Source organism: Cuculus canorus, chromosome 9 (assembly GCF_017976375.1).
Source record: "Cuculus canorus isolate bCucCan1 chromosome 9, bCucCan1.pri, whole genome shotgun sequence".
In the NCBI taxonomy this organism is placed as follows: Eukaryota; Metazoa; Chordata; class Aves; order Cuculiformes; family Cuculidae; genus Cuculus; species Cuculus canorus.
In genome coordinates this window covers 11685255-11918254 of record NC_071409.1, presented here as the reverse complement: position 1 = coordinate 11918254, position 233000 = coordinate 11685255, and the positions used below count along the sequence as shown (strand labels likewise).

The window sequence follows — 233000 nt, the reverse complement described above, 5'->3', positions numbered from 1 at the left end:
ATTGCCCCCTACAACCCCTGCTTACCCCTCTCTCCCGTGGGCAGAGCCCATGATCCTGCTCAGGGCAAGAGCAGCCCTCTGGGGCAGATCTGCTGTGATGGGGATGCTCTGAGCAGTCCTGACACTGCTCTTGCTGAACCTGCTGCGCTTGGGAATGGTCACAGTGGCACTAGGGACCCTCCTTGTCCTGGCTCTGCTTCTTGAACCTGCTGGTGCTTCTCACTGCTGAGCGGTCCCCGGCAGCTGGTCGCTGTGCCTCTGGCTGGGTGCTGGCATGCAGCAGAGGGTGCTGGATCGGCAGGAACAGAGGGAGCTGCTTTCCTCTGGCTCACCAGTGCTTTCCCTGAGCTCCTCTGGGTGCCACTCTGCTCCCTGCCTCTCCGAGCCTGCTCTGCTCTGCGTGGATTAGCCATGCTTGGCAGAGACCTTTGCAGATGAGGGACTTGCCCATCACGCCATGGAGACAGGGATTTGCATTCCCTTTGCTAAAGCTGTGGGCCAACTCTGCCTCTCTGTGTCACATGAGTTTTCTGTAGCACAGAATCCTTCAGCAAGGAGCAACATGCTGTTCTTCCAGCTCACCTGCTGAGGAGCAGCACTTCTTGGAAAAAACTCTGCTGACACACCTGGAAAGCTGGACTCTGCACCAGAGAGAGGAGCCCAACCCCCCAGCCCAGCCCAGCCCTGCACATACTGCTGCTGCCCACAGAGGTGAGTGGACATCCCCAGGCCTGGACAAGATCCCTTTCAGCCCCAGAAAAGGGAGAACAATGGGTGACACATCCACCAGAGACGATTCAGCTGCTGGCACAAAGCACAGACAGAGCCGAATCACACGCTGGTGCTGCCAGCCACGCACGGACTGGTACCACACCACTGGGCCGAGCTCCAGCCACTGCTGCCTGCCACCTGAAAGGCTCTTTGTGGCCTTGGATGTGGCAGTCAGACCTTGTGCCATCCATCTCTGCTCCCAGTCCCCTGCTTACAGCAGGATCCTGTGCACGGGTTCTTTTGTGACTTTCTCAGCCACTGCAGTTGCGCTCTGGCTTGCACCATAGCTGAAACCCATGCCAGAACCCTTCAGAAATGCCTCAGAGTGAAGAGTGGAGCATCAGCACCATGCATTTTGCGGGGTTTGTGTGCCTGGTATATGCAGGGGATTGCACCAGAGAGGCAGAAATGGGGGAGATGTATTGGAGAATAACACTCAGCATTTTTCTTTCCCACCTCCTGACAAGTGTTTCCTGTCTTCTATAATTCTTTAGAAAAAAAATCCAGGCATGCTAACCCCACCCCAGAGATGGAAGAAATATGCTTGGATTCCCAGCCCAGCTGATAGCTAGGTCTCCGAGGAGGCAGGATGCACAGTACAGTCCTTGCGCTTGGCATCTCCTGGGGATGCCTGCCAGGCGGAGCTCCTGCTTATGGAAAGCATCACTCCAGCGCTGCCTCCTTCCAGCCACCCAGCTCTCAGCCAATGGAGACAGGACTGCCAAGATCACCGAAACATTTGAAATGTGCTTTTCGACAGGATTCATCGCAGTTTGATATAGCAGAGAGAAAAGGAATCTGCAAGGAATTACCCAGGGGCCTGTAGATGTCTGTTAGACCACAGTGAGGATGAAAGCAGATGAGCTTTTTATAGGACTCGGCTGAAACACTCTTTAAGATCCACTCTCAGCAGTGCTTCAGGCTGAGCTGACGGCTTTGATCCTGCATGCGGTGGGAGAGCTCACAGGAGCTCTTGTAGAGCTGCAGTGGTGAGCAGCGGGCAGACAGCAGATTTTGAGCTAATAACAATCCCACAGCAACCAGACCACTGGTTAGGAGGATTTCAGTAAGCAAAGGCAGCAAACGCGCGGGGCTGGGGTTTTAGCCAGCTGGAAAACAGGTGATGGATGTGTCTTAAGCTGTAACTGCATGAGTGTGCATTGCACCCTTGCCACAGAATTTTTAAAACATCACATTCCTTAAAAGACCTGATTTTGGAGGTGTTATCAGTGCTGCCAGTGGCAAAATCTCCTGAAGCTTCTGCAGAAGCAGCCCCCAGGCAGCACGGGGAGATGCAGACATGGCCAGTTGGAGATGCTCCTCCCAGCCCGGAGGTCTGTGCCCTTGGGGATGAGTTGTGGGTCATCCAGCTCAGGCTGTGACCCCTTTGACAGCCAGATCCTTGCCACCCTCCCCCTCTTAAGGATCAGCTGTTTCACAGCCTGATTACAGGCCTGGCTGGAAATGCAGACAACTCATGGTTGCGATGTGAGTCACAGAAGGTTTGGTGGCTTTTTCTCTCCTTACAGCCCCAGGCTCCAGGCTGAAGCTGTTAGCTGGCAGTGTCAGCCTCCTTGCCCTGAGGAAGCAGATCTACAGCCCTTGTACTCATGGAGAGAAGGTTGGATGCATCCTGAGCAGGATCAGGGGGAGCAACTAAGAGTCCAAAGCATTATTTTGAAGACCTTTCCCCTTTGAGGAGGAAAAGAAAGACCCTGAGCTGGGTGGTAGGAAGGCTGGACTTCCCAGGTGCACCGTGTATGCGGGAAACTGCTCCAGGGAGCCTGGGCTTGGTGCCCGCCTGTGTTTCCTCTCCCAACCCTGAGGCACGCAGAGCCACTTGCCTCTCCCGGGGACAGAGACATGACAAACTTGCTCCTCTCCATGGCAGGAGTTCCTGCTGTACCCAGTTTGCAGGGAGAGGTGGGTTTTTAATTAAGCAGACTGTTACAGCTTGGGGACACAGTCAAGTGCTCTAGTAGTGAATCCTTCCTTGTGTGCCAGTGCAGGACCTTGGCTCTCCCTGTAAGCATTGTCTTACGCTGTTGGGGACAGAAGGAGCAGCTCTGGTATGCAGAGGGTTGCCCTGGAGGTCACATCACATCTGGGAGGTAAGTGGAAGCCTGACTGGGCTACAGTTGTAAAGCACTTCAGAGAGGAAGTATTTAATCTGTGTGATACATGCCACCGCATGTTACTTGGTGCCTTGTATTTGGGGAGAGGACAGTGCTGTGCCAAGGCTGTGCAGCTTGGCTCCCCTGTCTCTCCAGGCACAGCCATCAGGCGTGTTCTTCACTCCCCAGCTTTCTAAACCAAGGGTCCTGCCAGCCACGTGTTTGAGCAGCCACAGGGCTGGGCTGGGTCCTGGTGCTCCCACTGAGCAGTTGCGCTGGCTGGGCTCTCCTACACGGTTTACTCAGGTACCGCTGTGTCTGTACTTCACAGTGTTTACAGAATCTTCCAGCTCTGCAGCAGGTGATGTCTGTGCAGGACTCCACGTATCACCCATCCTCTCCTTTGTAACCTTCCCTGTCTTTCCTCTGCCCATCACCCTGCTGTGAGCCTCCTCCCCAGGCCAGAGCCCAGCAGGGGTGAGTGCTCCAGGCTCAACTGGCTTTCCCAAGCTCCTTCAAAACCTCACGCCACCTTCACCAAGGCCTCTACATCCTCCAAGACTGTTCCCAGCTTTCACAAATGCTGTTAATACCTCTTAGTACTCAAAGAGTGTTGCAGCAGTTGTCAGCTGTGAGATCTGTCTTTTATGTAAAGCACTATTGTTTTATTTTGTTTTTACTGAAAATAGCCTGGAAACACTGCCAGTGAATAACTATGGAAACACATCCCAAAGCAATATGAAATATTTCAGGGTGAACCTTTACAAGGGACACCACCAACATCCTGCCTGGAAGCCCTAGCACCGCTTCTCCAGCTTCAGCATCAGTTTGTAATGTCAATATAACCCTTTGGTTTAATAGCAGCCCTCTCATTTATGCTTACTTATCAGTCTATTTATAATATCTCTAAGCAAGCCCATTATTTATTGGGATAAAATTGGAGAGGTTGAAGTCTGTACAAGGTCAGGAGGAACACAAATACCCATTTTCTAATTCTGACGTTATAAGCCTCCTAAAGGCAAAGGCTGTCAGTACTATTAGCAGACATTACTGCACAAAGGGAAGACAATTACTCTAGGAGAACCATTTCTCCTGGCTTAATGATTCACCAACACATGTAAGTGCCATTAATCCCCAAGGGAGTAGGGGCAGGTGGCCTCATGAACGCGCTATTCCCTGCTCAAGTGTTGCTGTGATGCTGGTGATCCCTTAGAGAGGTTCTCTCCTTCTCTGGATATCTCAGAAAATACTCTGAGCAGGCGAGGGGCTGGCACCAGAGCTGGACCACGCTTTGGGTTTTTCCAGTGAAACCTGCTACCCCGCAATGGGAATCCTCGCTTATGCATCAGGGTCTTTGCTGTGAAGCCTTTCCTTGCAGTAACAACCATGCCATGCAGAGTTAGGAGGGAAGCTCAGCACATTCACTTACCTTTTAGGTTTTCAGAAAGCTCCTAGACCCTCTGTGGTTTCCCACCGGAGGGATCACAGCTGTCCTTTATCACCAAAGCATCGTGAGCCCTCCCCTAATGGCAGCAGTGGTTGCGTTGCAGCCCCTCCGCTGAAGCTGGCATGGGCTGTGGGGAAATTGGTTTGTAAAGGAAATGTTGCCTGCAGAGCTCCCTCTGCTCCCCAGCAATACTCTAAAACTCCTGTACCTCATATTATATGGTTTGTATGAAATCACAGACAAATTCTGAGCAAAAGTGGCCCAATTAGAGGTATAACGATACACAGAGGACCTTACACTGGGGCTGTAAACTGAAGAGATTCTCCTTCCAAGGTAAGGCTTGTGCATTGTATTTACCGACTGCCTTTGTGGAGGGCAGGTTTGTAAGAAAAAAAAAATAAATAAAAGACCACCTTTTACCCCAAGCTTGAAAAGCCTTGGAAAAAAACGGTGTTCATTTGTTATTTACTGCCACAATATATTTGTCTGACCGTTGTAATCACTGCTAGACTGTCCAATCACTCCAATCTGTCTAAAACCTTAATTGTCTGAACTTTTCTGTTAGCAATAAGATAATGCAGTGACCTTCTTCTTGCATCAACGAATAATTTATCCCACAGCAGCTTGTGGTGCCTGCTGCCCCCTCCTTCAGCCCCACAGGCTCAGGAAAGGCCATTTGCCAGCTGTGCCACACTCCAGCGAGGCACAAAACGTACAGTGGAGCTGCGGTGTGAGTGGTGATGGAGGTGGGGAAACCCAGGGGAGAAGTGGCTGAGAGGCCCAGGAAGGCAAGTGGTAACACAGGAGAGACGTAGATATGACGAGTTAAGCCAGCATGAGTCCTTCTGCCAGAGTGATCTGCACAGCCAGCAGACAAGTGCCCATGGGCTGTTTTTTAGGGTTTCCCTGGCTGAGTGCCATTGCAGTAGGTAAGGAGTGGAAGTGCCACTGCCCCCCAACATGGGTCAGCTGAGGGCTGTGTGTGCACCCTCTTCCCTGTGTGCTGTTGTGAGAGATGCTCTTGCTCACCCAAACTCCCACAGTGACCCGGTAGTCACACAGCCCCTGAGCAACCCCCTCTCAGGGCTCCTTTGTAACACCAAAGCCACGGGAGGGAGGAATTGCCCTCTGGCATGCTCTAAAAGGCAGCATGCTGTAAAATTCATTACTCTCAGACTAGTTTTATCTCTTCTGTAAAATACATTTTGTGTTTAATCTTGGTAATGCAGTGTCTCTTTGACATGAGCCTGGCAGTGCGTTTCACTAAAAAGAGAAGCCTCGCTGTGGTGATGAGAGCAGCCCTCCTTGGCTGTTTTGAGCTTCCTTTACCTGAAATCACCAGCATTTGTCTTACAACACATGGTGCACCAGGTGACATGTCATCTCTCTGAATCTATAGCCTGGTGGATGTGCCCCAGGGTTGATAAGTGAGGCTGAGGGTCAATCCCTGCTGCCCACAGCCCAGGGGTATGCACGGTGACCACCACGACCTCACCCCTTCAGAAAAGCTTTCAGCCCACAGTCAGAGACTCACTGGCAAGTCTGCCCTCCAGAACGAGCTGCAAGAGCTGTGTTTGGCAAGAACAGGGTTCATTTCTCCTCTTGGGCACTTACAGCCCATTTTAAATCTGTTTAAACCGGTGCGCAGAGAGAAGCATCTCTCCATGCTACCCACCAAGCAGCCAGTGCTCTCCTGGCCCTGTGTACAGAAAACTAAATGGTCTTCAGACCTTCGTCAAAGAGAGGTAGAAGAAACACTATTACTCATGGGGAACCTTTGCTGAGTAAGGAAAGACAAGATTTTACTCATTGTATCAGACTGGTGGTGTTAGCTAACAAGAAAGCCAATCCCCGAGACAGGTTGCAGAACCAGCAAAACCGCTACGTGCCCAGAGCTGCCGGGCACAGGCTGCACCCCATGAGTTGCACCAGCTCTGCTTCCAGCTGTGCTTCATCCCCAGTCTCTGAGCCCCACAAGTGCCTCCCAGGCGCTCCTCACCAGCTTTGCTGGCTGACCCGTGCCTTGAGACCATCCCTGTCACAGATTACTGTTTGGTTCGTGTTTCAGTACAGGGGAAGGTTGTAGCACCTGCCTTTCACTCCCAGCCTTGTTCCAGAATGAGTCACCAGGATGAAGGAGCTGAGCAACAGGCAAGAGGATAATTTGCCTTGTGATGGTGATTCAGCCTCTGCGCGGTGGTGACAGAGCTATTGTTTCTCCCCATCAGCTGATGACAAAAGCGTTCTTGCCCCTCTTCTGACATTTCATTGTAAAAGAAGAAATATGAACAAAGTGATGTGTAAAATAATGATGACTGATGTCCCTGCTTCACGGAACACCCTCTGGCTCTCTTGGTCTACCCTGAAAGCAGGGCAGAATGCTGTACAAACATCCTTCTTGGCCACGGATGCTGTTATTGCACTGCCAGTCCCAGGAGTAGCTCAGTGCACATGAGGGATGGCAGGTAGCTCAGCGCAGGCAGATGAAGGAGCAGGCAGATGGAGGAACGCTCAGCTGTGGCAGCCTGGGAGTGCCCCACCAGCTGCTGGTGTAGACCGCAGCAGCTGATTCCTGCATCTGTACGTCACCCAGCACTTCCTCAACCAAGTGGTTTATTAGGGGCACGGCACAGTCCTGCACGGTGAAGATGATGTGAGGTTTGAACGGCTTCCACGGGACAGATGGTTCAGTAAATTAGGACGGTTCAACAGACAGCAAAAATGCATGACCCAGGGAGAATATTATAGAAGTCTACTAAATACTGAGCACTGTGACAAATAGGGAGTAGCTATCCTCTGGCTCCTTTCCTACGAGCTTTGGGGGCATCAGGTGAAACAAGCAGAAGCCTGTTCGCAACAACAAATGAGGAGATACTAATTAACACAATTTGTAGCTAAGCTGTGAAACTCTTTGCTAGATGTCATAGAGGCTACTAAAATTTTATAAAGATTCAAAAAATGTTTCATTGGATTCATGGAAGAAAATACCTGGTGGTCACTAATTCAAATCCCACTATCAAATGCCTGAATCAAGCGCCCACAGATGTGGGGAGAACATTCAGGAATCATTTTCGCAAGCTTCCCTGGACATTTACTTTTCCCTTGGTGTGCACAGGGGTGAAGCACCCCTGGTCTGACTCGCTATGACTGTTTCCATGTCCCTTTGTTCGAGGTACATGTGAAGTTGATGGGTTTCTGCATGAGTAATATGTGAACGTCCAATAAATGCTGCCTGATCGCTTACTGATTCAAAATCCAAAGCGGCAAAATTTATACTGAGCTGAACTGGGAAAGCCTAAATCAGCATTTACTCACTTTAGCACTTTTTTCGCCTGCTTCTTTACATTTTACATATTTTGCATTTGCATTTTAGATTAAGTCCTAGGAGTTGCGTGTAAGATTAATGCATGATTGATAGCAGCTTCAGGACATTTAGGCTGCAGTAATAAGTGTGTTATTGACAGTGAATATTCATAGGGATAGATCAAATTGGAGGATTAAAAGACACATCCTAGAGGGGTGGATATAATGAAAACAGGGGCAACCAAGTAAATGAAGCAGAAAAGGTGTAGCTTTATTTGCCCTTTAGAGTCGCGGTCTCTGAGTCTCCTTCAGTTCATAATTACTGTTGCCAAAAGATAACAGCTATTAGCGGTGCCTACAGACCCCTGCGTTCTTTGAAGTCCTGAACAACAGACCACAAGAGGTGCTATGGGACCTTCTTCATCTTCTCCCTGGTCTACACCTTCCCTGGGCCACGCAAACCGCTGACGGCTGTTTCCACCAGCAACTTTCCCAGTTGCCTTTGATCGTAGCTTTGAGGAATAGGCTTAATTTTTATAGAATAAAAGTAATCTGTTGCCTGATCGTTTCAAAACAACTGCAAGGAAGGCAGCCTCTCTATCTGTCTGCATAGAGGGGAGAGGTGAGCTGGCTTGGGCAGTGCTGATATCCCACGAGGGACCTTTCTCCCCTCCCAACTGTCTGGTTCAGCCCAGTGACAGCAACACCCATAGGCCAACTTGGCCGTGGCTTTACATAAGCATGAAGTAAAGCATCGGGCTCATCCTCAGGTCCAGCAGGTATGGCGAAATGCGGAGGGCACAGAAGGCCAGCACTTGTCTCTCAATTCAACCTGCGATCTAATAATAATATCTCAAAATTAAAAGCAACATGGCTTTTTAATTCAAATGTGTTTTCCTTAATTGCTAGTGTCTTACAAAGGCATTAATCCTGTACACAACAAGAGCCATAGACACAGTTTAATTTCTCCGCGAGATATAAACACTGTTTAACTGCTCACCATGTGGTTTTGCTTTAATTTCACACCATTAAGATTTTAGATCACGGCAGCCCCATTTTTGCACGCTGCATGGGTTCAAGCAGATGTTTTGTTGGCCTGCCCACTACCACCTGATTTCATCTGTTTTGTCTGGGGCTTTGTAGCACCAGCAATAAATGACTCATGCTGACCATGGGGGGGTTGTGCTTTCCATGTGCAGAAACCATAGGAAGGACAGAGCTCTCCCTTGACACCTGCCAGGTGCTGCTTAGGACTTTCTGCACCATTTTTGCACAACAGGCTTGTTACGGACTAGGAGCCTGCATGAGTGCCTTTGTGATGGCGAGGTTGGTCTCTTCACAGATGTTCTCCAAATTAGCCAGCTCTGAACCCAAAGGCAAAAACACTCGCTCCTTGGATCACAGAAAATAGGTCAGCAAGAAATTCATGGATCCTTAAATCTGATTGCTTATTATCTTAAGCAACCAGATGATGTAATACCTTTCATAAACAGCAGGGCTGGTCTGCACTATTCCTATATGGAAGCTGCTGCAGACACACACCGTTCTGATGGATAGAAACTGCTTTTTAGAAAAAAAAGAGTATCACAGCCCAAGTTTCAGTTGTGGCCAGGTGATGTCAATCTGTTTCTGTGGCAACACCAGCCTTGATATATCTTCTCACTCCCACCTGCCCTCTTTCTTACAGAGGAAGAGTGAGGCTGGTGGGGGCAAGAAGTGGTCACATGTTTGCCGTCCGAGTGAGTATGTGATAGCAGCATTGTGTGGTGCTGTAAGTATCACGGAAGGTGGGAGAGGGCTCTGCAAGAGCTGGAGGTGGAAATGCCTCATCTTTGTGTAAGTCAGAGACAGCAAAAGTTTTCTGACTCCTAAAGTGGTGCTTTGCTCTAACCAAAGCAATGTTGCTCTTTGAAGAGTCCGAACACAGATGTCCTTTGTGAGTGAATTGGGTTTAGACCTTGTTATCTGCTTTGTCTTGAGAGCTGATGGGAGGCACTTAACTCCAGTCTTGCTTTATACTTTGGCTGATTCCAGTGTCTCTGAAGACAGTGCAAGAAACTCTGAAACAAGCTCTTTGGGTCTCTAGGAAGGCTCTTCTCTCCATCATGTCCAGGGCTGACTTTGGGTCTGTTTTGTGTTGTGAGTAGTGCCTGTTTCATCGGGGTCTCCAAGCTGGAGATGTTTGGTACATCTCTGACTCTCTGCCTGCCCCACGATGCACCCCAAGAACTTTCTGAGCCTGATGAGTTGAGGGGTTGCTCCTCTCTGGCAAGGATTGCGGGGAGCAGGAGAATGGCGGTGCTGGCAAAGCCCCTCTGGATCCAAGAGGGGGAAGCCTGGGGTGTGCAGCTCCTCTACAGGCAGAAGGCAGCACCCACACTGCATATGCATCTCTGCAGTGTACAGGCTGGAGATTGTGGGCAGAGATGCACTGCAGTGCCAGGGATACCCCCTCCCCTTGCCTAAATCTCCTCTGCACTTCTCTGGGCCAGCCAGGCCCCATCCTGCCCTGCTCAGGCCTGCTGTGCCCTGTGCCTCCCCTGGTCCTCTCCCAGGCGCAATACTGGGGACCAGAGGAGTTAAGGGGGTAGAAAGCAAGACCTTTATCCCCAGCTATTTAGCCCCAAACCTTGAAAGCTTCAGGATAATGCAAACCTGTTGTGGGAAGAGACTTATCCACCATAGCCTGCACTTTCATAGTATCATAGTATGCTAAGGGTTGGAAGGGACCTTAAAGATTATCCAGTTCCACCCCCCTGCCATGGGCAGGGACATCCCAGTAAATCAGGCTGCCCAAGGCCCCATCCAGCCTGGCCTTGAACACCTTCAGGGACGGGGCAGCAACAACCTCCCTGGGCAACCTGTGCCAGTGTCTCACCGCTCTCATAGTGAAGAAATTCTTCCTAATGTCCAGTCTAAATCTGCCCCTCTCCAGTTCATGCCTGTTCCCCTGGTCCTATCCCCACAAGCCTTTACGAATAGCCCCTCTCCAGCTTTCCTGTAGGCAAATCAAGGTGGATCTGCCTGCATCTTGCCTGGATAAACATTCTCCTAGCCATCTGATGTGATGTGAGTTCATGGCTGTGCTGGAAATCCTTGCTGTCAGAGATGCAATGCAATATGCTCACTTCTAGCTCTCCAGGATGGTCGTTCATTGGCCTCCTGTCAGGCATGCTGAACTTCAGAATTTTCTTTCTGCTTCCACTCTGGTTATTTTCTTGCTTAGCTGCTCATTCCCAGTAGCTGTGCCTTTTCCCACACCCACCACTGTTGCTCTACAGAAAAGTAATTAAACTGCTTCCTTCTTACAGACCTGGAAGACCTACTTCTGCCTCAGCATCTATGTGCCACAGCCTCGCTTCTTTCCTTGCTCTTATTTGTTTGCATAGCCAAAAATCCTGGTGCTATGGACTGAGTAACTCTTTCCACAAGCTCGGCTATGGCTGTGGCTCCTCCTTGCCATCCAACCCTGGGCTGTGCAACTTCTCAGGGCTCCCTTCCCCACGAGCTGGAAGAGGCTGTGTGGATTTTTCTTGTGCTACCAGTGATTCTGTTTTCCTCTTTAGTTTGGGTTCAGTTTTCCCTGGCCTGTGTGGCAGGGAGAGCTTCTTGGCTCAGTCCGTGCTGCAAACCAGCCCTGTGGTCTGGAGCTGCCTGTGATTCTGCTGTGTAAGAGGTTTCCTTGCATCTGTGTTGCTCTGACTTTTGCAAAGCAACAGGAGCAAGGCAAAGCCTGCCTCACCTAAGGAAGGGAGAGATTCCCTTTCTGTCCTGGAAAGTAGGACGTGGCAGGACTTGAGTGACCCTGTTCTGTGCTGGAACTGGCTTGGGGGAATGGCTGTCGGTGACCTGCGAACCAGCTGAGTGTGGGCAGGTCTGTGGGTGGCTGTTTGGTAGAAGGAGATAGGTGAGGAGCTGTTGGAAGGTGTCTGGGCTGTGATGTCATTTACTGATGGTTAGCAGCCAGGAAAGTCACCTGGCATCTCCTGACCTGGGGCAGCAGCTTGCCCTTTTGGCAAGGTGGGGCTGGAAGGCAGGAGAGGGGCAGTTTTCACTGGAAGGGATGCTGAGTTAGAGCCCTAATGGGAGCAGCCTAGAGGAGGAATGGGGCACTGTGTGTAGACTCGAACTTTGCAGGGTTTTGTAGAATCAAGCAGTTCATATTCAGACAGTCACAGATTTCTTCTCATTCACTTGGTGTCCTAAAGTATTGCGGAAACCCGATTATCTGGAATGCTGCTTTGGTTAAGGAATAATAATTATTGATGTAACAGTGACAAAAAATGTAACAAAGCATTCCTCCAGCATCTCCTTACATATGCTGGTCCAGAAGTGTTCCTTATTGCATGGAGGATCCAGTAATGGTGCCTCTGTGCCACATGGCATCCTGTTCCTGCGCATTCATTATTTCTGTGCTCTTGAGTTCTCATTCTCTTCAAAGTCTAACGTGTGAGGTAGGAGAGAAAGGGAGAAATGAATAAATTGGAATAATGAGAAAGAAACTTGCTCTATTTGCATTCAGAGTTCTGAACAGCCTATTCGTAAGCCATTTTGATGAAACTCAGAATGTATGAGTGCTTGTTAGCAAGGAACAGTATTAACAGACAATTGCAAAATACTCTTTCCACAGGAAAGAGACTTGCAGCCTGAAGCAGTATTTCCACAGTTTTCCAATGGCTCCGGTCACTTAAAACGGGTTTTCTCTATTTTATGCAGCTGTGGTCTGGCACACTACATGACAGGAAAAATTTTCAAGTTATGGTTTGCAGACACCAGGTTATTAAATAAGTCCTGTCAGACAGAATAATAGCTGTCTGTCTCTCTGTCTTTCTTTTTTTTTCCCCTTCTGAGTTGGAACAAATTCTTTCTCCAAACAGCAGGCTTTGAATGTCTTTGGTTTTACTAAATACAGGATGATTCTGTCCTCTCTGACATGTGAAAACATGCAATGAGTTTTTTCACCTCTGCTTAGCACACAGGACTCAGTGTAAGAGCTTCTGGATTTTGTTTTCAGTCATCTGCAGAGGTCGTGTAGTCAAGCTCCCTAATCATTTTTGTGCCTTTATTTATGCCTGGGACAACTACTTCCCACATGTGTCCTGAAAAATAAGCACTGCAGAAACTGGGATTTTTTGTGTCAAAGGTATAAAGAGCAAAGAGCTGTTGCTTTCTCATTGTGCTAGTCCGGGAAGAGGCGCAGTGCCTGGGAAGAACGAGTTTGCATGTGGCAGCAAAGCAGTGTGAGTTCAGATCTCATGCCGGCCATGTGGATCACACCTGCGATGGATAGGCCAGGGACTCTGGGCTCTTAACACTGAGCTTTTATTTTACAACTCTGAACAGAACGAGTTCTACTCCATGCTTTACGCAGCAGAAAAAAAATGAATGCAGCCTGATGATGGCCAAATCTGTGAAGAGCCGGTATGGTTTGCCTAACGCTCCAGCCAGCACTAGCAGCTTTCTCATGTGGGACATAACTACAGCTTCAAAAAATGTCTTGTTCCAACAAGGCAAAACCTCAAGGCAGAAATAACAGACTCGTATTGATTCATGAAAGAGAAGTTCACCTGCCATCAGGCTGGGTTTTTTTTGTGCTTTGCTGTGGCAGCTATTTGCTTCTGATCCTCCTTGCCTTGCATCTCATTCCTGGATCCCATCCTCAAAGTTGCAGAGATTTAATAGTGCAAAAGTTTTTGTGAAGAAAACAAGGAATAAATGAAGCAGTAGGAATTCCACTATATTTTGATACTAAAAAATCTCCTAAGGAGCAACTCTTTTTACTTAAACTCTCAGAACTCCCCTGGTTGTCACTGTGGCTGAAGACTGTCACTGGAACAGTCTTGAACTGCTTCCCCAGGCATTGACCCTCGCTAAGGTCTTGTGTCTTTGCCAGCAGGTTTGGTTATGCAATAAAGGGAGCATCTACCATCCATTTGTAATGCCATGTTAACATGCAGTGAATGACAAACCTATGTGCTAACCCCACTGAAAATCGAAAGCAAAACGTCCTCAAGGGTGTCCAGTTTCACCTGGTGTCAGACAAGGAGTCTCTACATCAACACCAGCACTGCTTGTCTAGAAAAAAAAAAAAAGAGCAACTTAATTATTCCTTGCATGACACAGAACTGGTTTTGCATGATTTGCAGATTCTGATCCTTGTCTCCTTAATCTGCTTTTTTTTTTTCCCTCTTTCACCACCCACACGAAAATTCTCTTTCTACCTACCTCTAGCTCCTGTGTGATGATACTGGTGATTACCTCCATTCATGGTGCCAGGCTTAAAATATTCCCCGACATCAGTCTTCTACCACAGCTGATGGAAGCGGCTCCGTGGTGCTGGGCAGACCATAACCTAGACACCGTCCTGACCTGCTGCATGGCCACATGCATTGACAGCCAGCAAGATCTGTCCAGTGCAGCAATCAATGCTGAACCCAGGGCACGGCTGAGTGTGTTCCGCAGGCAGTGCAGCTGCATTGCCTTAGACAGGCAAAACTGGCAAAAGAAAAGTTGACTACCAGCCCAGGATTAAGCCTTATTTTGTGGATTTTGTTCAAACCTAATCCTGGAAAACCCTCCTCACTTCCAGTAAAGACTTATTTTTGTGAAAATTTAAAACAGCCCAGTGCATTGCTCCTTCCTGTATTGTTACCGGGAGAGTGTTGGTATCTGCACAGTATGGATATGCATATGTACAGTAGCAGACAGATTTCAGTATGAATAAGATTAATATACATCTGTATACGTGAGCTTTTGCTGAGATTTTTCAACCAGTAGGGTATAGCGTAGGCTATGGCCTGGGCAAACCAGAAAGAGTCCTCACTGTGGATTAGATAAAAGCATTTTCCATGAAAAGCCGTGTCAGAAGAACATTTCTAATGCATCATTCTGCAGCTACTTTCTGTGCTCAGAACAGCTGACCAAGCCTGTTCTATCTACTATGTACAGCAGTTCAGAAACTGCACGTCACCTGAAAAACACGATGGTCAGGCCAAATTCCAGGAGGAAGATGCTGATGGTCCTGTGCTAGGACATTTTGTTGGGGGAGCTGTGTCTACATCTTTGTTTCCAGAGAAAAGTTGTGGTACTTCCGGATTTACACTGAAGAACACCTTGTTCGCAGATGCTCTAACTTTAGAAGAAATTCCTCTATCCTGAAAGTCAGATAGAAAGGGGACTGGGGTGCGAAGCAGCAGGGCAAGAAATGATATTGCTATAGGAATCCTGGTGTACAATCTGTACTGCTGCTCTTGGCCCCAAAGAGCCGTGTTTGGAAGGGGAAATGTTTTGATGTTAAAGATTAGGTTAGACTGGATTAGGGTCTGAGACCAGATCTTGACTCACATTTGTCTTTTTGGAGGCTGTGTGCCAATTGCACTGTCTCCTGACCTGGGTCCCAAGCTGGCTTCATACACCTGCTCAGTGGTCTCCAAGGGCATCCCTCACCAGAGGCGATGAACCCCTCAGCTCCTCTAATCTTTAATGGCTGTGAGTTCTGAGGGCTTTTTTTTTTTTTTATGCCTGATACAGTGGATGTCATGTTTGAGGTATTATTACCACGCACTTAAAGTGGACTTCCAAGGCGCTATGTTTAATATTTATCCCTTTGTGAACAAGTATGATCTTCTTTTTTTTATTTTAAAGTCAGCTCATAGAAAAGCTATTGTGTGTGCTCATGAGGTACTAATTTTTGCTTTGTGTTTCTAGTAGGAAGTAAATCAGGAAGCTTTTTGTGATTGAACTCAAAGCTGCTTTCTTTTTATGTTACCCTATGTGAACTACAGGCCAGTTAAGTTGCACTGATTTTGCTGAGGAACTGTTTCTTCAGACAAAAAAAAAAAGAGAACCAAGGCTAGGACTTGAAGTTTTTAAGTGTGAATTTGCATATGGAAACTTGCTTTTAATAACTTTTCACGTCACAAAAAATTACTTGATGAAATGATCTATTTGAATTTTTTTCTGGTTCTCCAGGAGACTGTTTGACATGGTACAAATACTTTTATATTAATTCAGCTGGCACCGTGGTGAGTTGTAACCATTGTTGGAGTAAGTGCACAAGAAGAGACATAAAAAAACAAAGATACCTCAATGAAAAATGCAATTCTGTGAATACAATTACTAGAGGAGACATAAATGTACTAAGCTTCTCTATAAAGTGAGGGTTTATTATTTTGCATGACTATTTTACCAAAAAAGATAACCATGTATTGGTTTGTCATCCAGATGTTTCCAGCAGCCTCTGCCAAGGTCATTCCTGCTGAGTGCGAGACAAGTGATGCAAGGAATTGATGGGCAGCAGAACAGAAAAACGCTGCAGTGCTTGCAGGGGAACACAGTTACCCTGGACAAACCCTTCCTGGCTCAAATGCTGCACGTGTAGTTGCCTACCGGCTCCTGAAAAAGCAGTAAATGTTTTGCTTCCAAGAAGCGTTTATGTAACTGCTGCTGTAAGTGCAAGAAAGCTTGTCACTGACTTTTAGAACAATGCTGCAATTTCTCTTCCCACCCTTACCCTACCCTTCTGTGAGAAAGATTCAAGCCTCTTTGGGGAGGAGCGGGGCAGCTCACTCTGGTTTCTGGCACTTGCTGCAGTAATGTTCATCTCTTTCCCCCTCCTACCCCCACCACACATCCTGTCTGCAGGGAGCCCAGCCAGAGCAGGGGGACCCTCCATCCCTTGTGCTGTGACAGGCTGCAATAAGTACCTTACAGGAAAGCAGAGAGGTAGTATCTGCGGAGTTTCCTTGCGTCCTTCCCTGTTGAAGCTTTTTGGCACTCTTGATCTCCTCCCTGCCTTTGCATTCAAGGACTCCTGCTGAAGGTTGGATGCTGCTCTGCAGCAACAGCTGGAATAGCAGTGTCTCTGCTTCGATACTTCCCTAGCTGTCTGGCTAGCACTTTGTCAAGTCTGGATGTAGTGTCGCTGTGGAAGCTCATATTCTCCTGGTCATTGCTGGATCCTCTCTTAAAACTGTTTTGCCAGCTGTTTCGTAGTTTTGCTGTGACCATGAGGAATGGATACTGTTAACCAGCAGGAACTGAGGCATTACCAAGGGACAGGGCTCAGGTGGTAGAAAACTGGGTTTACAAACCATTGCTGGGTTTATAGATTGGGAGCACAATTAATCCATGTATTTTAATGTGACTTCTTTCTCTTTCCTGGGAGACATTCATGTGGTATGGGCAGCTCTGGCAGACGTCCTTGTGGGATGCAGCTTAGGACTGATGCTTGGCTGAAGGACTTGGAGGCAAGGAATAACAGAGGGTCAAGTCCTATAGGCACATGCAGCTTCGTGACCAGAGCTCCCCACAGTGAGCTGCCCCACTGCAACAGCAAAATGAGCTGCTGCTCAGACCCTGAAGATAGTTTCTCATCAGCTTCATAAACCAAATGCAGCTTCTCTGTTTTTTGCCCTGTGTAATCAAGAGCTGAAGAAACCTGTTTGAGCCAACACCAAGAAAGGCTGAGGAAAGCTTGGGTTACCTTCTTGAGTGTGGCAGTGGTGCCAACATTATCAGCAAGTCTTTGCAGAGGTTGCTGAGCTGTGGGCACCACTCAGTTGCAGAAGCAGCACGAGAACTCTATGCTGCCTTGACAAAACCCAAACTGGTTGAGCAGCACTGGGTGTCCTTGTAGCTGCCTAACACAGCAGAGGAGTTGATTTTTTAAATTATTGTTGTTATTTAGCAGTACATCATAATGTTCAGCCTCTAAAAGCACTAGTGTTGGTGGAGCAAAAAACAAAGGGAACACTCCTGCTCTCACCACTCTTGTGGCATTGCAGGGAAAGGTGCAGGATGAGGGGAGCACACAGAATGGCCCCATTCAGATCAACCCCCTCGCTGCATATCGATGTCCTTTGTAGGACTGTGCTTTTTAGGCTCCAAGTTATGTAATTCCGAATTGCAAAGAAACATTCATGACTGACTATGCTTCTAGATAAGGCTAAAATGTCACAGTGGGAGGCTTTTCAGTTACTGGCCTCATGCAAAACACCACACTACTAGCAGGCAGCAAAAGGCCTAAAAGACCTCTACGGGCTGGGGGAGATAAGAGTGTTACAAGTGGGATATTGCTTTTGGGTGAGGATTGAGCAGTCTGTATGGACATGTTAGTTAAATAAGGATGGCAAGCAACTGGCAAATATCCACAACATGCCATGAGGGAAGGACTAGGTAGGCAAAGATGTTGAGAAGTTTGGTCTCCAGAGGAAGTGCAGAGATTTCTGCACAGTTCGCCTGCTTGTTCCGGACCAAGGACTGTTAATTTTCTGGCTAAGCAATTAGCCTTGCTGTGAAACCTCAGTGATGGATATTTTACCGTGTCACTTGGGAAACCGGTTCATTAGTTTATAATTTTAATTAAAATTTTGCTTCTCAATTTCTTTGAACTGTACTGACTTCACTGGAGTGGTGCCACCACCTCGCCGAACAGACAGACACACCTGATGCTGTCTGGCTCTAACCATTACCGTGCATGGTCCTTAAGGAACACCAGAAGGTGTAGGTACTTTCAGTGCTTACAGGCACACACTGTTTCCAGCAGCGCTTCCCTGGTGTGTGGCTGTGGTGTCTCCTGCACCCTACCCTTATGCCTTTGTGTCCCATTTCTGCTGCCACTTCGCTTATTAATGAACAAGTCATTAACTTCCTCCTTGCTGCACGACACTGGATGTGTCTTCAGTGGTGGATGTCAGATTAAAGATGCAAGGGACAGAATGACAGGCTGGGTTTGTGTAATCCCATGATGTGTTGCTGTTTGTGGAAACTGAGAGAAAATGACCACATGGGTAAAGAACCTCCCCCTACACCTTAACTGGTGGTGCCTGGTGGATGCCCAGCCATATCAGCCTAAAACTTCCCTGAAGATTAACAGTGGAGAGATGTATTAAGTGCTTTGCAGAGCCTGAACAATGAAATTAACCTACAAGTGAGGAAAGAACCTGTGCCAAGAGATTTTATCATCCATGAATGAGCTGGATACTGAAAAGCCAGGAGGCTTTATGAAAGGCAGGAAACCCAAGCTACTATTTTATGAGCCAAGAGATTTGACCACCGTGAAGCAATGTCTGTGTCATTAACTTGGCTAGACAGCCCAGAATGTGTCAGGACAACGGCAGTGACTAATGCTGCTAGAAATGCTCCCAAATTACTTGGGAGCTGCTGCTTCCAGGGCACCCGCTGTCACCAAGGGGTCTGGCCTGGCAACACTGGGCAGCAGAGCCCCTCTGCCAGCTCCTCGCCTCTCCCTGGCAGTGCTGTGGGTACCATGGCTGTGCAAGTGCTTTAGTATAGTTTGAAGCAAAACCCTGTCCAAACAGGGGTGTAAAGAAGCAGGCAGCAAGAGAGGAGCAGTGTGTTTGTAGCCAATGGGATGACTTTGCTGATGTGGGTGTCTCTGCATAACTGTACCCACTACCCTGCCCTGTCTGCTAGTCTTCACAAATTAATCCCTTTTGATCTGGAAATGAGTTTGGCCTTTTGCCCCTGCTGCCCCAGCAGTGAGAGGGCTGCTGGTGCTCCCAGTCATACCCCACTCAGCCTGTGATGCTGCTGTTGGGGGCTGCAGTAACTGTTTCCTCTCTGTGCCTGTGTTTGGGTCTGTGTTAAAGAGGAATGAGAATGCCTCTGTTTTTCTTTCACAGCCTGAACTATTCAGCCATCCGTCCTGAGGCAGGCTGGTTTCCTCTTTCGTGTCTGTTGAAATGATTCCAGCTTTTTTGAATGTAGGCAGCAAGAGCAAATTTCACTTCTTGTGCGAGACACAGATGAAAATATCAAACTATGGCAGACCCTTAAAGACCTGCGGTAGTAATTGCTCTTCAGTCTCATCCTGCCTCTGCCAACATGCTTTTTCATTGCCTCCCTCATAGCCAGTTCCTTCCTACTTTGTGTCTTGTCTTTCAGCAGAAGCATATTCAGTTTGCTAATCTCCCTTTGAAGCCACATCAGCTGCTTCTCTGAAGTCCAAAGGGATGAGCTCTAAGGGGCCTCCTTTGGCTTTCAAAGGAAGAAAGAACAAAGTCTGACAGAACTTCTCCTTGAGAAGTCTGCATTTAATATTATTGTAATTCTCATTATATTGTACTATTTCAAAATTTGTTTTAAGATCTAGCTTTCTACCGCAGTTAGACTACTGGGCCTTGACCTTCCCTCATCACTTTTCACTTCTTATGTATAGATATTGTCTTGCATTTCCCATATCCCCTATGTGCTTAAATACTGCTGCTTCTGCAGCTTCACGTGTCAGTCCGCTCCAGTCAAGTATGTGAAACTATGATTTCCCCACCCCTGCCCCCAATCTCTGGGCTGAAAAAATGACCGGTTACAGTATTTATTAGTCATATTATCAGACTTGTCTTTTACTTCATATCCAATGTTATTTTCCTGTTGAAAAGTAAGGCAAAGAGTTAACTTAGCTTGAGGCCATCCTGAGATTACCATTAACCCCATTTTGTTTGTAAAAAGATCGTCCCTCCTCCTTTCTTTGATCTACTTTTTCTCACATAGCTGACTGAACTTTTCTGTTTATTTAATACCTACTGTGAGGTGTCTTTTTGTCTGAGGATTGCCAGAGGTGATAACCAAATGGTTTTGACCTGTCATGTATTGGTACCTTTGCTTTTATTCCCTATTCCATTCCTCTTGGAGTCTGTGTGCTCCAACTGCTCTTCTAAGGTGGTGAAGTGGGGACTTGTCTCGCAGTGCTGCTCCACACCTTACTCCTCTTGCATGAGATACAAGTCCCAGAGAAGTTTAAGAGCTTTTCTTCCATTTTGGTTCTTGAATTCCTCAGCCTGGCTGACTTCTCGGTTCCTAGAGCTGACCGGTTTGTCTTTTGGACTTGGGAATTTGTAATCAGACCTATGCTTCTTTGAGGTTTGATCTAATGTGTCCAGTTGATAATGATTTTTTTTTTTAATCCATTCTCTTTTTCCCAGCTTTGTCACTGGTGCTAATGCTGGAGCAACTGTCACCATATGTCCCTCTCAAGGGTTACATATGCCTTGTAGCATTGCAGTCTCCTAACTTTGCACTTCTTTGTGTTCCCTTCATGCTGCCTTCACAACTGTCCTGTCTTTGTCATCACTTCACAGGCAGATAAATCCCCGCTCTCCTGTTCGCTGCCCTTGGCTGGTAACTCTCCTGCCTCTGTCCATCCTGCTCTTTCATTAAGGCTCAGTTGTTCGTGGTCCATCAGCTGAGACTGAAACTTAAATAGGAAAAGGCTTATTCAACACAGATCAGGTGATGGGGGACTACTGCAAAGCCTTGCCTGGGGAACAAAGCATTTTGGGGGCTTGCCGAGTTGCCTCTAAGGGTGCAAAAACCACCTCCTGTGCAATTCCTTCCCTTAACAGAGGGAATTCAAACCTTCCCACATAGCCACGGGGAGCACATGATTATGTAGGAACGGTGCAATGTTAGAGGCTGCCACGCCCTTGGAGGGACTGGCAGAGAGGGTCAGAGCTGGTTTTGGATTCCTATTTATCAGCTTAAGCTTAAAATTAGTAGCACACAAGCTTCTTCCATGCTCTCAAACTTGGGCAGCCAAAGCCTTCCCTTGTTGCAGTTCACAGATTTTCACATTCTGGTTAATTATATAATTGAGATGTTTCCAATGATTTAAAAGACTTCTGACTAAGCTGTTGGCATAAGGCGAAAAGCTGAAAGCCAGAGTCGGGAATCAAGAATTCAACAGAAGCCTTTGAACCAGCTTTTGATTTACATATGAATAACGTTGATCTGCAAAGGGAGTTGTATCCAGCCATCCCCAACGGAAACGGGTTCCTTACTGGGGGTGCTCCCTCAGTACCTAATAGATCATTTCTACTACTGGGCTTTCATGACCATGTATTTCTGCTTAGTTACATAGGATCTCATCCAGATATAAACCTCTCCATCTCAGGGACAGTGATCCACAGAGTCCAGAGTAACTATGGTGCACAGAATAGGGACAGGCATTTAGTTCTGGAGGCCTTGGAGGTATCACATGTAGACACACATGCAGCAAGGAAGGAGTTAAAGAGCCTCTGTACCTGTGTTGGTAGTGGGACTGTCCTGCTGGGACACTTGCTCTGTGATGCTGGCATTGGGACAAGGTGCTTCTGTGCCTGATTGCTGAGCTTACAACTCTTATCAGCTTCTTGTGTGGCTGTTATCAGTTCTGTGGCTCCTAAAGGTGTCGGAAATGAAGGATTTTGCTGGTTTTTGCTTTACTTGGAGAAGGCACTTGAGCAGAACGTATAGCCTATAAACTGCTTAGGATATTCTGAGCTTTACTTACTGCTCCTTCTGGGGTAACCACTGTCACATGCCTAGTCTGACTAATGCTTTTTAAAATGCAGTAGATTAAAGGTGAATGTATTGTTTTGGATTTAGCAATGAAGTGACAGCATTTCTCATTGCTGTTCGTGTACAGCTTGTCAGGGAAGATGAACACTTCTTTCTGAAACCTGCCAGTTATCCCTGAACGTGACAACAGCAGTTCAGTGATTGTCTCTGCCCTCTTCACACACCTATAAAAGTACTCCTGTGTGCTGTTTCCCCAGCTTTCTGCAATGCGAAGATCTATTACCAGGTCAAAGCTATGAATTTTCACATACTGGTGTTTTAATTTCTCTGATTTCTCTGAATCTCACCTAGAAGAAGTAGCTAGTATGTTGGTTGTTCACATTGCTGCTTGGCCATGTGAAAGGGAGAAGTGGCCAAAGGTGTTTTGAGGAGCGTATAAGAAAAGACTTGCAAACAGCCTGTCTGCCCCTCCACCACAGGCTGGCAATCCCCTCCCAAAGAGGGTTCTGTAGCCTCAGGCTTTAGCTCCTGGTTGCAGTAACGTTAGCATGTGTGTAATTGAGGCTTAAATTGTACTTCAGTTCCCAAATGGTCTTTGCAAGCCTTGTTTGGATCTGGATGTCACTCCAGATCCCTCCGGCACTGTGGGATGCTCAGTGTCGCCTTTCAGAGTCCCAGCATAGAAGGTAACAACCAGTGCTTTCATATTGCATAGGGACCCCACGTACTAGTTCTTTCTGTCGTCTGCCTTTTGCTCCTTCAAGCATATCTTTATCACTTGTTCCAAACATATTTTTGGTACTGATAGCTTTTAACCAAACTAGATTTTGCTTTAGAATTTCTTGCTTTTTTTGCAGGGACAATTTTTACTTGGGAGAACTCTGTTCCTGTGGTACATTGCAAGACATCTTATCCCTGTCTTGCTGGAGCTGGTTTAGGCTAATTCCACATTCAGAGCAATTTATATTTAATCTGCTGTCCAGACCTAGTGTTTCTGAGCCACGTCAGTCCATGCGCCGCCTTCTCCTTCCTATTTTGGGCTCTTGGGTGTGCTTTGACGCTTCTTCTATGTTGCTCAGCCTTCCAAGCTTCAGCTTAAGTGAAATCCCCAAGACGGGCAGCTTATGTCACCATCATCCATCAGGGACAGCTGCAAAGAAATCTGCAGCTCAGTAGAGCTGCTCTTGCTCCATTCCTCTGAGAAGGGGCAATATCAGCTTAGGGAGAAGGCAGGCACAATGCAGAGTTGGACGTGCAATATTGTGACATTTGAATAAAAGAAAATAATGTAAGACACAGACTTGCTATGAACGCCACTCTTGAATTTGTTGCATAAAGCTATTTGTTGCTGTGTTAGTAGTAAAAAAGTCAGTCAAATGTGGTGGTTCTCTTAGCAATAGGAAATTACTTTATTCATGAGGTGATGTGAAGGAGTGTCCATAGAGCTTGCCTGAACACATGTCCAGGGTACTGTGTGTAGACAATGTACATCTACTGCCTCTTTCTCCAGTGGAGCTTGGCCTCAGGCCACTCCCTTTCTGTGTCCCCCTGGTAGGGCCAATGTAGGCTTTGGGTGAAAAATTGCAGCTTTCTCTTGTTCTGCCAGAAATTTGAAGGGCATTGCCTGAAGGGCTATTTTGCAGCAAGCCTAACAACTTCTGTGTACAGCTACAAACAATGTCCCTGCCCCACGGCGAGCTCAGGGCACCATGCCCGGAACACAGGCACTCATGCTGGCTGAATTTGGCCATGTCACTTTGCCTCTTGGGTCGCGTCTTTTTTGCTCCTCGCCCTGCCAGCATACAGAGATAGGACTGCTCTGGCAGGACAGATGTGAGACAGCCCAGAGATTCAGCTGGCCCGATGGGCTGCTCAGCAACAAGAGTGGAGAGAGCAAAAGACTGAGGTGTCCTACAATGACTCTTTCGTTTGCATTGTCTCTGGCAGCAGAGACCTGATCTTCACACCCCTCCAACAGAGGTGATGGAGTGTAACACCTGGTGGTACTAACCAGGTCATTATCTGCTTCTCAGTCCCTTCTGGTCTACACTAGATCTAAGTGTTATTTGTTTCCTAAAGAGACTCCTACCATGCTGTTAAATTATGTGAATTTCCTGGATGCAGGGCGGCTCTCTTAAATGGTTGTTGTTCTGTGTTGCAAATTAACAAGATTACACTTTGTTTGTAATCAACAACAATTAACTTGCCACAAAGGCTCCAGAGAAATCTTCAGCTTGCATCACAGGCTCTCCTGAAGCACAGAAAGCTGTAGCTGCCAGTGCCTTGCACAGACGCACTCACACAGCTGCTTTTCTATAGAGAACCATGGCGTGAGGTGTCTGCAGGGCTCTGTCTCCCAAGCCAAAATCACCATTTGGGAGTGTAGAAGGGAGTAGCCTGAACTTAAGGGTTCCACAGAAACCCTCTCTGTCCACTGCAGCCTTTGCTTAAGGACTCAGCTCCCGCCACCTGTATGCCAGGCTGAGCTCCCCTCACCAGTCAGAGCACGAGTGGCTACTGGGTCTGTTCCCAGCACCAGCGAGGTGCAGGTGAGCCTGAACTCCCTGCAGGTTCCATGGGGAGAATCACAGCATGCCCACTGCCTTTCTACCTTAACCTGGCTCTCCTTTCACTTTTCCTTGTGATGGAAAGACCACCTAGAAATGCGCCCTGGACAGAAGGCTCCCTCTGGGGACCTACTAAACTTGTGTTGTGTTTCCTTTTAAAAAGTTTTGATGTCCCTTCTGCCTCTCTGATCCTGCCCTTCCCAAGCCCAAGCAGAAATGAAACTGCTCCATTAGCTCCACACTGGGTGAAGGTCTCCACACCCTGGGATGTAGTAGTTTGTCAGCCTTGTTGTTAGGGAACTGCCCTCCCTGAAGGCATGACCAGGGCTTGGTGCTCTGCCCTTCTGATGACCGCAGGGACCTACCTGACCAGCCAGCTGCTCATCCAGATAACTGCAATATCAGTGAGATATAATTAAGTTATATTTATTTCATGATCAGTTATGTTCAAGCTCTTACAGAGACATCTTTATTGCATTAAATTAAAATTAATTAAATCACTGATTCTGGGGTAGGATTAGCATCTAAAAGCTACACAAGACTTGTGTATACAGTAGGCTTGTCTACATAGTAGTGTTTCACTTATTTGTAAAGACTTCATCTTGCTAAGTCAAGAAGGAAACATGAAGTGCATCAGCCACAAGTGAATTGGATGTAGGACCTGCGCAGGAGTTTGTACACACTCCACATGTTGATGGTAATTGCCCACTTCATTTTTGCTGGTGTGTGCCTGAAGTGTCCTGGATATAAATGGCTCAGCAGGTGTATGACTGAGGACACTTGTGATGTCCCTGAGAAGGACAGCTACGAGGCAGCCTTTTTTGGGCCAGGCTATTCATTTTTGTACCTATGGCAAGGGGTGCTTGCTCATATGGAAGTGGGGGTAGCTCCAGAATCTCTTTCCCACATCAGAATTACTCCTGCAGCTGAGTACTGACCTCAACGCTCCCTGCCCACCACTGGGATACGGGTCCTGTCCAAGCAGATCTGGCAGATTTCTGGACGGTAAGAAAATATTTCCATTTTCACCTTAAGTGTCCCAAGATTTCAAGGTGTTGAGGTGTTACAGTTTTTCAGGGAGCTGAAATCAGCTCTCTAATCCACATTCTTTCCACTAACTAAAAGATGGAGTAGCACAGCACCCAAAGACTCTAGGTAAAACTGTATCAGCAATATGTTTGAAAGCAGATAACGTTGCCCTGCAGAGGCCAACAGGAGATAGTGGATGAGCACCCTAATCAGCTTCTGAACATGGGGCTCACTATTCAGTATCTGTACTTTTCAAATGGCTTTTGGAATCAAACTTTAACGGTTGATCGCTGTTCTTGTAACCTGTTCTTCCACCCCTGTCTTCCTGCCTGTTCCCATATCAGCTTAAACGTTCTGACAGCCCAGAGAGTAGTGTTTTATTTCTGTCATTCCAGTTTTTCTCAGGCATTGTTACACCAAGATGGTTGTCCCTTCCTTTGTTGAAGGTGCTATAGTGTAAAAGCAGCACTGACAGAAGGGTATTACCTCATCTACAAGTGTTTATCAGCAAAATTCTCACTTAACCCAAAAGCAGGGTAACTCTATCTGTGTTATCCATGGATGTCTCCAGTGTGGCAAGAATATGGTTTTCCATCACTGTGAAATCCCACAGACCACAGGGCATGCCATAGGTCAAATGGCTTGGAGTAATTGTCTCTTTAAATACAGATTGCAAAAGAAGATGTACATCCCACTATGCAGGCTTTCTCCAGGATTTTGACACTTTCAGGCAAAAGAGTCCCCACTTTTGGTGGAAATTTTCTTTGGGGAGGGACTCCAAGTAACACCAACACTGTGCAGAGAAAGTGTTACCCCAGCTCTGCACCAGATCAGGTTTGCTGTAACCATGGGTAAGATCACTTCAGTCCCACCTTCAGATACCCATGAAATCCAAACCCAAGGCAGGATGCAAGCTTCCTCTCGTTAGGCATCTTTGGCTGACAAAAGAGACGGGATCCATTCTGATTTCCTCACCTCTTTTCTGCTCCCATCAGAGATGAGACTGAAGCTTCAGAAGCAAATGCACCATGTCCGCCAGATTCTATGTTGCGTTGATATGGATTCTTAACTAAAAAAAAAAAAAAATCTCCTTTTGAGTCTTATAACCTCTAACTGCTCTTCACCCACTCCTTTTCAGTTTCTTTATAGGCTTTGGACTGGGGGAAAAACTTGCTCTAGGAAGAATAATGGGGAAAAAGCATCCATGCTTTTCCTTCAATTTACTTCCATCTTGCAGAAAATAAGTGACAGGCTGCAGTTGTCAAATAAGAAGGGGCAGTGTATATTTATTCTGTGTAGTTCCTGTTTAATGAATTAGTGTCTGCCCTGGCTCGTGCTACTCATGTAAAGTCACTGTTTTACTATTTTTTTTATTTTTTTTTTTTTCCCCCAAGGGGAATCTATCTGGTACATTCTTGGCTCCTGGTCAGGGAGAGGTATTGAATTCTCCAGTGGTGTTGCAGATTTTCAGAGTTCCCTCATCCTCAGTGGATGGTATGTCTGTGCCAGGAACGGGCAGATGCAGCATGCCCATTCTTTAACTGGAGAAGTTTACCTGAATATCTAATTACAGTATTTCATAACTCATTTAGGCTGGGCTAAGCAGATACAACTCCTTTGGCTCTGTGGGATGGGTGTCTTGCTCTGGCTTGGCTGTTCATTTTAAAACATTATTAGACTTCAGATGAAATTGCTTCTAGCTGCTTTCCTAAAGCCCAAATATTGCCAGGGTCCCACATGTTGTCCTTTTTCTGCCAGACTGTGGCCTCCTATAGAGAGTTCTTCAAAGACTAATTTCAACAAAACCAAATTATTTTGGAATATAATTGCCTCTCACTCCCTTATATGTCATTGTGCTCCAAAGAGTTTTCTGTGGATAGATCCCAATTCTTTAGAGGAACTGTGCTATTCTGCAGTGCTGATGGAAGCCAGCCCTTGCCAGGCTCTGCTCCACTAGCATTTCTTGGACAGGCAGTGCTTAAGCAGCTTGTTATGTGATGAAACATCACATTTCATCTCCCCACCACCGCTTGTGCTGATATTCAGCTCCTGCAGGAAACCATATGGCTTCCAGAAGCCTACCCATAAACCTATACATGCCTACGCAGTCCATGAGTCACATTTACTGTTTGGATGCCCCCTGAGTCATGCTGACAATCTGTGAAATTTCCACGTCCATTTTCCATGCAATCTCCTAAGAGCTTCAGATAGTTATGCATAAGCACTTCCATAGCTATGTTTTTTCCTGATCTGCTTTGAAGTTTCATGGGTGCAAATGCAATGGTACTTCTTATTTTGAGGAAAAACAAATCTAGATGATTGCAGAGCACTGACTGCAGCTGTCTTAGGCAATGGAACCAAACTGGCAAAGCCTTTTGAAAGTAGGAGGGGACTCTAGAAGCAGAAAGTCCAAAACAAAAAACCTCTATGAACCGGGCCAGATTCAACTTCAGTCATTTTAGCCCTTTCTCACTGCTCTGGAATAACCCTTTCTTGGTGGGTTTCTGCATCCAAAAGCGGCTGCTGTGCTGCCTTTCTGGGATGTGAGAACCCCTGAACCTTTGCTGGTGTTTTGCTGTGCTAAGGTGTGGTACGGGTGGAGCACGCTCGGACTGCTTCAGAATGTCCTGCAGACAGACCCAGGATGGTAGGGCTCAGGGCAAAGGGGTACTTCTATCTTCATGAGGTCAGCTCCTCAGCTGCATGGGCTCCAGCTTCACACCAGTCTATCTGCCCTTTATCGGTCTCATTACTCGGTAGTTTTGCTCCCTCAGCACAGGAAACCTGTAAACTTTGCCTATTGCTTTTTGCAGATTAAGATAGAGAAAAGGTAACTCTTCCATCTTCTTCTACAAAGTCCAGCACTGAAGATACATTAGAGCCCAAATTAAGAAGAGCAGCCCTGAGGTTTGCTGCAGCAGTGATGAATGATGGAATGAGCCTGCTGGAGCTATTTTTGAGGCGGTACCTCAAATGTTAGCAGCATTAGGTGGTAAGCAGAAAAACCTCACAACCAATCTAAGGGGATGGAACTTACAGATACACTGTTCTGCTGCAGAGCATGTAAGACGGCCCCTCATAGGCACTCACTAATCTAATGGTAATTACATGGTCTTACAGAGCCAGCAGAAGTGTCAAGAGTCCATATGTGAGCATTTTGAATAGCTGGAAGAAGCAATGTCAGATTATAGAGAACTTCTTGCTGTAATTTAGCATAGTAAAATTGTCAGAAATATTCATTAAGGTAAACAATGCAGCCACCTCCTGCACTATGAGAAAATGTTACTTTGCTCCTCTGTCCAGAAACGTTGCTCGGTGGAGGCAGGGACTTTCCTAGTGTTCCTGTACTGTTGTGAAGAACGTCTGACCCAGAAAGCTGCACATGGTCTAAATTAACATTGGTTTTGAGTGCCCATCTCCCACCCTCCATTCAGATTGGTACTGTTTCAACAAATTCACTCTATGGAATTAAAAAAACAAACACCAAACCCACAGATATTTTGCAAGAGTGTGCTAGTAAACCTGGATAACTTGATATACAGTATTTATCAAACAATGTTGATAATTTGTAGCAACTGAAAGGACTTACATGCTGATCGCTGCTCTGGAATAGGTTTGTTTCAGCCCATTTCAGAGAGGGCAGGTCTAATGAGTGTGGGTAGTTCTGGTATTTCTTATCAGCAATATTCTCTGAGGCTCTGAAGATAAAATGTTTGCATCCTTCCTTGGCAATATTCAGGTGTAAAAGAGCTGGAAGAAAGCTTTATTTTGGCTGCCTTCATGGCATCTGTCCTGGGTGATAACTGAGTTTAGGAATGGCAATACAGAGTCCTTCAAAAACTTTAAAGGTGTTTTTATTTATATTAAATAAATCAGTTTTGATATTATTTCAGTGAGCAGCAAGGTCTACTATGTACGGATAGTTATAGAGACTACGGGTGCATGAGATAACAGGAGAGCTTTGAGAGTGGTCTTCACTGAGAGTGCTTTGGTGCAGAGGGTGCTGGCAGACTGAACCTCTGATACAGCACTGCCGGGGGAACCATTCTGCCCTCAAATGGCACATCACCACAGAACAGACAGCTTCTTGAAATACTGGCAATAACTTAATGGCCAATAAGAAGAGGAATAATAAGTTGAAATGTAAGTAGAGATGAAATATGCTGAATGTACGCTCTTGCACGAGCAACAGAAATTGGCTGAGTGGGTGCTTTTAGGAAGAGTTGTTCCACCAGTGCTGCTGGAGAGATCAGCATAACAGATCTGAGTACACATAATGTAGCTCCGTAGTAAGAAGAAAAAAGGTTACATGTTTTTGCCAGAGTCAATGAGCACTTAGAGCAAAATGAATGCTGTGGTGGTGTGCCTGTGTCCCAGGAGGGGCCAAGCCGCCCTGTCAGCCCCAGGGGCAGCTCTCTGCAGGAGCGTGCATCGCACTTAACCAGGGAGCCCTCTCCCAAGCATCAGGACTGTGCCCATTCCTAACAGGCATCTCTGAAGCTGTCTCTGGTTCAAGCTGAGAAAGCTTAAGTGATCTCAGCTGGTCAGAGGAACCTGGACCCCAGCTGAGCCTCCCAGTATCTCCTAGGGAAAGCAATGTTCCCCCTGCAGCCTTCCAGGATGAAAAGGCCACCAGCAGTAGCCAGCCTGGTACACACGGCATAAGGCTGGATCCCCCAGATCCCTGCTAACTTGTGCTGCTCCGTCAACACAACCTAGCAGGGACTTATTTTAGCACTTCCCACAAGTCACCTCATCTTTCCTTCTAGTTAAGCGGGTTTCCTCAAATGGTCTTTGGATGTCTGTAAGATGGGATGCTTTAAAGGATATTGCAAGAGTGAACCAAGAAATTAAGCCTATTGTTTAGCAAGTCTAAAAGTGACTCCCCAGGTCTGTGCAGACATTGAAAAGCTTTTACTCTCACAAAATAGGAAATTGTGTTCTGCTTTCAATATAGAACATTGCCGAAACTGACGCAGTGCAAGGCTGATGATTTCACTCTGACTGTGGTGATTGTGGAGTGATTTCTCTGCTTTAATAGTGACACTGTTGTGAGGGATTGGATTCCATCTGCTTGGGGCTGGCAGTCTGCTTTCTAGTGCCAGCACCGGCAATGAAATGGAGTGGGTCCATTTGTGGGCTGTTAAAATCTGCAGGGTATTTGGAGGATTTGTGTGTTTTCTGTATTTTCAAAAGGACTTTCCATCCATCAAAAGAGTTTATAGAAAAAACTTGCCACAAAAATCTAAAAAGCAGCAAGTGTTTGTATTGTGTGGAAATGTTATTTTAAATTTATTTGGGATAGACCACATAGTTTACTTACTCGCACTTACTGTATGGGTTGTGACATTTCTGAAGCACCATGAGTCAATAAGGGCTGAAAGTCTGCTGGGCCTCCTTTGGTTTCCTCACTGGTACAGCTGTGGCCAGCAAGATGCCGTGGCCCAGAGTGGGGAGCTCAGTGCCCCATACGCTGGGGAGGTGTGGAGCAGGGTAGCAGCAGAATCAAACGCTCCCTGACTAACTGCAGAAACTCAAATGAAATCCACATAAGGAATCAAGCAAGTGAGATCTGAGGGGGCTACTTTCTTCTCATGCAATGTCCCTTTGATGCTTGTAGTTAGGCAGGCATACATAAAAAACCAGACACAATGGAGTATCCAGCAGCCAATTCCAGCCATGGATAAAAATTAATATACTTCAGCTGCTAATTCTTTGAAGGTATGAGCTGGTTCTGCTATAAATATGAGCATGTGGCTCACTGTGCCTGCTACCCACAACATTATCATTTTTAGTTACGTTAAGCCAAAGCAGAGAAAAATGAAATCTGCAGAGGCAAAGATGCATCAGAAATTCACTGGAACTATGCTGAAGATGTACCCTGCCTTAACAAGCAATAATTAGCATGGCCAGCATTTTTCATCATATTGTTAAAAAGGTTATAAACAGAGTTCATTAATCCCATCTGAGTTGTAGTTTCAAGCCATAAATAATGACATATTTTTCTTTCTTTGGACTGCCAGTTTTGTTTTAAATGATGGAACGCCTTCAGAGAGTCTAAATTAACTGATTGCAATGAAACTGGATGCTTCCTCCAGCATGTGATAGAATCATAATCAAGTGAGATTTTAATTGAGTAAATCCTTAGTGAGTTTCTGCAATGTGAGGCATGCCCTGTATCTCCATAATGCCAGGAGATCTGTGAGAATACTGAGATGTTTCTGATTAGGAAACTGAGTAGGAGTCCTGGAATCCAGACCAACAACGATGGACTGAGCTCTTCTCTTGAGTCTACCTTTAGGGCGAAGGCCTGGAACTTCATAGGAATTCTAGAACAAAATCATAAATTCAGTGTAGCTTTGATGAGAAGAATACCACTCTTCCTCACTAGCTCATTTTCGTCCTTTCTTTGGTATGATTAAATATAAAGCAGTAAAAAAAAAACCCCAACAAACCTGAAACTAGTAGATGTTTCAGGTAAATATACGCTAGAGCAGTATATTTAGTGTTAAGCTATGCTAGAGATGTCCTTAGCTACCAGCACAGTTCTCGGGGCTCCTGTCTTTCAGCAGCTTACTATCTTGAAGGTGTTGAACCTTCCAACACTGTCCAGACCACCTACCAAAGGGCGCAAGAGATGTCAAGAATGAAGGTGCAAGAGAAACAGTTTGCATGAGAGAGAATTTACCAGGATAAAGGAAACCCAAAATCTACATCTTTGTACGCTGTTTACCCTCAGCACAGAGGAATTTCAATGCAGATGCAGCCTGAGTCTGGCTGTAAAATTTACTTTTACTCTTTAAATACATGGTGCAGTCTTCGAGTATCTGAGGTAAAAGGCACCAAGCCTGTAGGACATGAAATGAGGACACTGTGATATGTGGCTTGATCAACTCCCACCTTGAAAACAGCTCAGTGACTCATCTGCACTCTTCTAACTAGGAAGCAACTCCAAATCTGACTGCTCTTGCCCCAGAAAGCCTTCTGCTTTCAAGGGAAGCCTTGGGTTTTTTTCCCCAATAGCCTTTAAATCTCAAAGACCTTACGGTATCTCCTGAGATGTTCTGCTCTGGTCATCATCCCAGATGCCTTCCTCTGCCTTCATTTAGTGCAAATTTGCATTTATTGAATACAGATGGCCATCGTTATATATGACCCTAGGTGAGGGCTCATTAGTGTTTTGTGCATGACCATTGGGATAATCCTACCTGCTGAAAAGTCTCTCTCCTGAAGCCCACACCAATCATATTCCCATTTTGCGGTCACATCTCACTAAAAGCCCACAGCCATTCTGTGTTGAATACCTGCATTTCTTGCCTCTCCCTCCTGCCTGGAATGACTTTGATCTCTACACTATTCAAGTTCACAGCGCTGTTTTTGCTGTAAATCTTCATACCATTCCATACTTTGTCTCCAAGTCTGTCTCTGCAGAGTGTGAAATATTTACTGATGAAAGAAAAGGAAAAATATTTTACCTGAAGTGCTAGTCCACATGGTCTCTGCAATCAAAAATAAATAAAGGAACTTAGCTGCTTTTGGCATTAAGTAAATATAAAAATATAAACCATTCCAGAAGAGGGGCTTGCACATCATTAAGTTAATGTTTCCTTCTGTCACATTTCTAAATTATTGAGGAAATGGGACCAGAACTGCAAGGATATACCTGTCCTCCAGGTTTTCTTGTCCTTATGAGTTAGTCTTTGTATTGGACAAACTAGTTACTCGATGCACTCTGCTGTTGCAGTCGTGTAGGTCTGAGGAGGAGTGTGTTACAGCCTCTGGTGCTATCACTTTCTACCTTAGAAAAACTGCAGTTGTGGTTAATGGAAGAGTTTGTGTGTGTCCCAAAATGAAAATCTGAAAGTAAGGAAGATTGATACATTATTTCCAAAAACGATGTACTGTGAGAACTAAGAGCAGATGGAAGGAATACAAGCACTGGAATACTGGTAGTAAGTAGCCTTACAGTACTTGTTGTTCCTGAGTGTGTGTGTTTGATCATTGCAGCCAGCTTCCCTGTGGCTTTCTGGAGCATGTAGCTAGATCCTTGGACCCAGCTGGAGAAGTTAACGGTCTGTGCAAGCCTTTGCCAACAGTAGGAAGATGTTTAGGTCAGTGTGTTCAGAAGTAGTTCCAATTCTGTGAGTCTAATATAAAATCCTTGGGAACTTACCATCAGAAACTGTTAAAATTTCCATTGACCTCAACTTGCAATAGTATTTGATCGGGGAATTGGAGCCAGATAAGTGACATGCAAGCTACAAAGCTTAAATGAGCTACCTATCAGAGAGGATTTATGGAAAGGACAAACTGGAATCTGCCTGTGAATCAGTAACAGGTTCCTTTGGACCTGCCAACCTCTTTTATATTCAGAAAGAGTAGACACAATACTACTTGGATTTAAAGGGTAATTCTTACAAAACCCACACAAGGGCTCTCTGCAAGTTTACAAGGACTTTCTAGACCTGAACACATATGAAAATCTAATACAAAAGCTGCATGGGCACTGCAAGATGCTCACTATCAACAGGACCTCAGTGCCACTGAATGCTCGTTTGACCTAGAGTGAAAGGCAGGATGCGTTAACTGTGGGCAATTTCTGCAGCCCCTAGGTCCTCTTTGACAGTAGATACCTGCAGAGCTGGACACAGATTTCCAAGTTTCCTCACCACTCATCCAGTTGCTCCAGCTCTGCAGTTGTTTGCTGGAGGACTCGTCCCTCGGCCTCAGTCACTGGCGGCCTCTCCCTCCTGCAATGCAAATTATTCACAAAACTACAAACAAGACAATTTTTTTCCTGAATTCTCCAGCTGCATTCCTTTTTAGCACAGCTCCTTTCCCTCACATAGCTGTGGAACATACTCACCTTTATCCTCCCAAAGCCTCTACACAAACAAGGAGGAAGAAAACTCATTAAAGGGAAGGTGTGCCTGATAATTCAATTACCTGCTCACCACCAGTGGTAGCCCGGAGGGCCAGCTGAATGCACGGTTCCAGTAACTCCTCCTCTCAACTGATACCTTTGCAAAAACTTTTACAATTTTGAGCAGCAAGGAGTGAGAAGGAGCAGGAGAGGGAAAGATTGCGACTTGGGTATCTGGCATAGCCTGTAGTTAGTAGCAGACAGAATGCCACAGATGGAGCTATGGTTTGGGAAGGGCAAAGCAGCAGTCTGCTGTCTGTGCTCTTGCTAAGAGCTCACAAATATGTATTTCTCCAATTATCTGCTAAGTTCAAATGGTGTTAGCTTAGGAAGAGGGAATTTTAAACAAGGTGTCTGTCATCCCAGGAGAGAAGGGTGTTACTATAAGAACTCCACATGCTCAGTGTGTTCTTGCAGTGTTTAGAAATACTTGGTGTTTCATGCAAAAGAGAATGTCTTAACACCTTGCAAGAAAACTGTTTATTTGGAGAGTGATCCTTAGCTTTTAAAAGAAGGCACTTTCTGACAAGTATTTGATTCCTAGAAAAATCACTGCCAAACTCCCTTTCTACTCACCTCTTTCTTTCCACTCACCTATTTTAGCTACGTCTGTAATCCCAAAACACAAAGACTGTTTCTTCAGGTGCATGTGATGGACAATGTGGTGGCAGCAGACCTACATAGATCTTACCCTTGTATAAGAGGCATAAGGCTGGGCACAATATCATTCTTTCTGCTACAAATACTACATTGTTTTGGTTAGGAAAACAAAGGTATCTTGACGTGATATGCTGTGATGTCATTCTGCTGTGTGCTGCTGGATCACGTGGTTCAGGCACATCATTTTCTGTAGTCTGGGGTGGTTGGGCTTGTACGGATGTCTGAGTGGGCAATAGGACAGTGGAAGGACTCTGGCCAAGGTTGCTTGAAAATTAGCACAGAGCAAACAGAGCCAGGGCAAGCGGCTCCATTTCGAGGTGTGCTGTGGACTGTGCCACAGAAATAAGGAAAAAGCACTAGAGTAAAAGCCTTCTGCGCTTTCTGGGAGAAGTTGCTACTTTGCACAGCCTGTGTCTGAATCCCACATTGAGGTATCATAGCACTGCCTTGTGTTTTGTCTGAAATAGATAACCTTGCTATTTTTGGGGGCATAGTTACGTGTTCATATGACATGAAGAGTTAAATTTATTTTTGATAGATTTTGTTTTAATTGGGTAACATTTGATCATAGAAGAATTCCCAGATTAACTTTCTAAACACACCTGTTAGCACTTGATCAGGCAAAACCCAAAGCAACCGCTGCACTCCTCAGAGGAAAACTCTGCTCAAGGGCCTCTATCCCACCCTTTGGGGGTTTACTTCTTGTGTCCAGTTTTCACACAGACAAACTCATTCCCTACAATACACCAACCTCTCTGCTTAATTTGGCTGGGAAAGTTAAAATAGGCAGGTTATATAATGACGTTTATCTTTACATCAGGAAGTCAACTAAGAAGCTGTTAAGCTGATATTATATAACCCGGCCCTGATAATAGAAAGTGTGGAGGAAGATGATCTAGGTTGATGTGTGTCATATTGGCAGTAATTGTTAATGGTTGTAATTAATGGGTTTGTATGCTTTTGTTTTTGATGTTTTGCAGCCTTGCAAAAAGCATTGGAACTTTAGCAGCTAGACACCGAACTTAAAGTGTTTATAGAAATTCCAGTTACACTATGCTACATGTTAGGTAAATATATTAAAATAAAACATTCTAAATAATTAAACATAAGTGACATATTATTTCCTATAATGCTCTACTTCCTAAGGCTGCTTACACAAAATAATAACAAATAATAAATAATTAATAACAAATAAAATAACAAAACTTACTGTTTTGTAGGATTGAGAACTGCCCTGAACTGAATAGATATTCCTTATCACAAGAGCAAAAGAAAGATGAGATGACTTTCTACACATGGCACACAATCCCTAATTGAACAAGAGCTCTAACAACTTCAGAGGACACAATTTGCACAAATTTGGCAGAGGGGGAAAAAGGTATATGTTTTTTTAAGATCAAAAAAAAAGCCCAAACCAATTCTCTCTTACTCTCCCTGTAAGCAGGAACATGTTCATCTACTTGTCAAACTCAGGTGGGCTCTATAACCCTAAGAATAAAAGCATCCTTGTATTTTAATCCAGATCAAAGTAGCCTAAGCCAAGTTTCAGTTATAAGGTCAAACACTGCATAAAGAGTTCACAAACTAAAATATGAAGCTTGTATTACTGGGGAAACTGTCTTCTCTTTGTAAGAAAGAATAAATTGAAACTATCAAGGATGTGTAAGATGATCCCATAAGAATTCTATGGATTAGGATTAATTAAATGAGCTGTGATTTTTAATAAAACTTTAACAACTGGAATAAGATAAAATCCTTCTTGTGTGATAGGCAGCAAGTTATTTTACCCACCAGAATGAAGATGATAGAAAAGAGTAAGCCAGTATTATGACTGATAATAGTGTATATAACAGTCACGTGACTCTTCGGGTTACATGACACATTAACTGCACAATATAAAGAAAAGAGCAGCTTTAATCTTTAGTAGCCTCATGAAAATTAGCTATACGTAGTAGCTTTTGCAGAAAAAAGACATATGCTACCATGCTGTGCTTTCATTCGAGCAAAACACTCCTATAATAACTTGTCTGCATCTCTTATAACCCTCAGAACTAACAGATGATAAGGAAAAGGCGCTCTCCTGAAGACAGCTCCTGGAAGGTAAGGCTGTAGCACATGGTTCAGTCTTATCAGACATCAGAGAATCCAGATGAGTGGAGGCATAATGAAAAAGCTAACTTGACTCAGGGTTCATTCCTTATTTGACAGAGGAAATGAGGCTTCATTAGTTTCATTGCTTCCCCAGTTAGCTGTGAAGCATCACATTGAGTTTGCAGGGGAAGTGAAGTGAAAGCTTTTCTGCAGCTGTCAAAGATCCTTTTTTGAGTAAAAATTCCCATCTCTGCCTGAAAAAAGGAAATAATCTGCCTTGCATACTACATGGTAACTGCTCTACTTTATGGTGACTAAGGGCATTAAGCAGATGACAAGCATAAGAAAGAAAGGATCAATTTTCTTGTTCTTGTGTTTTCTTTTATTGCTGTCTCCAATATAAAAAGCTCTTGTGTTTTACTCATTACTCTTCAACGGGCAGCAGTTCTTTTTGCTGAAGTTAATGCGTTAGATTCTAGCAACATGCTACCTTATGTGCCAGTGTCCTACTTGAATATGAAAACACGTACCGGTATTTATTGAGTTAGTCTACTCCAGCCTCTGCAATAGAGTTTGTCTGAGCTCCTTATTTTCTTAGCCACACTGATAACTGTAACCTCTTGCAATGTCATAATATATCAACTGATGTTCTCTTTGTCTTCTTTTTCAAATGGTTGTTGCTGTGTTGATTGGTGTATTCTGTCTGGATCTAGTGACTGCTTCTTGAAGTCTCCTGTTCCGAGTTTATCACACCTCTCTAGTTACTGTGGGTTGTCAGCTGCAACACGTCTACTTTTGTTGTCATTTTGAGACACCCACGTTCTTGTCAACTTGTTCCAGTGGGACTCAAGGGGTCCACCAGTAGCTGGCATGAAATTGGACCCCTCTATGTCATGTTGACCTGTCTGTAGCCAAACCGTGACAGCTACAAGACGTAAGAAGCCTGAGAGCATTCCCATTCCCTGCAGTGGGATTCCAGCCATACAGGTGACATGTCTATAGCAGAAAGAGCCATTTTCAATGTGGCATCGGGCAACTGCCTGCTTGAGGTGGTAGGAGCTGGTGGACGAACAGGTACAAATCCCTGGCAGGGGTCATTACTGTGATCATTGTCAGAGTGGGCAGCTGCCCGCAAGCCCTTATGTAGTTTATCAAAATAGGAAAGCATTGTCTCTGTTGAACTGTGGGTTTGTAAACAGGGTTTGTTAGCATCTCGCACAGGGCCTGCACAGCTGGCATGCGCTAGGGTCAGGTGGCTGTTATGGAAGTTCCTCGGCATCTGGGCAACGTGCTTGCACCATGCTAGCCTCCTTGCTGCCCACACCTGCCCACTTCCATATCGCACATGCCCCCCCAAGCACCTCATCCTTCAACAGGCAGAGCAATACATGTGTTGTAGCAAGCTGTCTGCCCCTGCCAGAGGTAGTGACTGCGATAGAGGGCTCCAGACAGGCTGCTCTCAGCAATTGCAAAAGATGGGACTTAAGCAGTGAGATTGGAAGGCAGGGAGAAGGGACCATTGGTCAGATCCTCAGCTGCTTCTACTGCCAAGAGGGCTACAACAGCAAGAGGCTGCTTCTTGACGTAACTGCTCTGGAGTTCCTATGCTGAGGGTCATTCTGGAGCACAGCCAGGACATGTTGAGCACTGCATAATGCTGACTTGTGTGCTGGCCACACCAGTCACAATTTAAGTACAAGCCCTTCTGTATGTTGCCTATAATGATTTGATTTAAATGACACTGCTTAAGCTGTGGCATAAGTGGTGCTCTGGTTCATACACAGGTTTTCCCCACCTCTACACGATTTCCTGAAAACTGGAGCCTGAAAAAAGATGATGTGTACTATGCGACAGTTTTGCAACACTGACTCTTACAGCAATGTGCTAGTAAAAATGCCATTTTCCATTCATGAGCTATTTTCTATGTGCACTGGAATTTCAAAACCACTTTATATGCTGAAGTTTAATACTTTGCTTTCTGGTTCAACCACTTTCAATCAACAAATTTACTCCTAGAACTGAAACAGAAGTGCTGGGAACCAATGCTGCTCTCTGAGGTACAATAAGGCTCACCTAATTGCTTCCTGGCTTGCTGATCCCTCATCCTGACCCCCTCTTTGATGTTTTCTTTCTTTTTTTTTTTTTTCCTGGAGCATTAGTACCAAGTGAGAAATGCTCTCTCGGGGTGTTACATACAGGATTATTTCTCTATCCCCAGCACAATGACCGTATGTAATGGGATTACCTCTTATTTAAAATAAAAAAGCTTTGGAAACATAAAAACCTGTTTATGACAAAGTAATTTCTTTATAGTAGTTCCTTTAATTGCAAGGGAAAAAATATCTTTTTTTACTTTGTAATAATACATTTTTCTCAGTCAGCAAAACTAACCTAACTGCTGCAGATGTCTCCTTTCCACCAGCTAAATTTAGGCTGTTCTTCCTCTCCTTCTGTACATATATTCCTCTGACATGAACAAGAGTATGGCCCCTTTAAAGTATATTTATTGCTGTTGTAAACAGTGCAAAAGTGATGAGGCCAGATGATGGAGGCTTCTGCCAATGTTCCTTGCTAGCATGCTTTCATTTCAAAATACATGAACTGGTAGCAGTTAGTGCCAAAACTCTCAAAGTGCAAACACACAGCTAGAAAGGAGGAAATGGAAAATGTGTCAGTTAGCACTAAACGCATATTCTGTTTTCTTCAATGTGGTATGTGAACAATTTCACAGTATATAGCTGATAAAAGAGGAGAGACTCCTGATGTAAATGTAAGTACAAGACATGGGAGTATTGAGGTGGTGGGGGAGACAAGGGGCCTTTTCGAAACCTGGGTTAGTTACATTGCGGTGGGAGCTTTCTTTAATTTGAGATTAGGACTTCGCCATAGCCAAATGTAGTCTTGAATTTGAGACTTCATATTTGCAAGAGTTGTTCAAGAGATTCTTTTTAGGTATCTGGGTACACCCTTGTACATTTTCAGTTGTCTCTAAATCAAGAAAAAAGTGTTAATGGAGATGCAAACTTGGATCAAAACAATCCCATTAGCAGGATTTGCTTTGAAGTTTCAAGTCTTTTTCTGCCTCTCCTATGCACATGCATACAGAGTTTGAAGTGTTTCAGATCTGAGGTTCTGCTTGATCATCAATCTGACTGAGAAATAAGCAAGATCCCCCTCAGCTAAAGGATTTGAGTTACCCCTAAGTTCACCAATTTTAATATATATTTTCCCTTTAATGGGCATCTAGGAATTCTCAACATAAGAGGGATATAGAGCTGTTAGAATGAGTCCAGAGGAGGGCTACAAAGATGATCAGAGGGCTGGAGCATCTCCCATACCAGGACAGGCTGAGAAAGTTGGGGCTGTTCATCCTGGAGAAGGCTCCGAGGAGATCTTATAGCAACCTTCCAGTACCTGAAGGGGCCTGCAAGAAAACTGGGGAGGGACTCTTTAAAAAGGTTTGTAATGATAGGACTGGAGGCAATGGGTATAAACTGGAGAGGGGCAGATTTAGACTGGAAGAATTTCTTCACTGTGACAGTGATGAGGCACTGGCACAGGTTGCCCAGGGAAGCTGTGGCTGCCCCATCCCTGGAGATGTTCGAGGCCAGGTTGGATGGAGCCTTGGGCAGCCTGATCCAGTGGGACACATCCCTGCCAGTGGCACAGGGGTTGGAACTAGATGATCTTTAAGGTCCCTTCCCACCGAAATTATTCTATGAGTCTATGATTCACTCCGGGGATGTTCCTACCCGAGCCACTCAATTCCCTGCTCTGTCTCCTCTATCTTACCAAAGGGCAGGCTCTCTGCACTGCCTTTGAAGGCACCTTGTTACCTTTTCCTTCCACTTTCACGGTTTTTAGTCTCACAGACCGCTCCTTAACTTTTCGAACTCGCCAGGCTTTCCCTGCTTTGTCCCACCACGTCCTTATGTCACTCGGTGTCCTCCGTTAACTACAGCAAAGCCATTTCTTTGCCCTCCTCCAGCCAAGCCCTCCCTCTCCCCCGGTGCCGGAGGAAAGCCCCGCGGCAGGCGGTGTCCAGGCGGTGCCCCGCGCCTCCCTCCGCGTCCCAGGGCGCGGGGACACCGGTTTCCCGGAGACGGGGACTGTGACCGACCCGCGGTGAGGCGGGGCAGCAGGGCGGTGCGGAGGCTCCGCGGTGGGCGGGGCCGGGGCGGGGCCGCGGCCCCTTTAAGGCGGGCGACGAGCGCTCACCTTGCCCCCGCCCCGCCGCGAGGTACCGGCCCCGGCCCGAGCCGAGCGCTGATTGGGCGCCCGCCGGGCCCGGTCACGTGACGGGGGAGGGAGGGTAGTGGGGGGGGGCGCGGGGGGGCGCGCGCGCTCCCCACAGCCTCCGGGCCGCCATTTTGCCTGGAAAGTTTGGGATATCCGAGCAGTGCGAGCGGGAGGCGGTGGGAGCGCCACGACCCTGCCTGCCCCGGTACCGGCACCTTCTGCCCCGTTCGTCCCGTCCCAGCGGAGCGCGGCGGGCGCGCCCCGAGCGGAGAGAGGGGGGCCGGAGCGGGGCCGGCAGGGGGAGCCGCGCTGCTCCCCCCCTTCCCTCGTGCCCCGCCCGGCAGGGGGCGCCGCCCCCCCCCCCCAGCTGCTCCGCAACGAGTCCCGCGCAAAGTTGGCGCGCGGCGCCGGCCATGCCCGTCCGGAAGCAAGGTGAGCCGGGGAGGGGGGCGGCGGCGCGCTGGGACAGCCCGGCTGGGGGCTCGGAGCCGCCGCCGTCCCGCCGCCCCGGGTCAGCCCCGTGTCCTATCTCCGCTTGCAGATACGCAGCGCGCCCTGCGCCTCCTGGAGGAATATCGCTCCAAGCTGAGCCAGGCGGAGGACCGGCAGCTGCGGAGCTCCATCGAGCGCGTCATCGGCATCTTCCAGAGTAACCTGTTCCAGGCTTTGATAGGTGAGCGCTGGCTCCGCGCCGGTCGTCGCGGTTCTTGCTCGTGTTGTCAGCTGCGGGGTTAAGAAGAAAAGGCGTTTCGCCTCTTAAGTTAGAAACCATGTGCTGGTTGTCGCTGTGTTTTTGTTTCGCGTGGTGACACACGTGCTCTTGCGGATCAACAGTTTGCTTGTTTCACAGCCTTACTTTGAGGCTTTCGACTGGCACAAACAGCTTAAAACTGTTGTGCAGCTTTTCCTTCTGACACGTTATTGTAGATAACTTAATCTAGAGTGTTTTTCTGCGTGTCTTTATTCACCCGAACAGTTTCTAAGTACTTTTTTCTTTTATTTGAGTCTGCGTGTAACAGGTGAATGAATGAACTGAAATGGCTTTATCCTAAGGTAGGATGCGGGCAATTGTTCCTGCCGAAGAGTCTCTAAAAGTATCGCAAAGTGTATATCTGAAGTGCAGAGTTAATTTAAAGTAAATGGGAAGAAAGCCCCAGTGCTTCAGGGAATACTACAGTGATCTTTCCTCCTGTGTTGTGTATTAAAGTGTAGTGAAACAACTGCTCATTCTTAGGACATTTGTAGTGCTTCACTTAAAATGGTCCTGTAAAGCTTGTTGAACTACTTGCATGTAATTTTGAATTTTGTGTGTCTGTTTAGAAAAAAACCTAAGTGTAAATACAATTTGCAGAATCCTGACTTTATTTGGAAACTTCTGCAGGGAAGCAGTGAGATGTGGTTTCTCCTCGATTTCTTGTCACTGTCTTTACAACAGCTAACGGGTTAAAGGGTTTTGTTAGTGTGCCTTTGAAAGTAAAATTTGTGAAGTTCTGCATCCGTCTCTTTAAACCTGCATAAATATACTGACAACAAGCATTAGCTAAATTTGTTGTTTAACCTACTGCATGATTCGTGTCATACAGGTGTGGATCTTGCTTCATAATACCACAGCTTCACTGAATCTGTGTTGTGGTGGAAGCACAGGGACAGGCAAAACATAAACATGCGTTGCTGCATATGGAGTATTTTCTTCTCGATCATTTATTTCATCTCCGTATGTAGGTTTTCAGAAGATGGTAATCTTGCTGTGTTTTCTTTTTTTTATCATGTAAGGTCATGAAAGGTAGCTGTGAAAGTAGGTCAGTTGTAGAAATCTTTTAGAGGAACTTGGTGTCTTCTCTTTAATACTCAGTTGATGATAACCAACTCCATGGTGAAAGCTAGACGTAATCTTTGTGGGACATGCATGAACAGAACTCACTCATTGAGGGATCAGAATGTTGAAGGGTTCTATCAAAGTACTGCAGTTCTGCTTTTCATTTTCACCTGGTAAATTTCAGCGTTGACTACCTTCTTTCTTGTTCTGGCTGTGTGTGTGTGCTTTTCTTTTAAACTGTCTTGAAGGCTCATGCAGTGCTCCGTTTTCTCCCTTTCATTGAATGAGGTCCCACTTTATTAGCCTTTGATAGCCTAAGCTGCAAGGCTTAGTTTCTTCTCATATCCTCATATGGATCTTCATTGTTTTAATAACTGTACACCTCGTAGTAGCAAACTTTAAACAGCAGGCAACTTCATGTCTGCTGGCTTCATTCTGGGAGAGCAGAATGCAGGAATGTCTTGTTGCCTGGGTGGCTACGTGGCCTGTTTTCTAGACTTGTAAGAAGTTGTGCGTTACAACCGTATGACCCTAGGTTTTGTCAAGTTCAATTAATCCCTGCACACACAATAGGTGTCATGCTTCTTGGGTGTGTTGCATTAACTTTACGTTTACTGGTTCACTGTATGATTGTTTATTACAGAGTGTAAGCACATGTTCCCAAACTTTTTGTCTGAATGGTGATCACACATAAGGCTAGTACTTCCCAAGCAATTAATGCTGTCAACTTGAGTCTTTTTCCTTTAACCTGTTCCTTTCCGTGGAAATGCATCAGGGAAGTTCTTGTTTGTGGCAGGCTCTTCATGGCTATTTTGTTATTGGAAGCATCTTTCTTATGGTGTGACTAATGCACAATGGGAGTAAAGAATGGGGGGGACTGGCTGGAAAAGATGCTATCTAAGGATGGCTTACTGGGAAGACCTTGACTTTGCTCCTGCTTGTGCTCTTTGCTTTTTCCATGAAGATTTGGGAGCAGGCTGGATGAAGTATTCAGTTGTGCTGCATTTCGCATTAGTTCGTGGCTGATTTTTAACTGTATGAGTTGTGGTGTGTCCCCATCTTAAACAGCCCATGCTGCTGACAGAAAGTTTCAAGCTCGATTACCAAGTTATTTCTCATATAGATACTTCTCTCAGAAATTGCGCTACTTTTAGTTTCTATTGCTGCTTTTTTTTCAATTAAAAAAATCCCCATAAAACCCTTCTTCCATTTATTTTCTGCTTTTTCTGCCAAGTTACTGCACTATATCCAAGACCTGCCTTTCTGTGATAGGTGAGAATATTCATAAAGGCTGCATTCAGGATCTGCTGTCAACTTCATGTATCTGTTTTAGTATAATTTGTAACTTGGCAATCAAATGCTGTTTTTCAAGTGAAAAAATAGACATTACTTTCTGCACAGAAGGATATCTTTAGGTTTATAAGGGAAGAATTAAACATTCCTGAGAACTGCAGGTCATAACAATATTTCATATATTTATATACACATGAAGGAATTAAAGGCGTGGGGTTTTTTTGGGTGAATTTCCATTGGATGCTGAAGAATAAATGGTATTGTTTTCTCACTGGAGCCTTTTTTTAATAATTTTTTCTTTTTTAATTCTATCAACAAAACTTTAGGTCAGCTATCTACAGACTTGACCTGGTTCTTAAATGTACAATTATGGCTTTAAATGATTTGAATTAGAGCAGTAACTTGTCAGTGGGAACACCCAATGGTATGAAATTGACATCATCACAGCAGTCTTAAATGAAATAACTGATAACTTCAAGTTAGTAAGAAAATTGGTAACCAAATGAGACCTCCTTAAAACAGTCTGTGAAAAAGCCCATTTTTTTGTTTTCTGTCTTCTGTAATATAGTATTTGCCATTGCCTCAACCAGCCAAGTGTAATGATGTCTAGTACTTTAATTAAGTGGATACCAATGGCCTGTAATTAAAATCAGCTTGAGAACAGTGTCAGTGTTAAGTAAATTTTCTACTGTACAGCCTCGGAATTGTGTGGTGTCTTATCGAGCTTGTGATTTCTTTGTTACAGTTAAAATAACTTGTTATTGATATTCTTGTAATAGGTAAGGTGAGTCAGTTTATTAAGAGACCGAAGTAAGATATCGACCTATGGAGATGTGGGATAGACTTAATTTCACTTTGGTAAAGAATTTGGTATTTATCCTCAAATAGTGAAGTAATAATTCTGCAGGTGAGTTCCACTTTTAATTTAGGCCCCATTTTACCTTCTTGAGAAGGTACAGGTTCTTTTAAAGGTGTGGATATGTGATATATTTATCTCCTTCAAAATGTAAGAGGAGTAACACTTGTATGCATGACTGTCACTTCCGAGGGAAAAACACGTGAAGCAGATTTCTGTTTATACACAATCTTTTTGTGTAATTGCAGTCTGTTTTCAGTGGCTTGTGTGCTGCAGTTGACTTTATTAAAAGTCTTCTAAAATAAAAAAAAATATTATTATTTGTAGCTAGAAACACAAAGTAGTTTAGTCTGAAAAAATTTTTTTTTTGTGACAATGACTGCATTTGCACAGGTGTCGTAAAAAGGGAATTCTGGAAGAGTCTCTACATACCCTGGCAGTGGAGTTGGCGGTGTTGCCTTCCTTGCCGCCTTTCTTGCCTTTTCAGTCTTAGGTGGTTTTTATATAATATATTATTTTCTAGCTCTGCATATGAATACTTTTTGGTATAAAATGGCAAATTTGACTGGAGGATGTTGGATGTGTTGAATTTCATATGTGTAAGCAAGTCTTGTTTATTCACTTGGAGTCCTTTAGCATGAAGATCTGCCTTGAGAATTGTGCTTATGCACCAGCTATTCATGGAATTATAGAAACGTTAAGGCTGGAAAAGACCTCAAAGATCTTAAAGTCCAACCACCATCAACTGACTGTTCCTATTACTAAATATCCAGCGTGGCAAAAAAGTAGTGATTTCAGTACTCCTTACTGAGCCAAAGATCATCTCCCCTCTCGTAATCCTTAAGGATTTTTTTAACTGTAGTTTGGATTCATGAGCTTTATGAATTGGACAGAGTATATTGAAAGTGCTGTTAATGTGATCTTACACACCACAGAAAAGTCCTGTATCTGAAACTTGTGTAAAATTGATGGTTGCTTTAAAGTGAACTCTTTGTTTAGATTTATCAGTGGTCTGACTGGGGCTGAAACTTCTAGGAGTGTAAAATGTACCTGTATCTCTCTCAGCTCTGTCCATGCTGGCTTTCTGAACTGAATTAGGGCAACAGCCCTAGATTTTAGGCTGAGATAGACTGGATTGGGTCAGCACTTCTCAAAGCCACAACCCTTTGGAGTGGATTGACCACATTCCTGCCACGTGGCATGTGGCCATGATTCTTGGAGCTGTGTGTGACATCTCTATAGACATTCTTGGACTTTTAGCTCCCTTTTCGTTATCCAGCGTGGAAATATTTTCTCTACTTAGTGGCTAAATTAAAATCAAACACAGCTAAAGCAGGAGCTCTTCTTCATAACTGAAACCAAAAGTACTTGCTCTTGGGGAAACTTCAGCATCGTTTTTATTTCAGTGATACAGTTGGGTAATACAGCATGTGACATGACAACACTTTTCGATGCATGACGACAGTTAATTTCAAATCAGCTCAGGCCTCAGAGAGAGTTGTAATTGTGGGCATGTGTCATTGTGTAGGACTATTCCTCAGTTAACTTGCGGAAGGCTTTGTGTACTGCTTCCCATTTTCAAAATGTTACTAAGGCCCTAGTACAAGTTCTTTCAGATTCACTTAAATAAAATTTACATTAAAAATCCAGAAACTGTTGACAGTAAGTCAAGGATTAGTTAGGTTAGATAGTGAATATTGTTTATTTATTTATTTTTTTTTTAATTACAGGAGAGTTTAGAGAGAATTGGATCTTCTGTTATATTGGATACTACTGAAATTGTTGTAGATGCTCAGTGGGGTATTTTCACATTGAAATCTTACCTTGCTGCTTTTCTTAGTGACTTTTTCACCAGACTGCAACTTCTGTAATGCAACATATTTACATGTGTTTGAGGCTGAAACATCCATTGATATAAATTTTGCAATTTTGAGGTCTTAGTCTGCTTTTGGACGAGTTGCTGAAGAACGTACTGTGGCCGTGCTTGCAACAGTCTCCTTCTGAAGCTTAGGCAAAAGTTGGTCAGGTTGGGAGAGATTTGACCTAGGGTTGTGTTTTTGAAGGTAGTTGCGTACTTGATTATTTTCAGGTGTTTTTCATTTATCCAAATGGGGGGAGGATAAAGCCTTTTAGTTGATGTCCAGATGATTGGAGTGTTAACTCAATCACTGTTGGTATGCTTCCTGCCTTGTACTTTTTCATAGTTTCAGAATATCCCAGTTTTTGGAAGACCTTCTCATTTTCCTCTTCAAGGAACCTAATATTGAGTGAAACAATCTCAATCCTCCTCCATTTTCAAGAACTACTTATTGTTTTATATGTATGTAATGCAATTTGGTAGCACAGAAATTTTTGGGGTGGTTGTGTGCTTTTTTTGAAGTGTTTTCCAGGCTCTGTGGGTGTGACAATGCTATGTATTGGATTTTTGGGATTAGGTGCTGCTTTTGGTAGCCTAAAATAGCAAGTAAGACTGGTGTAAGTTGAGTAGCTGCTGGTATGCAGATAAATAGTATTGTGGCAAAAGATTATCCTTGTGGTTATTTCACTGTCTGTATATTCAGCGTTGAATAGATGCACTGTAAAATTTATCAATTATGATATTATTCTCTTAACAGGTTTGCCGCTAAAAGGGGCTGTTGACAAGAAAACTTTGTCAATAAATCTGCTTGCTGTTAATCCAGGGGCTGAGAAGAACAGTTGAAGTGGGGAATAATTGGTATAGTTTCCAAGTTCTGGAGAAGTTTATCTTCTGTCCTGTTCTTGATTCACTTTTCCGGTCTTATTTCAACTCTCTTCTCCGGTTCCAATGCCTGTCTTCTCCCATGCTGCTGGGTACATGCTTTGCTCCTCGTCTCCCTCAACATTAACTTCAGTGCTTGGACACAGTGTAGGGGAAAGGAGAAAGTAGGAGAAGAGGATGTTTGGTCTTAATCTTAGGCCTGCTTCTATGGTGATCCCAGCAGCAAGGGCAGAACATCTTGTTCAGCTCTGCAGCTGGAATGCCACGTACCGCCTTGTGCATCTGGTTGCCTGTATTTTGAAGGATGGTGCTTGTTTTGATGCATGTGGAATGAATCTTCAAAGAAATTGAACTCTAGCAGTTGTCTAGTAGTCTCCTTGCACAGATGGCTTCTCAAGTTATAACTAGGCCAGATTTGCAACAGTCTTGAGACTGCAGAAGGTGTAGGGCTCACAGTAGAATAACGTCCTTAGCTTCATGTTCCTCCTTCAAATTAAGGGAGGCTCTAGAGCTCTTTGGTAAAGTCTTTATAGGAATCTTGTCATGTGTGGATATCTTCCCAGCCATGCCCTCAAAAAAGCTGAGTTATTTTGGCTTGAATTTAAAAGGTCAGCCTAAGACAGATGTATAATAAGGAAAAGTTGTGGACGAATTGTAAAAGCTTTGCAAATGTAGGTCTGATTTTCAGAAGCCTGTGTTACAATTTGGCTGCAGGAAATGTACAGATGTTACCGCTGGTGGCGATGATAGTATGTGGGGCCACCCTTCCTTTTGTTGACACCAATGTCAGATAATTACCAGGAGTCCGTGAGCTTACTGTTGGTAGAAGAAACCAATGCTTGTGCTGTCTCCTTTAAGCAGAGCTGCGCACCTGTATGAACATACAACTTGGAGTGTTGAGTCCACTCATCTCCAAAACAGTTTGATTTTTGTTGAATGTGTTTGTCTGGAGAGAAAGCTCCTCAGTCCTTTACTAGCACTGTTTGGGGGACATCCTACAAATAAGACTTAAAAGTAACACTTCGTTTGTCCCCACCAGGTTTTCCTTGCCACTAAAGACAGTAAGTAGTATATACATTTTAAGAAAATAAAAAAAAAAAAGTACAATGTTATATAGAGTGCTGATTTGTAACTGGAATTGAGATGTTTAGATAGGGTGGACAACTGGGAGTTCATTTTCAGTTTGGGTATGGGTTTTTTTGTTGTTGTTTTCTTGTGGTGCTTTTTTCTTTTAGGCTTAGGTTGATGATGAAGTGTGCATGAGGTATTCAATGGAAGAGTTTGGACAGAAGAATATTGTTATGCCAGTTTTTGGCTACGTGATGACCATTTTAAAAAAATAAAGATTTTCCTACCTCAGTTCCAAACATAGAGGAGAAGACCCTGTGGGTTTCTGCAGGAAATCTGGAAAAGGAGTGATCAGTAAGCAAAGAGAAAAATATTAATGAACAGTTTGGAAAGCATAGGTGGATAGGCTGGCAAGGAGCTGAACATGTCTCGCGATAGAAAGCAGCTGTAGGAATTAAAGCAAACAACTAGAGCTGAGATTAGGTGAGAATGGTTTCAGTTGAGCACCAATTAGGGATAATTTGTGTTACAAGCAGAAAAGAGCATCTCCTGGAATTTGAGTTAAGTAAAGTCATGTGTGCAAAAAGGAGGTTTAGAGGGAAGGGCATAGTTACGGAAACAAGTGGAAGGGCTGAGAATGAGTAATTGGGTGCTGGAGCTTCCATCAAAGGATTTTGTAGAACAGAACACCTGTGGTGAGGAAGCTGCGATGCAACTTGTGACTTTCATTTTCAAGCAGTCTTGATTGTGCAAGGCGGTAGTCGGTTTAGCTTTTTAAAGAGAAAAAAAAAAAATGCAAACCATCCAACCACCCCTGAAAGGGGCTTTACATGGGTTGTAATGAGGCTGGTTTTCAGTTTTTGTGGTATGAATGCAAACATTTATTTTTGACTGGACATACGCACCACAACACAACCAATGAATGAATACACAAAGTGAATATTTGGCTGACTGGTCATTGGCTTGGTAAGTGGTTATGAAGCTCTTCTTTGTGTTTGTGGTTTCTTGTTGATCACTAATCATATACTTCTGAAGTCTTGTTTTACTTGTGCTAAACGGATATTCTTAGCTTGGTATAGCAGGTGAAGTAAACATGCAGGATTGAGACTTCCTTAGAATTAGTAGGAGTTGCTTTATAACAGGAATGCAAGTCTGTAGCGTTAGCAGACTCTTTTGCCTGTTCTGACATGACTCTACATTTTGTCTTTACTTTCATTGTTTCAGGCTGCGAAGAATTTGGCAGATGCCATACATCTCATATTACCATGAACTGAAGTAACATGTTGACCTTCGTTTTCCTTTCCAGTAGTTTTAAGACTTAAGTTTTCAGTGCTTCAGGTGCTTTGGCAGGAAGCCCTAAAAAAGAAGGATGTCTTTCCCACCCCCTGCACCCTCCTCTAGAATTAGAGAAGTACATAATTTGTAATGGGATGACACCTTTTCCTGAACAATGTAGAGGTGTTTAAATTCCTAACAGACCCACTTGTTTCTGAATTTACCCATCTTTGCAAAAATCCAGGCATTTGCATGTGCTCTGGTTAGATGAGTGAATGCCGGAAGAGGCAGACCAGTGAGAGATGTGAAAGGAATTGCTCACATGCATGGATCTTCAACTGAAATTCTGAACTGAAATAAGTCAATTTCTGAAAGTATTCATAAGCTCCTTGGTTACTTGTGAGCCTGAGGGAGCATGATTGTACTGAAAGGTGTTCCTAAGCAAAGCTGATATTGAAATGCTTTGTGCTATAATGAAATCTGTATGTCTAGTGGTTTTCTGACTTGCTGACTTTGACATGGGCTGCAGTTGGCTTGTTCTCCTGTTGAACACCTGCCAGAAAGCAATACCTCATTGATGTCAGTACAGAATTAACTATATAGCTGGAGCATATAAATCCTGGTCGTGCTGCTGTGCAGAAGGATCTTGACAGGCTGGAGAAATGGATTGGCAGGAACCTTGTGCAGCTCCACAAGGAGAAGTGCAAATTCCAGCACCGGGGAAGGAGTAATCCCATGTGCCTGCCAGTATATGCTGTGTGTCTCCCAGCTGGAAGGCAGCTTTGCAGAAAAAGGGCTGGGGGTCCTGGTGGACATCAAATTGAACATGAGCAAGTAGTGTGTCCTTGTGGCAAAGAAGGTGAACAGAATTCTTTTAATGAGTAGTAAATGCCAGTGAAATTTTAGTGATTTCCGCTATACCATAGCGGTAAAGATTCAATATCAGAAACCTGAAGAACATCATGTAAACAGTTGCAGTATGTGGCTTAATACTTGTTAGAAAGGCAAAACACCTTTAAATATGGACAGGGAAGAATGGGGGATGGGAGACTGGTATGCGAAATCCTTCTGATGGAGATGTGTAGTGTCAATGGGTTCTTCCTCCTCACCGCTGTATCTTCTTGAGGTTATTGTTTGCTGATGTACTGTATGCTTTGTTCTTTATTACTTTGCTGTTCCATGTTAAATTTGAATTTCTCACTTGTATCGTGTGTTTCATGTGTGGTAGATGCTGGTACTTTATTTTCTTATCCCCCAGACTATTTTTGCCTAATTCTCAAGTCTGATTTCCTTTGAGCAGTCATTGGTGAGTTTTCTTGAGCCCTCTGGTATCATCCTGTGCCTTTCTTTTCAAAGCCTCTGCTATCATACTATGCTTGTGTTTCTCTATGCTGCTTTTCATTGTGGGGACATAGGTAATTAATTCCCTGTGGAATATCTTATTTGTTATTGATATCCATTAGTTACAGAAGTACACACACTTATTTGTACGTGCGTTCTATGTGTGCATGTACTTATGTGTAGCAATTGTGATGCAACACCAATTTTTATAAGTATGCATATATGAAAATACAGCTTGTATATAATATTTAAATAAATAAATTTACATATAAATGTTGTTCCATGTATATAATTTATAAATATATGTAAACTTAATAGGTGTTACATCATGCAATTATCTGAAGCTAAGTAAAAGCTATACAATTTAGATGTCACCTTGTCTTTAGATAATTGCTGTTAGATTTGGACAAAGCTCCAGGCAGGCCAAGACAAGTCCAGAGACCTGGTTATTAGATTAACACGAGGCCTGTGGCCTGCTAAAAGCAGTGTCAACATCTTGTTTATGGAGTCACACCATTCTCTTAAGAACATGCAGCTATAGGTATCCCATCTTTGACTTGCAGAGTTACAGTTATCGAAAGATTCATGCATAAGTGAATGCTGAAGATAATTCTGCTCAGCTTTATTTTACTAGCTGACTACAGTAAAATTGCATTTTCCTTTCTGCAGGTGAGGTACATGTGGAGAGCTTGGCTGAATAATGAGGTTTTGTAGAACATGCGCTGGTCTCAAGTTATCTTGATCACAAGTGTACTCTCTGAGTATATAGCAAAAAGCATCTGATACCACGTACCAGTAGAAATGGCAAGCAGAGGCCTTATGTCTGATTTCTAAGGAGTGGGAAAGAAATCTGAAGGAGTGGTGTCGTGTTGCTGGTTGGAATCCTTGTACTCTGAGACAGATCCTCTAGACAGAATTGATGCAAGCTCTTGAAGTGCCATCAAATACAGTTAATTTAGGAGATGTTGTAAGAATTTATTTGCTTCAGCTGTTCTTTTAATTATTATGTTGTGGCTTTTAGTGAACCTGGAACTCCCTTGTGAAGTTGATTTGGATTTCAGTTTGTTTGGTAGAGAACTCTTTCTTGTTTTCTTGAAGGGTGAGCAGTGTTAGCTTCCAGTGTATCACGTTACTGGTGAGTGAGCCTGTTCAGAGAACAAAACTAAAATGACTGGAGAAAATGAGAAGGGGGAAAAAGAAAACCAGACTGGCAAGCTGCTTCTAGTTGGTCAACTTCTCCTGCAATGAATATTGAAAAAAATATTTGTTTTGACACCACTGCATAACTTTTCACATTACTAATCAGTTAAGAAAAAAAAAAATTCTTTTTCATGTATTAAGAGTCCTCCTTTTCATAACTGCTAGTTGGTCACTTGTTTTGTATAGAATTTTATTCTTGTTGCCATCAAACATATTGCTGATTTGGCTGTGTAACGTTGTTTTGCCTGAAAGCTCATATAATTCTAGAGTGATTTTCTGAGTTGCCTACCATTCACCACTTTTTGTCTGAAAATGGAAGCTTTGTGCTCCTATTTTTTTCAGTCAGCTCTTGTTTTAATGTTCCCCCTCTAGTTAGAAATGTTCTCCATCTGTATTTTCTTTTACTATTGTGTGATAACTGCTTTGAATTATTTTTCTATAACTTAGTTTGAGATATAATATCTGTCTTGGAATGAATGTGGGAGGAACAGGCTAGAACATGAAAAAAGCACATCTAGCTTGAAGAGGGAATCTAAGTATGACTAAAAAAATTAATATCTGCTTTTGCTAAGAATTAGGAAAATGGTACGACTTTGAATAATGCATCCACAGTTTAGTATGACTTCAGTAGATGGTTAAGTGTGTTCATATGATGAAATGTTTTTGTGAGGTGATTCTAAGCAGTGGACTGGAAGAAGAAATTTTTTAGCTTCCGTTTCTGATGGCCTGAGTTTCTGGCTTTAAATAATGTCTGGCACTCATTCCTGGTGGACCTAACGCATTCAGGGTGCATAGACTGCTTGCCTATAGTCGTGAGTACTTCATGCTTGTGTTCTGAATGGTAAAATTTAATTTTTTTTTTTTTTTTTTTTTTTTTAGAAAAAGCAGATATTATCATACAGACATCAAGTTCCTAGAAACTTTTTTTGCAGGATAAACAGAAATTAATCCTGGAATTAAGTGGTGTGTATAGTTCTGACATCTTTCAATAGTAAGTCTCTTCATAGAAAAGGGGGAAGACATATGAGAGATAATGTGCTTTTTGAAACAAGTCATTCTGCAGTATGAATAACTGGCTACCTCCGCTGGCAAGGACCTAAAAGAACAGTAGCAGAATTGAGAATCGGTGCCCTAGATTTCTGTTGCAAAACAGTTGCACAAATAACCCCTTCCCATAAATAATGTAGTAATCTTCCTGGCTTGGTGCTGTGGATTGCAACTATAGAATCAACTTAAACCACTGCCTATTTTAGTATACAAAGTATCTCTATTGGGGGGGGCGGAAATCTTTGCTCAACGTGCTTGATTGATGTATTAATGGTAGTGCAGCTACAAGACAAATTTGCAACTTAAAGAGCTAATGTGAAAGGTGGATTTAAAGGCAATTTGTATCTCTTAGACTGCTTTGCTCCTGTATATCTAGGTCACTTAACATCTTCTGTAACCCTCACTGCTATTTCTTCCAATCAGCAGTGCTAAGAGCAAGTATAACTTTAAAAATTAATGTAAGCAGCTGATAGGAATTTGACTCTTGCTCAGAGAAAAAGATACAAATGGAATTTGAGAATTGCAGTTTTCTGAACTGCTAAAGAGCAGGAGAGCAATGTCTATGCAAAAAAAAAAAGTAAAATCTAAGGCTAACACCAGCAACACTAAGATTTCTCTTATTGGTCTGGTCTGTAGCTCTATAAAGGAGTTAGTTGTGCCTCCTTTACTGACTCTGGGCAGCTGCTGAAAGGCTACAAGGTTCTACAGATTAGAGTCCTCCTTACACATGGCAGGGTCCTATTTACTTCTTGGGCTGTCTCTGTACTGTTTGTCCTCTATGAAGCTGCTGTAATTAAAAACATGAGTTTACAACTCGTTTGGCAGATTTTTTACTTCAAAGAGACTAAAACCTTTACAAGGCAGCTTCGTCGTCTGCTCTTCCCTTAGTCTATACCTTTTCAGATTTATTTATTTATTTTTTTAAATGTGACTGTTTACAGATACAATTACAGTTGTGGTAGCAAGTTTCATGTGCTTATACTTACAGATAAACGCCTTTGATGCTTCTTTAGACTGTGTTATTTTTGTTGGTGCTTCATTTGGAGGATAGGATGCCAAGTGAAAAACTAATGCAGCCACATTCTTGTTCCCCAGAAGTTTCCAGCTGAGTCTCTAGGGTCATAGAAAAAGCTGTTTATTACTTCATAAGTATGACTTACAATTCACATTGTTAAAATTTCATCCTATTTCTGTTACTTAGACTGAAAAAAACAGATGATGGCCCGTCCTGATTAATCTTCTTTTTCCTAACCTCTTGCAACTTCTCTCATGCTGATTTTTACCAGTATACTTCTGTTTCTGTGGTAATTTAGTTAAAATGTATGCCACAAAAAAAGACGTTCTAATATTGTCCTTAAACAGTAGATTTCAGATAATGAGAGGCTACTGGAGCTGAAATTATGCATGTCATAACTGGAAGCATAGACACCTATGCCTTGCACTATTCCACTTCAGTTACTCCATGTGCTTCTGCTGTTCCTTCTGCAGATCACACTACTGAGGTCAGTAGCAGAAACTCAAAGTGAGTGTGGATACATAGGCACTGAGATGTGGGACACAGAGTTGTGTATCCCGTGGAGGGTGTTCATTTGATCTTGGTAGATGAACTACTAGGTAGAGAGTTTGGTTTGAAGTAGGGAGATGATGCTAAAATCAGAATGTTATGGTATCTATAAAGCCTAACTACTTTGTTTTTTTTCACATCTTTAGATATTCAAGAATTTTATGAAGTGACCTTATTGGACAATCCAAAATGTATTGATCACTCTCAGCCATCTGAGCCAATACAGCCTGTGAATACCTGGGATTTCTCCAGCCTTCCAAGCACAACAGTGACATCAGAAACACTGCCGAGCAGCCTTAGCCCAAGTGTAGAGGTATGATGTAGAAATCTTTTATTTTTCTTGTTGAGAATGTTAGCTCAACATTGTTTTGTACATTTTCTTCTTTTTATAAATTATTTATTTCCATAGAAAACTAACATTATTAAGATCAATAGTCATAGAAGATTTATTATTGAAATGTTAAACAACAGATGTGTGCATTTTGCTTGGTCAAAAATTTATAAACTTGTTTGTCAAATGTGCCATCAACTGACCATTAAATTGGATTTATGCTCTGAATCTGGAACCTCACTGACAGGCTTAGTATGCTTGTACTAATCCATGCTGATGATACTTAAGTCATTACTTCTTTAATAATTTGGGAAATCTGAAGCTGTATCTTTCTGAAAGTAAACTTTTAAGTCTGTTCATAAGAAATTCTCTGCTACAGTGTGTTGGAAGGACTTTTTTTGAAAATTATGTGAATCCGGTTGTTGCCACTAGTGAGTGGTGAGAAAACTGAGCAGGGAAATGCATATGGATGCATGTTTTCACTAAATCAAGATCCCCAGTTAAAGTTATTATGTGGCGTCAATTTTTTTCGCATCAGACCTGTTCTTTGTCTCTGAAGAGGTGAACTTTTTCAAGTGTGTCCCCAATACTGACAGCATTGGAAAGGTATGTGAGCTTCTCCATAATAACTGAAGGAAGTGTGCTCTGATGACACGTTTTCAGGAGATGGTAATGGAGCTTTGGAAAAGCTCTGGGAGAGACTGGCTAAAGGACTAGTGCTGCAGCCCGTAGGGAAGCTTGGGAGCTTGTGCTAGCCAGCAAGATGAAGTGATTAGGGCACCCTACTGAGTGAGCTCTATCAGAGGCTGTTCAAATTGTGTAAGAAAGTCCGCTTAGCTACAGAATGTAAATAATCGTGTGACGAGTGCTAGAGAGTTTGTGCAGTTTAAAAATAAAAAAAAGTCCTTGTGCTTGTAGCTTTTCTGAAATTTGTCATGTTGAAGCTGGTATGAAATTTGTCAGAAATGTCTTAAAGAAAACTATAGAGGAAATCAAGGGTTGTGTTCTATCAGAAAGCAGAAAATGCCTAGCAGATAAAAGAACAGCTTTTTACCTAGCCAGGGGCAAAGGTGTATATATTGCCAAGAACAGTCATTAAAGTCTCTTTACATGAAAAGACTGAGCAGCCTAGGTAAACCTACCATGTTTTTGAGTACTGAAGGATTAATTGTCTAGTTGAACTTGCAGTATAGGAATGGATTATTTTCCTTTTAATTTTGTTAGTCTTGATTATACACTGGCAAACTTTAAATTCTATGTCTCTTTGGAATCTTAGTTACCTGAAACTGCATAGAGAAGGCCACTGTCATAAAAAAAATGAAAATTTTCTCTAAGAATTGTCATATTTGGAGAAAATGGAGCAATGCCAGCATGTATGAGAAACAGCATGGAGAACACCATTGTGTTATTTTCTTGTATGCCATCATCTAAATCTTAGGCTTAGAGCTGTAGAAATTAGCTTTCTGAAGGTATGATGGAAATGGAATCTTAAAAGCAGGAGCAAAATGGACTCCGGACAGTAGAGTAGGCAAGGATAGGCCAAGTCTGTCTACTGAAGTGTTTTGGAACGAGCTGTTTTTTATGCATTTCGTGCTTGCATGCGCAGATAATTTAATGAGTCAATTTAAGAGTCATTACCATTTTTCTTAGGGAGAATGGGTGGAATTCAGGAAAATTGTAGACTGGCAAACATTGTCTTTTAAAAACCTGCATATAGGAGCAAGGCAGGAAAAGAAGATCCAGGTCTAACTGGTACGGGAAATGATTCTATGGACTTTGTGTAGCTCCTTGAAAGTGATAAAGATGCCAAATAATAGCCATCATAGTTGTTGATAAGTTTTGTCAAACTGATTTTCTTTCTAATGTGGTAATACTTCCTGTGATAGGAAGAAACAGTAAATGTGATAAATCCTGACTTCAGTAAAACTTGGCATGGTTTAGCAGGCTATATTTTGGGATAATGTATCAGTTAATGTTTCTAAGAAATGCATCCTAGTTTGAGTTACTAGTGAAAATATGCCAATGAAGTTATGAATCAAGCTATGGGAGGGGAATGGTGTGTTGCTGCTTCAGAAGCTAAGACTAGAATGAGGCCTCAAGGCTTCAGCTGAAGTGAATAATGAGCAGGCTCTAGTTCAGCAGTGCTTTGGTTATAGTTCAGCAGTGCTTTGGTTGTCCTTCAGCAGCTGCCAGACAAGTTGAGTAGTTAAGGAGCAGTTTCTTGGAAAACAACTGAGTAATTTTTGAATCTGGAGGTGGGTCAATCGTGTCACGTTACTACATGAGAAGAAACACTGTATTGACATAAGAGTGTGGCCTAAAACTATTCTGTTCTACTTGGTCTGCATAAGCCTTTGTGGAGATATTGTTAAATTTAAGGTACTATGGCACAAAAAAAAGTGGAAGAATAGGCGCTTAGAAGATTTTAACAAGGAAGATCTAAAACTTGAAAAGAAATGAAGACTGATGGAAAGATTTGGTGCCGCTTAAAAGACTAGAACCCTTAATTGGGAAATAGAATTTTCCTATGTTTTTAGGCAAATGTAAAAATGGAAGGTAGTATTTTGTGCATATACAAGATGTATTAGACTTACACTATAGTAACAGGCATAGGAGAAATGTTTTAGATGGTTTGCTAAGCACTGGCATAGCTGTACATGGGCAATCTCCCCTACTGAAAATATGTAAAGACAGCATAACTGTCTTAAATGGCTTTAAGTGTTTGATTCCCTTCCTCCCTGCCCCAGTATGCCTTGAAACAGCATAATAGACTTGAGGATTTATGTCTCTACCAAACCATGTAGTTGTTTTTAAACATTATCCTAATTCCAGAAACTGGGATTCTGAAGCAAATACCTGCTGCTATGAGGTTGTGTATCATGTTTCAACTGTTACATATCTTGTGCTTCCCCTGTGGCAGAAATCTGCTGAAATCTGAAGTGCAGAATAGGGCATACTGCCAATCCAGGCTTTGTGGTTATTCTCACAGCTCCCTTTAGAAACTGGAAAGCTTGTTCTATAATAGTTTATTTGGGTACCAGGAAGTCCACTATAAGAAAGACTAATTTATCAGCTAAAGGATAGTGTTGTCCCTGTATCTTCCTAAATTTTACATAAAGGTGGAGGTGTACTTTAAGTATGAAGTTGCATCTTTATTTTTTATTCTTAAGTGCTGGAGACTGCCAGTAATACAGGGACTTGTCATTGGTGCAGTGTCATGGACAACAGGCACAGTCTCATGGCAAGATCACCAGCGCATTGAGAGAAAGAATGGCCTGGTGTGGGGAGACACCATAGATGCATAGGTGTATGTTCTCAATTGGTTGCTAGATAATGCAACTGCTTCTCCAGTGCTGTCTGGTGGTCTTGGTGTATAGTGCTACCTAACAGAACAGAACAGTGTGGATTACTTTTTTGTTTTTCCAAGTGGCCCAGATTTGAATATTTATGACAAAGCCACCTGTTTTCCTTCAGATTTTTTGTCTTGTGTATCATGTCAAACAGTTATTTGACCTTCAGTCTATGAAGGTCGGATCTTACATTTACTGCCAGTATTTAAAAGCTTGATTTCATATATCAGTGTTGATGCTAATTTATGTGAAACAAACCAAACTTTTCTCAGTCTCATCACCTACAGTAGATGCTACCTTGAGAATTCATTAGTTAGAATACTGCTTCCACATTATAGTTCTAAACATGGAAAGTTTTAAAGAGTGGTAGATCAATATTATTTATTTTTTTCTAGTATATCTGAATGCCTTAGTTTAGCTTTCAAACATACATGAAAATTTTTACAGTAAACATTGTCTTGTATGTATTATCAGCCTTAATTCTTTCTTCTTCAGTGACTGTATTTTTTTAATTCATGTACTTTTAAGGCAATACCTTTCCCTCAAAATTTTGAAATGTAATAAAAACTATGAGGAGAAATTCCTATATACTGGCAGTTTATATTCCACATACTTGCTGTACATAGTACATGGAAGTTAACGTTTTTATCCTGTGCAACATAAGGCGTTTTGGTTTCAATGATATGCTTCTTTTGTAGGTAATTAGGTTTTTTTTATATTTAGTTTAAATCAACCCCAAGGGCACAATGATTCTGGTAGAGCATACGTTCAGTCTAATGATTTATTTTGCTTGCTGAAACTTCCTGGAAATTGGAAGGAACTGGAGTTTAGTGTATCCGATTTTGTTCATAGGCAGCTGGTAGGACTGTAGGTGATAAGAACGGGAGAGTTTCTTTCTTGCTTGCAAATTGTTAGCCTTGGAAGTAATACCTTTCAACCTGTTTGTTTTACATTAATGATGTATTTTAGCTGTAGTTACTCTAGGCAAATGAGTGTTTTTCCAGCTGATACTTTGATGATGTATGCGAGAGCTGCTTGAGAGTGGGAATATAATGCTCCCCTAAAGCGAATAAGGATTGTATTACAAGAACTCTCTACACAGCTGACTTTGGGAATGACTTTTTAGCAATGTGTGCTTGTGTATATACATAGAATAGCGGTATACAAGCTTGGGTTGCCTGAGGAGTTTTAATGGGCACAGCCTAGTTCTGTTTTCCCCTTCCTACTTCTGGATCAAAAGATTGCAGTTTGTAGTCCCAGTAAGTGTTGTATAAGTGAAAGTTAGAGCTACAGGTTGTAATTTTCCTGTTCACAGCTATCTGTTTTCTTTTCCATGCTTTGTATTTCCTGGAACCTTATTTGACAGTTTCATTTTTTTTTTTTTTTAATCTCTAGTAATAAAAGATGACGAAGCAAAAAAAAAAAGATTGAAGGCAGTGATAAGCAGGAACAGTGCGTTAATCCTTTCAGTACTAGGGAATAACAAAAAAAAAAGATTACAGATGCAATTTGAAAAGGGCAAGAGGTTCACACCTTTTTCTTATGTGCATTAAATACTAAGTTTTGTGTGTGAATTGTCAAAGCAGCTGACAAAACTAAAGCAAACTGCGAGAGAGCATGTGTACAGGTGGGAGCAGCCCTTGGAGCTGTTTGCTGTGATCTGTAGTGCCATCTGTAGGTGGGACAGTTTCCGTTTGAGAAATACCGAGTGAGGCTAGAATCACCAGGAGAAAGGAAACAAAGGAAACAATTGTCTTGACATGCTTTATTTTTTTTCTTTTTTAAATCTGCAGGGTATGTTTTAATATTGTGATTGTTTTAATTCAAGTGAAGGAACAAACTCTTCTTAACTATACTTCTCAGATTTAAAAGTAGCCAGGATAATTTCATTTTAGATGTTGGAGAAAACCTCACTGGACACTGTCTCAAAAGAAATGTTTTCTCTTAGGAGAAACTCTCCTTGGAGAATCTTACTCTTAGAGTTGGGCTAACAGATCTCTGTCTTCAGTGAGTAATGGTGGCTGAAGTACTTTGGTCTGATCTGTGTTTTCCCCATTTATCTGCACATGCCCATATGTGTAGTGTCTTGTTTGTAGAGATGCTGTCTGGTTCACTGTCTTCTAAGGCGTTTTGCCAATTTCACTAATAAAAGGAAAGCAAAAGAGGAAGTAAAGAAAATATCTGAAATTACAGATGTCAGCTCAATTGAAGGCAGGGTGGAAATGAAACTCTTATAGAATCATAGAATCACTAGGTTGGAAGGGACCCACTGGGTCATCGAGTCCAACCATTCCTAACACTCCCTAAACTATGCCCCTCAGCACCTCATCCACCCGTCCCTTAAACACCTCCAGGGAAGGTGACTCAACCACCTCCCTGGGCGGCCTATTCCAGTGCCCAGTGACCCTTTCTGTGAACATTTTTTTCTGATTTCCAGCCTGAACCTCCCCCCCCCCGGCGGAGCTTCAGGCCATTCCCCCTTGTCCTGTCTCCTGTCACTTGGGAGAAAAGCCAGCTCCCTCCTCTCTGCAACGTCCTTTCAGGTGGTTGTAGAGAGCAATAAGGTCTCCCCTTAGCCTCCTCTTCCCCAGGCTAAACAACCCCAGCTCTCCCAGTCGCTCCTCGTAAGACTTGTTCTCCAGCCCCCTCTCCAGCTTCGTTGCTCTTCTCTGGACGTGCTCCAGAGCCTCAACATCCTTCTTGTGGTGAGGGGCCCAGAACTGAACACAGTACTCAAGGTGCAGTCTCACCAGTGCTGAGTACAGAGGGAGAATAACCTCCCTGGACCTGCTGGCTACGCTGTTTCTGATCCAAGCCAAGATGCCATTGGCCTTCTTGGCCATTTGGGCACACTGCTGGCTCATGTTCAGTCGGCTGTCAACCAACACCCTCAGGTCCTTCTCCTCTAGGCAGCTTTCTAGCCAGACTTCTCCTAGTCTGTAGCACTGCATAGGGTTGTTATGCCCCAAGAACATTCTGAAATCTTGGAACATCCTGAAATCATAAAATAATTCAGGCTTACCTGTGAGGTGGATCAGATTGCAAAGTGTTTCAATCAGCTGAGCCTTGAAAACGTCCCAGGATGGGAACGGCAAACCATTCTGACTGACCTGTCCTAATGCCTGACTATATGAATATTGAAAAACGTTTCTGTATTTCTGGTTGAACTCTGTTTCAATTTATTTGCATTTTTTTGATGTCCTTCCATCTTGAAATATGCACTTGTCTCTTTCTCCTGGGTCACTTGTCATAGGTACTGGAAGGCTGCTTTTGGGTTCTACTGATCTTTTTATCTCAAAGCTAAAACAAACCACATGCCCTTGTTCTCCCTTTAAAGACAAGTCTTTCAGCCCTCTCACCATCCTGATGGCCCTCTGCAGAACCTGCTCCAGGTCATCAATGGCCCAAAATTGAACGCATTATTCCAGATGCCTTATTAGAAGTGTAGGGGAATAATAATTTTGCTTGATACTATTGACTGTTTTTGCTGATGTATCTCCTGTTAGCCTCCTTTTCTACTAAGGCGCACTGCAGGCTCATGTTTGGTTTGCTCAGTATCTGTGAAAAGACAAGTAATAGTCAATGTGAATATTTTGAAAAGGGATAGAGGTAGGCTAATCTAATTTTCACCTACAATATGGTAATTGGCTTTGTTTACAAAGCAAGCAGTAAATGTCTTGTTAACCTTTGTAACGTTGATAGTTCTGTGTAACTTCTTAGTAAGATGAGCTGACCCAGTCCAGAATAGTGTATTTTGGTTGTGTGGTTTCTAGTGGAATGTAAAAAATCTGTTTAATCAGTAGTAGTTTGTATTCAAAATTGAATGGTGCATCAAGCAGTTAATTGTGATCTTGGGGAAATCTCAGAAAGAAATACCTGTATGTGTAGAATGCAGTATTAAAGCGTCAGGATACTCTAGTTCTGTTTTACTGAATTCTGTTAACTGCAGTATCCTCACCTAACCTTTACAAATGCTGTCAAATTGTACCTGTTTTAATATGCTGTTCCTGGGACAATGCCAGACCCATTGCACTGTCTTCAAGTACCTTATTAGAGATTTGATACTGGCTAGCTTGATATTCTGTGTCTGATTGTTGTACTCCTCGTTTTTGTACTCATGCTTTATGCTTGTATTTGTATGTTTGTATTGCCCATTTTTTATATCGACTCCTTTTCTGCTGAAACAATTTAATTTGAGCACCTAGTAGTATATAATCCTGGGTCACTCAGGAGCCTCATTGCTTTTCCTGTGTTAACTTTACAGTGAGAAAATGATGTTTGGATTGCTGCGTATCTTACCTTCAATTCTTGAAATACAGGCTGTATAAATAACAGAATGCAGGTCTTGAAACAAAGCTAAAAAAAAAATCTTCTGATCAAACTGAATGCAAAAGCAAATGGAACTCCCATGCTTAGTTCAGGGAGTGTACACAAGCAATACCGATCTGCTGTCTCTAAAAACTTACCTTTCTCAAGTCACAAGTAAATAGAGAACTGATGAAAAATTCTGTGCATTTGGAATCTAACGATTTTTTTTTTTAATCACTTGTAATAATTACGTCTTGCAGACTGGTTCAAAGGTAGCTAGATAAATAAGATGACAGCATCTTACAATATGAATGCTTTCTTTACTAAAGGAGTTAAGGAAATGCAATGGTGATAGTGCTTTATCTTTACAGAGTCTTTGAAATGTCTTCTCAGATATGCTGAGGCTGGGCAGTTGTCAAAGCCGAGTTGAGCCTCCTTCTCTAGTTACGCCTGTGACAGCTGTGTGTTATGTAGGGTTTATCATAGAATCTGAAATCAAATTAGCATCTAACTAACCATACGCACCTTTAAATTTGTGGATAGATTAAGAAATCTTTTATCTGCAAAATAAGTATTTTCCAAAGCATCGTTTTCATTCCCATGATGTGTTTCAATGTGTATTTATCCATGCATTAATTTTCCTTTATTTAATTGTCTGGTGACTTTGTAGATTAGAGTCTCTCACAGTGGAAAAAGAATAAGCCTGAGAAAGCACAAAAAATGACTGCCAAACACAACCTGAAAGAATTGGCAGGTAATTCAAGGCAAGGAAAAAACCTATATCTTTGCTTTATGTTTCTCACATGAGGCTCACCCTTTGTTTTAATATTAATGCCACAAATAGTGGTGGATGGAAATGCACTCTGTCTTTCTGGCTAAACTGTATAGAATGCTTGTGGCTGATGGTTACTGAGATCACTTGGAGCTGAAAGGACAGAAAGGTTTATTTTCAGTAAGCATGAATAACACAGATTGCAAGGCTTCTCTCAAGTTCAGTAGAACAATAGTGATTTTAGTGGCTAACAGTGCTATGTGGAAATGTCTTACTCTTCAGTGCAAGAAAAAATGAGGTTTTTGGTCCGTTTCATGGTTTTGATTCAAGTTTTGGTAGGTCCTGTTCCTCCTCAATACAATTTAAAGGAAAGAAGTTTCTAAGTTATTTTATTGTTTAATTGCAGTAGTTTTGGTTTCCTTACATAGTTCTTGGTTTGGAAAAGCTGTTTCTTCTGAGTGCCAACATCTGACATGTTAACTCATTCAAGGAGTTCTAAAATTTGTCTTCAAGAAGCTGTATTATTTTTTCTTATGACAATTCTAAATCTCATGGATGTTTGAGTCTTGGTTAATCTTTTTTGAATCTATATTTCTATGTGCAGTATTTCCAATGAAAAGTCTGCAGAAACTGCTTTTGGGCTAGGAAATTCTCCTGTATGTGTAGTGCTCTCTTTGAGTGTTTATCTGTCTGTGTACTGTACTTATGAAAACATGTATTGGTGTTGACTACAAAATTTTTTGCTCTACCAGTATATTCTGTGTGACTGGTGTCAGTCTGTTCTGTGTGAGTGTTGTGGCTTGTGCTTAGGTGAAGGTGGGTGTTGAGGGAACCCTGCAGACAGTTAGTAGGAAGGGCATTTAGTCTATCATAGTGGTGCACTGATGGGTAAAGGACTCCAATGTAGCTTGGTTGTACTTGCTGTTCTGATTTGTGCAGTGAATGTGTTATTACTTTTCAAGCATGCTTGTTCTGAGACTTTCTCTCTGTGCCCTCTGGGCTGTAGGGTTTAGTGTGCCGGTTCCTGATGAGCAATCTGATCCACAAATCCTCAGCAAATAAATGCCTTTTCCCCACCTCTCTGAATAGGTCTCTTATACCCATCTCATAGTCTGCATGAAAGACTGAAAGAAATTGTGCTTCGTGTAAGACTAATGGGCCTCAGGCCTTGTTAAAAGGGTGATAGTGAGTGGGAGGGGGAAAAAATGATGTGATGATCATGCTCAGCTCTGAAAGAGTCCTAAAGAAGGAAAGAGAATAAAAAATAGAGGGAAAAGAAGGCGATTGACTCTGAAGATAAGATCGCTGTAGCTGGGATTAGTCTGGAGCAGCTTAATCTTGAACTAAGGTGGCTGAGAGAAATTTGAGTGGTAAGAAAATACTGTGGATCTTTGCCCTTTGTAGACAGAGTGAAGTACAGGCAGAGTTTGTATGCCCTATTGGGGCTCCTACTGACTGCATGTCTTGGACCAGTCATTGAAGATGTTTCTGGGCAAGACACTGGTCATGTGCCAAGTCACCTAAAAATCCATTTACTCAGTTTCCTCTACGTTTTTGGATGCTTGCGGTTCATTAATTTTTCTGAACTTTACAGTTTTCCCAATGGAAGACTTGAAATTCAAGGATAATTTTTATGTGGAGTACCCGTGTGTGTTCAGCCACAAGTGCAATTTCCCACCCCCCCCACCCCCCCCCTTTCTAACAAAGAGGGAAGTTCTATCAGCTTAACTGGTGCCACTTTTATTTGCTTTCTGAAGTCAGAACTTTTAGACTGGGCTGAGCCCTATAATCTGAAAGATGCATACTTTTCCAAGCGATGCCTTGTAGCAGTGAAAACTTCACCTAGGTGTTCACAGAAGTTCTTCACACACTTCATAGAGAGTGTAGAAACAGAAAGTATCCTTGGCTTCATTTGGGCATGCAAAATAACAATCCTGGTCTTAGTGGCAGAATTTCAATTTACCTTGAAATTCCATTCAAGATCAGTGAAGTTGTTTTTACTATCCTGCAATCAAGCTTTTCTTCCTTAGTGATTTGGGAATTTTGGGTGTGGTGTTTTCTTTTGTTTTAAATTGAAGAAGGACTTAGTAATAGTCTCCTTTTTCTCTTTGTCCTGTAAAGGTACCACCTGCCTGCAAAATAAAATGTGTAATTCTAGGAAGAAAAGTTTACTCATTTCTTACTTCTTCCTTTTCTCCCCTTACTTCTCTCTCCTACCCCCTCTAATGTACGTATGGCAGAGCCAGGGAATCAAGTGGAGTGAAGTTGCAGAAAACTTAAAAGGGAGTAGTGAGAATGCTCTAGACTTGTACTTGGTATATTCCAGTGTTGTTTGCTGGTGGAAATGTAATCAGTTTGGCTAGATGTCAATCTTGGGCTAAAAGCTAAGTGATGCGGACCAGATTTAATAGCTTGAAATTATCTGTTGAATTTTCACTGCGTTTGTAGCAAAGGTGTTATTGGGAGACCTGATAGGACAGGACAGTAGCAACTAAGCTAACTAATGCTTTCAATGCCTCTTGTAGGTAATTAAGGTCCTTACCCACTTACAGAACTGTCAATTTAGTGTTTCATAGTACATGGAAGTTTCTTTGTGCCCAAGTGTTTGACTTTTGCCAGCTGTGCTAATTAGGCATAGGAGACAATGCCTGCACATATAAACTTTGCCTTGCCACTGCAGTACAGCCTTACAAAAGGAAATGAAATTCTAGGTTAATTCGAGGCTCAAAATAGCGTTTCCCTTGCAATATGCATTACTCTTTCCTTGCCACTTTCTTCTCTCCCTGTTCTACATGGAATATTCCATTCATTACTGCCTAAGAAATCAGTTGTTTTGCAGTCTGCAAATGCTGAAATGACGTTAGAAGAGAAATACTTGCTTGCAACCAAAACAAGTTTGGAAGAAACGCTTCATCTTAGAAATTGTAACCAGCTAAGAAAAGCTGAATTGAGATTTTTTCTGTAAAATAATTTTGCATTGCATTTCATCAAATGATTCCCTGTGATGCTCATGTGTTAGGTAATCCTGAAAGAGGAGTATATGAAATAGACTACGAGGAGGTACTTAACTGGTATGGAATAGGATTTGGCATCTTTAGTAGGCTATTTTCAAGGATAAATTTACGTTTTCTAGACATAGATAATCAAAATAGCATAAGAATCTTTCATGAAACTTAAAGCATTTGTATTTTAGCCTGCTTTTTTTTTCTCCACGGTGTTTCTACCTCTGAATCCGAAGGAAAACCTGGCACACATTCTACTGTTTTGACTAGTAAATAAGTGTGCTATTTCTCATTCTGTTGAGATGGTGTTTAGCTGTGATTGAAAATAAACCTTTTAAATGTTTGGAAAGATACCTGCTATGCTGAAACGATGGATTGCTTATGCATTGTAACAACAAAGGTAAGACAATAAAGCTTTTGATTAATGCCTGCAGTCTTGGAAGTTCTTGTTCAATCTTTCTTCTAGTTTTTGTCTATCTGTTATAAAAATGTCTTGATGATTTACTAGGGTTGATTTTTTTTTTTTAACTTTAACTGCACAGATTGTCAATATAAATTCTGTAGTTGTTGCTAAGAACAATCGTAGATGTTAATTCTTCCAAGAGTTAAATACACATATTGGAAAAATTCAAGTGTAGCAGAATGATGAAATTTTTTTTTATCGTTCTGCAGCAAGACTTAAATCACTCTCTTTAAAAGCTAAAATAGTAGTTTGCTTTTTATTCCTTTGTGAGAAATTCCAAATGATGTTCTACATAACTTTTATCAGGACATGTTTAAAATAATCATGAAAGAGAACAAGATGAATCTGGCAAGTCCTGTTAGGGATGGATATATTTCAAAGATGTTTTATTTTGACACATTGCGGCTTTGAGATGAAGACAGGCAGGTAGCTTAGTGTCACTAGTTCTGTGCTAGGATAAAGTTTTGTCTATGATTGTTTTTAAAACAGTCCACTTGTAACTGCTAAAAATACATTCTGTTTATGTATCAGATTTTATTAGTAGTGTGCTTGTGAAACATTGACTTGGTGAGTTTGGTTTCTCGGAAGCTTTGTATTTATCTGCAAGTGGTAAACTGTTGTTCTGTATTGCTCCATTTTCCCTAGGTGATCAAATCACTGCAGATACAGTTCTTTTTAACAAGCTGCTTTGACATCTAGTGTTCTGGATAATTTAAAACCATAAAATTCATTAATACAAATGTCCTTCTCTAAAAGTACAATAAAATTGAACATCTTTGAGGCTACTATGTGCATTTAGTGATAACTTTGTAAAAGAACAGGTGAGCAAACTTAGCAGTCTGTTTGACACAAGGAAGCATAGGCTGATTGGAATGGGTGAACTTACCTGTTCTCTCTCCAGCAAAGGACTTTTCTGGTGTCTGAACTGTCAGGGTTTTGGATTTTTTTTGGTTTTTTTTTTTTGGAAGTAAAATGTACCCTTATAAGTCCCATTTGATTAACAACATTTATTTGTGGCACTTCTGCTTTACTTCTTTTAGAATATTCTCTTTCATATGGTGAGATTAGGATTGGATATTAGTTCCTTGATTTTAGTTATATCTATACATACCTCAATTTTTTCTGTACTTCCTTGAAAAATAAGGAGGGGCGGTACTGTCATTTTTGTAATTGAACTGCTTAACTTTAGTTTTATTTGGTGCAATTGTTTACCTTCCTATATCTGCTTGTCTAAGAGCAGAAAGATAACTTCTATGGGAAGTTAAGTCAACAGAAAATATATTCTGGGAAAAAAAAATATTGTTTTTTAGTATGAGTAGCCTTGCTTGGAGGGCTAAGCAAGTAAGGCTGCTCATGGAAATGCTGCATGGGAGAGGAAGAGATTGTCCTCTCTGCACAGTGTGGTCTGAGATGGGCTTAGACTGATCATGCATTTCCACCTGGAATTATCAGCGCTTAATGCTTCCTGCCTGTTTCATGTGAAGTTTTGGACTCATTTAACTAAATGCTGCTGTAGTACCTTACAGCTCTAATTAAAGCTGTTATTTAAAGTGGGGCTTATAAAAGAACTGTTTGCTTCCCTGTGAACAAGATGTGCACCTGACTTGAAAGTTGTAGTCTAATGAAGAATACGTTCTGTAGTATTGTTCATAAACCTATTTCTCAAACATAAAAATGAATGCATATAAGTAAGGCGGTTTTGAAATTAGCTTTAAAGAAACGTACGATAGCATTAATAGTGGTGTTAAATGCTTGACTTTTCTCTAGCTTGAGTGGAGGAGTATTTGAAACATTTTTTTACTCTTTATTTCTGAATAGAGATGTATTTTCTAATGAATTTGAAAATTCTTTCATAGTTTAATCTTTGATAATTCTGTTTTACTTAATTCAGAATTAAGATCTAGTCATGATGGATGAACAGATCCTTAAACTATTTTCTGTCCTACCTTCTAAGGTGTAACTGGTTTACTTTGCTCTAATCTCATGCAGAGAGAACTGATTAATACAGTAATTTTTTTCTCCTTATGTGGGCACATTTGGTTTGATGTGGGCAGGCAAATTTGCATCACTGCAACCATGGATACTATTAAGAGCAGGCACGTGGGCTGAGCTTACAGTAATGGTTTTTATTTAAGTAACAGTTTTAAATGGGTTCATGGCATTTAAAATACAGAATATGAAACAGCATTGATTCTTCTGGAAAAGCAATTTTTGAGCAGTCATTCTTAGATTGCTTGTTAAGTGTTACTTTCAGTAAAACAGTTGAATTTAAAGTGATATAAAATGTATTCAAATAATATTTCTAGTAAGGCTAGTGCAAAAGAATGATTGTTTTGACCATTTTGAAAATACTAAGAAGAGTGCTGCTTGAACTATACCAGAGCAATATTGGTCTAGTCTGGTACCTTGTTTCTGACAGTAGCAAAAACCTGGTGTCTTTGAAGAGGGGAAGCGTGTATGATGCGTCAGCCCATAATCAGGGGAGAAAGATGAAGTTTTTTTCTGAGTTGTTAAACTTAAAAGCCATGAGTCCTCATAAATTCTAGGTCACAGCTGTTCTGGGTGAGCACAGTGATGTGGCTGCACAAGGTGGGAGGCTGCATGGTGCCTGAACACAGGAGAACAACTGCATCCAGTGTGCCTGAAGTTGGAAAGATGACACTGAGTTTGTGTAACTCCTGCAGATTTTCTCACTTGATTGTGCAGCTGTAGTTCAGAGAATCCCATTGTTGTTATTGTCAGTTTTTGGAATTTCCCCTCTAGTGAATTGAACCCCTCCACCTACCCAATGCAAATGGAAAGTGGTCTAGTCCAACTACCTGTTTAAGGCAGTGTCAGCGTCAAATTCAGACCAGGTTACTTAGGGCTTTGGTTAGGTCTTGTAAAACCTCTTGCCCTTTCTCAGTTTAAGGCTGGCTCTCCTGCTGTGCACTACAAGGCCTAAGCTTTGTTCTCTTGGTAACCTCCTCTTAGGCATTAGAAGACTGCTACCAGCTCCTGCAAAGCTGCCTTTTTCCTCCAGGGTTAACAGGCCCAGTTCCCTGAGCCTTTCTTCATCTGTCCTTCAGCCATTTGACCATCTTGGTGGCTGTCCACTGTACTTGTTCCTGTATTCCCGATAGATGTAACAGGTGTTGGAAAAAGCATGAGAGCTTACTGTGGAATGATGGCCTTTTGGAGGTACTGCATAAAAACTGAAAACTCAGATGTTGGTAAGAATTAAAATGTGATAGGGGCAGTTGTGTGAAAACAAAATATAAACTCCTATGTATAAACTTGGTGGCCCCAAAGGAGGATGCTTTCTTAAAGTGAAGAAACAAAATATAGAATGTTGTGAATTTAAAATTGTAGAAGAGATGGAAACTTGACTATATAGGAAATCGGTATGCTAAAAGCCTAAGGAATACCATGAGTGCTAAATAGTCCATAACAGCCCTTCCGAGTTGGCACATGTGAATGGTGTGTCACGTTGGGTTTTGGCAAGGAATGTCATTTTGCCAACATTTCATGTCCTCACTAAAAAACAAATTGCTTTCCAAATGTATTTCATTAGATTGCACATAAATCATAGCTATCTAGTGAACCAATTGAGTAGTGCTAATAATACACCACTTGGCTTTGATATGCCATCTGGTTAGAGTGTTGACGAAAGGCGTGCAGATCAATCACCATAAAAACTCTGGGAATTGAAGAAAAAATAATGCATCAGTAACGCTGGCAGTGTTAGCAGATGGTATGAAATTACTGTTGCATGTAATCTCGAAGTATAATGCAATGCCAGTGCAACAGCTGCCAACTAGGATAGTTGATAAGTCAAAATCAAGGATGCTTGTCAGCAGACCAAAGGATTGGCTAACTTTCATTTGGAATAGGAGACGAAGTGTGAGAATAATGTATACCATAGGTAGGTTTAAAGGGTGTTTGACAAAACCAACAAGGAATCATAGAATCATAGAGTAGTTTGGGTTGGAAGTGACCTTAAAGATCATCTAGTTCCAGCCTCACACCGGCACATTGCCAGCTCATGTCAAGCTTCTCATCAACCAGCACCCCAAGGAATACAAGCAGAGAATACTGATCTTGTCACACCAGGGGAAATGATGTCCCAAGATCATGTATTTGTGGTCATGAACAAGCATTTAAAAAATCTAAAGCTTTAATACACATGATGAGCTTTGGCAGGAGGTCATGCATCTAACATGTACGTGGGAAATAAAGAAACTCAATGCAACACAAGATAGCATTTAGCTGGTTAAATCCCAGAGCTAAATGAACTTAAGAAATATTGTATTTTGGATTTGGAACTGAAGGTGGCTTATCTGAATTTTGAAGACAAATAGGTTTGACTATGATGCGTGAGGACACCAAGAGTGATAAAGAAGTTGAAGATAGCAGAGAGTGGTGGTGGTGGAAATGATAGAGACTTGATATACAAAATCTGAAAAGCTCTACTGAGAAAGCTTGAGAAAACAGACTAAAGGCTGATCGCTAGTATAAGTTTATGTTCTTGCTGCTTTCTGTGTTTAACTTTTTTTAAATAGGATTCTCTTAAATTCAGTTATCTTTCTCTCAATGCGTTATTTGGTATTCTCCCAAGCCTACCACCACTTTAGGACTGAAGGACTTCCTGGGCCAGAGGGAACTGCTCGATAATAATCTTTGGTGCTCTCTTAAATCGATTGTCTCACCAAAATGCACATAAAATACAAAACAAAAGTATAAATCTGTGGCACATGCTTCATATTCAGAGCGTCTCTAGAGATAACCTTAGTTTACATGTGTTTGCTTTCTCTTTCTACATGACTGCAGGTGTGCAGGGTAATTTGATTGATAAATCAAAAGTTATTAGAATTGTGTAGTTCCTCAGGCAGACGCATGGGTGAGATTTGTATTTGAGTTAGCACGCTAGAAGAAACTGGATACCGTGTGCCTCAGGTGCTTATGTGAGGCTGATGAACATTACATGAAACTCTTGAGTCTTTGTTTTTAAGTTAGTGTTTATTTCCTCTCCTGTTTTAAAGCAAAAGCTGCTAGTTAATACTGCAAATAAGTGGCATATGAGTTACTTTGGGTTACTGCACCAGTTCTAGGCATGTTTGTTTAGGAATTGATTGGAAAGCAGATAGAATAAATGACTGTAAAATATAAATATTTGCAGCAGTTGAGTTATACATCTTGTGGACTGATTCTGAGAATATGATGTGTAATATATTTAGGTTGGAGATGCTGAATACAGCAGTATAAAAAGAGAATTAACTCTCTGAAGTCAGTCCTGTAAGTAAGACTTCTTCAGAGTGTTTTCACAACTCCATTTGCCTGCCTGGAACTGTGTGTGTTTATTTCAGAAGAGCTGATGGTCACAACCTGAGTAATTTTCCAGGTAGCATTAATGGGAGCAGAACAGTGAAGCATTCATTCCTGATCAGTTTTGTTTTGCTGTCCTTGTTTACTGTGGGAGAAGACTTCAATCTGTGGCTTTGTTTGTGACAGTGATCTATCAGATTGCTGCTAGAGACAGTGCTTCTATCTCCCTTTCTTTACTGCTCACCTACTAGCAACCTAGTAGAACCTAGCGTGCTTTTCCACTGGCTAGTAGGTAAAAGCAGCTTGTGGATAAGGTAGCTGTGGGACGGAGAGTTGGAAAGTATTGAGCAGTTAAGTTGACTCGGCTGCCTATGAAAAGGCAGGTAAAATGATAAGACTTAAAAGCTCAACGCTTTTGGAAGGAGAAGGGGAAAAGCAAAATCAAAATGCTTGCTCTGTTTGGCTGCTGCTCAGGAAACTGGACCCTCAGAGGGAGCAGCTTTGGCATAGTTTCTTGTTATGATGAAAACAGTGGGAGAAAACAGTGGGTGAATAAATGTAAGGCTGTTGGACATCAGGTCTCCAACACGACTCTTTAAGTAGGCAGAGGTATTTAGATTTCTTGATGGCAAAAATACCCGAAAGGCTCCCTCTCTTACTTGAAATCAGATTTCAAGGTGGCTGAGCTCACTGGCTTATTATCTGGTATGTCGTTAGGCAGTTTTGTTTTACTAGCTGACACTGTTCCAGATCACTTCTCTTCTGTGAATGCAGTAAGTTTCACCAGGGCTTTGTTAACATGAGTTGTGTTTTTACACTTCATTCGAGGCTTAATCATAGCCTGATTTACTGTCAGTGTGTATTACTCATACTTTCATAAGTGGTAATGACATTACTTGAATCTTAGTCCTAGGACTGGTATTTACCAGACTAAAGAAAGGAAAGCATTGAAGACATCTTCCTTCAGGTGAAGACAACTGTCATTGTTCAAATGACATTCAGCCTTGTTAGGTTTTGTTGTGTCGATTTGTTTTTTTTTTTTTTTCTCTTTGGAAGAGGTGTTTGTTTGAAGACTGTACGCTGCCATATCTTGGGTTTAGAGGAGAGAAGGACACACTTTAATGAAATTCTAATACATACTAAGTGTAACTGTGGGCTGCTGTCTTAAAGGTCAGTGTAGGCAGGAATCGTAAGCATTTTCTGATCTGATTTTCTGAATGCCCAGCAGAGAATGAATAATCCTTTGGGTGCTTTAGTGATGTGATAGTATTGCCTGTAAGAATGATTCCCTCTGCTCCATTGTGTGAAAACAGAACAATAATGACTTCCTTCTTTTGGTATTTGTGTACTCTAACACTGGGTTTACTTGTGCCCACATATAATGTATGCTGATCTTACAATTTTACTCCTTCCTTATCTTGGTGGGGCTGAGTGTGCCAGCCACCATTCAGGTTTCTCTCAAATGTGCTGTTGAGCTGGAGCAGTCCATTATAGTGGATTTTCATTCCTCAGTGGCCTATTCTTTCTTTCCTACTGGAAAAAAAGTCAGTGCGATAGTTGTTTTTGGCCACCCACATTTGGCATGCCTTTATTACCTGGTGCAGATACCAACACTGAAGAATTCTTTGATTGCATTTTGTGCTTGCGGCAGGTGATGTGCAAGTGGTGTAGCTCAAGCTGCAGAGCTTTTCTCTTAAGTACAAAGGCTGTTCTGCTTGAGGCTCTCGGATCTGCTGAGTTGGCCAAATGTGGTAGTTGTGAATCTGGAACTAACGGTCACTCTTCTGGCATTCTTGCACTTGGTTTTCATTTATCTTATTAATAACTCTGTTAAGTTCTTGGAGTGTTATAATGATGAACCTATGAATCTGGTTAATCTTTCTTCTGTAATTAAATATTATCTTTTGCACACTCATTATTGCTTTGAAGATGCATACTAATTCAAAATTGTGCCTGTTTGACTCATAGTATATTCCTGGTTTGTGGTTTTTTTTTTTTGTAAATGTTCTATCCAGAAGGACTCTTCTTTCTTATTCTTCAATCTGTTACTTCTTGATTTGAAAAACAGAAAAATCATTCACATGTGGTAAAATGCAACTATTTATTACATGGCTAAGTCTGAAAAATCTACTTTGATTGCCTTAGCTTTAGTTTAGAAAATGCAGTAGTAGTCAAATCAAGTAGTTTTCTCAAAAAACCTCTTCCAAAATGAAGAAGAAACATCTGTTAAAACCCTGCAGTGTAGAATAATGATGCTGTTGTAGTTGATTTAAAACAAACAAAACTGAAATGAAACACACACACACATTCCCCCCCCCCCCCAATAAACCACCTTTCTGCTCATATTTGTAACTAAGATGAATAATGTCCTTCACTCAGGAAGGCAAATGTAGTGTTATTTTATTATAGGAAACATTTTTTTACCTGCTGTTTTCATTGTCCTTCTGCTTAAGAAAATGCGTAGAAAATACTTTAGCCACTGTTTTGTTTTGTTTTTTTTAATTGCAGTTTGACTCTTGATATGCTATAAAAATTTCAGTTAAGATGAGGAGGAGTAGTTAACTCAGTGACCCACTATTAATAAATCTATCTTAAAAGCTGTTGGTAGAAAAAATTGTGGAAATAAGCAAAATCTCTTGTATGGTGAGAAATGCATCAATTTTTCTCTTTGCTCGCTTCCTAATAGGCTGTTTACAGGCTCTGATGTACACAGCTGGTTTTATGCAAGCAACGAGAATCCAGGTGACTGGAGGGAAGCTTGAAGTTGGGCTAGAAGCAGCATAGTCTTTATAAGTCTATTCCTGATCGTATTTTGATTGATTGTGAAATACTCTTTGGAGACCATCAGGGTATTTTGAGGAAATAAAAAAGCACTGTTTTATACAGCATTATATAAATGCTCCTCCAAATCGTACATACATGGCTGGAAGTACTATTAGAGTTGTGAGAGAAGTACTGTCTGGGAAGGAGGGGGGTCAGAAAAAAGAGCCTGGAAGAGCTTGTCTCGATAACATATGGAATATATTTCCAAAATTGAAAGATGGCAGTGACTTTTCGAACAAGATGATGTTGAAATGGGAACAGTAAGCATTAAGCCAAAATAAATTAAAGCTGAAAATCAAAAGGTTCCTTACAGCTAAAGTAATTGGTTCAATAATTGCCTTTTTATAAGATAGGTAGAGGTAACACAAGCTTATTATGTTGTAGCTGGGTGATTTTACAGGTCATATTAAGTTCATTAAGGTTTTGGGTTGTGTGAGAGACCTAGCAGAAAAATCTGTCTCACTTTGCTTAACTTTGAAGGAAAAGCATCAGATTGGGTTGGGTCGAAAAATGAGGTTTTTAGTCATTTAGATTGTGTAAGCACTGTTTGTAGCCTATTCTAATGTAACTCTCCTGTCAAAAGGATTGTAAAAGTACATACCTAATCATATTAAACAGGAAAGTTAATTTCAAAATAGGATTGTTTCAATTTCCAAAGTACTCACTGACAATCTAAAAATCTTCACTTTTTCTCCCATTCATTAAAATGTTTCTTCTTATATTCCTTCAGAGAATAAAATAAAAATGAATTTCACCAGTGCAGTGCAATTTATGAACAGCATGTAGAAACAAATTGGGTAGCAGATTGTGACTACAATGAAAGAAATGAAAACCTTTCTGACAGAATCACCTTGTATTTTTCTCTGGTTTTGTCTTGAGTTCTGATGCTTGGATGCCATAGTTGATTTAGTGGATTTTATTTGCCTTTCTAGGCTCTGAAGTGTATTTCTGTAAAGTGAAGGCTTTGGAAAAAGAAATATTTAGTGTAGGTTTTGTTTTACATCCTTATCTTATATGCTGTTGTTCACAAGCAGAGGGACATGGAGAAAGGCTGCCCTCTGCTGCTTGTAACGTGCTTTTCTCAGGTTGACAAAAGCAGGACACTGTCTACCCTTCTGAGAACTTTGCAAGGCTTTCTCAGCCCTGAGATTTGAAATAGGCAAGAGTGTACTTTTGAAGGGTGAAGACGACCACAGAGCTATAAATAAGCTGTTGGTTTGGTGATCATGAAGCTGTAAAATCTTGCTTTATATTATTATATTTTCTTATTTCTGTATTGTAATTTGGGAATTCCTCTATAGAGTTAATATCCTTCCATGTCTGTGTGGTAATTTGTGTTAAAATTGAGTTATCCCAGTCCTCATTAGCCCGAGTAATGATTTCCTGTAATATGAGAACTGGCAACACTAAACAATTTTTGTTTTGGTGATCTCTGTTTTTCTGTGAAATGTTTTAAATGACTTTTGCTTTCTTAATTTAAACTTGTGTGTTCTCAGCAACCCTAGTACTATGAAAGTGTGTTCAGCTCTATATGATGACTTCCCTTATAGCATCAAATAAAGTTTCAAGTTTCTAGCATTTTTATGACCTGCCTTTTGTGTTGTATGGCTTAGACATTACAGTGCACAGGTGCATTTAACTTCTTATAATTTTCTTTCCCTTTCCCCCTTTTTGTTCTTCCTGTTTGTCATTGTATTAGCATCTCTTTGATCAATGCTCAAGATGCCCAGTGGAAGCCTTGAGTGGATCAGAGTCTCTGTTCTACCAGTAGTAGGCGATGCAAATTGAATCTCTCAGAGTACTGATACTCTTAAAAAATGAAGCACTGTCAAATACCATAAACCAAGAGTTCAGTGAGAGTTCATTTGGCAAGGGTTTCTTCAGTCTTGAACTTGCTACTCTCCAGCTGATTTGGTGTTCTATGTAACCATAGATATGCTTTAGTTAATCCCTTCTGCGTTCTTCATGCTGGACTGTTCTCCAGAAACCACCGATATGTCCTCTCTCTCATGTGCAGTACCACTTTTTGTCCTCTGTAATGCTTCCCATTGGTTTAGTTCAGCTGTACCTTAACTGAGTTTCAGACGATGTATAACAGAATTTATAGAAATGAAGTCTTAGCTGATTTCACAAGAGATAGCTTGTACAGGCTTAAAATATGCTTAAAATAGACTACTTTGTTGTTTGGTTTTTTTTTTTTTTTTTTAAGTCACTACTCTCTTAGCACTGGTTTAGCTGAGAGAATTCTCATATCTTGGCTTTCGTCCTTTTCCTTAAGTGCCAAGCATTAATAAGACCATTTGGCTAGAGTTGGAAATGTAGTTCAAAAAGAAATTTGCAGGACTCTAGTAGCCATGAATGTTCCAGGTTCAAGGTGGCGCTTGAAAGATTTTTTTTCTCTTTTTTTTTTCTTCTTTTTTTTTTAAAGAAAACGACCTTCTTACCTCAAATAAAGATAGTATCTTTAATTCACTGCCTCACGCAAGCCTGTTTTTAGTGGTGGAAGTGGCATAAGAACCAAAGTGAAAAGAACTGAAGCTTGTCTTGTTGTGGCCTGACTGCTCTATTGATGGATCAAATGGTGATGCTGTGGGGAGAAGGCAAGATGAGGGCTCTGCTGCTTCCTAAGTAGTTTTAAGTGCCCGTACTTCTATTGAAAATACCTCCTCTGTTAGGTTAGTGTGGGATGTGATTCTTATGTGCTACCTGAAGTCAGGTACCTAAACTTTACATATATGCAGCCTCTGGTTAATGACTAAGAAGGAATACTACTGACAAAATAACAATAATGCAAAATTCTTCATTTCTGCTAAACAGTTGGGTCACAGAAACTGAGGAAAGTATAATGCATGGAAATAATGTATGGAAAAACATGTAGAAGATGAGACTATACTTGATGTAGCTTAGGGCTTTTGTTTCTGAGCTTGACTGGTATTTCATCTTAAGAAAAACATTGTAAGTAAAGGACAAGTGCCCTCTTCAGTTCCTATCCCACTCCAGCAGGCAGCATCTTAAAGATTACACTCATAGACTTTTATTAGACCCTATGCTATATTTGATTTACAATTTTGTAGTTCCTTTTTGAACGTTTTATGTCCTTGACAATCAGTTCTACAGTAGTTTCTTTTGTTTGCTTTGAAACATCTGCTGGACAATTTGATTGTCTGCTAATGCTTATGTTGTCTTAGATAGTAATTACTTTAAATAATAATTACTTTTTATATGCCTTCTGCCATTCATCTTTTTAAAGATCTCATATCATGCTGCATGCTTTATAAGGTGAAGAGCTTTGTCAGTTTAATCTTTTCAAATGGAAGCCATTGAGTATCTTTATCCTTGCTGTTATTCTCTGTATTCTTTAGATTTTTGTTGCTATTTTTCCCAGATGAGATCATCAGAAATGTTTTCAATAGGCAAGATTTGTGAACACCTCAAAATTGTACAGGGAAGTAATGCTTCATGGTATTCTCCAAATTTCTTTTTGAAAATTGGAACTGTTCTTGTGTGCTAATAGCTTTCCTCCACTTGGTCCTTTAAATACTCCTCTATCTTTTTAGTTAAGCTACTATTTTCTAGGTGTTTTAAAGGCAACAGAGGGGAGAGGGGAGGGCAGCATGACCTACTTTTGCTATAACATGCTGTCACATTCGCTCAGGTATTTGGGTCCTAACTCTGAAGTAATTTCAAAGCTGAAATAGGACACTGTTTTCTGTAGCCAAGTATTGCATCTTTCTAAAATATACTAAGAAGAAATACTCAGTTTTCAAGAGTTCTGCAATTAGTTTGCCAACAGCTGTTGAGGTTTCTTAAGGACTAGTTTGTGTGCCCTCGATTCCTGCTGAAGTACTGTGGTTTAGAAACATGTTTTAATATGCAGAGGCTCTAAGGTCAGTAAGTATTGAGTCTAAGATCAATATTTTGTAAGTTAGCTTCATAAACTGTGGATGCAGATCTAAACCAAAGGTAAGTTCAAGCTGCTAATGTTACAGATGTTTCGGTAAGCTTAAAAACTATGATTTAATACTTGTGTGCTCTAATAGTTGTGAGTTAAAAGTAAACAAATATTTGTTACCTGTTTCTGAAGACTTCTTTCAGCAGGTTCAGACCTCATTGCCAATAAAGTATGTGCTGTTACACTTTTTGCTCTCACAAGAGGTGTTTCTTGTGTCTTCTCCAAAATGATTAAGTTTTGAATGAGAGGAGAAGCAGGATTTGAAAATGTTAGTAAATGAAATAAAACCAAGATAGACTGAAGTGAAATTGTGGTCATGGTAATGGCACTTGGTAATAATGAAGTATGTAAAGCATCACTGTTTGAATTCTTGGCAAAGTTTGGTTTTAATTTGATAGCGATTTTTGCTGTGAGAATAAGTGTTTTAATTGTGTTAGCAAGCATTAAGGTAATTGAACCTGCTATAAGAAAATGTCATTGAGATTCCTTTGTAGAACTCAAGTTCAGTTCAAGTACCAGGCCCCACACTTGTCTCTTAAGCTGTTCTGTCATGGTGATTAAGTTGTAATTTGTGTTTTCAATTTTTAAAAGGCATAACATCACCCCCTGTTGCTTTTTTCCAGCCTGTTAATTACTTATTTCCTTCTTATTTGCGAGCTCTGAGAGCGTTACTGCACTGGCTACAGTATTAATGAGCACTGAATAAGAGAATGAATCTGCTAACAGCAGCAAAAATGCTTGGGAAAATACTTTGTGAAAACCAGCAAGAATTGATACTCATTTCTTGGCAGTACCCCAAATTGCTTATACCTGGCACGGTCTTTTACTCAACCTGCTGTCCCTCATAACTATTAGATGTTTCTCAGTACAGCTGTTATTCTCAGTACCAGTGCATGGGTTTGTTCTGTCTTTGCTGCAGAAACTGGCACATCTCCTTGTGAAGCCTCATGAACCACCTTCTTACCCAATCCTTCAGCTCAGAGGTTTGTATTAAGGTCTTGCAGTTTCTTGTATCAGCCTCTTTAACTAGCAATGTCTCCTGTCAGTTGCTTGGGGTGTGCTGTGTGTTGTGATGCCAGCAACCAGAGAAACGTTGGGTAATATAGGCCCCAATATATGTCCTTGGGGTGTTGTGCTAGCCAGGTATCGTGCTATCAGTCACTTTTTGAGCCTGGTGCCTCAACCCACGTAACATTATGATTGTCCTGCCTGTAAGTCCGTAGCTTCCAGATAAGAAAGCTTCAAGAGGCCCTGTCAGAAGCCTTTAAAAAAACTTGGTTTATCCCTGTCTGTCCATTCTGTTTGTTACTGCAACTCCTCCTTTTACCTTTTGGGTTCCCAGAATATGGCAGCAAGCGTCATAGCCTGCAGGCAACAGCACTCTTCCTTATCTGTTCTCAGTTAATAACAAAGTTGCCAGTATGCTTCCCATATGGATTGAGATGGCAGCCTCGGTCCTTTTTCTGTAAGAGGATTTACGTTTTAAGATGGAGAAAGTTATGGAGTTGGAAGGAACTGAGATTGTAGGCTGGCGAATTCTGTTACCCGTTGGAGTCGAGTAGTAGTATTATGGATCTTTTCCCTTCTAGAGGAAGGAGTCATCTCTGGTTTTGAAATGTTCATATCTACTAGAATGATAGAAGAAATATACTATGGGAATTTCCCCTCTAAGCATTGTACCAACTGTGTTGCATGAAAAAGTCTTTGCAAACAGTTGTTTCTTACAGAACCTAGTGACAGTTCTCTGTACTCAGAAATGTATGGCTGATACTTGAGCCTCAACAGGACAATATCTCTCAGTAAACTATTTTGTAATTGAGACATGATCTGTTTTAACTGTTTTTAAAGCAGCAGGACTGGTGGACTGATTGGCATTTATCTCTGCAAGCAATTTTTGCATTGTCTGTAGTGGAGGCAAAATGAAACACTTATTAGTACTGTGCAAGCAATTAATCTCCACTGGCTCTGAGAGGCTCTTGGCCTCTCCTCTCTTGGTGCTACATCAAAGCAGTAGAGCAGAAACATGCCAAATTGCAGTCTTCTTGTTGTTATTGTTTTAAGGAAGCATGAAGCGCTACTGAAATGAAACTAAAGTAGCATAAGGCTTCACCAAATAAAGGCAAGTAGTATTAATATATTTCCTCTCCCTCACTTTTGCTTAATTTTTACTTGTGTGCCCATGTTTTTCCAGTGGAGGCACGGATACTTGATTAATACTTTGCGAGTTACTCAGCAGCAGAGCTACTTTTCTTGGCTACATTGCATAAAAGGTATTCCACTACTGAAAACTGCTGCTCCAAAGAGAGCTTTTTCAAAAGGATAGGATGGGATGACTCGGATTCTGAGCGATCTTTCAGTAGCTGAAGAATCTTCATATGTTACCTATTCTGGAATAAATCTTGAAGATGTGGTCTCTCTTTCCATCCCCCTGCAATTGTTCCTAATTAACAGTCTGAACCAAACTGTCCTTCTGTCTCAGCTTAATGGATAATTAAGGAAAATGATGTTTGGGACGTTATGCGTAGCCTACTTGGCCTGGGTCCTATGGGGTACAGTCAAGATTGATAGATTAGATCCTTGTTCCAGGCTGGTCTTCACACCTCGGGGAGCTCTCCCAGCTAATCACACCCAGCTGGATTCAGTCTTTCCTACTGCTTATAGCCCTGAATATATAACCTCGCTTTGCTAATGATCTTAATCACTGGAGTTAAGTCTATCCACATTAAATAAAAACTGGGTGGAAGTTTCATTGAGGATGTGGGGAAGGGATGAGATAAGGTTCTTTCAGAAGGCCTATTACATATTGGGATTTATAGTTGATCAGTTTTATCTTTGGGATTCAGTGTCTGTTGTTCTCTAGAAATCTTTTTGAGAGTTGAATGGAATTATCTAGGGCTAAATACATCTACTTTTTTTCTCTGTGGACACAGGGGAGCAACATATCAAACAACTTTAGAATAACCACATGCTTTTATTTTAAGAGTGCAATGTTTTTTGAATGCAAAAATCTCACATTACATAATTTTGAATGACTTTTCAGGCCAGACTCATACTGGGTTTGGCTGGGATGGAGTTAATTTTCTTAACAGCAGCCCATATGGTACTGTGTTTCAAACTGTGACAAACTGTTGATTAACTCGCCAGTATTTTACCTATTGCTGAATAGTGCTCACGCTGTGTTGAGGCCTTCTCTGCTTCTCACTCTTCTGCCCTAGCAAGTAGGCTGAGGGTGGGGAAGAGGTTGTGAGGGGACATAGCTGGAGCATCTGACCCAAACTGACAGAGAAGATACTCCGTATTTGTTAACATCGTGCTCAGCAATAAGGATGTCTTTTGAAAGTAGCTGTTGCTCAGGTTGGCCGTTGATCTGCTGGTGGGAGGTGGGTAGAGATTTGACTTCTCTCACTTGTATAGGCTTGTTGTTTTTCCCTTTATTTATTTATCTTGACCTGTGAGGTCTCTCCCCTCGCATTTCCCTTTCTGATTTTCTTCCCTCATTCTTTGGAGGGGGGGGAGTGAGGAAGCAGTTGAGTGGGTGCTTATCAGGGTCAATACCACAGTCTGTTTCTAGACATGCTATACATGTTTGAAGTGATGTAGTAGTTTTTATTTTAGGGATTTCCTGGTTGAGCTGTATTCTAATTACAGCACAGTCTACTCAGAGTACAGTCACCTTTTTGTTTTTACTCCTCACAGACATATTACCAATATAATTAAATTAATTTTCTGCAGTGAATCTAAGAAGGTCAGATAGGCTTCAATATGCAGCATTTACATCCTCTTTATTGGATCAAATTTGAAGTCTTACAAAAGGAACCATTTACTTGCAGTCCTTTCCTAGTCTGTTTCGAAGATGTTCTTCTAGTTTCGGTGGCTTCCAGACAGCAAAAAGTAGCATTGGATTTTGGATTTTGTAGTAGTCATACAAGTCAATTCTGGCACCTCTCTAATTTTCAGCAACTTCTTTTGTGGAAACTAAATATGTAAAGGTATGCTTCAGTACTGCTAAAATACTTTCAAAACATCTGAAGAAAGGGAAGAGATTTCACTTGGGGCCTTTTTAATTTCAAAATATGAAATGCCCTTGTCCCTGCCTTACAAAGTATGACTTCCTATAACTTTATGTAAGGGAGTGCTACCAGTTAATAGAAGTTACTGTATAGCATTTTAGTATACTTCTCTCTCCTTTGATATTCTTAATAGCTTTCTCATTTTATAAATTCTGCCTGTTGTTGCTTAGGCAGCCTCGCCCCTCCCTCTTCCCCCTTCCTTTGGTGGGGATTTTTTGATATTTATTCTCTTGCCTGCTACCTACTTCTAAGAAACTTGCAAATGACCAATATCCTCAGATACCTCTATTCCTCCACTTCGGCTGCAATTAACCTATAGTGTTATAATTATGAAGAAGCAGAGGCTGACAGAGGAATGGTATCATTAGATATCTTTGAAATGACACTTGAATACATGGTTCATCTGTCCGGTGGTGAGTCAGGAAGGTCTGTGTTAGGTTAAGTTTTGCTTCTAAACACTCTTCAATCTGTCATTACTTTGCAGCTCATATTTTGCAACCTGATTATTTTTGCATGTAGAGGACATCATAACACAGACACCTCTGTGATCCTTCTCTGATGTGGCGTTATATTTTCTTCCTCTGTTTTGGACTGAAGAGAATTCCAAAAGCAAGTTTATAGAAGTGCCCTTATCGATGGTTACCCAGTTGGGAAGGAAAGTATTGTCTGTTTTTTGACTTGACTTATCAAGGCTTATGAAGGACCTCATCGAATGGATGTCCTAGATCTGTCTTACATGTAACAATTCAAGAGATGGAATAAACTGGGAGAAAAATCACGAACACTCACTGAAAAATTTCTGTTCATAGGACCTGTTCTGGCTTTAAATGCCATTGTGGGGCAAATTTAAAGAAATGCAACTATTAATCAATTTCCTCTTTCTAAAGTAACATTTTACCCTCCTTCTGAAGTTAATGGGGTTGTGATATTCTTCAGGATTTTGGAAACTTAAGACCTAGACAGCTGTATTTACAGTATGTTAATTGTCCCAGAAAATATTTTTCTGTTGTTGGTGTCAAAACAATAGAAAGGATTCTCAGTTTTTGAGAGGCTGGTGATAATTATTTTCAGCACATGTGGGTCAGATAGAGTGCGCACTGCAGCTTCTGTATATGAGAGTATTAAGCTTTAGAAGGGCAGATGAACATCAGCGTGTTGTGCTGGAGGTGCAACAGTGGCTGGCAGTTTAAGTCCTGCAAACACGTTAACTTGTGAACCTCCCAGAAAGGTGCTTCAGAGGTATGGATGCCTATCAGAGATACCCTTTTTTTAAAGGGGAATTTTCAGGTCATAGTGTTTTGCGTAAATAAACCTGTTTGCCTGAAAGTACTGTGCAAATGATGTTCTGGCAGTTCAGGAGCTCGCAGGAACAAGCAGTACATTTTTTTGGCTGCTTTCTCAAAATCAGCTTGGATGGTCATCTGATACTTGAGGGAGCAAGAACTGCAAAGCCAAAGAGACCTTAATGGGTGCTGATGGATGCAGTTTGCACCAGACATCAGCTGTTATGAAACTAGTGTTCAAATTTCATTTACCTCATAGCAAATGCTTATAAAATCACTACTCCTTGAATCATTGCAGTCGTTATGTTAGAGTTCTCTGTTTGTGTGAGGAAATCTTACACCAGTATCCAGAGTTCTTTGCAGAGATTTAATTTGGAAGGTCTATGTATTCTTTCAAGGCCATACAGACTAAGATCCTGCAGAGGGGAGGTTAAAATAAATTTATTAGATTTAAATGCTGAAAAGTATTTTTTTTTCCCTGATTGGATTGTATTAAGTATCCTGGAAGTATACCAGGCTTCTAGGAAGAGGGACCTGAACTGGAGTCCCATCAGCTTGACAGGTGCCTGCAGTGATACTTAAGGGATATTTTCTGCCTGAAGGAATACAAAGGTTAGTATTGCCTTCTCCCCTTCGGTTTGGCAGTCTAAACAGTTGGTACGTTTGTCAAGTTAGACCTTCACTCATTCCATTAAAAGTTCTGTGTGTAATGGTTTATGAGATAGCTGTTTCCTACTCTGTGTTGTACTAAGGATATGGGTGGAACCCACGATCGATGAAACCGGTACGAGTTATGTGCATTGAATTAAGAAGAGTTGGCAAGTGCTGAACAGAAGTATTAAGTTCCTGAAAGCATTGTAGTGTAGTTTTTAGACGCTCTATAACTCTCGTTTCTCTCTAAGCAATATTCATACTGCTCAGGGAGACTTTAAGTAAGAGCTTTCCTCTTTTATGGTAATAAAATACTATAAAGATCTTAATGATGCTTATATTTTGTGCACATGGGAGCTGTGTATAAAGGTGGGTTATTGCCAAGTAACATTCAAACAAAACTTGAATTAAAGGCAGTTCATTTTCTGTAGCGTTTTCATAAAAATCAGTCACTTTTTCTGGTAAAGCTTTTGAGCAAAAAAGAGTTTTTAGAAGTTTTGAATATGTTTATTTATATTGTTCTATTCAAAACTGTTGTTTTAATATTTATATAATGTCAGGTGGAAGCATCCCATGCAAGAAAAAAGTTCAGGTTTTTTGTTTTTCTGTGTTCAGTGAATGCTGATGTGTTCCTGACTGTCTTATACAGATAGCAGCATTGGATGAGGTTCTGGCATTGGGTGTATCTTGCAGTTTCGCTGATCTAAAAATGGTTGCTTTGTATAATCTTGGAAATGGTAGGCTTGGACTGTAGGGAGCTCAAGCTTGTATGTGATGACACAAACCACAATGATAAATTGAGAAGGCAGTACTGATGGATAGTTAAAGAGTTAAGGCTGTATTATTCTTATAAAGAGCTTAGTTACTGTGTTAATAAATGTTTTTTGTGTTTTGAAATGTTAATCCAATCTTCAATTTGAATTGGAGCAATAGTTAAGTAAGTGAGGAAATGTCTCTTTAGAGCTCAAAAGTAGATTTCCAAATCCTCAGTTCCATAGGTTTCTCTCTGTGATAACATACTATAGATTCATGTTTCAGAAAGCTTTACGTTCGTAACTGTGCACTTAAAAAGCCTTTGAGTACAAATAATTCTGAGCAGGTGAAACCTTCATTACAGTTAAATCTGTGGGTTTAGTCAGCAAAATATACAGGAATATATTTTAATTTTACAAGCTTAAATGCTGTATTATTAAGCTTGTGCACAGCAAGATGTGTAAAAAGTTCCGTCTTTGTATAAAGGTGACTTTGAAATATAACCAATTTATTTGTTTGCAGCTGCAAATATATGGCCAAAAGATTCAGATGTTTTATGTAGTCTTCATCAACGATGTAGATGTAATTGCCTGAAGTTACTTAAGCTTCCTCTTTATTGTATCTTACAGATGGAATCCTTTGTAGATGTGTAGACTATATCTTCCTCTTATTGATTCTTCTATGCCTATGGCACACCAGAGCTTATATTTCCTGCATTGCAAAGTTATTTCTGCAACATTCAAGAACTGCTTTTAGCTCTTCGTCTTCATTTGTTGTCGTGAAACTGTACATTTGACTGTATTACTTAGTGAGAAATCATATTATGGTGGTGTGATTAGAGGTATGGAAATAAGACAGATAATTGATCTGTGGTGCATAGAAAAGGTGGTTTTGTAGGATAGGAACATTCTTGTGTTCTTTTGGCAAGAGATGGTACTCTATTTTCCTCTCCCTTTTCGTTTTGTCTTTTTTTCATGTTTGCTGTTTGAGTATCTGTTTAGTTGTGCTCCGCTCTGTTTCTTCAGAGAGGAGTCTGTGTGCTGTGACCCCTAGCCAGCTGAAGGAAAATTAAAGGGGTTCTTTTTAGGTTCTTCCATAATTTTGTCATACTTGGGACTACCCTTGTATTTGAATGTTCTTGCAAGAAAAACTTTAACCTAACTTAGCTAAACAAAGTGTATTCTTCTTTTGTTATTTATAGTCTGTTTCTTTTTCCACGAGGATTAAGCAGGGTTAGAGATTTTTCTTTGGTCCCGCCCCTATTGCTGTGCTTGCATGCAGAAGATGAGCTGCTGTGGGAAATGATGTCTGAGGCTGTTTGGTGAAAAATTGTAGGTCATGGCACATGGTAGAAAGAAAACTATGCATAATAGTGTGGAAATGCTGTCATCTGTAGTCCTTGGATGTCCTACCAAGAAAGAGGTCCTCATGCAAATGAAGTTTATTTTGAGGTTTACTGTGGGCTGAGTTACACTTTTTTTTTTCTCCAGACATCTTGCCTTAGTTTTGGTTTTATCAATCTGCACATTTATAAAAAGACAAGTGTCTCAGTATAATTCATGAAGTTACTTGTTTCTGAGCTGTAAGTGTGGATGCCAATTTTACACTACATTAAACTTTGTGCCTCAAGGGGTCCTTACCAGGTAAAACCAAATGAAGTGAAAGGGAGAAGACAGAAGGCTGCTACAGGTGTAAACATAGGTCACATCCTAAAGAGGGAGGATCTAACAAGGTGTCTCTTGAAGTCTTAAATGCTTTACCATTCTTAAATGCAATACCGTTCAGTACAATTAAAAATAGAAGTGATGGCTAACATGATTTCATTGAAGCATTTTGCAAAGGTTTGTTAACATTTGGTACAAAACCAGAGAAATCAGAGATGTGTTTTTGATCGAATTCTGTAATGCAATTCATTACAATGTGTAAATACATTAAAACCCTGCAGTGACTCCTGAACTTGTAAAAAAGGAAATAAAGTTTCAATCCTTACAGGGCTTGTTTAAAAAATAATAAAACCTCGAACAAACAATTTTAAAAAGCATTTTGTGTCTAAGCCTTGATAGCACACACCAAAAACCAACAAAACTTAAGGAGCCCACGACCATATTTACCTCAGTTCTAAGGATAAGAGATCTCTTCAGATTGTTCTCAGTGTTCACGCTTACAGCTGCTGTGTTGTACCCAGAGCTCCTCTTCACATTGCTGCACAGTCCAGATTATTTGTGATTTCCTAGAGACAACTGGGGAAAAAATAGGAGGTTCAGATTTCAGTGTGGTGAAGTTGGAGGATACCCGTGTATTTCTGTAGCTGTTTCTCCGCTGCTTTTGGCAAGCCGTTACCTGTCTCGCTCGGCAGTTCAAGAGCATTTTTTGACACGTGTCAGATAACCTTGAATTTTTCACGTTTGGAGGTCAGGATTAAATATCGCACAGCGTTTATTCCGCGTCTGCCGCCACCTCCCCGAACGAGCCAGCGTGAGCTGCGGCTCCGCACGTTCGCACCGCTCGGCTCCGGGTGACGCCGGGCCGAGGCCGAGCGGGGCGGCAGGCGCGGAGCGGGCTCGGCCGGCCCCGGCCCCTCCCCGCGCCCGCCGAGCGGCGGCGCTGCCTGCGCGGGAGGCGGCGGAGCGGACACTGCAGCAGGTGGAGCCGCCTGGGATGCGACCGCGGGCTGGCCGGGAGCGCCCGGCGCTAACGTACTTACAGGGAGAGGCGGCTCGGGAATTCCGACTGTGGATACGGGATTCCTCCTTTGCTCTTTTTTTAAGATCCGGTTTCTAACGTGAAGCAAAATTTTTCCCAAAGGATTCAACCTTTTTATATAAGGGCTTGTTTTTGCACACTATGGACGTAGATTAAATGTCAAAGACGGGCAGCAAGCAGCGCTTACAGAGGCATTTTTCTGGAATCTCAGTCACGGATCGATTGAAGTGCACGGGGTCTGAAAAAATGTCTCCTAGCATAAAAAACTTGGATTGTTTTTCTCCGATGCTCTGCCACTGTAAAGTAGCTTGTACCAACAACACAATATCTTTAATGTTTGGATGTAAGGTGGGTCTATAAAAGGACTTTCCTGGAAATGTAAGCTGCGTTTACTGAGTGCTTGCCATTATATCTAATGTAAATGTACCTTGAATTTCTGATTAAATAGTGTGTATTTTGTGCCGTGCCTTACTCGATTATCGGTGCTCTTGGTGATTGTGACAGAAGTAGTGAAATGTCATGCCTACTGCTTAAAGATTCCTTTGAACAACATTTTGAATTTACTGAATGCCGCATGTAAAATGTCGTCATTCTCCATTAATCAGCATTAATCATCGTGTAATCAGTTTATTGCACTTGGCTTTCATTTTCATCAGCTGTAGAGAACTAAATACACAGGAGACTTGCACTGAGATGCAGGGCTGGAAATGCCTCCTGACATCATATTGATGGAAGCAATTGTTAGTGGCAGGTTTGGGTTTAACAGTGCCCTCAGGCATTTGGTCATTTTAGGACTACATCAACTGTTTAGGTTTCAGAGTAAGAAAACACATATAATTTGGTAATCCTCAGAATAGTAAACAGAATATAACAGTGTTATGTCAAAAAGGCATTTTTTGGTAAAATTAATACAACGGTGAGGATAGGATGAGAACACAAAGTACTTGAAAGCCCCTTGAAAATTAAAGGGATAAGTACGTGAAGTTACTTTTGAGACAGAGATTCAGAAATTTTTGTCTCCAAAACTTACTTTGCATGTTTGGTGTTTCAGAGTTCAGTGTTTGTTATTTTTAACAACAACAAAAAAAATTAAACTAATTTTATTTTGTAAATTGGGCACAGTTGTGTGTATGCAGGTCCACATGCATGCGTGATATCACAAAATGTTGATGTTGAATAAATGTCACCCAGGTTGAAAGGGAGGAGTCTAAATTTTTGCGGATCTTTTGATAGTGTGAATGGTTTATTGTGAAACTTAAAAGTTGAATGTTGTATTTCCAAGAGGAAAGAACTACTTGAATCTACTTCTTTAATGCGTCCAAAGCATTTTTCAGTTGAAAATACATACATACTTATCAATGCACTTTGGAAACTATTTGCTTATACCATTAAGATTCCTTTCCCTCGTTCTGCAGAGCTGCACATCCCCTTTTATTTGTAAGATATCCTCATATTCGAATAATAAACTTGGGAAGGAAGTCCTGGTATGAAAATATTCTCAGTATTTTACCTTTGGCAGTGGAGGGGCAGGGAGCGGTGCTGTTCCCTTTAAGACCCAACTAAAAATACCCAGCACCCCTCCAGAATGCACTCGGGGCGGTTTGTGTCGTGTGGGAGCGAGGGCGGCAGCTGCTGCCGTGCCGGTGCCTCGGCGGCTCCTTGTGCCTCCCGTGCGGGGCTGTGGGGCCGCGCTGCCGCCGGAGGGCGCCCCCCTTCCCCCTTTTCTCCGGCGGGAGGGCGGCTGCTGGGCCGGGGCAGCGGCCCTTCCTTGCCTGCGCGCTGCCCACCGGGGCGTCCTGCGGGCCAGTGGGGACTTGAGCGCTGTTAGTGTGGCAGGGGTTGTGTCTCAAAATACCAGAGATCGTTTCTGCGTCGGCTTCAGTTTATCTTCAAATAAACGCATGTTGCTGTTCATACTGAGGGGAAGCTCCGTACTGTGCATCCCAAACGAACGGAAGGATCTAGATTTGAATAGCCGGGACTTGCTGGTTGTGCAGAGAGGTTTTGCGCTAGGCACTTGTCCTTTTTCGTAGAAAAGTTGCAGGGTTGCATTGCACTAAAAATAAAACACTCTGGCCCTCAGAGAAGATAGGCTTTGCATACTGAAAGAGTCAGTATTTAAATGACAACGTGAAACAGTAAAACAGCATAACTTGATCAGTCCCTTACGTAAAGACAATCTCACAAGTAATCCTATGAAATATAGTTTTCCATTTTCCTTTACTATTTTTTTGATGAGAAGTGCAAAGAACATTCATGATTTGACTGTTCCTTCTTTGATCTCTTTTTCTTGGCATTCTGGAACAGGTGAACTTCCTTGCTATGAACATTTCTGGTGTTTTTGTAAATGTATTTATGTATCTTAAATTGTTGTATCATTTCTGGAGATCCATGACATGAAGTCTTACATAAATAATTGCATTTAACACTAGCTGTGGATTTTGACGTTTGATGGAACACTCTGACCTAAATAAACATGTTCTGTGCAGTTTAACTCAAGATACAATGTCAAACTGAAACTGTCCTAGGGGGGTGAAATGCCTTATGTTCTTGTCTTAGCTCTAATTATTAAAAGAAAATCTCGTGGTTTTGAGAATGAAGCAGTTAGTTACTTAGAATACTGAAACTTTGTGTATTTAAAAAAACAAACCCAAAGTTCAGAAAACGTGTTCCAAATATTTCAAGTCATTCCATTTATCATCTGTTGAGGCCTACATGGAAAATAATACTGAATGTCCTATTCCATGATCAGTGAAGAAGCTCTAAAAATACATGAACACATATCCTCTTTTCCTAACATTACCAAAGCGTTTTTTGTTAGCCACAGGCTTTCAGCTTTTCAGTGTGAATTGCTGTTCAACGCTGAAGAGTGTTTATCTGGCTTTCAGAATCTGCCTGGTTCTTGCAAACAAAGTTTTCAAGTTAACTTCAGTTCTGCTATATTGGAGGATACCTACTGTCTTGTGTTCTGTTCTTTCCCTTGGGAGGAAGGCACTGTTGTTTTTCTAAGCACTAGTTAGTGGCTTAGCACTTCCACTGGGCTCCAGGGGCACTTGTACAAAATGCGTTAGTGTCTTAATTTGCTATTCATTTTGGATTAGTTCTGTTTTAGCGAGATTATGCAAAATTTATTTGTATTGTTGCTGTTAAGAGTTGTTGAAGCTTATTTTCTCCTGAATTGTATCTGAATGTCAGAGTTGGGAGGAGAGCTGTGAGTATTTAGGTTTTGCTACTCTTCTGCTTTCAACATTGCATCCTAGTCCTTTTATGCAGGAGTGGAGATCATAGGATCATAGAATAGTTTGGGTTGGAAGGGACCTTAAAGATCATCTAGTTCCAACCCCCCTGCCATGGGCTGGGACATATCCCACTAGACCAGGCTGCCCAAGGCCCCATCCAACTGGGCTTTGAAAACCTCCAGGGATGGGGCAGCCACAGCTTCCCTGGGTAACCTGTGCCAGTGCCTCACCACTCTCATTGTGAAGAAATTCTTCCTTATATCTAGTTTAAATCTGCCCCTCTCCAGTTTATACCCATTGCCCCCAGTCCTATCATTACAAACCTTTGTAAACAGTCCCTCCCCAGCTTTCTTGTAGCTCCTTCAGGTAGTGGAAGGTCGCTGTAAGATCTTCTCAGAGCCTTCTCTTCTCCAGTCTGAACAAGCCCAACTCTCTCAGCCTGCCCTGGTATGGGAGGTGCTCCAGCCCTCTGATCATCCATGTAGCCTCCCCTGGATCCGTTCCAACAGCTCCATATCCTTCTTATGTTGAGGATTCCAGAACTGGACACAATACTCCAGATGAGGCCTCACAAGAGAGGAGTAGAGGGGCAGAATCACCTCCCTGGACCTGCTGGACTGGTGTTATTGTGAAACAGTATCTTCATACTCTTGTGAAGGGTAACTGGTACAGTAACTTCATAGTTAGCAGCAGAATTAAGTTGGCATGAATGACATGGTTGACTGAATTCTTGTTCAAAGGATGGCAGCTCCAGGGAGAGGAAAGGAAAGAGCAGTTCTGAATGGTGGCTATTTGACCATCACTTGAATGCACTACTTCAGTTAAGAGGCGTAGTATTTCAGAGGTGATGCTCCATAGTAAGGTAGTACAAAACACTTCCACTTCTGTGAAGAATTAGCTGTTACAGGGTACAGTAAGTTCCTTACTTGAGGGACTCTGCTTAAAAGTGATTTCTGCGAAGGGCAAGGATATTGTGGTGTCTTTCAGAATAAGTAGTTTTGTGGATGTTATGTTTTCATGCACTTTGTGTCCTTGTCTTCTATTTACGTTTTGAAAAATTATCCTGTAAGTGTTTAATTCAGTGTATTTTTAACATGAATTATGGTTTTGTTACAAGTAGTTTTAAGTTGGGATGTATTTTGTAAATACTAGTAAAGTCAATCTTGAATCAAAAATCCAATTAGCACTTCACTGGGAAGATGTATTTTTGAGAAACTTGGCGTGCTTGTTAGTGCCTCATAGGAGCGAGTATCCTTTACCACAACACTTTTACATTATTAATCCTAAAAATATAATGGCATACTGGTCTATTAAAATTTCATACACATGATGTTGTCATAAGCACATACATATTCATTGTATAATGTAAACATATGTTTCTTAGTGAAATCCAGATCCTGTTTGTACTCTGGCATGCCCAAATACCTGTTTCTAGTAAATGTGTCTGTTTTCAGGAAAGAAATCTAAGTAATAATGTGCTCTGCCTAAAGGTATTGACTATTCTGCAAAGGAAATCAATTTTCCTTTAACCTGTAACTATTTCATTATGAGCTTTATAAATAAAACTGAACGATACACATCTAGCTTTTCACAGATCTTGTCTGGGACAAACTGGAAACTTAATTCACTTTCAGGTCTCATTTTCCTGTATTTCAATAGTAAAGTTGAAGCTTGAGATCTGACAGAGACATTTGGGATCACGAGTCCAGTTAAATACTGCCTTCACTAGCAGAGCAGGCTTTTTAAGCTAGAAGAATTCCTACTTTTTTTCTGATGTTACCAGGCATTTTCTGTGGTTTTTTTTGCAGCTCTAATGTTGATTTTCTCTAATTTCCAATGTGATCTTATTTTTAGTCTGGTAACATTCATTGTTCTTTAAATGATAATTCTTTCCTGTTTATCATGGTTGCTCTAGACAGTTAATGTCAACTCCTTTCAGGGTTTTGTTTTGCTAAGTTAAAAACAAGTTAGTCTCAGAAAACAGATGAATGGCAAGACTCTGAAGCTGAACAGCCCAGCATCTTGCTACTGCAGGGGAAGGACAGAAAAAACTTTCATTTGCTGCTAGTAGTGAGCTATTAAGTTCTCTTGGTCATCTCACAAAACCTGTTTGCTAAAGATTCGGAAAAAATTAGAGCTTTTTGAGTAGCCATTGCAATTTTTCACAACTGTCATCACTCACCATCTCTTCTTTGCCATCCAGCTACGGAGAAGATATGGAGATGTTTTGAGGTTGGTTGCTGTAATAACTGAAGTCCTAATGCTCTTGAGCAGTCTGATCCAGTGGAAGATGTCCCTGCCCATAGCACGGGGCTTGGACCCTTAAGGTCCCTTCCAATCCAAACCATTCCATGATTCTTCTGCCTTGTGCTTATCTGTTAATCCTTGGTATTTTTAGAGAAAATATACTTGCATTCCTTCTGCTTTATATCTCTAATACTTCAAAAGCATAATTTCTCTCATATAGCTGAACTTAAATCTGTTTTGGACTCAACTATGAAGGATTGATTTGAATAGAGCGGATAATTTTTTTTTTTTTAAGTACGAAAATAAATCAAGGATATAAATTAAAAGTTCTCTGATGTCTCACCAATTACCGGCTGAAAGAGATTACCTCTTTAGTGTCTGCCTGTAAGTGTGTGGTTGGGTGTGGGTTGTTGCTGTTGTTTTGGGGTTTGGAGGCAGGAAAATGGGCATTTTGTACTGGACTGGGTAAAGCACGATGGGTGATGGAAATGTAAACCTACGAGTTCTTCCTTTTAAATTAGTAAGGTAACTTACCTTGTCTCCCAAGGAATCTTAGTGTTATCAGAACAATGTGGCAGGGAAGAGAAGAGCAAACAAATCCTTCCTCTTTTAGCGCAAGTCAGTTATGTGATTTCAGCTGCCCCCTTTAACAACTGTTTTACTGGCAGAACACCACAATATGGTTTTATGATGAGCCTCTAGAAGCCAGGGTAGACTGATGTATAGCTCACTTCCAGAAGACAGCAGTCCCTCCTTTTTCTCCCTCCTTTTTCACAGTCTCTGATGTTCTTATAAACTCTGTCTGAATTGAGGTCAGTAACCCAGTACAAGTTGAACTACACAAAGGAAGAGAAAAAAATTCACCATTTTCTTCAGATTTGAGTGTCAGAAACGAAGGAAGGGCATATGGTCCCTTCCCTGTGGTTTGGGTGACAGGGAAGAGTAAGGGGCTCTTGTTAAGAATTTAGCTGTCCTGTTAGACCGTGCATAGAGATTATTTGTGGTTGGGTTTTTTTGTGCTTTTTTTTTTTGTTGTTTTTTTTTAATTTGTTTGTTTTTCTGGATAGACAAAAAATGGAGTCTTCATGTAAGACAAGCACGTGGGGGTGGATGGGCAGGAAACACATGGGTAAAGTGTTACAGGAATTGGTAACAGTTTCTTTGTAGTTTATCCTGTATTTTTTGTAGCATTGTAATGTTGCAGGACTCTTCTGTCTTGGTGGTAGCCCCAGATTATACTTGGATGTAACTGTTAACAGCATTAGTTATCACATGATTTATCAGATGCTGCCTTGGGGTAGTGTTTATATGCTTATAGACAAATGGGTTACCTGCAGTGGTGGTTTACAATGTAGAAATGATTTACCAAGATTATGACTATTTTCTATTTAAACCATAGCATCTAAATCTTGGAATTCTGTTCAATATCTCCAGCGAGTGTCTTCCAAATATATTTTATTAATAACAGGAATATCTTTTTCCAAGTTTAAAACCACTCATTACAAGTTTAAGAAGGTTTTTTGTGTTCTTTTAATGACATGACAAGCTTTCCCTGTAAAGCAGTGACAGTCTTGTACATATGAGGGAATACAGTAGTAGAATGTGAAAAGGAATATAGTTATAAAATGTTTGGGTGTATCTTCCGGACACAGTAAACCCTGCTGGAAAAAAAGTGACATGAATTCAGTTTAAGTTTTAGCAAGGAATAAAATGAATGGACTACCTAAAGTGCTTCAGAATTGGCTGAGGCTACAAAGGTGAAACGGGGGTGAGTGTTACATATGTGTATATATAAGTATGTTTGTAGGGGGAGCCTGTGTTATCTCTGCAGTTTGGAGGTACTGGACAAGTGGTTAACTCTGCAGTCCAGGGAAGAGGTGAATATTATGTGTGCTTCTCCGTTTCATTAATACTTGTTAGTAGAGTTTTGCAAGCATAGACACAGCACAATCTGACTAGAACACATCCCTGGTGTTAAGTATAGGTTCTGTTTTTTTGAAACTGAATGCAAATTAGTAAGACTGAGATGGAATAATATCTTGTGTTTCTGTTCAAAGACTTGTTGGGGAAGCATGATCCGTCTAATAGCAAAATCTCATTTCATTGTTTCTTAGTGAAGCTAGCAGTAGTGAGTTGCTGTATTGATACTCTATTAGAGAAGCAGGAACTTCTAAGCTAGCAAAAACTGCTTGTGGCAGATGTGCTAAATTGGAACTATTGAAAAAAGCTTTTGAGACTGATACTTTTTAAAGACAGCATAGGATGGTAAACACAGTTGGTCCTGTGAATTTCTGCTGTTAGTGCTGAAGTGTTTGTAAGAAAAAAACTAGGGAAAGGGAGAGGTTCTTTGGAAAAAGGTTTGAGGATGCATTACAGTATGCAAATAAGTAAAAGAAAATTAGGTAGCTTTACAGTGATTCTAGGGGAGACTAAAAAGGTTGGAACCTTTATAGACAGGATCAGTCTTTAAACTGAAAATACTAATGAAAACTCATATTCTAGATTTTATTGCCTTGAAGCCAACAGGGTCAGAAAAATAACTGTCTCTGTCTGACCTAGGTTTTATGGATGATCTTTTGACTTTTCTGTGGTGGATTGACTTTACTTCTATACTTGTTTTGTTCAGAAATACCGCTACCAGGATGAAGATACACCTCCACAGGAGCACAGCTCTCCGCACATTAGCAATGAAGTGACAGGTCCAGAGCTGGTTCATGTATCAGAGAAGAATCTGTCACAGATTGAGAACGTCCATGGATTTGTTTCCCATTCTCACATTTCACCAGTCAAGGTAGGCATTTCTAAAGTTGTTATAATAAGAGTGAACTGTTCAGATATCCTCTACAGGGATATAATTTTGGGGGGAAATGGGAGGAAAGCATCAGATCATAAAATCATAGAAACACTAGGTTGGAAGGGACCCACTGGTCCAACCTTAAAGATATACCTGCTTCTGTGGGTTTTTTGTTTGTGTGGTTTGGTGGTTTTTTTGTTTTTGTTTTTTTAAATGGAACTGCTCATTTGTAAAATTCACTTTGTAGACTTTGTCATTGACTTAGTTCCACAGGTTCTGACTAAAGATGTGTGATAGTAAAATGCCCAGATGTCAAACACCGGTAAATTTAAGGACTGGAGTGTAGCTTTGAGAGGTGCTGTAGTTACTACTGTCAGTTATATTGTGGCTTTTCTACCAAGATATTGTAGAATCAATTCTGAGTTTGTTTCCAGTAAATATTTTAATTGAGGACCTCTTTGGAAAAGGTAATAAGCCAAGTGTAATACGTGTCTCTCATGTTTTTCAGCATACAGTGCCATTATTCTCAAGACTGCTCCAGCATCTTGAAGGCAGATTAAAAATTAAGAGCAGAAAACTAGTGTAGGGTTTTGGAGGGAGTTAACAGGACAGTTTTATTTTCTGGGTTTATTTACCTTTTTGAAGTGGATGGTACTAACCTCTGAGGAGCCTCGTAAGAAAGCTAGATATGCTAGTCTTTTGTTTTGAAAATGGCTAGGACCTCAATCTTCTGTTGCTTATGAAGGCAGACTCATAGTAACACTTTCATATGTCTGATTTCCTGAATTTAGTGATATTCAGAAGGTAATACATCACAAAGTGCTCTCTCTCTGGAGACTTAAGTTCAACTCTGTTTATTCACAAATTTTCCCTAATTCATGGCGAGGTTAGTCTTTCATTTTGGAAAGCATAAAAGGATCAGAAAGATAGAGAGGCAAATTGTAAGACTTTACTAAGTGATAAAATATAATTAATTTCACAATCCAGAAGCTCATAAATAAAAAATAAAATTCTAGACTGGCTGTGTGAGACTGAAGATCTTATTTCTTGATACTGCCCAGGTGTTATTTCATTGTACTTGAGGCTTTTCAAAGGCTGTAATCGCTTTGGTTTCTTTCTGGCTGCCTGAACCTAAGGGAAGTTAACTACACAGAATAGTTCATGTGTTTGACTTTGTTTCAGATTATTTTTGCAAATAGCCAACTACAAACTTGTAGAAGTGAAGATTTGATATTGGCAACGTTAACATTCCATGGACAATGACTTAATTTCTCACCTCTTTACAGTGTGAGTGATCTTTGCCTTTCAGAGATCAAAATTAATTTCAAAGCAATTCATGGGAGAACTGAAATTTCTCAGCTTTTTTTTTTGATCTGACAACTGGAGTTGGTGCTCCAGGTTTCAGTTGTTTACCAGCATTTTGTGGAACTTTGAATTCTTATGCTAGGTTGGCTGCTGAAGAAGTTATCTTCATTGCATGAATTGTGAGAGTCTGAGGCCTTAAAGTATTTGGAGTGAGGGGTGCATCCACAGTTTTGTAGGCTCTGGGAGTCTTCATGGGACCTTTTAGAGTGAAAACCTTTGAGCTCACAAAATTTCTTTTCAGTCAGGAGTTACTTTACTGAAGTTATTGGAATAAATGCTGCTAAAACTTGAGTATGTCATAACTATTGTATTATTTTCATAGGTGGTCATCTCTTCTTTTGGCCTGATGATCTGCAAGATGAGTTAAGAGTGCTTTGTGTAATGTATTCGATAGGTTGGCTTGATGCACTTGATGTGTAGGGACCAGATCTTTGCTAATCTGCAAAATCTTGATTAGCTTTGTTCAGTAGTACGTTTGCTTAACGAAATGAAATGTAATAGAGGATGTTGTGTTTATTACACTAATTAAATAACAAGAGAAGATTTTTTAAAAAGTGTAAATATAAAATACACTTGAAATTTTAAATGCAGAGTCATTAGTTTGAAGAACAAATGTAAACAGTGGCTTTGTGATCATATGCTGCTTTTTAAGGAATGCTGCAGGGGGCAGCAGAATCAGATTTTGGTGGCAAGCTCTCTGCAGTCGAGTGCAAGTGTACATTTTGTTCTTGAGAGAAGCTTTCAGATTTTCTAGTACTTAATGTGGCTTATACAACTTGCCTGGGCAGGTGGAAGGTTTTCAAAAAGCAGCTTTCAGTGACCAAAAAGACAAAAGTGTGTGTTTTTTACTGGATGAGCATGACTGCTGTTTTTCAACTGTTCTGCATGAAGTACTGTAGTAACTCAAGGTGGTTTGTAGTCCAGAGGACTGGGCTACCCCAGATTCCATTTGGGATAAGATATAGTATGTTTGCAGTTAGCATGAAATAACCAATACAAGCTGTACTGATTTAAAGTTCAAACACGAGACAGGACTTAGAGCTTTTGTCTTGTTAGGGTGGAGCTTTATCTGTTTAAGAAGAATTGTGTACTTGGTATGCTTCAAGAATCAAAGAAGTAAACTTGACCCAGGGTATTTCGTGTCCTCAGTTCTGTATTTGATACTATGTTAAGTAGAACTCTTCTTAAATCTGTAAGACAGCTTTTTATTTTTTTTTAGTGTTTAATGATAGAGAATCATGAACAGATAGTGAAAATGGTCAAACCTAGAATCCTTCACAAATATTCTGTCCCAAACATTTCAAAGAATGCTTTCAGATGGTGGGCAGCTGCTACCAGCATTTCTTCAGTATGAGGTTTCCAAATTCCTTGTAGAAACTTGTGATAATAAGATAATTAAGAAACCTTGCAATGTAGTTGTGAAGTAAAGTGTGATTAAGTTGAATTTACATGGATGGAATTGAAGCAATGCATTGCTACCAGGATTTGACCACTAGATGGTGGTGCTACTAAAGGATTTATTTCAACTGTAAAACTGTCATATCTTCAGGCTGAATTTTTGAAGTTAACATTTGTTTTTATTAAGTATCTCCAACCGAGTGAAATCTGCTATAGGTACAGTATGATGGCAAACAAGTTCTTAAACTGTGGAGTGGAAGTTGGATTTGTCTATCGTGGAAAAAAGTTTTGAGTAATAGATTATTACAAGCTTTTAAAGTAAGACCAAAAATAGAGTCTATATAAAGTGCAGTGTCCTTCATTTAAAGTAACCTGGGCATTAAAGGGAAAATATTTATAGCTCTCTATGATGGCAATTCAATATTTATGTGTAGACTGTAAGTGGTATTTGTATATATGTCTGTATTTTATTTTGGTATTTGGGACTATTGTTTTGCTGGTAATACAGAAGCTCCAAAGAAAACATGCAGTAATTTGTGAACTGCTAAATATATTTTGTACTGGAAAGATATACCATGACTAGCGTGATAAATGTTATCTTGCTTTGTAATAAACTACTAGCATTACAGTATTCACCGCAGTTCCATTATGTTGACAATTCCCGTTCAAAATTTGCACGAGATAGTTGTTGGAGAGCCTTCCAGGTATTTGATAAGTTTTAAAATTATATTATGGTGTGGCTGCCTGCAGTAACAGGAATCTGGACTTACTGATTCAGAAAAATCTCTTCTTCTTTTTTTTTTTTCTTTCTTTCTTTAACCAAATCTTTTTCACAGGTCTGTCTCTGAAGATTTTAACCATAACACCACTCTTACAGGGTGCAAGAAAAATGCTTGCACTAGGTTCACAGACATGGACAGCCAAACATAGATAGCTGGAACACTGTATTAGCTTTGTTAGTCTAGTGAGGTATTTAAAATTGCTTATTCGTGCCATACAGCAAAGTTAATTACTGACTGAATAGCACAGCTGTAAGGAACTAAGGGTATTCTACTGGTTGACTATTTAGTATCTTTAGAATAGCTTTGTGTGGTCATCAATAAGGTAGCAGGAGTTGTGAGAAATAGATTTGGTGGCATGTTAATCTCTGATGGTTACATAATTATGGACTCTCATACATATTTCATGCAACACAGTTGGCTACTTTACTGTTCTCACGTGTTCAGAAGTTAATCATCTCTGTACAAGCGGTGCTGGGAAAAGGCAATGCTAAGCAGAGCTGGCAGTGCAGTGATTGGCCTTTTTCATTACTGGCTGCCTGTTTGATCTCATGTGAAGACCTATCATCCTGGCTGTGCACTGTTAGATTCGCTAGAGTACTTGAGCATCAGATAATGCAGTAACAATCCCTGCTTCCTGATACCAAATATCTTTCTTAAAAAAAAAATTGTGGATTAATGCTGCTTGCACATTTAAAGCACAATGGTGGAATCTTTTGTGGTTATATAAACTTACTTCATTGAAGAAAGCTGACTTCATAATATTATGACATTTAATGCAAATGAGTTACTGCTTTCTTATCTTTGAACAGTGAAATATTTCAAACTAAGGTGAAATACTGATCCTCAATGAAGATGATGACAATTTTGTCCCCAGATTTTAACTGCAGGCACCTTTTTGCCCAAGTGAGACATCTGGTGCTGGCTCTGAAACTCATTTCATAATGTGTTGAATACCTTTGAACCAGTCCCTTTGCCCTTGCCCCTGTCAGTGCTCTCCTGCTTTATCTGTGTTTGTCCAGCAGCATCAGATCTGAGAGGAATTAGATTTACTCAGGCTGCATTAGAGTGAAAATAGTCCTTTATTAGAACAAAAGCAGTAAAACAGAGCTTACCTCCTTTGGCTCTGTTAATTTCTGAACTGTTGGAGCTTGGGATGGTGTAGCAGGGAGGGAAGAATGACTCTGCTTACACTGTTAGCTACTGAGGCAGAGGCAGTAGGGTTAGTTGGGAATTTTATTTGACCTAGTGCAGTGATTATGTGTTCGTTGGGTAAGAAGAATGCTCTTTAGCCTCACTTTTCCTCTTGCTTAGAAGTAGCAGCCCCTGTTTTTGTGCTAGATTCCTCATATTTAGTGTAGCGTACACACCATTTCAGAAAAGCATCTATCAGTGGTACCCAAACCTTCTGCGTGATGGGCTTTGTAACCCTAGGACAGCAGTCCGGTTGGCTACATACACTGTAGTTTTACTCTGTGAAATAAATTTCTTGTGCCCACTTAGAGTATACCTGCTTTTTTTCACATGTATAGACATCTTTGGAAAAGTATTTCCAGGACCTAATAATATTTAAGCTTAATGGTTTTAAATGAACTCTGATATGAAACTGCTTATCTATTAGTGCTGCAGTGCTGTCTAACAGTCTACTTAAACTGACTGTGATATCACAGGAATTAAATATGACGAGGTTGTACTTGTTATTTAAAATAGCATACAGAAGGTGGGTGAGAAATGAAAACTCACTCTATTTCTGTACTGGCAAAATGTGGTGAAACTATTCTAAAGAGCAGAATTGATGACTACGTGGAGTAATTACAGATGAGAAAACCGTGAAAGCATTGTGAAGAGAAGTTCTGCTGCACAAATCTCTTGGACCATGTGCATAAAGATCATCTTGTTGATGTAGGTTTCTGTGTTTTCTTAAAAGCAGAGAATAGAATTCCTCAGAGAAGCTTATAGAGAAATTTAAGCTGTCATGGAATGAGAAAAGAAAAATACTGAGATTTAATTGTTTGTTATTTTTCAAAATGAAACCAACAAACAAAAGGAAAGTAAAGAGTAAGCAAGAAGTAATCATGATGGATGAGGTTACCAGAAGGATGTCAGGAGGTTGGAAGAGCTTGTGTTCTCATTGCATCATCTTAGAGGAATGAGAGCTCGGGGTTATGACAGCTTGATGGAATAATCATCTCAGTACTCAAGTTACAGTCAAAAAGGCAAATGGAATACAAGGACTGTCTGAAGAAGCAAATGGGAATAAAACTGCATTATTTTATCACTCTCAATCTGCACTGCTCTTTATCTGGATGAAAAGGTGTATCAATCTCAAAATGGTGCATAGAAGAGGAACGAGAGTGGTCGGAGGCAGGGGCAGCTACTATACAATGAAAGATAAATATTTGACTTCTCTGGGGTAAGAGCTGAGTCAGGAGCTATCAGTAAAGCTACGGTCAGTAAGACTGAGTCCCTAAAACTATGAAAATGACTAAGGGATGGTTATTTCAGCTATACAAGTTTTTATTTGAAGCTCTAAGTAGCAGGCGATAGTTGTCTTGTAGCCCCTAACCTCAGGCATATGCGGTCAGCGTCTGACTTTGAGAATAATCTTTTAACTGCTGGTAGTCCTCTGATTTCTGGCTACACCAATAAAGGTATTGGAGCATACACTGTGTGCCTCTTCTACCCTTTTTCTTCAGCTGGAGCAAAGCACCTTTATTTAACATCTTCCCATTAATCTACAAGGGAAATAACTGCTTATATAAATGGGCATATACACGCGTTCTTCCTTTAATGCAGAACAACCTTCTTTCCCTGTGAACCTGCATCTTATGCTGATAAGATTTAGTGTGTTCCCTTCGCTTCATCTCCTGGTGTGTCTTCTGTCCTTTAGACTTAGAGAGACTTTTAGAGCTTGTGGAGCTTCTGTTAAAATCGACTTCTTTGTCCATTAGGGGAGTTTTTCTGTCTCAGAACAAACTGATGGTCTTTATGATTTGAGGAACTGTGAAGGCACATTCAAGGTCAAAGTAATTTCCTGTTTGCCCTAGCACATTTTCTTGCTTATTTTATTTCCTGATTCCTGCTCTTGTCTGGGCAAGTAGGCGAGGTTACCCTGAAGATAGACGATGCTGTTTCCATTTAGAAATTACAGGTTGGTTGACATGTAATTTGCGGGATTGATTACAATTGTGAGAAAGTTGCAGTCTGTTACCTTTTCTTAAATGCAGGCTTTTCTAGAGCTTGATGACATCTTCAGCAGGAGAATAGTCCTTCTGCAGTTAGGAAGGTGCCTAGAACAGTGAAAATGATAAAGAATTACTTGAATACAGACTCAGAAGTACTCATTCTTAGATTAGCATTGGGCTCGTGCTGTAAGAGGAGGTGCTCTGCAATCTTTAATTAAAATGTTTTCCCAAATTTCTCAGTAGATTGCTACTTTTAAACTTCCAGGAATATGTGCAGAGGTGTCAGTTTGAGTCAGTAAGCAGCACTTGACCAAATGTGCCCCTTTTGAGAAAGGATAGCTGCTCAACAAATTCCTATCAGCAGAGACAAGAAAGGAAAACTGTAACAGATGGACGTGGATTAATCCAGACATCAGAATAACCTAAGATACAGTAATCAACATTGAGTCCTCTTAATAACTGGTTATAGTCTTTTGGCCTGAGATTTCCCTTGAACTGTCAGTGCAGTTGGGTTCATTTTGATGACTGAAGGAAGCCTAGAGAAACTTACATTAAACACAGGATGTTTTTATCAGTCTGGCGTGCCAAAAAGTTGGGCAGGAGATTGATGAACAGGCTACGGAAGACCAGGCATTTTAATCTGCACAGATTGGTAGGTTGTCTGAAGTGTAGTATGGGTAATAATATTTTATATCTAATATTTATATTAAAATATATTGTTAAAGAATAATCATGCTGGGTTGTTTATAAAGTACTTTCAGCAGTAAGATATCTACTTTTTATTGATGATGTAAATCACGCTTAATCAAGGGCTGTCCTTTCTGTCCTGTCTCTCAACCAAGAGCCAGAATCGGTTTTCTAGTGTATCTTAGCAGAAAGAGTTAGCAATTTCTGTTTCTACAATGTCCAGTTTGAATAATGTACTCCGGGGCTTTGGCTTACAATATTGAATGTGCTTGTTAATGAGACTTAAATCTGTTTTTAAATTTTATTAAACATAGAATTCTAGGAAGTGTTAAAAGTAAACATAAATTTGTATCTACATTTTCATATCTACATTCCTCTCCTGGAGAGTGAAAGTTGCTTGGTCTGTATTTGAGTGCTTAAATGGAAGTCTGCACATTTCTTTTGTCTTTATTTTTTTTTGGTGAAATCCTAAGTGATACTGAAAATGAGTCCTTGCCATTGTTTTAGGAGATTTTTGAATTTTCTCTATTAAGTGTATCAACTTATTCTTGTGCATATTTTAGCCAATATTCTGTTTAGCTGGATAAAAACTAATGTAGACACTTTTCAAATACTTGAGGTGTTTTGTTGTTATTGCTTAAAAAGGGTAACTGAGATATATTTGCTTTTTGCATTTACAAACAGTTTTTGTTGCTGTGCGTTTTTAATTTCAATGTTTCATGCTGCTTGTAAAGGTGATTGCAGGATAACTTTATCTTTGGGGTAAAAATATGGCATTATGTCATGCTTAACTTTTTGCAGCAAGCTGATAATTAGAGTTGGCTCAGGTACAAAATCAGAGGAACCTTATTCCAAGTATTTGATGTTAGTTTTTACATTCGGTAACCACTGTCATTACTTCACCTTGTTAATTGGCCATAAAATAAATAATGTTACTTTGCATCCACTACAAAGGCAGATGTATCTTTCCGTAAAGGTATTAAGCTGTAGGAAGGTAGGTCTACTGATTGGTTCCCCCTGCCTCCAGTCCCCATCAGTTTAATATCCAGAATATGAAAAAGGGCTGACAAGCTCTCAGCTCCCTGGAGGACTTCTTGGGATTCGCTGGTGAACCTCCCCAGTCTGCCTTCTGACTCTGGAGGCAGGCGTTCACAGAGGCAATTTCCGCTACCACCTCTGTGTTGGAGGATTCTTAGATTGTCTCCGTTCTCTGGATACTCCTTTTCCTGTCCAAATAACACTTCCTCTAATTTCTACTTGTAGGTATTTGACCCTCTGTTGAAAGGCTCTTTGACCAAAACCAGCCCTTGTTTTTACTCCCACCCATTGTTTTTTTCAACTGTGCAAGCGACTGTTCTTCTAGTCTGGACTCCTTTGCTTTGTCCTGACGTTGTATCATCTGTGGAGTTATGCTGTGTCTTTACCTACAGGTTGCTTTGTAACTTGTAAAAATTGGGATTTGTGTCATCACTACAGTACAGGCTCCTTCTACAAATAACTGCAACTGTATCTTCTTAGGCGTCAGCAAATCTTGCTCAAAGTGGTTAACAGCCATATGGAGTGTAGGTGACACAGATTGCTGTATTCTCTCACCAGTGTGATTGCATAACCTCTTCCTGAAGTACTTTTTTAGATTTCTGTCTCCTTTGAAATGAAGTCATCATAGCTTCACTTTCAGGAATTTTTTTGTCCATGCAAGCTTTTCCTGAAGTGCTAATTTCTAAACTCTCTTTGTCGTTGATGCCACAGTTGATTATTGGGTGGCGATCATCCTTGAAAGAACCTGCCTTAAAACATCAAAACTGTCTCATCTTCAAACAGATTGATATAACAGCAGTAAAAATAGGTACTTGATACTTTGTGTGTCCGTATGTTGTGGTGTTCCCTTTCAGAATTTTGAGTAATACTCTCCCATGTGTCTCTTGGTTTGGAGCCTCTGGAGACGTATATATATATATGTGTGTATGTATAAACATATATGTATAAATTAGTTCTTAAAGATGTTTTTTGAAAGTTACCCTACTATTGTGCTCTCAGATCTTTTTATAAATGTACAGCAGTGTCAACATTCAAGGCCACATAGAGGAAACCATAAAAAATATTTTCATTTTGATGCTTTATAAAAGTCTCAGAATTCAAAGTATGTAATTTGTTGTTTGTTCCAAACATCTGCAGTCATAGCCAGGGATTAAGAAATTTATCCATAAATTTATCCATAAATGTCATAGACATTTTTCAGACCAGGTATTTTCTTCAAGTCTGGAAAAAGGTAGGGCTCAGGTAGGGTTGCAGTCTTCCCATGAAAAGAACTCCCCTTTATAAAAAGCTTGTCCTTTTAAAAGGATCATTGCATCTGCTATGTCTCGGGCATTTCTTTACCTTCATTATCTATTTTATCAACGTAGCTTTGAGGGCACTGCACGAGTCAGACTGAGTTTCATATGTTGTAAACTGATAAGCCATTGTATTTTGAGAACATTAACAAAGTCTATCTGGAAGAGGTACTCGGAGTATTTGTATGCAATGTTATTGAGCTGTACTAGTGACTGAGTAAATGGTGCATTGATCTTATTACAACACTTTTATATTAATGTACTTATTATTTCTGCTTATAATGTAAGCTGTCAGGAAAAATTTGTTACACAGGATAGGATGATAGCTGTCAGCAACAGTTTATTAGATAGAAGAGTATATTGCACCAGAAAGAAGTATATTGGGGAATTTTGTGATCCCCACTAAAATGCACGTCTCAAGTCTGTGGGTTTGTAGAATCAGGGTGCTGTAACTTGTAGCAAGGCAGTCTTGTGCCATTGTTCATAATATTGAGAGTTTTCTTTTTTTTGGAAATGTTTTCCTTGGTGTTTTTATTGTAACTCTTTTGTACAGAAAAACATGACAAACAGTTTTGGTAACTTTTGGTTGGATTTTTTGAGCAAGCTTGTACTGAAAGCCTTGACGCTTAGCTGATTTCCTAAGGAATCTTTTTGATGCAAGCTGAAGGATTTTTCTTAAAATAATTGACTAAAAATCTGAATGGTGAATTCTGTAAGTAACTTGAATTCTTATAGATATTTACTGTGTGACTTGTCCTTTCTTACTGTGAAGAGACCAGAGAAAATGCATACCTATGGCAGTAACACTCTTCTGATTTGCACTGGAAATCAAAATAATTTTATTGTAAGTTCATTAGTACCTAATAAGATTTTTTTCTTCTTTTTGCATGATAAGATTTTTTTTTGCCTGTTGTATTTCTGAGAAGTGATGTTGTTTTCATGTTATTTGCAGTTTCCTTATTATGCTTATAGTAGTAACATCTATTTCCAAAATTCTGTGACAAACATGGCACATTAATCATAGAATAACAGCAATTGAGCAACGACTTCTGGTGTTTAATCTTAATATCCCTAATCGTCTTGCTGATTAAAAAAATCTCCAGCAAAAAACCCCCATGAGACACCTGCTGATATGCAGCACAAAATGACTGTATTGTGGCACAGTGATATCTTCTGTAGTTGCTTTACGCACTAAGGAGGAGGAAAAAGAAGAAGAAACCAGCAAACGCTTCTTACTGAAATATTTTTTCTGAACATGTTGTTAAAGTTTTTTGTTCTGTGAAACATTTTCAGAAAGATAGAATTAGTGAATGAGCGCAATTATACCCTATGCTCCCTCTTTGGTTCAGTTCAGGTTTATAATTTATGCAAGCAAGGAAGTGAAAAGATGCTATTGGATCTTATGCAGGCAGCAATTGAAACTTGGTTATTTTTGATCCGTGCTTTCTCCACCCAGTATCTGTTATCATGCACAGCCATCCTCATAGCTGTGGATTTCTAACGTTGTACTGTACCTGCTACCCAGTTTCTTTTAAATATCTGTTGTCAGCTGGGAAGAGCAAACAAGCTTTCGATCCTGTGGGTTCTGAAAAAGGAAAACCAAGAAAAGCATTTGCTTGCGTTTTTTTTTTATTGCTCAAGATTACGTTCATCATTGAATCTCAGGTAGAGAAGGGATGTAGGGGGTGGAAAGGCATAGAAGAAAAATAGCATCAGCTATCAAGAATTTTGTTTTCCTAGTTTGTAAACGATGCTGCTGTAATTCTATCTGCATTTTTTTTTCCCTGCTCATTCACCACTCAGCAGCTGGTAGGGAAGTCAGACTGCCTGGCAACCACCTGCAGAGCTGCAGAGATGAATTACATTTTCGGAAATAACACACTCCTCTATTCTCGCGCCAATCGAGGCAACACTAGCTCAAGCCACAGCTCTGTAGGCCCAAAGCACAAGCAGTGGGCAAAGAAAGGCTCGACAGATGAGTTGCGGAACGAGCCTTCCCGTTGGCAGCAGATAGTTGCATTTTTCACTCGAAGACATGTTTTCATTGACTGCATTTCTGTTGCTGCCAGCTCCACCCAGGTAATATGCCACTTGTTGTAAATATTCAGTCTGCATGTTTTCTGGTTACTTGCTAGTCAGAAATAGCAATTATTTATGTGTGTATGCTTTCATGTAATCTCTGATTTATGAGTGGTGTTTTCTGTCTGCTTTCATTTTCATATTGTACAGAGATCTGTATAAATTCTAACATTAAAGCATGAAAATGGAAACACTAGATGAGGTCTGATTTTTATTTAAGTTATTTGCAGAGTGCTGAGCCTCCAAGTTTAAATATGAAGTATTTTAATGAAATAATGAAATACTGAAAAACATAGTTTGCATTTTATTGCCTGACACTGGAGGGGAATAACGTAGTTAAGTAATAACAGTTCCATAGCAGTAGTGAGATGACAAGTCAAATAAAGACTACGTATTTCTTGGCTAAGGAATTGTATGTAAAAGATTAAATAATTATATATAGCACAACAAATTCTAGTCTGTATAGTTTTCTGTGGTTTTTGGCTGCTAATAATCTGTAAGATTAAGGAATGACTTGCTGAAGTACAAACTGTCCATCTAATAGTGCAGTCTGTAAGAAAAACATGACGTTTTTCAACTTCACTGTCAATCTGCTCTAAGTAATGTTTTATTAATCATTATTGAAAGTCAGATTAAAGGAGGCGAGCCAAATTTTAAGTGTATGGGCTTGGGGTGAGTTCTTAAGGTTTATATTGAGAGAAGTTTAACCACGTTGACACCAGCAGATAAATATCTCTTTGGATAATACAGCAAAGAAAGATCTATGGAAGAATGCTGGGATGTCAGCACTGGTTGAAAACGACAGATCAGGTTGTTTTACTTACTGCCAAGCTTTGGTCAAGATGTTATTTAACCTGAAGTACTACAAAAATTTGTAAGAAAATGAAAAATTAGTTACTCTCAGACAGGGTGATATTATTAAGAGGATTTGTATCTCTCAGTAATTTTTTCAATGTTCCTCTGAAATCTGCTTATTATTACCTGTCTTTTGCTTGTCAATTCAGAATAAACAATGAATAGGAGGTATTAGGGGTTATTTTCATTTTCTCGTTGCAAATGTCCATTAATGTCAGAGAGGGATCCTGTAGTTTCTGTAATGGGTCATTATACTTTAAGTGATGTTTTAGGTAGGCATAATAGCTTTTAAGTAGTGTTATTTTTAAAGGCAAAATATATTAGCCTTTTGAATAAACATTATGGTTGCTTTTATTTGTTTTAACCAGTAATGATGGAATGCATGAAACCTGCAGCTGGATTGACTAGTCACGACTAGAAATTTACTGATAGCTAAAATACTGAATAGCCTCTGCTTTGAGTATGGGTTGGGCCAGATAAAGGTCCTGAGCTCCCTTCAAACCAGAGCTGTTATTCTGTGACTACGCCAGCGTTTGTTCTGGTTTTCTGCTATGAAAAAGATAGCTTACCTCTGTGAAAGCCTGCCAGGTTTTTCTTGTAAGTCTGACTGTTGTTCCATTAAAAAGAACTACTTTTACGTGTTCATGGCCAGCCAGGAGGGAGAAAAAAACGTAAAATATTTTGAAATGGTTGTAAAAAACCCAAATGAGCAGATTCAGGTGTAATGCACTGAAAACATAAGAGCTTGTGGAAGCCTCCTCCTCTGGGAAGATGCTGTACTGTCCTCCTATCTTATCCACCCATTGCAGCTGTTGCAGCCTCAGGGAGGGAAAAGAACATTTAAAGATTGCTGTTTATGGTGCAGTTTTGTTTTTCAGTTCGCTTTAGTTTTTGTTCTGTGATGCTGTATTCTGAAAACTTGACAGCTCGTTTGTTCACTTAAGATAAATCCCCATCACTTGAAAGTAATCACATTTGTTTAGTCCACATAAATAATTAGATATGATGTACTTCTCCAACCTTGTCTGTTGAAATTCTGCTTGTGATGATGGGCTTTATATATTCTTACTGTCGTGACACCATGATTTTTAATGTGTATAAAAACCAAGCTGATACCTTTTATACTACTGGTTCCCTGCTTCCCTTTGTTAGTCTGCTATATAGCACCTGTTTCTATCCGTTCCTTCATGTGCCTGCTTTTCTTGGATGGGGTAGGATGGCACGAAACGGTGATACTTGCTTAGTTCCCTCTGTTATACCAGTGAAAGGGAAACGACTCCTGGAGACTGGGCTGCATGTCCCTGTCATCTGGGAGTGGCAACAGGTCACCTTCTCCACAGCAGGGTGGCAAGAGGGCTCTTGCTAAAGAAGGGAGTTTGGATTTTGGGGTAAGGTGTTTTTTTGAGTAGAGAATCTCGTACCGTAAAGAAGCAAGGAAAAAGTTGATAGTGGATGTGGTAGCGCTGCTTTTGCTCTGGTTATCACTAGGCTTATGCTCAGGAGAATGCATGTGTGCCCAGAAATGCACTGTGGCGTGGAGGAGTAGTCAGAAGTGAAAGGCTACTATAAAAAGCTACAGCATCCTGAAGAGTAGCAATCCACTTGCAGGCGTTAAAGGTGCCTTATTTTCTAGAATTGTCTCTTTTTAGTGTTATGAGGTCACCATAACCTCATGACACTAGTCACTCATCACCCATAGGAAAAAGGCAACAGTAGAAACAGATGGTGTGAATTAATCCAAAAGAGGACAGTGAAGTGGTCATTCTAACAAGGGTGAAAAACTAAGCCATGAGCTTAGTAAATATATGGTTAAGCAAATAAAAAATACTGGGTAATTTGAAGTGCTGCCCTATAAGAAGAGGTATGCATATTGCATCAGCAAAGATGACTGTATCCAGGGCAGTTCTTTCCCCCAAAGTCTTTCCAGAGCTCTGTGAAGCACCTGTTCCTGATGGTGAATTCAGCTATCCTGTCACAGCATGCATTTTAACTGTTGTTAGTGCTTGTCCCATGTTGTGCTACAAATTCAGAAACTGATTTGTCTGAAATTCACACGGCATTAAACTGGCTCCAACAGCAATGCATGTAGGCTATCCTTGGCATGTAACATGGCTTAAGAGGCTTCCGGCATTTGATACTGAAAAATTGTTTAGCTCTTTGAATGTGCTGTGCTAATTATATGTCTGTTTTTTAGGACATGTTTTAGGAATGATGGGGGAAGGGGAGGAGGGGGCAGGAAACTTCTCAATTTCAAAAACTTAACTTGAAATTTCATAGCTTATCAGCTGATTCTGAGTTGTTTGAGCCCAGTCATTGCCTTTGTATCTCTTCCTTTTAAGATACTGGTGTGAGTTTTATTGTACTTCATTACTTCTAGATTATTGCTCTCAGATGTATTGAAATATTATGAGCATAGTTCTAGCTAGTATAAAATTCTGTGTGTAATCAGGCAACAACATAGACGTGATATAATGTGCATTTGAAAGATAGTAATTAAAAAACCCCAAGTCTGTAACCCCCTTCTTTATTGTACTTTTCACAGTTCCGGGATTACAAAAATAGATCTCTTATAGCAATTTTTATTATCTTTCCTATAACTTTGGTATGTTTAAGTATTTATATATTTCTAGACATACAGATCATAACACTAAGGCACGTGCTAAAAATGTAAGATAAAGCATAAAATAGTTGTGGTGTAGTAAGCTGGGGTTTAATTAAACAAGAAGTTGAAAAGTGAAAAAAAAAAAAAAGAAAAAAAGAGGGGAGTGTGCTTAACATAAGACATGGAATTAAACCTGGAACTTGTAGCAGGAAGGTACTGCAACTAAAAGATCAGACAATTTGATAGCAGTTTAACTATTAAATATCTTGGGTATATCAGGGTGTGTGACAATAGGTATTAAACTTTGTGGATGTGCAACTGTTTTAGCATCCCCTCACATTTAGAGGTGGAACTGGGACTTCATTACACCAGCCAGGCATAACGTGAAGTTCTTTATCACCTCTTTAAAAAAAAAAATAAAAATGTGCTGAATGAAACAAATCCTGCGAGTAAAGAGGTGATACAGTAAAGAAGAAAAGAGTTAGAGGAGTGACTGTAGGGAAGTTTATACGAGTACATAGACGAACTGTTGTCATTGTTAAACTTATAGTGCAGACTTTTCCCTGAGTTTAAACTTTAAGCGTACGTTGTCTGGAAATGGTTGCTGCTAATATCAACGAACACATGAGAAAGCAGCTTTTAATAGTATTTGCTTTGGATGACTTAAACTATAAGAAAGCACATTCTGAGATTTAAACATGCATTTTATATATAATAATAATATATATAATATAATATATATAATGTATTATATATAATAATTATATATATTTTATACATAATATATATAACGTACTAATTTTCCTTCTAATTCTTGGGTTTGAGTTACATGATATCTCACATTTGTAACAGGGTGAATTTTGCAAGTTTTCTCCTGTCACTGCTTGCATTTTCTATGAGAGGACATTGTAGCAGAGGTAAAAATGGTGTGAATTTATGCTGGAAGAATAAGGTGTTAATGTGAATTCTAATCAATAGGCTAAGAAATAGGAAATTCCTGACAATTTAAACTTGACTTAATGGGACTGTTTCTGGATCCTCTTGTGAGCTTTCATTTTGTAATCACTTTCTAACTGTGTACAGTGGAGATGGAAACTTCTCAAGACTCTGAAGTTTGCTTGACATTTTTTGAAAAAATGCAGTTTTACAAGGGTATTAAAATCAATTAATCTTAAGCATGTGTCATTGGATCATGTACTGTCATGTAGATTGTGTTAACCTGATTCTGGTTTCGTGCTGTGGCCAATTGTGTCTTCTCTCACCAAGTAAACTATTAGGCTCCTGGAGTAAGGGGCTTGTGCTGCGTCCTTCCCCAACCTGTGTGTGTGACTGTAATGTTGGCAAGTACAGAGAATTAATCACTTGCAGCGTGGCAGTGATGATAAGAACTGAACCACTGAACTGGTGCTGTGGCCACCTGCAGGCTCTGCTTGCTGCCAGAGGGTTTGGGTTCCACCTTCTCTCACCTGTTTTCTCACAGCTGCTCTGTCTCACTCTGAGTCGGTAGCAGAATGTCTTCATTTTTCTGTTCCATTATATCTCAAGAAAATTAATTTTTCTAGAATGATTCAGAAATCTGAGAAGGAAAGGAGAAAGGGGACACAAGTGTTTTGCTTTTGGAGTGCTACTGCTACTGCAGGGGCTTTCTGTCTGCCTTGTGCCCAAGACTCAGAACCTTCAGGCAAGGCAGGCGCTGGATCCTTTCTTAATCCATTCTCTTCAACTCCTACTAATAACTCAGGTGGACAAACAGGGTCTTGCTATATAAAGCCAAGGGCATGGAAGCCCATGGAAGAGGTAGGGCTCGAGGTCTGTTATGTAACATTGCTAATTAATTTTATATTGTGATAGTTGCCCTCTCAGTTGAGGCTTGTATTGATTGACAAAGTGTTTTGAAAGTCAAATACAGGCCAGTCTGTCTTTCACCAGCTGTCAGCTTGCTAAACAGCTCTAGTATGGCTCCTGTGGTGTAGCATTTCTGTTCTGCTGCCAGAGTTGCTGTATATGTTTCAGTTAATACAATTATTAAGTAAATGACTGTCTGACAGAACCACTGAGTCTGAAGCGAGCACCGTCTTCTTCCTGTGCCTCTATTTTGGTCTACAACATCAAGAGCACTCTCAATTATGATTAAGGAAGTGCAGGATAATTTTTTTAGTTGGAAGAAACCACTGCAACAGAAATGTCTTAGATGTTTATAGAAAGCATTACTTTGTCTTTTAGAATTGTCTGCATCTGTGTTTGAGGGCTGAAATGATGTCATGTGTTGTGCAACTTAAGACACTTTTAGTTTATTGCCAGCTCAGAGTCTTGGTAAACTCCACGTCCATGGCCTGTCTAGGATTTATAGTAACTAAAGGAGAGAAACTGTTGGCTTTTTGCAGCAAGATAAATTTAAATCTTTATATGCACTCTAGCTGTGCTGTCTCTTTTTGGAATAATTTAGTTCTGTTTTCTGGAATCTCTGTTGGGGCTAGGAGGTAATTGAATTTGTCTTTATGAATACAAGTTACTTACTAAATTTTTCAGTGAAGCAGGTAGGATCTTGGGCTCTCTTTTTTTCCTTTTTTTTTTTTTTTCCTGAGAAGTGTTTTCTGTTGTTCAGTTATCTGTATAAATGTTTGAATAATTTTATCTTTTTAAGAATTTTTGGTTTAGTTCTCAGAAGTGGTCCTGTGCTTTGTAGAATAATCAGTGTTAAGTAAACTCCTAGTCCCTGATAGGTAATTAGTTCATAGCTCTCTATTCTTTCCCTATCCTTGTCTGAATTTCATAGTTTGATTTTTATTGTCATGTAATATCTAGTAGTTACTTTTCATATATATTATTCTACCATCTCTTGAGACTAGTTTTCTCTGTTCTGCTGATACATTTTGAGTCCTACATAATACTCTGTTGTTATTGTGTACACCTTGACCCTGAATCAACCTCCCAGGTATTTCAGTGTGTAGAAGCAAGCATGCATTTGGAGCTGTAAGGTGCCGGATAGGCATATCTGTAGATTCCTTTATAAACGATGTCTTTGCAAGGCACAAACTCTTTTTGTCTAAGCTTGCCTGTTCGGGCTATGCATGTGACTTCTGTCGCAGGGGACTGAGTCTGAGTGAAGAGCATGTCTTTCACTGCTGTCCCTGACAGTGAGTTCAAACTAATGTTTGAAACGCTGCTGTTTGCTGAACTTCAAGCACAAGGATATTGTGAAGCATTTCCAGCACAGTTCATTTTTTTTATTACTTTGGCAGATCCATAACAGACAAAAATATTAGGAAAACACCTGCCTCTTCATGGGATGCATCTCATGTGCAATTGAAATGAAGTGTCTCATCTTTGTTTATAAGTATAACCACGTCGTTAACGCTTTGCTTATCAGGTAATAGCTCTGTAACAGATGGGTAGCAGTGGATGTTCTCCTTGCTGGAGGAAGGATACATTCCTTCAATGGTGTTTCTAATGTGCCTTCTGAAATTTCATTCGAGTGAAGATTGTGGATTTCTATATATGACTTCAGGAACACTTAAAGATCACTCCGGTTAGAAGGCTAGAGAAATCCTTCTGACCAGTTGAGACTGTTCCTGCAACAGATGCTTTGTTAACCAAGTGCTGTAATGAAATTCTGGCAGGTTTAGGTCTAAAACGGCACCGCAGTTGCACGTTTGGTCTTGGGGACAGAGGCAACAACAACAATAGTATAAAATACATCAATAGACCTTGAGAAGGATGTAACCACATTGTCAGATGCTGTGTTTATGTTAACCAGCACTCTCAGTCACTCCAATTTATTCCTTACAAAACAGATAGGAGCATTCCTGTTTGTCAAAGACCTTGTGCTGCCTGTCAAGGAAACTCAAAAAACTCTAATAGAGAGGCCAAATTCAGCACTGAGAGCTGACTTCTTGTTAATACCACTACTGCCTAGAGACTCTTCCCTGTATCCCAAACATACCTTTTGAGGGACCTGCCTTTCCTGGGTTTGCCCAAAGTAGCATTAGCAACAGTCATTCTATACCAGTCAAAATTAACCAGGTCAGTGGACTCCCTGACAGTCGCCCATTGTGACCAAAAAAAAAATAACGCCAAACCAACAATTGTCTATTCTTTGATACAGTGAGAAAGCTGCAATGTCTTTTAAACTGTGCCTTTGTTTAGTTGGGATCATCACAGGCCACTTAAAGCTGTCACCTCTTGCTACTACCTTCAGTTTCTTCCAGGAACTGCTTGGATCCCAAGACAGTAAAACCAGAAGGACTTACAGACTCTCCTGAGCTGTGTACGTTCTCTGTACCCTCTTCATGTTTTGCAAGCATCACATGCTGGAAGCTGCTGCTGGAGTGAGTGCTAAAGTTGTTAAAGCGATGTTCTTTTCTCCTCTTGACCAAAGTGGGTGGTTCTGATCTTCTGGAGGGCAGAAGCCGCCTGTTCCGCACTGCAATGCATTTAAGAAAAACGATTGCCTGTTGTCTTTGGGGAGATGGGTAGGAGAAGGCACCTTTCACGGGGGCTCTGATCATCTTTACTTTTTTTTTTAAAACTCTCATATATCATGACCATATGGAGGTTTTAACCCATAAAAAACTGTAAGGAATCCCAAAACTTGTGCAATTCTGTCACTTGCTTTTTGAAAGACTTAAGACTTTCTTCCGTGTACCAGGTTTTCGTGTGCACACATACATGCGTGCAGTCACAAGGCTCAGTATCAAGTGAGCACTCTGAAGGACTGCAGTCAGTGTAGAGCAAGGACTGCCTTCTATCTCTCTTATAATTTTAAATAATCTTTGCCACCAACCAAAGCAATTCTGGACTGTTTCCCAGTTTGGTATTCCTCAGAGTGTCTGTGCTGTTTATCGCTATTCCATGTGACTTTGTTTGTCGGTCTTGAATTTCACCTTGCTGCCTTCTCTGATGTATCAGGCTAAACTGCAGCTTGTCTCTGTTGGGCGTTTGCTGCTCTTCCAGTGATTCTGTTTAGCTGCACATTGGGATGTACTTGAGCTGATGTGTTCTCCAGACAGATAAGAGGCATTTATGACTCATTTGGTCTCTCCTGTAAGCTGATCTTAGCATTTATGACTTTTCAGTCTTTTGCTCCATTAAGCTGTTTCCAATGCATATTCTAGTCCCTTGCAACAGTTTCTTATGTGAAAGGATACATCTGAGCAATGATCTAAATAAAAGCAGATCACCTCATCCATATTTTTCATATAAAAGAAAGGATCAGGACAAAATAGCTTAAATTTAATTTTGGCACTGGTAAATTAGAAATGCTTATTAATTTTTTCCATGTCCTTGTAGTCAGTTTAGGAGTATTCTTTTTTTTAAGTTGTTTTTTTTTAACCTACATAGAACTTGGTGTTATTGGAGATTTGTATCGATGTAGTTGTGTCTGTCTTGTAATAGGACTTCAGATGTTATATGAGTTGCAGGTATAGAACAGGACTTTTCTTTGACCATGGAATTTTCAATTTCTTCACAATGCTTTTTGTGGTATTTACTGGAAACTGCTGTACTGTGGGAACGTTTTGGATAAGTTTTCTAGCATTTATGTCTTTATTGCTGCTGCCTCACAGTATGTACATCCGCTTATTTAAAGTTGTTTCTCAAAGACTGGTGGTTGTAGAAGTTAGTTGAGCAACCTGGTAACAGCATTTGGTTTGCTTAACAGAATAGGGAGCAGAGTAAAGATTCCTTGTGCTTCTGCTGTACACTTCTACTTCAAAGCAAATTTAATTTACTAAGAAAACTGTAGTTGTTTTTCTTAGATAAGTGTATCTTGATTACACAGTCTGATGTAGCAGGTGAGAAGGGAGTCAGCTTTCCCCATGGGCAAAGGAGGGAGAGGGAGCTCTGGATTCTGTCTGCACCGTGTGCAGTCTCCAGTCTGAAATCCTAGCTGAAAAGAGATCCTGATAAATTGGGAGTGTTCAGAAAAGGGATTATAACTGTAGATTATGTTAGGGAAGACCTACTTTTAAAATGAGCAACTTAAGACCTTAGTTTCTTGGTGCTTAGTTTATCCAAAGGAACGTCAGGAGATGATTTAGTCACTGACTATAAATACATAGGGACAGATTTTGGAAACCAGAAAGCTTGTTTATTTAGTAGAAAAAAGCATCTGTATTCCAGGTTGGGAAACTGAAGCTAGACAAATTTAGATAGGAAACTTAATTTTAAAGGAGGAGATTAATATATTAAGCGTTTCAAAAGCTTAGTGGAACATGATGTAATTGCCAAATCAGGGTAATAAATTAGTATTCCCTGTATAAAAAGAATAGTGACGAATAATGTTCATACTTGAAAATGTCAAAATACATCACAGAATCTCTGAATCAACACCTAATATAATTACTTTAAATTACTGTTTGGAAACTGAAGTACTGGAAAGTTGTTCATATTTTTCAAAAACTCTTCTATTGCATCTCTTTACTGCTGCTTTTAGTTTTGATTTTAACTCTTATCATTGTTGTTACTCCTTTTAAAAAAATTACTCTTTTTTATAAGTAACACCATGGGGGAAAATCCTATGTACAGCTTTTTACAATTTGAGCACATTAACGCTCTTTACAGAGCAGCACTTCTGTAGTTAGATGTTAAATCAAGGTGCGTGCAAATTAACTGTGAAATACTACTGGGAAAGGGTGGTGACAGTACTCATATAAGACTGTTCCAAAATAAGTGAAATGCTGTGAAGTAGGTGCCTGTCTCAGCTAAAAGCCCAATAGGGCTGTCCCACCTTTGAGCTCAGGGTAGTACCTATAACTCATTTTACTGTATTAAAAAGATTCAGGTGCCAATAGAAGAGAATTTAAATGAATGGGGTAAGAGGCACAGGTGATCAATAGGAGATGACATTTATTCAAGATTTCTTTAGAAACTTGTGTTTAATATAGCTGAACTGTCTGCTGTGCTGTGTGTGACCTTTTTCTTTAAACTGTCTGGGTATTCCTAGAATAAAAATTGTAAAAAGGCAAACATGATGCCCTTTTTAGAAGGAGCTAAGCTGTGCTCTGAGACTGCAGCTGAGCAAGAGTGATATCCTTATTGTACAAACCTAGAGAAATTCTTTATTAATAAAAAAGAATTAATAGGTAGATAGATAAACAGGTAAGAGAAGAGAAGTCAGCTTGTCTTTGTAAAGGAAAAACGAGGACTTGCAGATCCTCCAACCTTCTTTGAAAAGAGGGAGCATATAGATAAAACTCATCAGAAGGTTGTTGTAATTACGGAAGTTTGTGAAAATAATGGTTCTTGGATCAAAGACCTTTAAAATTAATGGTGCCGTGAGATAAAGAGGAAGAACGTTCTATTTTAAATTGATTAAAACAGGTCCATTCAGCTGGGAGTGGATTCCCAGAAGGCCATGTTTGTGACTGATCCTCTTGGGGGGAGGTAGGGGAAGCTGCGAGCCAGAGGCAAGGACTGATTTTTTTTTTTTTTTTTTTTTTAATTATTGTTATTTCAGATTAACTGGCCACAGAGAATAGCAGGCAAAAGTGAATGACTGGCCACAGAAATGGCTACTGACATTCATTGTACAGTATTGAATGGACAACATAGTTAGAAGGGTAGTCTTGTGCGTGTGCATATAGCAATAGGCTACAAATGAAGCATTTCGATTCCAGATGGAGATTTTGGAGTTTTCACTGATAGTTTTCTGAAAATATCACCTTAGTCCTCTGCAGCAGTGAAAAAAACACCCTGAGGGTGAATGTGACAGAGACTTATAAAATAAAAAAGAAATCAAGAATGTTCTCAATTAGAAATTATTTAATAGTTCTGTAGTTCTAAATCTGCCACAGCTGTCTTGTAACGCTTCTGCTGAAATCGTGAAGGTTACTGTCACAAAACGCTGTGGAAAAGAGAAAGTGCAAAGAGAATAATTTCAAAATGGAGTTAAATGGATTTGCAAAGAGCAGGTGGAGAGTGACGTGAACTATCAGAGTAATTTATCTGTGTCTGTGGTGCATTGTGTTATTTGATGTTTCTGAATAAATTACACTAGGAAAAAAAATCCTGGCTGCATCACTAGAGGATGTTATGAAGTTTGACAATAATGTGAGTTAAATGCAGGGAATTGAATCTCAATTTCTGGTCTTTGTGTGTCACTCAGCAGTCATGATTGTCTGACCTAGAAATCTCCAGTTCTCCGAAGAAAATGCCATCTGATAGATCCATCCCAAGAGATACATCAGTCATGAGATGATCAGAGTGTCAGGAAATAATCTTAAAATGTGCCTCGGAAGGACTAGTGGCTAAATTAATAGTTCAGAGAATATGATAAAGGCAACAAGTAGCAGGCAAGTTCCCTACTGTTGTCCTTATGCGTGTGTAAAGTAGAAACATTCTTGTCGTATCTTGCTATACCTTCTTCTAAGGACAATAGATAGATTGATGTGCATCTTACAGAATACTTGAACCTTTTGTGCTGATGGAACTGGGAAATGGCTGGAAAGCTGGTAGTTTGCTTTTTTTCCTGATGTTAATTTTTATACCATACTTTATTGCTTTCACCTACTTTCTTGTGTTTGGAAAATTTATTTGATGACTGTTAGTTTGGGTTTAAGCCTCAGTAACCAGCATGGAAGTCACATTTTGTTTTCTGTTTCTTGAAATCTAAAGCAATGAAGTAGTTATCTCTTTATCTCCATGAGTTTTCATTAACTTGGCCAGCCTTCTTGTAGTGGCAGGGATTTGACAGTGAAAGAACAGCTTCTGCTTGTTTTGTGGCCTAATGAGGGGAGGAGAGTCAGGGTTATGGCACCTTTTCTTGTGCATTTTGGACACCTTCCACTGCATCAGGTTGCTCAAAGCCTCATCCAAACTGGCCTCGAAAACCTCCAGGAGTGGGGCATCCATGACTTCTCTGAGCAACCTGTGCCAGTACCTCCCTACCCTCACAATAAAAAATTTCTTTGACACCCACTTTTTTCCAGGTTGGTATTGTTAATGGTTCTTTTATTTGGAGTTAATGAGGCAAGGGTGTGCCACCAAAATTCAACTGATATAAGTTTTGTTAAGTGTGTTAGCACAAAATTCTGGTTTTGTGTGATCCTGAGTCTGCCCTGGCACTGATAAAGAATACGAAATCTTGCCCAGAGCCATGTGGTTGTCGCTTCAGTGTCATCTTCCCAGAGGAGGTTCACCATCTGATCTCAGGGCTTAACCTCATCCTCTGGTTTCTGTGTATTTGTCCTGAACAGGTCATTCCTCACAGAAACTGCAGGAAGCTGTTTAAATGACTTCTGTGCTCCATTTTATTTGCAGTTGTAGTTGGCTTGGCCTCATTCCAGTTCATGAGATGGACAGGCTTCTTGTATGAAACTCAGAATGACAGACTCAGGTTTCCCTTCCTGCTTGAGAGGTTAAGCAGCTTTTGTTCTAGTGAGGTATGGATGCACCATAGTTGTGTTTCTCCTGCATTGATCATAAATTGATCGAATGTGATTTGTGTTTCTATCATGCAGTTAACCTGACAGCCGTATCAAATGCCCATGGATAATTACAGACCAAAAGTCAGTTTATCTGTAAACCTTGTTTGAAAAAGGCATTGGTTTTAGTCAACACTGTAAACTTGAACGCACTGCTATGTATAGTATTTTCCAATGCAAGGTTCATAAAGCTGTGTTCTCTCTTTTTATTTCTTTGTGGGGTGAAAGTTTGCTCAAGTAATGCTGGGCATTAAACTTGTTGAAACTTACAGTGTGTTAATTTAGTGGAGGTAATCAGTATTTGACACCACAGAGAAGGGGCCTGTTTTGCTGAAACCATTGTAGGGCTCCTATGACTCATTCTGGGGCCTGGATGTGTTGCATAATGGTTTTTATTTTGAGATTGTATTATAACTGCATGTTGTCATGGAAGCAAGTCTGAGGAGCTTCCAGTGTTTCCATGGTGTGAGAATGTATAAAATCAGATGGAGTGCTTAGCCAGTAATTGCATGGTAAAGATTTTAGCCTTAACTCTGAGTGACAAAAAAGCAAAGCATCTGGACAGCAATATAAAGCTGTGAGAAATGGAGTGAAAGTAATATTGTATATTTAGGGAGAATTCAGCATTTGTAAAGATAAAATGCTGATGCTACTGATGTGTATGAAGCCTTTTGTAAATGAAATAAGGAGGATTTAGTGTAAAGCCACTTTATGCAGAAATCACATCAATAATATTCCAGTTTCTTACATATACATCTTGAAAAAGCTAATGATTTTTAATTAATTGGTTGTTATGTATGACTTCTTGTTTTGTTTTCTGTTTGCTTTTCATTAATGTCAGGTGAATTACTTTCTGCTTGTGCTCAGGGTTTTAGGGCAGATGTCTTTATTTTTATAAAGATATTTTTGGACAGATGATAATAGATTTCTCACAGACTAGTACAGTTGTCAATAAAATAACAAATGCTTGTCTTAAAATGGAAAGCACTAGCTTGGATTCACTGACTTTTTTTCAGATCACTTCATTACTCCTTGTTGTAAGACTATAAGTACTTTGAGGGCAGCAGGGTGCTGCAAGGCAGCTCAAATGTTTCTTATCCTAAAGAAATATCAGGAAGTGCTTTAGACAGGATGAGGTTCACATGCACAATTTTCTTATTTTATGAATAATGTTTCTTACAGATTTACTGAACTAAAAAAAATCTCTAACAAAAAACATTTTGAGAAGAGCAGTGGCGTGGCTTCGGGAGTTAACTGGCATGTTTCTAGTACAGAGAGAGATCACTTCCTAGTATCACAGCTAGAGAGATATAGTTCCTCTTTGCTATTTGAGTGAATGATAAAGAACAAAATAATAATGTGGTCTAGGAAGATTTAATTATTCCATGAATAATTTAGGAATGATTGGAAATTGTGTGTTCTGAGAGCTTCTAAGAACTATCACTGTCTTGTCTATTGAAGCATGTAAACGGTACCCAACCTTCATTGTTATATTTACATATAATACTGTGCTCAGGAGTGAACAGTCTTATCTCATCTCAGTTTCCTATCACAGCATATCCTTTCTACTGTGATTTTAAAAACTAAAATATTGACACCGTAGAGCTGCCATTATTTTTCCACAATAAAGTCTTAGAACACATTTTCTCTTTGCCTGGTCTTTTTCTGATACTGAAACCCTGCTTGGGCTTCTTTGTGGACTCTTCAGCATTATAATGAAAGCTGCTGTTCTTAAGGCTGATATTAATTTAAACGGAGCTTCCTAGGCCTTGCTTTAAGTTGCAAATTAAATGCATTGAATTAATTCTCAATAGCACTTATGAACGTCAATGAGGAGCCTTGCAGTTCTGTTTTGAGCATAGAGTGCTGGGTTACTTGGTGAATACAGATGACTTAATCGCTGCACGGGATTCAGTGCTAGACAGCCATTTATTTGAAAAACAAAAGTCACAAATTACCTTATGAAAACCAACATTGACTTTGCCTACATTTTGTATATTATGGATTTGGAAATTGACCGAGATACAATTGTTAAGCAGTCCCTGAGAGATTTATCAGGACAAATTAGTTTGAGCTAAATAAATCTAAATTCCAAACATAAGGGGTGGACTGCTGTGGTCTCCTTTGTATGAAACATTGTCTGTGATGTTAACTCAAGTCTATAAGGGCCCATTTTTAGATCCTGACAGAGAGAGGAGAAGTTGGTTACTGAAATTGCCGTTCTGTTGAGACTGTTGCTTGTATTTTTATGACATTCTCAGCACCTGAAAGTTTTGCTGAAGAGACAACTGCTGGACATGGTGTGAGGGGTTCCCCATTTCTGTTTCATGGATGTCCATGTGCCTCATGCGCAAAGCTCTACTTGTGCTGCAGAGTAGAACTTCATCCCCCAAACCACTGGACAGGCTGTCTCGTCCTATATTTTTGCTTAAGGTCATGGCATTCTTTCTTTTTTTTTTTTTTTTTTTTTTCCTGCACTAAAAAATTGCTTACTAGGCCTCAGCAAGTACAAGTCTTTCTGTCACTGCCTTTACTGCCTTACTTCTGCTTGGGTAATCATAGTGCAATTGTTCGTAACTGGGTTGTTTCTGTACATGAAGATTGCAATAAAAAATTGATGGTAAATAAATTGCTTACTTGTCTTTACGTCAGTTCAGGTAATCGTTGCCATCTGTGATTTTACTAGTGTCTGCTGTCACTGTTTTCCTCCTTTCAAAGCTAGCTATTTATGTTCTGAGTTCAGAGTTTTAAGTTCATTTGAGTTCATTGTAAAATGCTGTGGGGTTTGAGGAGAAAACTAGGTTAGAGAATCAATTTGTTGACAGAGGTTTTTTTTTTTTTAAAAAAAAAAGCCAAAACCACAAACCAAACCAACCAGATGATTCCTCCAGTTTAGTCCTATCTTGTATGCTGGCTGTGCATCTTTGAAATAGAGCCCTCACATACACAAGATTTTCAAGAGCTATGGTTTACTGTGAAAAAAGTGAGATCTAAAAAGTGAAGTCACAGGCATTCAGATAAGTCATTTTAATCTACAAAGGCTGGGTAAACCTTCTTTCTAGGATCCAGAAAAACTCATAGCTTTGTTACGGGACTTACCTGAACTGGTGTTACAGCTCCAAGGTGGCTTGTCTGTCCTCAAAGTATAGTAAAGTGATTATGTATGGACCTACCCATCTTCATGGAGACGTACCCTGACAGGCTTCAGGCTCAGTTTCTTTGTTTCTGTGCTTCAGACTCTCCTTGGAGAGACCTAGATAGCATCCAGGTAGATATGTAGGTATTTTCATTCCTTCGCGCTTAGGAGGTGATGGGAATCGTTCTTACCTCCATTGTGGCAAAGAACAGGTTAGAAACCCAGATCTGATGCCAAGAGTTCTTCATTCTTATATCCGTGCAGAATGGTAGGCAAACTTAATTGTAACCACCCACTGGCTGAGGCTGTCGTAGTTAGGCTTATAATATACTCTACTCTTTTAAGGTTTTGTTTGTGTTAAATCAATTTATTGCTGAAAACCACTATGGAGTATGTGGATTTGGGTAGGAGAACGTGAATGCCTCCAAGTACAAGGAATACAAATACAGTCACAAATTTATAAGCTATGTTTTGTTTAAAGTCCTGGAGAAATACATTCAGGAAGAATATGCAATTCTTAAATTTGTTGCTTAACAGCTGAAGTTGCTGACTTTGTGGTACTGAGGAGCTGCCCAGGCCACAGGACGGCACTGGCTTAGGGAGAAATATGGCAGAGACGGTGCCTTGGTCTTAATGCTGGCTGTGCTCACTTAGATGCTCTGGGCAGCAAACAGCTAACATGAATTATGAATGAGGATGGATGGCTGTTCTGCTTTATTTTTACTGCCACTAGACCCCACAAAACAGCCTATAAATTCTTGAGGGTATGTTTATATGAGTATCCACTTTTGTGATCTAGAGGAAGAGGGATGCAAAATTCTTAAAATAGTAGTCTTCCCTAGTGAAATGTCCTGTGGCATTCCAGGATGTAGTTCAGAGAGAAGATAAAAACTATACTGCCAGACTTTAAATTATATATCTCTAGGAAGAAATTATGCCAGTTATCTTCAGTTTTGCCACTAAGTATTGAATCAAAATTGTTTACCCCCATCACTTCTCAAGGCTTGTTCACTTTGGAAGCTATTTTATTTCCTGCTTTCAAGAAGAGGTAATGAATATGGGCTGTTTTCATCAATCAAGATGTATTAACAGAAGTTGCCGATTTGTGATGTCTGCTTGAAGGCCAGGGTAGGGGTGAAGTACTAAATTATTTTTTGAGGATTCTCCCAGCTACTAGAATTGCTTTTGGAAGTAATGGAAGTTGGTTATTATTGAAGCTTTAAAAAAGACCTTTTTCTGTAAACATTGCTGGGCAAAAAATTAGTACTGTTTTCCCTTTCCATAGGTATTGTTGTTATCCCGCTATTGAGTGGGTGTTATAGAATGTGGAAAGAAAATGGTTTGTGAAGAAATACTACTTGTAAAAGATTACTGACATTTTAACAGAATGCTGCAAAGAAACGTGCACTGTACATTCAATGTAGTAATTTAGAGAATGAAATACTGATGGTTCAGGTTTGTTTTAGCAACAAATTGTTCAGTGTTTGTATGTAATACAAAATCACAACCTGATCGTGAACCCCCTCTGGTTATAAAAAAAATCACTTAGCGCTTGATTTTAGAGTGAAGCAATTAGTGCAGTATGCAGAGAACACTTGCGGGTTCGGGCTTTCTACAGTCCAAAGCCGATCTGCCAGACCTAGGCAGCTTTAGTTACATAACTGCTTTTTCCTGCTTTGAATTCTGCACATGTCCCACTGCTTCGCTAGGGATCTGGTGTTTTTTTTTCATGTTAGAGCAACTGCAAGGCAGGCTCTGCCTTACCTTGCATGTGTGAATGTAACTGGGCAGAATTGATCCCCATGAATCTTACATATCTGATTAATCTTTCTGAAAGTAATTTTTCTTGCCTTCTCTATTTTCTTTTTTTCTTGGTTTTTTTTTTTTCTTGGTCTGTTTTCTGTTTGTCTGTTTTCATTTTGTTTACATCGTGATTGTTTTAGGTAAGCCTTACTATGCTTTGATTATATATTCCTTCCCTGTTTTTTCAGTGCTTTTTAATCAAGAAGCTATATTCACGTTCCATACTTGCGTAATACTAAATTTCAATGTGGCCTAGCCTTTTTCACTGGGGGTTGTCCTGGCACAACGTGCATCTCTGGGTGAGTTAGGTATTCTGCCTGTACCTCCTGTTCTTTGGCAGTGTTTGGGTGCTTGGACTGTTTCTCTTGGAACTACAAATGACTTTGAGCTTTTTTTTTCTTTTAATTATTGATATCTTCTGGATATCATCACAGGGACCAAAGGTATGAGTACTTCCAGAAAAAGCCTTGTGCTGTTACCAGTTTTCTGCTACATCATCTTCATTCCTTTGCCTCTGCAGTCAGCATGTCTGAAAGCATACGAGAGATGTGAATTCCTTTCTCTTGTATTTTGCCTTATGTTCTTTCTTGTTTGGAGGAGAATATAGGAAGCCAGAGAACTGGGTTTCCAAGAATATGGTACCTGACATCTCTTTCCCTTGCCCTCACTATCTTCCTTAGTGTGCTTTAAAGCTGATTTTCTCTTTAATCAAGAGGCTACGTGGTCTACATGTTCTCAACAAAGTTAATGCTTCCAGGAATAAGATGTTCCTTTTGAATCTGGAATATCACATATCTTGGGATTCATTATGTATGTGAAAGTAGCCCTTTATACCCCACCCACCTAGCTTCTTCCTTTTAATTTTAGTAATTAGTCAGTGTCATGCTGAGTAGCAGACAGAGAACTGATATGCAGGAGGATGGATGGTATGAATGCAACCTGCTAAACCTCAAGCAACCTTGATAATGTCTCTGAAAAAAAATGTTTGTGTCTACAAAAGCCACCAGTTACGCACACTGAGGCCAAAGAAGACCGATAGAGGCTTTGACACAAGACACAGCCTCTGTCCATGTCATCCATGCAGGATGGGGAATGTGCCTCAGTTGCTCAGTATTAATGCACCTGTAGAAATTTATCAAAGGAGAAAAGATTAGTTGTGATGTGCTTATTTTGAAAAGTTTACCTATGTGCAGGTTAACAATGTGCTTATCTCCCTCTCTGCCTTGCCCTTCAATAACAAAATCTAGAGATGCTTGACTTGTCTGGAGCAGAACAACCCTGGTGTGTATGTAAGTGGGACACAGTCCTCCAGCTCCCTGATATTTCAAAGGCAAAAGAAATTACTACCACACACACATGCAAGTCTCCGAATATTTGTATGACCAGTTCATCTCCAGCTTCCTATCACTGGCCAGAAACCTTTCTGTCTCTGTGTTTATGAATATTGCATTAATGATATGTTATGCAGCTCTTGATTATGTCCATTGTGGACAGAAGATGAGACATGGCAGCTCTTGGTGATCAGAGGAGTGTCTGTCAGTTCCTATTTATTGTGTAATATCAATGCTATAAATAACTGGGAATGGCTGTACGGAGCTCTGTATTTCTAGTTTTTATTGAATGTCTAAAAATTATGCTGACTTGTTATTTAAATATTCAGATTTGCTGTTGGAAAGTTACAGTGAGGGTGAGAATAACCATGTTTTAATTCTAGGGACTGATGAAATCTCTCTATTTTTATCCAAATACAGTACAGCTGACCTATTCAAGCTTTGTTTCCTATGGGCTGGTGTCCTTCATTATTATCACACCCAGCACCGGATATTCAGATTCAAAGCATATTCCTAAACAGACCCACAGGGCAAGAGGCAGATGGTATGTGCTACGGCTGGTCCAGAGCTCTGCAAGTGCTGGTTGTGTCCCTGCTGTCGAGAAGACTGCAGGAGCACTGCCTTGAGCCTGCAGCTTCCTTCAGGGAGGCCAGGAATGTAGAGATGTCTATTTAGCTGTTGATTTTCATGTGGACTCTGGGAAATCAACTTTTGATCTTTACCTCTTTTTAGAATGATTGGCTGGCAAAGTTAAATATTCAACAGTGTGATTAAATCAAACTGGCTTCTCATTTTGTGGGGTTTCTTCGGGATTGGGTAGGAGTTGTTTTGGAGCTGTATTGGTTTGAAACTTGGGGTAAAAATGTAATACTGAGATCACACAACTGTGGCATTAAAGATGGAATGAACAGAGTAATAAGGAACTTGTGTATTTAATGGCAATGCAACTCATACAAGAATCTGTTTTAATTTTTATTGTTATAGTTTAAACAAATTTGTTTTTTCTGATGGAAGTTTAACATTGAGATCTTGTACTATTTATCCACCTACTCACAACTCATCGTAAGCTGCTTTAAATTCATTACTTTTCAGCCCCCATAAAGTGTTCTGAAAAGTAGAGGAATTGGTATATTTTATAATTTTCTAGGTGTAAACCTTGGAGAAGTTTTGAGTTGGTAAAATACAACAGAATTTAGGGATAGTAGGAGCTTTTGGAAGAAAGGAAATAACTACAACCTTTCACAGCTTCTTTTTAATAAATAAAGTCAGATGACTTTTGCCATCTATTCAATAATTCGTGCATTGCATTGATTATTTATGCCCAGCAAACTGACTGTCGTGTGGTGGGTCAATGGTGCTCTTTAAATAGAGTGAGAGAGCACACAACGTGCAGTACTAGGTAAAACAGCAGTTAGTGTCTCTTCCTTTGACCATAATCTAGAAAACGATCATATTTGGAACTTTTTTGGGAAGCACTATTTTGATTTATTTTCCCTCCGATTTTTTGCAAGAAGGACTCTTTGTGTTGCTGGTTTCATGACTGCTCACTGTCATGACTACAAATACTGTGGTGCTACAGATGATGGTGAAATGGGGACACTCAAGCTCACTGATTTAACAAGGAGCCCGAGAATGGAGATACGTCAAAATCTTCATATGCAGCCGAAGCAGCCCTTCTGGCATCAGCAGCGGGCACTAAGCATTCGTACGTCTTTTAGTTCATCCACTTTGCCTGTGTCTTCCAAACACAGAGGAAAATTTATAAACTTACGCGACAGTGTAAAAAAGAGTCCTACAAAAAGCACAGCAAAAGTGAAAGCTGCTAGTGGTTGGGTGTCTGATGGCTCGTGTTCTAATTGTTCTGTAGGAAAGGTACGTATTGCTCTGGGTACTCACAGAGGTGCTTTTTAGGTGCAAACTGTAGAAAGTGTCATTTTTTCTGTAGTTTTATCACTTCTCTTCTTAGAGACTTAATGCTACTTAATTTTCTTTTGTATTTTATTTCTAAAATATCAAGGTAGTAGTAATTGAAATTGGGCTGGCAAAGCAATACTTCTGCTTAGTGTTGTGCCATTAAGATTGTTGCATTCTACACAGTGTAGGGTTTTTATAGTAATTTCTTGAAAGTGAGGAAAGTTTGGTTGGCTTGATGTTTGTTTTCTAAAACTCTGTCTTTTCGTGGGTTGGGATGTGGATGGTGCTGTGATAATTTCAGGTCAGTTACTTTTCCCTGGCAGAAGGAGTTATTGTGTATCTTGGCTAAACATGAGAAAATGAATATATTCTTCCTTTTCACAACACCTGGACTCAGTGTTAGATTCCGAGTCACTCCTTTTAATTGATCCCTTAAAGATATTATCACGTTTGCTTTTTTAAACATACCACTAGGAATTAAATGATTATTTTTGTTACATTTATCTTTACATTTAAAAATTCCTTGAGATTTATTAACATTGTAGGTGTTAGCACATTTAATAGTTAGGCTGACAGAGTCTGTTAAAGTAACTTATTGTTCAAATCATGCATTTTATAAATTATGGTCTATCATACCTGTGCTCATATGTATGTTCAAAACAAGATTTTAAATTGCCTTGTTGCGCTCTCTGTTGTTTAAATAAGTTTGTCTCTATTTAAACAAGAAATACTAAAAGTTGTAGTTAGAGACATATATATACAGGATGAGGATAAGCTTTTGTTTTTCAGAATACTTTAGCATATTAATTTGGAGAATTCCTAAAAATGACAAATGTTTCTTGAAAATTCCTGGGAAGCAGAACATTGAAAGTGGTGCCCTGAGCTATTGGAGCCTATCCAGCTGCTCACAGATACCTGTATCTTGTAATAATTTTCAGATACATGTGCCATTCTAAAATAAAATTAACGTTCTTCTGTTATAATTATGTTCCAGGTCTTCTTGCTCTCATGGTTAGAAATATTTTAATTTCTTGCATTGTCCTTCCTTGTGGTGGCCATAGCGCCTACATCAATTCACTGTATTCCATGAAATGCTTAAGACAGTCTTATCTTCCTTTGGATTTGTGCATCCTTTGAAAGTGGTTGCCAGTGTTTGTCACCCACGTGGTGTTGGAGGAGACTCAGTACAACTATTGCCAGGATGCTTGGAGGAGCAGGGAGTGGCTTTTAAGAGTCGGTGGATACTGATCTATTAGTGCAAAGGGAAAATATAATGACAGTAGTAATAACTTACGAGACTGGAATCAGAAAGAATGAAACACCTTGAAGAACATCAGTTTTCGAAAAATAAGGATAAAAATTGGAAGGAGTCAGGAGGGATCTTGTAGCATTTGGGAATGAGAGGCCCAGAAAGAGAAGAGTGCTAAGAACTGAGAAGAGTAAAGAAGCAGTAATATAAAGCTGCCATTCAGTGCAGAAGAGAGGGGTGCAGGTATTTGATCTATAAGAAAAATCAGCTGACTCTGTCAGTTATTTTGTTAAGTCAGAGGGCAGGGGAGTGTGGGCAGTATCTAAAAGTAATTTCAGCTTGTTTTTAACCTTCTCTTTTATGCAGCAGTTGTAACTGTAAAGCTGTCATTTTTCTGACCTAAGAGTTATCTTGTCAGGCTCAATGTTGTGTTACATTTCAATACGAAATAGGTGTATATCTGAAATTTTGGTTAGCAAGATTGTACTGTGTGCATACGTGGGAAGCTGCTAACATTTGAGCATGGCAGACTTGAAAGGGGTGGTTTATTTTCTGCACATGTACGGCCAAATGATTGCTCAAGCTATTTAATTTGATCTGTCCTCTAGAGGTTGCATCATTCTTCCAGTACGTGCAAGTTTGTTGCACTAAGCATTTCCTATGTCCTTTGCAAAATGTGTATTATCATTTTGTTAGACCAATCCCCTTTTTTTAAAAACACTTGAAAGATTGTACTGTTGTCCGCAGATGTAAGGATGTTTAAATGACGATAGTAATAATCTTTCAAGATATCAAATAGATCTTGTTCTTATATATTTCAATAACTGCAGCATTTTTTACCCGCTATTCATTCTTGGTAGATTGACTTTAAGCTGAAAAAACATTGTAGAAATACCATGTCTACATTTAATAAAGGGTGCTCCTCTTGGGCTGTTTCAAGTTTAATATTTGCTTTTACCATTTAATTTGGCATATGCTATTGATGTATATCGCTTTGTGTTTTAAAGTATTTCAGACTCTTAAAATGTGTTTTATACTTTTATGTTCTGGGGTTTCAGTTCATTTTCAGGATTTAGTATTTTCTTTTGTTGTTATGCTTCATGATATTGAAAGATCATAAGAATGTCTTGGAACAAGTTGCAACGGCTTTGATCCGCTGTTCAGCTTGTGATTTTGATGATAGCTGCCAGTAGTTTATTTTGCTGACAACTTGTTGACAACCAGTATGTTAACATCTCAAAATTATTTGAGTCAATGTTTTGCTCAAAATGCCATTTGTAATCTTGTTCCTTTAGAGCTTGTCAGTAGCTTTCCTGGTTAATATTGTAATGAAAATTCCCAAGACCAAAGTTCTACTGGTCTGAAGGGGTATGGCAAGTGTGTATGAAGCTCTTTGAGAGGCACATTGAATCTATTTTAGGATCTTCTGCTGATTTGACTAAACGATTGGCTTTGATTCTTTGCCTGGTTTAGAAACCTTAAAGTGCTTCTGATTTTTTTCCCTTTATCAAAAAGAGTATTAGTGTTGTTCAGTACTATGGACTTTAGCCCCTGTTTCCCTGCTTTTGCACGCTATTGTGTAATGGTGAGAGGCATCTCTTGAGAAACCAGCCTGCAAAAAGCCTGAGCCTGTCCATTAACATGAACAGGTTTTCTGTTGGACCCCAAAGTCTTATTACTCAGTGCTGCCAGGTGAGTAACTTGGTGTGAATAAGCAGGGTGGACGTGTCCTACTGCTTTGGGTTCTCTGACGTTTGCACATTGCTGGGGCAGCACTGCCTTATGCAGCAAGGTCAAAGGGGTTTAATTGTAATCAGTTGTCATTATAGTATCCAAATCCATATGCTCTTTTTTATTTTGATTCTTTTAAGCTTTAAATTTGAACCTTATGTCTTTTTAAATGTGTTTTATAGTTTTCATTATTTTTGACATTTTGTTGGTGATTTTTAGCCCACAGAAGCTGTTCCTTCCTCTTCTCCCATTGTCCCTGTGATCCCTGTCCCACCAGTCCCCGCTGAGACCACTGTCATCCCATCCACCATACCACAGGTTTTTATTCTTTTTTTGTTGTTGTTGTTGTTAAATTTGTTCGACTTTATTCAGTTTATTTCATTGCTTTGTTTAAATTCACGTTTTGGTACTCTTACACACAGATTTGAGATGAACTGTGAAGTAGTTGTTTAATCAGACACTGAAGTTTCATCGTAATTTTTGCTTGTTTTATAGCAGCTTTTAGTCTGCTTAAAATAGTAATATTTTCATATGAAACTCTATTAGTATAAGTTGTGAAATAGAAGAAAAAAACCAAAAGTGTGCTAAATTTATTATGGAAAAATTGTTGTCTCGTCTTATATACAAATACATAATACATGTCTCTCATCAATTGCACTTGCATGACATTTCTTCTGTTCTCCAGCCATTTTATTGATATTTGTGTACTCGGTGGCATTTAGAATGCATAGTTTAGGTTTCTTTACTCCTCTGTTTCTAATGTGTTTGACTCGTAGAATGCACTTCCCTTCTAGACCTTCATCCTAGGTAATGTCAACAACCACAGTCAGCACAAGTGAAAGGAGTAAACATGAGTTAACATTAATAGCTTGCTTGCATGTGTGTTTATTTTCCTAAGGTTTGTATTCAAGCTGAGCTAAACTTGCAAAAAAGTGGTCATTATTTTTTTATCTCTGCTATGTTGTTAAATTTTACATAATTCAACAATTATCAAAAGTGTTTACAGTCGGCTTTTCTACAGTGCAATTTCTAGTGGATGTGTACTTGCACAGATCTGTCTGTCTGCCATGGTTTTCGCAACAGGCAGACCAGGGATTTGATGAGTTTCAGAACTGTTTCCTCCATATAGGGGGATTCTGCCCACATCAGGGTTTGGGGCGGACAGAGTAGTGCATCCAGCAGCCCTCTGCTGCCAGCCTTGGTGGATAAAGGTAACCAAGGCTCCAGTAGCATTTGCTGTCTGGGAATTGCCAGTAGGCTAAACTTAATTTAAAATAATTAGTGTTATATGTATTTATATTCTCTGTGACTGCCATTGCTGTGACAGCATAAATGTCCATTGATGATGCTGAGTTACAAGCAGAAGAGTAAGAGTGGAGTGGTCTGTGCCTCTGACTTCCAAGTGCATATAAATGTCTGTGGGAGTTAGCTGTGTAGTTCTGTGTCGTATGTAGTTCTAAGTGGTTACAAAATACCTTAGAAACCTATAATTGCCTTTGGATTTGTCAGATGCGTTTCTGTGCAATAGATATGTCTTTCTGTTTTGTTAGTCACTTTACCCCTTAGGCAAGCCTTTAGTCTGCTTGTAAACAGACTTGTCAAAAGGCTTTTAAATATTTGAACAAGCCCTGGCACAGAAGCTTGGAAGTATTAGTTAATTTGGGGAACTCTTGCATAACAGACTGAAACACCATGTCTTCCTTCCAAAAACATTTAGTGCCTTGTGTTAGATGTTGCCCTGTGCCTCTGCAGTGTCTAGGCATACCTTTGGAACTCCTGGCACAAAGATTTTCTCCTTCCTGCTCGGAATGGGTGGTAAATTACTGCTTCTTGGTGGAGAATTCAGATAAATGCAGCAGGAGTGTTAGGAACAGTCACTGAACTTAGGGAAGCTGTAATGCATCTGTTGACTAGTTTGTGTCTCAAACGTGTTGTTCACATAGAAACCTCACCTACTAACTGCAGTTTGCTTTTAGCTAGCCTTCCTCCCTCTTCTTTTTTTAAGACATTAAAAGAACACTTGTCAGTGTTCTGTCACTGTATCACCTGTTTCTTCTTAAAATCGTGTTATTTGTAAAGCTCTTAAAAAGATGGGGATGTGTAATGTAATTCATTAGTATTTCTAGTATGCAATCTTATTTTTCATTTAATCTTATTTTAATAGAACTTGCACTTCAATAAGAAGCAGAAATTGGAATGTAATTTAATGACAGGAAACGATTGTGAGGGATAGCATTGTTCTGATAGAATTCTGTCGTGATATGAGTAACTTGGTACTTCATTTCTGTACTCCGTGAAGTGTGCCCATGCTTCTATTGAGAGAATTGCTAGGTGAGAAATGTGTTTGATGGCATCTTGACAGAGTCATGTGTCATCCTTTTTGTTTCCTTTTTTTAGTAGTCTGTTAACTTGCATAGATACCACTTGATTTTATAACTTTATTACATGACACAGGCCTAATTTCTGACACAGCAACTTGATAGCAAATTGATGACTCCTGTCTAGTGATGGAAGATTATTCATCTCAGTCTTTTGTAAGGAGCTTCTGAGTCATTGTTTGCTTCCTAGCTTTTGGGAGCTTTTAAAAATCATGAATTCTTCAGTAGTACGTTGTTGTCATGATAACAACTAAAATGCAGAATATGAGTAGGTTGATGCGATTATAATCTTTTGTAGGTCTTAAGTTTATCTTTGAATGAGTTTAATACTAGCTTCTATTGCAGCCTGTTAACCAGCCTCTAAATTTACTTCTAAACACAAGCAAACATAAGAGATTAAAGGTAATGGATTTTTATACATATAAAAAAATCCCAGCTTTGTTAAAGCAGTAAGGATATTAACTTTGCTTTGTGCCACTGAGTTTGTAGGTCCTCTTGAAATTAATACATCAACATTATTAGGAGTCTGGGATGTATCTGCACACTTTTTGTTGTTGTTGTTCTTAGAACAGCCTAGAAGCTACCTATTTTAAAGGCAGATAATAGGAAATCTCTTTATCTGGAAGTATTTTGACTTAATGGCACCAGTCTGTATGGATTTCATTTCAGTTGAAACCACGTTTTTCACAGAAAAATTCTTAGTGCCATCAAAGAGTAAAAGCGTTTGCTTTTTGTGCCAGTTCCTGGCCAGTAAGAATGCTATACTGTTTCAGATTTCTATGGCAATAACATTTGACTGTGTATGGCTTGTGAGTCCATAACATTTCTCCAATAGAAGTGCATGGTGCTGTGTGGTAGATTAATGTCTGCTGTGGGTTTGCTTTCCCAAGTCAATTTGGTAGATCCTTTCTTTCATAAGGTTGCATTTCTGTAAGTTTCTACTTTACAGGTTGAAGAGAAGAGGAAAAAAAAACCAGTGTTCTAGGTCGGAAGAAAGAGGAATCAAATCCACCAAAATTTGGTTTTCACTTATTGGCTGGTAAAGCAGCTTCTGGATGTTATACCACAGTTCCTGGAATAATAGCTATCATGTGATGGCATGACTAAGTCTTTCTTCTGAAAAATAAGATAATAAAAGGACAGAACCTGTATACAAAATATGAACTCCGAGTTTTGGAAGGCTGTGGTTTTATAGCATGGAAGCAGTTTGTTCAGGGTAGAAATAAATGTTTCAGAGGTGAATTTTTGAGATTCTCAAGCTGAGGCTATGTGTTAACAGAACGTAGGTAGACACAGCAAATTAAATTTATAATTATCATTACTTTTGCTTTCTCTTATGCTGTATAATTTTTTTTATTCTTTTCTTAAAGGCAAATCCCCCTCCAGTGCTGGTGAATACAGATTCTTTGGACACTCCAACATACGTAAGCCTGCACTTGCTTTCAGTTATAGCTTTAATAATATTTTTATGTATGCATTTGTCTGCTACTGTGTAATAAAGCCTCTTTTACCTGTCTTCATCAGCTGTCCTGTTGGTTATTTGATGTTCTTAAATGGCTGTTTCATGGAAAGAAATGTAGATTGCAGGTGGAATGTTCCATGTGAATACCAGAGTGTGACAGTGCAAAACAGCAGTCTGAGGTTCCAGAGGTTCAAGTGTTTAGAGAACAATCAGTTTCTTCAACTGTGCAGGCAGATGCCTTAATATTTAATGTGCCATTTCCATTGCACTTGTCATTAAACCACTTCTTAATGCTTTAGATAGGGCCTATGCTTTAGATATTAGTGCTTCAAATGTTCGTTAAAATGTGTTTGTTCTCTTTGAAACATTAAGGTAGTAAGTGTAGTCATGAGGAGGCTAAAATTTGTGGTTTTCAGTGGGTGTTTTGTGATAGGAATACCGCTGTCAGAGAGCTTTGGAATCTAGGTTTGGCATAGGTTTCAGGTCTGAATTTTCCTCCTTCAGTTACTTATATTACTTATTATTCCTTGCTTGTTGTTTTCCTCAGCAGTGTTAATGCCGGTACTAGTTACTTTATATTGTGTTTATTCTAGGTCCTGGTATTAGCGAGTAGAGTAAATCTTGTCCTTGTCAAAAGGATTGATAACTTCACAGGGTTGCTAGAAACATAACAGTGTTACTGAGGTTTATTATATAGCTCAGTGCATGAATCAATGGCTCAGTGGATCTGAGATGACTTCAAACTAGAAAAATGTAGAACAGGACAGTAATTTTTACCATTTGACATATCCTTGCTCCTGTCTCTGTTAGTGATCAGTTTGTTAGATAAAATAAATGAAAAGGTAAATTAAAAAAAGAAAAGGGAGGAGGGGGTAAGGCCTATAGAAACAGATGATAAAAATGATGGAGTTTCTTGTTTGCTCCTGCTATTATAGGTGATATTTTAAAATTGAATTATGGAGTTTGGTGCATGGAAATGAACAAGAAACTGCTTAAATATGTTAGGATTGGCCGTGTTTTTCCTAATGTTATGAATAGGGAAATAAACGTTTAATTGTCCTTGTTATTTATTTAAAAAAAAAAAAAAGGCCCCATACTGATCAATCATCACAAACCATTTCCCAGGTACTGTAATAATTGATGACTGGTTCAGTTAGCACATGTTGTCTTTCCTGTAGATAATAGCTCACCGACTAAGCTAGCATAAGAACTTCTTGATCACAGTGGCATCTTTTGTGTTGATGTAGTAATAGATACAGTTTCATGTAGGCAGAAGGTCAAGACCTCTTCCCTTTTTAACGGAGAAATATCATGTGTTAAAACCACAGTACCTTTTCCACTGAACAAACTACTAAGGACATAGCATTTTTGAGGTACTGTGCCAAGAAGAATAGTAGTCTGTTATGTGTGGACTGGACGTGGTTTCTTTTGTATTAAGGGGAGATATCATTAGAGATTGAGGAAGAACTAAATTAACTTGATGTTAGATATCCAACGAAAGTTGTGGCATGAGCTTTTAAATATGTTAAATAAACATATGAGGATCGGTGTAGGTGTGGTCCTGATTTTGCTTGGGGTGAATTAAAGTCCCTTTTTAAATTCTCTGCTAGGAAACTCAACAGATTTTATAATGCTATCTTCTCTTTGTGGATTCTCTATCTTTACAAAATCTTGACTAGTGTGTTACTAGTATAGACTACCAGACAGTGAATGTCTTAAAAGTAGACAAGGTGCTTTCTAAAATAATAGTATAAGTGTTATTTCTTATGTTTTTAAATATTTCATCCTCAAAGGCCTGAAACAGGGCATCGCTTGTAGCTGCATGTTGTACGTGTTCTGTAGGTATCAGGGGAGGAAGAAATTGTGTTCCAAGATATAGCTTAGTAATTGAAAAAAAAAAATCTTAACTTTACTTTTACATTAAATATGGTTAAGAAGTTGGTATTTAATTGATTTTTTTTGCTTAATTTAGATATTTGTGACTTCTGTCATTTGATTCTGCCCTACTTCTGTGGGCAGCGAAGAAAGTGGATGTCCTTTCTCATTGGGGGTGGTGAAGATTACTTCTAGTATTTGGGTTTTTCATCTAGCTTTATAAGGTGTTTTTCTAAAGTAGCCTGGTTTTGGTCCTGTTCTAATTCGTCAATCTTTGGTATAGATATAACATGACAAATAGTAATATGGACTATTGTTAAATGTTGCTTCTGAAAGGTCTTACCCATTTCTGGTGAGAAATGGTGTAGAGCATCAGTGTTTGATTTTTCTGCGCTCTGTGAGGAACAATGTTTGAAAATACGTTTCTGTTATTATGTACAGTTTCTTCTCTACCTCACAGCCCCTTCCTTTTTTCTTAACTTCAACCTCCTGTGTGGCCTGAAGAACATCTGAAGATATCAAGAACAACTTTTTTTTCCGGCAGTCAGAAGCAGGCAGCCTCTGCTCTACAGTATCTGTGTAGAACAGTCTGCTCTCTGAAATCTTAACTTCTAAACTCATACAAGAGTGTCTGATTCATATACAGAGTAGTATCAAAATCACACGTTCCCTCTGAGCTTAGTGGTCAGTGTGAATCAGCTAAAATCTAATGAGAGTGAACTGCTAGCTGAGCAAACTGTGTTGTGTCAAGTGTAAAATTCTCTGTAAGTCTCACTTTTTCTTTCTTTCTTTATAGGTCAATGGCACGGATGCAGATTACGAGTATGAAGAAATTACTCTTGAAAGGGTAACATGCTAAGTGTCTTTCTGTATGCTTTTTGAAATGGGATTTATGATACTTCAATATGAAACATTAATCTTTTGATACTGCTAAATGGCAATCCAAACCAGTCCTTACTGGTGTGGGTTTTTTTTTCATTTAGGTAGGTTTTGTAACCTAAAGAAAAAAAATACACCGAGTTACTGGGAGCAGGAATACAAGTTCTTTTTAATATCCTTGACTGTTAATAGTAAAGTGAGGGAAGGGTCTCCCTGAGACCTGCTGCATTTAATGTTGTTACCTCGGCATGTGGAGAACAATAACACAAATTATGAGTTCAGTTCCTATGTTGCTATTTATGAGAGACTTTTATCTGTACCTAACACTGAGGTTCAGGCTTCCAGTTGAGATTACAAGTGAGACCTTGTCATGTGCATTGCTTTGTTAGGTTTATGGTGTGGAGATCTGTCTCAGCTCTCTTTTCTTGAGCTGCACTGTTAACAAAGAACGAAAGAAATGCTTGTATTTCATACCTGTGCAGCTCTGGTGGCAACCTTTGAAGAGGAAATGTCAGTCTGAGTCTCTACATCTGTGAGGATGTATTACATACGTGATGCAAATTACTTGAAGGCTTCTCCGGGAAAAAGAATTTGTTACTAATAACTTACTGAGGATCATATGAATGATCTCAAAGATCTGGCTTACTAGAGATCTTTGCTAGTTTATCAAGTTCACTGAGCAAGCTGTGGGGTTGGAACTGTATCTCTTGCAGTTACACAATGACTTATGTTCTCCTTACCTCTGTGAAAGTAAGTATAATTACATCTTATCTATGATTACCTGTGGTACACTGCCTGAAGCGTCTTTAAATATTTTTTATCAGTGAAAATTACATCAATTTGGTTCTTTATTGAATCAAATAGATATACTAAAATATCTTTTTCCAAAATAAGAAACGTGTAAAATTTTTTTTTCCTCCTTCTGCCTTTAGGGGAATTCAGGACTTGGCTTTAGCATTGCAGGTGGTACGGACAACCCACACATTGGGGATGATTCAAGTATTTTCATTACGAAAATTATTGCTGGGGGTGCAGCTGCACAGGATGGAAGATTACGGTATGGTGACTTTCTGTGTTAGGTTTGCTTATTATGTTTTCTTATTATGTTTTCAAACAGTGCATAGAACACTTTCTGTTGCTTTGACTAGTGTTGCCATGCTATATTACATTTTAAATGAGTTTGTATTACTGAAGTATTTTGTGAATAATGAACAGTGTTTCAATGGACCAGATATTTTTCTTTTTAAACCAGTAAAATATGCAGTCTAGTAAAATTGAGGGAACTTTCTTTTCCATTTGGTGGTATAAATTGATTTTGCCATATGTTCTATAGTACTTAATTTGATATACAAAGGAAAAATTTGGACAGGTCAAATAGGTAACTCTAGCTGCATGCAGATTTTCAGATCTGCAAGGTAGCTGAACTTAATAGCAACCCTTTTTGTGCTCAGTATAATTCTGTGTTTTAATTTTTCCAAGATGTACTTGTTTTCAAAAGCCATATTTTTTATTTGCGGACTGATACTTAACTCCGAGTGAGGAAATGTTGGCATGTTACTGATGGTAGCAAGTGATATTTGCAACTTGCTTTGAAGAGTACTATTAGAATTTAATAACAAATCGCATTAATGAATTGTTTCTCTAATCCAGAACATAATATATTAAATATATTTCCGTATCACTGTGTGGGGAAAAACCACGTCCAGTTGTAGGACCAGCTTTTTATCTCTTGTGTTGACAAGAACTTGCCCTCTTGTTTTTGATGCAAATGCCTGATGCATTATTGGTTTTAGTCCTAATAAGCTTATTTCAAGGCTTCATTTTAGCTTGTTGGCAGTTGTCATCTGGCAGCACATGGTGACAGGTGGGTCAGGCTTTGTACTTAATGTAATGAGAGCTCAATGTAATAACAGCAACATGTTAAATGGAGTGGAAGGCTGACGCTTAAACAGCTTGTGAAAAGCAGGAATGGAGGTTGACTTTTCCGTATCATGGCTTAGAACTGATGTGTTCTCATTGCGTGCCTCCTAATTTCTGAATTCTTTAATTCTTTCTTGTAATCCTTATCAAAAGGTAGCTTGTACGAAGCTCTCTTCAAATACTGTTTAAATGAAACATATATAAGATGGCGTCCTCTTCAGCTGTGTGAAAATATTCCCTTTAAATGTTTTCTAGTGACCCTTGTTTTATTTTTAAACACTAATAGTTCATTTTAGAACTTGAATTGTCTTGAATCAGTATAATTTTGAAGCAAAATCTATGTATTTTATTGTGTTAACACATGTGTTGATGCACTGTAGATAAAATATTAGGCTCCTACTGTGTCCATTCTGCTCTAACACAACAGCTGAACATGAATGTTGCTGTCTCTAGGGTTAATGATTGTATTCTGCGAGTAAATGAGGTGGATGTTCGCGATGTGACACACAGCAAAGCAGTCGAAGCATTGAAAGAAGCAGGATCAATTGTACGATTGTATGTCAAAAGAAGAAAACCAGTCACAGAAAAAATAGTGGAAATCAAACTTGTAAAAGGCCCTAAAGGTACGTAGGAAGTATAAAACTTGTTTTGCAGGGAAGATAGAGTTGATGATAGATTTCTACATTTTTCAAAATAAAATAGTACCTTGCCTATGAGGTTTCAGGAAGTGCAGAGTAATGAAAAATAAGATAGGGGCATCTTAAATGCTTCTGAGTTTTCCTCCCTGTGTCTTGAAACTATCTTTGTAGAATGCATAGGTTTTTTTCAGGAGGTATTTAGTAGTTTTTAAGTACGTACAGATGGGAGTAAAATATTTCATTGCATTATCTTGAATGATTTTTGAGAGATTAAAAAACATTTATAGGAAGTATTGTTTTGTTTCTGCATGGAGAAATGTTGGACTGTGGTTCCTTAAATATCAGTGGTGATGCTATAGCTGTCCTGTGTGCATTCTTCATGAGGTGTGAAGTAAATTATTTCACTTTTGATTTTCAGAGCTTCTATAAATGTTATGTCTTTTCCAGAACTTTCTGGAAAATCATGGAGTTCACTTGGAAAGGCATCAAGTACTGCTTCAACCAGAGCCTAGTATTTTTTATATATGTGTGTGTGTGTGCACATGATACAGATAGCATTATTATTTATGTAATAATTTGAATCTAATGAAGTCTAAAAGGTTTCTGCAGTAATGACTTTATTTTCAAGCAGGTCTCGGTTTCAGTATTGCTGGTGGTGTAGGGAATCAACATATACCTGGAGACAACAGCATCTATGTAACCAAAATCATTGAAGGTGGGGCAGCACATAAAGATGGCAAACTTCAGATTGGAGACAAACTTTTAGCTGTAAGTAAGAGCTACATTTCTTTTTATATGGTCATTCACTTTTAGGCCAAGTAAGGGCATGATTTACTTTGTGGTTAAGCAGCCTGCTGATGCTTGACAATAATGCTGTTAAGATTCAACGTTTTAAAGTTTTAAAATCTGCATCATAAGGATATATTTTGATTATAGGACTTCCCCACCATGTAAGGGGCACTGGAAAGCTTCCTTGTAATGGCCAGCTGCTTTCCAGAGTTTGTTTGCCACCTGTACAAGGAAATTTCATGCTAACTTGCTTATATTGTAAAATATATGGAAGGTGTTAAGGATTTTTTTGTTGGAAATATCAAATATTTGGGACAGATTTTTTTCATCCAGTGTTACTTTACCCATTTAAAAAAAAAAAATTGCATGACGAATAAAATAGCTTTGGATTAATATCAGCTACCACTTCAGGGGTGCAAGGAGCATATGCTGTTGGATATAGTAAATATAATGTCCTAATTTGTTGTAGCTGTAATAATTCTCTCAGTTCATTAAGTTAGAAAAGAAGTGAGTAAAATGTCATCTGTATGTTCTGAGAAGCTGAATTTCACTTAGTCAGAGCTTTAGTCACTTATGTAGAGGTAATCCCCCGTGTTTTGCTGGATGTAACTTTCTCTCCCTTTGGTTGTAGTGCAGTTACCAATGAGCTGCAAAATGACTTTTCAGTCATTAGGAGTTTAAATCTGGTTGTTTTTTTTCCAAAAAAACCCAAACAGCAAAACCTCAACACTCAGTGAGAGGCAGGTAACAAGCTCTGGTAAACTCTTAGAAAATACAGATTGAAAGAATATGTTTAAGCAGTAGAGTTTCCCTCCACCAGATATATGCAGTATATAAAGTTAAGTACTCAAACAGAGGAAAATGTCTTTGGCTTCTCAGATTTAGTGCAGCACAGGCCTTATTTTCCACATTGCCAGGAGTTATCTGCAAGGTTACTTCCATCTTCAAAATACGAAAGACAGAATCAAGCAACTGAGTTTACTAAGGTGTTATGTGATATAACAATTGTTAAATGACTTTTAGGGGTTTTTTTTATACTGAAGTGATAGTGTTTCACCTAAACAGCAACAGTTGAAAACAGCTGTTGCCTGTAAACTTAAACTAATTCTTGTTACTTGGCCTGTAAACCAGCTATTCGCTTTGGAGTCTTGTCCAGATTTGATCCCTACTTTTGCCCTCTTGCAAGAATGTGTTTTCCCATTATAATGCCTGTAATGAATTATGCCATGACAAGATTATGTGGAATTTATTCTTACTAGAGGTAATATTCTACTTGGTGCTTTCAGTAACATCCTGTGTCAGTGCTGTGATTGTGCCTGCTTATGGCATTTTTAGTGTCATATTTGCTCCAAGAGTTTTCCAAAGTCAGGTTTGCCTTCTTTACAATGTCACCGTCAATACAGTTTATTATAATCTTTTGAGGAAAGATCTGTCTGTCTTATATTTGACAGCACTATAAAGTATCTTATATATAACTTTTATATAAACAGTTATGTATGTGGCACTTAAATACTAATGAAAACTCTCAATGCCAGAGGTTCTCCAACAGCTTTCAGTGTCCTTTGAAAATGTACGTTTTTCTGTGTTGAGAATTTGTTTGATTTTTTTTATCTTTAGGTGAACAGCGTTTGCTTAGAAGAAGTTACTCATGAAGAAGCAGTGACTGCTTTAAAAAATACATCTGACTTTGTTTATCTGAAAGTTGCAAAGCCCACCAGCATGTTCATGAATGACAGTTATGCTCCTCCTGACATCACAAACTGTAAGTTCAGCTTTGCGATTTAGTTATTTTTTTATTTAAGACTTAACGTACTCCCAATTTTACTATTTTAACGGCTTCAAGCTTTTTAAAATTATACACTGAAAATCTGACATAAGAAAGTTGATTAATCAGGGAAATTGTGCTAAAGAGAATAACATCCTATAGCTTTTGTACTGAAAAGACAGCAACAGCGGGGCTCTTGGTATGTTTCTGTGAGTTCTGTGGCTTTGACCAAGTGATTCTGTGTTCTGACCACTTGCTGTTGAGCACAAGAAAAACATGTGCCTCATTCTCCCTGAGGCTCTGAGGAGTAACAAACAATGCACTGCATAGATGTGCAGTGTCCTGTGAACTGAGCAAAATACAATACTCTTTCAGGTAGAGGTTAGTGATGTTCTGACTTATTTTTTCTGCTTTTTTATAAGCTGCATGTATTTGAATAAACTAGACTGGGAGGAGGGGGAGGCCTTGACCTCTGATGCCTGCCTGCAAATGTGTTGCAAAATAGGTTGTTAACTTACTTGAAATCTTACTTCAGTTTTGACATGTTTCTTGAGAATTTAATTGGAAAACCAGTAAATGCTATATTGAATCTAGTTGTAGCAACTTCTTATTGACATAAGGGTACTACTTACAGGAGTCTTTTTGTAGTTTAAGGTACTGTTTCTTCAAATGTTACCATTTAGGATTTCAGGAAAGGGATCTTAGAATCATAGAATCACCAGGTTGGAAAGGACCAAGGGATGAGAATGATATAACAATCTTTCCAAGACTGAAAGGTGGGCTTTTTTTGGATGACCACTTTTATTCATCTTGTCATATAAAATGGTTCTGGGAGAGAGTTATTTTACGATTTTCTTTGTTTCCTGCTGTTAGATGCAAGTTGTTCATAGGTAGCCCTGATCTGTTGAGATACTACTTCACATGAAAAAAAGAAACACTTGCATAAAAAGCCACCGCTGTAATCTAAAACAGTATGTAAAGAACTACAAACAAAAGTACAGCACAGCAAAGGATTGAAGTATTTCATAAGCCTATCATTCCTTGGTGATGGCTACAGTAACTTTGCATTTATTTGTAAGCTTATTGAATTACAGTTTGGAGGTAATTAGTGTTTGTCTTCACTCTCCTACTAGAAGAATGTTCTTGAAGGCTCCATTCTTTGAGATAAAAGTAATTTGTGGCCTTCGTTTATCCATCCTGTTTTATACTAGTATATATTGTTAGAAAGTAGCTATTTTCCCTTATGGAATCTAGTTTGTCCAAGAATTCAACCTTCGCACTCTTTCTGGTGACTTCTCTCTCCATCATAACTGACCTCTTCTTACCATGTCCATTGGCTCTTCAGCAAAGTCCTGTCAAGGATAATCCCATGGGTTATTATATCCCAAGCATAATTGCCATGGGAATGTGCACTGCCATCTTGCCTTGAGTCTGTAATTTCCCACTATACGTGATTTAGTCTCACATCCATTTTCTGGAGATAAAAGACCTGACCATACATGTAGGCCTCCTTTTTCCCCATTACTGTGGTCCGTCCCAACTTTCTGTTTGGCTACTCTCCCAGTAAGTGGGACTTAAGAGAGACAGTGGCATTCTCTGCAGCCTAATATCCTGTCCTTTGTGTGAAGTGGCACAGCTGTCCACTGAGAAGTGAAAAGCCAATCTCCTGAGCTGTAATAGCCCTCAAGCTCCTGCAGCTGCTTCTAGGAACCTTCCTCCTCTTGCTGTGAGGCATTTTGAAATAAATTACACAAGATTTCTCAGATTGCAGGCCTGTCTCTCTTCTGGCCTTCAGTGTACTCTGACAAGGTTTATGGGCTGGAGTGCTACCTGTGCTTTGAGGTAGATTTTCTGGGTTTCTTTTCATTTAGCAGTTTTAGCCTTCACTTCTCTGGCTGAAGTTACTCTGTTTTTGAAGTTACACTGTTTCTGGTAGACTTTGGTCAACAGCTAACCCCAGAACATTCTGCTGCAAAGTGCTGAGTCCTTTGATGAAACTTCAGTCTATTTCTTTTCCTTACAACAGGAAAGCTTTTTCCTACTCAAGACTTCATACACTTGTGTCTCTCTGTTGATCAAAGTGCAGCTGGTATGGAGACTCTGGATCTGACTGAATTTTGTACACAAAATGAATCCAAAGGTCTTGCCTCAGGATTTTAGTGACTTAATTCAAGGAAATCAATTTAGCCTTTTCCTACATCTTTTACTTATCAGAAGCAACCACATACGGCCAAGAGGATAGATGCTTTTTTGTTAACAAGGGGCAGAAGAAAAGCTTTATCAGGACTCCTCAGTGTTTTCAGATTTACAATGGAATTTTCAAAGGGAGACACCAGTCTCCTCAAAGACTGTTGCTTCATTATAAACGTATGCTATAACTTTGGAACTAGAAAGCTTTCACTTTCCGTATGGTTTTTCTTTAAATGCTCATTTTATCAGAAACATCTGAAACGCACAGTGTGCAGTGCTTACTGGCTCAGTATCTGTACTGTCTGCAGAACATGCAGTAGCTTGCTGATTGTACTAACTTTTGTGATCATGATGTTTCATTCAAATGTCCACAGAACACCAAGTTCAGAATTTAGTTGTCTTTAAGACTTTTTCTCTGGGATGGATCAAGTTTAATTATAGGGCATTCTCACTTTACTTGCTGATGGGGTTTCAAAATGCAGATCTGAACATACTGAAAAACTGTTTGAGAGCCAAGTTCACAAATTTCACTTTCTAGGTTTTCTGCAAAATCTGTTTTCTTTTAGAACTTTTAGTAAGTGCCAGCCACACAGTAGTGTTCTTGCCAGGTGGTCTGATGGCATAAATGGTAAGACAGAGTAAATTAGCATCCATAGAGATAATTAAATCAATTGATATATGATGTTTCTTTGGGGTTAGTGACTTTGAATTAAGGGACATTTGATCAAGAGGTTTTAGAGGTTCTGATTTATGGCAGTATTTATTGAGAAGATTGCAGATCCTGCTAGCATAATTCTTTGTGTACCTGGGGCTGAAAGTTGACCTCTGTCATTTGATATTTATCAGAGTGAGTGAATGGCTTCCGGCTGCCCTTGAGGGAAATTACTGTTGAAAAATCTTGTTAAAGAAGATTTGGGGCTGTCTGAGGCCAGCATTTAGCTTGGAATGAATGTGTAAAGAGTAGCTCATAGTTATGTGCTGTAGCTCTAGAGACTGAAGCTGTGGGCGATGAAAGCTTGACCACAGCCCTTGACGATCTGGAAGAGTTGATTACTATGCCTGTTTCTTTTGCTTCTCTGAGGATTTCCTTTTAACCCTTGAGGTGTGGGTTGCTAGTTTAAGCAGTTACTTTACAATAATGTTGTCCATATTCTGACTCAAGAAGAATGCAGTTATGAAAGACTGTTCTTTCTGAGCACATTGCCATTTTAATACTGTTCCTCTGTGTGGCATCCAGTCTCTGAGACACTGAAAGATGAGAACTTCTTGAAGAGGAAACATGGCAATCCAGCCAAAAAAACTATGTTCATTGTATGCAGAGGAAGAACTGCACTGTAGGTGGGATGGTCCTGTGGGCCAATGCCAGTGGCTGGCACCATTGGCAACTAAACTGATTTGTATGTATGGTTAATCATCATGGCTTCTGCAGTAGGGAATGTAAACTGCCTCAGTCATCTGTATGTATATATTGGTCATTAAATGGTTCCTGGAACAAATGTCCAGTAAATTGTTGGTATAAATGCTTGTAAGGTTATTCAGTTGAAGTATAACTAAGAAGGTAATTTGCTTGCTATTCAGAAACACCAACATTGCCTGTACAGTGCAGATTGTAGAATATCTGAGTTGAAAAAGTGTCTACACGGTTTTTGAGAGGCCGAGAACTTGCTTGCTGTGTAGGTCTCCTTTGAAGACATTATTAACAATACATTTTTTGACTCCTAGGCAATTTTGAAGTATTTGTGCTTTGTGTGCATTGCTACAGTATTTCCACTCTACATGAAGAAATAATATACTGCAAGGCGGGGAATAATCCATTTCCTCACTGGAGACATAGATGCCTTATTGTTCCTTAAATGGCATAAATACGGGAAGAGAAGAATATGTAATAACAGTAAATTGCAATAAAGTTTTAATTTTATTTCCCATTTCAGAGATTGTACTTGTGATTGGTGTCTGCAGTTTGCAGATAACAAGGAAATAACAGGAAATCTTCCATTTTCTTTCTGTGTAGGGCTGTTTTATGTCAAAGAGGGGGTTGGATTTGGAAATAGAATTTCTCTTTGAGAGTCTTTGACTTTTCCTGTCAAAGTTCACAAAATGCATAAAGTTCATTTTATGCATGTAATTTTCGATTTATCCAAAACATAGTTCCTTTATCAGTTACATCAGTAATAGTATTTACCTGGAAATGGAATTTTAGATCTGATTTAGGATTCAGAAAGTGATGGCTTGCCCTTCATTTCTGTCATGTTCCTTATAAATATTCTTCAAGTATAATCTCCAGCTAAACCAGTTTTTAGAAAGGCAGAAGCACATGGTTTTTCCTTTTTTTTCAGAACCTCTGTAGATAGCCTTTTTTTGTCTTGTAAGTTTGCTTCCCTAGCACTGAGATACCAGCCTTGAAAAAGGACCTGACTTTTCTAAGCAGGTGCCGTATGTGGTAGAACTTCATGAATGATGTTAGACTTTTGATCAGGGTAAGACAATATTGATGTGATACATACTCTGTGTACGAACTCACTGCACTCAGGTTTAGTACCTATCTAGACTAATACAGTATCAACCCAGCACAGATTCGGTGGTTTGAAAGCTGACTAATCAGCAAACTTATCTTATGAAAATACCTGTGATGGAGTTTGCATGTGATCCAGATGTTTGGCCAGTGGTTTCAAAAGAAAAAACAACAAAGGAGAATGTCCAGGTTCCTTCTGCAACGTGTCATGTCTGTTCAGTTATAAAGCTTTGCATTTAGTGTAAATCCTCAGACACCACATCAGAAACAGCAAGTGAATAAAAGTGAAGAGAGTCCAGCTACTTCAATAATTTTGGTTCTGTGAAGTGTCCCCGTCCGTCATGTTTAAAGGTCAATGCTTGAAGCAGCTAAAGCAGGGAAATGATTTTTAATTGTAGAATATTTTGCAATAGGAGACAGTAGGTATGACTACGTCTGGTGAAGACACTTAAAATTGATGTGCCTAACTTGGAAATAAAAGCACCCTCCTAAATAATTATTGGAACAACTCTCCTGGAATTGTGGAATACTTTTCCATCAATTGAAATCATTGTTGTCATAAGGCTGCCTAGGGAAGTGGTTGAGTCACCATCCCTGGAGGCATTCAAAAAACGTGTAGATGTTGTGCTAGGGGACATGGTTTAGCGGTGGACTCAAGTGTGTTAGGTTTATGAATGGACTTGATGATGATCTTTTCCAATCTAAACGTTCTATGATTCTAAAGACAACTTTAAAAACAGAGAATTCTCTAGACTGTCCTCATGGGCTTCAGCTGTCCACAGTGTCTGTTTTTATAAAAGGCTTTTTTTTTAAATGCAGTCAAACTGAGAGGTCTGCCTACTGACTTAAGAGTGTGAGGAAACTGAGGAGTATGTAGATGTGACAGTGGTTTAGAAGTATGATATTTGTAACTTATCATTATATTTTGGTTTTAGAAGAGGTCATTCTTTGTAATATTTTGTTTCATTTCCTCCTGCTCTTTTTCATTATTGCCTTAATGCTTATTGCATTTTTTTCCTCTCTTTGAAGCTTATTCTCAGCCAGTGGATAACCATATCACGCCATCTGCCTACTTGGGACAGTCCTTGCCCCCAGCATCACCGGGGCGATACTCACCAATTCCCAAGGGAATGCTTGGAGATGATGAGATTACCAGGTAATGAAGAACCAAAGCCACGTGGCAAATTAGTTAGCAGGGAATCTCATAAGACGTGTTTGTGGGCAATGTACTATTAGATACTATATTTTATTTCAAGAAGTAAATGCAAATCATTAGTTTCTTAACACTTGTAAACACTGGTGTGAGGAGAAAACTAGTTACTTTTTTATACATATATATATATGTATACACACACATATATATGATTTATTAGTCTAGGAGTAGTATGAAAACCAGAATGCCTTGCCAAAGCGCTCCATAAGTTGACTGAGCTTTGGGCTTTTTAGGATGGTGGTATGAGCAGACTAGAGATTATTTCTTATTTTAAAGCCACCATCCTCCCCCCTCCCTCTCCCAGCAGTAGTTTGTTTTGATGGATTAGTAAATTCAGAAAGGCTAGAGCGCTCTTAATCCTTTCTCATTAACAGACCATTCGTTCCTTCACTGATTCAGTAGATTGCGTTAATCTTTTGTTCATCACCACTGGTAAAAAGAAGCTCTTGTAATTATGTTACCCTCCTTTTCTGCAAGTATAGGGATGCTTTACTGCATTTTGAATATTTGTTGCCATATTCTGTGTCACTTTATCATCTGGTGTGGAAAATGTCACTCAATTTCTGAGGCAGGGTCAGCCCTGGACTGAGACATATGGGAGGAATATAAGAGTTGATGGGGTGAAATTTAAGAATTTAACACCAAGTTGCTTTAAGAGCTAGAGCAAAAGTGGAGTGGTTTTTAAAGATTGGACTAGACAATATTTGTTGTGCATTTTGGAAAAATGCAGCTATAAATTAAAAATTAATGTCTCCAAATACTTAAGAATGTCCATTAATTGTTCTTTAGTGCTCTCTAGTGTTTTTTGAAATGCAGTGCACAGTTGCTCTGCTTTATTAGAGATGTCTGTTTCTGAAATCATTTATGCTTTTCTTCTACTGGTTCAAGTAGCGGATCAGTAGATTTTTGGAAGGAGTGTTTCTGCATTAGAAGTTGATTTGCCTTGTCTTAATCTGAATTTCTTCTTTCCTTTCCTCATTTAAGCCAGGAGGGGATCCTGTAAAAACAATGCAACAACCTGTTTTAGTTTTAACTTTTTCAGTTGCAGTTGCTGCAAGTGTGGAAGTAACATTTAGTGCTGAAGAGGATGGTAGTGCAATAGGAATTTAGAATACGTACATACTTAAGAATTATTCAGTTCCCCTAACAAGAAGCAGAATTGAAAGCATGCAAAGAATAGAAACTATTAATTAAAAATCTAAGCTTTGGGGGGTTGTGACACATGACATGGCTGCCTTAAGAACTGTGAAACTTTTGATAATTTTCAACACTACTTCTCTCAGAAAACTTAGCTTTTCTAATAGTTTATTTTCCTTTACTCATCACTCAAGATTTTGTATTCCTTTCTTTCACTCAGGGAGCCTAGAAAGGTTGTCCTGCATCGAGGATCAACAGGTCTTGGATTCAACATTGTTGGAGGAGAAGATGGAGAAGGAATTTTCATCTCTTTCATACTTGCAGGCGGGCCCGCTGACCTGAGTGGAGAGCTTAGGAAAGGAGATCGTATAATTTCTGTAGGATTCCTTGATGCTTTTATTTAAACAACAACAAAAGTTTTCACCTCCCTGAATATTAATGACAGTTGATATGACTTATGTGCAAAGAATATCATTAGCTGAGCTAAATTTTAAACAGTGGAATAGATGGCAATATACTACCAAAGTACCTTTGAGGACTTCAGTCTGCCTCAGTTTCTCATCTTTAGAGCCCTCTCCTCTCTCAGAAGACATCAACTTATCTTAGCCTGGTAGCTGAGGGACGTGTGTGTCTATATTGAAAGAATGCAGATTTTGGAAGCAAGCCTTCTAATGCGATGGAGACACTTGGCAGTAGTGTCTAAATTTTTGTGCTTTACTTTGTGGAGTAGCTGCCAAACTCACCGTTAGTCTTAAACAGACCCATCTCATGCCTGTCTGAGGGCTTTTTCTATATTAATACTGAAGGTCATAAAGATTTTGTGTGTTTCTTTGTGAAATGACTTAATTTATGCAGAGTATTTTTTTTGGACAAGAACATTTGGTGATTATTTAAGAGCAAAAACAATTTTGGCTCTACTCTTATTAAAAAGCTGGTATTAATATACACCTTTATTTTAGTTTGAGCTATGAAAAATACTTTTGGTCTAAAATGCGACACACGCATTTCTGCCTAACTTATTTTTCCTGACAGTTTCATGGAGGGTGTGATCTGGCACTGGATGTTGAACATAATGGTCTGTGGGAATGCTTTGGCTAAAGAGACCCCTCACGCCTTGTTGTAGAAGGGTGAAGGGAACCATCACAGAACGTGACATTTTTGTGTCTCTTTAAAAAGAAAGAAAAATGTCTTAAGAAGAAAATTGACCTAGCAGATACAAATTCATTCAGTGATACACTGTGATGATTACAGTATTTCTGTGATGATAAACACAAACATCTATTTTGATAAACAGCTTTTTCGTATTACTTGTAGGTAAATGGAGTAGATCTAAAAGCAGCAACCCATGAACAGGCAGCGGCAGCACTGAAGAATGCAGGCCAAGCAGTAACGATTGTAGCTCAGTACCGTCCGGAAGGTAAGGGTTGCCTTATATATTCAGACCTTGGTAGGAATATTGTGTTGTTACTTTTGTTTCATAATTGTGAAAGACATCCTTTCATGTGGTGGGTTTATTTTCATTAGCGGTAGGAGACTAAAAGACTAATTCCTTCTCTGTTGTATTGATTTAGATGACTTAAGGAGACCATCTGATTTTCATTCATCTGTTTTATACTGAGCTGATATTTCTGTTTATCCAGCAATTCTTTCTGGTCCAAATTAGACTGCAGCTGATGCAGATTAACCATCCTTGTGTGTTCTGCAGAAGCTGAATAATGCTGCCTCTTCGCAATACACATATTTGTTCTCTTGTACTTCTACAGCACATTTCAAATGCCTTTGTCTTTTTGAAACTTTAAAAATTCAGTAGTCTGAAACTATATACTAACCTTGAGTCTGTGGACCCCTGTGTTATTGGTGATTTATACGATAAGACATTTTGATCATTTTTGATCTCTTACTATGAATGAACGCTTTCTCCAGTTTTGCTACATTGGATGGCCCATCCCTAAATTTTCCTTGCAATGACTTGTTTGCTTAAATCTTTCCTTTAACAGTACTGGCAAGGGGTAAGTGTTTATTAGGACTAGACATTGGCCAGGACTACCTTCGTCTGAAATGTTTGGGTAGCTGATTGTAGCATGCTTTTCTTCTTCCTTTATTTCTTCTCCCTTTATTTCTTCTCTTCAGTCATGTTTCTCTTGATATGTTCTCTCCAGGTCTTTGGAAGATTAGCTTCCACATTTCTTTCCCCCCACATCAACATCATATATTGCCACTGACCCAGAATATAAAAAGACAATAATAAGGCCAAATGATTTGTTTGTGTCTGGTTCATGGTCAAATCCCTGCAGCCAGCCCATGCTGTCAATGCCTGTGTTGTCTTCAGAGGATGTGCATCCTTTTCATGCGTTGGATTGCTCAGTTCCAGGATTCATTTTCTAAGAGTGCTCACTCTGAGACTGTTAGAAAGAATAGCAAGGTCAGCTGGAATTAGTTCTGGAATATTTTCTTTGGATTTGGATCAGAATTATCAAATATTTCTGTTGATACGTGTTTGATCAGTCCTCTGCTTAGCTCTTCAGTTTTTTAACAGGTGGGTATAACTGTCACACCTTCTCGCTCTCAGCACAGGGATCACTCACCCGTGTGAGAAATAAAACTGGTGCTTTTATTTGCCCACGAGTTGCCCTTTTTAGCATCTGTCCTCTTTATTGTTCGAAGATGGCGTTCTTGGTTGCCATTTTTTCTGCCAGGAAAATATGTTGAGATGCAGCTTGTGGTAGCAGAACAAATGTTTCTCTTGTAGAATATACCCTAGGACACAAGCACTTTCTCTTTCCTTGCCAAAAATTGTATCCAGGCTTCGTGCAAAAGCAGCAGTTTTTTAATCCTCTTTCCAGGTTTTAGTCTTCATGAAGAAAACAATCCCTTCATACTCTGAAAGTCAGAACTCTCTTTTCCTTTTAGTATAAGAGAACTAACCATTTTGGATGGTTCCTGCTCTTTCTGCTTTGGAAATAACAGCTTTCTTCTTCACCGCTTGTCCAAGTAGATAACTTATTTTATCAAAACATGTATTGAGGTGCTTGACTGACTGATGGGATTTTGAGTCGTTGCACAGAGATTTGCCCAGAGCAACATACGCTGCCTCTTAAAAATTTCTCAACAACTGTCACTTGTAGACTTCAAACCTGGAGCTGTACTCATTCCTTCATGATTACTGAAGCGTTCAGAACAAGACTGCATGAGGTTGAGCTGTAGTGAGAGTGCAGTTCTCAAGAGAATTACAGGGCCTATTTGAGACGATGCCTGTGGGAGGTGTTACTTGAGTTATCCTAGATTATGGGCAGACATCTGACACATTATTCAAAGAAATAGCACTTAAAATCTCCACTTGGAGTGAAGATCTTGGAAGCACGTTAGGGCTTACTCTACCCTTTTGAAGTATGCCATGAAGGAAAAGTATAACTAGGAGATTGAGAGCCGTTGTAGTTTGCAGGCATATAGGAATTGACACAGGGCCAGCCTGCCTCAGTGGGCTCTAGTTACTAATGCCTGACTTTGTTTGACATCTCTGCTTGCCTTTTTCTTACTCCTGGTAAAAAGAGGTTGAATGGAACTCCAGCTATCTGCTTCTTTCAGGTCTGATGTGGGAGGTGAGTTGGACCAATACTCGCTGTTCATATCTTGGAGAATAGTGTAAAAAGTGTTTCCTTAAAGGTTACTGTTCATTTATTATCATAGGAAAGCAGTCTAAGATTTGACTTTTCAAATAGGAAATATCGACCATGTAATTCAGTGCACTTGATAGAAGTGCATATATTCTTTGGTTATCTTCAGTTTTCCTAAATTATAGCTGTGGATGGTTGTCTTTTCCTCTCATTTGAGTAATGTAAGTGGAAGGATTTTAGGAAAAAATGCATATGTGTATATAATTATCTCCACTGTTGTTTATGCCACTCAAAAAAAGCTTAACAAGTATTAAAATGAAAAGTTAGTAAAATTATTATTTGGTGTTCTCAAATGTCTTTGTAAAGACGAAGAGCATCAGTTATAACTATTTGTGTTGCATATGTATTTTATTTGTATTTATAATTCCAGCAAGATTTTGTGAAAGATGCTGACAGCTAGGACAGATCAAGGAGATCCTAGGCATCCATCAGGGCTCATTATAGCTGGGTAAATAGATTCAGTATGATAGGAGCGTTTGGAAGACACTTGGGATCAGCTCACTTCACTCTCTGTAATTGTATATGACAGTTGGTATGTTCATAGATGTGGTGTGAATGCTTGTTTGTTTTTACATTCTACTACATTAGCTCTGTCAGAAATTCCTCATTTGTCTTTCTCCCCACATTTCTGAAAAAAAAGGATCTCTCATAAAAAGCCTGAGTAGGCTGTCAAAAATTAATCTTTGGAAAAATCTGTCATGGAAAGGGTTTAATTTTCCATATCTGTCTCTTCAAATCCAATTAGACAACGTGGTTTCTCAAACACTAGTTAGGTGAGTTGAGGTGGGCTAATGTGGCTGAGTGTTACTGCCTTTATTATATCCAGGCTCGAATTACATAACTGCTGTCTTTTTTCTCCTTAAATCTCTGAAATGTTCCTTGGTTATAGAATCGGGTGGAAACAGATGTAATCTCATTCCTAAAAATATGCTTCTGGGCATTCATTTTGTTGACAGCAGCATTCAGTAAATTTGAGAGATGCCTTACAAAAGCTATACTGAATAAAGTTTCAGCAATTCATCGGCGATTTTTGGGAAAGCTAAAAGCCAATTAGGGAATGTGAAGGTATTCACAGAAGTGTACAGAAGTGGCTTGCGCATCAGGCACTTCTATACTACCACAATTGTAGTCGACTGACTTCTGCTTTCTCTTTCTAGATTCTGTGCTTTATCTTGCAGTTTGAGTAGGAGCTGTTGTTGTAAACACTTGAGTTGCCTGCTGGATTTTACTTGTACTGTGGTGTGTACACAGACGTGTGTACACAGACAAAATCTTCGTAGTTGCAGAGATCACTGGGTTTGAACCTGCTGGATGCTGAAAAGTTAAGATCCATGGTAGAAGGAGAATAGAAGTTTGGGAAATGAGAATTATCCTGTAGAAGTGTGTTAAGGAAGTCAGGGTGTTGTTCTTGCTTTTGTCTTTGGAACCTTTTCCTTATTCCCTCTCTTGTACTACAGATTTCTATCTCCTTTCAAGACATCATTCATGAATAAAAAGGGATCTTGCTTTACCATGAGTTGCACTGGAAGGAAGTCCGATGACCTGCAGCAGTTTCAAAGAAAGAGATGTTTTTCCATTACAGAAAAGCATTTTGATGAGCCGTTTTCATTTGAGTCATTTCATTTTCTTGTTGCTCCTTGGCTCTACAGAAACACTTCAGTGCCACATTCGTCTCCCTTCTTTGTTTTTTTTACAGATGTAGAGTGGCAAGGAAAAATTGTAGTACTGGTGTGGGAGAATGAGAGGAAGCTCTAGGCAGTTTGGGTGATATGTGTATCTCCTGGAAGCGACAATTCAGAGAAGGTCAGCATTGTGACTGGGCTTTGCAGCAGGGCTTTAAGAGTGTGAGAGACTCAGTGTTTGAAGGAAATGTAGTGAGGAGATGAGCAGGAGGGGGGAAGTGTGAGACTGTCCAGAGGTGTAGAGCCCTGGGAGGGCTCTCCCTGCATTTCCCATTGACGTTTCCATTGCCATGTCCATTCAGACTAAAAGGTCATCTGAAACATTCTTAATGTGTTTTGGGCATGATGTAATAATAGTGTTACCTCAAAATTAATTTCTGAAAGGTTAGATTTTTCCATTCTGAAAATATATGAGGTGCCATTAGGCTGCCATAACTGTACTATAGCTTGAGTGCATTTAAGTGTTTCAAGATAAGAAAAATAGCCACAGAAATAAATTTTAAATGTGAAAATATAATTGCTTAAAATTGGATGGGAAAATAATTTTGTGGGTTAAGTGTTCTTGTTCCTCAAGGATCCACCTGACATACAAACCCCAAGTAATTATAATTTTAACTAGTACAGCAGTCTTTTTCATGTGAGTTATGAGCTGCCTGTTAATTAGAATTTAGGAGTCCACATTGCTCTCTCTTTGTAATTCAGTAGGTGAAACCCATCTCTGCATATCCACTTCTTCTCTGAAAGCATAGTAACATGGTTAAGTGATGAGATTAGCTCTGTGTTCTTAGGTGATTGGATGGATCAGTGTGAGATTAGGAGAAGGTGGAACCAAAACCTCAGGAAAAGATTTTAAAGCATTCTTTGTAAAAACTCCGCTTCTGGGCTTATGTTTTTCATAAATTAGCACACATTTTTCTTTCAGCTTCATTAAAGGATGTAAGTCATTCTTCATTGCAGAATGTATTCAAGATTCATAGTTCAATCAAACTGCCTCAGACTTTGTTAGCCAGATTTTAGGTGGATTTTCATGTTGTTTTGTGTTTGGGTTTTTTATTTTTGTTTGTTTTGAAGAATGTATCATTCTGCTGGAAATGAGATTCAACTTCCTACTTTTGGTTCACTTGTCTTCAAAACAAATGAGTCAAAGGAAAAAAAGAGGGAGAGGGAAGCTTTGTTACAGCTCACCTTTGCATGGCTGCTATTTGGCCATTTTTTTCTGTTTGTAACACTTTATCTGTGCACTGTTTTCTAGTGGATTTTAAAACAGAATAACTAAGCTCTGGGAAGCAGTAGCACTGTTATGTTTATTGGCTAGGATTATTTTCTGCGAATTTGTCTTGAAATCTATTGTGAATCTTCTATTTGTTAAAGTCCAACTGGAATTGAACAAAGCCAATAATGCTTTTGTAAAATTTAGTTTTCAGTTACGCTATGTATCATAAGGATGAGCTTCCCTTGCTTTCTAGCTGAGAACATGGATTGTCTTAACCAAAGATAGTTTAAAAGATCAGACTGTGCCCATTTCATAATACAAAAAATTCTTTAAAAAAATAAATAATAAAGAAAGTTACTGTTTGGGCATATGTGATCTCTGGTCTTCCAGACTTTTGTTCCTGCTTGTTTTGTACCTGGTTCTACTCATTTGCAAGTAAATCCAGATTAGTCAATTAAAGTACCTCTAAAATCAGGCTCATTAAGATTAAAAGAAGGGTTCTGCTATATATAGCCCTGATAGACACTGTAAGGCGGCTTACGCATGTTTTAATCCCCTAAAACCTCACTTCTGCTCTTTAATATAATAAATAAAATTTTTTTCTCTGTCGTTAACAACAGTGCAGCCTTTTACAGGTTGTAAAGGTAAAACCTTTAACAATGTTTTTGGTGAGTTCATTTCATCAGTGACTGGACCTAGTTTCTTTCTGAGTTTTGCAGGCTCTGGGAGAAGTTCTTAGCTAAATACAAATGCAATTTTTCTAATCTGATTTGAAATTCCATGGCCTAGTCTTTCAGGTGATTAATGAGGTTCAAGCTCATTACACGTGAGAGTGCATGAAAGCTACCAGTAGCTTGTGGAACGCATTGTGAGCTCTCTCAGGTCACGTTAATGTAAATCAACAAGCATTGAAGCTAAGTAATATCTCCTCAAAAATTATTAATGGTGTTTTTATTGTGGCCCATATGTTTTAATAGATTACCTCTTTGCTAATGGTTTTGAGTGGCAGTACTAAATGTGCTGTACTCCTCAACTGCCTCTGCCAGCTGAAATTTATACTGCAGTCTGTAACAAGATGTGCAAAACGTGAATGGTACCTGGAAGCGTATCACGTACCAGTATAGATAATTGAGGGGTGATAGCAGGGTATGACTGGAACTCATAAATGCAACTTCAGTCAGCTGTGTGCTGTGGCGGTCTTGCCTCACAAGCTTAAAATTGAAAACAAGTGGAAGCTCAATACAAGATCAGTGCTACGGTGGCTGTCTTGACTTACTACCAGACTCTCTTTCTCAGTTTGTCAGGAGGCACCATGAAAAGGAAAACTAAGTGATTTGAGAGTGGAGAAAAGAACATGCATCGGTAGTTATGTAAAATTTTGAGCGCAAGAGTCCTCCTTTGACAGATCCAGTGGGTCCTGCTAAAGGAGGGCTTTCCATAGGCAGATGGGAAGAGGGAAGCAAGGAGCATACTTTTTTAATTAAAGTGAACTATTTCAGCTCTTTGTGGGTTCAGTGTACGTAAGAATCTCTGTTTCTTAGTGCTGTGCTGCCATCTGTTCCCTGTACACACATCCGTGCTTCTATGAATTGCCTTTCCTTCTGTGCTGTTTGCTGAATTTCCCGTCCCTTGTTGTAATCTTCTGTGCTTTTGCCCCATTTGCTAGAATGTCTTCCAGCCCAAAATGATTTTCACTGCAGGTTTTCTTTTTGTCTTCCCCTGCCTGTATGGGCTGTTCACCCATTATCTGTGTATGTCACTGCCCTCTTGTCGCCCACCAGACAGGCAGTCCAGGAGAGCTTCACTGCTCAGACCCTTTTTCTGAAGATTTGATTTCTATTAAAGTAAACACTGACATTAGAAACGTTTTCCAGGATCTTCCAGGATTCTACCCCCCACCCCTTCCTGTTAATTGCTGTGTAATATGTGCAGACATGGAATAGAGCAGATTTATTCTATTTTTGCGCCATCTGCTTATCCAGTATAATTTTAAAGTTTAAACTTGGGCCCAGATGTATCTATCCAATGTTCTTAACAACTGATTATGTGTAAACCAGAGTATTTTGGGTTTTATTTTTTTTATTTGATGATGGTGGGGTACTGTTGGATAAGTGCCATGAACTGAAGCAGCAGATGCTTGTGCTTCCTCAGGCTTGATGTTATGATAGCTGGTACTACTTCTACCCGAACCCCTAAACTTAGTGGAAAGTCTGAGAAAATTCTAGCCAAGAAGAGATACTATTATTCTTATGTTCTTATTTTATTGCATTTTATATTAGTTGTGTTGCATATTACTTTATTTGATTTATAGCATCAGCAGCTTTCCTAAAAATTCGGAGCATCAGGAGAGATCCTTTAACTAAGTCTCATTCACTGCTGTTTTGTATACATCAGGTTTCAGATCGTGGTCAAATTCTCACCTGAACAGATTGAGGGTTTGGATTTTGTGGTTTGGTTTTGTAATTTGGGGTAGTGGAGGAGGGGGTGTGTCTTGTGCCACTGTAGGTGCTGTATGCCCTTTCTCTTTGGTTATCCCAATTGCGCTTGACTTGCCATCAATTGCTGATTTTTTTTTTCCTTGTAACTTTTATATTCATCTGTGCATTGTATGGCTTTGTCACACTTAGCCACATGGGAGTTTATCATGCTGTTCACTGTGATTTAGGGGAAAAAAAAATAGGATCAGTTTTGTCATACACTGTGTTTAATGTTATGTGTACCCCATAAGAAAGAATGGAATTGTAAAAACAGTTCTCTAGCATTTGGGAGACACTAATGATGATAAGCTGAGTGGAAGAGGTAATTTAAACGTACAGTGAAATTCTCTAAACATTGGAGGATGGGAGAGTACTTGAAGGAAAGGTATCACTCTGTGCTTGCCTATATCTCATCTCTAAATACTTGCTTTCTCATCAGTGTGAGAGACAAGTGTCGTGCTTTTGATTTTATCCAGTACTTTTGCTTTTATGCTATTTCATCTAAGTGACTTTTTGCCATGTCATCCATGTCTCATATATCCATTATATGAAGACTTTAATTTGTGTAAATTTGATGCTACTTCTCAGTAATTTGTGGGGTTTTTTTTGGTTTCTTTTTTTTCATTTAATTAGTAGTAAGGCATTACTGCAGGGATTGATTAAAACCATAAAAGTGTGTAGGTAGTTTTGTAGTGCTTTTATAATGAAATAAAATTGTATTTTGTATGGATTGCATTTGATAACACATGCCTCTCAGATATGAGTCTCCTGTTTTCCTACCAGCTGTTGGCTATTGATGTTCCCCTCTTGTAGAGCACGTGAGATGGAGCAGCTCTGGGCAGCCTTCTGGCTGCTGTCCTGCAACTACATTTCTATGTTTCATAAACTGCTGAATGGCATCGTTGCTCTTCAGTTAATAAGAGATTGAAGGTGCTAAAGACTGTTGATATCCAAATCTCCTTGATCACAGAGATGGAATTTTAACCACTCCTAGACAGGTTAGCAGAGCTCACGCTTTGCTTTATAATGCCGAAGTTGAACCAAGCTGGATGAGTCACCAAGGCATGGGTGCAGATCTTCTGGGTACTGAAGTGAAATTGCATTTCTGATGCTCTCAAGAGTCTTCCTGTTGTTTTGTTTTCTGTCTCCAGCATTAGTATCAATACCAAGCTTTCTTTTAAAAAAAAACCAAAATCCTGTCTACTTTTCAGCTCCAAACCCAGTGATTTTGAGGCTTCTCGCCACCCTGCTCCTCACAAAACCTTCTGTAAGAGGAATATAGCTCAGTTTTTAGCTTGCTCTACATTGAAGGAGCTCACCACATTCCATCTGCACATAGTGTTAAAGCATTTCCTAACTATGACATCTCTTGGCACCCTTTCTTTTTGAACATAAAGCTTTTTCGGTCTCATCCCATGAGTTTCCTTTTTTGCTTTACTGGTATGGCAGGAAGCCTCCATGTAGAAATTATTCTCCTTACTCCTACAGATGTCCCTGTCACTCAGCACTTACTTCCTAGGAGTTCTGATGAGAAAAATTAAATTACTTCAGGAAACCACAAAACCAGCAACCTGAAGATAATCTATAGGACAAAGTGAAGGGATAGTAAGGAATAGCCTCCCCTGTTAACTCTTACATGCTACATAGGAGGGAATCTTCTTTCTTTCAACAGACGACACATGATACTTTCTTAACAGAATTTTATAGTCTTTTCTAGTAGCTGTTGCCAAGAACTGGAGGTATTTTCAGTACAGGCTGGAGCACAAGAAAATGCTTGGACTATTTTTTTTTCCCCATGGTTACTTTCCTTTCACATGGGACATAAAAAAGCTCTTCTATCAGAAATCTCAGCTACCATTCTTGTGGTATGTTTGAGGTTTAGAGCTTTAATCTTCCAAAATACTCGAGAAACAGGCAAGTTGCTTAAAAGATCATTTTTCAGACATAAAGGAGTAAAATGAGGTGACTTACCCAAGGCCATGCAGTGCAGCAGCAGCACAGCAGGAGTAGACTACTCTCTCTACATCTGAGCCCTTCCCCTGAGGGATATTGCTTTCTAAAACATGTCATTCTCTCACATTCCTCTTAGGTTACTGTCCTGTCATCCTAAATTCTTTTTCTATTTGTGATAGCATTGGTTGTAGTGGAAATACTGTTTTTCTTTCTTTTGTTGAACAGCCTCGTCAGTCTGGTTAAGTGCTGGTAAATTATTTGACCTGAGCTTTATTTATAAAAAGGCACTTGCTGTTTCTAAAACTAAGATACTATCTTAAAAACTACTGGCTTTTGGTTCCAAAGGACAAAAGTCAGGGTTATTGAAGAGACTATTTGTATTATCGTAATCTGGATGGGGGGGTAATTGTAGTTGCTATTTCTAGAGCATCTCATTGCTATTTACCTTGGTGAATGCAGTGACATACCAGAAACTGACTGGCAGAATATTCTTCTGTAACTTACTGTTTTTTTAATTCTTCTCTGGTCCATCTGTAAGCCTTGGTGCTCTCTGTCTCATGTACGTGCAGAGAAGGTGCTACAGATTGTAATACCATGTGATTTGTAGTGTTTCAACGACTGTAGAAGTAACCTTAGTTTAGAGATTTCCTCAAAATTCTTTGCATTTTAGAGCCCTGTTTATCAACCTTGCATTTTCTGAGCAAATTTGATGTCCGCAGGGAGTAAGGGCGCAGCTAGGAAAAGCAGCACATTAGCCCGTTCAGCAGCTGCTTGCTGCACACACCCTGGCTCTCCCAGTGTTGACTTGTTATAATCTGCCATCACGTGGTCTCCTGGCGAAGGTGGTGGCTGCACAAGGTTTTCTTTAGCTAGAGAGGTTTTACAATTGGATCTGTTGATCCTGAAGTCTAAACTATTCAACTGAAGGAAAAACATACTTGTTTTGAGTTCATTTGTTATGCTGACAGCATGTAAGTACCTCACTTCAGGAAATGTTTCTCCTGAAGAAGCTATTACTATTTTACTGCCTGCCTTTGTAGCTAAACTCAAATGCATTTATTTTAGTTTTATTAGTACACAGTGCTGCTTAAGGACACAATCTGTTTTTCCAGGATTAACATTGTACATAATTCTATAGAGGGAGTTTGAATCTCTAATGCTGTTTACAAGTAGATTGAGATTCGTGCCAGAATTCTGGATATTTAGTATTTTTTTGGTTTCCGGAGCTCCCATGGGAGCATTGTCTTATTCAGAGAATGTTTTGCATGTTTCCATCTCTTAGCACTAAATTCTTTATTTAGTTCAAGTCCAGTAATTTTTAAGTATCTGTTCAGTATTGCTTTTTCAGACGCTATCATTCCCATTCCTTAACATCTAAGTTCTAGATTATAAACGTGTATTTCACTTCATGTGTTCTGAAGTTTTCTTTTTGTTATGGGTTAAAGCTTATCTTGTATCGGTCTTTTTATTCCTATTAAAAATGATAATTATTAGTAGAAGTGCTTGTTTTAGTTAGGAAAAACCCAATTATTGTGAACTATAGATTAAAACCATGAAATTTTTAAGTGTAATGGAGATTTGCTTCTGTTTTTCTTTGCCTAATCACAATTATTGCAAATTTTATTTCAGTTAATATTGATAAATTTAAAACTTCACATAGCTTTTAATTACAAAATGTGGTGCTTAATGTTTGAGAGTTTTGTATTAAACAAGATGTAACAAATATTTATTCTCTGAGCTTTTAAGCATTTCTGTGAATAATTTAATTACTGAAGGCCAGGAGAAATTAATAGCAGTGTATCCCTTCTTTTACAGAATACAGTCGTTTTGAAGCTAAAATCCATGATTTACGGGAGCAGATGATGAACAGTAGCATTAGTTCAGGGTCAGGATCTTTGCGAACCAGCCAGAAGAGATCCCTATATGTCAGGTAATCATCTTTTTCATGGTGCTGCTAGCGTTTTTCTGCTTTTCTGTAGACTTAATATTTCTGTATGTGCATTTTTATACAATTATTTCCTCATTATTGAACTTAACAAATTGACAGTTATATACAAAATACATTAAAAATAAAGCTTAATTTAGATCAATTAATTGTAATAAAGCTGAAAAAGAAGCACTAGCCCTGAGAACTCTGTATGAACTTTGAAGAGTGGTGCTATTACTTGATTTTTATCTCGCCTCTCAGAGAAATGATAAACCTTCATATATTTTCACTAACATATATTTAAAGTCAACGTCTGTGAAGTCTTAACAACTCACTTAATTCATTTTGGGTTTCTTTGTGACAGTAGTCTTCATATTCTCCCTTGTTCTGTTCTTGAGTTCAATTTGATTATAGCTCTTTACTTAAGCTTTGACAGATTTCCATCTTATTTCCTTCGACTTATTGTAGTTGTGTTCTTAGCTTGTATTAAGAAATCTCATTTTGTTATAGAATATTTTCCATAGTAACAAAGAGAGCAAATGCATCAAAGCAGTTGAATGGAATAGTCTATGTTAATTTATTCATATAGGATTAAGTATAAAGGAGGCTAAAAGGAAGTGGAATGGAGCTAAAAGAGGGTGAAGCAGTTAATAAAAATAGGTGGTTTCGCTGCTAAATTATGGCAAGGTGCAGCTAATTAAGGTGCCAACTAACTCCTACATTAGTTATCAAATACTGATAAAGCGTAGTATTTCAGCTATGAAATGTAGGTAAAAAGATTGCATTTTTAAAAATAATATGTTTTTTGAGTTCCTAGAACCAGCTCACCTCTGGATTGAATAAGAGCCAGGACATTTTAGTAGCATAGGTAGGACTGCAGTAGTGCTGGTGCTTGGGTTAAACTTGGTTTAAAATGGCTTACCTGCTAAAATCCTTGGCTCAGATACTATTGTCTTTCCCCATCCAAAGCAGACACCGTTTTGTTCGTAGTGCTTTATCTATTGACCTATGGGAAAGAAAGCAAGCCTTGTACAAGGAGGTTACCTGAATAATTGCATTTGTGCTCAGAAAAGGCTCAGTCCTTTGCAGCCTGTTTCTGAAGGCTTTGAAATAAATGCAGCTACTACTCAGAAGCGATTCTGTTTAGATTGAGTATAATATGTGGCCCTTATGGTTTGACCTATTATTTTAGTAGCTTTATCTTGATTTCATTTTAGTAGAGCTGTTCTTTTTGGTTTTGGTTTTTGTACTTTGTCTACATCACGTATTTTGGGGGCTCAGCATTTACATCTCAAAGCACAAATGCATTAAATGCTAAGGATAAGTGCTTGGTATCAGTTATCCACGCCCTAGAATTTCCACAGGTAGGTGTACATATGGATATTGTGGTGAAATTATCTTCCTTAATACCAAGATTGATCACTTTAGCCCTTATCATATAACTAAACCTAAACAATTCTAAATGATTTTGTTTCGCTTGGTTAGCTATAGCCTGATTAGGTTTCAAACTCCTTATGCTCATGTTCACACTTTTGTCTGATATTTTGAGCTGCTGACAAGCATTTTGTGTTTATGTAGCTTTTATTCCACTGATGGAAATCCTTATCTCTGAATGATTGAGGGTGAGCTTTTGACTTTGCCAGCTGCAGAAAATGCAACCTTCTCCAGGTTATTGGCAGAAGCCTTGTGGAGGCTGACAATTCCATTTGCCGAGACTCAAAAACCTTTCTTGGAATCAACCTTGTTGTAAATCAGAATAAAAATCTAAAATGCAAAAATTTCTTAGGAAAAGTACTTTGCAACCCACATCTCTTAACAGCAAGTGCTGCTAGGGCTGTTGAGATCTGCTCTTGTCATCACTCCAAAAGATGCCAAAGACTGGTAGGCAACTTGGTATACGCAGGGCAGGTTCACATCTGTTTTGACTGGTTTCTGATGTAATTTTGACTTTATAGAAGTTTTATGAATCTTTTCACATATTGCTAGATACTGACAAAACATGTTGATTATTCAGCTCATTCCTTATTATAAGTTGTTCTGGTATGAGCATTCTCTACTTTTAATTGTACTAATTCAAAGCCAGTTTTAGTAACTGAAGCTGTCTTTTTTCTGTAATATTTGGGTTTGGATATGCCTTAAAGGATTCTGGTTATATAATGTAGTGCTGAATTGAATGGTAAATCCAACAGTAAAATGTTTATAGGCATTCAACCACAACTGTAGGAACTTATCCAAAAAACACTCAAAAAATAATCCCCTCTGGTGATTTCTCAAAATCATGGTAACGAAAGAGCAAATAGAATGATACATCATTGTGTCCCTGTAACTGAAACTTGGTATCTTTATGTGTAGTCGCCTCTGTACAGCATTTTGGGAATGTTATGTAATACTAAGGAAAAGACAATTGTGTTTGCTTGAAAATACCATTTTAAGTAAAATGGCAGGTTTTTCCTTTTAGTGGTACGTATATCAGTATATGATGACTAGTGATGTAGCAAACAGCCCTTGGAGAGGAACACAAATAGAACAATCCAGCAGCAGCTCACTCTTCCCTTGCGCATCTAACTCTTCTCTTTCTCTCCCCCTGACTAATTAAGATGCACTGATCTAATGGCCTTCTCTTGCTTTATATTTCTTTTGATCTTCATTCTAAGAGGAGAGAGATTCTGTCACACAGTGTTCCTAGTTTTGCATCTGAACTACATCTACACACTTTCTTCCTTCATCTGCAGATTTCACACATGAAAGTGAGATACTTTCATGGTATCCATTTTCTATGATAATATGTTGACAGGGAGTAAATTTGTTCCCTATTTTATCTCATTTTGTGAGCCGAATCTCAGTCTGTGCAGTGTGTAAAATTAAAAATTGAAAATTACTTTTACCTCTACGTTTTTCTGACCGGCAGGATACATTACAAATTCAAACAATGGTGCTGATTCCTGCTTGGATTTGAGCAGAAAATAATTACATCTCCAAGTGGGAGAAACTTTATAGTTTTGAAATCATTAGGAATTTCTGACTTACTCCATTGACAAATAAGATCTGGCATTAGCACCAGGCCTGAAGAATATACTTGCCTGCAGGAGGAGCTTCATTTAGCATCCCTATGTTATTCTGATAGTTCAGACATCTAGTTTCAAACAGTTTTCCCAACAACGTTCATGTCTCATGAAATAAGGCATGGAGATGCTTTCTGTGGCAGGAATTCCTGGTTACTTTGTTCAGCAGGAATACCTTAAGAAATGCTTCAGTAAAACTCGATGAGCAGCCTAGGATGTTGAAAGTGATGAGTGTGGCCAGGTACAAAGACATTCTGGAAAATTTGGCACTATTAACAGCCATTACATTTTTGGCTTTGAAGCATAAACACTCATAAAACATGCAACTTCAGTTTCTGTAGACTTATAAATGAAGGAACCAAATTACCTTTTTCTAGTGCTGTTTAGTTGCTGAGTAATACAAGGTGAAGTGAAAGGGAGGGCTTGGTGCTTTCTCCATAAAACAATTTTTAGGACTTGTCATTTAAATTTAAATAGAAATCTAGAGTAAATATCAGTGGACTGTGTTCAAAGCAGTAATCGATCAGGGATACCATGTTTGTTTTTAAGTAAGTTTGTCTTTATAACTTATACTAAATAAATATATATGTAGTATTGTTAACCTGTCCTAAAAGTCTCCATTCAGAGAGTTAATAAAAGAGGTATTTTATTTTATATACGTGTCTGTAGATAAATATGTCATCTTGGCTGTGAAGTGAGTTCTTGTTGATGACTTGCCAGGCATACAGGAAACGTCATGTTAATCAGTTGGAATTGAAAGAGATTTTTGTAAATTCTGTTTGCTTTTTGCCTCTTTTATTGATCATTACTGGTTCCTGATGTTCCTATAAATTTTAGCTGCATAGTTTTGTCACTACTGTGTGACAATCCAGTTCATCTTATAGAACTCTAATACCTTTATCGGCTTTGACAGTTTTCCCCAATAGAATTATTATCCTTGAAATGACCTCAACAGAGGAAAAGTATTTGATAAAACCACCTTTCATTGTGCAAAACCTATTCTGTGTAACCCTTTATCTAGTTTGTAGAGCACATGTTGATAATATATGATTTTATCTGTTCATGATTCCATTTCACTCTTGTGTGGTTTTTTTTCTCATGCAGTTAACAAACGTGCTAATGCTGTAAGGCCCAGATCATTTAAGTGGCTCATTTAAGTTTATATTCAAACTAAAACTTAGAAGTTAAAAGTAGAGCTGGTAGAAATTGTTGCTTGAATGCTAACAAGAACTCCCAGGAAATAAATTTCATTATGTATTTAATTAATTCAGTGGAAAATGTATACAACTTGGATCTGCATTAAGAGTACTTAATGGCTGATGTGCAGTTTATTTTGAGATATAGAATGATATTTATCCAGAGCACTTTTTGAAGAAACACGTGTGGAATAAATTTGGAGGACTATATACTGATTATGTTATTAATACCTGCAGTATTTAGGCTATTTCAAAGAAAATAAGGGTTCTCATTTTTTTAAAAGAATTGGGATATCTCAAGTACGTTATGGTATTAAACTGAAAGATCTAATAGTGGATGTTGTGCTACTGAAGGAATGTGACGTTTCAACCTCCAAGCTCTTTCAAAATTGAATGCCTAAATTTTATTATAAATTTAATAAATTAGAAGTGTTGCATTTTTAAAATAGGGCTTTGTGTATAGTGATAGTAAATATTGATAAAGCATTTTAGAATATGCTTATTAAAGCCTTTAGCCATTTATGAAAAATTTTTGATACTTCTAATGGCCCAGGAAGGCCATGGCATCTCAAACAACTCATGACTTTGCAGTAGACTTTATGCTAAAGTTGAACTGATCTGACAGAAAATTTTGACTTGTTCCCTCCTCTCCCCCCGCCCCTCCCCCCAAGAAGTTTGTCATTAGTTATAAACAAATACAGTTCAAACCCAAAAAAATACACTCAGTGCTTTAGAAAACAAAATTCACACAGCTAAAGTCTGCTATGGAGCAAATAGTTATGACTTATAGGTACTTACATGGGCTAAAAAATTGAGGTTTTAAAAATGTAGCAGAAAAGGGTGTGCAAGACCAGTGTTCGGCATGAAGAAGCAAACTGAATTTGGACAAGAAAAAGGACACCAATTTAAATCATGACACTGTAATCTATCAGTGCTACTTTGTGATGGACTTGGTATCTAGTATCTAAATCAACATAGGAGATTGTTAGAAAGTGTCACTGGCAAACATGAGATTGCAGATGAAGTAAAGGTGAGGGAGTTTTGGCCTGTGTCATACAGGCGCTTCTCACTTTACATAGGTGAAGTTTATACTCATTTTTCAAATGTAAGATAAGAGTCCTTTATAAGGCAACATCTTGGGACTATCTCATAGATACAGATATATATAATTTGGTAAGAGGCTCCTGCTATCACCCATTTCCACATCCTCAGTGAACCCTTGATTTTCCTGGGAGAAACATATGGCAGGTCTCTTCAGTTCCTCAGGAAGCTGATCCAGATATAAAATGATCCAAGCGGGAGAAAAGAAATAATATTTAACCCATATTGGTTCTGCAGGCTGGTTCCCAGTGTGCCTTTCCAGACGCTTGTGCTTTCATAAGCACAAAGAGGGAAAGGAGTCAGGCATGAATATGGGTATGGTTAATTGCAGACTTGCATAAACCAACCTTACTGGCGAAGGGAATGTCAATAAAACTGTATGCGTGCAGCTGGTGTTTGGGTATTGCTCAGGCCTGTTATTTGAAAACAGGCTTACCTCAGAAAAAGGATGAGATTTGCTTGGAATGGTTGGGATTTTTCCAGAAGAATGCACATAAAGTTCTTTGCGTTAGGGTACTGCAGTAGCAAAGTTGTGTTCAGGCCATATTTCTAAGCATTCCCCCTCTGCCTCCACCTCCCTGTGAGCAGGATATCAACTTTTACTTTAAAGACAATAAATTTTTATATGAGTGAATGATCCAAATTTGTAACTTGATAAAAACCAATGTAACATATGTTACAGAACTTTTGACAGTGCTGCTGTGTGCTTCAAATACTTGCTTTTTTCCTCCCAGGCTGACATGTAACTTGCTCTCTGCAAAGTACTTGGTGAATTGCCGGAGGCATCTTGTGTGAACCTTTTGCAAAGTGCTAGAGTTCTGCTCTGGACAAAGTTTGTTCTCGTTAACTAAAACTTCGAAATGTGGGAGTGAATACTAGTGTGTGTGTGTATATGAGAGAAAGAGAATGTACTCAGCGTTCTTGTTCTAAGCAGCTGTCAGAATGATGCAGTCATTTGTGAACACCACAGGTAGCTTCTTCATATTTTGTACTATTTGTACTTCCCTGTTTTTTTTCTTGCTTTTTCTATTTTTTTTTTTCTTTCCAATGTAGAGCTCTTTTTGATTATGACAAGACTAAAGATAGCGGCCTTCCAAGTCAAGGATTGAACTTCAAATTTGGTGATATTCTCCATGTCATTAATGCTTCTGATGATGAATGGTGGCAAGCACGGCAGGTAACTCCAGATGGAGAAAGTGATGAAATTGGAGTTATCCCAAGCAAACGCAGGTATGTCATGATATTTTATTGACTTTGAGGTGTCTGCTGTTGAATGTCTGATATGATTAATCTCATATTGCATATGCTTTCCTCTTTGTTCTCAGTGTAAGCAAGTCACAAGCTTAATAACATTGTACCATTTATATATGAAAATGTGCAAAGTAAGTTTTGTTTGCATCATGACAGTATCACGTATTCTTTTTACCCGAAACCTGGAAAACTGAAAAAACTTTCTTTGGTGGCTGGAGTAAACAGAAATGAGAAGTTTGCTGCCATATCAGCGACTCAAATAAGAGATTAGGTGCTTCCCATCTTAGTATTCACTGTTGACTGATAATTGAGGCTGCTCACTTGTTGTGACATGTTTTTCTTTTTACCTCTCGATATATTGAATGTAAACCTATATAATCACAGGGTACTCAAATACCCTGACAGCTCATCGTTTGAAAAATAATAGCCTACTTTTCCAATGTAGTCTGCCACTAGCAGGCTGCCGGTTTGTGAAGGTGTCATCAACAATGAAAACCTGTACTGTAAAAGGTACACCTGTATGCTTACATTGTCACTAGTAACTTGAAGTTCTGGAAGTTGCTGATTTTACTTTTTTTTGTTTTTGTGGTAGAGTCGAGAAAAAAGAACGAGCCCGTTTAAAGACAGTGAAATTCAATTCCAAAACAAGAGGAGATAAAGGGGTGAGTTAATGAAGTACTGATTACACCTGGTATTGTGAATGGTAACGTTTTTCAGTGGTTTCTCTCTGCAGACTCAGTTTCAGCTTTTAGTGAAGAGATTAGATTGTGTCAAATAGAAAGAATTCTAAGCACCAAAGCTAACTCTAGGAGTAAATCGTTGCCAAAACACTTCAAATTATTTGAAGAATTAGCTTAGAAATATATATTATCCATAACACTGTAATGTAGTGGGAATTATAATGTTAATCAAGCATTGAATATTGCCATCCCTAACAGCTCTGCAAGTGCTGTTTATAAAGAGTTAGTCCTTCAGCAGGGATTCTACTCCTGGACTGCCTTTTTGGGGGCAGAGGCTTACTGCCAATTTTCGGAAAAGAAAAATGTAAAAAGGTTTTCAGTGCATATAGAAAACAAAGAACTAAAGCTCAACAGGGTCGCTATGACAAAATGAGGTTTACAATGTATACAGTTAATGCAGACAGCATGAAGTAACTTCTTACAATTACAGATGCAGAGGCTTTAAAGAATTTAATGCAAGAGTGTAGCCCTACAGAATCTCAAGGGCAGCACCATTATTGACCAGAATTGATCTCCATCTCACAGCTGGTTTATTGCACCACCACTCTCTATTGGCACAAATGCTGTTGTGGCAGTGCTCAAATCATGTAAAATAACCACTGCAGATGAAAAATAATCCAAAAGAAATCCTGGTTTCAGTTTTAGTCAATCCCGTGGTGCAGTTCACTGCATGATAGGCAATCCCTATCCCAGTACACATGATGGTAACAAGTGGTGAGAAGTCACGGTAGCTACTTGAGTAGTAACAGGCATTTTTGTGGTCAAAATTACAGCAATTTCCTAATGGTAGAGCAGCCATTTATTTTTTTTTTTTAGATTTTTTTTATTTTGAGGATGAGGCTTCTTTGCAATGTTTTGGTTGGTTTGAAATTTGAAATTTCACAACCTTCCAATTTCTATAATAGTATATAACTAGTAATTTCAAGACGTGGATATATGCATTTTAAATGTAGGAGACTTCTAAAGTAATAATATACTAAGATTTTTAAAATCTGAAACTTGCTTTAAGCTCCTGAGGAAGCTATTTCTTAAATAGTGATTATTTTTTAATAGCTCTAATGCCATAACATTAGTCATTTATTATTGTAGATCCCAAAGAATCCTTTTAGTTGTTTATTTCAGTTTACAATGTTTTTGTAACTTCAAAAAGCACATCTGTAAAGTATTAAAGCTTCCATACTTTATCCTAATACTGTAGGTCTTAAAATACTGTCAAATCCATATCTTCATCCCTCTGTTATATGGCAAAGGTTTCAGCTTAGGTTATTAATGAAGAAAATGTCCTGGTTGTTTCTAAAAATATTTGTTTAAAAGGAAATCAGTGTCTCTAGTTATTTTCTGATAAACAATTACGGTACTGCCTTGAGGGTTCAGTGGATTATTTGCAGATTTTTTCTGTTTTGGTACATTAATACTTTGATGTTGGAGTAGTGTCATCAACTGATGTAATTCTTAACTTGATTATTTTTATTATTTGATTTCACTATTTAGAAGTCACATAAAGAAAATTGCTTTAAATGCTTTAGCTTATTTTAATTACATTAAGTAATTTTTCAAATGTTACCATGTTCTTTGAAGGATAATTGCATGGTTTTGTAGTTTGTCTACTGATAAACTGCAGAGAGTTAAATTAACTAACAATGTATTTGAAGTAGTATTTTGACAACAGCGGTATTAGTGCACAGTCACTGTGCACTAGCAGAGCACCAAAGATGTGCATGGAACACTGAGTGGAAAAGCAACTACGCTTGCCATTGATATACAACTGCAGTTCTTTTTCTTTAGTAACATTTCATTTTGCAAACATACTTACACTGTTCACAATCTTTTCCGTCAGCTGTAAGTGTGTTAACATTACGGCTTCTCCTTAAAGTATGCTTCCTGTATTTGTCATGGTGATATTTCTCCCAGTCTGCACTGTACGTGTCCTCATGGACTGTGTGCCTTCCTGTGTCTGATGTTACAATCCTCCATGGACAGGATGAAATACCAACTTTGTACAGTTCTTCACAATTAAAACAGTTCTTCACAACTACATTAAAACCTTAAAGAGTAACCATAGTGATGGCAAACATTAAAATCCATATTCCTTTCATATTAAGAAAAGCTAAAAGATCTGGAGCAGAATTTTTTTTTCTTCTTTGATTCCTTCATATGCACATTTATCTCACTTTCTGCACCGCTTCTGTTTTAATATATTCTTGCTTATGATGCCTGTTTATGATTTGCAGTGGGCTTATGAAAAATTTAATACAATTACTATGCTTTTTCAACTAATAAGTAATTCTCTCTAGCTTTTCATAATCATGGTATCTTTATAAAATAATCTTTTGGCTAATCCTTTATGCAAAATCAGTGTCATAGTTGATTTTCTCTTTTTTTTTGACAATGGAACTGACTCTGACCATTATACATGCAGTATATAAAATCTAATATCAGTTCAGTGAGATTTACTGTACAGGAAGTTAAAATAATTATTGTTATGAAATATTTTCAAAACTAAAATGAAGAACCTGATTATATTTTATAAAGTACAATAAATCAGCCACGCCTTTTCAATTGCAGAGTCTAACCACCTCAGTTAAGCTGCACCATTTGTTGCATCCATTTCCCCTATTCTTTTGCCTAAAGTGAGGGACTTGTCTGAATGGAACAATTACATATATAGATGTGAGACTTCCACTTTTTGAAATTCATGTTAGTGTTTTTCAGTACACTCAGCAAAGATCTATTCCTCTGGGCATATTTCTTTGTTGCCTTTGTTCTGTGGATTATATTAATCTTTCTGGTTATGAGAAGTCGTTTGCAATGACTTGCTGACTTCATATAAAGATGGTCAGGGGGGCCACAGCCTAAAACCTTGCCCATGCTAACTATGGTTCCTGCAAGTATCTGATTGGCTCAAAGCGATTTCTTTTGTCCTTATATCAGGTTGATAATTCACCAGTTCTTGTAGGGGAATGATAGTTTTAGTTGAACACAGATGCCAGGCAATTAAAGGTTTTATGGATTTCCTCCTTAAAACAGTATTGCCATTGCAGGAGCTCTATATCACTGGCTGCGTGCCTGTGGTACCATGTGTCTCTTTAACACCCGGTAATTTTAAGTAAAGTTTTTTTAAACAGTGGTACTTAAAACTTCACTGGATGTTTCAGTATCTGATATTGCCAAGCAAGTTGGTGTTAAAACAGATGGCCAGAAGGGTTGTTAATGCTGTAGCAGGGTGCAGCTTTTTTGTTGCTCTATGGGCATTCTCTTTAGGAAGGCCAACTGCCAGTTTTGTAATTGTACTGAAGAAAGTGACTCACTGTTTGATAAAACTTTGTCCTTTTTGTCCCCTAGTTGTTACTCGATTTCATTCAGTAGTTAATGCTGGTAGAAAAGGAAATACATCTTTTTGCAACTGTATTGCATATAATAGAGGAAGATGAGCTCAAGCTGGCTGAAGACAGATGAACAATTGCTTGAAAATGCTTCAGTGGAAGTTCTGTTACTTCCTGCTGCACATGGGCTCTGCTTGGCTTAGAAATAACAGTCCCTATACAAGACAGGGTCTCAAAACCAAGTTGGGCATTTTCTTACTTTTTCCATATTTCCCCTAGCAGGGTTTCTGCAAACCAGGTGGGCAAAAACATCGCAAGCTTCATGTCTTGGCAGAACTGGGAAAATTGTGCTTAAAGATGAGAAGGAATTCCATCTGGCTTCAAGTTAGCTGTATTAGTTCTAGTTCTAGGCATAATCGCAATAAAAATGTAGCCAATTTATTTATAAATTGAGTTTCTCTCTTGACTTAGAACAGTAAATTAAAAGTGCTGTAGTCCTATAAAGTCTTCAGCAGAAGATGTGACAGATATTACTGAATTCTGTGTTTATTACACCTGTAGACACACCTATATGTGAAAAAAAATACACCGATCCTTTCCATCACTTAGACAAGGGGCTCAGTGACAGCTTCAAATGTGCGGATATGCATGTATCTGTATAGGTAACTAGAAATTTTTGTAGATGCAAAAATTCTTCAGCAAGGCAAGCAGTTGATGTCAAAAGCTGCTGAATGTGATCTTTGGACTACAGGGTTTTTCATGTGGTACTTCTCTGTAAATCCACCTTTGAAAAAGTAATTGCCACAGTAAAAAAATTAAATCAGTTTGTATATTTTGAAAGTTAATCTTGCTACTAGGATGCAGACTTACGTAGAGTGAATTTGCAATGAACTGCAGTTGTGAAAGACTGAAGCGCATACAGTTCTTGTGGGGTTTTTTTCTTTTTTGGATATTTTAGCTAGGCACACTTCTTTTTTCCTTTTTTCCTTTTTCCCCTGTTGTTTAGTTTTATTGTAAGAGCATTCAATACAGTGCTTTTAACTTCCATTTTTGTGTACTGTATGATACATTGTTTAGCAGGTGTCACCTAAGTATGTCCAGTTTTGCTTTTGCAAATGGGTAATGCTGCAAATACTTCTGGGTGCTGTTTTGATGGCAGCAGTTTGAAAACCATGTAGAAAACCCCAGTATTTTTTTAAATACTGTACCCCCTGCATTAGAAAATATTAGTGATTTAATTGACTCTGAGTTCGTTACGGTTTGGCTGTCTTATGGCAGCCCAGTACAACTAGGCTTTTTGTACTCCCAGCAGGCCTAGATCTGTGAAATACGGGTCATCACAAATAGGATGGACCTGCCTGCCAGTTTTCTCAGTAGTACGCGTGGGAGATACGGAGGGTGTGAGCAAAGCCATGATCCCCATCTCTGTTTTTAATGAGCTGAGAAGATAATGCTAAACTGAAATATGCACTGCATAATGTGGTTATAGGAGTCAGCTTCCACAAAGCTGCTGGTCTGGGCCTTTGTTCACACAGACATTAGACATCCTTTGTTTTGCCCCTCCTTCTCTTCTTCAGCAGTCATTCAATGACAAGCGTAAAAAGAACCTCTTTTCCCGAAAATTTCCCTTCTACAAGAACAAGGACCAGAGTGAGCAGGAAACCAGTGATATTGACCGTAAGTATGTGCCATGCGATGAAAAGCGAAGCACACGTAGAAGGGCCTCCTAGATTGCAGTAGGGTGTTACCATGGAGACAGTTTCAGGAGCTGCAACAGGCGGAACGAGCTTGAGGTGCCAGTGGCAAACCGATCCATAAAATCAATAAAACGGTTTGTTTGCTGTTAAAGTGAAACTTCACTCTAGAGTATCCCAGTTTGTAATAAACTGGGTAATGCTTCTGAGTAATGGTGTGTACTTAGCTGGAGGACGTAACAGCCTGCCAGCACTGTCAGTGGTGGTTCCTCCCTTCTACCTTGGAGGAAAGCGCACAGCAATGAAGTAAGGATAATGGACCTTACCTGCTTCTTGAATCAGTCCCTTTAGACTGGTTAATTCAAAGTCCTTCCATTCTAATTTGGTTTTGCTAATGAAAAAGTTATTGTGATTTTCATCGTTGTTGCCAGCACTAAAAAAAAGTGTTTTCTTAAAAAGCAGTTGCACATTAGAATTCTGCTAATTCAGACCAAGTCTGCTACAAACTGGGTTCTCTGCTGTTTGCATTGCTGATTACACATCACGTGCTGGTCAGGTCCCATCTGATAGACCTACTGTCCCCTGTGATGTTCTGGGAACTGTCTCCTGTCGTAGCGCCAATTTTATATATTACTGACAATTATTTTCTTTGTGATTGTCTTTTTATTGCTTGCCCTCTGGGGACTACTCTGCAGGAGGTCCCTGACGACATGGGATCAAAAGGCCTGAGTAAGTGATCACAATACTCCCAAGTTATTTTAACCTCCAACTGAAAAATTACTACTTTTTTTTTCTAGCAGATCTCTCTGAGACGGGTGCTCTACTGGCCTAAGGAGGTTGACTCTAAAAATGTGTCATAAGCTTTTCTAGTTTGTAATGTTATGGGGTTTTTGTTTTCAGGAACACGTTACTCTTAAGCTCATGTAACTATCGTGTTAGATATTCTGTTGTTTGGAAGCTTGCCAGCACTTACTTGTTTGTCCTTAATAGTACTGTGTTTTTAAATTTAGTGATTTTTTTTTTATGTTACTTTTATATTGTCTGTGTGTTTTTTATTTATTTAAAAATAACCTATGGCTTCTTACAGTAATAGTACAAAAACTACTGTAACACTTTAACTAGTTACAGTTTTCAGTCCTCTCTGTAGGTCACTGATGTTCACAGCTACTTAAAAGAGAGAAAATAGAAAAACTTTCATGGCATTAGTTAATTTATATGAACTCTTATGATGTTTTTACGTGAGGTAGAGGGGTAGCTAATAAAGGAGGCCCATAAAAGTGAGTTATTTTGTTTAGAAATGTTAACTACTTAATATAGTAAGAATCAAAAGTTGCCAAGTACAAACAGATCTGTTTGTGTAGACACACCCCACCACTGCTCTAAAGTGACGAATAAAAAAAAAGTGAAGACCTTGCTTTCATCATAGAAGCGTGGAACAGCTTGATTGGGAAAAGACCTTTGAGATAGATTCCAACCGTATCTGTCCAGTACTAAATAATCTACCTATCTTTTAAACACCTCCAGGGATGGTGACTCTGATATTCAACACATACATTGCCAAGCATTTATGGAGTAGTAAAGTTAGTCACTTAAGGGACTGAAGGTCATTAAAGATAACATTTCTTCCCTGTGTGTAATGGTAATGCACAGTGTTCCTGAAATTACAAGTAAGAAGTGGTGTACTGCTATATTTGACCTCAGTCATGAAATAAAAATTCTGGTAGGTATAACATTAGTTTTCCTTTTCTGAAATGACTGGCTTCAAGGAAATTCTTGGACTAAAGCAGAAGACTTTAGCAACCTTTATAGCCTTATGGTTCAGAGCAGAAGATCATGAGCAGTCTTTATGGCCTTATGGTCATACCTAGTTTAAACTATTTAATATGGTCCAGAAATACCAGTAGGTGATCCCATTATAAAAACAAACGGCTTCTAGCCTGGTTTTAACACAGTCAGACATTTTTAAGCTGCCTTACTTGAGCCCTGCAGGACTGCTGTTCTTGCTGGGCTTTGCCTCTTCACCAGTTGTGCCCATTATTATACTGCCACAAGATTTGTATTCTTAATCGACAGTATTTCCCTGTTGTGCTCTACCATAAGGCTTTTAAACATCACTATTTGCCTCTTCCATGCCAATGTTGACATTCTTTTTCCAAGACAAGACGATGAAATGGAAGTAGATACAAATTGCTGGCGCTTGCAAACATTTGAAAATATTTGTCTGGTTTTCCCACACAGTAATAGTGCGGAAGTTCAGTGAAGCCAGAGATTTGTGGCTTAAGGGTAATGGTTCACTTTATCCAAAAACAGTCTAAAAGGTTAATTAGTTTACATGTGATGACTGTAACAAGGATGCTTGCTTCATAACTATACAATGCCTCTAGAGTGTGGTTGCTTCCTTCTCTTCGATCTTGCAGGGGAAGAATCACACTGAATTTAGAGTATTATAAAAGCTCCTCATGACAACAATATGTATATTATATTATGCGCACACTTAACAATTTCAAATTTAATTGTAAGTTATTTCTGTAGCTCAAACACAAGCTGCTTTATGCAGTCTTAACCTGTGAATGTCAACGTTTTTCATTACAAATAGAAACACACACTGGGTTGCATAAAAAATAATTCTTTACAATGAAGTTGAGCAATATCAAAGTTCATATTTGTTTACCAGATTTGGAGAATTTTCAGGTAGTAGAATAGATTGATACCTGAAATTCTTTATCATAAACATTTTTAGCACAGTTACGTAGCTCAAAAAAGTAAATAGAAACATGTTGCAGTTGCTGAAACGTAAACTATTGAATACATCATAGGAAAGTATATATTATTGAATGTACCACACCGTATTTCCTGCAATATAGTCTAATATTTTCTGCTACAAAACTCTTAATATAATTAATAAGTTGCCTTAATATAAGTTGAAAAGCATGACCTCAAAGTTACAGCACAACAGAATTAATCTTGAAGAGAAAACCTAAAAGTTACAGGGTCACGTGTGAACTGTGAATTAGTGTACTTTTCATAATCTTACTTTGATGTGCTGTTTAATGTTTTTCTTTTTATTAACATCCTTTCCTTTTGTATGAAATTAAGCTTGATCCTGAGAGCTATGAGAAGTACCTTAAAACTTTAATATGCAGTATGTATTGATTTCAACATTTTGATATCAGTATTGTCTTTCATCTGGATTGTTTTGTGTCGATTTGCTTTCTGTTGGACTCATGCCATCAGTGTATGTTCCTTATTTTTTTTTTCCATTGTGTTGCAATTTCAGAGCATGTAACCTCAAATGCCAGCGATAGTGAAAGTAGTTACCGTAAGTGTTTTTAAGTTCTTTGTTTATTTTAGAACCTTTGTGTAATAGTTCTTCCTTTGGTTTTGTTCGTCTGTCTTTTCTGGATATTTACATGTTAAGTGGGGCTTTGCAGTCACCTTCAGGTGAAACCCATATTCATGTGTTTGGGGGGTTCTGCAAATTTTGCTGTGTATTTGTTTTTTAAGAACTGACTAGAGAGAATCATTGCACCTCCTTTATGGATATTTTAATTGTGATCTGTGATTTTCTTAGTTCGGCTTCATTTGAATAAATTCCTTTTTTTAAGACAATTACGTGAGCTAGCTAGACCTGCTAAAACCTTAATGTAAATTGAAATGCTGACAAATATAATTATATGTAGTTAAGCTTAATGCTGGAAGCGTAACTAAGCTGTGTAATCTGTTAAATAGTAATATGTTAACTGTCTAAACTTTTTCGCAACTGATACTCCAATTTAATATGTATATACTTCCAATGAAAGAAAAGATAAGCAAACATGTATTTACCCTTGCTTTCAGCTTTCATTTATCTATTTTGTCAAGTGTGGGTGTTTAGTATGAATAGAGTTCAAAGCACACAACACTCATTAAGTGCTGGAGTCAGCCATGATATATTAGTGTGCCAGGCACACATACATGTTGTCTCTCTGAAGATAGTATCTTTTAAACGCTAGACTGAGTTAGCTTTTTTTAGTAGCCCAAACTACAGTATACGGTACCGTTACTCAAGCTTCTGTAGTAGCACATGTTCACGGTGGGCAATGTGCTGCAGGATGCTGCTCTACAATACTTTAAAATGACTTAAACCAGAGCCAGAACCGGTCATTTCCAGTGAACGACAACCCAGGTAGAGCAGAACAGGATGATGAAAAAGTTGAAGATTTGAAGGAGAAATATGAAAAGAAGAAACAGTAAAAGTCAGGTACTGTGACACTGAATGGCTCGCTGATCAGCTCCTGGTTGCCCACTAACTGTGTAAAGGGCGCTTCAGAAGCAGATCTTGTTTATGTTAGGGTAATAAGGAAGATGCTTCATTAATACATGTGGTTTTGGAAGCTATAAATCTTCTCAGAGGTGACGATCTGCATTTTTTCTTCCAGCATTTTACGTTCGAGGAGAGTTTATACATGTATATAAAACCCCCAGTGCTTGCAATGCTGACAGAGTCATAGACTATAACAGTTTGGGAGGAGGCATTGGTGTTCCCTGAGAATAACACAAAGTTGAGCATGTACGGAAGTTGCCTTTGCCTATATGACAAACTTATAAAAGTTAAACTTTTTTAATGACACCGTTAAAACTATCTAACCATGACTGTTTCTCAGTAAATTTGCTGCTTTCCTCTCTCCCACCCTCAGGGTTTTTCTCAAGCTTGTATTATATATGTTGAAAGCTCATTATTGGTACTACTAGTTAGTTTTTTACTCTGTTTTTTTACTCTGATTTTATTGTGAATGTCATGGATTTGCACATGGATTCTAAGCACTTTTTATTAAAATGATTTTTTTAATTTCTTCTTACTGCTGTCTAATATGAAAGTTATCTTGATTACAGATGAGTACGGTTGTTCAAAAGGTTCATTCTATTAATATTCATTTCTCCAAAGTATTGAAACGCAGTGACAATATATACTTTTTGCCCTTGATCAGGGGATGTTTTTCACGTGTTATTATCTCTGTGATAGTTTGCTTCACTAATTTTTGACCTTACAGCAATGTGACTTCTCCAAAGAAGTATCTAATTGTATGTGAGCTGGATCTTTGATAGATGAGACAATAGCTGGTGATTCCCTATTCCTCTCCCTAGCCTAAAAGGGGTTCTGAAAGTATATACTGTCCTTCTAAAATCCATTTGCATGAGTAACTGTTTGAGATATCAGAATACACAGGTTGCATGTTTTCATGTCTGTCTTAACGTATTCCTCACTTGCAGTAACTTAATAATGAAAACGTTCGTTCATGTATTGCTGTAGTACAATTTGAATACAAATTTCTTGCAAATAAGAGAAATATTTCTCTTAATGAAATTGTAAATTTTAGTTTTACTAGTTCAGTGGTATTTGCTATGAAATAAAGAACAAATGTATAGAAGCAAGATATGAATTTATAAAAGCCTTTATCTTCCATCTGTTTCTGTGCAGCTGTGGCATAGCATGGGTATATTCCTTTGCCTGTTATAAGTATGGCATATCAATTCTGAAGAATGCTCTAAAATTACACAAGTCAGAAAGACTGCATTTTATTCAGAGGTCATAGTAATATAATATAATTTGAGCTTGTATCTTCAGAATTATAAATTTTTTGCTGCCATGGAGTTAATTTTTAGTGATTCCATTGCAAGAAATCTTACTTAGAGATACCTTTTTAGACTAGAAATAGTCTTTTAGAGAGATGGCAACTGAGGTATATTCCAGATGCTTTCACTAACATTTAAAAAGCTGCAGCTGTCAAAGGTCAAAATCAGTTATTTTAGTTTCATTCACTGCTGATGAGCTTTCTGGAGCCGAGAACAATACAAAGTGTTCCTTGCTTTGAATTTGGTTTTTAAAAGTTTATTAACAAAATATTAAGTATATACAGTCATAATTTTTTTTGCAGAATTAGGGTTGTTGAAGGTGTTGTATAAACACTGCTTCATGATAAAGTTAATGGAAGATATGTACACCTTGACATTCATGATTGTCAGCCCTGTATAAATAGAGAAAAATGTTATTGTAAATGCTGGCTTCAAAGTATGGAGAATGCTTTTGATGAAGGTGTTGCTTCTAGCAGTGAATGATATTATGCATGCATTTCATTCAGGGAAACATGTATGAGAGCATTTCAAGAATGCATTACAGTTCTTCTTGTGCTTGATGTCAGTTTGACATGCTAACATAAACCAGGAAATTATTTATACCGTATGTGTCTTATGCTTCAAAATTTTGTGTTTGGCTTATCTTTGTGACTTTTATAATTCATTGCTCTTGAAAAGCGTCCTTCATCAGTACCATTGTAATGTGTATTACTGAGGAATGTCTGTATCGCTGTAGTGCGTTGAATGACGCTAAATGTGTTGGTTTAGAAAAAAATACATAGATATGTCTTTGCCTTTAAATTTTAGGTGGCCAAGAGGAATATGTCTTGTCATATGAACCAGTCAATCAACAAGAAGGTTTGTAGATCTCACTCAGTATAAAACAAATATAATCTGTATTATCAGGATAATCACTCAGTATAAAACAAATATAATCTGTATTATCTGTGTCCTTGTGTACCGAGCATCATGATGAGCACCCTCACTGTTTTGAACTCGCTACATTGTTCAAGCATAAATTATTAAATGCAATTGCTTAATTATTTAGTGCACAATCCAAAGGTGTGCTGCTTAAAATAACTTACTATGTGTGGTTGACATTGTGTAAGGAAAATATGGTATGTTTAAAAGTTTTGTCAGTGTGACCTTCGAATTATAGGGGTTTTTTTCTATTTGATACTGCTTTAGCGTCCTCACTGTTGCATATCCTTTCTTCTGGCTCAGCAAAAAGTGTGTCTATTTTAGTGATTCTGTGGTCCCATAAGCTTTAATTGGAACCTCTCTAAACACGGCAGTCTCCCATTTCTGCATGGGCTTCTTACCTGGCTGGCCTGGTTGGCAATTGCCAGGTGGGTTTTTCAGGAAAAAAAAATTTTTTTGAATGAAAAAGAAGTTGATAGGAGGAAGTATTTTCTGATCTTGCTTCACTGTGTGTAATAGATGTGGACTTTTTTTAGTGTCCGCATTCACGACTACCCATGCTAATGGCTGATTTATATTATCTGATACATGGCTCATGTATTTGTAAATTAATCTGTAAAAGGGATGTGTTTTGAGAATACGTGATGTCGAATAGGGTGACAGCTTAAGTAAATGTACATCATGTATTGACATGAATTTTGAGCGTTAAGATTTCATTTTTGGTTTTGTGCAGTCAGTGACTTAGAAGAAAAGCAGCAGCCTCTCCCAACACAGAACTAGAATTTCACAAACTACTACTGCTGAGTTACGTCTCTGATGTAGAAAGATTTTCCAACTTTCCCCTTTTGCTGTTTCATTGGAATGAATGATGTTACTCAGTGTTTTTTACCAAAGACTTCATAATGTAAAACTTATCTTCAGTCCCCCAGGGTTGTGTTGATCTAAGAGCTTGCTGTAGCTACACTATTAATCAGTAGACATTCCTCAACATCTTTGCCTTCTCTTTAGGATTTTTTTTATGTGTTAAAACTATTACCGTATGATAAAGTGTATTTTGCTGAACTGTAAAAGTTACCAAAGATACCAAAATGTAAGTGACGTTATTTCTTTATGTTTAATAGTCAGTTACACTCGACCTGTGATTGTTTTGGGACCCATGAAAGACAGAATAAATGATGATCTGATCTCAGAATTTCCAGACAAGTTTGGCTCCTGTGTTCCGCGTAAGTATCAGCAAATACTAAAGAATTCTAAGTGATTTTTTTTTTCTAATTTCCTTAGAAGACTTATCCTCTGTATGTTGAGTTTAGAAAGTTAATGTGTTGTCTAAGCTTTATTGAGCTTTCTTAATTGTCGGTCATCTCTTTGCTTGTGACAATTTTGCAGTGTAAATGGGAGACTATTTTTGATAATATAGGGGAAGAAAGTCGCTGTTTTTTGTTCTGCTTTAAAAATTACTGGTTTATATTTAAAGATACAACTAGACCAAAACGAGATTATGAGGTGGATGGACGTGATTACCATTTTGTCACTTCTCGAGAGCAAATGGAGAAGGATATTCAGGATCACAAATTCATTGAAGCTGGCCAGTACAATAATCATCTTTATGGAACAAGTGTCCAGTCAGTGCGAGAAGTAGCAGAAAAGGTAAATCAGTGCCAGTTACTTTCATTTACTGAGGTGATTATCTGACTGTGCTGACAGGGGAAAAGAGAAGAATGGCAAGAAGTGATTAGGAACTCCTTTTAAGGAGAGGAGATTTTAAAAGGAATTTGTACAAAGCTAGAAACAAAATACATTATCACAAATGAATTTAAGGAAATAATGAAGCTTTGGAGTAATGGAAGCATCATGATTAAATAATAGGAAAAGAGGAGCCATAGTTTGCCCTCTGGTAAAAAGGGAGTAGAGAAGAAATAATTGGAATTACAGGCCAATTAACCTAGCTTACATACATAGATCATTAACTAATTAAGAATAGTGGTGGATTCAATTAATATGATGATCCATTTGATACAGACCTGTGCAGAAGGAAACTTGTAAAATTGATGTTCTTTGTGCCCTTCATGGATTTAGCTGACAAATGGAAAAGAGTGAATGTAATAAACTCAATTTTAGAAAGACTTCTTACGTAACTATCACATTTTGAAGACTGATTTTACTGTTTTTATCTTGAACAGCTTTTAATTTTAACTATTTCTTGAAAAATCTAAATATTTCAGAATTCAAACTGAAGTTTACTTGAGCTCCCTGCAAAACAGTGGAAGAGGGAAGTGTGTTTTGTAGAGTAATGTGCTTGCTTTAAAAGAAACTTTTGGTGAAAATTCTGTGCAAATGTTCCACGTTAAGTTGATGAATGTTGTTCCAGTTAGCTTATAAATGTGCTGCATTTACAGTAGACACTGTTAACTGATCTGTATGAGAGAAGAAACAGCTATTTTCTAGGTGGGAACTCACAAGTGTGAGCACTTTCTGTTTGGACACGCGGAGGGTAAGTGTGGTTAACGCCAATGGCATGGGAGGGTAGATCTCTGGAAAGCAGTGCAGATGTGCTGGCCAAATGATTGAGAATTGTTACTTTTGTCGGTTTAGTTTACTGGAATAAAACAGGGAGACCACAGTGAGATTCTGTCATTCATGTTATAAAGTTTTTTTCAGCTGTCTTTCTAACCTTGGGGAATAGGACCTGGCCCAGTTGTATATAGTGAGGAAAGTAAAGAAAATAAAATTAAGTACAAAATTGTTAAAATAAATGCATAGTACTTTGTATGGGAAGCTAAATGAAGTTGTGAAACTGGCATATGTGGTTAAACGATGAAACTGTTTATTGAACAGCTTAAACTGCTGCAAACTTGTTTTCCATAAGGCCCGGCAGAGATACTGTCCTGACAATATAGTTCTCTACCCTTTGCCTAAATCCTTCAGCACCTGACATTAGTTGTTGGGCCAAACACACCAAAACTAAGTGTCTTATCCCAAAATGGAAAATGGACCAGTTAATGCTCTTAATTCTTAGTTCCCAGAGCATGTGCCACATTTAAAACCAGATGGAAGATGTGGACGAGTCAGAGCACATAATAAAATACTCTCCTAGAACATACAACCACCTTACTTAAATGATGCCTCTCAGCATCCAGATCTGTGAAATGGATCTGGGAAGCAGCTGTCATCAGTTGAAAGCAAGCAAATGGGTTGTTGTTCCTGTCAGAAGAACCCTTCAAGAATTCCTGAAATGAAATGCCGTGGTCTTTTTTAGTCAAGAGATCAAATGTAAATGTTCCTAGTGATCCCTTCTGCCAGGACACAGAAACATGTCAGTCACCTCAGACTGCTCTTTATCGTGCTCTCCAGGCATGATCTCCCAAGAGTTCAATTGAGTTTTCACCCATTCGGTGAAATGGGTAAACTTTGGTTTTATGGTGCTTCTAGGTTTGTATCCTGGGTCACAGAGTTCTGCTGTTCTCATCCATCTCCTACTAAAGAAAATGATTTTTTTATTTTAGTCACCCAACAGTAGGTTTCAGTTCCTCTCCCTCCCCACCACACCTTTTTGAAATGGTGGCATCCCAAACTTCTCATACTTTCAGAAATGAAAGAAATAAACTATGTGAAATAGAAGTGAGTAGATCGGAGATGAGAGGAGCCAAGGAATAGGAAGAGCCTTTGAGACAAGATATCTCAAAACTGTGAAATTGCTTGCAGAGGGAGAATGGAGATGGGGAGAAAGCAGTTCTACCGCATTTTCTGCCAATTGCCCGAGAAAGGGTTGTTGTATTTGTTTTTCAAAAGATAAAAAAGTAATCCATCCAAATAAATAGCTTTCAACATCTCAAACCTGATGTTCCGCAGTGTGGTACATGAGGGGAGAAGAGTGCTTGTGTTTGGTTCCAGCTAACTGTTCTAACAATGGCAGATTTCCCTGCTCCTGGGGTGTTTGCTGTCTCCGGTGTGCTGGTTAAGTCATCTGGGTCTTCTCGAAACAGCATCTGTGACAAGGCCACAACCTTAAAGGATCCTCAGATTTTTTTAATAAACAAAGGTTATAATTTTGGTGGTGTGGTTGAAGTACAGCTGTTGTACAACTGGGTGATCCTGCATTGTTGACTGGGACGCAACCTCTAGTGGAGAAAGGAAGGAAAAATGGGAACATCTCAAATGATGTATGATCCCAACAAAGGAGCATTGTGGGGCCTTGTGCATATCATTGGTGCAAATGCTATAATTTTGTTGGCTTCGGTGGAGGTGTGTTTTCTAAATTATTCTGGTGTGGATACCTGTGGCTTAAACTTTGCTTAGTGCGATTTTCCATTCTCTCTCACTCTTTAGGGTAAACATTGCATTCTTGATGTTTCTGGTAATGCGATCAAAAGGTTGCAGATTGCCCAGCTGTACCCAATCTCCATTTTTATTAAACCCAAAACAGTGGAAAATATCATGTGAGTAGAAGTAAAGTATCTCGGGCTGAATTGTTTGAGAATGTCGTTGTATCTGAAAAGCCAACTGCAAGTTATATGAAGACAATTGTAATATTTGCATTTTAAACAGTATTTCATTTCCTGAGTTTAATTTTGAAGGACTTTTGGATGGGGTTTCTGATCCAAATTAAAGTGCTTGAGAATGAATGCCATTGTGCTGAATTCCATGTACTACGGTGTCAGAACAGCTCATTCACACTAAAATCTTTGCTTAAGCCTGTCATTTAGGAGACTGCCTCTCATTAGGGCTTAATACTCAGACATTTGAAAACTTTATTTCAAAAGAATCCAAATATTTTACAGTAGTTTTTAAATGTATGTTTTCAATTTCAGGGAAATGAATAAACGCTTAACAGAAGAGCAAGCCAGGAAGACATTTGAGAGAGCCATGAAACTGGAGCAAGAATTTACTGAACACTTCACAGGTGTGTTTTACCTGGGAGTGTTTCCTTGCCAGAGTTGAAATTTTATTGCTTGCTGTGAAATAATAATTGCCTCACTGCTGAGATAAGGCTGAACTTTGTTTTCCAGCTAATCTGTGAGTGTTTTGAGGCATAGAGCCACTGATTTAAATTTGATCAATTAATTTAATATACACAAAAATTTACGGGGACCTTAATTTAGGTTTTTAAGAACTGTGAGACTTTCTACCACTTTCCCAGATACTATAATGCAGATGTTTGCTTTGTTGATACATTGAACACTTAGAGCTTTTTATTTGCAGAGGTGAGATTGCCCAGCAGTCTCCCTGTAGAAAATTAATTTCTATGTTTGTAAAATCAGGAAGTGAAGAATGATGGTAGTTAGTTAAATCTTTGGAAATGGGCCACTGCAGCATTACAGAACTTAGCAAATCAAATTTGTGTATGCCGTTGGCCTAGCTGTAACAGCAAGGGATGGGCTGCGAGCACTCAAACTGTGCAGTGTTTCAGTGTTTGCTGCCTCATTCACCTCCTTTCTGTGACATGACTCCTTTGCTCAGTTCCTCCTTCCACATCTTATGTGGGCGGAGCTGTGAATGCAACAGCTTGGACACAGACATGGGAAGAGGTGGTGGCTTCCCATGGGAGGAAGATGGGGGAACCAGTAGATTTCGTGCTGCCTCGGTCTTCCTGCTGCCTTGTTCTCTACATTGCACGTTACCCACACAATGAACTACTTGAGTCCATCCCTTTTTGTCTGCCCCCTTGCTGCTGTCAGTTTATCCCAATAGTGCATCCAGCTCTCCCATTCTTCCCACGGCTTACTGGGTGCAGATAGAGACGTGACGCCCTCAGCATATATTGCAAATTCTTCCTGCCATAGACTCCCTTACCAAATGACTTGCAAATGTGTCAGGTTTGTTGTTCAGGAATTGAATGAGTTAATTTTAATAGATATTAATTAAATATTTATTTAGTAGCTGGTATTCTCCCAAGTTGTGTCAAGCCATAGTATAGGACACTTTTTCAGGAAATAAAGGAACATAATTCAAGATGTTTCAAAAATCTGTGGGCCTTTTTAAGAGCTGTAGTGGTCAGGGCCATGTTTCTCCTCAGGAATATAACACTTGTTGACAAAGGAAGATAGCAATGTTAGGCTTCTGTCCTCGATAATCCAGTTCAGGGCAGAAGTCCTTTTCTGAATCTGTTTGAGATATTTGAAGACATTACAAATCCAATTTACTGCTTAAAATTTGGAGGCTGACACCCATATGAGTCAGGTGTTAAAACAATGTGTGAGCATCCCCTAATCTGTTAGAAAAATACTACATTGTGTAGGGTAACTGAAATAAACTTCTTCAGATTATATTTAAACCAACTTGAACTTTGCACTGAAGCACATGAAGAGAGCATCCATCTTCTGTTCTGAGGGTATTAAGTTTTGAAGGAGTTAAACATAGCTGGAGAGAAATAAGATGCTGAAGCTTATGGCTCTTTGCATTGCAGAGACATTTCTGAATCTCTCTAATGTACTGTTGTGCTGCAAACATTACACTAGAGCTATAATAACTGAACAGCCTGGTCCCACGGGCACTATGACAATGGGCTGCAGATGGAGAGAGATGGAAAGGTTTTTAAGAGATGGAAATAAGTAGGATTAAAAGGAAGTAATAAGCATGAAAGCAAAGCTTGGAAACAGCAGTAATATATTCATGCACAAAAGAGTGAGTCTGACCTGCCTCCGAAGTTATCTTTCATGCTAAACGTTGTTTCTTGGATTGTCAACACGGAGGTGGCAGTCCTATTTAAAAAGAAGCTGCTATCTCTTGGCAATTGCGTTGTCAGACTGAGCTGTTCTTACCACACTTCACACTTCATCGTCATTCTCACCAGACTCTACTTGACTCTGATAGGTCAAACCCATCCATATTGGCTCATTTCTAGTAATTTTCTAGCCTTGAATAAAATATAGGTAACTTACACCATCTGAATATAAATTGTATAAACTGTATAAGGAAGTCTGTTGTTTATAAAACTTGAATCTGTTGGCTGGGCCACAAACTCCATGACTTGGTTCTCTTTTTGGCCAAAATGCAAGCTAGCACTAGCTGGTAGAAATCTCAGGGTCAGCCAGTCTTGCTATGAAGTTTCAGGATCCTGCTGAAGTTTCATTACCCGCAGCCAGGCCTCAGACTGCGCGAGGACACAGCCCTGTACTCTGTCTTGCCTTCTTGTATTGGGAACACCTGTGAAAGCTGGACCAAGAGTACTGGAGGATTTGAATTCACTCAGACTTGCTCTAACGTGGTTAGGAAAGGCAAAAAACCTCAGTTGCATGTGTATACTTGCAGTAAAGGGAAAACCGCTTCTTAACCTCAGGCCTCTGAATAAGAGAGATGGTGCTTGTGTGTCCTGCAATTGCATCAACAACGTGCTTTGCTCTAGCAAAGAAACCAGAAATCCCAGTGGGTGTTCGTTCCTTCAGTGATCTAAAATCCTTTTACCAGTGGGAGAAGAACAGCTTGGCTTGGAACAGCTTGTTTTCTTTGTGGAGCTGGGAAGGGTAATTGCTGATTGCCACATTGTGTTTTGCAGCTATTGTCCAAGGAGACACACTGGAAGAAATCTACAACCAAGTGAAACAGATCATTGAGGAACAGTCTGGGCCTTACATCTGGGTTCCAGCAAAGGAAAAATTATGAAAACAGATCTTTCTTTTTCATTTTCTAACTGACATCACCTATTACATCGGATGACTCTTAAGCCCTTCCAGTGGAGCCTGCCTCTAGTTCTTTCCAGCGTGGTTCATACCCTGTCCATCGCGTTCTGCAGTTCCCATAATGCTTTACATTTGGTGTCTCTCTTAGTTTAAATAATTTGTATTATCGTGTGTTGTTGGTTTGCCATTTTTCAAACATGACAGTGGAATGGCCTGACCAGCTATTAGTTTGGGGTGGGGGTGGGAGGGAATTGCTTGGTAAAATTCCTTAATGTTTAAGGGAAAGTAACTTTCAAAGATTTTTCAAAAAAGGTTTATAGACATACTTTTAAAATTTCGTACCAATTGAAAGAAGAGTTGTATTCGAGGAAATTGTAAATTGTGAGTAACTTTGCACGCTTAACTTGAATAGCATGGTTTGGTCAGGGCAATCAATTTCAGGTTTTATTTTCTGAGTTAAATTCTATTCTCACAGTATTTTTTTTCCAGGCAGTTAGAGAGAGAAACTTTCAAATTTTGAGTTAACATTTTCATCAACTCCCATTACTTCTTCTCAAGGGATATTCATTTTCATAATTTCATATGGATATTCTTACAATCTATTTTTTCATTTTTTGCCAATAAAATTGCTAGGGACGAATATGTGTAATGTTTTTAATCTTCCTCATGAAACACTATTTATAGTGTCTTACAGAAATTGTTTATAGATAATGTCATCACAGTTTTTGAGCCTAAAATATATTTAGGTGCTAGGAAACCTTGTATTTTTCAGAGGAATGCCAAATTTCCATTGGCAGTGATACAGAAAACAGCTGCAGAGATGGTCATTAGGGCAATGAGAGAGCGACTCGTAGCCTAAAATGTGTGTGTTCTTAGGAGTCAGATTTTAATGACTATTTTACCCACAATAACTGCCTATTTTGTTATAATAAATATATATATATTAAACTTTCTTTAACTAAACTCTGTAACTATGGGAATTATTTTCTTTACATAGTTGCGCACACGTATAAATATATATATATAAAATATATATTTTTCTTTTACCACCTACTCCTAGCTTTTTGTTTTCAATAAAAATACAAATTAGAATTTACCTTCCTTAAATGCAAGAAATCAAATGGGCTATGGTGGCTGGGCATAAAGTCCAGGGAATATTAGTTACAAGGAAAAAAAAAAATACATGCAAGTTCTCCTCTTTTCTACAGAATTTCAGATGCTTGTCTGTCCACCTCCCGCCCCTTGTAATATGCATGTCTTAACCAAAGGGAGAATTCAGATCAACGATACCTTTTATTTTTCTGTACGTGTTCATCTTGGATTGCATAGGTGCAAGATCTTCCATTTGCAATGCACAAAATTCTGTGCGGAATGTTATAAATACATTGTACCAAAACATGGAACTGCCTTGAATAATTAAATTCTCTGATTCCCGGATTATTTGGTATCTGCCATTGCTTATTTGAAAGTGCTTGTTTATAAGAGGGATGTACTTAGGGCAGTCACGGGGCAGTCGCAAAACCAAATTAGCTTTGGTTTGTAAAGAATTATCAACACTATCCATTCCTTTTGTTAGAAAGAGGAGAACAGCTAATAAACTTTATTGTACAATCTACTTGTCAAGTGTGTTTTTAATCAAAAGAAATACAGGTGTTGTAGCATTTTAAAAGAACTGAAATAAATTAAAAGAATGTGTTAGAGGAACATGGGTGACCAGATTGGGGCTAGTGAAGTTATTACGTCAACAGCAGACTTAAACTTGGGACGCAGATATTGCTGGTGTTGTGTGGAATGCTTACAGGGCTCGCAGTCAGGATCAGCTGCTGCTGGAGGATGGCCCAAAATATTATTTTTTTTTCTGGATTTGTGGAGGGGTGCTGTTTTTCTGAAACTCCTCTCTGTGGAAGTGCAAGGAATATAAGACTGATGCAATTTTTGACAAATAATGTCATCAATTTTTAAAGGAGCTAGAAGTGTATGATAGTCTGCTTGTTTGAAAGTGACTGATTATCTGAGGTAGAGAGTGAGACAGCTTAAACCAGACCAGCTTGCAAAAAAAGTAGAATGATCTAAATCTCAGCTATAAAATCTGCAAACCATACCAACATCTGAGATCTCTACATTGTATACACTTTTCCAGCTGAGTAGAGATGAGGAGTTACTCTTTTGTATATTGGAGTGTCTGAATAACTTGCAGACCTTTTCTTCCAGGCGTTTGCCAGGTACTTCGCACCTGTCAGAGTACTGCACCCAGAGTGGAGTCTGCAGTACTTAAGTTGTCATGCTAGAGTGAAAACAAATCTTGGATCAAGAAAACCCAAAAGATTCTGGGGTATTTTCTTTGAATTTTTGGTTTTATTTGTTTCAGATGTAGCCCTTGAACTCTGTCAGAAAATTTGATAGCGAGAGCCCAGATGGTCCTGGTTGACTTGTTTTATATTGTAATTTTTAGGATTTTGCATCAATTACGGTTCCTCTGGATCTCATTTTTTTCCAGTATTGGGTGCTGATGTGTTTTTGATCCTTAGGTACGCTTTACTTTCTGCATTATAAAGATACATTATACCATATGTGTACTTCTCTTAAGGCTTCCAATTTAACAGCTAGAGTAATTAAAAAAACCAAGTAGTGTTGTACTGATGCATGACCACCCTGCTTTTGCTGGCCCGGTGAAGGCATCATGGGTTTTCCTCCCTGCCTGCCAACTGTTTGTAACTGCTATACAGAAGCATGCTTGATGAAGTATTTATTGCTCTCTGTTATTATATTATATGAATCATTTCCTTTGCAGGCATTTTTGCTAAATTGTGTTTAGACTTAGATTAAGAAATTTAATATCTTTTTGAAGTATAGATATTTATAGTTGGGAATAAAATAGGAAAATGAGGTAAATTATCATGAACTGTGCTTGTGTGATGGTTTAGAGGGGGTTGCATTCAGAATAGGATTCCTGTACGAAAAGGCTGCTCCTCCAGCTTTGAACCTTTCCTGTAGAGGATCAGAAGAATCACAAGAGAGACCTGGTACTGAATTCAGTGCTAATTATTCTTGCCCTTGCAGTTAAGCAAATGGTGCTAGGGCTGTGCATCAGTCCTATCAACTATATATATGTACATAAGCCTCACTGCAAGCATCAGAGGGCTTGAGAGGTTAATCAGTGGGAATGGCACAGGAGGGAGACAGATAATGTATCCTTCCAAAATTTGCAAGTGCAGTGGTGCCAGGTCATTCTGTAGCACTTTAGACAACAAAGGGACAACTAATGTCATGTGATCTAGGCAGCCAAGAATGGGGGTTCAGCCATAAGGTTTTGTTTAAGAAGGAATCTGGAGAGGTCATTATTTTTCTGAAGGTCTAGACTTGAAGAAGCAATGAGTTGACTTAAACTCAGCTGTTTTCGTACAGGTCCAAGTAGGTGTTAAAGCCAGCAGCCTGGCTAAATTGCAGTCATATAGCTAAGTAACTCATGAAAGCACCCATGCAACATTACTGTATAGATTTTCTGAGGGATGCACAGTTGTGTTCATGCATGCTCTCAGTAGAAGATGGTACATACCTGTGCATGGGGATTCATGGCAGTACATAGCTGGTTTTTTTCTGGAAGCTGGGAGTTGAGCTGAGAAATGGCAGTTGGAGTGCAAAGCAGCATTAAACAGCTTTTAGATAAAAGTGTTACAGGAGCTGCTGTTCATTGACTATTGAGAAATGAAGAAAAGAGAAGTACAAAGGAGTTGCTCTGCAAAAGCTACTCTAAGTCAAGACAGCTTTAAACAGAGCTATTATGAGCAGAGTTTACCCTTTCTGGGAGAGAGAAACCTTCCTGGGCCTTCTCTAAAACCTTAAAAACATGGAACTCCTTTAGCTGTTTCATAGCACTTACTGATAAATTTCAGATGTGCACTTGGCACATGCGGTAGAGGCTTCACTATCATAAAAACCTGGGTTTCTTGTTATGACTATGGGATTCGTGACAATGCTGAGCGTGGCAGAAGCAACATCAGCTCTGTCAAATGCCCTCCCTTACCCCATGACTCGGTGTGTTGCTGTTCCGTGAAGTCTATAGGTGGTGCTAAAGCAATAACAACCTCAGTGGTGCCTCAGGTATTTTGCAATTTCCTAGTCTGACTTTTTTTTTGTGAGTGGAGAGGCAGTGCAAGAGAGGTAGGCTTTTTTTTTTTTTTTTTTTTTCTGTAGTCATTATGAGGTGACGTGTGCCAGAATAAGCAAGATAAATTGTTGAACAAAGTGCAAACTTGAATGCTGCTGATTTTCACCAAGCAGCAGGCTGGAGAGCACACTCACAGAAGCCTTGATCTCCATACGTTCTGAAGGCTGGAAAAAGCACAGATCCCAAAATGTTCATGATGAAGAATCCCAGAAGCATTTTATATCTTCTCTTCTTTCATGCGGGTAAGTGCTTACCAAAAACTTTCACTGTGGCATGGTGTCTTTGAGGTTGACTGCAGCGTGACACGAGAGAGCGGAGGGAAGCTGGAACCATTTTAGAACCAATCTTGGATGGCCAGGAAAAGGAACAGAAAGAAATAATATAAAAAATGGGAAAGGAGTAGAAAAACCTGTATTGATTAATTGGTGCCAAATGTTGTACTAAATCTATTTATTTCTATGGTCTGTGTTTCTTATAAGTGGAGAGTTATAACGACGCTAGCTTTGTTAAAATAGAAAGAATTGTCTTATTCCACCTACGGTGCTTTGTGTGACACATCAGCTTCTGTCACTCCTAAGTTCTAATGGCTTTTAGTTTCTCTGGAGTGTAGATGCTGTTTCGGGAGCACTCTGACATTCTTCAAAAATAAATTATCTGTATTTGCTTATTTTTTACATTGTTTCTGTTGAAAGCCCTTGATAGTGTATTAATATCTGTATTAATAGCCACTTGATAAGATGTTAACACAATGTAGTACTCCTTCAGCAAAGGAGTTAACTGGATGTTTGGCAGTGATAAAGTTAGGTGTGTGTTTAGAACTTTTGAGTGTATTCCAGATGGAAGTTGGCAGCTTCTGCCATTTTACGCTTCATGAATGTCTACAGAAGGGCCAGAGTTGTGAATAAGCTTGTGTTCAAAGACTGACCCACTGTTTTAAGATGTTCTTGGATGGCAGTAGGAAGAGAGACTAACAGCAGACCTTGTCTGTATTCAAGCCCACTTCAAACACCTTAACTTGCAAGGAATGAAATAGGAAATTGCCAGGATCTGCCTTTCCTGTAATAACAAAGTTCAGCAGTTTGGAAGGGACAAATTAATTGCCTGTCTTAGATGAATGAGGAAAAAAGCAACAGATTTATGCTGTTTTGGCTGAAATATGGAGCCAAATTTTGTATTCCAGGTGTATAGTTGTTCATGCAATTTATGCATTGTCACTGGTGTGTTTATATATAAACTGGAATGCTGAGGGTGAAGAATAGCCATTCATACCGAGCTGCTGAGACCCCAGTTTAATTTCCAGCTGCTTATGTTAAGAGAAGAAGAACCCAAACCCCTTTATCAATGAAAACCTAGGTTTTTTCTCCTGCTCCAACAAATTAATCCTGAAAATTACACGCAGGTATGAAGTAAATGTTAAGTTTCCATGAGGGGCTAAAAAGAACCATCACCTTGTTTTGCCTTTCTTCTAACCATTGTGGTTCTCCGAATTCCTGCTGCTCAGAGGTGGGCAGTTGTTTCTCCTTCCACTAGTACACGCTGCCACGAAAATTTCCTGTAGACTTTCCAAGTCTGACTTAATGTTTGTTGACAGCAGTAGGGTTGGTTCGGAGTTGTGGTGGAACAGCAAGCCAAACCCTCTGTTCCAGTATCGGGCAAAACAAACTTTATGGCGTCAATGATGTTGTTCAGTCTGCAGGCACCAAGTCAGAGAGTGTGCATGGCTGCTACTGAGTGGAGTCATTGTAACTTGCAAAGTGAGATGCGATATTTCACCCCAGAGGCAGTTGCGGGGAAGTAAAGGACCAGTTAGAGATTTTAGAAAACCAGCATGACAAATAACTTACAGCAGACTCACAACTTAGAAACCATAATTGTAGAAAAGCAATGGAATGTGGTGTACCTGCTTGCAAAAATGATCTGAACCTGTCTACGAACACAAGCCATGCTGGCAGGAGCACTTTGTGTACAGCTGCACTGTTTGTGCACGATGACATCCTTAGAAAAGCAAGAAAGTGTAGCTTTTGCACTTAGGGGGGCAGCGCTTGGGCCTGCTGAAAGACACCTTTCTTCACTGATGAATGGAAACTCTGCTACTGAACTTGAGTCTTTTCATTCATGGAACTACCCTCCCCTTCTCGTGACTGTGGAAATGGCCTCTTATGAAGGAATGTTTTGAAGGGACGAGTTTACTTTTCTAGTTTTCGTAATAAGCTGTGGCAAGGCTCTTGAGCAGCTAAGATTGCTTTTTTTCATTCAGACCAAAAAGGGCTGGGGCAGGACTCCAGGTACTGACTAGCAGTGCTTGAGGCAGAGTTTTCTTTGGATGGTCTCTTTGGTTTTGTAGTATATCATTTTAAATGACCATTTAAAAGACTTGACTTGAGAAAAGATCGGGTTCTGGGTGGCTTTAAGAACAGTCTGGATGTCCTGATGTCTTCCACGCTACCTGTACTTATGTCAGAAACAAATGCCATCAGTTTTCAGTATCCAAGTCTGAGCCTATCCTGTTTCCAGTCCAAAAAACTTCATTATTCATGTTAATCTGAATGTAAGTGGGAACCATCTCTAAATATGTACTGTTGAAAGAGCCCTGATTTCTTTCTGTTTTGGGAGGAGGAACGGAATGAAGGATTAACTCTTGGGAATCTTTAAATGTAAGCTCTGTTACAAAGGCACCAATGTTTTTAATGATGTTTTCTCTTGGTGGTGTGTTTGCAGCTTTCAGCCTGGAACGTATCCGGTGGTGCACTGTCTCTCAGCAAGAACTTTCCAAGTGTAATGACATGAGCAAGGCCTTTCACGGAGCTGGCATCCTTCCGCCTCTGGAGTGTACAGAGGGGGGTTCAGCTGCTAACTGTACCCACATGATCAAGGTGAGTTGTGAGTGACAGCAGAGTCATTGATTTAATTTCCTCATGTGCCTAATAATAATTTAGTGGCGATACACACAGCTCTGCCATGTCTGATGATGCAGGCAGCTGACCATAGGCTTCCTGGCATTCATGTTTCTGAAAAAATCAAAGCTTATGTTTTTTTAACAAAGACATCAAGGTATGCATATGAACCTAAATGTCAGAATGACCCCATCTTCTGTCTGGCAAGTCAGGTATGGCCAAGTCATTAGAAACACAGCAAAGGTCTTAAATATTTCCTCCTGAATGTATTTGGAAATTGTGTTAGATTTATTTGACAGATATTTAAGAAGGGATGGAGCTATAAGAAGCAAACAGTAGTTAAAGCTGTGCTGCTGAGACTTGATTGTATTTTGATGATTGTAGATTGATTGTATTTTGGTGAACTCTGGATCAAACTCACATTTCAGGGTCCCATAATGGAAATTGCAGTATGTATAGATGAAATGAGTGTAAAGCCTAATCAAATCTTCTTGTACTGGAGTGGAAGAGAGAGAGAAAGCAGCAAGTAGGGTGAGCAAAGGGCATGCAAACCCATCTGTATTAATTCAGCTGCTCAGAGCGTGCTTGGTTTTGAGGAGCATGGCTCTAGGGAAGGTTTTAAAGACTCTAAACATGGGGCTTTACAAAATGATGAATGGAAAATAATTCTCTTCTTAGAGAGGATGGGAGGCAACAAGTGGATATTGGAGGAAACATGGAGAGAGGTAACCATGGTTATCTTCATGGGCAGAGTGTGGGGGAAGGGGAGGATGCCTGGCTGAGTTAATAAATGATATTTTGTGTATCCTCTGTAACATGCCCTAAAATCAGGGGGTTGTAGAAGAGATGCAGCCTGTCAAGGACAAGAGGTTCAGAGCCAGGAGGTGAGGCTGCCAGAGTAGTTGGGAGGACGATGAGGCAGGTCGTTGTGCAGCCAGAAAAAAGGAACAGATTTCAGAAATTGGTATTTTGTAATTTTTTTGTCAACAGAAGCAGAAGGGTTGTCTGACTAATAAAACTACCACATTTTTTCTTGGTAAATACAGTTCTTGAGTGAGGGAATCAAGACTGTATTGAAGAATGTTAGGAGTACGTATCAAAAAGTAAGTGGATCTTGCCTCAGAATTAGAGAGAAAATATTTCTGATGTCAGATCTTCCTAAAACCGCTTGGCTGATTGCATTCCACACAGGGAGTCTGCAAAGCAGCTTATTAAAAGAGCTGATGAGAGTCTGCCTCCAAAACAGTACACACAGAATGATGTTTGTAGGCCATTGCAGGCAGCGGGCATCTATCTAAAACCTTGTATTCCTACTAAACTTGATTAGCTGAACTCGGAAACCTGCAGGCGGGTAGCAGAGTCGGGAAGTATTTTTGATAAAATGAATCTTCATGTTAAGGCTTCAGAAAAGGCTTTGTCCTTGAGGCCTCTTCTTTCCTGTGCTAATAATCTACTAAATGTTTAAGCTGGCCGGCTCTGTGTAGGACTGTGCGGAACCCCTGAGTCCACATCCACACTGAACTCTGCTCCTTGAGGCCAAGAAGGGAGTGGGGCGCAATGGCTGAAGAGGCAGACACGTTGTTTTATAACACTACATAGTTTGGACTTAGTCCTGTGAGTTTGCTAGCACATGGATAAAGTGAAAAACCTTTTTCTTTGAAGGTGTTTGAAAATTGAGAAATGTCTAAATATTAAACCAGGGAACCTGACAATATTTAATGGGACCAGAGCTATTCTTCACCAGGTCTTCAAACACTTCAGTAGGAAATTCTCAAATATTGTCACATACAGAAATGAAGTCTCTCTGAAAATAGTAAACAGGGTGTTATCATTGCACATTTACTTATCAAAAAATCATATGTGGAATAATCCTGTGCCTTTGCTAAATTTGTTGGCAAATACTTGCTACAAAAAAAGCTCCACAGCCTCACACTGCTGATGGGCCACCTTAGCAGTGATCTGTGTATGTAAAGGAGAGGTCTGCAGCCCATTAACTACTTCATGTTAAATACAACAACAGGCATTTTTTTTTTCTTGTACTGTTACTTATACACAAGCTATCAATAGGAGGCTGTTCTGCTAAACACAGCTCAAAGGCTCAACTTTCCAATCAGAAAAGTGCTTACTCACATGGAAATACATGCAAATAATACAGTCCTTGCCTTCTGTGGCCAACCCTTCCCATTTTATCTGCTCAGTTTCCTGTCCACCACCAATTCCAGAGGCTCATTTTGTTCTCTCTGGGTATAAGGGTTTTCTAACTCCCACCTCCTCTTCTTCCTTTCACATGATCCCTTAGAAAATGTCAATGTTTTTATGCGGTTCAGCTTGTGGGCAGTTGCTGTAGTACACTAGACACCATAGTCCAAGCCCTACCCTAACCAGTGGTCGGTAAACTGCCAAGGGATGGATAAACCAAACTATAGCCCCGCCAGTGCCGAACCAGAGGTTAAGCAAACTGATAAGAACGTTGAAGAATTGGCTTCTCAGCAGTATCTTGTCTCTGTGTGAGATATGCTCTCTTGGCTTCACTCGGCTCAGTACACAGTGAGAGCCAGGTTCAGCTGATCACAGGCATGAATGGCAGTTCTAGTCCTTACTGGTCTATCCCATGCTATCCAGAGCAATCCTGTAGCTGCAGCAGCATTCCAGCGAGCAGCTGGAAAGATATGGTATTGTTGGACACCTTCCCAGCAGTGGATGCCCCAGATTTATATTTCCCCACTTTGGACGGTGTTTTTAGATGCTCTCTTCCTTCTCCGAAATGCACTGTCATCTGCTCCCCCTCTCCCAAAGTGTGTGTCTGTTTGCTGAGGTGCAGGCTGGCATGCTTTAAGGCTTCTTTTGAGTATGCTTTGGCATTCAGGTTTTGCAGCCTCAGATGTTAATTCAAACTATCTATGCATGCCCTCAAAAATGCGTTTACTTTATTTAAATCTTTAAGCTTTGTGGCACTAGCTATAGAGGTGAATGAAAGCTCATATTGATGGGCCTTAAGATGCATCGTAGAACTGCAGGATCCATTTCTAGGATTCCTTTGGGCTACGAAGAGTAGTGAGGCCATCATGGTCCAAGGCTGGTTTCTGCATTATTTCTGAAGAAAGGCAGTTTTGAAGTTCTGAAATTAGTCTTGGTAATTGTTCTCCAGAAATTTAAGTGCCCTTAGAAGAACTTCTTGTAGAAAAGAAAACTCACAAAAGCAGATTAAGGGGCCTCTTCTCTTAAATTCATGGGTAGTCTGCCTCTGGCTGTTGAGAAATAGCGACAGTTAACCTTCAGCATGTATTCTGCCTTTGTGTCTGCACAGGATGGTTTGGCAGATGCAGTGACACTGGACGGTCGTTTGATTTACCAGGCTGGAAAGGAGCATGGTCTGAAACCTGTGGTTGGGGAAGTATATGATCAAGGTATGTTCTCACTAAATAACTTTTAGATCGCTTAATACAAGCTTTTTCTTATGCATTTTTACTGTTTCCATTTTATTTTGGTTGTCTTCCTCTGGAAGACTTTAAACAGTAGGTAATGGTCAGGTTCTCTCTTGGATGTTCCTGCCTGTAACAAAATGCGTGGCAGAAACAGGAGATGCAGAGCTGTGGCAGAGCCTGTCCCGAAAGAGTGAGCTCAAAATAGCCGTTCCTGTAATAGTTTTGGTGGGTTAGTTTTTGTTTTGTTCTGTGGTTCAGTTTTTTTTCCACTGTCTGTCTGCTCACTGTCTTCTCTGTCCCATACTTTGCAGATAAGTTAATGAATTGCAAAACATAAGTTATTAGGTTTATCTCTCAATCACATAAAATTAGAATAATTAGATTTTATTTTTAATAGTGTATATGATTGCATGCTGGGAGAAAGGAGGTGATAGATTCTGCTCCCTATCTGGGTGTCCTTAAGCTTTGAGTTCCTTTCAAGACAGAGACACTAATTCAGTGGTGACTTGTCATCCTGACTAAGGGCTCAGTATCGACATGTTTGTGTAGTTCGGAGCTTGAAGAACTTTGACACCTACAGGAAGGAGCAGCTCTGAAAGCAGTCTACGAGCAGTGGTGAGCACCACTCTACTATGAGATGGAGCTGGACTTGGTTTGCAGATTGGTCTTAGTGTGATCTGGTCAAGGCTTCCTCAGAAGTGGACACCTGCAGTAGCTCCCCCGACACTGTTAACCTCATCATAGCACTGGTGAGGGAACTGTAGTTTTTCAAAACCACATGGGCCTCATTGATCCAGAGGCTGGCAATCTCCATTCATCAGGGTGTGAGTTCAAATCAGAGAAAAGTGAATGAAATCTAATGATTTCTAATCTAAATGAAGTCAGATTGAATGATGTTATGGTCACTTCAGACCCTAAGCTCTTGACTCTTGAGTTATATCAAACTGTGAAACAAAGACAATGAAATGATCTGTGATGCTCCAGTGACATAAACTTGCTGTGCTGTGTCAAAATTAATTATCATAGAATCACCAGGTTGGAAAGGACCCACTGGATCATCAAGTCCAACCATTCCTAGCACTCCCTTAAACCACGTCCCCAAGCACTTCATCCACACGTTCCTTAAACACCTCCAGGGAAGGCGACTCAACCACCTCCCTGGGCAGCCTGTTCCAGTGCCCGATGACTCATTCCGTGAAGAATTTTTTTTCTGATTAGTAGGCAACTGGGGAATTTTGTTTTTACTATTAATTATATTGGTTTCAACACAATCCAAATATATTTAGAATCATAGAGAATTTATTCTTGGATGGAACCTCTGTATGTCTTTAATTCCACCTCCCTTTTAAAGGAGGTTGACCTTCAAAGTTAGAGCAGATTGTCTGTGGCTTTTAATTAAGACATTTCACACTGAAAAGCTAACGGAGCACATTCACTCACAGTTAGCAGGTTCTCACCAAGGATGTGAACAATGTGACTTAACTGTGGGTAGGGGAGCCACAGGAGTCACAAATCGGTGTCTCTCACTATAGTGCTGCTGCAAGACTACTTTGCCTCTCTTTCTTCCTATGCTGCAGAGATTGGAACTTCCTATTATGCCGTGGCTGTAGTAAGGAAGAACTCCAGCATCACCATCAACAACTTGAAGGGTGTGCGTTCATGTCACACGGGCATCAACAGGACTGCAGGCTGGGATGTGCCAGTGGGTTATCTCATGGACAGCGGGCGCCTGGCAGCGATGGGATGTGACCTTCCAAAAGGTAAGTGTAACAAGGGGAAGATCTGTTCTTCAGCAGCACCTTTCCTTATGGGCTTGGGACCTGGTGTGTGGGCAGAAATGTGTAGAGTTCTGGCTGCTCTTGTGTTCCTTGGCTTTGATCTTGGGCGTAGGTTTGACGAAGACTGCAGGTTTTTTTTTGAAGTTGGAAACCATCTTTTAAGAACAGAATTATTTATCCCTTCTAAATGTTTTTAGAGATGTACTGTGTAGACGTGTTAAAATGAGATTGTGGGATCTTGCTTATTCATTGCTAAAAAACTTCTTATTCTAATTTCACATTTAGCTGTAAGTGAATATTTCAATGAAAGCTGTGTTCCTGGAGCAAATGGCATAAAATATCCCAAATCCCTCTGTCAGCTCTGCAGAGGGGATGCAGCTGGGCAGAACAAATGCGAAGGAAGTTCCCAAGAGCAATACTATGACTACAGTGGGGCTTTCAGGTAAAAGTCATGGGTCTGTCAATTTTTTTATCACTGTGCTCTATCCATAAGCATTGTGTTTGGGCCTCACTAATAGGAAGTTGAAGCCAGAGAACTTCCAGTTGATCGTGTTAGAAAATCTGCTGTTGTGTTAGGACAACCATGCTTTAAACCTGGAGACTGAACAAAAGCAATTCTAAACGTACTATTTCAGGTGTATTAAATCCAAACGGATATTTAGCACTTATACTGGGCAGGGAAATCCCATTGCTGTTTGCTTTGTCCAGCAAGTGTTGACGCAAGTCTGAGTGTTTGTTTCAGCAGGCTGTATGTTTCCCAGTAAAACCTGATGACCCTTGGAATCTGAGCACTGAACTGGTCCCTTCTCACCTATTTCAGTCATCCCACCTCAGGTGCACTGAATTGTTGCCCTGCCCGCCACTTTTGTACACCAGTCTTTCCCTTATTTTCTTTCTTCCTGTCTGTGCTATCTTGCAGCTCCAGTCCCCGAGTAACGGTTTTGGTCAATGCTTTTGAGCAAGGGGGCAGAATTTTCTTGTGTGAAACACTTGCTCCTCTCTGCCTGTTCCCCAAAGGTTAGCATGGCTGCCTTAGGCATAGACATCTCTTGGATGAGGAAGGTCACAGTGTTTGTCCCAGGCAGCACTGAACACGTTGCCCGTGTTCACCAAATGACAGTGGTAGTTTCTTTCACGCTCTAACAGCCATTAATCTCTGCCTTGAGCAAAACTCTCAGCACAAAGAAATAGGTCAGTTTCTGTGGCTGATGGAATGCAGCATACAGCCCTCTGGCTGTCAGACGGCAGTGTACGCTGCATGGGAGCTTGCTTTGTAATGCATCTTTGTGGTTGGTTTTATACTTATTAGGTGTTTGGCTGAAGGTGCTGGAGAAGTTGCTTTTGTGAAGCACAGCACGGTGCCTGAAAATACAGATGGTGAGTAATCTGGAAGATTCTTGAATAGTGGCCACAAGGTCTGGAGTACAGTATCTGTAATGACAGTTTAGTGTCAAATGTTTGGTTTATTTTGAATTGCGGAATCAGGAAAAAAATGCTGTAGTAGCAAAAACTGATGTTCCTCCAGATGTACGCTCAAGGAGACAGAGGAGTCCATGTGATCCTTTTTTATATTGTTTTTTAAATGCTTGATATTTTCAGTAAAGATTAAAGGTGGAATTATAAGGTTTTTCTGGGAAGAAAGCTTAACCAGTGCTAAACTCTTTTTTATACAGACCTGAGCTGTTACGTTGTTCCTGCCTACCCAGGGTTTTCAGCAGAGACTAGTAGAAAGTTAACAAGATGTGGCCTGCCTCACCTGTCACTTTGTGAAGTCTGCCTTGAGCATACCAGTACTTTAATATTGCAGGCCTGTCTGACCATCATTTACAGGGGACAAAAACAAAGACTATTGCATGTGATCCTAGACTGAGGAATGCTATTGACATTGCTGCAGACTCCAGCACAGTTCAGTGCTGTCTCACAAGTGTTAAGCTGTTCCTTGTCTTATCGGAGACAGAAGACTGAAGGACTGCATAGTCACACGGGATATATTGTGCAGTCAGGAATAGCTCCAAAGATGCTCAGATGTTTTCTGCTTCATGTGTGATGCTTCAAGCAGATGTGGAGCCAGAGCCATCAGCCCCATTTGATGTCTCCTCCATAAGCGTGTTCTGTCTGATTTCAGGAAGAAGTTCGTCTTCATGGGCCCAGCGGCTTCGCTCCCAGGACTTCCAGCTTCTGTGCCGCGACGGCAACACAGCTGATGTGATGGAGTGGAGAACGTGCCACCTGGCCCGAATCCCAGCTCGTGCTGTGGTTGTGCGGCCTGACACAGATGGGACAGTTGTCTTCCAGCTCCTGAACCAGGGACAAGTAGGACACCATTTTGTCATCAGTGTGTTGCGTTTTAGAGTTCTCCCACTCGCCTGACTGAACTGCAGACAGGATATATGGGCACCTTCAGCTCTGTGGGATCTGAAGGAGTATGGGATGTTACACGTCCCAGGTCGAGACATGTGTAACGAATGTTTCTTCTCTTTCTTTAATATTACAGCAAAGATTTAATGGGGTAGGCACCAAGTTTCAGATGTTTGATTCTGCAACCTATGATGCCCAGAATCTTCTGTTCAGAGACTCCACCACAGAGCTCATTGCAATCACAGGTCAGAATTACCAAGAATGGCTGGGTAATGAGTATCTTCATGCCATGCAAGCTCTGAGCTGCAACCCCAACAGTAAGTTGTCTTTAGATTCCTATTCATAACCATGAACAAAATAGCTGAAAACAAAGACCATCTTTATTCTTCTTTATTTTCTTCTGACTCTTGTTGGGTTATGCAAAGATGCCAGTCTAATCTTTGAGCATGGAGAAAAGCCACGTTTTGGCTTAGAAACAGTATGACATTGTAGAATATTTTCTTGTGCAAATTGGACCACTTTATGTTCTAGGTTGCAGGCATTTTCTGTCTTTCTGCTGTATGAGAGACATTAATGTGATAAGCTTCTACTGCAACTTGATAGTCCATTTCCTGCCTGCTGATTAGGAGAAATAGTAATGCAATGTGTAAATCCTCAGGTAGTCTATAGAGAATGGATGAATGGGTTTCTAGCAGAAAATTTCCTCCAGAAGCTAAAGGAACCCTCAGTTGCTCTTTATTGACAATAGATGATCTTCTTTACTATCAGAAGAATGTAAAAATGACTTATTGTGCATTCTGGCAAAGTCAGAAACACAGGTTGTAAAATCCCTTGCCTTAAGAAGCTTAATAATCATAGCAGCTGAGCCTTTGAGATGTGCTCTGTGCTATGGCAAAGCGCCCCACCTCCAGGGCTTGACTCTAGGGGTCGGTCAGTGACTGTCAAGTATGAGGAAACTGTCAAGGTGGGGTTTTTGCTGCACTCAACTAACACGTTATGGCTGTGCCTAATGGTCAGCAATTGTAGGAGTTCTTGTTACTTTACCCTCGATACCTTTGCAGTGTGGGCAGACAAGTAATCTGGAGAGCTCTGTGCTTCCTAACCAGGTGCAAGTCTGAGGTGGAGGGATGGAGAGAAACACAGAAGTAAACATTTTTAATAACATGGATGGTACATATGTGACTGGGCAGCGTGTATCCTTCCTTGTCTGTCACAAAGAACACGAACAGTAATACTTGCTTTCCAATCTGGTGCAGCATTGCCAGAAAGCCTGAACTGGTGCGTTGTATCCACGGAGGAGATTTGGAAATGTGGTGAAATGGCTGTTGCCTTTAAGCAAAAGAATTTGAAACCAGAAATTCAGTGTATTTCTGCCAAGACAAAGGAAGAGTGCATGGAGCTGATCCAGGTAGGCTGCTACAAGCCACGTGCAATAAACCAATTAACACAAGCTTCTCTCTGCTGAGTAGGTAGAATCAGAGAGATGCGCACTTAGGTGACCAGTAGGAATACTGGGTTTTAAGGAGGTGATCTGTAGTTCACATGTTATGAATAGACCTGAACCCTCATGACCTTTAGCTGTGATTGAGGGCATTTTTGCCCATTTAGCTCAAGTCTCTGTGCGCGATATCTCCTCTCCCCGCTTCACTGCTGATTCTTTATTCAGGTTTTGGGGGTTTTCTTTATCAATGTATTGTGCTTTTGCTGTCAGATTTGCCTTTCAGATAAAACAGGTCTGATGCTAGAGGTGTCATCATCGGAGCAGGGAATGTATCTGCTGTTTTTTTCACAGAAATCTTCAATTTTATTTTTTTTTTCAGAAAAAGGAAAGTGATGCTGTAGTTCTGGGTGGAGGTGATATTTACATGGCTGGGAAGACATACGGCCTCGTACCAGCTGCTGGAGAAAGTTACTCTGGTAAGAAAGTCAGGAAGCATAAATATAGACTTTATTTTTCCAGGCTGTTTGAAAACAGCTCTAAAAAACACAGCCTCTGTTCCCTAGCCTTGCTGGGAAAGCTGTTTTCAAAGGAAATGAGAGTTATTATATTCACCTCATGGACAGAGGAGGAAATAAGTATGGGATGGTTTCTTACAGAGTGTGTAGCAACTTTTATTTGTCCTGCTGCAAGATCACGTTGAGTCTTTGGCAGTTTTGAGTCTTGTACCTCTTTATTTGTCTTTTCCACAAAAAATATTTACAATGGAAAAAGACAGTATTCACAAAATCAAAATATTTTTAACGTAAGCAAAAATACAGAAATTACACATATTTAGAAACAGATCCCTCCTGTCAGTGTGGCTGCTTCAGAGTCATCGACGAAAAGAGGGTTTGTGGACATTGAGTCACTAAGGCAGAATTTCAGTATGCTGCAGAACTCATGGAAATATCAATACAGGTTTGAGTTTTCACATAAAAATGACTTCTTAAAGCAGATTTGATAACTCACTAATGACCCAAATGTTGTTTTTCAGAGGGATGTATTTATAAGAGTTGATGTTAACAGAAACACTCCCATGTTCATCTCTAGATTGCTCAGTTTGAGTGCATAGCAGCACCAGTATGTGCACTGTCAGTGAATGCAACATTGTGAAATAGAAGTGAAGAATAATTACGTGTACATTCATAATTCTTAGCTAGCTGATTGTTGGTGTGATTGAAGTGGGCACCTTGTAAGTGTAATGGATCTGTAGATGATCTTTAAGCAGTGGGAATGCTTAATGGAAGCAGTAACTTGTTTTGTTTTTCCTGCAAGCTGACGACAACAGCAGTGCATATTATGCTGTGGTATTAGTGAAAAGGAATCTGTCCAATGCATTCACCATCAGTGACCTGAAAGGGAAGAAGTCCTGCCACACAGGACTGGGGAGAAATGCTGGATGGAATATCCCCATTGGTATGCTAATTAAGAGGGGCATTATTAAGACCAGGGACTGTAATATTCCACAAGGTAAGACAACAATTCTACATATAAAAAATACAGTAACGTTCTAACTATAAACTTAAATTAGGGAAGTAATTTTCATATTTCATAGCTCTGTATTAAGTTTATCTGTTTGTGAAAGGATGTTGTGTTTTAATCTAACGATTTAAAATTTTAAGTTTGCCACCAAAGTAGACTAATGGAAGGGTCATACAGAGAATGTTACATCTAACACAAAAGTATTCCTTTCCCTCTTTCCTTTGTCATAAAATCATTGGCTAATTTAGGTTGGAAAGGATCTTTGGAGGTCATCTAGTCCAACCAACTGTTCAAAGCAAGTCCAGTTAGATCAGATTGTCCAGGGCCATGTCAAGGCAGGTTTGGAGAAAATCCTACAACAGAGATTGCACACAACCTCTCTGGATCCCTGTCCCAGAATTTGACCGTACTTGGTATAAAAAAAAATGTCTTGCATCTAATTAGAATTTTCCTGCAAAAGTTTATTCCATTTTTCAGAAATGCATTTGAAGAGTCCATTGCTTTACGTATTTAATCAACTTAAAGCCCTATCATATGGTCTTCACAATCCAGCTTTCACACTTGGCTGTCTGTGCTTTTGGTTGAGGATATTGACCCAAGTCAGATATCAATAATAGGATAGAAGCAGAAACTCATGTTGTCTATACGGATGCATCTCCTCTAGGTGGCACTTCCAGCTCTGGGGTGTCTTTGCAGTGAATGATATATCCCTGTCCTGAATTGAATTGCATTTGCTTTCAAACTATTTTGTAATGGAGCAGTGTAGCATAACAAGCAAAATATCTATGACGACAGGACTCCAGATTTGAATTTTGATGGCTTATTTCCTATCTCGCAGGAAGCTCTTTGGTTTGATTATATAATCAGCCAAATGTTGCTTTGAAAATATTTTAAAAGTTGTAGTTTATGAACTCCAGTAAGGAAACTGTAATTCATGTTTTTAGTGTTCTACTGAAACCTGCATTGGTTCCAAGTTCATGACAGTGTAACTACTTTTCTTGGGAAGAGCTCACACTTTTCATTCATGTTGGTTTGCCTTTCTTTCCCCAGCGGTGAGTGAGTTTTTCTCTGCCAGCTGCGTGCCTTCAGCTAACCAGGACAATTACCCATCAAAACTCTGTCAGCTATGCATTGGAGACAATAGAGGAAACAATAAATGCAGTGCAAGTAGCCAAGAACGTTATTACAGCTACAGTGGAGCCTTCAGGTAATTAATACATATGGTTGTTGTTTAGTCTGTCAGATTGTCAGAAGGCAAAGAGAAACTATTTTCCATCGCAGTCAGCAAACAGTGGTTATCATTGCATGTGTTGTAAATGAAGTGGGACATGTGTCCCCAGATGTCTTCAGAGATACAGGTATGTCATAAGGCATTACGTTAGATCATGTCAAAGCCTTTTGCCGGCTTCTGACCTGCAACCAGCCAGAAGACCAACAGCCAAATCCGTGTCTCTGTTCAGCTACAGGCACCTCCCTAGTGAAGATCAAGCAATTGCCATCGCTCTCCAGCCTTTCTTTAATCTAGTGTGACAGACAGTCTGCCACTCTGAATCCTTTGGGTCATCTAAAAAGAGCTTAAATAGGGAAGCAGGCGAACAGTAGGCACTAAGATTGTGCTGAGCATGGCAGGCAAGTGATGGGGAGCCAGGACTGGTTCTTCACTGTCCTTACCCATTGGTGGGCTGCATGTGAAGGCAGGCTGCTGAACAGCACAAGCAACCATGGCCAGAGTTCAAATACAAATACTCTTCAAAGCAATATGTGTTAAAGGAATGGGGAAAACGATTTAAAATAAATACTTTGGGTAACGGCAGACACCTGGGCCATACTCAAAGACTTGGGGCTTTGAAACTCTTAGATAAGGAAGTAGCATTTCCTTTCCTGGAGATGGTGTAACAGAGCTGTCAGTGAGTGGTCTTTTTCCTTCAGGGCAGACAACTTCCTGAACAGCAGCCTGGTAAACACTGAAGTGCTAGACTTAGATAACTATGTTTTTCTAATCTATTGAGTTGTATCCAGCAGCTCTGCTGTGGTATGTGCCTTGCACGCAAACTCCAGATTCTCTGCTTCACTTAATAGGTAGCTACCAGTTGCCCAATGAATAAGCAGCCACTGCTATTATAGGCTGTATGAGTCCTGCTCGTATTTTAAGGTTGTGAATTTGATAATAGTGCCCATACACCCCTAACTTCATATGGAGATCACTGTGTGTTTAAATAGAGAAGATAAACACTTAATTCTTCAAGCAGTATGGTAAGTTTTAGGTATTTAAAATATTAGTTAGGATTTGGGGGGTAAATGGAGGGTCACAGTCTCCTGCAAGGAAGGTATGGGTCTGGCTGTGATGCTTAGGTGATCTCTGAAAGAAGAATGAATTATAGAAGGTGACTGATACGGGATTTCAGGTTTCCAGATTCCTTCAACTCATCTTTAGACTAGCTTGACTAGAGGAATGAGAGGTTATTCAGTTTGTGTAAATCCCACTGTTCAGGGCAAATTAAACTGCATAGGGTACTAAAACAAGGCTGTTGGGAACAGCCTTTTTTGAAGGGGAATGCACTGAACAGCAGCTACTGAGTCCTCTACTCACTGCATGACAGTGTCAGCCCTATAGTGAAAAGAAATTTGATTATAACTGCTCATGTTAAACTAGGTAGATGTGAAATATATGTATCTTTGGTAACTGTTGGTACAAATGTGAGGAAAAATTATTATTGCTACGTAAACAATCCTTAGTTACAGCTTTTACATCATCTTGATTAGAGGTTTAATGATCTTAAGAAATGCTTCCTGAAAACACTTGTAGAATAATCTACAAGGTACCACCACTAAACTCTCTTACCCACCTGTGGTTCTAGCACCCACTACCCAAAATACCTGGGAAGTTAGATCTGTTCGCTAGCTCACCCAGCTCTCTGATTTGAGGTTGATTTTATTTATGTATTATTTGCTGTCTGAAGCAAGTGCCAGGAATTTCTTTTATTTGCTGACTTTGTGTTTCAGGCCTAGGAAAAATCTCCTCACAGTCTGTGGTGTCTGTTGTATTGTGCACTAGACAGCACCGCACTGTAACATGCGAAATAGCAAATGCTGGTAAAAGTGTGTGGTTCCACAACTTCGCTCTGAAACCCTCTGGAATGGGATACCACACTCACAGGAAATGAAATCTTAGGATGCCGTTGGCATGTTGGGCTGCTTCTGGTTCAGAAAATTAGAGGAAACTGAAATGAGTTCTGGAGCAGTACCATTGGAAACTGCAGCTAGATGAACTGGAGATCTCCAGTGTACAGGGCTGTAAAAGCAATGTCTGAGCAAGCACTGAGGTCACTCTAACTTGGAAAGAGAGGGAAAAAAAAGATATACCTGGGGATGTGCACGCGTGCACATACGCAGAACCCAATAACTCTTGGATTATGCACTCATTTTATTCAAAACCTCTTAATGACACATACTCTGTACATGATTTAAAAAGGAGTGAAAGCAATTGTTAGCAGATGGAGAATACTGCACTTAATATTTCATAACGTATCTTCTGTTTCTTTGTTCTTCTAATATTGGCCTTTTCTGTTGCATCTAACACTGTTTTTAATAAAAAATTTCTGCTTGTATTCCTCTCTTAAAATTCTTAATTCAAAATATTATTTAATACTTTGCAAAGATGTTGGTTTGCTCTCCTTTCAAGATGCTTCATTGCCCTGTTTTTGCTTATTTACCTTAGGATCCGGTGCATTTGTTTGTAGGAATGTCTGTGAGAAAAATTGAATTCTAAACCTATTGGAAAAAAAAGTGGTTCACATAAAGATTCTTTGAACTGAATTTTCTTCTCTCGTTTCCTAAAGGTGCCTGGCACAGGACTCTGGGGATGTGGCCTTTGTGAAGCATTCAACGGTGTTTGAGAACACAGATGGTATTTAGTTTTACATATCTCTATTATGATTCAGTTATTTTTCTGGAGCCTTTTTGCTCTAAAGCATTTAGTGAGTGACAATGACCGGTTTCTTTTTCCAGGTAAGAATACTGATAGTTGGGCCCAAAACTTGAAATCCAGTGATTTCCAGTTACTGTGTCCAAATGGTGCCCGTGCTGAAGTCACCCAGTTTGCTGAGTGTCACCTGGCTCAGGTGCCCGCTCAGGCCATTATGGTTCACCCAGATACCAGCATTTTTGCCATATATGGACTACTGGACAAAGCCCAGGTATTAATAATACATTTATTCTATGGGGGAGTTACATATGGTCTAACACAGACCGAGGATAAAGACAACAGGACCATATTATGTCCCCTGCATCCATGGGACTGGTAGCACACGCACTGTGCAGAGCCCTGGTGTTGGAGTGGGATGGAGAAGGTAAAACCTAACCTGTGCAGTTCTCTTGGTAAAACCACCCTGGTGCAAACCAGATTTCAATTTCAACTTCTTGCTCAGCTGCTGGTTTCAGTAGTAATTTTCCAAGAGCTTAAGGTATTTTCCCAAACTGGATGACTTTTTTTCCATTCAGGAATTTTCCTAAGAATGCAGCAGAACATTGCTGGGTATATTTTATGCCACAGCCATACAGATGGTTAACCATCTAGGCAGACCATGCCTAGCTGCCAAGGCTAGGTTCCCATCAATAATGAAGTTAACTAGTGTAAAAGCAGTACTGGGTATCTCCATGCTGGCCTTCAGTCATTTCTGTAACTCCCAAGCAGCCAAACCCTGTATTACACAACAATATTGAGACAGAATTTTTTTAAAATGCAGTTCTTTCCAGATAGTAATTGAAAAAATGAAATCACAGATTTCTGTAATTGCCAGTGTCAGAAATCTATATCTACTGGAGCATCTAAAAGCAAATTCATAAGAGTGATTCTGCAATTGTGTATGAACTTTTCATCTACAAAACAGTTCCTGTTGTCTTTCATGTTGTACAAGAGGAATGTGGCACTTAATCTTGCAAAATATTGAAAATTTTGCATTGTTTTCAGGTCTACTTTGGAAATAGCAGCAATGGAAATGGATTCAAAATGTTTGATTCTTCAGCTTTTAGAGGAAAAGACTTGATCTTTAAGGATTCTACTGTTGCGATCGTGCCAGTAAAAGAGAGGAGGACGTATGTAGAATGGCTGGAGAGTGAATATATTGAGTCCCTTGAAGGGATGCAAACACCACAGTGCACTGGGGCAGGTAATAAGATCAGACAACACCTCCTTATAACTACTGTTGTTCCCCTTCTTCTTTTGTGTCAGATACAAGGCTTGGACTAGCATGGCAACTTCCAGGCCAGCTCTGCCCTACCACCTTTTCCTCAGATAATCTGCCCTCGGATAACATTTGAATGCCCCTTCCTGTCTCCTTGCAGGGCAAGGTGCTAACAGCATCTGATCATCAGGGGAGTGGGTGGGGTAGAATTTGGGGCAGAAGCCAGCAATACAGTGTCAGCATGGTTTACAAGATCAGTCCAATACTGGAGCACCTCTGCCATCAGTGCTGATGCTGAACCTCCCTGGACTGGAGGATTCCTGAGTGCTATTAGATGGATACTGGGTTTCTGATCCGCAGAAGAATTTCTGTATCTTGGAAGGCAGTATCAAAAATACTGTTTGGTGAATCTTCTCTGGCCTCCTGGCTGGTGATGTTCCGACTCCTATGTCCCTGCTTATTCCATCCTACCTTTGCTGGGGGCAATGGTTTCTCCTGAGCTCTGCTGCCAGAAGAGTAAATTGCACAGAGAACGGACAGGCTTTCAACAGAGAGATGACCTCCAGTCCAGAATACAGTTTCTGCCACGGGCAAGGTCCTCCACCTTGCAGCACATTAAAGTGGGAGAACCTCCAGAGTTACTGAATGAAAAAGAAAGCCAGAGAGACTTGAGGGACCATCTGTTGGCAGAGGAAGGAACTAAGCCAAACGGCATGCATCCACGTGAGCTTGTTGACTTTCCCCAGCCAGTGCTCTCACTGCTTGAGAGAGATGTCATCTGCCCTGTGATCATTAATTTGATGCAATCTCCATCAAGAAACTTGTGGCTGTCCTCCTCCATGGGGTTATCTGAGTACCTGTGCATGAAACTTGTATTTGCTGTTAGTGAAACAAAGCAGTTAACTTATAGTTAACTGTTTCTATACCTACTGGCTTGTAGCATTCAGTTTTTATTTTTATCCATAGCTGCAATAAAAACAAATGTTGCTGTGCTGCTGGCAGGCGGCATCCTCCTGACCACAGCTACCACCTCATGATCCTGGGATGAAAAGCCATTCAGCATAATAAAAAAAATCCTGGTAGAACCAGATGATAATAATGGTGTAAATAAACGAAAACAAACAAATAAACATGAGAAGTAATTACCATTTATCCAGACTTTGGCCCTATAGCTGAACTTTACATGGCTTCTTAATTTCCTGGGAAATTAACACTTGCTCCTCGCTTCTTTTATCCCCCTTCCTGGCTTTTCTCACCAGTGTCATTTGCTCTAAGGTAAAGAGGGAAAAGGATAAAATACGGCCTCCTGCCATTAGATTTTAGAGCTGTGTGTGCAGTAGCAGGTGGTGACACAGTTCAAAACCATGGTTATACTTGAAGCCTTGGATCTGAGCTCTGCTAATCGGTGTTTGATTCTATCTGCCAAATGCACAGCTGATGTATTAGATGCACGCTCCCTCTGTTTGCTGTGCGCACTCCTCCACAGCTGGATCCGTTCTAGCTTGCAAAGTGACTCTTAAAATGGGATGCAGGGCGAGGTGGCCAAGTCTTGTGTGTCTGCGGGATAGTGCCCGTTACCAGGTGTTCTTTCGTTCCTTCCACCGGAGCAGCCCCCGTCCTCGTGTACTCGGATCGCTTGTAAGAACGCTGGGATTAATCCCCTCTCCTCTTCTACGGGATGTCTGCAGACGGGAACCGCACAGTTCCCGTTCCCCTGCTTGGCTCTCTGCGAGCAGAGCTCTACGGCTGCAGGTTTCGCCAGGGCAGGAGGGGGCTCGGCGCCGGGCCGCTGTGCTGCGGAGCGAGCGGCGGGCAGGGGGCGCCGCGCAGGCGCGGGTCGCGCTGCGGGCGGCGATGCGGGCGCTGTGGGCGCTGCTGGCCGCGCTGCGCGCCGGGTGGTGCCTGCTGCCGCAGGCCGGCTACCTGCACCCCGACGAGTTCTTCCAGGCGCCGGAGGTGATGGCAGGTGAGGCGGCCGGGGGGCGGCAAGAGGGCGCGGTCCCCGCGGGGGCGCGGGCGGGCGCGGTGCCTCTGCCCGGATCCCTTTCTCCGCCGCGGCGTTTGGAGCCGCTGGAGGTAGGTGGCGAGCCCCTAGAGATGCCGATGGCGACAGCGGTCTCGAAAGTGTCGGGACTGCTCCACATCGTGATGCCTGTTGTGCTGTTGTGTCCCCAGTGCTGAATTCCTGAATAAAATCTATCATGTACGTATGTATGTTTTTTTTTTTTTTTTTTCTATAGGAGATATTTTAAACCTACAGGTCTATTATCCTTGGGAGTTCCTTTCCAGCTCTCCTTGCAGAACGGTTGTTTTCCCTTTAATGACCTCTGGAGTTACCTACTGGGTGATCAAGGCTCTGCAGCAGCTGGACCTATGTTCAAGTTGCATCAACAGCTACACGCTTCTTGTGTCACCTCGCCTTCTCTTTACAATCTTTTCTTTCATACTCGACTATAGTGTTTATCGATTAGCTCCTTTCTGGGAAGCGGATCCATGGAAAGCGCTGGTACTTCTTGCCGGATCATACGTTACTCTGGTATTTTACACAAGGACGTTTACCAACACACTTGAAGGACTTCTCTTGGCTCTTCTGATGGTATCGGTTTCCCCAGGGAAGTCTGGTGGTGGCTTAACGCAGCCTGCGAGCAGCCCTCTCATAGGTATTGTAACAACTGCTGGGTTTTTCAACAGGCCAACTTTTCTGGCGTTTGCGCTAATGCCCCTGCTTTACTGGGCAGGTTCAATTGTCAGCTCTCAAAAGAGCATTAAAACTGTCATACACCACTTTCTGAAGCTTGTCCTATGTGCATGTTTTACTGCTGCTGTTTTTGTAACGGCTGACACCACCTATTTTACCTCCATGGGCTTAGACAACCTCTACAGCATTAAAGAAAGCCCATTTGAAGTAATAGCTCAATTACATGAGAAAATGGTAGTCACACCTTTAAATTTTCTCAGCTATAATCTTAATTCTTCTAATCTTGCACTGCACGGAAGTCACCCACGAGTTACACATTTTGCAGTCAACGGAATAATGCTCTTTGGGATCTTGCATATTCTGGCCATTGGTGCTGGTTTTAAAATGTTAAAGAAATGTATGCAGCAATTAATAGAGGTTACCCCAAACCACCATGGCTCACCTGGGCTATTAGCGCATTCTGAGGGCAATCCCACATTACTGCTGTTTTATTTTGTTCCTTTGGTATGTCTCTCCCTGTTCAGTCACCAAGAACCTCGGTTCCTCATTCCCCTCATCTTGCCATTAGTCCTGTTCAGCGCATCTCAGAACAGAGCTGTGAAGTGGAAACCTGTCATTGTTATTTTCAATATTCTCGGGGCTTTGCTGTTTGGGTGCTTACACCAGGGAGGACTGATACCGTGTTTGTTTCACTTGGAGCAACTTATGCACTCTCCGGAGTCCTCAAACCACCCAAGACACTATACTCTGCTCTTCGCTCACACCTACATGCCTCCTAGGTCTCTGCTTAATATCAAGAAGAGTGACACGCATATAGATGTCATCGATATGGCTGGGTCTGAAGAAGAAACCCTCTGCCAAACAGTAGAGCAGCAAGCAAACAACTTTACCTGCAGTGACTGTCATGTTTTTGTTATAATCCCTGGTACAGTCAGAGCTACGCTTACAAAATGTGGTGTCTCATTCAAGAATGAGACTTTGATATTTCCACACTTATCAATGGAAGACCCACCACAAGTACCCTTCCTATTCAGTGGGGACTGGAGAAGTCAGTTAGGACTATACATCCTTCAGGTAGACAGAGAACAGCAGAGCCTTTAGATCTTAGGAGAACAGTGTTTCCCTTTTTCACATCACTTGGGCCCAAAGCGACTGCAAGACCTTCCTCTTCCCAGACCCACCTTCAGCACAAGTAGTGGCACTGTGAGCTCCCCTGTGTCTCTGTTCCCTTTCTTCTTCATGCTGTTACACCCTCCGGTACAGCCAGTTCTGTGATTCAGGCAGAGTGCTTTCTGTGTGATTGATTTCTGGAAGTTCCCATAAGCTCTGACAGAGAGTTTGTGGATGGTGGTGTTATTTTACTGATAATAGGCATTAACTCAGCTGCTGGAGAGAGGTTGCAGAACTAGACAAAAGCTGGTCTGACTCATTAAGGTTCTGGTTTTATGCTTTTTAAAAGAGCCTCTTCTCAGTCCTTATACCAGGCTGCAGCCACAATGCAGGAACCAGTAATGTAATATTGTGTTGGGTGATTCTGTCTTGAAAAATCCTCAGTGTTGACCTGACAGAATCTGATTTACAACATGGAAGATGCTTCAGCGTAAGTACTTGTGCTAAATCCTAAAATCCGAGCTTTGCCTGCTTAGTGTGCCTCGCCCCAGTTCCACTCGTATGGACGCACTACATCCATATGACATTCAGCAGCCTGAGGATACCTTCTGGTGGTGTAAAACCCGCCTGCTGGTTAGCGGCTGCTAACGGGGCGGTCCTTCCCCTGCACCTCTCCCAGTTTTCCTCACTCCGGCAACGAAGCAGAGCAGGCTCTGCAGTGAGCTGGCTCCGGGGGCTGCACAGCTAGAAAACGGGTAAGTTGCGGGGACTTGATGCGTTTCACCATATCTCCGAACTGGCTAACCGCTAGGTTAGACATTCACCGCCTCTGCGGCAGGGGAGCGTAGGAGGAGCCGCATCCCTACACCCCTCCCCTTTCACTGACAGCTCCCCATTAAATCAGTTCAGTGAGAATGACAGACATCCTGTCTCTGTGTTGGAGAGCAGCTGGATTTTTAAAGTGGGATAAAAATAACCCTGATCTTCAGCGAAGAATGATGTATATGCTTAACAACGTAGCACATTTTTCATCTTTGCCTGTGTGAACTTCTGGATCCAAACCATCCTGACATGGATTGAGTTAAGAATTTGGCATACGCATTGCAGGTCAAGCCTCTCCCTGTGAGATGAATCTGAACTTGAACTGTTTCTGCTCACACAGGCTTTCTGCAGTTTGCTATCCACACAGCTTTACGTAAGTTTTACCAATAGAGACAAGAATAACATTGATGCCAGATTCTAAAGGCAAGCTAGGAAAAATCCGTGTGAAAGACTTGCCTGTTGCCTTCAAACTATATGTATGATCTAGATTTGTAAGGAACTGCTCTTGCTCTCATGAAGCATTTTATATTGTCTCCTGTATGTGTTCATCCTACATCCTTCATCCCTCATTACTGACAGGCCTGTAAACTAAAAATGCATGTTTTGGGGAGAGGTAAGGGAGAGCTGGTGCGGTGTGTGTATGTGTGTACTGATGATTCACTAAGTAGTGGAAGTCACTTTGAAAGCATCATGACACCAAATGTATTTTCCCAGTTAATTTCGTTTTCCTTTTTTACATTGGGACTACAGCCGTGTGCCACAGCTGGTACTCCATGTCCTGCTTATTGTTTCCAGCATTCTTGAACAGCTAAAGTTTTGAAAATTATTTTCATAGAACTTATGATCCCTGGTAATCTCGGCGGGGCAGATCTCTAAACTCGTCAGTGATGTGATGGAGCACCATTCCCACGGCACGACAACCTCTCTACCACTGCACAGGTAACCTGTGATACAGCCAGGGAGAGAACCTGGACTGCAAATGCTAACTTGGACTGAACATACCCTGCTTTTGTCACACCACCCAGATCTTTTGTCAATTTACAAATGTGTGCAGTTTTCTCATCTATGCACACCTAAGTCTTTGTTGGTGGGAGGTAGCTCAGATAATCTGCAAGGTTCTTTTCACCTAGGGCAATACGAAGGATGGACATCATCCTCCACAGTTAACCAAAGCATCTCATCAGCCAGACCAAACAGTGAAACATGTAGTGAAGGAACGTGAACTATTTTAATCTTGTACCTTGTTAGATACAGAAACTTCAGTAAACAATCCCAGTGCATCACATATGATGGATACACCCTTTTCTGTATTTATACTTAATTTAAATATTCTTTTTCCATATTTCTAGTTAGGATGGCTCTATTGGTCATTTTTTTTCCCCAAAAAACCCTTCTTGCTACCACAGACTTGAGGTGTGCCATCAGGATCGCTACCTACCTGTAAAATGGGCGGTTATTCTATCCATCATCACTCGGAGCTTTTTGTATCAAAGCTGTACCAAGCACGGAGCATTTACTGCCGTACAGACAGACACTGTTAAAGGCACTCCGGTGAGAAACGCGGTTTTATTTCAAGCTTCTCGGCAGGCGCGTCAGCCTGGTTTCAGTCCGCGGTGTTTAAGGCGAGTCTGTGCCATCAGGAGCCGCCGAAGCGGTGTCCGTGGCCCCGGGAGCGGCGTCGCAGTCGGTGCTGGGCTGCAGGGCGGCTCCTCCTCCTCCACGGTGCCCGTCCCGCTGTGTCTGTGGTCTCAGGGCGTTGCTCCGGGGCGGCCGCCGCGGCCCGGCCCGCGCTGCCAGGGCCGCCCCCGCCCGCCGGCCCCGAGGAAGGCGTCGCGTAGGCGGAGCAGGCGGGGAGCCAGGCCCCGGGCGGCCTGGCGGGCTCCGAGCTGTCCGCGGGTGAGGGCGGCGGCGGTGAGGCGGGCGGCGGCGCGGATCGGCCGCGTCTCGGAGAGGCGCTCGACCACGCGTGGGTCGCTCAGCAGCAACGCCAGCAGCCGCCTCAGCACCATCCTGCGCCGCGCGATTGGCTGAGGGGGCGCGTGCGCGGGGCGCGAGGGCGGGCCTGAGGGGGCGCGTGCGCGGGGGCGGTGGCGCGAGGGGCGGGCGCTTAGGGGCAGGCGTGCTGGGGGCGGGGCCGGCGCTGGAAGGGCCTGTGGGCGGGCGCCGGGGCGCGTGCGCTGGGGCGGCAAGGAGCGCCTCTGCGGGGGCGCGAAGTTGGGGGAGGCGAGCGGAGGCGCATGTGCGAGGGCGCGAGGCGGGCGCTGAGGAACAGGAGGTGCTGAGGGGCGGGGCCGGCGCTGAGAGGGTGGGCGAAGCGAGGGGCGGGAGGAAGGGCCCGAGGGGCGGGGCAAGTGTCGGGGCGGGGCAGAGGGGCGGGGCCGGCGCCGAGAGGGCAGGCGGTGCGAGGCGAGCGCCGAGGGGTGGGCGCGCCGCCATGTGCTCCGGTGGGACGCTGGGCGTCCTGCGCAGCGACTCGTACGCGGCGCTGAGCCAGTACCGGGACCAGCACTTCCGGGTGAGCGGGCGCGGGGGGCGGGCGGGTGAGGGGCCGGCGCGCGGTAACGGTGCGGTTGCGGCGCAGGGGACGCGTTCGGAGCAGGAGCGGCTGCTGCGGAGGAGCTGCACGCTGTACGTGGGGAACCTCTCCTTCTACACCACCGAGGAGCAGATCCACGAGCTCTTCGGCAAGAGTGGCGACATCAAGAAGGTCATCATGGGCCTGGACAAAGTGAAGAAAACCGCCTGCGGGTTCTGCTTCGTGGAGTATCCTTCCGCGGGGGGGCAGGGGCGGTCCTTTCCCTCCAGTGCTCCAGGCCGGGCGCCCTCTCGGTGGTTGGGCTCTGCAGAAAAAACGTGTTCTCAGCTCGGTACGGGGAGGTTCCTTTTATACAAGCTCGGCATGAGCTGGCAAAGTCGGTCGTAGCCCAGAAAACCAGCCGTATCCTGCGCTGCATCAAAGGAAGCGAGTGCAGTAGGTCGAGGGGGGTGTTTCCACCCCTCTATTTCTCTCTTGTGAGACCTCACCTGGACTCCTGTGTCCAGTTCTGGAATCCTCAACATAAGAAGGATATGGAGCTGTTGGAACGGATCCAGGGGAGGCTACATGGATGATCAGAGGGCTGGAGCACCTCCCATACCAGGGCAGGCTGAGAGAGTTGGGCTTGTTCAGACTGGAGAAGGCTCCGAGGAGACCTTATAGCGACTTTCCAGTATGTGAAGGAGCTACAAGAAAGCTGGGGAGGGACTGTTTACAAAGGCTTGTAGTGATAGGAATAGGGGTAATGAGTATAAACTGGAGAGGGGCAGATTTAGACTAGACATAAGGAGGAATTTCTTCACTATGAGAGTGGTGAGGCACTGGCACAGGTTGCCCAGGGAAGTTGTGGCTGCCCCATCCCTGGAGGTGTTCAAGGTCAGGTTGGATGGGGCCTTGGGCAGCCTGATCCAGTGGGATGTCCCTGCCCATGGCAGGGGGCTTGGAACTAGATGATCTTTAAGGTCCCTTCCAACCCAAACTATTCTAAACTGTGATTCATGCATCCCCGTAATGCGTTGAGTCCATTGCACGCATGTCTCTGCAGATCGTTCTGTTCATGGTTCTGGTGACCTCACCCAAGTGGTGAAAGTTTGCAGCATGAACAGAGCATGCGTGAGGGTTCTCATTCTTTCTTTAGTTTCTTACTCTATGAGGACAGGCTGAGAGAGCTGAGGTTGTTCAGCCTGGAGAAGAGAAGGCTCTGGGGAGACCTTATTGCAGCCTTTGCATACTTAAAGGGGGCTTATAAGAAAGATGGGGGGAAAACTTTTCAGCACGGCCTGTAGCAATAAGACAAGGGGTAATGATTATAAACTAAAAGAGATACTAGGAAGAAATTTTTTTTTGCTGAGCGTGGTGAAACACTGGCCCAGGTTGCCTAGAGAGGTGGTGAAGGCCCCATCCCCGGAAACGTTTAAGTTCAGGTTGAATGGTGCTCTGAGCAACCTGATCAACTTGAAGATGTCCTAGCTAACTGCAGAGGCCTTGGACTGGGTGGGCTTCATGGTCCCTTCCAACCCAAGCCATTCTTTATTTTTATGACAATAGAGCTGTATGTCTTTAAGGATGAGCACGGTTGACAAACTTAATCCAATATATGCATTTTAATATTCTTGAATTCCTTCACGTTACTCTGTTTCACTAGCAGGTTTCTCAGCCCATATAGCTTCATAAAATTGTTTACTTTTAGGAGGAGGGAAGTGATTCAAGTTGTGGATGTCCCATCCCTGGAGGTGGGGACAGGGTGGATGGGGCTTTGCGCAACCTGATTCCATGGAAGGTGTCCCTGCCCGTGGCAGGGGGGTTGGAACTGGATGGGCTTTAAGGTCCCTTCCAACCCAACCATTCTATGATTCTATGAAATACTTGGTTTTGTAGCCTATTTAATATCATTCTTTTTCCCATGTGTTGAAAATAGAAGCACAGTTTCTTCATTAACCTATTCCTAAGGTATTATGCAAGAGAAGATGCTGAAAATGCAATGCGGTACATCAATGGAACCAGACTCGATGACAGGATCATAAGGACAGACTGGGATGCAGGATTTAAGGAGGGTAGACAGTATGGTCGTGGAAGATCAGGGGGACAGGTAGGTTGTTGTACAGCCTAGTTTTGAAGGGACTGGTGACTTTGCCAAATTATTGCTTTTTGAACGAACACAGAACAATTTCAGGAATAGCAACTTATTAATTATTGTTTAAGATAGTGATATACATCAGTCTGTAAGACGTCTTATTCATGATGATGTTATACAGTAAGAGTAACTTTTTCATATATTTCACTGAAAGCGCTTTCACAAACTTCTTAGCCGCCTGGGCTGATAATTCTTATAAATAAGCTCGGGAAATGTAAGGCTATTAAGATCACAAAGGACAGACCTTTGCTTACTTGAAGCCGGACAGGTAGCAGATGTTTTTACTGCTGAAGCTTGAGACTAGCCGTCCTTACTTTGGGTGTCTTGATTAAAGAGTCACCCTGGACATTGTTAAAAAGGAAGTTGGTTTATACTGTGTTCTGGACTTCTGTATGATGCACTTTGTCTCCTGCTTTGTCAGTCAGCATTTTGTGGCCATTTACCTGTAGTGAACTCCATTTGACTGTATTCTGATGGTGTAATAGTGATTGAGAAATTGTTTGTCTTTACTGGGCTTCCCTTTTTTCTTCCTTCATAAGGTCCGAGATGAATATCGGCAAGACTATGATGCTGGAAGAGGTGGCTATGGGAAAATTGTTCAAGGCCAGTGAATAGTGAATGACTCATCAGCCTCACAGGAGAACTAAATCTGCATTGTAAAAGTCATGAGGCACAAAGTAGGTCTGTTGCACACAAAGTTATGTAGCTAGAAATTCACAGAAACTACTGTCTCTGTTCCTATGATCATGTAGTGTGTTCAATATCTCTTCGGTTTTATACCAGGATCAAAGCATTGCAGAGTACATTAATAAAGAGGATCTGGGAGCAAGATTTTAAGCAATAGTATGCATGAGATCTCTAAATGCTGCTGTAACTACTAAAAGGAGCAAAGGTTTAGCGCTGTGGTGCTTTTTTTCAATGGCAAAACTTGATTATTCTGTCACTGGGTTTTGTTTACATTGGTATCACAGAGTGGAGGGTGATGGTAAAGGGGGGGGTTAGTGTGTGTTTTAAAGACGAAAGAAAGAGGCAAAGAGCCTGAAAAGGAAGTGGAATTTCTGGATTAATTTTCCAGTTTCTAGGGAAGACTTACAGTCTTTTTTTTTCTGGTGTCACTGGATTAGCATCATTTTACACTGATTCTGTTCCTAGCACACCTATGTGAACATCCACAATAAACCAAGTCAGATTGATGAGCCCAGGAATCATAAAGTGACAAGCAAGCCTAGCAGAGAGCAGCAAACAGACCCTTGAAGTTTTCTACAAAGTATAATGGGATTACATGACATTGCATAATCCAGAGCCATTTTGTTTTATGGGACACAGAACAGCAAGTGTAAGAATTACAGTAGCAGTTATTTTCACATTTGGAGTAGTAGTGTTTCGCTCCTGTCTGGTAGCTCTCTACAGCCTTAATTGTTGAGGAACAATACCTTTCCTGTGCCTACAGGGGCAGCATGAGGCCAGGTTGCACAGTTGCCTCCAAAAATGGGACATTTGAGAATCTATGTGCATAATGAGAAACTTGTTCTCAGAATTTCTGTTCGAGAAACAAAGGTAAAAATAATAAAAAGACGAGTTTTGGGCAGAGCTTGACTTTCTCCTGAGCACGTGGTAAGAATGGTAGAAGAACTGCAGGATGGTATGTATTCCACCACCCTTCTTGGGATCTTAATAACACTGCTAGTTTATATGATGGGATTTTGATACTGCAGACATAGCAATAAAAATAATTAGCTGTCCCAAGATCTGTGAAATTGACCTTCTGAAATGGAATAGTTTAAAAGGAACTGTTACAGGGCTTTGGATTATTTTTTAATGGAATTCAGGGTTCTTCGGAAATGACAATTCATAAAGTTTTGTCCAAATACTTTGTTGTCCACGACTCCTTAAAAACTTTTAAAATACTGGGCATGCAAAAGTTGGCCTTTACTTACTGAAGGTACTGTTTGAAATCTTAATGTGTTTCCTCTGTATGGTTTGTCACAACTGTTACTGTAAGTTGGAAATACAGTGAGATAGAACACCTGGAATGAAACTTTGCCTACATATGAACCAAGGTTTTGAGTGGGCTTTGGGTTTTGTGGCACATAGAGTTCAACTGGATTTTTCAGGATCATTTGGTGCTGGTCTGGAAACAAGACTTTGAACTGAGTTACCTTTTTCTACATAGTACATTTGATTATGAGTTTATAGCCCATAATCTATGCTAGGAAACCTGTGGAGTTTATTTTTTATTGTATCGATTTTGTATAAAAGTTTGTGTTACCAAAATTCTTAAGTCACTTTCAAATAAAGCTGCACATTTAAATGGATTGGTTTTTTTTTAGTAGAATCAGTGAGACAAAGAAGCTGTATTCAAACTTGTCCACATCATCCATTCTAGTGTCTTTTAAGATGGATTTTCAGTCTTGTTCAGTTCTTAACTGGATGCTGAAAGGTGCTTGGTTAATGTTCTTCATTCTGATACTTTGGATTACAGAAAAGAAATCAAATTAGTAATTGATACTAAAATGGAAGCGAAAGTCCTTGGTGTGTAGCTAGTAGTTTTCAGGGTGCGCTTCCTTATGAAAATGAGGTTTAAAATTATTTTCTATTTTAAGTGCTGCAAAGTACTTCTATTTTAAGTGCTGCAAAGTAATTCTCAAATGAAATGGAGGTGATGATAAGATTTTCCCTCAAAACTGTCACTGTCTTTTGCTGCATACGTGCAATATCTATGGAAAGGCTTTGTTTTAAAGTGAGGTTTTCTGTTTTGAGAGAAGTTTGGTTAAAAATGGGATTTAAAATTGCAGGATATATCATGTGAAGTCTTAGTATCTCAAAAGCACGTATAGAGGAAATGAATTGAACATGGTTTGATTTTTGCCTTCCCTAATCGAAATCGGATGTGGCTCTGATGAAGATAGTGCTTAACAAAAGTAACTGAATTAAACCTTTTAAAGTTCACTGGGGGCTTCTTTAGCTTTCTTTTTGCCAGTTTATTGTGATAAGCTTCTCTGGGAGGAACAGGATCTGCTGTGATTTTTGTGACATGCTGGTTCATTATGGTTGTATACCCTGTCATGGAAGTTTAAGCTCTATATTAGCTTTTCTAAATACTTATTAATCATAATTGGGTACTTCTATGGAATTGTATCTATAAAGAAATACATGGGCTAAGAATGAGTGGAAGCTTAGATAAGCCTTCATGGAAGAGAAGCTGTTACAAATTAAGACAGTGAGAGCTTCAGTCTCTCCTTCAGACTTGTGCAGGCTCACGGTGAGTTGATTTACATACATTTCTTTGGCACCAGTAGCTGTGATAAGGTTTGTATTCACAGCATTTGAGTCTTTGTATTACAGTGGAAAATCAGTAAAGCATAAATTGGAGCAGTAAAGCCCTTCCTTTTCAATGATTAATAAAATAATCCCTGTTACCAATTTACCCTTGCAGGCTGGTTTCAAAGTGGTCTTTATATTAATAGTCAGGTTCCTCCCTACCTTCTGCAGCAGCAAAGTTCTTGCTCAGGTTGATGCCACTGCAGCCACTGTTTGGGTTAATGTAGTTGTTCTTTATACGCAGGGTATTCTGAGAGGCAAAATGATTGAAGTATTTAAGCTGTAGAGCACCTCATGTTCCTTATCTTGTCAGTTTAGTCTTCTTGTGAAGGTGAGAATTGATGAAGGAATCTCCTAAAGTGATCAGTGTGGTTTGTACAAAGGCTTTCACTACATGAAGATTACACTAGTCAAAGGAAAGCAGTCCACAGGGACTGAACATCTAAGAAACTGTTGTCCATTTGAGTTTCTAAAGTACAAATCGTACATTACACCATAGCATATAAACGAAGAAGAACGAGTGGTCATTTTTCTTTGCAGTTTCTGGGATTTCTGCTCCTAGCTGAGTATGTCTAGTACTTTCAGGTAAGTGTAGGGCCTGGTATAACTACAAGTGAAGTACCAAAAAATGGGTGAAGGTGGCAGAGAAGCATACTGGGCTTCAAAATATTTGGGAAGTAATGTCCTAATTTATTAGTTGTCTGCTTTCATATGTCTCCTGCCTCTTCCTATCTCAATAAGCTTTTGCACAAGTGATTGGATGTACCCAGAGCTGCTCTGTAGTATCGCACACTCCTCTGCTCTCCCTTTTGGATAATTAGGTGGTGTAAACATTTCTCATGGTTTGGCAGAGGAAGCCCCCTGCCCTTGTATAACTAAGACCAGTGTTGAGTTCCAGCTTGTGACTGCTGGAACTGCTTCATTTCTTTCTGTTCCATGTAGACGGGAAGGTTATGCAAGGTTGGCAGTGTTTGTATCCCAAAGTTTCAGTAAAGGTGCAAATTAAAAACAGGCCTTCTTCCTTTCTTGACAACGTGCTCTATCCAGACTGGATGAGAAGCCACAACAAAGGGAAAGGACAGTTTCTTCTTATTTTTAAGAATTAATTTACTATTTGTATGCTGAGGTTAGGAGCTTCTAGCATAAAGCTCCTTTGAGGCTCATTTTCGGGCCTTAAAACCAAACTTAGAGCTTTCTTCCACTTCCAGACACGGCCATCTGCACTGCACAGGAGGAGACATAGAAGCTTATGCAAATTGGTCATGATCTTGGTATTCCAGAGCCTTTTACAGCCCATAAGGGATATGTACACACGAAGTTTGGACTGCAAAGCTCAGGCATCTAAAGTTCCCAGTATAGCGTCCTGTAACTAAGTTACGATCAATTATAGAAAACAGAATGTGAAAGAAAAATAGGTGACAGAAGTTTTTCATTATCACCGAACATATATAATTTAAGTTTAACTCAGAGAGGTCTTCCGCCGATCCTACTTTCTTAATGCTTCAGTTATTTTCTGTAGCACCTTGTGGATCAGGATTGAGCAGTCTTCTGTCTTCTGTTCTAATCCCTGGGCAAATTATCTAGGTTGGGAGAATCTGAAAAAATATAGTATTTGTGTTTTAAGACTATCACTTGACCCCAAGTCTGCATGACAAAGGTAGAAAAGGTGTATTACATCTCTGTCAGTTGAAGACTGAGTTACACGAAGAAATGTTTGCTGACCTTCAGAGACTTCTTCCTGAAAGCAGGAGAAATCCATTCTTGTGTCAGGGTTCCACAGTTCCTGGAGATTAACTTCCCGCCTCTCCACTTCTCGACCTTCTTTCAAAGACAGAGATCTACTTTAGTTCAGTGAGATAATATTCTCCAAGATTCTTTTAGCTTCTACCTGAAGGTTATTTGAAAGTCTATTGGGGTCCTTTACAGGAAGAAAAAAAGGATAAATAAGTAGCTATACTCTTCTTTGCAACACTGGCTAGATAGCGTGTTTAGATCTGACACAAATAATCTTTTTGTTTAGCAGAGCCATAAAATTTGAGTTTCAAACACTTGAGGAGCAGCACAAGTAAGATACCTGATGGCTCCCTCTGGTGACTACAAAGTCAGTGTGCTTTGCATCTTGACAGTGAAGTCATTGTTGACAGCTGGTTTGTGCAGCATGTCGTACTGTCTCGAGATTTTTCTTTAGATTGTGCTGTAAAAATAGACAAAACCCTAATTTTTATCTGTAGACCGTTTTTCAGATTGGAGGCAACTAGCAATCAGGATTTCTGGGTTTGTAGCCTATTGCTGTTCTCTGTTTATCAACAGCTTAGTTGTCCTTTATAGCAGGTATTGCAAAGGCAATATGTTGTGTCTCTGGTGCCTTCTTGCCCTAGCAACCTCTTCAGATTTTGCCAAAAGCTCACCTGTCCTATTGCAGGAGGGCTTGACACTCGGATGCTCAATCCATGCTTCACAACCTCAGATTTTGTGTAACTGCCAGCAAATCCCCTTGTGCCAAAAATCTGTTTTTCAGTGTCTAGCAGGTTATGAAATAAAGACCTGTATTACAGAGAAAGTAAATGTGTGCAGCTTGGCGGTAGATAGGGTCTTACATGTTTAACTTGTTTCTGTGGAGTTACAGTTGTCCTTCAGACACATGACAGACTTCAATGTCTATTGCTTTAGAGTATCTGTGGGAAGGTGCCCTTTTTGTATCTTGCGTATTTTTGATCTGAGGCATAAGGAGGCTTACGCTATGTGTGACAAGCCCATGGTGGACGAGGAGCTGAGCCTCTCAGTCTTCAGTTCTCAGTGTGATGAGACTCTTTCCTACCTGTGCTAAGATGTTTCATGATACAATAATGTGAGCGTAAGGTTGACACACACGTATACCTCTTACACATGGTTTGGAAAGATGAGCAGTACTGGAAGGATATAGATAGATCTTTCAAACCAGTTTTACAAAATAATTATAAATATCTTAAGAACAAAGTAGGGATATAGTGGCATGGATCCTCGACATGCGGGACCGATGTTATTTGCTTCATAATAATACCTTCCTAAGCAGGTGCAAGCATCTTTGCTTGACTTCCGCTAGTGTGATGGCAGTGCTGTACCATTCCACAGCCAGGGAGCAGCTGAGTAAAGACTATTTGTTGCATCTTTGTGCTGTGGCTAAATTTGACAGAAGCAGTAATTTGAGAGTGTGTGACTTGAATGCAGTATAAATTTTTTTTTCCACATTTGAAGGCCAAATATGAGTTACTACTGGTGCAGGATTTTATTTCTTTGAAGGTGCTATACCAGACATTTTTCTTTTGAACACATTTTCCTGACTGTTCAGTAAAAGCAGCAGTTGTGATTGAATAGTCCTCCCAGAAGCTTTCTCTTTGTTCTCTGCTGCTCACCTCTGACTACATAAAACTTGCCTGTATTTTGTTCTTTTATCCTCCAACAAAGTCTGGAGGAAGACAGCTGCTTCTGCCCCAACAGGGAAATCTACTACTGTTCCAGAAGCTGAGTGATAGGTTGAGTTGGGATTTCAGACACCAGGTTACATAGAGAGAAACTGAAATACCTTCTAACAAAAAGTATTGTGAATTAAGCAGTACTCAGTTAATTACTGGGAGAACATCTTTCTTGAGTGCTTTGAGGATGGGAATGTTTTCAAAAATAAGATGGTATCTTAAGTAACTGTTGGTTTTAATTTTATTTAGTTATAGCTACCTCTGGATTCCTTTATAGAGTGAGCTGTTTATTGATTCTTCCGGGACTGATGTTTTCAGTTAGGACAGTATTGTATGATAATTAGTGTTATTTCAGGTATAACTGAAGACATTTTTCCTCAGAATTTGAAAACAAATGGGAAATCAAATTTGCTATTTTGATATTCCTCCAGTTACATGCAACAAAAATGTCAGCATAAATTAGCCTCATTGAGTCAGCCTGTAATGAAATTTCTGGACAGTGAAGCTTTCCGCTCGTGTAACAACCTTTCCCTGCAAGCCAGAATTTGAAAAGGTGATTCTGGTTTTCTGGTCAGGATAGGTAAAATGTATTAAATATTAGTAATACTTACTTGGTTTTAGATCTGTAGCTCACATGCACTTTGAATTGCTTCAAAATGAACTTGTTTTGGTTTTCTGACTTTATTACTTTAAAATAATGGTCTTATGATTTTATACTTTGTGTCCTTAAATATTTTTATGGGGAATTTTTCTGACGTAAAAAAGTGTTACTAGTCTGTTCAGCATAATTTGATTATGAGTTGGTGCTTTTGGTTGTGGTTTTGAATTTCTGTAATATCACTGTTTTGCAACATCTTAAATTACTTTTTGTGAAAACGTAACCCCTGTCAGCTTGTCACGCTGCCACAAGATGTCATGAGAAGCCGTGTCTCGCTTCAAGATGAGCTTGCTCTGCAAGTCCTCACAATCAGCTGTGTCGGGTTGTTGTTCTGGAACAGCGTGTTCTGAAAGCATCTCATTTCACCATACAGCTAATGCAGTGTCTTGGTTTCTTGAAGAAACTCTTTCATATTAGGATTCTGCTTGACACAAAAGTGACTGGTGAAACTGTATTATCTTCCAGCATACCCTGAAGCAGCATAGGTAGAAGTGCTGTAAGGTTGCTGAGATGTGGCATGCCTCATACACTGAGTATTATGGAACTGAAAGATTCTGCATGGAGTAACCACGATCATGCATGCTGGCAAAGGACTGGTTTGTGGTTTGTTTTTCGTAGAGCTGTTTTCTCCCCCTCCTCTGATTTTACTCCACTAAGAGAAGAAATATGTTTCCAGGAACTGAAAAGGACTTTTTTTCCCTTTAAATCCAGGAATGTCCCAAAGTCTCTGCATTTTTGCTTCTGATTTTAAATTCGCAGTTTAATTTCCTCTTTGAAATCTGCATATTAGCTTGGAAAATGTTCCATCCACACAACTGTAAGCAAAAGGTGTTTGGTGTTGTCTAAGGTTGCCGGAGAATTCATAAGTTACTCAAATATCACGCATACACCTTGAGTCACGGTGGACTCAGTGCAGTCTTGTCAGGAATGTAGTTTTACCTCTTGCTGAGTTCAGTGAGATCTGTGTGCACAGTGCTGAAGTGCTGAATGTGATTTAATGAGCTTTATCTAGCTTCTTTCTCCGTAAACTAAACATGAAACATGCTGACGTGTCAGGAGAATTCTTGAAAGGTCGTATGGGAGCGGTATTGACTCCTGCATTGAATCTCAAAGTGAGTCAGGGAAGCTGCACAAAACAACGTCACAAAAAGTAACCACTGTTTTTTGGTGGGAGAGATTCAGAAATCCCTCAGGGTAAGTGTCCAAAATCAGTTGCAGAACAGTATTTTTCTCAGCATACAATTCCTTGAGGGCCAACAAATGTTACTTGGTCTGCTGTGTCTGACAGAAAGACCTCGTTTCAGAAGAGTGCAGAAACTGGCAGGATGTGAAAAGTGAGGGAAGATTCCAGCTGTTTTTGTGCTAATCCAGTGATTCGGATTCTAGACACAAAATGGTCACCAAGGCAGAGTTAATAAAACATTAAAAGAGGCCCAGAGCCTGAATCAATTCATGGTGTCTATCAACAGTCCCCAAATGCAGCATTGATTCTGTGTTCATGTATTCTCCCCTAAGGATATTTAATTGAACTAAAACTAGCCTGAGATGGAGTTTGTTGATTCATTCCCTATTAGAAAACAAAATCACTTTGATGTACGTGAGTGAGTGCTGCTGTTTCTTGTTGTGGTCTGTGAATTGTTTTCCCAGTTGAGGAGAGTACTTCAGCAGAGGTCAATAGAACTGACAGCTAAATAATTTTAATCTTTTTCTAGGAAAGGATCTATTAGTGCTCCAGCTTCAGAGAAAT

At 40.1% G+C, this 233000-nt stretch overlaps 4 protein-coding genes and 1 long non-coding RNA gene across 35 annotated transcripts; 3 read left to right on the top strand and 2 right to left on the bottom strand.

Annotated features, from left to right (window-relative positions):
- Positions 1–41539: 41539 nt before the first annotated feature.
- DLG1 (discs large MAGUK scaffold protein 1) lies at positions 41540–192800 on the top strand. Of its 24 annotated transcripts, XM_054073907.1 has the most exons (26): positions 41540–41871; positions 41981–42112; positions 55786–55952; positions 97517–97681; positions 133773–133871; positions 137302–137355; positions 140065–140115; positions 141080–141204; positions 142521–142690; positions 143337–143473; positions 145112–145256; positions 150991–151117; positions 152532–152688; positions 153626–153728; positions 165126–165240; positions 171650–171826; positions 172440–172509; positions 177488–177587; positions 180882–180923; positions 182462–182497; positions 184025–184075; positions 185260–185361; positions 185613–185785; positions 188465–188574; positions 188947–189038; positions 191631–192800. In XM_054073907.1, exons 1-26 carry the CDS (start codon positions 41853–41855, stop codon positions 191735–191737), a joined length of 2826 nt encoding a protein of 941 aa, XP_053929882.1. In that variant the 5' UTR covers positions 41540–41852; the 3' UTR covers positions 191738–192800. The 24 variants fall into 24 exon arrangements, with proteins under 24 accessions (XP_053929882.1, XP_053929883.1, XP_053929861.1 ...); XM_054073908.1 differs by lacking the exons at positions 133773–133871; positions 177488–177587 and adding an exon at positions 178300–178333; XM_054073886.1 differs by lacking the exon at positions 182462–182497 and having other exon boundaries at positions 177491–177587.
- Positions 47207–89268, bottom strand: LOC128852989 (uncharacterized). Its single transcript, XR_008451158.1, has 4 exons — positions 89042–89268; positions 88813–88941; positions 55062–55188; positions 47207–52973 (listed from the first exon to the last, which is right to left on the bottom strand). It is a non-coding gene; the product is annotated as an uncharacterized LOC128852989 (long non-coding RNA).
- Positions 192801–195954: 3154 nt separating the features above from the next.
- Positions 195955–215672, top strand: MELTF (melanotransferrin). Its single transcript, XM_009565594.2, has 15 exons — positions 195955–196164; positions 198641–198795; positions 202124–202223; positions 203819–204001; positions 204305–204461; positions 205329–205396; positions 206145–206332; positions 206514–206694; positions 207634–207785; positions 208198–208294; positions 209133–209327; positions 210390–210546; positions 213179–213246; positions 213348–213535; positions 214309–215672. The coding sequence occupies exons 1-15, from the start codon at positions 196110–196112 to the stop codon at positions 214585–214587; spliced, it is 2223 nt and encodes a 740-aa protein (XP_009563889.2). The 5' UTR covers positions 195955–196109; the 3' UTR covers positions 214588–215672.
- Positions 215673–215813: 141 nt separating this feature from the next.
- On the top strand, positions 215814–225370 carry LOC104063449 (nuclear cap-binding protein subunit 2). 8 transcript variants are annotated; one of them, XM_054074583.1, is made up of 6 exons: positions 218368–219085; positions 219988–220091; positions 220559–220703; positions 221734–221915; positions 223639–223777; positions 224362–225370. In XM_054074583.1, exons 2-6 carry the CDS (start codon positions 220045–220047, stop codon positions 224431–224433), a joined length of 585 nt encoding a protein of 194 aa, XP_053930558.1. In that variant the 5' UTR covers positions 218368–219085; positions 219988–220044; the 3' UTR covers positions 224434–225370. The 8 variants fall into 8 exon arrangements, 5 of the variants coding, with proteins under 5 accessions (XP_053930557.1, XP_053930558.1, XP_053930559.1 ...); XM_054074584.1 differs by having other exon boundaries at positions 218368–220091; XR_008451269.1 differs by lacking the exons at positions 221734–221915; positions 223639–223777; positions 224362–225370 and adding an exon at positions 215814–216488 and having other exon boundaries at positions 216763–219085; positions 220283–220693.
- On the bottom strand, positions 220710–221230 carry NCBP2AS2 (NCBP2 antisense 2 (head to head)). Its single transcript, XM_054074587.1, has one exon. The coding sequence runs from the start codon at positions 221159–221161 to the stop codon at positions 220901–220903; it is 261 nt and encodes an 86-aa protein (XP_053930562.1). The 5' UTR covers positions 221162–221230; the 3' UTR covers positions 220710–220900.
- Positions 225371–233000: the final 7630 nt, after the last annotated feature.

Coding starts and splice junctions, on each gene's coding strand:
- MELTF (XM_009565594.2), top strand. CDS start 196,110: ATGTTCATGATGAAGAATCCCAGAAGCATTTTATATCTTCTCTTCTTT. Junction 204,002..204,304: donor GGGATGTGACCTTCCAAAAG/GTAAGTGTAACA, acceptor TTTCACATTTAG/CTGTAAGTGAATATTTCAAT. Junction 208,295..209,132: donor TGCTGGAGAAAGTTACTCTG/GTAAGAAAGTCA, acceptor TTTTCCTGCAAG/CTGACGACAACAGCAGTGCA.
- DLG1 (XM_054073907.1), top strand. Junction 172,510..177,487: donor AAACAAGAGGAGATAAAGGG/GTGAGTTAATGA, acceptor TCTCTTCTTCAG/CAGTCATTCAATGACAAGCG. Junction 177,588..180,881: donor GGAAACCAGTGATATTGACC/GTAAGTATGTGC, acceptor TTGCAATTTCAG/AGCATGTAACCTCAAATGCC.
- LOC104063449 (XM_054074582.1), top strand. CDS start 215,969: ATGCACGCTCCCTCTGTTTGCTGTGCGCACTCCTCCACAGCTGGATCC. Junction 216,489..216,762: donor GGCGCCGGAGGTGATGGCAG/GTGAGGCGGCCG, acceptor TTTTTTCTATAG/GAGATATTTTAAACCTACAG.
- NCBP2AS2 (XM_054074587.1), bottom strand. CDS start 221,161: ATGGTGCTGAGGCGGCTGCTGGCGTTGCTGCTGAGCGACCCACGCGTG.